The following is a 257,689-nucleotide window of genomic DNA, read 5'->3' on the forward strand; positions in this document are numbered from 1 at the left end:
TCTTAAAAAAAAAAAAAAAAAAAATAGGGGGGGGGGGGGGGGGTTGGGGGGGGGGGGGGGGGCGGGCGATGGTTTGGGTGGAGTCTATTGTGGTATGTCAGGTAAGAGTAGTTTTGTCAAAGTATCAATCAAATCTAATCATAAATAAAGAAGTTATGGCAATTTTAGAGAAATCTAATAATTTGACCTTGAGAGTCAAGGTCATTCAAAGGTCAAGGTAAAATTCAACTTGCCAGGTACAGTAACCTCATGATAGCATGAAAGTATTTGAAGTTTGAAAGCAATAGCCTTGATACTTAAGAAGTAAAGTGGATCGAAACACAAAATTTAACCATATATTCAAAGTTACTAAGTCAAAAAAGGGCCATAATTCCGTAAAAATGACATCCAGAGTTATGCAACTTGTCCTTTTACTGTACCCTTATGATAGTTTGCGAGTGTTCCAAGTATGATAGCAATATCTATGATACTTTAGGGGTAAAGTGGACCAATACACAAAACTTAACCAAACTTTCAATTTTCTAAGTATAAAGGGCCCATAATTCCGTCCAAATGCCAGTCAGAGTTACATAACTTTGCCTGCACAGTCCCCTTACGGTAGTTAGTAAGTGTTGCAAGTATGAAAGCAATAGCTTTGATACTTAAGGAATAAAATGGACCTTAACACAAAACTTAACCAAAATTTTCAATTTTCTAAGTATAAAAAGGGCACATAATTCTGTCAAAATGCACGCCAGAGTTATCTAACTTTGCGTGCCCAGTCCCCTCATGATAGTTAGTAAGTGTACCAACTTTGAATGCAATAGCATTGATACTTTCTGAAAAAGGTGGACCTAAACGCAAAACTTAACCAAAATTTTCAATTTTCTAAGTATAAAAAGGGCACATAATTCAGTCAAAATGCACGCCAGAGTTATCTAACTTTGCCTGCCCAGTCCCCTCATGATAGTAAGTAAGTGTACCAAGTTTGAATGCAATAGCATTGATACTTTCTGAGAAAAGTGGACCTAAACGCAAAACTTAACCGGACGCCGACGCCAAGGTGATGACAATAGCTCATAATTTAAAAAAAAAAAATAGATGAGCTAAAAATGTCTATTAAAAATTATCTATACAAACTAGAGCTTTGTCACAGATGTGACGAATACCCCCACATGCCGCATTGACACATAGTATTTTGCATGTCGTCTTCACAAAAAACAGCGGACACCATGCTCAATTTTTAAAATGCACTAAGTGACCCCTTGACCTAGTTTTTGACCCAAAAAGGCCCATGTTATAACTTGGCCTTAAGATCATCTCCATAAAACTTCTGACCAAGTTTGGTGAAGATAGGATGTACACTACTTGAATTAGAGAGCGGGCACCATGCTGAATATTAAAAAACGCACTATGTGACCCCGTGACCTATTTAAAGGCCCGGAATGGCCCATGTTCAAACTTGTCCTAGAGATCATTTAGATAAAACTTGTGACAAAGTTTGGTGAGGATTGGATGAAAACTACTTGAATTAGAGAGCGGACAACATTGTGATGTTTAAAACGCACTAAATGACCCTGTGACCTAGTTTTTGACCCGGCATGACCCATATTCAAACTTGACCTGGACATCATCTAGATACAACTTCTGACCAAGTTTAGTGAAGATTGGATGAAAACTACTTGAATTAGAGAGCGGACAACATTGTGATGTTTAAAACGCACTAAGTGACCCCGTGACCTTGTTTTTGACCCGGCATGACCCATATTCAAACTTGCCCTAGACATTATCAAGATACAACTTCTGACCAATTTTGGTGAAGATTGGATAAAAACTACTTGAATTAGAGAGCGGACAACATGGTGGGGTTTAAAACACACTAATTGACCCCGTGACCGAGTTTTTGACCCGGCATGGCCCATGTTCAACTTGACCTACACATCATCTAGTTACAACTTCTGACCAAGTGTGGTGAAGATCGGATTTAAACTACTTGAAATAGAGAGCAGACACCATGCTCAATGTGTAAAACGTACTAAGTGACCCTGTGTCCTAGTTTTTGATCTGGCATGGCCCATGTTCGAACTTGGCCTTCAGATCATCTATATAAAACTTCTGACCAAGTTTGGTGAAGATCGGATGAAAACTACTTGAATAAGAGAGGGAGGACACCATGCTGAATGTTAAACAAGAGCACCGCCTTGCGGGTGCAGACCGCTCATCTATTTTTCTTATTAAAGGTGTAGGGACCTATCTCAATTTCAATCACAAAGGATGGAGGGGTGGAGTGGAGAGGGGTGTAAAGTGTGGGGGTGTGGTCATTTATTACATTATCTTCCAAAAATGCTAAAAAATGCAAAAAAAAATAAATATTTTTTTGGGGGGAGGGGGGGGGGGGATTCTTGGGTGGGATGGTTGGACGGTATTTCAAAAATAAAATAATAAAAACAAATATTTGTGTTTTTTAACCATGTTTGAAATAAACAAGAGATGTGTTTGTCAGAAACACAATGCTCCCTATTGCGCCGCTTTGAAATTATTATTTTTATTTTTTTTTACCTTTCAGCCTGAAGGATAACCTTGACCTTGAATTTCCGCCACTCAAAATGTGCAGCTTTATGAGAAGGCCGCTTTGAAATATTATTTTTTTGACCTTTGACCTTGAAGGATGACCTTAAACTTCCACCACTAAAAATGTGCAGCTTCATGATAACGCCGCTTTGATTGTTTTTTTTTAACCTTAGACCTTGAAGGATGACCTTGACCTTGAAGAATGACCTTGACCTTGAACTTCCACCACTCAGAATGTGCAGCTTCATGATAATGCCGCTTTGAAATTTGTTATTTGTTTTTTGACCTTTGACCTTGAAGGATGACCTTGACCTTGAAGGATGACCTTGACCTTGAAGGATGACCTTAAACTTCCACCACTCAAAATGTGCAGCTTCCTGAGACCGCCGCTTTGCATTATTTTATTTTTTTTGACCTTGAAGAATGACCTTGACCTTGAACTTCCACCACTCAAAATGTGCAGCTTCATGAGATACACATGCATGCCAAATATCAAGTTGCTATCTTCAATATTAAATAAGGGCTGTTTGTAAAACATGCATGCCCCTCATATGGGCTGTCAGTTGCAGTGGAAGCCATTGTGTGAATTAGTTTTTTTACACTTTGACCTTGACATTTGACCTAGTGATCTGAAAATCAATAGGGGTCATCTGCCAGTCATGATCAACATACCTATGAAGTTTCATGATCCTAGCCTAATTTTTCTTGAGTTATCATCAGGAAACCATTTTACTGTTTCTAGTCACTGTGACCTTGACCTTATACCTAGTGACCTGAAAATTTATAGGGGTCATCTGCCAGTCATGATCAATGTACCTATGAAGTTTCATGATCATAGGCGTAAGCATTTTTTAATTATCATCCGGAAACCATTTTACTATTTCGAATAACTGTGACCTTGACCTTTGACCTAGTGATCTGAAAATCATAAGGGGTCATCTGCCAGTCATGATCAATGTACCTATGAAGTTTCATGATCCTAGGCAGAAGCATTCTTGAGTTATCATCCGGAAACCATTTACTATTTCGAGTCACTGTGACCTTGACCTTTGACCTAGTGACCTTAAAAATAAATAGAGGTCATCTGCCAGTCATTATCAATGTACCTATGAAGTTTCATGATCCTAGGCGTAAGCATTCTTGAGTTATCATCCGGAAACCATTATACCATTTCGAGTAACTGTGACCTTGACCTTTGACCTAGTGACCTGAAAATCAATAGGGGTCATCTGCCAGTCATGATCAATGTACCTATGAAGTTTCATGATCCTAGGCGTAAGCATTCTTGAGATATCATCCGGAAACCATTTTACTATTTCTAGTCACTGTGACCTTTGACCTAGTGACCTGAAAATCAATAGGGATCATTTGCCAGTCATGATCAATGTACCTATGAAGTTTCATGATCCTAGGCCTAAGCATTCTTGAGTTATCATCCGGAAACCATTTAACTATTTCGAGTCACTGTGACCTTGACCTTTGACCTAGTGACCTGAAAATCAATAGGGGTCATCTACCAGTCATGATCAATCTACCGTAATTACTCTGTTTTCGGACACTTAAAAATAATAATTTTTTTTCGTGTCCGAAAACATAGATATGAAAAATATTCACAAAATGCAGGTGTCCGAAAACATAGAGTCGAAAATTGAAGTGTCAGAAAATAGCGTCAATTGTATCAACGACTACCGGTAATAGCATGCGCTTGTAAAATACCATGCCGTATAGTATAAATTACAGTTATATACAAAATGTATATATATGCACTGCATTTTAAATAATTTTAAATGCTTAATTTATTTGACAGAAAGTTACTACAAGGTTGTACTTTGACTAACGAGTTCAAAGATGAGAATGTGACGTACCGATACTCGCTAGTATGAACCTGTAATTAACGCAAAAAAAGCAAACTATGAATTCTTTGTTTGTTCATTTCAGATACCGGTAGTTGTTTTCTAACACCTTCCATTGTTCGTAAAACTTACAATAGGGTTCATCACACTTTGAAGCGTTTAGTATTTGTCACAGTTATTTTACTTAGAAGGGGTAGGACCATTGCGGTAGATAATTGAACTGTTAATCAGTACTGGCCCTGGTAAGTGTCATAACGCTTATGCTATCGGGCAAAACCATTGTTTAATACCGGTTTACACTGTTATTTACCCAATAACGCAATGTAATGGTCTGTTGCCCTCAGGCATGCACCTTCCATGTTTTATGATGTTAATCTGGTTGTAAAACCCCATGATCGAAGTGTCATTAGATATCGAAAACAGGACCGAAATTTGGTAAAATTGCACTGTAAACTATTTTGTCCGAAAACTTAGAGACATAAATAATGGACGAAAAATTGTGTGTCCCAAAATTAAGAGTCATGAAAAATAATTATTTTTGCTAAAAAAGGGGGTGTCCGAAAACTTAAGAGTGTCGGAAAACATAGAGTTATTACGGTACCTATGAAGTTTCATGATCCTAGGCCTAAGCGTTCTTGAGTTATCATCCGGAATCCATCTGGTGGACGGACCGACTGACATGTGCAAAACAATATACCCCCTCTTCTTCGAAGGGGGGCATAAAAAGTTATGGCAAATGTTAAAGTTTTTGGACGGACAGACGCCATATATTTGACTTTGAAGGATGACCTTTACCTTCACCTTTCACCTCTCAAAATGTTCAGCTCCATGAGTTACACATGCATGCCAACTATCAAGTTGCTATCTTCAATATTGAAAAAGTTATGGCCAATGTTAAAGTTTTCGAACAGACAGACACCATAAATTTGACATTTGACCTTGAAGGATGACCTTGACCTTTCACCACTCAAAATGTGCAGCTCCATGAGATACACATGCATGCCAAAATAAAGATGCTATCTTAAAAAGTGAAAAAGTTATGGCCAATGTTAAAGTTTTTTTGGACTGACAGACAGACTGACTGACATACTGACGGACAGTTCAACTGCTATATGCCACCCTATTGGGGGCATAATTTTTTTTTTTTTGGGGGGGTGGGGGTGGGAATAGTGTGAGGGTGTGGTGGTCATTTATTAGATGATCTTTAATTAAAAAAAAATAATGGGGGGATTGAGGGGGGGGGGGGGGGGCGTGGGGGATGGTTTGGACGGAGTCAATGGTGGTATGTCAGGTAAGAGTTGTTTTGTCAAAGTATCAATAGAATCTTATCATTAATAAAGAAGTTATGGCAATTTTAGCAAGATTTAATAATTTGACCTTAAGAGTCAAGGTAATTCAAAGGTCAAGGTAAAATTCAACTTGCCAGGTACAGTACCCTCATGATAGCATGAACGTATTTAAAGTTTAAAAGCAATAGCCTTGATACTTTAGTAGAAAAGTGAATCTAAACACAAAATGTAACCATATATTCAAAGTTAATAAGTCAAAAAAGGGCCATAATTCGGTAACAATGACAACCAGAGTTATGCAACTTGTCCTTTACTGTCCCCTTATGATAGTTTGCGAGTGTTCCAAGTATGAAAGCAATATCTATGATACTTTAGGGGTAAAGTGGACCAAAACACAAAACTTAACCAAATTTTCAAGTATAAAGGGCCCATAATTCCGTCAAAATGCCAGTCAGATTTACATAACTTTGCCTGCCCAGTCCCCTTACCATAGCTAGTAAGTGTTGCAAGTATGAAAGCAATGGCTTTGATACTTAAGAAAAAAAGTGGACCTAAACACAAAACTTATTTTCAATTTTCTAAGTATAAAAAGGGCACATAATTCTGGTAAAATGCCAGTCAGAGTTACATAACTTTGCCTGCACAGTCCCCTTATGATAGTCAGTAAGTGTTGCAAGTATGAAAGCAATAGCTTTGATACTTAAGGAATAAAATGGACCTGAACACAAAACTTAACCAAAATTTTCAATTTTTTAAGTATAAAAAGGGCACATAATTCTGTCAAAATGCAAGCCAGAATTATCTAACTTTGCCTGCCCAGTCCCTCCATGATAGTAAGTAAGTGTACCAAGTTTGAATGCAATAGCATTGATACTTTATGAGAAAAGTGTACCTAAACGCAAAACTTAACCGGACGCTGACGCCATGGTGATGACAATAGCTCATAATTTTTTTTCAAAAAAAAGATGAGCTAAAAACGCACTAAGTGACCCCGTGACCTAGTTTTTGACCCGACAAGGCCCATGTTCAAACTTGTGTTAAGATCATCTAGTTACAACTCCTGACCAAGTTTGGTGAAGATCGGATGAAAACTACTTGAATAAGAGAGCGGACAACATGCTGAATGTTTAAAACACACTAAGTGACCCGGTGACCTAATTTTTGACCCGGCAAGGCCCATGTTCGAACTTGGCCTAGACATCACGTAGATACAACTTCTGACCAAGTTTGGTGAAGATCGGATGAAAACTACTTGAATTAGAGAGCGGACAACATGCTGAATGTTTAAAACGCACAAAGTGACCCCGTGACCTAGTTTTTGACCCGGCCAGGCCCATGTTCGAACTTGGCCTAGACATCATGTAGATACAACTTCTGACCAAGTTTGGTGAAGATCGGATGAAAACTACTTGAATTAGAGAGCGGACACTTAATACGGACCGACCGACCGACAGACAAGTTCATTTTTATATACCCCCCTTAACTTCGTTTGTGGGGGTATAATTACAGTTACAAATTTAGACACACAATGACAATTGCATTGAGGTCTGGTCTAAACAAAACTTGTCTTTGTGGGTAAAACTCCAACAGGCAGATTGATAAAAGAACATGATTATTGGCTAACCCCAAATATATGCTTCAATTCAACAGAAGATGTCGGAAGGCATAAATATAAACAAATGAAGATGTTAGATTTGTAAATCTTGTCAAGCATATGAGTCGTGTTCTGAGAAAACTGGGCATAATGCATATGCGTAAAGTGTCGTCCTAGATTAGCCTGTGCAGTCCACACAGGCTAATCAGGGACGACACATTCCGCTTTTATGACATTTTTCGTTAAAATGAAGTCTCTTCTTACCAAAAACTCAATTTAGGTGGAAAGTGTCGTCCCTGATTAGCCTGTGCAGACTGCACAGGCTAATTTGGGACGACACTATACTCACATGCATTATTCCCAGTTTTCTCAGAAAGCGACTCATATACAAGTCTGCTCATGGCTGATGACTGATCTGTACTGACCACAACACTGTTAAACGTCCTCAGAATGTTGGCAATGTTTGGCTGCTCTTGGAACCCTGGGGAGGGCAGTACTGGGGGCACGGAGAGGGCGCTGTGGGTGGACGTGGTGAGGCTGGGAGAGGACCCGTGACCGCTCTCTCCCTCGCTGTCATAGCTCGTCTGAAATACAGGTACATCCAATGTCAACTCTTTACCACTCAGATTAACACTGATGTGTTTGTAGTTCCTTAGAAAATCAAATTAGATTCAAGACCTTTTTTGGCTAGATTGAACTTTACAGGTACGCAGTTGTTTACCACTATTGACAAAGCAGGGGTTTAAAGGCGGTAGCCCCCGATACTAGGGAAATATATAGGATAAAAAGGATTATTAGGTGTTGCGTTAAGTGTTAGGTGTTACGTTTTGCGCGCTTAGCAACGATACAATTATACGCTTTTCAATTCTTTTTTACGTACCGGTAAAGTTCAATCGTCCCACCTTTTTTTACTAGATAACAGTTTTGAATGCTTCATTTTTAACATAAAGGTACTGATGAGCAGCAAAAAACAAACAAGGGCTGTTTGTAAAACATGCATGCCCCCCTATATGGGCTATAAGTTGTAGTAGCAGCCATTGTGTGAATACATTTTTTGTCACTGTGAATGGTGGTGGTGGTGGTGGTGGTGGTAGCAGAAGAAATAGTAGTAGAAGTAGTAGTAGTAGTAGTAGTAGTAGAAGCAGCAGCAGTAGTAGTAGTAGTAGTAGTAGTAGTAGTAGTAGTAGTAGTAGTAGTAGTAGTAGTAGAAGTAGTAGTAGTAGTAGAGTAGTAGTAGTAGTAGTAGTAGTAGTAGTAGTAGTAGTAGTAGGTAGAAGTAATAGTAGTAGCAGTAGTAGTAGTAGTAGTAGTAGTAGTAGTAGTAGTAGTAGTAGTAGTAGTAGTAGTAGTAGAGTAGTAGTAGAAGTAGTAGAAGTAGTAGTAGTAGTTGTTGTAGTAGTTGTAGTAGTAGTAGTAGTAGTAGTAGTAGTAGTAGTAGTAGTAGTAGTAGTAGTAGTAGTAGTAGTAGTAGTACTAGTAGTAGTAGGTAGTAGTAGTAGTAGTAGTAGTAGTAGTAGTAGTAGTAGTAGTAGTAGTAGTAGTAGTAGTAGTAGTAGTAGTAGTAATAGAGTAGTAGTAGTAGTAGGTGGTGGTAGCAGAAGAAATAGTAGTAGTAGTAGTAGTAGTAGAAGTGGTAGTAGTAGTAGTAGTAGTAGTAGTAGTAGTAGTAGTAGTAGTAGAAGTAGTAGTAGTAGTAGTAGTAGTAGTAGTAAATGTAGTAGTAGTAGTAGTAGGTAGTAGTAGTAGTAGTAGTAGTAGTAGTAGTAGTAGAGTAGTAGTAAAGTAGTAGTAGTAGTAGTGGTAGTAGTAGTAGTAGTAGTAGTAGTAGTAGTAGTAGTAGTAGTAGTAGTAGTAGTAATAGTAGTAGTAGCAGTAGAAGAAGTAGTAGTAGTAGTAGTAGTAGTAGTAGTAGTAGTAGTTGTAGTAGTAGCAGCAGCAGCAGCAGCAGCAGTAGTAGTAGTAGTAGTAGTAGTAGTATGCATTTCAAAAATGCTTTTAGCCTTACATTTGGTAAAATTTAAATATATTACAAGGGAGGCAAATCTGTAACAATAAATTTTAACTGATTGCATTTGTTTCCCCTGTAGTGTATTACCTCCCCTGTCCTGCTTTTATTTATATTAATCAACAAAATTAAACATTAACACAATATTTAATATACAAAATATACAAAAAATCTCATATTCTGATAATATTTTTACTGATCCACTGTATTTTACTAAAAGGATGATGTTTCATTGGACTGATAATTATAGATTTAGGATTACAGACCAGTTGCTTCAGTAATATTGTTCAGAGTGTGCCCTGTTGGTCGCGTATGCATAAGTTGAATTATCATTCAAAAACCATTTTACTATTTCGAGTCACCGTGACCTTGACCTTTGACCTAGTAACCTCAAAATCAAAAGGGGTCATCTGTGAGTCATGATCAATGTACCCATGAAGTTTCATGATCCTAGGCCTAAGCGTTCTTGAGTTATCATCCGGAAACCACCTGGTGGACGGACGTACCGACACCTGGTGGACGGACGTACCGACCGACCTACCAACATGAGCAAAGCAATATACCCCCTCTTAATAAAAGTCAATAGCAGGCTGTTCTGGATTTATGCTGGATGCATAAAGACATTTTCACCATGCTTCTGAGCGATAAAGGGTTAACATACATTTTCCCAAACTTACAACTGCAATAACCGTGCATGCCAACTACTGAAACCAATATTATATGCCACACACACACAAATTGTCTGTGACATAGTTTAGACTTCTATGATACCACTATGACACTAAACTTACAATAACTATATAATAATTTAAAATGATCAACATTACATCATTTGTACAAGTATTAATACAGACTTAAATTCTAATCATTTATTTGTTATTTTATTTGACATGTTTTTCATGGGTTTGCATCCAGTATAACATAATTTTATACAGTGGCAAAATAGATATCTGTCAAATATGTGGATCTTTAATTTTTTGTTTTATATATACCCGGTAGTTTTAAGGCATTTGTTGATTGCACTTTCAAAGCCAGGTTTTTCAATAACCCATGCCCATTTTTTTAACCAGCTTACAATTATATTAACATCTTGAAAGTAAACCATCATGGCTGCCCACTGCAGGTCATACCATAATAGGCCCCGTTTTTTAAACGGCATACAAAATAATAATTGTATTAAAAAGTTCAAAATAGACGACCAAGTTTAAACTGACCTTTGAGACGTTGTGTGACAGGTCAAGGTCACTAATATCAGCTGACATTGGTGGTTCCACGTAGCTGTCTCTCACGTCCTCTCCCTCTAGACGCTTCACTGCAAACATAACACATACAGAATTATGTGCTGAAAATAGCACAGCAAACATAACACATACAGAATCATGTTCTGAAAATAGCACTGCAAACATAACACATACAGAATCATGTGCTGAAAATAGCACTGCAAACATAACACATACAGAATCATGTGCTGAAAATAGCACTGCAAACATAACACATACAGAATCATGTGCTGAAAATAGCTTCCACAGAGAGCCTACACCCGTCTGTTGTATAAATGTTATTTCATAAGAATCATCAGTCTTGTTCAGTATTGACATATCAAACTAAAATGCTACATTTAACTATAGTATGCAATATAAAATTTGCACAGACTAGTCAAATCAGTTCCTATCAGTCTTTGTAAAATCAAAATAGTGTTTGTTTTTTTCATAAATACATAACCTATCTAAATCATAAAGGAACACTGCTTTATGCAAATTGAGAAATGTAAATGAACGGCATCAATCAAGAAACATTAGGAACACGAGATTAACTACATAGCTATAAATTTCGGGGCAAAATTTGAAAATCCTTAACTTTTTACCCACAATGAAGAAATCAAAACATGTAAATGCAAGCAATATTCATGTTACTAAACTAAACTCTACCTTCTTTGTTTATCATTAAAGGTTTCTGCACTCTTTGTCCAATGGGACTGAGTTGAGATCAATAAATAACACAAACAATGATACCTTTGCGTTCTGCATTGTCAAATCCAGCGAAAGTTTCGGCCTTCTTCAGCAGGGGACTGTTGACGAAGGTGTTACTGGAGTACTCTCCAACACTACTCACGCAGCGACCCAGATTGGTGGCCACCTTGCCCTGCAGGAGTGCGGTCAGCTGTGATGAGACGTCGCTGAGACACGCCTCCAGGGAGGTGTTCTCTGCAGAGGTGGGCAACTCCTCCAAGTTCTGGGAACAAGGCCTCGACTGAAACAAAGGAGACAAAATTGTCATGGTTGGTTACGATGGCCCATTTCAAAGGCTCATGCCAGCTTAGGTAATAACGTGGCCTTTATTGTTGACTTCAATATAATCTTATTAAACTCTTATCATTTTTGAAACATAAGAATCATGTTTCTGTAAGCTTCTTTGACAAGTTAATAAAAGACAACAGCATTACACATGCTTGTATACAAACTAACAAAAAAGCAAGCTTTTTAGCCACTTATCAAACTCAATATTTATCCCAAAATAAATAAAAAATATGCTGACAAATTTTTTATTGATTTCGTGATAAATAGTATGTTCAAGGGCAGGTTACAACAAAAAACTGAACAACCTACTGTCAGAGTGGTTCCATTTTACTTCCTTTCAAACTCAGTTTCAGAGGATGCAATAAATTGCTTTCAAACAATGTTAAAGAAATACATAGAAACACCAAGCCCCCAGGTGTAGCTTACCGAGGGCTGCTCCTCTTCACTGAACACAGAAAGTAGCTCCACTATCAGCCGGTTCTTGGCATCACACTGCTCTCGTATCTCCTCATCTATCTGACGCAGTTTTTCTAGAGATCAGAACATAAAACATACTTAAAAGAGCTACACACTTGATTCCCATTAAAAACAAAAACTATCAATCGTATTTGTTAACCATTAAAAACAAAAACTATCAATCGTATTTGTTCATGTATTTGTTAACCATTTTATCTGACTAAAATTTATCTTAAAACAAAAAACCTAGTGCCTAACTCATAAAGTTGAATTCTTCAAACATTTATTATGCTTCTCTTTAAAAGCTTGCATTTTGCTTTAAAAGTGACTTTATGAAAGCAAAAACATAGATTTTGCAAAAATATATACATAGCGAAAAACACTATGTAAAAACCTACCAATAATGTTCTGAGCTCTTGCACTTCTCTCTGCAAACTTTTCCTCCAGTTTTCTGCGGTCCTCTTCAGCCCCAGTAATCTCTTCCTCCTCTGTCAAAAGAAACAAGCAAATTCCTTGGATTGATATCCCTCACAAAATGCTTGCAACATGAAACACAAGTACATGTACTCATATAATTATTCATTGATGCACTTAAATAAAGGATTAATGAAAACCTATAAAAGCAGTTCTAGATTAAAGCTTGGCATTAAAAAATCTGTTAAAGTAACAAAGGATGCTAATAAAAGGTGGAGTTATTAACAAATGGTGTGTACAGACAATTGTTGAGCCTCATTCAGCTTTCAGTGTATAACATCCCCGCCTTTAATTGATTCTACAAAAAAAGCTTATGAAAAGACATTTTCAAGGAAGAAATGGTGATAACTCTGCTATTGAAAGGCGGCGTGCAAACAAATTTGTGTGACCTTGACCGTAGGGACAGGGGTCTTACATGTGCCTCACTGCCTCTTAACGATGAACAATTACATTTGAAAATTGCTTTATGTATGGCAGACTCCACATACCCCTTGGAAGCCCTACCTAAGGCAGATTTAATAAAAAAACATAACATTTTACCTCAGTGTGAGACCTAGACCTTCACAATAGAGACAAGAGTATTACTTGTGACAAAAAGGAGAACAATTGTAGAAAAGCATTACAGCATACTATGTTCATATTAAAGTAGTGGCTAAATTATGAAATGTGTGATCTTTGATCTCAATGTGCGACCTTGACCTTGCATCTAGGGCTATCAGCCCCATATTATTGAGAACAACTTTGGTAAGTTTCATGGCAGTGGCTTATTTGTCTTTGGAGATACAGCTCAAGATAGAACAAATCCTACATAAAAAGGATATCAATTCAAAAAAGGTAATTAATCCATTTTTGACAAAGGGTTGTGTCGCAATTTTACATTAATCATCCTCTTATCCATATATACACTCAAACCAGGTTTCAATGAAATCTGCCCTAGCAGTTCCAAGATTTGGCTCTAGACACAAAAGTGTGTATACTTTAAAGTATAAAAGGGCCATAAGGACATATGGAAGGACGGACAGACAACGCAAACACTATATCCCTCTGCCTACGTCGGGGGATGACAACTTCAGTCAAGACAGAAGAAACAACTCCTGATAAAACAGGGAAAACAAGAGATTGCCAAGCAATATGGTGAAACTCCACCATTGTCAGTAAACTTTTTTTATTTTTTTATATTTGTTGCCATAGCAACCAAAATTTTTGACGTAGACACAAAATGAAATGACGTGCATAATCACCATATTGCCATCTATCCATGTTTCAAGTTTCATGAACAAATATCAAGAACTTTAAAAGTTATCGCAGGATCCAGAAAAGAGTGACGGACTGACTGACAGACAGACTGACAGACGGAGTGCAAACCATAAGTCCCCTTTGGTTTCACCAGTAGGGGACAATAACTCCAACCAAAGCAAGAGAAAGAAATTTTGTTTATCCAAAACATATCAGGGAAAAAGGCTTCAAATTCTTTAAAATACTTACACTGACAATACACAATAGTTCACCCGCAGAATGAAAGATTACTTTATTTTCATACAATTACACATTAAAACAGAAGAATAACATTTAACATATGCATTTTAACTTAATGATTGACGATTTATAAATCTCACAAAAACCTACCTTCTTCTGGACATTGAGCCACTGTCTGTCTGAGGATGTGTGCCCACTTGCTCATCTCTGCCGTCGAGTTGAACACTATTTCAAACATAACTGGGGCTTGTTTGTTCTGCGATATAAGATAGATGCCCTTTGTGTCGCGTTCATCTTGCTTCTCCCTGACCAGCAGGTTGAAAAGGGACACAACTCCGTACTAGAATAGATAATATACATCTTCAAAGTTACTTCCCTTTAACTAATGTTTTTTTTATTTTTTAGATTAGAATAAGTATCATCACCTGACGACTGTCAAGAGGCATATTTTAATTGTCATATATAATCGAAATGCATTAATAAACTTTCACACACAATTTTCCTTTTCCAAATCAACAGTTTCTTAGCTATTTAAAATAGCTGTTAATGCAAGCTACAAATGCCCCTGAGGTTGTTTTTTTATACTCAAAAAGTGTTCTTAAAGTTGGTGAAAACAGACTAGTTTTATTTATTTAGTGAAACTATACATCTAAATGCCCTCTTTAAATACAAGAATTTTATTAAAATAAATTGAACATCAAAAAAGCTTTGCACAAGAAAATTAAACAAATGGCAGAGACTTCATATTAATTAAAGACTTATGATATTTGTATTCCACACTTCCTCCAAAACACTTATATCTTTATGTAAAGTTTAACTGGAATTTTCTTTCATACCTTTTTCTTATTCTTTTATTATTTCAAATATGCAAAATGAAACTACATCATGTAATTTCGCTCAGCACAAGAAATGTACAGAGGGAAATAATTAAACCACAGATAAACGTTCTGGTCTTCATGACAAGTAAGACCTTATTATCTTGAGAGTAGAACGAGTATTTCTGGTTGTTTTCTTGCAGGAAGAAGAGTATGTCATTCAGCAGGACTGCCAACACTTCCACCGCCTTCCCTCCTCGGCCCATCTTCAATCCCACAATTCCTTCATGACGAAGCACACGCCCTCCTTGTAATATATCTTTGTTCTGAAAGAATTTAACCCTTTGCATGCTGAATTTCTAATTTTTTTATTTTCTTATTTTATTTTCCCAAGAATACTATCAGAATAGCAAACAGTTATGATCCAGATGAGACGCCACTTCTGTGGCATCTCATCTGGATCCAAACTGTTTGCAAAGGCCTTCAAAATTCGGTTCCAGCACTGAAAGAGTTAATTTATCTTTATTCTTCAAAGATGCATGTTCATTTCACTATTTTAGATAAAATGTTTAATGGGTTGGAGGCATAGAGGAACTATTAAGATAAAACTTGATTTGTGTTTACTTCTATCACTATTCATCAACTGAACTCAGTTATGTTAAAATCATGTTTGATATAATATTTATGTAAACAAGAGCACCTCATAGCGGGTTCAAACGCTTGGCTGTGGGTGCAGTTTTGAGTAAATGAAAGCTTGTCAGAAGAAAAGGAAGAAAGGGGTGTGGCGTGTAGAACTGATCAAGGTGCATCTACATATGAAGTTTCAAAGTTGTAGGTGGAAGCACTTTGATTTTAGAGCCTATGTTAAAGTTTTATATTAGAGGTCACAGTGACCTTGACCTTTGACCTTGTGACCCAAAAATGGGTGTGGCATGTAGAACTCATTGAGGTGCATCTACATATGAAGTTTCAAAGTTGTAGGTGGAAGCACTTTGATTTTAGAGCCTATGTTAAAGTTTAATATTAGAGGTCACAGTGACCATTGACCTAGTGACCCAAAAATGGGTATGGCATGCAGAACTAATCAAATTGCAGCTACATATGAAGTTTCAAAGTTGTAGGTGGAAGCACTTTGATTTCAGAGCCAATGTTAAGGTTTTAGCACGACGCATACGGTGGACGGCGATGAGACATAATATGCATCAAAAATAAAGAAAGCCTGAAGTTAAAAGGAGTGCTATAAATAAATTAAGCTGTCTCTGCAGCACAGAGCATTTTTTGATATCTTAGGCAATGTTGAAGATACTGCTCAGCATGTCTTTGTTTTCAGAAGAACCTACAGAAGGAACCTATTTGAGATATGTGATATCAATAAGCTTAGTTGTTTGCATGAAAACCAACATTGAACTTCTCGCCCCTGTGCATCACATGTGACCTCATATCGAGCCTGTTATAGACAAACTTACCTTTAACTTCTTGCCTTTGTGCATCACATGTGACCTCACATCGAGCCTTATATAGACAAACTTACCTTTAACTTCTTGCCCCTGTGCATCACATGTGACCTCACATCGAGCCTATTATAGACAAACTTACCTTTAACTTCTTGCCCCTGTGCATCACATGTGACCTCACATCGAGCCTTATATAGACAAACTTACCTTTAACTTCTTGCCCCTGTGCATCACATGTGACCTCACATCGAGCCTATTATAGACAAACTTACCTTTAACTTCTTGCCCCTGTGCATCACATGTGACCTCACTTATAGCCTGTTATAGACAAACTTACCTTTAACTTCTTGCCCCTGTGCATCACATGTGACCTCACATCGAGCCTATTATAGACAAACTTACCTTTAACTTCTTGCTCCTGTGCATCACATGTGACCTCACATCGAGCCTATTATAGACAAACTTACCTTTAACTTCTTGCCCCTGTGCATCACATGTGACCTCACATATAGCCTGTTATAGACAAACTTACCTTTAACTTCTTGCCCCTGTGCATTACATGTGACCTCACATCCAGCCTGTTGGAGATGTCCCTCAGCTTCATGGCGCGGTGTGCTGCGTCCACCTGGTCGTCCACTGCCTTGAGGACGTCCCTGCTGCGCTCCAGTGCCGTCATCAGCTGCTCCAATTCCTTCTTCTCTGAGAACCACACACAAGGGGTTATAATACATGTGTGTAAAGTATCGTCCCTGATTAGCCTGTGCAGTCTGCACAGGCTTATCAGGGACGATACTTTTCGCCTACACTAGATTTATTTTTTTTTAAAAAGGGACATTTTTTAATTAGATGAGAAATTATTTTAAACAAAAAGTGTTGTCCCTTATTAGCCTGTCGAGATTGCACAGGCTAATCTTGGACGAAACTGGTCGCAAATGCATTAAGCCCTGTTTTCCCAGAAAATATGGACTTTAGAAGTTTTGAGCTTTTTTATGACCAGCTCAATTTGATCAGCACCTTGTAAGTAGTTTAAATTGATATGTTTCCTTATTTTTTTTACATAGAAATGTTATCGTTTCATTTTTCTATGTGACATGGAAGGAACAGAGGGAAATTCTGCCCCTCTGGTCTGGTTAATGTGTCGGTCATTTAAAATGCTTTTTTTTTGTAATATACAGAAAAGATCATATCACATAATGAAAAGAATCTCTTGCTCAGAATTGGCATCAAACTTTTTCCATATGCATTTCTATTGACTTTATCATTACACTGTTCTCCCAGATAGAATAGAAAGCCCCTTTTGCGTTGCTACCTTTTGTAGAATGCAGAATGGAGTCAATGAGTATCGGGTACTTGGTGGGCCTCTGTGTGATGATCTGGATGAAGTCAGGGATCTCTCGCTTCTGACACATCGGGTGCTCTGTCGTCGTCTGGAATCACAAATTGTACTCTCATTTTCATTTTGCAATTTTCTTTTGTATAGAAAACTGTGAAACCATTATAATTTGTCAGACATTAATTTTCGTCTTTTTCGTCCTTCGACTGATGGACGAATTCAAGATCCTAACGAACAATCATGTCCCATATTTGAAACAAATAAGACTGAATTACCGTAGACATGAGGCATTTAAATCCAGCGTAATCCATGCATATACACAGGGCTCGAAATTAACACTCGCACACTCGCAAAATGCTGAGAAAAAAAGATTGCAAGGTTAGTTATACGCCACTAGTATTTTTTGCAAGTAAAGAAATAGTGAAAAAAAAAACGAGTTATATTGCTAAATGGGTTCGACGGCGTGAACGCTAAACCCTAGGTCAATTTTTTGAACGTCAGAATACCCATATGCGGAAGCGCGCACCTTGTTTGTAGACTGGTATACTTACAGTACAGATACCCGGATGGTATTGATACAAATAACATGAAACAGTCGACTATTCACACTCAAGTTAAATCCGGTTTTGACACAAAGGGGTGTACATTATACAGTGTACTGACAACTGACATTTCCTGTAAAACGCGAATGCAATAAGGCTGTATCGAAAGCGTCGACTTCGTTTAGGTATAATAGTGTTGATTAGCGCTAATTGTTAACAACTTTATTACCCATTGTGTGTGTTGTGTTTTTCACGGGTGTTGCCGATTATACAGCCAACACGCGGCGAATCTGGATTAAAGACAATACTATTAAACGCAGTTAAAATATGACGATGTGTGATCAACGCCTGACTGAAATATATTCTGCGCTTTTATTACAAATTCATAAAGAACATATTGATTTGTGTTTGGTAACTTATCCGCTAATCATAACAAAGAACGTGTCAATGACATAAAATTATAAGGGACAGTTACTATAATCTGAAATAACAGACTTGTTAATTGGCATATGCCAAACAAGGCCCACCTCCTGCAAGTGACTACCAAGTGTCACCCCTCTTTCCCCAGCACAATTTTTTCGCAACCGCGTATTACATGTATTACAAACATTACAAACAAATCGGACGCTTTTTTTCAAAACCAGAAATGGACGAATTCAAGTGCTGACGAAATAGTCATTTATTATAAAAAGGACGAAATTTCGTGCTGACGAAAATAAATGTTTTCACAGTATAAGTTGTGAGTATTTACAATATCTACATAGTTTTCAAAATTTAAGGGTTTTTAAGCGAACATTGTTTAATGTTTTAGACCAGGTTATGGGTATAAACTGTACTAAAAAATAATTTTAATTGCTTATGTGGATCACACATGGGATTATTTTATATACAAAATTAAAAATCATCTGCATTCAACACTTCCTTTAAATTGTTTTCTTTGTGGAAAAATATTAATGATTTGACCTAGTATATAACAAGGAGGTGATTTCTGTGCCCTTACCTTTATGAATTGTTGGAACTTCCGGTCTTTCATCATCATGTCTTTGTAATTCTGCACGGACTCCAGATGGGCACTACAGAACATCCCATACGATGCTTTCATCTTATCTCCAAAGGCTCCAGAGAACTGAGGTAGAAACAAAGAGGAGTCTGGACTCGTGAATCTACCAGAAACCTCAGGGATTTACTAGAAACTCTGGGTGTCTTTCTTCTTTCATCAGGGATGTTATTATTTAACTGATAGCCAAAAGATTGATTCAAACTATATTTGTTTTCTTTTGAATAACACAAAAATTGTGACATTATCAAATATCAAAGATATCATCTCAGACCCCTGGTAAAATAAGATTTAGAGAAAAATCCCTGTTTAATTTGAAAATAACAAATCTGTTTAATATATTAACTCTGTACGACCCAGACAAATACAACATGAATGGTAGGAAAAAACTACTCTATTATCCACATGTGGAAGTAGTTTTTTGTGCATTGTGTTAACCCTTTTTCACTCAGAAATGAACTTTGATGCATTTAAAGTCCTTTAGAAAATCAAATTAAATTTAAGTCCTTTCTTAATATATTCAAGTTTAAAAGGCTTCATTTCCAACCCTTAGATATGGTAATGAGCATCAAACAGCATAAAACCTGAACAGACTGCTAGTTACTCGCAGGCTGTTCTGGTTTTATCCTCTTAGCATATAGCCATTTTCGCTTTTCTTCTGAGTGACAAAAGGTTAAACACTAGGAAAGTAAAACAATAATAGCCTCACTATCACATTCATCATAAAGCAGACTTCAAATTTCTGTTAAAATAGGAAATCATGCAGTCTTCATTAGATTTTTAGATTACCTTTAAAAACTCAATGAAAACATAACAACAACAAGATGTGTTTGTGAAACACAATGTCTCCATATATGATGTTTGACCTTGAAGGATGACCTTGACCTTGTGAAGGATGACCTTGACCTTTCACCACTCAAAATGTGCAGCTCCATGAGATACACATGCATGCCAAATATCAAGTTGCTATCTTCAATATTGCAAAAGTATTAATAAAATAAGTGATTTGGGCCACATATATTTGACCTCTGACCTTGAAGGATGACCTTGACCTTTCACCACTCAAAATGTGCAGCTCCATGAGATGCACATGCATGCCAAATATCAAGTTGCTATCTTCAATATTGCAAAAGTATTTATAAAATAAGCGATTTGGGCCACATATATTTGACCTCTGACCTTGAAGGATGACCTTGACCTTTCACCACTCAAAATGTGCAGCTCCATGAGATACACATGCATGCCAAATATCAAGTTGCTATCTTAAATATTGCAAAAGTATTCATAAAATGAGCGATTTTGGCCACATATATTTGACCTCTGACCTTGAAGGATGACCATGACCTTGAACTTTCACCACTCAAAATGTGCAGCTTCATGAGATACGCATACTAGCCAAATATGAAGTTGCTATCTTCAATATAACAAAAGTTATTGCAAAATGTTAAAGTTGGCGCAAACAGACCAACAGACAGACCAACAGACAGGGCAAAAACAATATGTCCCCCACTACAATAGTGGGGGACATAACAAATCCAATAATTCCTCACTATTACTCACCTGCCCCACTAGTGTGGCCCCTATTTCATCGATCATCTTGTCTGGCCTCTTGCTCTGCAGCATCTGCAGTGTGCGCAGGAATTCCATATGGACGTCTGTGAGGTCATCTAGCCGAGGGAACATGCTGTTCACCATCTGAGGCGGCATGTGCAGCTCATTCACCATGCCGTCTCTGAATAACTGTGAATAAACAACAGGGAAATATACCTGAATAACTGAGAATATACAACAGGGAACTGTCCCTGAATGAACTGTGAATAACAGGAAAATTTAACTGAATAACTGTGTATATACAACAGGGAAATTTACCTGAATAACTGTGAATATACAACAGGGAAGTTTACCTGAAAAACTGTGAATATACAACAGGGAACTGTCTCTAAATAACTGTGAATATACAACAGGGAACTGTACCTGAATAACTGTGAATATACAACAAGGACAACAGGAAACTGTCTCTGATTAACTGTGAATATACAACAGGGAACTGACTCTGAATAACTGTGAATATACAACAGGGAACTGTCTGTGAATAACTGTTAATAAACAACAGGGAACTGTCTCTGAATGACAGAGAATATACAACAGGGAGCTGTCTCTGAATCGCTGTGAATAAACAGCATGGGACTGTCTCTGAATAACCGGAATATACAACAGGGAACTGTCACTGAATAACTGTGAATAAACAACAGGGAACTGTCTCTGAATATCTGTGAATATAAAACAATGAACTGTCTCTGAATAACTGTGAATAAACAACAGGGAACTCTCCCTGAATAACTGAATAGTTAACAGGGAACCGATCCTGAATAACTGTGAATAGACAACGTGGCACTGTCCCTGAATAACTGTGAATATACAACAGGGAACTGTCTTTGAATACCTGTGAATACACAACAGGGCACTGTCCCTGAAATACTATGAATATACAACAGGGAACTGTCCCTGAATAACTGTGAATATACAACAAGGAACTGCCTCTGAATAACTGTGAATAGACAACATGGAACTGTCTCTGAATAACTGTTAATATGCAACAGGGAACTGTCACTGATTAACTTTGAATATACAGCAAGGAACTGTCACTGAATAACTGTGAATATATAACAGGGAACTGTCCCTGAATAACTGTGAATATACAACAGGGAACTGTCACTGATTAACTGTCTATATAAAACAGGGAACTGTCCCTACAAAACTATGAATATACAACTGGGAACTGTCCCTGAAATACTATGAATTTACAACAGGGAACTGTCCCTGAATAACTGTGAATATACAACAGGGATCTGTCTCTAAATGACTGTGAATATACCCCAGAATACTGTCCCTAAATAACAATGAATATACAACAGGAAACTATCCCTGAATAACTGTGAATATGCAACAGGGAACTGTCCCTGAATAACTGTGAATATACAACAGGGATCTGTCTCTGAATAACTGTTAATATACAACAGGGCATTGTCTCTGAATAACTGTGAATAAACAACAGGGAAATGTCACTGAATAACTGTGAATATACAACAGGGAACTGTCACTGAATAACTGTGAATATACAACAGGGAACTGTCACTGATTAACCTTGAATATACAACAGGGAACTGTCACTGAATAACTGTGAATATACAACTGGGAACTGTCACTGAATAACTGTGAATAAACAACAAGGAACTGTCACTGAATAATTGTGAATAAACAACAGGGAACTGTCACTGAATAACTGTGAATATACAACAGGGAACTGGCACTGAATAACTGTGAATATACAACAGGGAACTGTCCCTGAATGAACTGTGAATATACAACAGGGAACTGTCACTGAATAACTGTGAATATACACCAGGGAACTGTCACTGAATTACTGTGAATATACAACAGGGAACTGTCACTGAATAACTGTGAATGTACAACAGGAAATGTCATTGATTAACCTTGAATATAGAACAATGAACTGTCACTGAATAACTATGAATATACCACAGGTAACTATCCCTGCATAACTGTGACTAAACAACAAGAAACTGTATCTGAATAACTGTGAATAGGCAACAGGGAACTGTCCCTGAATAACTGTGAATAGACAACAGGGAGCTGTCCATGAATAATTCTAAATATACAACAGGAACTTGTCTCTGAATAACTGAGAATATTCAACAGGACAGTCCCATAACAACTGTGTATAAACAATGGTGCATTGGTTTTTGAAGTGCCTATATACAACAGGGCAGTGTTTTGAAAGTGCAAATATAAAACTGGCATTTTTTTTTAAAGTGCAAATATACAATAGGCAGTATTTTGAGTGCTTCAAATATACTTTAGGACTGGGTTTTTAAGTCAAATATATAACAGGGCATTATTTTGAGAACTTCAAATATTCAACCAGCCAGTGTTTAAAAGATGCAAATATTCAAACGACCAGGTTTTTTAAAAAGTGCTAGTACACAACAATTAAGTGATTTGAAATAAACAACAGGGGAGTGTTGTGAAAAGTACAAATATACTATGGGGCTGTATTTTGAAAAGTGCAAATATTAAACAGAGCAGTGTTTGGAGAACCTCAAATATACAATAGGGCAGGGGTTAGAAACTGTAGATATACAATAGGGGAGTGTTTAGAAAACTGCAGATATACAATAGCGCAGTGTTTTTAATAGTGCAAAAATATTCAACAGGGCAAGGGTTTAAAAACTGCAAATGTTAAACAGGATTGTCTGATTGATTGTTTACTTTTCTTGTTGTACGCAACAATATTCAAGTCACATGACGAAGTTTGGGATGAGAATGTTCATTTTATGTGTGTCTCTTATTAAGGGGCTAGCATGGTATATTATATTATTGCATCAATTTCTGTGATAAGCCATTTAAGAAACTGTTGAAAGGTGCTTGACAGCTTTAGGCCAGATAATTTTCTTTAGACTTCTCAAGAAAATGTTAAATCACAAAAGTATGGCAACATAGATTTATTTTTAGTTTTTGTAAATGCATAACTTATTGTTTAACTCAAAGTTGGAATAATGATATAAATAATTCATCCAGATGTAACCAATATAAATACAATATGAATTTGCTAAACAATGAACAATACTTATTATAAGAAATCCGTTTAAAATTGCTTTTGCTAGATTTAGACATTCTAACCACGTATCACCAGTGAATGAAAAAAAAAGGCAGTTTAATATCACTCAAGATGTAAAAAAATCTACAGTCAGTTTCAACAAAAATAACATATCATTATCAATTAAATTGTCACACTTTTTTCACTGTACTTAACATGATGCTGTTGTCCGAGAATTTCTTTATAACAGGTATTTTAGTGAAAATACCTTTCATTATTCTTATACTTTAATGATGTTACAGTGTTGAATGTGCTGCAATACAACCAGATTTATCGGCATGGATTTATTAATGTTCTATTAATTATTGGCTGATGTTAAAACATAAGCTGTTTTATTGAAAAACAGGAAGGGTAATAAATAAAATAAATAAATAAATAAAATTAAATAAATTCAAAACTTGCCTTTGTGTAACATAAAAATTATTTTCCATACAAATTATATAATATAAACATAATCAGAAGTACATCTATAAATTACCAGTTGCAGCGTTTTTAATCTCTTGCAGTACTGTCTTTCTGTTTGTATTAATTCTGAAAAGAAAAAACACATTTGATTATAGTATGGGCAGATTTTTTCAGAAATGTTTTCCATGTTATTTGCTCATGCAATCTTTGCAGCCTTAATTCCGAGGATATTAACTTTTTTACATTGTATATTTCTAAACAAATTACTTTTCAAAACTGACATATATGACATGTCTGGTTGAGATGTAACAGTTTCATGTTCCAACTTGGATATTCAACTCAACAATTGTTAAGAAACAAGATGCTGCAATCAATAACCACAGATGCAACCAGTGGAAGCCTTGTCTGATCAATTCATTTGCCCTTTAAAGTATTAGTCCAAAATTAGGTCACGTCAAGGTAAAAAAGAGGAGAGATGTTGTGCTTGTCCCTTTTGTTGAAGGGAAGCATTAAAGCTTTTTAGTTAAGTAGTATTGATGTTGATCAAAATGGTTAACTTGGGTTAACCAATATGTTTGATATTCTGAGACAATATAATTGTGGTTCAACATCTTAGTCAAAGTGAGGTCAGTTAAAGTAGGTGTGCTGATAGTGTTCAAACACATCATCCATGCGAGTATAAAATCTTTGAAGGAAGCATTACTGATGCAAGATAAAAATGTGTCATTTTGGATTAACCAAGAATACGTAATTTTCTGAGTTAGTCTTAGTAAAGTAGGTTAATGTCAAGGTCAAATGGGGTCAAGGTGATGTGGGCGGATGTATTATGTGCTTAGATATCATCAATATAAGTATATGCTTTAGAGCTAAGGGTTTTGATTTCAAACAAAACATGTAATTTTGGTTGAGCATGAATTTAAACATTCTGAATGAGGTTAAGATTGAACAAGAGATGTGTTTGTCAGAAACACAATGCCCCCTACTGCACCGCTTTTATTTATTTATTTTTTAACATTTGGCAGGTACAGATCATTATCTCCCTTTAAAGCTTAATACTTCCCTTGGATTTGTTCTTTTGACCTTTGACCTTAAAAGAAGACCTTGACCTTTCACCACTCAAAATGTGCAGCACCATGAGATAGACATGCATGCCAAATATAAAGTTGCTATCTGAATCGACATAGAAGTTATGAGCATTTTTCGAAATGTAAACGCAAAGTGTGACGTACAGTCCGATCACTATATGCCTCGTTCGGGGGCATAAAAAGGTCATTGTCAAGTTCAAAATGAGATGGTGAAGTCGGTGTGTTGAGAGTAATTATGGATAACAAATATGCACATTAATATAAGACAATCGATCAGTTCAGGTTAACTAAGTATTTGGACCTTCTGAACAAGTCCAAATGTAGGTCGAGGTCAAGAACAAAATGAGGTCAGGTGATGTGTCTAGAGTGTTCATAGAAAACATCCATGCAAGTATCAAAGCTTTGTAGCCAGTGGTATTGATGTTAGATGAAACGTGTCATTTTGGGTCAACCAGGAATTTGCTCTGAATTAGTCCAACAGTAGGTCATGTAATGTGGGTGTGTTGAGCGTGCTAACAGATAACATCCATGTAAGTATTATTGCTTTATCGAAAGCATTACTGACGCATCATTTCGGATTAACCTTAAATGGACAGGCAAACATATAAAAGAACACACAGGGGACAATCGCTCTATGCCTTTTTGCATCAGATGTTGGGGCATAAAGATACAAACAGCATTTATCAAAAACGATAAAAAACACCTGATATTGTTTAAGACCGGAAAAGTGCTTTGATTGTTTACCCCATATAGTATCCTGTCTTTTGATGTCTTTGGAATGAAGTTTCTTGAGAATTTTCTTGTCCACTGTTTCACTCCAGTTCTCTGGTTCTTGGACAGTCAAGGGCGTTTAACTCTGACTCATCATAATGGTACGTGCGAACACCTGCTGGAAAAACATACACAGATTATACATTCATTTGCCATGTTCTGTTTTGTTAGCTTTAAAACTGGCTAATGTTTTTTTTATGGTAACTTGCAACTGAATTGATATGGGACAATTAATTTGAGACAGTTCCTCATGCAGCACTGTTAAAAGACAAAATGTTTCAAAATAAACTTGTTGGCAGTTACTGTAAAAACAGGTAAATCCCTTTTCTTACACAATGGAATGAAATGACCATAGCTCTTGGAAAACTGGGTTTCGCGCATGTACATGAGCAGGGGTTCTGAAATATTTTATGAGTCTACTTGTCCACGGACAAGTTGGACCCACAAATTCACTTGTCCGCACCAAAGAAGTACTTGTCCGTACTTTTAAGATAAATAAAGGAAAACATCATTACTAATTAAGCAAATAATACAAACATACACTTTTGTTAAGTTCTATTTTTGATTATATACATAGTTAACTAGAAAATACAAGCAAGATGTGCAAACAATAAGAACACATTAAGTCACACATGATACCATCTCGGATATTTAATAATCTCAACATGACTAGAAAATTCACTTGAAATAAAATAATCTTCGCTAAATATAAGTATATAACTATCCGCTTATAAAGGAAACTTCTTACAAAGTTTACATTCACACACACCGGTAATGTTTTCAATCCAAGGAAATTCAATTAGCCAAGACTCAACAAATTCTCGTTTCCGCTTGGCGTCGTATGCTTTATCATATTCATACTTGGCTTTTCTCTTCTTTTCCGAAGCTGGACTGATTTTATAATTGGTCTGATTAGCGTCATGGCTTGATGTTAAAGTGGTTTTATTTTTAAAAAAATCAAATGCAGGTCGGTAAAACATGTTTGCGGCCATTTGCAATTTACGAAAAATGTTATCTAATGCGTGATTGGCTGTTGCTGTACACGTGCACTGATTTCTCTACTATAAATGTTACCTAATGCGTGATTGGCTTTTGCTATATATGCGTGGACATGTTTACAACATTAAATAATTATTATCGGAAAATAACCTACCTCCAGTTAAAAAGTGAGCTAGTTCGTTTTTTATTTTCTGAAAATATTTAAGTTTCGTTCTCGAAATAAAATTTACCACGGAAATTTTACTTGTCCCCGGACAAGCCAGCTTTCAAAAGCTGCTTGCCCGGAAGGGGAAATTGACGACTCGGACAACTCGGACAGCATATTTCAGAACCCCTGATGAGGTGTCATCCAAGATAAGCCAAATTAGGCTTATCAGGGACAACACTTTCTACCTAGACTGGATTGTTGCTGAATAAGAAACTTCTTAAAAAAACAAGGGCTGTTAGTAAAACATGCATGCCCCCCTATATGGGCTATAAGTTGTAGTAGCAGCTATTGTGTATACGTTTTTTGTCACTGTGGTGGTGGTGGTGGTGGTGGATGTGGTGGTGGTGGTGGTGGGTGGTGGTGGAGGTGGTGGTGGAAGAAATAATAATAGTAGTAGTAGTAGTAGTAGTAGTAGTAGTAGTAAGTAGTAGTAGTAGTAGTAGTAGTAGTAGTAGTAGTAGAAGTAGTAGTAGTAGTAGTAGTAGTAGTAGTAGTAGTAGTAGTAGTAGTAGTAGTAGTAGTACTAGTAGTAGAGTAGTAGTAGTAGTAGTAGTAGTAGTAGTAGTAGTAGTAGTAGTAGTAGTAGTAGTAGTAGTAGTAGTAGTAGTAGTAGAAGTAGTAGCAGCAGCAGCAGCAGCAGCAGCAGCAGCAGTAGTAGTAGTAGTAGTAGTAGTAGTAGTATGCATTACAAAAATGCAGTTAGCCTTACATTTGGTCAAATTTAAATAAATTACAAGGGAGGCAAATGCTGTAACAATAAATTTAAACTTATTGCATTTGTTTCCCCTGTATATAAGAATGTATTACCTCCCCTGTCCTGCTTATATTTATATTAATCAACAAAATTAAACATTTACACAATATTTAATAAACAAAATATACAACAAGATGTGTTTGTGAAACACAATGTCCCCCTATATGATGTTTGACATTGTAGGATGACCTTGACCTTGTGAAGGATGACCTTGACCTTAACCTTTCACCACTCAAAATGTGCAGCTCCATGAGATACACATGCATGCCAAATATCAAGTTGCTATCTTCAATATTGCAAAAGTATTAATAAAATAAGCGATTTGGGCCACATATATTTGACCTCTGACCTTGAAGGATGACCTTGACCTTTCACCACTCAAAATGAGCAGCTCCATGAGATGCACATGCATGCCAAATATCAAGTTGCTATCTTCATTATTGCAAAAGTATTCATAAAATGAGCGATTTTGGCCACATATAATTGACCTCTGACCTTGAAGGATGACCTTGACCTTTCACCACTCAAAATGTGCAGCTCCATGAGATACACATGCATGCCAAATATCAAGTTGCTATCTTCAATATTGCAAAAGTATTCATAAAATGTTAAAGTTGGCGCAAACAGACAGACCAACAGACCAACAGACAGACCAACAGACAGACCAACAGACAGGGCAAAAACAATATGTCCCCCACTACTATAGTGGGGGACATAAAAAATCTCATATTCTGATAATATTTTTACTGATCCACTGTATTTTACTAAAAGGATGATGTTTCATTGGACTGATAATTATAGATTTAGGATTACAGACCAGTTGCTTCAGTAATATTGTTCAGAGTGTGCCCTGTTGGCCGCGTATGCATTCTTGAGTTATCATTCAAAAACCATTTTACTATTTCGAGTCACCGTGACCTTGACCTTTGACCTAGTGACCTCAAAATCAATAGGGGTCATCTGCGAGTCATGATCAATGTACATATGAAGTTTCATGATCCTAGGCCCAAGCGTTTTCGAGTTATCGTATGACAACCACCTGGTGGACGGACAGGACGGACCGACCGACATGAGCAAAGCAATATACCCCCTCTTCTTCGAAGGGGGGCATAATAATTTGTAAGCGGTAAGTATTGAATCTGATAAGACCTCTGTGGACTGCACAGACATTATAATTAGGTACGATACTTTAAGCACATGAACTTAGCCTTGTTTTACCAGAGAACTGATCAAAGCAGTTTCTGCAAGGTACTTACCGTCTACTTCATCCAAGGATTCTGTAGACCGGGTTATAGAGTCAGCACTGAAATGTAGTCATAATGTCATTTGTATGCAAAAATGATTAAGAATATAAACTAAAGAATAATTTTTTTTATCATTGATGATTCATTTTAAATAAAGTTAGTTCGATTAAACCTATGAACTATGGCTCAAATTCATAGCTTGCTTAACCCTTTCCCACTCAGAAGCAAAGTGAAAATTGCAAACAGCCTAAAACCAGAACAGCCTGTGAGTAACTTGAGGTCTGTTCAGGTTTTATGCTGTTTTCTGCTCATCAGTATCTAAGGGTTTGAAATGAAGCCTTTCAAACTTGAACTTATTGAGAAAGGACTTAAATTCAATTTGATTTTCTAAAGGACTTCAAATGCATTAAAAGGTGTTTCTGAGTGGCAAAGGTTTAACGATTATTAACTCTTTCAGTGCTGGAACTGAATTTTGAAGGCCTTTGCAAACAGTTTGGATCCAGATGAGACGCCACAAAACATGGCGTCTTATCAGGATCTCAACTGTTTGCTATTCTGATAGTATTCTTGGAAAAAAAATCGAAGAAAATGCTTATTTTAGAAATTCAGCTGATGACATTTTAGCAGACGACAAATTTCCCAGCATGCAAAGGGTAAAAGACTCTTGTGAGTCTTGTATTAATTTGGTATCACTGGTGGAGAATGCACCCAGACAGGAAGTAAAACCAGGGACATTACCATTGAAAGGTGAAGTTGAACACAATATTTACAAGCATATGTCACGGTCCATGTTCATTAACTAGACTTAAGAATAAATAAGAATTTCAGGACAAAATATCCGGGCACTGTTTCAATAAACATCGTAGTACACATTTACGATACAATACGTTTTTCGAAGATACATAATTACTTAATTCCATATCATCTGATTATAAATTTTCAGTACTTAATTAGTTATAGGCATCTCAAGCGCCACATATATTTTACGAGCATGGCGAGCTAGTTCGTCTACTTATTAAGATTACAAAATTTTCTCGTAAGTTAAAATTGTCGTACGATCGTTTATGAAATATGAATGAATTATGTTATTTGAGTAAATATAATGTGCCTTATGTTTAGAATAGAACAAATTCAAAACTAGCGTTAATTAGAAAACACCCAAGGAAGGAAAACATCTATTCCCCATTTTTGGGTTCACTCCGATTTGTTAATCAAACAAGCTATGTGAAAAGCTATGTGTAAAGCAATTTTTGTACACAAATGAGGAAATTAGGTAAATAAAGTGGAAATCCCCCCCCCAATAAAATGTTTCTGCATTCTTAAAACTGATGTGTTAATATGGACTCCAGTCAATCAACTGTAGATGCCGTTACCTGGCATGTATTGGGGAGAGACGGGAGACGTTGCCAGAGTCTCCTTCCTCCTCCACGATCGCTCGACTGAAACAGATAACACCGTCACATGAACATTTGGATTCCATAGAACCCACCTCTCCTGACACAAGCTGCTTGCATATTATTCAATACAGCTATAATAACATGCATTTTCTACGAGTCTTTTTCTTTTACATTTTTAAGCATTCCTTCAATTCATTTGGGCTCTGGACTAGTAAATATTTCAGTCCATTTTACAAGGGATTATATGAAAGCAACCAAATTCTGCAAGAGATTAACTATTAAAATACACAAGTTTTTATTTCATTAAAACCATTTTCTAATAAATACAGATGAAAACAACAAAACAATAGATTTGTTAATAATAAATAAATATTAAAAGCTTTGCTTTATTGACAACATTTTGATAAAACAGCGATATATATTTAATAGACATTTGCATTTTATAAAATGTAAAAGGCATCATAAACCTTAAAAATCACAAAACACCATTTACAAAGGCATCATAAACCTTAACAATCACAAAACACCGTTTACAAAGGAAATTCTGTAAAATAACATTAACAATAGTCAAACAAATAAACAAAAGAACAAACAACAAATATCCCAAGATTATAACTGCAGAACATCGACTCACATGGCAAGACCAGCATTATGCTCAAATTCAAACAGAAATTGAAGTATCAAGCTAAGTACAAATCAGAGTTTTGGAATACAAGAAAGATAATGAAAGACCTGCCTCCAAGGCATTGCTTTCCTTTTTCAAATAAAAAGCTAAATGGAACACATAAAGACCAGTAGAATAACAAATGTCATGCGATAGCGAGTTTCATTGGTCAAATTAAGGATACAGTTTCAGTTCTATTGAAGTCTTTGGCACTAGCACTAAATTATTAAAAAAGACTTATTGCTGCTATTAGCATCAATAAATAAAACTCACTAAATAAACTAAAGCTAAAAAATATTCTATGCCTGGCAAGCAATTGTTGGTAAGGACTCCATTAAGACATGTGTCCATAGGGCATGGTTGCCCCCACATTCCAATTTAGTCTCAAAAGTCTGATTATGTCATAAACAAGCTTTGAAAGGCCAAATTTGACCTTTGACTTCAATGCATGACCTTGACCTTTGAGGTAGTGAGATGGTTGATACACTAGACACTCAGTCTCCTCATGGTGATAATTTCTGAATGGTGGTCAGTAGAAGTAAGCCATTTTACAATAGCATGATAAATTAAAAGTAACTGATTTGACAGGATGTTTTATGGCCAAGTTTGACCTTTGAATTCTAAGAATGACCTTGACCTTTGAGACAAGTGTTATATGTAACACGTCTTCATGTAATTGATTGAATTTTTGCCATATTATTTTAAATCCTTCAATAAAATGCACAGTTAAAGCTGACACAGGAATATTCAAGCCCATTTTGTTAAATGTGACATGTTTTCTCATGATGGTGGACATTTGTGGAAAATTATTTCAATATCTATCAATACAAAGCAAGGTTAGGGCTGAAACACAAAACTTCTCACAGACAGACCAAGATTGTGACTGCTGTATTCCATCTTCTTCAATGGTGGCTCAGAAACAACAATAATGAAATACATCAACTATGTAACTAATGGAAAAAGGAACACTAACAAGAGCACTGCATAGCTGGTGCCGACGCTCGGCTGCGGGTGCAGTTTTGAATAAATGAAAGCTTGTCAGAAAAATATTAGAGGTCACAGTCACCTTGACCTTTGACCTAGTGGCCCAAAAATGGGTGTGGCATGTACAACTCATCAAGGTTCAGCTACATATGAAGTTTCAATTTTGTAGGTGGAAGCATTTTGCTTTTTTAGAGCCAATATTAAGGTTTTAGCATGACGTAGACGGCGGACGAGCTGGCTATGACAATACCTTGTTTTTTTTTCCGAAAACAGCCGAGCTAAAAATAGGTCTAGAAATAAATATTGACAGCACCTTAATGCTGTATATAATAGATGAGACATCTTTATTTTATTGAACACAAATTCATTTTGACACTAGGAACATTTGCCTTAGCTATGGAGTTGACATAATTGTTTGTTTGTACTTCTTTATCAGGTGAGGTATTGGTGTCAATATGCTCAAAGGTCTTAAGGATCTTCCAGCGATATTACTGTATTAGACACCTACTTTGTCTCATATTGCATCAATCATAATCACCAAAACTACATCACAATATTTGATCAATTGAAATATGATTACCTAATAAATAATTTTTGCATTAAATAAAAATCCTATGTGGCTACAAAAATTATCTAGCAAACTTATGCTAATCTTGGCAAAAAAGACTTCAGCTCTTTCCAGAAATATGGGCCTAGTGATTAAAGTTTGAAAGCTATGTCCAACTAAACATTAGCACAAATCTGGGATGAGTGCACTGTAATTAGGAAAGCAAGGGTAGTAGTCTTAACTAAATGTTGGTTATCTTAGCCAAATGATTTTAAGACTAATAAAACATGTGACCGCAATGAACTTAACTCTTCGGAGCAGGGAAGTGTTGACGAGGTTTCACAATAAACTTGTAAGGAAAACTGTCTCATCACCTGGCAGCCATGTTTTTAACAAACCACAATCATTATCACACTAAACCCTGGTATGTACATTTCTTTTTATGTTTTATACAAGATCCATGATGATTGATTCAAAAATGGGACTCCTAGAGTGTTCAAATAGTTTTACAAAAGCCAAATAAAGAAAACTGTCCACCTCATGACGGCCATGTTTATCAACATATCTGAATTGTCAAGATATCAAAAGGAAAAGTTTTCAGAGCAAGTTTCATTTAGATTGAGCACATATATGTAACTTGTACACATTTAAAGTTTTCTTCTTTTTTTCCTTAAAGACCTATTTTTTTACCCAACATGCCTCAGTTTTGAACTCATCCAAGATATCATTGGTACAAACCTTCTCACAAAGTCTCATGAAGATTGGGTAATAAATTTGGCCTCTTAAGAGTTTCCACAAGCCTCTTCTTTCATTTGATCAAGTGATATGTATCTGAATCAACCTGACCAAGTTTCAAATAAGGCTGAGATATCATTAGGACATATCTTCTGACCAAGTTATATGATGATTGGGCAAAATATGTAGCCTCTAAAATATTCACATGGGTTTTCTTTAATAAGAACTAGTAACCAATCTTTTAAATCCCACTGGAACCCGTTTCAAACTGATGTGATATCATTAGGACAAATTTTGTGACCAAGTTTTATGAAGTTTTTATAAATGTGGCCTCTAGAATATGCTCAAGCTTTTTCTTTAATTTGACCAAGTATTAACCTCACTTTACCCAGTTTGAGCTCTGCCAGGATATCATTTAGAAAAATGCTCTGACCAAGTTGAATGAAGATTGGGCGATAAATGTGGCCTCTAGAGTGTGCACAAGGCAAATGTTGACAAGAGATGACAAGCAATTAATGACAGAAAAAAGGTGATCACAAAAGCTAACCATGAGCATGTTGCTCTCAGGTGAGCCTAAAATGGATTCATGTAGTTCTATGTATCAGCTGCCATCGATTGTAAAATGTGTGCTCTAATAAAATGAATACACATTTTGTCTATATGATGAACGTAATATTGAAGTATTTAACTTCATTATTTGAAGTGCTTATATTTTTACAAATGTAATTGGTTTCATATCTTGGATGGCTGTGAAGGAAACAACTATTGGAAATTAGTAAGATTTATGCAGTACCAATACCAAAACTAAACAGTGGTTTGTTATATGGTTTACAAAAAGTATTTAAAATGTAAATGGCAGCGTGCCGGTCTGAATTGAAAAGTTTGTTCAAAACTGCATTTACAAGACACAATAGCTGGCAATTAAGCAAAAAGCAACAAAAACAAACAAACAATTATAGTGACAATATGAAATATTTCTAAGTCCCTTACAGAACCACATCTGTCATAGCCCAGCCCAGCAATGAAAGCAAGCTAATATTATAAGAAGCTGTATATCTGCGATCACATCATAGTCATTATTATGTATGAGCCTCATTCTGAGAAAAAGGGGCTTAATGCATGTGCCTAAAGTCCACACAGGCTAATCAGGGAGAGCACTTTCTGCTTTTATGGCACTATAACATTTTAAGGACGTCTCCTCTAAGTGAAAGTCCAGTTTAGTCCAAGATTGTTATCCCTGATTAGCCTTTGCTTACAACACAGGCTTATCTGGGACCATACTTTAAGCACATACATTGAACTCCGTTTTCCCAGAGCGTAGGCCCATATTCATCTGTCCATGAAGACATCCCTGAGCCCAAACTAAAAACACCTATAGCATATTTGCATAATATCTGGCAAGTACCAAACACTACTGGCTGCTACAAATAAATGTACATAAAGAAGTATAGGGTTGTCATGACACCAGGTCATGTGACTTACTCCACATTAGGGACAGATGCCCTACGCCACTGAAGATAAGTTCCTATGTGGGGACTCGAAAAAAGGCTGCGGCGAAAGACATACAATTTTAATGATTAATACCTCACTTTTTATCAGTCATTTAAACCAAATACCTCAAGGTGAAAGAACACCTTTTTGTATATCTGCTACAAATGCAATAAATGAATAGGGTACAGTTGTCATTCTGCATATGCATGGAGTTATAATAAATCCACTGAACTGGTTGGTTTTATGACCTGATAATTACTCCAAGTAAAAAATAACAAAACACACTGGAGTATTAACATAGATAGGGCATTCAAATTACATGTACATACATTACATATTTATGTTTATACAATTTTGTATTTCAGCCTTAAGTCAACAGTTACATATATTATAATGTTGCCAAATATCCTTTCTTACATTTGAATGTAATCTAACAATAGTTTGTAATTACACACCATTTAATATTATTGAGTCGTGCACTGGAAAAACTGGGCTTAATGCCTGTGTCTAAAGTAGCGCCCCATATTAACCTGTGCAGAATCTGGGCAAATACTTTCCATCAAGCCTTGATTTTAGTATAGAAGTGACTTCCTTCAAATAAACATTTCCATAAAAGCTTGCAGTATTGCCAATAATTATTATGAACAGACGTAAAAGGCTAATCTGGGACAACACAAGAATGAGGCCGGTTTTCCCAGAGCATGATCTGGGACAACACAAGAATGAGACCAGTTTTCCCAGAGCATAATCTGGGACAACACAAGAATGAGGCCAGTTTTCTTGAACATGATCTGGGACAACACAAGAATGAGGCCAGTTTTCCCGGAGCATGATCTGGGACAACACAATAATGAGGCCAGTTTTCCCTGAGCATGATCTGGGACAACACAAGAATGAGGCCAGCTTTCTCAGAGCTTGATCTGGGACAACACAAGAATAAGGCCAGTTTTCCCAGAGCATGATCTGGGACAACACAAGAATGAGGCTGGTTTTCCTGAGCATGATCTGGGACAACACAAGAATGAGGCCAGTTTTCCTGAACGTGATCTGGGACAACACAAGAATGAGGCCAGTTTTCCCAGAGCATGATCTGGGACAACACAAGAATGAGACCAGTTTTCCAAGAGCATAATCTGGGACAACACAGGAATGAGACCAGTTTTCCTGAACATGATCTGCGACAACACAAGAATGAAGCCAGTTTTCCCGGAGCATGATCTGGGACAACACCATTATGAGGCCAGTTTTCCCTGAGCATGATCTGGGACAACACAAGAATGAGGCCAGTTTTCCCTGAGCATGATCTGGGACAACACAAGAATGAAGCCAGTTTTCCCTGAACATGATCTGGGACAACACAAGAATGAGGCTGGTTTTCCCTGAGCATAATCTGGGACAACACAAGAATGAGGCTGGTTTTCCCTGAGCTTGATCTGGGACAAAACAAGAATGAGGCCAGTTTTCCCAGAGCATGATCTGGGACAACACAAGAATGAGGCCAGTTTTCCCAAACATGATCTGGGACAACACAAGAATGAGGCCAGTTTTCCCGGAGCATGATCTGGGACAACACAAGAATGAGGCCAGTTTTCCCGAACATGATCTGGGACAACACAAGAATGAGGCCAGTTGTCCCAGATCATGGCTCAATATCAATTCCTGCAAATGAGTTTATATAATATAATTTTGTTGACAATATAAATAGCTGACGTTTTACTTAAAGTCGTGTTTATACATTTAATTATATATAATGTAAGTTATTTAATTAATACAAAGTTGAGTACATATACATGTATAAATAAATAAATCAGTAGTGTGTTAATGAATAATTGTTTATATCTACCACACTGACAAACTTTCTATATACAAGTCACTCACTGACTTGTATAAATGACCAAGATGTAAGAAACTACAAGAATGACTTCATAGGGAACAAACAGGCCTAAATGTGTATATGTAGTAGTAAAATAGAGTAACAAGATTGGCGCACAAAAGTTAAAGGTTTAGATAAGTGTTGTAGTTGGAATTAGTCTCGTGACAATATATATTGCCAATATGAGTGTTCTTCATGTCATGTCAAGATGTATTACGCCGTTATAAACACGATGCACAGTTAATACACGTGTAATTTAGATGTGAGTTTGGTGCAGAATGCAGAATTCATCTGTGACAGAATTTGGTGAAACTGTTGTCATTTTTGTGTTATTTAAATTTAGCATAAACATTACTTTTTTAGGTGGGGTAAATTTTAAAGGAAATGAAAACAATTTTTATATAATAAGATATTTTGTTATCATAAGGTTATTGCAAATACAATAGAATAAATATAATGTTAATATATTTCAACATCATTACAGAACAAAGTTTAGCATTTTATGAAGATACTCAAAGCAATACAAAATAATCGCTGTGTTTCGACAAAATTGGGAAATTAGTGTTGTTGTTGTTGTTTGCTAACAAATGCTTCAAAATTGAGAATAATAGTGTTTTCAATATTATATTAACCCTTTCAGTGCGGGAACCGAATTTTGAAGGCCTTTGCAAACAGTTTGGATCCAGATGAGACGCCACAGAACGTGGCGTCTCATCAGGATCCAAACTGTTTGCTATTCTGATAATATTCTTTGTAAAAAATCGAAGAAAATGCTAATTTTAGAAATTCAGCAGATGACATTTTAGCAGACGACAAATTTCCCAGCATGCAAAGGGTTAACTAAGGTGTAACTTGTAGTGCTGGACAGGAGATGAACTAAATTTTAAGATCTAAAAAATGTGTGAGTGTGTGTGTGAACAACTTCAATTGGGAATTTTAAGGTCCCATTTGGGAAAAATATATACCCTTTGTCCATTGGGAATGGGGCCGAATACTGGCACCAATTTTGATTTTTTTTTTTTAATTCTAGTATATGTCAGCTAAAACATTATATAAATGACAACAGTTGAACGTGAGTATGTATTGGTCCTGTGCACAGCATCTGCAAACTGCAAGTCTGCTTACATATTTGCATCATTATTAACAACAACAGCAGCAGCAGCAGTACTGGAAGCCCTATTTTGCTCCAAAATAGGCAAAGAGGAGGTTGCACCATAACGTCCAGGGGACTTAGAACGTCCTGGGGATTTGGTACGTCCAGGTGATTTGGAACGCTGCTTATCTAGATATGTGGTGTCTATTTGGATCCTGATAAAATAGTTGAAATGAGCTGTGGTTAAATAAATCCTTTCAAGGGCCTTGCTATTTAAACCACACAAATTAAAATCGAGTATCAAATAAACACCAATCATGTGTATTCTAACTTACATATTTCGTTCCTAGTTGGATTTGAATAGATCTCGCCAGCATCTTTTTACAGGTTGGATTTTGATTGTTAAAAAAGTTCTTCTGTTCATCAAACTTACATTAATTTGAGATTGTATGCACCATTGTTTTAACTTCAAGGTGTTATTCTCCTCAAAATTTACAGCTAACTTTTAAAGATATTTAGTTTTTTTCTCATGAACAAAGCCTCTCACTTCTTTAAAACAATAACGTCATGCACATTTACAAAAGAAATATGTCATCATACATCCTTTAACAATTGCTCAGCCAAAAAATTGCACACAATCTAAGGCTGTTTTAATGTAAGCAGGCCACGCTTCATCATGCATCAGTTGCTAGCGTTCAGCCATGTCAAAGCCACATGCTAATTTATAATATCCGTTTAATGAAAGCACAATTGCATTTTTTAAAGCTTCTACAAATAAATAAGTGCATGTCCCAAACATTTTTATAATCCTGCTTGTCACTTTGAGTGTCAAGTTAAAACAAGGGCTGTTTGCAAAACATGCATGCCCCCCATATGAGCTGTCAGTTGTAGTGGCAGCCATTGTGTGAATACGTTTTTTGGCACTGTGACCTTGACCTTTGACCTGAAAATCAATAGGGGTCATCTGCGAGTCATGATCAATGTACCTATGAAGTTTCATGATCCTAGGCGTAAGCGTTTTTCAGAGTTATCATCCGGAAACCATTTTTCTACGTTGAGTCACCGTGACCTTGACCTTTGACCTAGTGACCCAAAAATCAATAGGGGTCATCTGCAAGTCATGATCAATGTACCTATGAAGTTACATAATCCTAGGCATAAGTGTTCTTGAGTTATCATCCAGAAACCATTTTACTATTTCGGATCACCGTGACCTTGACCTTCGACCTAGTGACCTGAAAATCAATAGGGGTCATCTGCGAGTCATGATCAATGTACCTATGAAGTTTCATGATCCTAGGCATAAGCGTTCTTGAGTTATCATCCGAAAACCATTTTACTATTTCGGGTCACCGTGACCTTGACCTTTACCCTAGTGATCTATCGTAGGCTTAAGCATTCTTACAACACTGTGAGCACTTTGTGCTCAGGCGAGCAGAAAAAGCAACAACACAACATGCTAAAACATCAAGTGATTCTTGATAAATGGCTTATTGGTTTGTTGGTATCCAAGGGCCTATAGGACCCCCGATAGTAACCAAGTTTGATAGAGACTCACCTTGGGCTCGGTAAACTTTTTCTCTGCCCCTTGTCTTGAGATGTGTACATCTGAAAATATCAACAATATTGCCAACTATTCAGTAATTAATGGTGAATGTAAGTAGGCTAATATATGTCATGTACATACAATGTTTTAGCAAAAGGATTATATATCACTTTTCTTTGTACATTTTAAAAGCTATATTTTTTTGATATATTACGTTCTTTTGACTCCAGCAACAAAATAATGTTTATTTATTGAAAACGGCATCAAAATAATTATAACATATTAATTTGAAGATTTCGGTCCAATCAAACAGAAGTCAAGAACAAACGAACTAAAGTTTTTCATCCAAGATCAAAAGTAGAATCCAGGTTGCATGTACAGCCATTCCTATGAACAAAATTTCCTCCAATCAGATTATGTAATATAATAACATAAATTTATAGCACTCCTGAAGCATTCAATTAACACTCAGTTTCAGGCACAAACACAAACATGAGAAGACATTATAAAACCATAACTTCAGCGATGTGAGGTCAAAAAGAACTAGAGCTTTGTAACAGACGTGACGAATACCCCCAAATGCCGCATTGACACATAATATTTTGCATGTCGTCTTCACAAAAACAGCGGACACCATGCTCAATTTTTAAAACGCACTTAGTGACCCCTGGACCTAGTTTTTGACACAGAAAGGCCCATGTTCTAACTTGAACTTAAGATCATCTCCATAAAACTTCTGACCAAGTTTGGTGAAGATCGGATGTAAACTACTTGAATTAGAGAGCGGACACCATGCTGAATGTTAAAAAGTGACCTAGTTTTAGGCCCAGAATGGCCCATGTTCAAACTTGTCCTAGAGATCATTTAGATAAAACTTGTGACCAAGTTTGGTGAGGATTGGATGAAAACTACTTGAATTAGAGAGCGGACAACATGGTGAGGTTTAAAACGCACTAAAATACCCCCTGACCTAGTTTTTGACCCGGGATGACCCATATTCAAACTTGACCTAGACATCACCTAGATACAACTTCTGACCAAGTTTGGTGAAGATTGGATAAAAACTACTTGAATTAGAGAGCAGACAACATGGTGAGGTTTAAAACACACTATGTGACCCCGTGACCTAGTTTTTGACCCGGCATGGCCCATGTTCGAACTTGACCTACACATCATCTAGTTACAACTACTGACCAAATGTGGTGAGGATCAGATTTAAACTACTTGAATTAGAGAGCAGACACCATGCTCAATGTGTAAAAACGTACTAAGTGACCCTGTGACCCAGTTTTTGATCTGGCATGGCCCATGTTCGAAATTGGCCTTCAGATCATCTAGATAAAACTTCTGACCAAGTTTGGTGAAGATGGGATGAAATCTACTTGAACTAGAGCTTTGTCACTGAGGTGACGAATACCCCCACCGCCGCATTGACACAGAATTTTTTGCATGCTGTCTTCACAAAAAACAGCGGACACCATGCTCAATGTTTAAAACACACTAAGTGACCCCGTGACCTAGTTTTTGACCTGCCATGACCCATTTTAGAACTTGGCCTAGCCATCATATAGTTACAACTTCTGACCAAGTTTGGTGAAGCTCGGATGAAAACTACTTGAAATAGAGAGCGGACACCATGCTCAACGTTTAAAAAGCACTAAGTGACCCCGTGACCTAGTTTTTGATCCAGCATGACCCATATTCGAACTTGGCCTTGAGATCATCGAGATACAACTTCTGACCAAGTTTGGTGAAGATCGGATGTAAAACTACTTGAATTGGAGAGCGGACAACATGCTGAATGTTTAAAACGCACTAAGTGACCCCTTGACCTAGTTTTTGACCCGGCAAGGCCCATGTTCAAACTTGGCCTTAAGATCATCTAGATACAACTTCTGACCAAGTTTGGTGAAGATTGGATGAAAACTACTTGAATTAGAGAGCGGACAACATGCTGAATGTTTAAAACGCACTAAGTGACCCAGTGACCTAGTTTTTGATCCGGCAAGGCCCATGTTTGAACTTGGCCTAGACATCATGTAGATACAACTTCTGACCAAGTTTAGTGAAGATCGGATGAAAACAACTTGAAATAGAGAGCGGACAGCATGCTGTATGTTTAAGCACTCGTTTGTGTGGGTATAATTAAAATATTCCTATGTGAATTGCATGTATCCATGACATTGATTTTGTAAATGCAGCAAGAAGACCACTAAATGTCTTGGCATGCTGAAGGCTGACTGAACAAAAACTGAATGAATTCCATATAAACACCTGTTTAAATAAAAGATGACAATGAATTGTGCCACATCTTCAGGTACTTCTAAACCAAGCTAGTGTGAAAGAAAGGATCTGTGATAAAACAGGGCTTATTTCATGTGCGTAAAGTGTCGTCCCAGATCAGCCTCTGCAGTCTGCACAGGCTTATCAGGAACAACACTTTGGGCTTGTATGGAATTTTTCCTTCAAATGAAGTCTCATCTTAATGAAAATGCAGTGAAGTCGGAAAGTGTCGTCCCTTATTAGCCTGTGCAGAATGCAGAGGCATATTTTGGGACCACACCTAATGCACATGCATTAAGCCCAGATTTCGTAGAGCGGTTCAAATGAAACCATCTATAAACAATCAGGCAACATGCTCTTAAAGAACTAAAGGACTAGATTGCGTAAGGGCTAAAATTCAAATGTCATTGCAAACAAACATAGCAATGTGAAATCAAGCAAAAGAATGTCTATTGAAATATTTATGCAACATAAGATGTTGGTCATTCTTAAAATTTATACAATGGAAAGAGACAGTAAAGTGTCCATAACATTTCTGATAGCCTTGATACAAACTTTATCACAGAATAAGGCCCCACAATGCCAATAAAATACCCAGGAATGTTAAACAAGATCCTTACTCCTGTCTTTCGTTTCCTCAAAACAACACCACCCTAAAAACATACACAAAAGATTCTTCGTTGCTAATATAAATGCATATTAGCATTCAAGCCTGTTGATTTAAGGCCTGTTCAGGCTCTAGACACTGTGTGCATTTACAGATGACATCTTTGTAATAACAGAACAAGGATTTTACTGTATACCGATATTATCCTACATTATTTTGCAGTAAGATAAAAATGCAATTGTCAAGTATTTTACTAGAATCAAGTTGACTCTGCTCCACTTTACAGGTTTTAAGCTAAACATACTTGAGATACATGGCAAATCAACACTGCCATTAAATAACCAACATCATTGAATAGATACTTTAATTAGTATATTTCAGTACAGTTTTTGTTGTGTCAATTTAATTGTCTTTTCTACAAATGGGCTAAATTGTGAGTACAAAGTTTTTATTTATAACATCAAATGTATATGAAACAATGTTTTCATTATTATTTCTATACATTCAATATTTTGCTAAATCAGTCTTCTCAATAAATATATCCATGGAAACATGCTGACAATACTAGTCATAAATCCTAGCAACATAATCAATTTTAGCCCTGCACGGCTCATTTATTACCGGATGATGAAGACATGCAAATAATGAACCAACACTTAATACTGATCCAAGCAGAAAACCAATACTCTTATCAAAAGCCTGGGGCATACCATAAAAACATCGTTGAATCAGACATCAATGAGTAATCACATATATGCTGAAATCACCACTAAAAATACAAATGCACCTAGCACATTTTTTATCTGAACTGAGACATCTTTTTAAACAAGGAATTCCAATCAATTATGTGGTTAACACCACATTCACCAATACATGAAAAGGTTGATATATTAACATTTAAGAAATGAATGGAAACTGCTTATTTCATTGACAGAGGCATGAGCAAGTTCTTCAACCTAACCCCACTAACAGTTTCCCTATGCCAAGGTGTACTACAAGCTTCCTATTGCCACCCTATAAACACGCGATGCTCCCCCTGTGCATGCCCTGGCCTCCCCCTCCCCATTCCAGCATGACCTCTACCTTGGCTACTTCAGGCTGCAGGGGTGGCTCGGCCCCATAGAGAGGCTGGGAGACAGAGCCCACATAAACCGCCGGTACCCGTGTTGTGTTGTCGCGGAATGATGCACTGCGACTGTGATTGACCAAACCTGAAACAGACAATAATATTTATATATATATATATATATCTTTAATTTTAATGTTAATCCATGTGTTTTGCAATGAAGCAAATATTTATTTTGACAGCCAACTTTAAGCATATCATGCAGAAAATGGAGTTTATACCATATGCAGCCATCATAGCTACAGACAAGCCTGCCCAGTCTGGTAAGGAGCTCAGCCATCATAGCTACAGACAAGCCTGCCCAGTCTGGTAAGGAGCTCGGCCATCATAGCTACAGACAAGCCTGCCCAGTCTGGTAAGGAGCTCAGCCATCATAGCTACAGACAAGCCTGCCCAGTCTGGTAAGGAGCAGCCATCATAGCTACAGACAAGCCTGCCCTATCTGGTAAGGAGCTCAGCCATCATAGCTACAGACAAGCCTGCCCAGTCTGGTAAGAAGCAGCCATCATAGCTACAGACAAGCCTGCCCTATCTGGTAAGGAGCTCAGCCATCATAGCTACAGACAAGCCTGCCCAGTCTGGTAAGGAGCAGCCATCATAGCTACAGACAAGCCTGCCCAGTCTGGTAAGGGGCTCAGCCATCATAGCTACAGACAAGCCTGCCCTATCTGGTAAGGAGCTCAGCCATCATAGCTACAGACAAGCCTGCCCAGTCTGGTAAGGAGCAGCCATCATAGCTACAGACAAGCCTGCCCAGTCTGGTAAGGAGCTCAGCCATCACAGCTACAGACAAGCCTGCCCAGTCTTATAAGGAGCTCAGCCATCATAGCTACAGACAAGCCTGCCCAGTCTGGTAAGGAGCTCAGCCATCATAGCTACAGACAAGCCTACCCAGTCTGGTAAGGAGCTACCTTGTCCACTATGAATGCAACATTAACAAGCTATTTTCTGAAAAATGGGTCCACATTCATAAAAAATATTATTGAATGACAGAAACATATTTGTCGGTATTTAATATTTAACTTATTTAACCTTCCGAAAGTGGGACTAACCTGGGGAAATAAGGACGTATGGTACATGGTGTATACCTATGTCTGTGTACAGAATATATTTTCCTGATCAGTTCACAAATCCATTCTTTGCCTATTGTTGCAGGCTAACCTGACAAGATTGGTTCTGGACCATCAACCATGGCCTCATTCTCAGGCTTACCTGACAAGATTTACCTACTTCTCAGGCTTACCTGACAAAATTTTCCTACTTCTCAGGCTTACCTGACAAGATTTACCTACTTCTCAGGCTTACCTTACACTACGTCTAGTGCGATTTCTGCCATCCACATCGCATCACCGTGATTCAGCCCAGAGTGGACAATTACTATCTCACCACGATACACCGTTGAACACGGTGAATTCGCTGTGGCGAATTGCGGTGTCAGTCTCTGCGTTATCGGGAAATTGATCTCACTCTGGACCACCATGATTGCGGTGGACCACCACGGCCTTGGTGGTTTGCGTTGAAACACAGGTACATGTGAATGAACATGTATATTTCATTATTGCAGACCTTATTTTTGCAAAGTTCTAGAATGTTTTGTTACATTGTAACTTGATTGTTAACAATCGTCATTATTTTCTATTGTTTACCCTCGTTCTAGAATCATTTGATATGTCGTACATCGAGCGTGTAGCAACAAAACATAAAGTATATCACGCTTGATGTACGACATGTCAAATGATTCTGAAACGAGGGTAAACAATAGAAAATAATGACTATTGTTAACTTTGCAAAAATTATACGGTCTGCAATATCGAAACATACATGTTCATTCACATTTACCTGTATTTACCTGTATTTCAACGCGAACCACCGAGGCCGTGGTGGTCCACGGCAATCATGGTGGTCCACCGTGAGATCGATTTCCCGATAACGCCAGCGGTGTTCAGCCACTGTCGACGCGATCTATCATTATGGAAACACTTTCCGATCGCGGTGATTTTCCACGCTCACGAAAAATTGTCCACGGTGGGAGTGAGGTGGACGGCAGAAATCGCGCTAGACGTAGTGTACTTGAGAAGATTTACCTACTTCTCAGGCTTACTTGACAAGATTTGCCTCATTCTCAGGCTTACCTGACAAGATTTGCCTCATTCTCAGGCTTACCTGCCAAGATTTGCCTCATTCTCAGGCTTACCTGCCAAGATTTGCCTCATTCTCAGGCTTACCTGACAATATTTGCCTCATTCTCAGGCTTACCTGCCAAGATTTGCCTCATTCTCAGGCTTACCTGACAAGATTTGCCTCATTCTCAGGCTTACCTGACAAGATTTGCCTAATTCTCAGGCTTACCTGACACGATTGGTTCTGGACCACCAATCATGGCCTCATTCTCAGTGCTGGACTGTCTGGGCACCTGGCCCTGAAACATAAAACACAAGCATTTAGCAGTGTCTGTAGGAGATAACATGCACCTTCTATAAACCAGTAGATGAAAGTGACTGATCTGCTGTTCTGTCTTTGACCATAGTCATTTGTCCAAGGATTTGCAGTTATTCTCTTAGATTATGCTGCTATATGCGTTATTTTTTTCAAGTGAAATACAAAGCCATCACAGGTTAACTCAATGTTAGTTTGACAAGAACACCTTGTTCCATACCTACTGGTCAAACCTTGATTGATTCTACCAGTAGTGTGGTTCTTACTGGTCAGTTGTCTTTCAGTTTGACAAGAACACCTTGTTCCATACCTACTGGTCAAACCTTGATTGACACTACCAGTAGTGTGGACAAGAACACCTTGTTCCATACCTACTGGTCAAACCTTGATTGACACTACCAGTAGTGTGGTTCTTACTGGTCAGTTTGACAAGAACACCTTGTTCCATACCTACTGGTCAAACCTTGATTGACACTACCAGTAGTGTGGACAAGAACACCTTGTTCCATACCTACTGGTCAAACCTTGATTGACACTACCAGTAGTGTGGTTCTTACTGGTCAGTTTGACAAGAACACCTTGTTCCATACCTACTGGTCAAACCTTGATTGACACTACCAGTAGTGTGGTTCTTACTGGTCAGTTTGACAAGAACACCTTGTTCCATACCTACTGGTCAAACCTTGATTGACACTACCAGTAGTGTGGTTCTTACTGGTCAGTTGTCTTTCAGGACAATTGTTTCTAAGTATGTAAACAGAACCTGTTAAATTGTACTTATAGTATAATGGACACGGGAACAATTGAAATTCTTAAGACATATCAATGCAAATCAAGTCAGATTCTAAAATAGAAACTTAAATGTTCATTTCGAATGATATCTGTATTTGACTCTAGCATGACTTTTGACAAGGTCACATGTCAATGATTTGTTCAAAGGTTTTAACTTAAGTTATAATCACTTAAAATCAAATTGTATTTGAAATAAACTCTTTTATTGTCCAATAAGTTAAGATAAGTTTGAAATTGTGTAGCTCTAGGTCTGACCAGGTTTTATCAAGCAATAAATCCACAACTACTCAAAACAGTATTGACCAATAAAAAACATCTAAAAGTAAATTATGAATGGCATCAGTTATGGAATGACAATTGATTGCTTGCAAAAAGTCCATGGGTGGAGTTATGAATATTCTAATGAACCCATACATCCATAATTAAATTAAATAATATTGTATCCTTTGTAACATGATTTTCTGAGTATGTTGATGTTATCAATAAATAAAAATAAATCACAAAATATTGAATAACATGAATATGGGTATTATAAGCGACTTTGAACAGAAACAGAAACATTAAAATATCTTTTTTTAAATTTTTACATGAAATTCAAGAACTCAGCATCAAGATTGTGTTTCAATATAATTCAATTTCACTATTCAGCATTAAATTCCAACCAGATCAATAAACAGTTCTTTTTTGTACACAAATGAATGAAACCTCAATTAAAGCCTGGTAAAGAGTAGCCATGTTAAAAGGCTGTCTAGTGAAATATGCAATAAAGAATGTAATTTCACATTCTAAAGTGATTTCGCATGTTGACATAAGATTAGGAGCCAGTTAATTGATAAATAAATGCTTGATATTTGAATAGCAAATATCCAATGGTATCAAAGCTAGACAGAAAAGCTTGTAAAATAGAAAGACTTGGCATGAGTGCCCTGAGCCACACCCACTCACTTTGTTCATTTCCTTGTCACCCATTTAAGCCACAAAAGTGGACCCTCTTGGTCCCAGACTGCTAACTGCCTTATTGAAAGGCTGTTAATCCAAGGGTATTACTTAATAGTTCATGACTGTGTAAAGCACTGCTGAGTCTGTATAAAGGGATGGACTTTGATGGTGAAGATGTCTCAGTAAATTAAATTAATAGTGAACAACTTAGAAAATTGTGTTAACAAGAGATTGCCAAGCAATATGGTCCCCTACTGGTGAAACTCCACCATTGTCAGTAAAAAAAATAAAAATAAAAATATATTTTTTTATATATATTTGTTGCCATAGCAACCAGAATTTTTGACGTAGGAACAAAATGAAATGATGTACATAATCTCCATATTGCCATCTATCCATGTTTCAAGTTTCATGAAAAAATATTAAGAACCTTTAAAGTTATCGCAGGATCCAGAAAAATGTGACAGACTGACTGACTGACTGACTGACTGACTGACAGACAGACAGACAGACAGACAGACAGACAGACAGACAGACAGACAGACAGACAGACAGACAGACAGACAGACAGACAGACAGACAGACAGACAGACAGACAGACAGACAGACAGACAGACAGACAGACAGACAGACAGACAGACAGACAGACAGACAGACAGACAGACAGACAGACAGACCGACAGAAAGACAGACAGACAGACAGACAGACAGACAGACAGACAGACAGACAGACGGAGTGCAAACCATAAGTCCCCTCCGATTTCACCGGTAGGGGACAATCAATGTCATAAATTGTGGAATTTTATGTCCTACGCTACCTTGTGGTAACAAGAGATGTGTTCATCAGAAATTTTGCGCAGCTTTGATTATTTTTTTTTTGACCTTTGACCTTGACCTTGAAGTTCCACCACTCAAAATGTGCAGCTTCATGAGAAGGCCCCTTGGAATTTGTTTTTTTGACCTTTGACCTTGAAGGATGACCTTGACCTTGAACTTCCACCACTCAAAATGTGCAGCTTCATGAGATACACATGCATGCCAAATATCAAGTTGCTATCTTGATATTGAAAAAGTAATGGCCAATGTTAAAATTTTCGGACGGACAGACGCCATATATTTGACATTTGACCTTGAAGGATGACCTTGACCTTCACCTTTCACCACTCAAAATGTTCATCTCCATGAGATACAAATGCATGCCAAATATCAAGTTGCTATCTTCAATAGTGAAAAAGTTATGGCCAATGTTAAAGTTTTTGGACGGACGAACAGACGCCATATATTAGACATTTGACCTTGAAGGATGACCTTGACCTTCACCTTTCACCACTCAAAATGTGCAGCTCTGTGAGATGCACATGCATGCCAAATATCAAGTTGCTATCTTCAATATTGAAAAAGTTATGGCCATTAAAGTTTTCGGATGGACGGACAGACTGACATACTGACTGACACACTAACGGACAGTTCAACTGCTATATGCCACCCCACCGGGGGCATAAAAAGTGTATTTACTGCCCATTTAACTTAGCAATATTGGCACAATATTTAATGCACATTAAATTAATATTTAATACATTTTTTCAAGAAGGGCTGCACCATGGGAAGTGTCAGTCTCAGGAAACCTTGAGCATTTAATTTTCACAAGAGCACCGCATAACGGTTGCCACGCTCAGCTACAGGTGCAGTTATGAATAAATGAAAGCTTGTCAGATTATTTTTTTTAAGGTCATGGTGACCTTGACCTTTGACCTAGTGACCCAAAAATGGGTGTGGCGTGTAGACCTCATCAAGGTGCATCTACATAAATTATGAAGTTTCAAAGTTGTAGGTGGAAGCAATTTGATTTTAGAGCTAATGTACAAAACCTTAACAAAATGTTAAGGTTTTAGCACGACGCCGACGTCGGACGACACGACGAGCTGGCTATGACAATACCTTGGGTTTTCTCAGAAAACGCCGAGCAAATAAAAACCTTATATTCCTTTTATAAACAATTATGATCAGCCTGTTGAATGGAATCTCAACAAAGCATGTCTTTTGTTTTCAAAGTATTTTGAGTATTGATATGCTAACGATATCTATCTTATTTAGCAGGTCACTGGCTACCATACATGTTATCATTGAATTGGCCAACACACTGCATACCAAAATGGAGGTATTTAGTGCAAAGATTTGACAATGGCATGTCAGCTATTAATTGTTGACACAATGTTAACAGTCATACATTCATGACAGCTGACCTGTGTAAAATCTTTGCAAACACAGGGGAATAAACTGTGAAATAGAACAGGTCAAAAGGTAGACTCTTTATGTTCATAACACACAATGCATGTGCGATATTTTGTTTGCCCAATAAGCAAAGAATTGTACAACCAGGTAATGAAAATGTGAGCATTTTCCTGATTAATGCTGTTCTGATATAAATAGTAAGATTTTCTTAATACTTATGCCGCCAATATTTTATATGAAATCCTTTCCTTTTCAAAATTCTATTTTCGCTTGCTACAGATTGCTTTTGCATGCATGCAGTATTTTCTTAAAAACAATTTTACACCAACAATTATAAAAGACCATTGTTTTCTGTTTTTGAATAACATTTTTTGTTGGTTTATGAATACTGACTGACAGTTGACCTTGTGATCGTGTATGTCCACTTCTAGCCAGCCTTTCTGTCTGCCTTATGTTTTGTTTAAGAATTTAAAGATCAACAATCAATGGATTATCAAAACTGTATCTCAGCCTGTACATTGCTACACAAGCTAACCCCCTTGTAACATGTATCTCAGCCTGTACATTGCTACACAAGCTAACCCCCTTGTAACATGTATCTCAGCCTGTACATTGCTACACAAGCTAACCCCCTTGTAACATGTATCTCAGCCTGTACATTGCTACACAAGCTAACCCCCTTGTAACATGTATCTCAGCCTGTACATTGCTACACAAGCTAACCCCCTTGTAACATGTAATTTTAGTGAATTCTATAACAAGAGTAATATATACCAAATACCAAGAAAAAAAACAACAGTGGCATTGAACAGGTAAATGCAGAACTGCTGTAAATACATAATCTTTGTACATCTTGGTATTTGATATTTACAAACTAACAAAACATCTTTTAATATTCACAAATTAAGTTCATGTTTACAATGATCCATATTGTCACCTAAACACATTTGATATACCGGTAAACAGCCTGATCAGGTTTCCAATCCTAAAATTCCATGGCTTCACAATTAAAGAAATCTACTTTATAACGAGGATCCAAGCAAAAAAAATAAGGCTGAGTTATTGACAGGTGTCATGGCTGTTTACAGCTACATTTATAGATTGATAATGATATCTCCTTAATCATTGTGGAAGGTATTCCCTATCAGTTAGTCCCGATTATCCCATGGACAATCTCCAAGACACAGCTAATTGTACTGTCTGACAGGTAACCTTGGCACAGTCAAGTGCACAATTGGTAGGCATAAAAATTATGTACAACTTTTATTTTTCATCACTATTCTTTATATAATCTAGTTCTGGCTACCATAACTTTAAATGTTGCTTTTTATGATTTTTGACTGGCGCGACTTTATAGTTATGGACCAACCCCATAAGGAAAGTCAACCAGAAATTCCCGTAAAGTTGACAGTTAACAAAGACCGGTCCAAAACAGCTTTTAAATGCAGTTATTTGCCCAAATCAACCACTTGATCGGAAAGATTGACATTTTTCACATTAAACTGATATATTCTTTCACAAAATACTATCTTAAACATTTAAAATTTATCTATTCTGCTCTTACATATCGAGAAAAACAGCGATGTGACAGACTTACTTGAAATGCGAATCTGCCGAGATTTCACGGTCATATGCCGTTATTTCTATTTTTAGTAACACGCCATGTGCTCAAGTGTTTTCAAATTCAGAATGACATTTCCCGGTATTTTAGATTATTCTGGCTTGTTTTGTAAACAAATTGAAGTGTAAATACAAACTCAAAGTAAATATTATTTAAAACTACCTGATTCACACTGAAATCAGTCTTACATGTATAATCCACCAGACGTAAGTTGTTTATCACAAATAATAGATTTCAGAAAACAAAAGTTATGTTTACAATTTCAGCAAAAAATGTCAAGGTCGATCTGAAAGTATCCAAATGAAAACTCGTCATGTGACAAAGCGACAATGGCGTCAAAATTGTGAATTTCAGACTGATGAGAGTTATTTTCATATATTGTAAGATGCATTTGAAACATTTGAACCTTAATATAATCCCCTATTCACCAATATATGTAGAAATGTATCCAAGAAAATGAGTTTTCTTTGATTTATAGCATGACATAAATATGTTATGACTCTGGTTAACTTTCGAAACAGGGTTGGCTTCAGCGAACAGGTCTGTCAATACTATATAATATATGAATACAATACTATATGAAATTTCTTTAGCTATATATAATCATATATTTATAAACATAAGTTGCATTAATTTGAGTAACTTATTTAAACAAGATGAGTTTGTGAAACACTATGCCCCCCCATATATTTGACCTTTGACCTTGAAGGATGACCTTGACCATTCACCACTCAAAATGTGCAGCTCCATGAGATACACATGCAAGCCAAATATGAAGTTGCTATATTGCAAAAGTTATGACAAATGTTAAAGTTTGATGCAAGCAAACCAACAAACAGACAGGGCAAAAACAATATTATATTAAGACAACTATTTGATTAAGTTATTGTTAGTGGTCAAGTATATTTTAAAATGAATTGGTTGGTGGGCAAGTTAACAAATTATTTAAAAATTGTGATAACTGTTTCAAAGACAACACATCAGTTGAAAATTCTACAGTCATACCACTCACCACTTAGGATCAAATTATATGTTTATTCAAAAACATTTCAACATCACTTCCTTGAAACTATGACATTAAAATGGTTATAATTGTTCAAAATGCTAGTCATGAATAGGACATGTGCAATATCTCAACCTGTGCAAATCTGGTTTTAACAAGGATTCAAAACATATAAATGAATGGTATATGCATGTTCATGTATCAGAATACACATTTTTAAGTTACCATTAAATACAAGGCATTTCATTTCAAGTTAATATACAGGGTCAAATGTGTTCAGCTATGCTAGATGCAGATAATTTACAAAGTTTTAACCACAACCCTGGTAAAAATTGCTAGATCCAGTTACACTGGGTATCAAGTTCCTGCCCTGCCTTAGGGCTGGTGCACATGGTAATATATCAACAAGTCCTAATACATGTAGTCATGTACATACATATCAGCAACATATTTTATATTGCCCCCCCCCCCCATGGTCTCTCTCCACCGAACCTGACCTAATCAGCTCTTTATCAGGTGAATCATCAATATAAATTAATTACATGGAAATTTAGCAATGTTTCAGCATTGCATCATTTCTAATACATAGCCCTTTGCATGCTGGGTAATTTGTCTTCTGCTAAAATGTTGTCTGGTGAATTTCTAAAAATAGCATTTTCTTCGATTTTTTTCAAAGAATACTATCAGAATAGCAAACAGTTTGGATCCTGATGAGACGCCACGTTCTGTGGCGTCTCATCAGGATCCAAACTGTTTGCAAAGGCCTTCAAAATTCGGTTCCCGCACTGAAAGGGTTAAATATAGGTTGCTAGCATATGGTGTTACAATCAGTATAAGTAATTCTAAACATTACATCAAATCTTATAATGGGTAAGTATGTACCAAACAAGAACAAACAAAGCAATCAACAGAAGAGCTGCGTCATGATAATAGGTTCAACTGAAAATGAAAGTTACTTTGACTATAGGCCAACACCTATCATTAGCAACAGTGAATAATTGCCATGTTTGGCGAGTTAGAAACAACGCAATTTAAATGCTGGGGTTTGACCGGGAATAATTATTTAGGTTATAGACCTACTTTATGCAATTTTGAAACAACAGTACCCAAGCAAACTCATTTATGAAAACTAAAGGATCAAATTTCTGTAGCCGTGCCCGACCTTACTGCACACTTGTGTTGAACAACATACCATTTAACATGAAATTAATACTTTTTTTAAAGGTTATACATTACATGTCTAGTAAATAACCAAAACTAATAAAAATAATAAATGATAAGAGGGTTTTATGTGAAATTGCAGCATCTAATCATTCTGATAATATGAACAGAGTTTTGCGAAAATGGGCCTTAAAACATATCCCAACAGTGCAGCACCAGATGTTTCTCTGCATCTGCATACTCTGAGGAGTAGTCATAATGTCCTCTAATAAAAACCTTGCATGTAGCACTTCTGTTAGTGGATGTCCGGACGTAAATCATGCCCCAAAACGGCAGTGGTACGTCTATTTTACAACTGGTGGAAGTTCCTTATTGACATCAGATAATAAGCATGTACGCTGTTTTCTAATACACAGCACCTATAAATCTCAACATTATAGAATCTTGTCATCTCCAAAATTTAAGGCTTTGATGTCAGAACTTCCAGTTTTTGAAAGCTATTGGAAGTGCTGTTACATGACAGTCTAATTGATAAGGAAGCTCCTGACCAGACTGTAGGCTGTTCAGTGGAACAAGGCCGGCTGCATAGGGCATAATACTCATTTTTGCATGATGCAGCTCAAGTTGCTTTCATGGAAGAATTCAGACGAAAGCAGAAGAAGCATTACCCCACCCCAGTGCTCCAGCTAGGATTTGAAAAGGGCAAGGGGGCTTTTTTGTCAAAAGGGCACTTTCGACGCGCAGTATTTTGTGAAAAGGGCATGTTCGAGCGCGCGGGTGTTTCTGGAATGCTTCCTATTGCATGTTAATTTATATGTTATAAATAATTGTATTATTCCCATTATTAATAAACCATTCAAATATAATGTCTACAATGAGGATTAAACTAGTTACAATGTAATAAGAGGGGGGGGGGGCAGGGCTAAGGTTCGGGAGGGCAGGGCGCGGCGCCCATCGATTTAGGCCTAGCTGGAGCACTGCCCCACCCACTTTACAATGATCTTGCAAGAAAAAGCATGTCAACTGCCAATGCATTTCCAAAAAAGATATCATCAAGATATGATAAGAATATCAGACCCTAGCTAATTTCAAATTCTACATCAATGCCTGGCACCTGACTGTTCTACAATCATAAGTAAAATGTGACTTTATTTATATTTATTTATCATGTGAAGGACATAAGCTTTCACTGCCCCATCACTGAACAGCCAGCTGTCACTTTGGGAAATGAAGTGTCCTGTTATATAAGCATAAGTCACATGAGAACCCAAGATGAACAGGACTTATAACAACAATAGTTTTTATGACATATGATGGACCATGGAAATTCCATACGATGGACCATGGAACGTCAGATATTGATACTTGTACTTTTATGAGTCTATGCCAATAACTTTAACCCTTTGCATGCTGGGAAATTTGTCTTCTGCTAAAATGTCGTCTGCTTTATTTCTAAAATTACCAATTTTCTTCGATTTTTTTCAAAGAATACTATCAGTATAGCAAACAGTTTGGATCCTGATGAGACGCCACGTTCTGTGGCGTCTCATCTGGATCCAAACTGTTTGCAAAGGCCTTCAAAATTCGGTTCCAGCACTGAAAGAGTTAAGATTTATGTACTGACGTCATGAACATGGTAGATGGAAGGAGACATGAGCTAGAACATTTCTTATCCTCATGTTAACGAATACCTCACACATGCAGCATTGCTCTAGTCAAACATGCTTGGTCCATGACTGTGTTGTGTGAGTGCATTTTTTTTAAAGACCAAAGCCTTGAACAAAATACCAGCTAGCATAAATAACAAGAGATTGCCAAGCAATATGGTCCCCTATCGGTGAAACTCCACCATTGTTAGTAAAACATTTTTTGTTGTTGCCATAGCCACCAGAATTCTTGACGTAGGAACAAAATGAAATGACGTGCATAATCTCCATATTGCCATCTATCCATGTTTCAAGTTTCATGAAAAAATATGAAGAACTTAAAGTTATCGGATCCAGAAAAGTGTGACGGACTGACTGACTGACAGAGCTCAAACCATAAGTCCTCTGGTTTCACCGGTAGGGGACAATAAATTCTATATATATTATACCCTCCATATTATAGTTGTGTTGTACAGGAGAACAAGTAAGCCCACTGGTACAATCCTCACGATGCTATTAAGGTGTATCACGACTCTGGTGTTGCAGTGTCAGGCTACATGGCTGATGAGTCACTTACCCAATTAACTTTCTATTTAAGATGGGTAATTAATTGGCCTTTTATCTCTGTGGGATACAAATTGACAGCACAGATAAATCGGGAGAGCTTTAAACTGAGCCTAAATAATCGCCTACATAATCTGGTCATACCAGACTATAGGTAATACATTGTGCTAGAAAGTCTTAGAAAGATTCCCATGAAAAATGCCACAATTTGACAAAATATTCATTGAATTACGATACCATGACATCTAATTTTTAGTAAAATTTACCTGCGTAATCTAGAGCATGATCTTTCAATCTTAACTTTAAAACTTTCAATCACATTTGAAACATAACATTTTGAGGAATGCTTTAAAAACAATCCCAGTATAGTTGTTCTGCGAGTCAGTTACCTGATGATCTTCATGCAAGCTTGGAGCAGACTGGGGCCATTCATAGGAGACCCTTTCCAAGGGCTGAGCGTCATAGGAGACCCTTTCTAAGGGCTGAGTATATGGCAATCGTCTGGGCACAACTGGAGAGTATTCCACAGAACCCGCGGTTGAATAATCATCCACACTAGACCGATGGCGAACATGTACTGGGTGGTCAAAGGTCGAAAGGGAAAGACTGCTGTAGTTATTGTCTATTGTGTGCCTCCGCGCAGACCGATCAGGCAGGGTAGGTGCCCTTACGGACATGGACACAGATGGTTCACTTGGCACTATGGTCTCTTGCGAAAAAGGCAACATGTAATTTCTGACATTTGTCTTTGGGTCATAATCTACAAATGGGGAGTCTCCATATTGATCAAATATCGGAGACCTTCTATGATCCACTGAGTAATTGTCCCCTTCTCCTGGGTACCCATAATTTGCCCTGTCTCTAGTGAACGCAGAGGCTGGGTATCTTTGACTTGTGACCGGCGTTCCTGAATTTCCTCTAAATGGACTAGGTGAGTGGTTATCAATATCATACTGATAATCCTGGAAGTCCCCCTGACTGTGACCTTGACCTGGCACATGGGGCCTGTGCGCACTGGAGGTGTTGGCAAAGGTGGCCCGATGTTGCCTAGGAGGCAGGGGAGGGCCTGGTTGAGGTACATTGTCCACCGGGCCTGTCACAGGCCTTGGAGGAATCGCATCTGGGACTAGACAGTTGTAGTAAGACTGCTCAGTCATCACTGGATTGGTGTCTTTATAATTCCACACTTTAGATTTCTCAAGGGGTTTCCTCATTTCCCATAACCTTCATAGTTCATGCTGACATTTTGTATGTATTTCAAATCCAAATGCCTGCTGGAGTGCAGCCCTTGTATGTAAGGTTACACAACTAAACCATTGTCAGCAGGTCTGAAGATCGTAATTACATTCCTAAGTGGGTGTCACCAATATAAATCCGTTTAACAAAGAAACCCAGATTCATATCTCGACTTGAGAATTAATTCCGTCTGTTATTGGGTTTAGTTATGCACATGTAACAAACGCTGATAACATAGTCTACATTATCTGAACGTTTCTCATTTATTTGCTGAACATGTTGCAGTAAATGAGCCGCCATAACTGATCAATGTTTGCTGGCAAAGCCAGAGAAATCAATGTCCCTCACACACAAGAAGTTGATCACAGCAGCTCTGCGCCAATCCTGCCAGTGATATTTACACTTCTTTTCAATGACAGAAATAATCAATCATATGTCAGCATCACTAGTGCAACATCTGCACATCTGTGACATTTATTATTGTATAAACACTCTTCATAGTTTGCCCCTTATGTAATTTCATGCAGTAAAATAATCCAAACCAGAAACCATTTGGTAATACCCTCTGTAATTTTTTTTTAGTTTCACTTTTGACTAGTTGTATCCACTATTGTTTACAGTGTATTACAGTGAAAACATAGAAAGTGTACACATTAACCTAGATAATTTACTCCCTGTCTCCTTTTACACAGAGTGATAACTTATTACAACAGTGGACCAGTAAGAACACCTGTCAAAATAACTTGGCCACAAAACCACTTCAACACTAAGCCTGTAGACAACTCCCCTGTTATCACTTTACACTGCAAACCATAGGTCAGTACTGTCAAAACCAGCACACAAACTGCTCAGCCATGCGGTGGTAGTCTTAACACAAATTTCCCCTAAAGGCCTTTTAACTTAATTGACGAAACAACACGCTTGCCTAGTAATTAGATCATTTCAGTGTATTGGCTACAATTAACAAAGATAATTCCTACAGGCTTTTTCATGTGAACTGACAGATATCTTTGGAAAAGATATTAAACAAATATTTGACCACTTAACTGAATTAATGTCCAATTATACTTTAGTAAGTCACATTAAGTTAAGCACGAATTTGTTTATTCGAAAATGGCTTTATTTTTCAAACTGATTTATAAGATTCATAACACTTAGCAGGTAACACACTTTATTTGCTGTTCGCATCGACCCTCACTAACATACTAACTTCCATAAATCAGTAACACTTTCACATTGTCATAAATAATTCACAAATATTCCCTCTCTCCTATAGGCAGCACTTTTGTCCAAGCATTTACATTCCCAATATAAAGTCCCATTTGAAATAATTAATCTATAGCAATATCACTTTTCATTCCAATTCAAACTTAATACCACCAAACAATGTTGATATTTCTCATTAAGTGATTGTGAACTGACAAAAGACTATATAGCTGCAAGTCAAGGTGTGTTTCACACCTTGCTCAATTATATCAATACCATTATCTGCATAGAATGTACATTGTACATTGAACCCACATTCTGTTAATATGAGTTCCTTCACACTTTTGTAATAATAATAACAATTAACTCTCCTACACAGCAGGTATGCTAGTACCACACACTAGTTGATATTTATCCAATACACTAAGTTAAAACACTAGACAGGAAGTTATAAGCAAGGATTATGGGACATGGGTGACATTTCACTCCTTCTGAAATCAATTTGTGAAGAGTTTAAATACACTGTTTCACTGTTATCATTATATTCAAATGGTGTAATCAATACAGCAATTTACCCCCCCCCCCCTTCACCCTGTGATAAAAAGGATTACACGCTTAACTTAATATGATAGAAAAAAGTCGCCAGTTTTTATCCAGCTTAAGCTTGAAATTAGTGTTGATTGTATAACTGTGGGTTTTATTACCAAATAATAGGCTTATGTGAGGCATGAGGTAATCATACAGGGTGACTTATACTGACTTATAATAATTTACCTGTACATATACTATTCATAAATTTTATAACAGTAAATTCTTTATTTCCTCCGATATCGAAGATTCGAACAATATAGTTATACAGTAATCACAATTAATCACAAAGCATGTTAAGGTAGCGCACCTCTAATGATTTCCCGCGATTTCTTCGAAGGTTGAAGAGCCTACTATTAGGTGCCGTAGCCTAGTGGTTAAGGCGATAGACTAGAAATCTTTTGGGATATTCCCGCGCAGGTTCGAATCCTGCCGACGACGTATACTTTTTTGCAACGCGTTTTATTTATTTTCTAACGTAATTTGATTTAATATGGCATATAAGCTATATTTATTGTTAAATATGTTGCAATTTGTATGCACATTTTTCAATTATTAAAATTAAAACAACGTTATGGCGAAATTGGGTGATTTACTGTTGAAAATACGAACCATGCATGTTGCATTTTTATTTTTATTTCAAAAAGTAAACGGTAAATCTGTCTAATTCTTGGTATTTTTGCTGTATATAGTGTTTCTATAAAAACTAAGTTTAAAATATGACTTAAATGATACTATTTTGAATTTTATGACACTTTGCTTTTAACCGACCCAATTTTTACTTGGCTGAAATCACTTACATTTCATGGCGCTCTTCCATAGATAAAAATTTGTAAAAAATATATTTCTGTAAAAGAATACTTATTTCATCTTGTTTAAACTTTAAACACCTTTACAGCATCTGTACACACCAACTGCATGCCCATATTTAAAAATTTGAATGAATTATGGAACTTTTATATACCCCAGGGGTGAAAATAAACTGGAAAAAAGCCGAGCGTGGGGGTGCTTTTGAAAAAATCGGTATATTTTTTTAAAAAGCATGGAAAGCCTACCTACAAATTTGCATGTAGTTCAGTGAAATGATGCTGATTAAGAAAATAATTAATTAGATTATATTTGGATATGTGCCCATTAGAGGTGCGCTACCTTAAACATAACAAGAGTGGCATGATTTACAAAACATGTAATTATTAATAAATATACAGACAAAAACACTTAATGAAATCATTTCAATTTTAAGTTTTAAGTATAAGTTTACAATAGCACATACCAAAGTCGAAATCGAAAGTTGGTGTATAATTTGTAAACTTATAAAGCTATTTTCTCATATTAAGTTATTTATCTAAAACAAAATAGTAGGTAAATATACATCAATAATTCGATTACCCCACTATTTTAATATTATCTATTAACCTTGTATCTAAAAAAAGCTCCAGTAAAAAATCAAGATTAAAACTATAACAAGAGGGCCAAGATGGCACTAGTTCGCTCACCTGAGAGGAGTCGGTTCATTCAATCTTTCCTAATGTCAAACTTGACCTAGATATTGACCAGACAAACATCCTGGTCAAGTTTCATCATTATTGAACCAAACTCTGGCGTAGGAAGTGTTTTTGTTTTTGTAAGATTTGAAATGGTGACCTATCATCAAACTTGACTGAGATCTTTCAGCAACTTTGATAAAGAATGCTTGAGAAATGTTAATGCTAGAGTGTTTACAAACCAAATGCGGACAGACGGACAGCGGACAAAGACCAATCCTAAAACCTCACCTGAGCAATCAGGTGAGCTATAATAAAAAATGTGTTTCACCGATCTAAGCCATTTTCCAACTTGTCCAAGAAATCAGTAAAACCAATGTATTGACCAAGTTTCACGATGATTAGGCAAAATATGTGACTTCCATAGTGTTCGATCACAAGGTTTCTCTCTATAATAGTCACATAAGGAAAACTGCCCCACCCCCCTGGCAGTCATGTTTATTGACCCATCAGGACCATTTGCAAACTCATCTGAGATATATATAAAACCAATCTTTTCACCAAGTTTCATGATGATTGGGCAAAAAATGTGACTTCTAGAGTGTTCACAAGCTTTTTTTTTAACAAAAAATATATATATAAGAAAACTGTCCCCCCCCCCCCGGCAGACATGTTATTCAACTGACCGGAACCATTTTCCAACTCAACTCTCGTATCAAGGAAACAAATGTTCTGATCAAATTTCATGAAAATTGGGCAAAACATGTGAATTCTAGAGTGTTCACATGTTTTCACTACAGTACAGCCAACGCGGAACAAACATATTTCGCGATCCGCGGCGGCAAGGCGCAACGAGTCGATGCCTAGTCTGCTGTTGAAGCCACGTCAGTATGCGGCGGCAAGTCGCATTTTGCCGCGATGCTTTGCATCTGTGCGCCGAGATATGCCGAGGCAAGCCGCGATCCGCTACATGACGACGAGTCTATGCGCATCTTCAAATCAAAATCTTTTTAAAATGATTAGATAATTAAAGAAATTTAAAAGAACAATTATAATAATATTTAAAATCATAATAAATTTAATGTGCGCAGATTCAAAAGAGATAAACTAGTTAATAAAAAAGCATGCTGTTGTTTTATTTTTAGTGATTGCATTCTCGTTTCTAAAGAAATTTTTGTCATCTGGATAGAAATAATTATTATTTTAAAAGAATGCAAATAAAAAAATCTCATTAATAAAATTCCAATAATCATTTGCCATTGTCATTTTTAGAATCGGCTAAAGTACTTTAAGTTACTTTGTGTGCGTTTATTGCGCCGTATGATTATTGTCTTTATATTAAACAATCAACAAACACATTTGTTTTGGGTTGAATTTTTACGACAGCATGTGTTAGCATATAAGCATATTTAATGTGTCTGGCCAAGTTAGTTTGTTTCCCGCTCGTAGTGTATGTATTTCACACATAAATGTTACGTAATTATGCTTTGGCACATACGAGTTGTCAAGACTCCAGCAGTTGGTGAATTTATAATTGCTTGTTGTTTTTGCTATTATATTTTTGCTGAGACAATTAGCAGTTTGAAGCCACATCTATAACCAACTCTTACCGTAAAAACCCAGTCATAAGTAGAGATTTTTTACCTCCAAAAGTTGATTAAAATTACAGTATCGACTTATGACGTTGACCATGAAAAAAAAAGAAATTCGACGAAGATTGATCCCCGCGGCAATTGTTGTTGTTGTTGTATAAAAAAACTCGTTGATTAACAACACATGAAATGTCGTCTTTTAAATGATCCTTACCAATTAATATAACCACAGTTTGCAACATTTCCATTGTTTTTATTTTCATTATTTAATCCAAAGTTTTAATGTTAGCAGGTGCTTTTTATAACTGAACACGTAAACAAAAGATCAGGTCATTTTAAAAGTCGAGCGATAATTGGCAACTTGTGTGAATTGACAGTTTGACGTCATCAAAGGAAAGCCGCTTCCTGTCAAGAAGCCACAAAGCATCACCCTTCTCGCAGATAAAATAAGATTCCTTTAATTTGTGAAGCGACATGTTTAACCAATCGCGAGTTTGTTATTTACTGGTAATCATCCAGTTATGTTTGAGCACGTGCATAGCTCCGCCTTTTAAACTGTTATGTAGAACAAAGGTGGAGTTAGTGGTCTATTGGTTATGTCAATCATTGTAATAAAAAGGTGTTTTACGGAGGAAGTAATCAATTGTTTTGATAGATAAAAAGTGCAAAGATTTGATTACAGTGATCACAGTGTGTCATCGGATTATAAGTTTGTGGATTAATACTAGCGTGGACAATTTAGTGACGTCATGGTCTATGTATAGAATAAAAACTTCCCGTACAGTTAAAATGGCGTCTGTTTATGAAATTCGTGGACGGACAATTTCTGAGTCGACTTATGACTTGGACATATTGATCGAGATTTCATCAGGACAAATCTTCTGACCAAGTTTCATGAAGATCGGACAATAAATGTGGCCTTTAGAGTGTTTACGAACAAATGTGGACGGACGGACGACGGACAAACACCGGTCACAAAAGCTCCCCTGAGCAATCAGGTGAGCTAAAAAAACATCCAACCTCGAATAACAATTAACACATAAATGATACACAAATCTACACTGTATTACTATGAAAACATTAATAATCAAAGGGGAGTAACTACTGTAAACTTAAATGCAATATTTAGAAGAGTTGTCTCGCATGTTACATGACCTTAATTCATGATTGTTTACAAGCCTTTTTACTATATAAATATAAGGAAAACTGCGCCCTTCCCCTGGCACCCATGTTTGAACCATTTTCAAACTTAACTCATGTATCTAGGAAACAAAAGTTCTGACAAAATTTCATGAAAATTGGGCCAAAAATGTGACTTCTGGAGTGTTGACATGTTTTCACTTAATACATACACTGTAACTCCAATATAGTGCGGTCCGTTATAACGCTGTGTCCAAAATAACGTGGGGGGTGCTTGGATCTCGTTTTTTCTCCAACCTTCCATTTCTGATTCAAATCCATGTTATGCAACTACTTGTATTTTCAGAAAATTCAAAGAAATCGGCAATCACAGCTTGATTGCTTTATCCGTTCGTTTAACTGATTTTAATAGATAAGAGGTTAAACGACACTCGACAGCTAATTGGTGTTAGTCTGTTGTGTAATGTCAATAAAGGTGTGAAAACTCGCGAGTCCGTGTTTAGTACATGTATTCCCTATCAGAGCGGTTCGGTGCGCTAATTTTAATAAGGTAAGTGCAAGCGTAATAATTATCAAATAAAAGTTATTTAAAACGATTACCTGTTTATGTTTTATATTTATCGTGTATTGTATTTCATTGTATAAACTATGGCTGTGTAAGTGTGTTATCGTTTATTATATGCTATACAAGCTTGATACATAAAAAGGTTTTTTGTGTATGTTTAATGTTTCAGTACGTATACGAAAAGTAAATTAAAAAATCCTGATGATTTATTTACATGCTAACACAGTGTAATTGTTAACAGAGATTCACTTACATTTTTGCCTGTTATCAGAAAGTCCACGGAAAGCATGTTTTTTACATGCTGCATATGACGCAATAAAACATTACTTTGTACATGTATCGTATTGCATTCAATCTAAATTTAAATTCGCTTGTCCAATGAAAGCTGTGTCCCATAATGCACTGTACTATTTTTCTGAAAAATGGCGTAGGCATATGAATTTGTTTACGAAATTCGTAAACATATTTCTTGTAATAAATGTTTAACAATATTTTTTCGTAAGTGATGTTGTAATTATATTGGATTATCGGACAAATGTGCACATTAGAAAAGCGGTACATATACTGTTATTGTTCAATTCCATTTATATGCATGTATTTGCAGATGACAACACAGCATGACAATATAAATAAATAAGCTCAAAACTTACAACGCTGTCCGTTTATAATGCTGTTGTGTGGCTTGGACCCCGTCATCCGCGTTATATTGGAGTTACAGTGTATAGAGAAAAATGCCCCGCCAACTGGCGGCCATGTTTTTTTACCGATCTGGACCATTTTCGAACTCGTCCGAGAAATCAATAAAACCAATGTTTTGACCAACTTTCATGATGATTGGGCAAAAATTGTGACTTCCAGAGTGTTTACAAGGTAACTTCTCTATAGCCAAATAAGGAAAACTGCCCCGCCCACTGGCGGCCATGTTTTTCAACGGACCAGAACCACTTTTGAACTCAACCAACATATCATTAAGACAAACATTTTGACAAAGTTACATTAAGATTGGGCATGAAATGTGACTTCTACAGCGTTTACAAGTTTTTTCTTTTTTTGGACCTAGTTTTTGACCCGGCACGACCCAGTTTTCAACTCGACCGAGATTTTATTGGGACGAAGCTTCTGACCAAGTTTCATGAAGATCGGACAATAAATGTGGCCTCTAGAGTGATTACGAACAAATGTTAATGGACGGACGGACAGACGACGGACAAAGACCGGTCACAACAGCTCACCTGAGCAATCAGGTGAGCTAAAAAGGAAAAAATGTAACCCTCAACAGGGCTCGAACCACTGACCCCTGGAGTCCTGGAGTAAAATTCTACCACTAAGACCACTCCGCCATCCGTGCTCATACAATGTAGGGTGTATTTTATACTTTACATAAGCAATCCTCATAGTTTCACAAAATATAACTACAGCAACAGAACTTTCCAAATTATTCAATCGTTTCGCGTTGCAACGCTTTATAATTTTCAGGTTTTTAAATCATCATAAGATGCATTTAATGGCTATTTTAGAGAATGGTAAATGTATTACTGTCTTCTCACAAATGTCATAACTAAAACGAAAATTTGCAAATTTGAAACAATTCTTTTAATTTTGTCAATTTAAACGTGAAAAGGCCCCTTTAAGGCTGGGGAAATTAGAATTAACATTTTGCCACTTTTTGTCACTCAAGTAAGTAACTGTCTTCCAAACTGGTTAAAACCCCAGTCCATTGACAATAATTTATTAATATTAAAGGACCGTCTGTTTTTATGAATGTTAATGGCATTCAAACATATTTTACTGAATTCTGCTAAGATATACATTTAATTTTGTTTATGTTCAAAAATCCAGTATGTACATAAGAGATTTAAACTATATAAGAGTAGGATCAGAGTTTACATATTCTAATGACCCCAGTGATATCACTAGCTGATATGAGTACATAAACTTTTCAATTACCTATTACCATATTAAAACCATACCATGAATAATTACCAAATCATTATTGTTTCACCCATGTCAATGCTTTTGTTGTTGTTGTTAAGATGTCAATCAGAAAATATTTCAGACTTTTTTCAATGGGTTTTAGCATACATGCCAGAATTTTTTAGGTCCAAAGCGGGACATTCCATAAAAAATTGTCGGGACATTTGACCAAAAAGCAGGACATCTAAAACGATCTATCATTCCACCTTTACTGTAGTCAGTATAGTACTAACAAAAACTCTTGATACTTTTATTCAAGACATAAAACATCTGATATGAAGCATGAAATCTAAAACATAACAATAACAGTTTTATTTAATAAGACAATAGCAAACAACGAAGATAATATTCATCTTTTTAGAGTACAAAATCTGGAACATTACAACAACAATACTCATTATATTACTTCAATGGCAAACATTAACGCAGGGGAGGTTATCCAGTACACTGAAAGTACAAGTTACAGCAAACTATCTACCAAACAGTTACATCAGCTTGACACGGAATGCGCGGCCGTACACATTTCCGAGGTAGGTTTTTGGTGGAAGTTAACCGTCTTTGTGTTCATTTTAACTGCCAACAACTTAATTGGAGTAGGGTCAAACTGTCATGCATAGCACCTCGTTGTTTTTATTACAATTACACCCAATTACACTAGACAGGATGGGTATCACTTATTGGACTGTTTGTTGCGATTTTGGTATATTGCACATTCGGATTATCCCGCTATTTTGGAACTAAACATTGAATGCAAAAGACTCATTAATGACGTAGAGTTAATTTAACAAAACAATTTTTTTGTAAACTGTTGTAAACAAAGACAAAAACAAACACATTTTCAACATTTATTTCATTATACATTTTCAACATTTATTTCATTATTATACAACTATCGATAGCAATAAGCGACCACTATCTTGAAGACCACCATGGTGTGAATGCCTGATAAAATCAATAATTAGCCGATAAATCGCTGATAGGGTGTCATAAACAACACTGGTACACACGAGAAGTAGAATCGGATTGTAAATTGGGGGCAATAAAGGGATTAGCGGTAACAAGTGTTAGCGAAACAGAGCTTGAATAGCGAATTTTATTGGGAACATATAGACCTTACATCGTTTTTAACGAATGTCGGGACAAATTGTCTCATATCGGGACGCCGGGACAAAGGGCCCAAAAGCAGGACTTTCCCGCCGAGATCGGGACGTCTGGCATGTATTGTTCTAGCATTACCTGTCTTATATGGTTATGAAAGGACTATTTAATGTACAACAAACATTAGCATGTGCCTCAAAGATTAAAGAGTCAGGGTCAGTCATGAACATACAATTGAGTTACAATGACAGTGGTTGACCATAAACCTATAAATGTACCCACAAAAGTCACATAATCACATCAAGTCTCAAACACGTGAACTTGTTCTTGAACTGTGAACTCCTAATTGTCATTGCAAGATGAACTTATCTTAGTTTAATCTTAAACTCTACATACACTTTTATTGCGCAATCAAAACTAAAGTATAAGAGCTTGCTCTAGCATACTAAATCAGACTGACATGTTTAAATTGTTACAATACCTTTTATAGCCAGGTGGTTGTTATGAACTAATAATTATCAATCAGCTATTTGTAATACTGTAATACTTTCAAATAAATGTAAGTAAAGATACAGTACTGTGCTTCTATTGCTAAATACAAAATCCTATCAAATGCAAGTGCAAAAAAGTGAAAATATTTCCCATAATTTATGATTAGGCAATCCCTTTATACCTAATAATTATGAACATTTATAATCCATAAAGAGTTAAGATTGTAATTATACCATAGACATAAGCTAGCTTTCTGACAGTTTGGCCTATTATTTATTGGCTTCACAAAATTGCCCTTTAACAAAATATTCCTGAATTCCTGCACAGAGCTTAATAAAATACAGTTATCTTTTTAACGTTATAAATATTATTGATCATCAAATACGATCATGTTAGATTAAAACTTATTTTGCATTATAACAGCATCAGAACTACAAAAGGTTTTTGTCTGATTGATAAACAATGAATGGCCATCTAAAAACTATTTCCTAAGTAAACTTAGCATGCAGGTGATGCAGCTAGAACAGAAACAATAACACAGTACTACATAAAATTAACGGTAGCCTCTTTGGTTACCATAGAAACAATATCCTTTCATCCCTCAGAATGGATGAATAGAGAAAATGTAAGTATTACTTCACATGATACACCTGATATAATGAAGCCGGATTTAGAGTAAAATCGGTTGGCGTTTTTTTTGTATTTTTTGTGTTTAGCAACATTGAAAACATTTACACTCTCTAATTTCCTTTCTCTCAGTTAGTGATACCATTCTGCTTATAAATCAACAACCAACATTGCATTACAGAGATACAAAAAAAAACATTAAAATAGACGGATTACATTCAACATAAAATGGTGACCCTGAAACATCAGAAATATTATACCAGAGTTGTAAAAACAGAAAGAAAACAACTTAACTTAAGTTGCATTTGATACAAGTCAAGCGTATTTGCAAGAAAAAATCAAGATCGCCATACCAGTTAAGATACAGGTTGCTACAATTATTACGTACATGAGTTTTCTTTTGGTGCACCAAGTAAATACTCTGTCTCATAACTCTTTGCTACTCACTGTAAATTAGCTGGACTGCATAGGCTAATCTGGGACAATTATTTAAGTACATGCAGTAAGACCAGATTTCCCAGAGACAGACCCGACATGAAATTCACAACAGCCATGCCGGATCTAAATGTAAGATTAGATTACACAAGCAGATGTTGCACATATATGTGCAGAATACATGTAATGTTACACTAATCAGCAATGAACAAGGCAATTTCTAAAGGATCACATTATTGTAAAGCCATATCTTGTTTGTGATAAAAATGGTATTAAGTACAGGTTCACATAGACAGAACATTTTTAGGAGTGCTTTATGATGAACATGATATGCTAATTAAATACAAGACACTTTATCAAAGAAATGTTGCATCAGATTTGATCACCTATGCATACTGACTGCAGAACAATAGGGCCAAAGTTCTTGTTAACTCACCAGACACCACAAGCAACTGAACTGTTCTGATCAGCTTTTGTCATGTTTCAAGAACCAATTTAGAATTAGGCAAAGATATCATTAGAAAACATTCTGAGCAAGTTTCATGATGATTGAGTACTAACAGTGGCTCCTTCAGTGTTTGCAAGCGTTTGACCTAGTTTTTTAATACCATGTGACCTAGTTTCAAACTCAAGCCATATATAATTGGGACAAATGTTTTGAGAAAGTTTCATTAAGATTGAGCCAATAAAATGCTGCCTCTAGAGTGTTCAAAATATTTTTCTATAATTTGGATCCCAACATAATCCAGCTTTGAGTTCTATGGAGGAATCAAAGTGACACATGTTAAAATTTTTTTAAAATAGGGCAATTAATATGACTTTTAGAGTGTTCACAAGCTTAATCTTGAACTTGACCTTATAACCTAACGTTCCACTCAATCTTATTCTCTAATTTGACCTTATGACAAAGTATTTTTTTGATCCCTCTTGACCAATTTTTTACTCACCCCAAACATAATTAGGACAAATTGTCTGAGCAAGCTTTATAAAAATTGGACAATAAATGTGGCTTTAAGAGTGTTTTGCAAGCTATTTAGGTTTGACCTCGTACCTTGTAATTGATCCAACATGACCTTGTTCCTAATCTGACATCATTAACATTGGCGCAAATAATTTATGAAGGTTAGGCAATAAATGTGGCCTCTAGAGAGTTCACAAGGGGTTACTATAGCTGTAATAGGAAAAATGCCCGCCCACTAGCAGCCATGTTTTTAAAGCCCCATAAACACTCAGAATCAACAAATATTTCGTAAATTACTTCGTAAAATAAATTTAACTCATAAAAAAGAAAGTAAACTCTTATAGCAATAGCCAAAATTTCAATGCTCAATGTGGTCTGGTAACATAGATTTAACAAGATACAAAATGCTCGTTTTAATTTTTTTGTGGGACAATATATTCCATTTTAACTTCCGCAACGATATCTGAATATCTACGAGCCAACGCGAGATTGGTTTCAGGCAGTGTTGGAAGCACAACGTAGTTCTCATAAATAATCACGTTACTAATTAGCAGAGCTCAAGCAAGGACGTCCTGCTTTAGGCGATTCAATCAGAATAAGAAAGAAAAAAAGCGTTCAAAAATGAAAGTGTACGCCGGGATATACATTATTGTTTTTAGATCTTTCTTTATCTTCAATTTGGAGCACACTTGCCTTTGCTTTAGATCCACCAGTACGCTTGTAAATGTTTGGAAAGCGTAGGACAAAATTGAAATGGAATATATTTTATCTGTATATCTGTAAGCATTTTTAAACTCAGTTACGGCAGACAATTTTTTTGGGGGATTTTGCAGCCAAAATTGGTTATATTCATTTCTTTTTTCCCAGAACAAGTCCTATAAATCCAAACATATTTCAGAATAAATACTGTCACAGGGTAAACAAGTGATTTAGTTTCCAGCATTCTAATTTTATGTAGCTTTATACAAAATAAGTCATCACTCATCTTTTTAGAAACTATAGTATTTAAACAAGGGCTGTTTGTAAAACATGCTTGCCCCCCATATGGGCTGTCCATTGTAGTGGCAGCCATTGTGTGAGCATGATTTTTGTCACTGTGACCTTGACCTTTGACCTAGTGACCTGAAAATCAATAGGGGTCATCTGCGAGTCACGATCAATGTACCTATGAAGTGTCATGATCCTAGGCAAAAGCGTTCTTGAGTTATCATCCGAAAATCATTTTACTATTTCGGGTCACTGTGACCTTGACCTTTGACCTTGTGACCTCAAAATCAATAGGGGTCATCTGCAAGTCATGATCGATCTACCTATGAAGTTTCATGATCCTAGGCGTATGCGTTCTTGAGTTATCATCCGGAAACCATTTTACTATTTCGGGTCACCGTGACCTTGACCTTTGACCTAGTGACCTAAAAATTGATAGGGGTCATCTGCGAGTCATGATCAATCTACCCATGAAGTTTCATGATCCTAGGCGTATGCGTTCTTGAGTTATCATCCGGAAACCATTTTACTATTTCGGGTCACCGTGACCTTGACCTTTGACCTAGTGACCTCAAAATTTATAGGGGTCATCTGCGAGTCATGATCAATCTACCCATGAAGTTTCATGATCCTAGGCGTATGCGTTCTTGAGTTATCATCCGGAAACCATTTTACTATTTCGGGTCACAGTGACCTTGACCTTTGACCTAGTGACCTCAAAATCAATAGGGGTCATCTGCGAGTCATGATCAATCTACCCATGAAGTTTCATGATTCTTAGCGTATGCGTTCTTGAGTTATCATCCGGAAACCATTTTACTATTTCGGGTCACCGTGACCTTGACCTTTGACCTAGTGACCTCAAAATCAATAGGGGTCATCTGCGAGTCATGATCAATGTACCTATGAAGTTTCATGATCCTAGCCCCAAGCGTGCTTGAGTTATCATACGACAACCACCTGGTGGACGGACCGACCGACCGACCTACCGACCGACCGACATGAGCAAACCAATATACCCCCTCTTCTTCGAAGGGGGGCATAAAAATACAGCTAATTTACTTAAAATTCCTATTTAAAGTGTAAGGTTATATTGGTAAAAAAAAAACATGTGAGATTTTATTAGAACAGTGTTCTGAGCATCTCAGCAAGTTTCTTGACGATTGCGCAAAACATCTGACTTCCAGATTGATCACAAACTTTCAATTAGCAATATAACTTCCAGAGAGGTCACAAAGTTTCAATAAGCAAAAACTGCCTAACCCCCTTTTGACCATGTTTTTCAACAAACTAGAATCAATGTTAAACTCTGCCAAAATTGGGACAAACTTTCTGACCAAGTTTCATGAAGGCTGGGCATTAAATAAGACCCCTAGAGAGTTCAAAAGAATTTAATATTGCAATTTATCGAGAAATGCCCTGCCCTGCCCCCTGGCTTCCATGTTTTTCAAAGGAAAAGAACCATATTTTAACTCTGCAGAAATATCATTGAGACTTATATTCTGACCAAGTTCATTGATGATTGGGCACAAAATGTGACTTTCACAAGCGTTTTCTTTCAGTTGAAATAGTAACCTTGTTTTTATATGACTATGTGACCAATTTGCGCATTTGGTACTGATATCATTGTGAAAAATACTGTGTCCAAGTTTCATGAAACTTGAGAAATGAATGTGGCCTCTAGAATGCTGACAAGGTAAACATACGACACATGGAAGACTACTTACAACAAACAAAATGTTCCCACAATACCTCACAATGAGCACCTTCTGCTTAAGTGATCTAAAAATTTACTGTATGTCTGTAGATTATCACAAATACATGTAGAAGTTCTGTATTATGCAAGGATGCCTTGATCCAATGTATTAATTTACCCTGTTTTATTGCCCAAAGGTCACATAAAAATTGCTGATAATAAACCAGTTGTTGGTGCCAAAACACACTGATGTATACACTTTTACCTTGATGTTTAACAACCATGCACATAGATAACGCACCCAAGTTTGACAAGTTAAAGGAGGTATCTTATGTGTGTTTAGTTTTTAAGCATACAGGTGTGGTTTGGTTAAATAGAGTAATAAAATCCATGTTTGCGGAATACTTTTTTTAAAGCCTTAAATAAAAATGTACTTATCTAAGGGAGACAACCTTTACATACCTTTAGCCTTGACTTGTCACACGGAGTTAAGTTCTCTTTACATGAGCTTTCATGAACATTTAATTCGCAACCTGAAATTGAACGAATTAAATCCAAAGACTGAATACAAATTACATCAACAAATAAATAAAGTAATAAAACATTATCAGAACATTCTTTGCAAGAGAGAAGACAACTTACATTCAACAAGAGGGCCAAAGGCGTTCACCCCAGACCCAAAGCAACTTTACTATTCTAAAGGAAAAGGCAGGTAAAGTTAACAAGCTATAACACCAGACTTAAAATGAATACTGCCCCAATTTCTGGCAGCCATGTCTTTGAAAAACCACAATCACTTTCAAACTCGGCCCTGATATATACAATCTTGATACATCCTGAGCAATTTTCACGGAGAGAGGGTACAAAAAGTGTGACTGCTAGGTTTTGAAATGGTTTTACTTAAGTCAAATAAGGAAAAGTGCCTCGACTCATGACTTAAAATAATTGTTAAGAGCACGCTTTATGAAAATTGCAGAAAAAGTGGCGTCAAGAGTTTTCACAAGTTCTTTTTTTAAGCCCTAGTGGCCTTGTTTTTTCACCCCACATGACCCCGTTTTTTACTCATCTGAGACATAATTGAGACAATTATTCTCACGAAGTTTAACAAAGAAACATAAAAAAAAAGTGGTTTCTAGGGTAATCACAAGTTTTTTTACTTAAGTTTGAATAAGTGACCTAGTTTTTGACCCCACACAATCAAGTTTCAAACTAGGCATAGATATCATTGGGACAACTGTTCAGACTAAATGTCAATAAGATTGGGTAAATGTTTAACTCTAAGAGAGTTCACATACTTTTTCTTTAACTTGACATTGTGACCTAGTTTTGACCCCACATGACCAAATTTAAAACTTTGCTTAGATATCATTGGGGAAATTGTTCAGACCAAATTTCCTCATAAAGATTGGGCCATATATGTGGCATCTAGATAAAACAAACGCTTTTTCTTTAATTTGACCAATGGACCAAACTTTTTAAGATTTGGCAATACTGTTGCCTCTGAAGTATTCACATACGTTTTCATGAATTTCACCAAGTGTCCCAGAAATTAGTTTGGGACTTGCCCAAGATATAATTCAAAATATTCTTACCAAGTTTCATGATTTTATGCTTCCTTTTGAGTGTTCACAAGGCAAATGTTGACAGCACACAACACCCCATTATCAAAATTAGCAAATTGTGTAAAGGTAAACAAACAAGAAAACATCGGAGACGGGTGATGCTCCCCAAAGATTTTTTTGGTCACAATATTGCACTATATATTCAGATAAAAGGAAACGTTTTGCGTGGCATAACTTTGGACAAAATAATACGATGGATGGTTTAGCAATTAAAAAATTTCAAAGGGCCATAACTCTCTTAATAAATCATCTAACCAGAACCCACAAATAACATGCGCATCTCCTCAAGGTAGTTAAGCTTCCCATAAAGCTTCATTGAATTCCAGTCAGTAGTTGGGGAGAAATAGCTCAGACAAGAATTGCACTATATGTACAGTTTATAGAAAATTTCAAAGGGCCATAACTCTGTAAAAAATCATCCAACCATAACCAGCTGATAATATGCACATCTCCTGTTGGTAGTGAAGCTTCCCATAAAGTTTCATTGAATTCCCGTAATAAGTTGCTGAGAAGTAGCTCGGACAAGAATTGCACTTTATGTACAATGGAAAATTTCAAAAGGCCATAACTCTGTGAAAAATCATCCGATGAGAACCGGCTGATAATATGCACATCTCTTGGTAGTGAAGCTTCCCATTAAGTTTCATTGAATTCCGGTCATTAGTTGCTGAGAAATAGCCCGGACAAGAAGTGCACTATATGTACAGGTAATGGAAAATTTCAAAGGGCCCTAACTCTGTGAAAAATCATCCGACCAGAACCCGCTGATAATATGCACATCTCCTCTTGGTAGTGAAGCTTCCCATAAAGTTTCATTGAATTCCGGTCATTAGTTGCTGAGAAATAGCCCGGACAAAAATTGTGCACGGACGGACGGACACACGGACAGACGAAGCAGCGACTATATGCTCCCCCCCAAAAAATACTTAAAAAGACATTCCAAAGACATTGTCAAACTTCAATTTGCTTGCAATTATAACAGTTTGGATCAAAATTGAAAAGAAAACGGGTACAATTTGCTTTGGTCTTTGTGGCACTATTTAGACCTAAAAAAGGCTGGAAAAAACCACACAATACACCATTGCTCATTAAGTTAAGAACCCATACTTTGGCATCGAAGGGCAGGCTTGTTGTTGAGAACTTTGTGGCAGACGTCGCATCTTGTGGCATTGCTGAAGCTGACACTCACAAACCGATGTTGGGACGAACGGTTCTTGTTTTCTTTACCTTCTTTATCTTTATTCTGTAAATATCAAGCATTGAAGTATTGAGGTTTTTGTACTGTTGTATCTTATAACCTTAAATGAAGGGCCTTGAGCTAGTAAATATGATTTCCCTTCTGCTGAATACCCTGAAAATTTAATTGATTTATTAATACACAGATTTCAGAAGCAAACTGTAAAACTGAAAAAATACATCATAAGTATTATTTCAAAATTGCAAACATACCTATATAGTGAATGAATAACAAACAAACTTATCGTGTAAATATTAAATGTGTCGTGCTTTGTGAAAAGGGGAAATTTCAGCTTTTATGATAAATTTTTTCCAACAGAATCTCTTCTTGCTAAAAAATCTAGTTGAGGCGAACTGCACAGGCTTATCTGGGATGGCACTTTACGCACACGCATCAAACCCAATTTTCACAGAGCCCGGCTCAAATATATTGCCAGACTTGTAAATCTAAATTTGCATTGCTGTCAGGAATAGGAAAATAATGTGTGGGATGTCGATAATTTTCCCATGATCTAAGAACCATCTGCAGAGTTGGTAAAACATGTAAGGCCTTAGTCAGTTTAACCTTTGGAAAACTCGTCTATCAAGTGTCACTAGTGTTTACGCACATAAACCACAACTAACAACAAAAACCTGTTCTGTGTAAGAGAACATGGCTGGCTGTCACAAACACCAACTCCTGGATCCCTCAAATGACATATATACACCAAGATATGATGTCACTGCAACCAACAAATCTGTGCCAAGTTAGTGTCAGACCATTTGATTCCTAACATACAGAACTAGGTTAATTCCAACAGCCACAATAGATTGGCAAATTATCAGTCAAGAAACAAGAGGGCCATGAAGGCCCTGAATCGCTCACCAGACTAACCAAATACAATCCCAACCCAGTTTTCATCAAGATAAACATTCTGACCAAATTTCATAAAGATTGGATGAAAACTGTGACCTCTATTGTCTACACAAGGTTTTTCTAACATTTGACCTATAGACCCTGGTTTTTGACCCAAGGTGACCCAAATACAATCCCAACACAGATTTCATCAAGATAAACATTCTGATCAATTTTTATAAAGATTGGATGAAAACTGTGACCTCTATTGTCTACACAAGATTTTTCTATTATTTGACCTAGTTTTTGACCTAGTGTCCTAGTTTTTGACCCCACATGACCCAAAGACAATCCCAACCCAGATTTCATCAAGATTAACATTCTGGCCAAATTTCATAAAGATTGGATGAAAACTGTGACCTCTACTGTCTACACAAACAAATTGTGGACGTTTTTTTTCTATAATTTGACCTAGTGACCTAGTTTTTGACCTCAGATGACCATAATACAATCCCAACCCAGATTTCATCAAGATAAACATTCTGACCAAATTTCATAAAGATTGGATGAAAACTGCAACCTCTATTGTTTTTCTATTATTTGACCTAGTTTTTGACCGAGTGACCTAGTTTTTGACCCCAGATTACCCTAATACATTCCCAAGCCAGATTTCATCAAGATAAACATTCTGACCAAATTTCATAAAGATTTGATGAAAACTGCAACCTCTATTGTCTACACAAGGTTTTTCTATTATTTGACCTAGTGTTTGACCTAGTGACCTAGTTTTTGACCCCAGATGACCCAAATACAATCCCAACCCAGATTTTATCAAGATAAACATTCTGACCAAATTTCATAAACATTGGATGAAAACTGTGACCTCTACTGTCTACACAAACAAATTGTTGATGATTTTTCAATTATTTGACCTAGTGACCTAGTTTTTGACCTCAGATGACCCAAATACAATCCCAAGCCAGATTTCATCAAGATAAACATTCTGACCAAATTTCATAAAGATTGGATGAAAACTGCGACCTCTATTGTCTACACAAGGTTTTTCTATTATTTAACCTATTATGTGACCAAGTTTTTGACCCCAGATGACCCAAATACAATTCCAACTCAGATTTCATCAAGATAAACATTCTGACCAAATTTCATAGAGATTGGATAAAAACTGTGACCTCTACTGTCTACACAAGCAAATTGTTGACGGACACACGCACGCATGCACATACAGACGCCAGACATCACACGGTCACATAAGCTCACCATGTCACTTCGTGACAGGTGAGCTAAAAATATAGCCAACTAAGAAACAAATTAATTTTTTTGTTGCTGATGTTTTCTTAAGGGTTTTTGTCCAGCTATGAACCATGGCAGAGAATAAATCAATGCTATATCTTAAATATTGACATTAATGAGAGATATCTTTTTATATCTTTAAGGGAATACATAAAGAAAATAACTACAGACGGAGTTGGCCACATTTTTATATAAACAATTATTGAATAAAACACAAAGAATACGACAAGATAGATAACATATTTGATAATACTATCCTGACAATTTACTTCTGTAAAACATGGTATCTGTATGATAAAAATAACATTTATTTAAATGATTGTGCAGATTACTTGCTTATCGAAACACTGCAAAAAATTTACGAGAACAATTTTCAGACACCAGTTGATAAAAATAGATGATTTTGGAGAAACCCAAACAGTGGTATGTATTTTATAGCATTATTTCTACTGTAGTGGAACAGAGATAAATACTTGGCACTGCAAAACATGTTATTAACCTTGACAACCTACACTATATATCACTTCAATATGCAACATAAAAGCAGATCTGAGAATCATTATAAGTCAAACATAAAGGAACCAGAAAATAAAAAATTAATCTAGCATGATTAACAAATATGAGCCTGTTCGTTCTTACTGGGAAATCAATTAACATGTGCAACTTTATTCAAGATCTTCAAAATAAGGACAAAAACAGTGTTGAAGATAAGAAATTACAATGCTGTAAACATAAACACTTTCAACACATACATGTACAACAGTGTATTGTTCATCATTTTGGGAATGGGTCCAGGGCCCGTCAGATAGGGGAAAATTGCCAAATTTTTACTTAGCCATTTCCCAGAAGCAAAGTGAAATGTGCAAACAGCATAAAACCAGAACAGCCTGTGAGTAACTCGCAGTCTGTTCAGGTTTTATGCTGTTTGCTGCTCATCAGAATCTAAGGGTTTGAAAAGAAGCCTTTAAAACTTGAATCTAGTAAGAAAGGTCTTCAATTAATTTTAATATTCTAAGGGACTACAAATGTGTCAAAATACGTAACTTAGTGGTAAAGGGAAAAAAAATTGTGCTATCAATTTATTAATTTAAAATGTAGAATTACACTGCAATTTCGTTATATCACGGATCACGTTCCTTTATTTCGCGATGTCCAGTATACCATGAATCCGCAGTGAACCCATTTTTTTTCACTCCCTTCATCCGACATTCATAAATCCAGTTTGGTCCCAATTGTTTGTCTTCATTGTGCATCACATTCACACTTGTTAATTGCAATAAACAATAGGCCCAATTGCCCAACATCAAAGGTCATTTCGCATGTCACCTTTGACAACATTCTCTATATTGAATTTACTTTGAACTGACATGATGCCAGCTGTCAATCTCTTTCTTCTTGGTAATCATATCAGCCAAACAGTGCTAAAGCTGCCGAATGTTTTATGTTACACCAATTTATGACATAAATTATGACATAAGAAAATAATGTAGGTTAATAGCGTGTTTTGAAATTACCAATATGCTTATCCGGCGCCAGATATGTCGCAATCTTTGGACGCCACAAACCACGAAAAATCAGAGTTTCAGTATTCAGTGTTTTTAGTGTATATATAATTATGTACTCAACTTATACAGCTGAATTTGTAAATAGGGAAAGGAATAAATGTTGCATTAAAAAAATATATAAATATGATATATTTTTGGAAATGTTAAATTTCGAATTTTAGGTAGACTGAGTTATATATGAAAAATATATATTTCTTGAGATTGGGAATTGGGCACATTTTCACACCAAATTCATCCATAAAATAACACTGTTAATACTTACAAACACCAGTTTTCCTTTCAGTACACCTGCCACATGCCTTATCAGTGCTGATAAAAACTAAGGGTGTTAGAAGCACAAGGCAGTATAGTGCTTTGGCGTTCATGATTCGGATTATATAACGCCGTCATTCACATGCAGAAATGTGGGTTCCAAACAGAGCGTTAAACTTACATTGACAATTCATTCCCCATGTCAATGCATTTTACAAAATCCAATATAAGACAACACAGTCCTGTAGTGTCCACCCCACTCAGGAAGCTTTCTCAGAACCAGATGGCCCAAAGTAATACTTCTTCCCAGGAAAATGACTTGATAACATGTGTCTCTATAAGGGTAAAGCTTTTTAATGCAACTGAACTACAAACATTTTCATTTGTTTACCCTTTACCACTTAGAAACGTATTTTCACATATGAGTAGTCTCTTAGAAAGTTACATTTAATTGAACACCTTTCTTACTTAATTCAAGTTTTAAAGGCTTCATCACCAATCCTTAGTTACTGATGAGCAGCAAACAGCATAAGACCTGAACAGACTGCAAGTTACTCGCAGGCTGTTCTGGTTTTATGCTGTTTGCACATTGCCTTTTTCACTTTGCTTTTTATGGGGGAAAGGTTTAACACAGTATACATAATGACCTGCTGACCTTTTTAGTTTTTGATCTGTAGCTATTGAAACGAGAGAACACGCCCCCCTTCCGCTTCTTCTCATCCTTCTCTTTGGTTTTTTGTGACAGAGAAATGGTGGAATCGGTGAAATTGGAAGAACTGAAACATAAATATTTATTTATCTAAGCTCAAACAAGATAACTACAGTATTCTTTATTGGCTACAAAAAGTTATGTGAGTGTATTTTTTTATATGAGATTATAAAGTGGGTCACGTTTTATTGGGTAAGAAATTCTTTTAAATTGAACATTCCCTGAAGTCATAAAAATATACAAGAGCTCAACTAAATTAGGTCCTGTTATTACATCAATGATGGGAAAAGGCTGGAAACCATCAGGATATGTTTCTTTAATAGCTTCTGACCGACCCTGACCATACAGGGTAGAAATATGGGGAATGAGCTACATTTTCATCCATAATTAACTTGCTGACTTTGAATCACACGGTATGGGATAAGTATGATACGGATTAGCTAATAATATTAAGTAATATTTAGTTAGTTGTAACAGTAAGTAGATTATAGAATGAGGAACTGGCAAGATTTTTGGTTATGTGGTACAATGTATAAAAATGTATTTATATAAAATTTATAATGTTATTTCTAAATACAGCTAGGATTAACCGAAACTACAGGGTTAAACTAACACATTTTTTAAATTATATTCTTATAATAGAGTAATAGAGTAATTGTTCTAAAATAGTTCACAGCCAAAATTTCTTCCTTGACAATCAGCTGAATAGGTGGTAAGGTTCTCATCTAATGAGAATGTCACTGAGAATATTATACGAGAACTGTGTGCACACAATTTCAGATAGTATTATTATATATCCTAAACAGGAAATATTATAATTCTGTCAAAAGATTGTGTTTGCATTAAAAAATCCTTTGAATGTTCTACCGCTTAAAAATTGAACAAAACCAAAAAAATTCAAGAGGATGTTTTTAAGGAAAGATGGACAAAAAGTCTTATTGACTCCCACAATTTGAGGACATTATACAGTAAATTCCATAATAATTAACAATCAAAAAGCGTGAAATCAGAATATCCATTGACAATTAATAATAAAAACATACACAATGTTAATAAGTAGCACGCCAAAATGCATCAATTTTCCAAAAGCATACAAGACCTTGAACACTTACTCATTTAAAAAATCTAAGAGAGTTATCTCTGGTTTTTGTTTTTTGTGAGACAGGCTATTTGGATGGCGATCTGGGTTATCATAATCCTCCTCTGGTATTTTCCCTCCATTGTGAAATTGTGCACTAGAAAGCAATATATAACTGTACACATACAAATGTGTGCAAAGTGTTAGCAAGGCGTGTATTCATATAATATGCTGACACCATCCATAGTATTTTCAGATGTAGGCACCCACTTTTTTCTTCTATTTTTTTGTAAAATGATCTAAATTTTCATATAATAATACAAAGTATGCCATCATAAAAGTATTTTCCTGATGCTCAGACATAAAACGCAAAAAAATATTCAGCAAATACTTATAACAACTAACCAAATTGATTGTATTTTATTGAAGACAATCTAACATAATTGTAGTATTGTTGTTGGAATGTATTGTCTTTACTTAACATCTGATTTGTTGGTTGTCTTGCCTCTGAAAACATGGGAGTTAATGTTTTCTAAAATTTGAAAATGTGTTGCTAGATAATAAGTTATTATTTATGTTTTAGATGCCAGAAACCACTTTCTCATAGGTCTTTTAAGAAAGAAGAATACTATGAAAGCGTCAGAGAAGCATAAATACGTAAAAAAGCATGAAATGACAAATACACATTTAACTTTGTATGTTGGTTAACATAGCAATATTAACAATCTTATGTTAATAGATATGCAATTCGAAAATAACATTTTAAAATGAAACAATCACAAAAGAACTAGCATGACATACTACCATGGGCCACAGATATTTGATGAAACAAGGCATGCTAGTTTTAATGAGACTTCTTCAAAGATTTGTGTATTGTTTGATATTTAATAATCAACCAGAAAAATCATTTACTGCAAAAAAAGGAAACATTTTCACCAGCCAAAACAAAATTCCTAAACAAGAGAGCCATTTCGGCCCTGGTTGCTCACCTGAGTAGTATAAATGCTAAGTAAGGGTTGTTCATGTTGTTTTGTGAAAAGAAAAGGTTTGTTGTTGCTTTAGCAGATATATAAATATATGCATCATAAGTAGTTGTGTGTGTGTGTTGCTTAAAATAGACATTTGTTACCGATTGTAACAAAGCTATGTTTTAGACTAGATTGTTAACAAGGTTTTACGATAGTCATATAATTAAAAATGCCCCACCCCCAGGTGGCCATGATTTTCAATGGACTGTAACCATTTTCAAACTCAGCCCAGAAATCATTGAAACAAATGTTACCACCAAGGTTCATGCAGATTGGACTAAAAATGTTAACAAGATTTTACTATAGCCATTTAAGCAAATATGACCTGGCCCCTGGTGACCATGTCTTTCAACACTCCAAAACCATCTTTTAACTCATTAAAGATATCATTAGAACGAATGTTTGATGAAGATTGAAAAATAAAGATGACTTCTAGAGTGTTACTTTAGCCATATAAGTAAAACTGCCACGCACGCTAGCAGCCATGTTTTTCAACCAACCGCAACCTTTTTCGGACTCATCCAAGATATCATTGGGACACATGTTCTGACCAAGTTTCATGAAGACTGGATAATTAATGTGTCTACAAGGTAAATGTAGACGAGGCAGGATGGAGGACAGACGATGCAAGACTGACAAAAGGCGATCATCAAAAGCTCACCATCAGCAAATTGTGCTTAGGTGAGTTAAAAAAATGCATAATCGTGAGAACAAATATGACAGCTGGCCTCCACTTACATACAATATCCCATAAAAAAAATCTGTTTACTACTCTGACTGAGTTATGTGAAAGTTAGAATATTGTGTGTTTTTTAATTACAATACATAATGATTTTTTTATTTGACAAAAAATGAAACTGTCAACAAGGTATATCGTTGAAGAAGTCCTGAATCAAATACATTAGCATGCAAAATGTGGACTAGACACTGTCCATTGATGATAGTGCATAACAAAAAAGGAAGTTTTCATTAACAAATGCCTCTCAAATATTGAGGTCTTTAAAGTTAAAATACTGGCAAACTGCAAAGTCTTCAAACAGCCAAACTGATCTAGATTTGGGGATAGCAAAATGTCTGGATTGGTAAAGGGTGAAACAAAGATTTAAGAGCAAAATACAAACAATGAGTGCAAGGTTCAAACACAAAACTTAGGATTGCAGAGAAACAGCAGTGGTTATAATGACAGTGATTTTAAACAACAGGCAAACATTCAACAAGGTTATATTCATTATAAAGTTCTTTGGCCCTTGGTCACCCACCTCAGACCCTAAGAAACTAAACTGTTCTAAACAGGTAGTGTTTTACAAATGACTTACACTTCAACACCGTTATTTCGAAGTCGTCGGGACCGTTAAAAAAACTTCGGATTAACGATAATTCGAAATAAACATTTGACAGAAGACTTTTTTGATTCTGTTAAAATAGAACGTTGCTAACTTAAAAGCGTAAACTAGTCATATAGCAAAAGATTTCCACTTGTAACAAACGGAGGAATAAAAAGATTCTTGTTCTTGTTTTTATTTTTGTCTAATTACAGAACATATAAAATATAACGAATAGCACAAATTATCAGACATACAAACATATGAATACATTTTCGGAAATGAATTAACTTTTTTTTACCAATACCCAATGTCTCTCTGAACACCAGCTTTCGCACAGACGACAAAGGTGTAATTATCTGCTTTTGACGCGCCACGACAAGGTGTGAAAATACGCTCAGTATTTTGCAGTTTTGACTTCGGATTAACGATTGATAATAAGGTGCGAATTATAGTGTTGGGACCGACTGAATCACTTCGAAATAACGATTTCTTCGGTTTAACGAAGTTCGGATTAACAATGAAATTTTACATTAAACAAAGAAGAACCAAAATCGGGACCCGAATAATACTTCGAAATAACGGTGACTTCGGCTTATCGGTGTTCGAAATAACGGTGTTGAAGTGTACTAAAAAAAACTGGAGTGAAACAGTGAAATGATTGAAATAAATGTTTAGAGCAAGTTTCATGAAGAATGTACAAACATCACTTTTAAAGCAGTGTTTTTGGGGGAATGGGGCCAGGTCCCTTTGATTTGGACAAATTCGAGTCATTTTGACTAAATTTGGGAAATTAATATTGTTCATTTTTTGTAAGGTTTTTACTTATAGAGCTGGACTTGAGATTAATAAAATGTTGAGACTTATTGAAACAATTGTGTGTGTGTAAAAATCTTGAATTGGGAATGTTTAGGTCGCATTTGGGAAAAATATATACTTTTTTCCATTGGGAATGGGCCCCCAAAAAGGACCCAAATTTGAATGAAAAAAACACTGTAAAGTGTTCACAAACTTTTCCTAAAATCTAACCTAGTATTCATTTTTTTTCATCCCAACTTAAACAGTTAAGAACTTTGCCTTGATATAAATTCTGAGAAATGTTCTGACCACTTTTCATGAAGATTGGGAATTAAATGTGGCCTCTAGTAATTACTAGCTTTTTAAAAATCTGCCTTAAATTTGTCCCAACATGACCATGTTTCAAACTTATGTGATAGATAATTGGGGCAAATGTTCAGACCAAGTTTCACCAAGATTGGGTAAAAATGTGACCTTCAGAGTGACAACAAGTTAAATGTTGACAATGCCCAACAGACAAATTCTTGTTAATACTATTATTTATAAGTAAATTATCTAAAATAAATATTGCTCAATCAAGACAGGTTGTTTCAAAATGGATATAGAAATCAGCTTGTATCTGCCTATTTATAACAAGTGCATTTTATATCAACAGGGACATATAAAAGTATACAACAGAGCACGAGACTTAGTGCAAAAGGATAATTAAGGGTGATTAAAGAGGTAGTGTAAAACAAAGGCTAGCTTCTAAGAATTCCCTAAATGTTAATAAAATGTAAGCTATATATTGCCACCAGTTTGATTAAAATCTGCAAAAATCTGTATGAATAACAAATAGTACATTTCTTACACAAATGCAGAATATTGATTTAAATTTTATGTAAAATGCACAATCAACTAATTTTTTTACATATAAACAAACATTAACTATAACGTTAAACAGAACAAAAACAAATTCTTAGCTGCTGCCCTGTGGAACATTTCTGATTACCACTCACTCATGTTCTGCTATAAGCTTTTGTATGAGAACGTAAGATGGGAGCCTGCAAGAATTAAGTCACACAACAGTTCTAGTGATTTAAAATAAACTTTTTACTAGGAATGATCTTACTGATACAATCAAAAAATATTATAAAGGCAGTTTTCACATTAAGCAGTGAAATCCAGCACCATTTTTTCGAAAAACAAGAGGGCAAACGCGGCCCTAGACGCTCACCTGTGAAATGGAGCATGGCCAGTTTTAACACCTGGGGCATGATTTAAACAAACTTAGGAGAGATGCACTATATAGTGTTAAAACCCAAATACTAAACCTCTGACCCTTGCATTTTTTAAGATTTTTAAAGTTATTTACAACATAAGTATATTAAAAAAATAAGTATACATAATTATATATACCTCTGAGGCATAATTTGTACACATTCATTAGAGGACCCATAAACTATGCAAACTATGCTTCACTCTAAATACTGAACTGCTTACACTCTCAATTGCAGGAATGATGTTCACAGTTATTTGGGCTATATAAGTCTACATCAATCATGTACCCTCTGCACGAGGATGGCCTGTTTTGATCACAGGGGCATGATTTGAAAGAAGAGCACCGCATCACGGGTGCCACGCTCGGCTGCGAAAGCTTGTCAGGATTTTTTTATTTTTGGAGGTCACAGTGACCGAGACCTTTGACCTAGTGACCCAACAAGAGATGTGTTTGTTACAAACACAATGCCCCCTACTGCGCCGCATTGAAATAAAATATCTATTTATCATTTGGCTGGTATAGAAATCATCTCCCTTTAAAGGTTATTACTTCCCTTGAATTTTGTCCAATCCACTACCGTGACTGTAGATTCACCACTCAAAATGTGCAGCTCCATGAGATACACATGCATGCCAAATATATAAAGTTTCTATGTTCAATATTGAATAATGTTCTCCCTTTTTAAAGCTTATTACTTCCCTTAAATCTTTATTTTTTAACGTAGACCGTAAAGGATGACCTTGACCTTTTACAACAATTTGTTTGTCAGAAACACAATGCTGCCTACTGCGCCGCTTTGATTTATTTAACAAAAATATATACGTGGGCAGGTCAGAAAACTATGTCCATTTAAAGCTTATTACTTCCCGTGACTTTGTTTTTTGCACCCTTGACCTTAAAGGATGATGTTCACCTTGAAATTTTAACACTTAAAATGTGCAGCTTCATGAGATACGCATGCATGCCAAATATCAAGGTGCTATCTTCAATATTTAAAAAGTTATGGCCAATGTTAAGGTTTTAGCACGATGCCTACGGCGGACAGCAGACGGCGGACGACGAGCTGGCTATGACAATAGCTCGGGTTTTCTCCGAAAACAGCCTCGCTTAAAACTTTGTGCAGACCGTCTATATGATGAAATATACCAAATAGCATAGCTCAGAGACTTTTTATTTAAAGGAAGATAGCTAAAAGTTATTTACAATATAAGTCTACATAAATGATATAACCACTGGGGAATGACCAGTTTGAACTCAACATAAATTAAAAGCTTAATGACAATCGATGTTGTCAAACATGGATGTTTGACAACGCAGAACGACAAAAGGCGATCCCAAAAAACTCACCCTGAGCACAAAAAGCACAGGTGAGGGTAAAAGAAAGCATCTATAAGTAACAGCAAAACTATATATGTGAGTACTACATACTGACTTCTCTGACTTCAAAGAGCTTGTCAGAGTTGTGACAAATAGCCACGCACACTGCATGTGATATGTGATATAATGCAAGTTGTAATAATTATGGTATCAAATTCTGACTTTAACAAGATGTGTTTGTGAAACACAATGTCCCCCTATATGATGTTTGACCTTGTAGTATGACCATGACCTTGTGAAGGATGACCTTGACCTTTCACCACTCAAAATGTGCAGCTCCATGAGATACACATGCATGCCAAATATCAAGTTGCTATCTTCAATATTGCAAAAGTATTCATAAAATAAGCGATTTGGGCCACATATATTTGACCTCTGACCTTGAAGGATGACCTTGACCTTGACCTTTCACCACTCAAAATGTGCAGCTCCATGAGATGCACATGCATGCCAAATATCAAGTTGCTATCTTCAATATTGCAAAAGTATTTATAAAATAAGCGATTTGGGCCACATATATTTGACCTCTGACCTTGAAGGATGACCTTGACCTTGACCTTTCACCACTCAAAATGTGCAGCTTATGAGATACACATGCATGCCAAATATCAAGTTGCTATCTTCAATATTGCAAAAGTATTCATAAAATGAGCGATTTTGGCCACATATATTTGACCTCTGACCTTGAAGGATGACCTTGACCTTGACCTTTCACCACTCAAAATGTGCAGCTTCATGAGATACACATGCATGCCAAATATGAAGTTGCTATCTTCAATATAGCAAAAGTTATTGCAAAATGTTAAAGTTGGTGCAAACAGACCAACAGACAGACCAACAGACCAACAGACAGGGCAAAAACAATATGTCCCCCACTACTATAGTGGGGGACATAAAAATTTAAACAGATTCCGATGTTGGATAATTCAAATTGCACATGCACAACTTAGTATCACCAGGAACAATCCATGCATGTTTGATGCTTGAACAATTGCAGTACTTCATTTGACAACTTTGTGTCCAGTATACCCCTGTCAGTTTATTGTGGCATTTGTATTGAGAGAAATATTTGTTTAATAACAAAATAATTAGTAAGTGCATGATATATATGGGAATTACATATATTCTAGCCTTCTACTGCAGTATACCTTAGCCAAAGCAAACAAAATACTGAAGTGTTTTCTTGTTCAATTAACATAGTGATACATATTCGTGCCAATTCTTCATACTTACTGCTTGTCACTGCCTTTATAAGTTCCCCCTAAAACAGCAGTAGTGAACAATTTGCAAACAATGACATATCACAGTAAAACAATGGTATATCAATTTATATATTTTTTTAACTTTATTTGAAACTAATTTCAAAAAGTGTTATGCAACCTTCAGACAATGCAATATATTTCGATTTCAAACAATGGTACATGTATGCCAACTTTTAAACTCATTTTCACACATAGATATTTCAAATGCAAACAATCATATGTTTATTTCAAAATCAATTGCAAATCTCAATCAATGATGTGTAAATGTCAATATCCAATAATGACAGATCAATTTCAAACAATGATATGCCAATTTCAATCGATGGTACGTCAATATAAAAATTGAAGTTCATCACTTTCAAAGCATATTTCAATCAATGAGACCAGTGTACAGTTCAGATAACAGCTCCTATACTGGTAGTTAATTAAGAAATCTACGTCAGTTAAAAAATTCCTCCGTCTAACCTTTGCCCTTCTCAGCATTGGTTGCCGCGGGAATGGATGACATGCTGAACGCCTTGGTGATCTTGTTGTGCATGAACCCATGTATGGAACTCCGGACACCAGACCCCATGGGAGACATTGCCTCTGGGGAGTCCTGCAGCACGACATACATATAGAATTACACTGTAACGCAGAAGACAGGGTCAAAGCCACAAGACTGCCAATTAAACAGATTCCTTTTATAAGTTCTGAGCTCATTATTTGCCATATGTTGTGTTGCCATACTTGTGTATAAACCCATGCATACAGATAAATAAATACTTATCGCTTTCTAAAGTGCATATATATCCAATCTTCCAATAAAATTACATCAATTAAAAAGTCATAATTCTGGCCATTTATGATGATAACTATGTTTAAGAATTTCATAAACACAAACACAGGCCATTGACTAAAGTATAAAGTTCACAGTGCATTATGAGACATATTCAATTCTAACATCAAGTGAATTGAAATTGAGTGCAACACGATTCAAAGCAATATTTTATTACGTCATACGTAGTCATGACAAAAACATGCTTCTCAGAGACGTCGTGGTGGTGGTGGTGGTGGTGGTGGTGGTGGTGGTGGTGGTGGTGGTGGTGGTGGTGGTGGTGGTGGTGGTTATTGATACGGTGGTGGTTATTGATACAATGCATTACAAAAATGCAGTTAGCCTTACATTTGGTAAAATTTAAATATATTACAAGGGAGGCAAATGCTGTAACAAAAAGAACATGCATAAATGGTAGTTGTTTCCCTTGTTTGAACCATGCTAAATCCATAAAATGCCAAGGGAGGCAAATGCTGTAACAAAAAGAACATGCATAAACGGTAGTTGTTTCCCTTGTTTGAACCATGCTAAATCCTTAAAATGCCTATTTCCAGTAACTGTGACCTTCACCTGTGACCTTGACCTTTGACCTAGTGACCTCAAAATCAATAGGGGTCATCTGCGAGTCATGATCAATGTACCTATGAAGTTTCATGATCCTAGACCCAAGCATTCTTGAGTTATCGTCTGACAACCACCTGGTGGATGGACCGACCGACAGACAGACCGACATGACCAAAGCAATATACCTCCTCTTCTTCGAAGGGGGCCATAATAAATTAAGAACCATTGTTGGTTTGCTTGGCACTTGATGTATAGGTCTTATCATGCTGCAATACTCTGCAATTATTTTTTCCATTTTATGTTTGGAACAACATTTTTGCTGAGCATATTTTAATGCAAATAAAAAGATAAAATCAGTAACATATTTCTTCACAAGTGTTTGACTATTCAAGCATTGAACTCTATTCTTTAGAGATATGCATCAAAGTGTGCGAACTTGAATGACAATAGTGTCAATTTTCAAGCATTCAACTCTATTCTTTAGAGATATTTATCAAAGAGTCAGAACGTGTGTGGTAAAAATGGCAATTTTCAAGCATTCAGCTCTATTCTCTGGAGAGATACTTATCAAAAGTGTGTCACCCTGCAGCATACCTTGGATGACCTCATCATGGTTTCTATGTCAGCACTGTATCTATTCTTGTTTGCAGATCCCCTAGACATTCCATCTGTTAGATATATAAGGCATCAGAAATCAAAATAGGAATAGGCTTGTAAGTACTTAAGTGGCAAAATGTTTAATCCAGCTATCCTAGTTTCTTCATTTATTAGAAGGGTTTGGAGCATTTTCTTGCGCTCGAGCAATATTATGAGAGCATCATGCCAAAGAGGAGTCTAATGCCATATGCCGCCAGTGAAGCTCCAGATTGGCCATCTAATTCGAGCAGTCAGGTCAGAAGCTTCTCTGTCCGGAAATGAGAAAACTAAAGACTAAAAGCCGATAACGTTAAACCCGAACAAACTGAGTGAAAGTGCAGGCTGGTCATAAGCTTCTCTGTCCAGAAATGAGAACACAAAAGACTTAAAGATAGTGTTTAACCCAAACAAACTGAGTGAATGCGCAGGCTGGTCAGGAGCTAAGCTGGCCCCATATGTAATTAGACCCATTTCCCCATGACACTTATATGGACCACAGCACTGAATAAAACACTTCTTTAACAGAAGCACAAAACGTAGCTCTAGTAACTTTTATCCAATAATGCACAAAAAGTACCTCTTTTAAGACTGGCTGCCTTTCCATCGGCCACATCGCTCACGCTATGCAGCTGTCGTCTATAGGGGTCACTTGGTGAATTGAGGTAGCCCACTGAGCCGTAGTTCTGAAACGAGTCGTCGTCAGTGTCGTCCTCATCCGGTGTTAACTGAGCACTGGAATGAACAATGCAATAAATTGTTTGAGGGTTTAAATGAGCACTGACATGAACAATGCAATATATTGTTTTAGGTGTTAACTATGCACTGCAATGAACAATGCAATACATTGTTTTAGGGTTTAACTGAGCACTGAAATGAACCATGCAATATATTGTTTTAGCTGTTAACTGTGCACTGAAATGAACAATGCAATACATTGTTTTAGGTATAAACTGAGCACTGTAATGAACAATGCAATACATGGTTTTAGTTGTTCACTGAGCACTGCAATGAACAATGCAACACATTGTTTTAGGTATTAATTGAGCACTGTAATGAACTAGAGCTTTGTCACAGACGTGACGAATACCCCCACATGCTGCATTAACACATAATATTTTGCATGTCGTCTTCACAAAAAACAGCGGACACCATGCTCAATTTTTAAAACGCACTAAGTGACCCCTTGACCTATTTTTTTACCCAGAAAGGCCCATGTTCTAACTTGGTCTTAAGATCACTTCCATAAAACTTCTGACCAAGTTTGGTGAAGATCGGCTGTAAACTACTTGAATTAGAGAGCGGACACCATGCTGAATGTAAAAAAACGCACTAAGTGACCCCTTGACCTAGTTTTAGGCCCGGAATGGCCCATGTTCAAACTTTTCCTAGAGATCATTTAGATACAACTTCTGACCAAGTTTGGTGAGGATTGGATGAAAACTACTTGAATTAGAGAGCGGACAACATGGTGAGGTTTAAAACGCACTAAGATAGCCGTGACCTAGTTTTTGACCCGGCATGACCCATATTCAAACTTGACCTAGACATCATCTAGATACAACTTCTGACCAAGTTTGGTGAAGATTGGATGAAAACTACTTGAATTAGAGAGCGGACAACATTGTGATGTTTAAAACGCACAAAGAGACCCCGTGACCTTGTTTTTGACCCGGCATGACCTATATTCAAACTTGCCCTAGACATTATCAAGATACAACTTCTGACCAACTTTGGTGAAGATTGGATAAAAACTACTTGAATTAGAGAGCGGACAACATGGTGAGATTTAATACACACTTAGTGACCCCCGTGACCTAGTTTTTGACCCGGCATGGCTCATGTTCGAACTTGACCTACACATCATCTAGTTACAACTTCTGACCAAGTGTGGTGAAGATTTGAATTAAACTACTTGAAATAGAGAGGGGACACCATGCTCAATGTGTAAAACGTACTAAGTGACCCTGTGACCTAGTTTTTGATCTAGCATGGCCCAAGTTCGAACTTTGCCTTCAGATCATCTAGATAAACTTCTGACCAAGTTTGGTGAAGATCGGATGAAAACTACTTGAATAAGAGAGAGAACACCATGCTGAATGTTAAAAAACGCACTAGGTGACCCCATGACCTAGTTTTTGACCCGGCAAGGCCCATGTTTGAACTTGGCCTTAAGATCATCTAGATACAACTTCTAACCAAGTGTGGTGAAGATCGGATGAAAACTACTTGAATTAGAGAGCGGACAACATGCTGAATGTTTAAAACGCACTAAGTGACCCCCTGACCTAGTTTTTGACCCGGCAAGGCCCATGTTCAAACTTGGCCTAGACATCATGTAGATACAACTTCTGACCAAGTTTGGTGAAGATCGGATGAAAACTACTTGAATTAGAGAGCGGACACTTAATACGAACCGACAGACCAATGGACCGACGGACCGACAGACAAGTTCACTCCTATATACCCCCCTAAACTTCGTTTGTGGGGATATAACAATGCAATACATTATTTTAGGTGTTCACTGAGCACTGCAATGAACAATGCAATACATTGTTTTAGAAGTTAACTGAGCCTTGTAATGAACAATGCAATACATTGTTTTTGATGTTAACTGAGCACTGCAATGAACAATACAACAAGACTATTGTCAAGCAATGTAAGTCCCCTACCAGCTCCACCATCGTCAGAAATTCCAGATTTTTTTAATATATATTTGTTGCCATAGCAACCAATTTTTTTAATTTAGGAACGAAATGAAATGATGTGCATAATGTCCATATTGCCATCTATCCATGCTTCAAGTTTCATGAAAAAATATTAAGAACTTAAAAAATTATCGCAGGATCCAGAAAAACCACCATTTTCAGCAGTATTTCTAGTGTATTTGTTGTCATAGCAACCAGAATTTTTGATGTAGGAAAGAATTGAAATGACGAGCATAATGTCCATATTGCCATCTATCCATGTTCCAAGTTCCATGACAAAATATTAAGAACTTTTAAAGTTATCGCAGGATCCAGAAAAGTGTGACGGATGGACGGAGACAAAACCATAAGTCCCGTCCGGTGAAACCGGTAGGGGACTAATAAAATTGTTTAAGGGGTTAACTGAGCACTATAATGAAGATACATTGTTGTAGGTGTTAACTGAGCACTGTAATGAACAATGCAATAAATCGTTCTAGGTGTTAACTAATCACTGTAATGAACAATACAATACATTGCTTTAGTGCACATGGACAATAAATCAAAGGCAAAAAAGTCTTCCAGTCTTAGTTTCTTGAGGTTTGACAGAAAATCACACATCAAAATTTGATTCTAATGATTAAACATGGAAGGACAAGTGTAAAACTGTTGTATCTGAACTGAAAATGTTGGGCAGTTATAGTAGTTTCTTGATCATCTCTCTGTCATGTATAGGCCTATACCGGTAACTTTGATGCTGGCATGTTTGACTGTTATCTTTAATGTCTTGGAAGATTCTGTGTGCTGAACCTACTGATTAGATCATCACAATCTCCAGGCTCAAATGCAACTCCTTTCTAGTGAAGTTCCTCACATGGTAAACACAAGTGTGAATGCCAAGACTTTTAGTGGTTCAAGTCAAAATTAACATTGTATGAATAATGAATCAATTGAATAAGCCTTGGAAATGAAATTAATTATTCTAAGATACACAAATGCATCGGTTTGCATGTTATGTTTTCTTCTTGAAATTTGAATGTTAGTCAGAACATTAGAATATGTATTGATGCATTCTTCCTTAATGTGTCTTCATTTTTCTATTTGTGCTTCATTCTTTACTAATAGATTTTAGTAATTTATTAATAACAGGACAGAATTAAGACAGAATATTCCAAATTGGCTACATATTGAACACTAGAAATGGCGAGGCAGAGGCCGACGCGTATCCCCACGCTGCAGCTTTTGACCCAGGGGTCAGATCAAAATTCCATTGTGCACTGTCGCACATATGCTCATAGCTACCACGTGTTTAAGTTTCAAGGTTCTAGTGCTAATAGTGTAGGCGGAGATAGTGGCCAGGACGGACGGACAGACGGAGGAGATAACCACATAATACCTCCCGCTCCAATTCGGAGCATAGGGATAACAATGATATTTATTGGTGTCTATGTCAATTAATAAAATTCAGTAATTACGCTTCAAACATTAACTAAATACTGGTAATTTATTAGCATGACCTGTGCATGTAAGATTTTGGAAGGGGCGAAGAAAAATTTGGTAACACATAATAAAATTGCTCTTCATGAAACATGAATGTTTGCTTTCAACTTTCTGCTCTGTAGACTGTATCAAGAGGAGTGCCTTGCTATCATACACAAGAGATAACACACTCCTTCTTGGAAGACTTTCAAATCAAAACAAAATTGTGTTCTTCATTTTGAGGAAAGGAATGTGCATGTCTGCAATAAATGCCTGCCAGGGTGACCCACTTGATTTCAAATATTCAACCAGTGCAAAGTCTCAATGAACCATTGAACATGATGACAATCATGGCACAACTCCAGCCATATTTTTGGTTGGAAGTTTAGACTTCATAAAGATGTTTAAATGATCAGATCAGCTGATACAGCAACTTAAATATAAAATGTTGGTATCAGAACGTCTTAAAAGCCCATAAACACTCAAAATCAACGAATATTTTGTACAACATTTTGAAAAGTAAAGTTAAAACATAAACAAGAGCACCGCATAATGGGTGCCACACTCGGCTGTGGGTGCAGTTTTGAATAAATGAAATCTTGTCAATTATTTTTTTTTGCGAACACAGTGACCTTGACCTTTGACCTTGTGACCCAAAAAATGGGTGTGGCATGTAGAAATCATCAAGGTGCATCTACATATGAAGTTTCAAAGTTGTAGGTTGAAGCACTTTGATTTTAGAGCCGATGTTCAAAACCTTAACAAAATGTTAACGTTTAAGCACAACGCGGAAGTCGGGCGGCGAGCTGGCTTTGACAATACCTTGGGTTTTCTCCGAAAACAGCCCAGCTAAAAATCAGTTTTCCTTTAAGGCCATAGCCAAAATTTCAACGCTAGATGTGGTCTGGGATCATAGATATAACTATTTTTAGTTCTCATGAATAAGTCGTTCGTCTGACGCTGCCAGAAGCCAGTCTAGCATTTGCTCGTAAATGTTTGCATATCATGGCGGGAAATAAACATGGAATATATTGTCGCCAAAAAAGAATAAAACAAGCATTTTGTATCTCGTTAAATGTATGTCAACATACCACATCCAGCTGTGAAATTTTGGCTATTGCTATAATGAACACTGATTTTTTATGGACTTGTTGATTATGAGTATTAATGTGAATTTAAGCATTAAAACCAGGCACGGATTTACCGGGGAAAGGGGGGGGGGTTGGGGGCATCCCCCAGCAGCTCAAACCTTCCTTTTTCGTGTGTTTTATTGGGGGGGGGGGGGGGGGGGTTATATAATACAGTGTATCACCGCAATGTCTTCATAACTATGAAACGTAAGGCAACAACGTCAGATCGATATTTTGGTCCGTCCACAAAAAAACACAGAGTCAGACACTGTGCCAAAGTTTCTGATTTTTTTTTATGTATTATAACCCGTTTATTGTGCTTAGTTTATTCAGTATGTTATATGACTGTTTAACTCTAAAATATTGAAATAAAAGAACAAAAAGATTGAGTGTACATTTATTTACAAATTTCTTCATACTGATAGTATAATAAATAAAGCCCATAAAATGATATATGCCTGTTCCGCTCTGTATACCACTTGTAGATATTAATTTCATTACCGTTATTGAACTTTATCAAACATTTTGTGCACTTTTTTCAGGTTTTGCATTTGAACTAATATAATTCACATTTAATCACGCTTTATATAAGCTCTGATAAAACAAGAGCACCGCCTTGCGGGTGCAGACCGCTCATCTATTTTCTTTTTAAAGGTGAAGGGACTCTCATTTTCAATCACAAAGGAGGGAGGGGTGGAGTGAAGAGGGGTGTATAGTGTGTGGGTGAGGACATTTATTACATTATTTTCCAAAAATGCGGAAAAAATAAATAAATCGGGGGTGGGGGGGGGGGGGATTCTTGGGTGCGATGGTTGGACGGTAGTTCAAACATAAATTAATAAAAATAAAAATTTGTGTTTTTTAACCGTTTCAAAAAAAAAGAAATTTGGGAGGGTGGGGTGGGGGGGGGTATAGTGTGAGGGTGTGGTGGTCATTTGTGGGATGATCTTTAAAAAAAAAACAAAAAAAAAAAAAAAAAAAAAAAAATAGGGGGGGGGGGATTCGAGGGGGGGGGGGGGGGGGGGGGGGGGGAGGGCATGGGGGATGGTTTGGGTGAAGTCTATTGTGGTATGTCAGGTAAGAGTAGTTTTGTCAAAGTATCAATCAAATCTAATCATAAATAAAGAAGTTATGGCAATTTTAGCAATATTTAATAATTTGACCTTGAGAGTCAAGGTCATTCAAAGGTCAAGGTAAAATTCAACTTGCCAGGTACAGGAACCTCATGATAGCATGAAAGTATTTGAAGTTTGAAAGCAATAGCCTTAATAGTTAAGTAATGTGGATCGAAACACAAAATTTAACCATATATTCAAAGTTACTAAGTCAAAAAAGGGCTATAATTCCGTAAAAATGACAACCTGAGTTATGCAACTTGTCCTTTTACTGTACCCTTATGATAATTTGCGAGTGTTCCAAGTATGAAAGCAATATCTATGTTACTTTAGGGGTAAAGTGGACCAAAACACAAAACTTAACCAAATTTTCTAAGTATAAAGGACCCATAATTCCGTCCAAATGCCAGTCAGAGTTACATAACTTTGCCTGCACAGTCCCCTTATGATAGTTAATAAGTGTTGCAAGTATGAAAGCAATAGCTTTGATACTGTAGGAATAAAGTGGACCTAAACACAAAACTTAACCAAATTTTCAATTCTCTAAGTATAAAAAGGGCACATAATTCTGTCAAAATGCCAGTCAGAGTTACATTACTTTGCCTGCACAGTCCGCTTATGATAGTTAGTAAGTGTTGCAAGTATGAAAGCAATAGCTTTGATACTTACGGAATAAAATGGACCTAAACACAAAACTTAACCAAAATTTTCAATTTTCTAAGAATAAAAAGGGCACATAATTCTGTCAAAATGCACGCCAGAGTTATCTTACTTTGCCTGCCCAGTCCCCTCATGATAGTAAGTAAGTGTACCAAGTTTGAATGCAATAGCATTGATACTTTCTGAGAAAAGTGGACCTAAACGCAAAACTTAACCAAAATTTTCAATTTTCTAAGTATAAAAAGGGCACATAATTCTGTCAAATTGCATGCCAGAGTTATCTAACTTTGCCTGCCCAGTCCTCTCATGATAGTAAGTAAGTGTACCAAGTTTGAATGCAATAGCATTGATACTTTCTGAGAAAAGTGGACCTAAACGCAAAACTTAACTGGACGCCGACGCAGACGCCGACGCCAAGGTGATGACAATAGCTCATAATTTTTTTTCAAAAAATAGATGAGCTAAAAATGGTTATTGAAATATTGATCAGACCAACAGTATTAATGTATATTTTGAAATAAAATGTTTGCGTAGATAATTCAACTGAATTATACATTTCTAAATACTCTCTCTTTTCTATTTTCAGAACTCATCATGAAGATGTCTGTCAGAGTCCACCTATTAACTCAAGTGTGGTTAAAGCTGCCCCCCCCCCCTACCAATTGGAGCCACAGTGTTTTTGTTACTTGTTGTACTGTTGAATGTCAATAACAATTTTAAATAAAAATTAAACATATTTAACACACAGCTTTTATATTTACTTATTTATGTTGAAATCAAATCACCTATATTAAGTATCAACGTATTAATATATGACCATTCATTGTACACTGATTTCTTGCCGCCGCCGTCCCCCCCCCCTTCCGCATTTGTTTTGTGAAAAAAAATTGTGCCCCCCCCCCCCCCCCAGTTATTTTCTCTCTGGATCCGGCCCTGAAAACATTTCCTTTCATTGTTGAAAAAAGTAATTTCACATCAAAAACATCAAAGATCGATTTAGATCAAACCGGAAAATTTTTAAATTGCAGTAATAGATAGAAGGCAAAAGCCCCTCTGGAAAAATAATACATGACAGGGGTTTTTCTGCCTATTTTGGGAAAAGGAGTCTGACCAAATTGGGAATTCTTTATCAACAAAATTGGTCATTTTGGGAATTTTTGCTTCGATGAAACGGCTCATTTGGGAAAAAATTGTGAATTTATCATGCTTAAATAATTCAGCCGTTGAACAAATAAATTTGTTTTTATTTGTTATTTTGTCTTCTTTATATAAACAGATGCAATATTGGGCATGTTCAACGTTTATTCAAGTACTGCAGTTTTGTTTTTTCAGTTACAGTTACACTCTGAGATAAGAACTGAACAGTCAAAACCTTATAGCAGATAATTTTGACCAAAACAAACAATGGTTAGTCACACAAGTTATAAGACACTTCATTCTTAAAAAAAAAAAAAAAAAAAAAAAAAAAAAAAAAATTGTTTTTTTTTTGGGGAAATTGGGATTTTTTTTTATAATTTAGGTTTGGGATCGGGTCTGTTTGCTTTGGGAGTGCCTCCGTTTTCCGGAGGCGTAGACAGTGCTGAAAACCCCTGCATGAAAACCCTAAACTAAATCATTTAAAAGCAACAACAAAACTGATGAAAATTCTGTGCCAAGCCAGGTAGGGGTACTTCCAGATGTGGCGTGGCCTTAATTGATTCTCAAGTGCTTTCTGCTTGACATATGTTTACCAAAACGTTCCCAGTCACTTGTTGGGAAGTAAATTACTCAATTTTCCAATGATTGGCTCTTCTATCAACACTAATTACCAAACATCTAGAGCCTGATGGAAGGAACACATGTGGCCAGGACTTTTAAGGTGAATCTGGTATATATAGGGCACAAAACTTTTCCTGAAGCAGTTTTCTTAGGAGAATTGTTAGAATTATATTTTTCACAGTTAGTACACATGTACTTTTAATCGTGTTCACGATGTCATACTTACAATTCTGGTATCTTGAAAAGGCTTATCAACTGCAACATTTTAATAAGAAGAAGAAACCTTGTTATGAGGGTCGAGAACCTATTGGTGAACATAATGAAATGTTTACTTTTTTATACTGAATTCTTGTAACCTTTTTCTGTAAATGCAATCCAAACATCATATTTCTCCAAAGATCCTCATGATATTTGATCAAAGATTGTAACTTTTTTTTGATTATTCCCATTCACAATCTCATTTCCCCAGCTTACTTTCAACCTAATGTCTTGATGAGCCTGCCTATATATCACCAAGGTCACCCAGGGACATACAAATCTCTTATACCTTTACCACTTAGATAGGTATTTTGATCAATTTGTAGTCCCTTAGAAAGTTACATTTAATTACAGACTTTTCTTACTAGATTTAAGTTTTAAATGCCTCATTTCCGACCCTTAGATACTGATGAGCAGCAATCAGCATAAAACCAGAACAGCCTGTGAGTTACTCGCAGGCTGTTCTGGTTTTATGCTGTTTGCACATAGCCATTTTCACTTTGCTTCTGAGTGAGATAGTGTTAAAAGCCACTTGCACTGCAGGGCTACCAGCTGACATGTTGCCCTCACTTACTTTGCTGTAACCTATGTTACACTACTCATGGTCAACCCTACCAAGATATATTCTTCCAAATAAATTGCACATGTCAGGTTCTTTGATATTTTGTGGGGCAAAAAAACTGTGAAAGTTTGAGCGCAACTACCCCCAACCCAGTAGTTAAAGTGGAGTAAAAAAAAAAAAAAAGCTTTCCGCAATACTTTCAGCGGGAGGGAGGGAAAAGTGCAATGCCTTCCACTTCATGGCGGTATAAAAATCTGTGGATTTGCTTGATCATAATGGTAATCCAACATGACAGGTGAGGCCTCTCACCAGATGTTCCACAATATACACTCCACATACAACCCTGTACAGACATACATTTGTCTACAGCTAACTGGAAGAGTAGATGTAACTAAATGAAACATGATGCAAGTTACTAAGAAGTTAAAAGGATTCACCTTTGTCAGCATCTTACAAAAGTTATGTTTAGAAGATAAAAAACAAGGTCATTTTTCACTTTGTTGGAGGTGATTAGTGCTTTGTAAGACCTAATTAATGAACACATTAAGACAAAACAGGATATTTTTCCCACAAACCATAAATCTTTAAATTCTCTCAAATGTATTCCAGATGATGGAGACAATTTAGGCAATTAAAAGACAATCATAACAATTTTTATGCTTATTGGTATAACATATCAATACAAGAATAAATGAGTGGTTTGTGATGAAACATTTGAGTAGGTGTCTGGGAAAACCTGGCTTATTGCAGGTGTGTAAGGTATTATCCAAGATTAGCCTGTGCAGTGTAAGGTATTATCCAAGATTAGCCTGTGCAGTCTATTGCAGGTGTGTAAGGTATTATCCAAGATTAGCCTGTGCAGTCTATTGCAGGTGTGTAAGGTATTATCCAAGATTAGCCTGTGCAGTCTATTGCAGGTGTGTCAAGTATTATCCAAGATTAGCCTGTGCAGTCTATTGCAGGTGTGTAAGGTATTATCCAAGATTAGCCTGTGCAGTCAATTTCAGGTGTGTAAGGTATTATCCAAGATTAGCCTGTGCAGTCTATTGCAGGTGTGTAAGGTATTATCCAAGATTAGCCTGTGTAGTCTATTGCAGGTGTGTCAAGTATTATCCAAGATTAGCCTGTGTAGTCTATTGCAGGTGTGTAAGGTATTATCCAAGATTAGCCTGTGTAGTCTATTGCAGGTGTGTAAGGTATTATCCAAGATTAGCCTGTGCAGTCTATTGCAGGTGTGTAAGGTATTATCCAAGATTAGCCTGTGCAGTCCACGGCTTATTGCAGGTGTGTAAGGTATTATCCAAGATTAGCCTGTGCGGACCACTCAGGCTAATCAGAGACATTGGTTTCCACCAAAACTGGATTTAATGTAGAAGAGACTTCCTTTCAAAGAAAAAGTCCATACAAGTGCAAAATGTTGTCCTACATAAGAGTGTGTGGATTGCACTGGCTAATCTGGGATTGCACTTCACCCGCATTAAGCCTTTCAGTGCTGGAACCGAATTTTGAAGGCCTTTGCAAACAGTTTGGATCCAGATGAGACGCCACAGAACGTGACGTCTCATCTGGATCCAAACTGTTTGCTGTTCTTATAGTATTCTTTGAAAAAAAATCAAAGAAAATGCTAATTTTAGAATTTCAGCAGACGACATTTTTGCAGACGAAAAATTTCCCAGCATGCAAAGGGTTAAGCCCCCAAAGCCCAGCTCCTTATTTCAATAGCTCATGATATGAGAGAGCTCATCATATCTTTAAACAGAGTTATACTGATTGCTGTCAATGCAGATGGGATTTTAATTACTAAACTTACTAAAATTTGCCATAGTAAAATAAATAATAAATTCTCTGGGTACAGTATCAGAGGTTAGTGAAGAGCATTTGCAAATGGTGCTCATAACAACATAAAACCCACACATAAAATTATATTTATTTTAAACTCAGCTAGCTTGGCCATAGGCCTGATTTGATCACTTTTAATCTAACACAAACAACAGAATCATAGGCCTAGATCTGAGTGTTACATCCCGGTGTTAGGTACTGACATCTAGGCTGACATGTGGAGGCACGGTGCCAACACAGCCTGCCGACTGCACGAGATCTCCCAGCACAGCACTCTCACCCAGTGTAAACAGACCAAATGATTATCTTCCTGCATATACATGACCCAGGGGATTGGTAAATGATATGTATAGATAAATAATACAGGGATAGAGAATTGATGGAAGTGGGATGCAATTGCCCTGATCCTGGTGATTGTAAAATTCTCATTTTGAATGGTTTTCGTCAATGAGTTCAATGCTGCACTTGCCCAATGAGTTTTAATTAACACATTTATGCCGAGTGGACTCTCCCATCCTTCTTAATTGGATCAATTTATTTCCAAAATTAGGGATGTCAAGTATATTTATTTCTATAATTAGAATATTTCTTACAGAAATTCCTTTAAGCACACAGCGCAGACCCTGATGAGACACCACATCATGCGGCGTCTCATCTGGGTCTACGCTGTTTGCCAAGGCCTTTTTTCTAGATGCTAGGCATAAATGTGTTAATATAAGCTTCAATTCTGATGAACTTAACTCCTGCTTCCTGATTGGCTTAATATTACACTGGTAAAATTTCAAATAATTTAAACTCATTTTCATATTGAGAACTTTCATTGTCCTGAGAATGTATTGAGAAGAAATATCAAGTTAATTACTGAAAAAATATCATTGTTTAAATCTGATTCATTTGTAACACTGAATTTCAACAGCCTTCAATTCTTTTAAATTAAGGTTCAAGTGCCGTTGTTTTGAGCTTGCCTGTGTTATGGCATGCACTTGTTTACTACAGACCCATGTTTCCAGGAGACACAATTCTGTATCTGGGGTCTGTATTACCCTACTCAGGAAGTGGGCAGCCCCAGGAAGACATATACCAGACTGCAAACATCCCTTAATGTTAAAACACACTTTCACCAGCACCTATATTGCTTTGTTGTTTTAATTCACAAATTTATACTTTGGAAATAGCATGACCTCAAGTACAAAAACACAACCCTAAGTACAGCTCCAGTTTGATTTCTTTCTTAAAGTGAAAGAAACATTAAAATCAATTGTTATTAGGTACATATGAATTATTCTAAATGGACTTAAAATAGACTGACAATTTACATGAACAATGTTGTTTTCTCATTCTCTTCTAAAGAATTTCTCATTTAAATGAAAAAAATAATGGTATATGATACATTGATACCTAAATTATTTGCAAACGTTCATGCATCATGTCCTATTTCAGTCCCTTAAAACAAATGCTTCACATGTGTGAAATTAAAAGAACAAATCCCTTTTCTTTCAATTAACTCAGTTACATTTCCATGGGACAGTTTTCAGCTAACTATTTTGAGAAAGTTCAGAACGACAGTACAGCAGACAAGAACCTTATAAGAGAAAAGTAACAGTGATTTTTTAGCCCAAAATTACAGCCCCTTACAGGCTGTTTCCCAAACTTAAGAGGTAACATTTTACCCCAAAATCTAACAAAATTTCTTCCAAAAAATGATGCAAAATTTTCCAATAAACTCAATAATTGGAATTCATTATACATCAATATAGTTCCATAGCACTTTATAATATAAATTTAAAATGAAGTTAAACATGCACTTATAAACAATTGGAAAACTGTTATTAACTATCATATTAATCATAATTCATGGTGTATCACACTCTTTTTATGCTCCCCCTGTCCGTCCGTGCGTGTATCCGTCCGTCCATGCACAATTTTTGTGCGAGCTATTTCTCAGCAATTAATGACCGGAATTCAATTAAACTTAATGGGAAGCTTCACTACCAAGAGGAGATGTGCATATTATCAGCCGGTTCTTGTTGGATGATTTTTCACAGTGTTATGGCCCTTTGACATTTTCCATTAACTGTACATATAGTGCAATTCTTGTCCGGGCTATTTCTCAGCAACTAATGACCGGAATTCAATGAAGCTTTATGGGAAGCTTAACTACCTTGAGAAGATGGGCATGTTATTTGTGGGTTCTGGTTAGATGATTTATTTAGAGAGATATGGCCCTTTGAAATTTTTAAGTTGCTAAACCATCCATCGTATTATTTTGTCCAAAGTTATGCCCCTCAAGACGTTTCCTTTTATCTGAATATATATTGCAATATTGTGACAAAAAAAACTTTGGGGAGCATCACCCATCTCCGACGGTTTCTTGTTTTCACAATTCAAAAGGCACAGGCTGTAAAAATATAACAAAAACAATTGAAATACAAGCAAATTCATTGAATTGATATCCCCCGCCAATATACTTATGGACACAAAAGTTTTCTGGACTGATGGACAACGCCAACGTTCATCATCCTCTTATCCATATATATATACTCATACCATGTTTCAATGAAATTCGTCAAAGCACTTCAAGATATGGCTCCGGACACACAAAAAAAGCATTTTTTCAAGATACAAAGGGCCATAACTCCTTTGTTATCCAATGGTGTACAATTCCATTTGACGTGCATCATCCTTTTATCCATATATATATACTCATACCAAGTTTCAATGAAATCCGTCAAAGCACTTCCAAGATATGGCTCTGGACACAAAAAAGCAATTTTTTCAAGACACAAAGGGCCATAACTCTGTTATTAACAGATGGTGTACAATGCCATTTGGGGGGCATCATCCTCTTATCTATATATATATATTCATACCAAGTTTCAATGAAATCCGGCAAAGCACTTTCAAGATATGGCTCCGGACACAAAAGTGCCGGCCGGACGGACGGAAAGACGGACAACAACAAAACAATATCCCTTCGCCTATGGCGGGGGATAATTAGTATCATGCATTTGATGTTTGACAAAGACAAATGCATCTTGGCTTGAAGTATATGATTCTTAGTCTCGGACAACTGGGCTTAAGAATGTGTCTAAAGTATTGCCCCAGCTAAGCATGTGCAGTAAGCATGGGCTTATTATGGGGAAAACACTTTCCAACGGGAATGGACTATTTGCTAAGAGAGTTACCTTATAGGAAAAATTCCATAAAAGTGGAAAGTGTCTTCTCTGTTTCGACCAATATGGCAGGACTCTTTAAGCAGATTGATGAAGCCTGGTTCTCCAAGACGGAGGTTCATATGCTTCATTCAACAAACATGTGGATGAGTATTTTTCACTGAGTCGTGTTCTGAGAAAACTGGGCTTAATGCATGTGCGTAAAGTGTCGTCCCAGATTAGCCTATGCAGTCCGCACAGGCTAATCAGGGACGACACTTTCCGCTTTTATGACATTTCTTGTTTAAATTAAGCCTCTTCTTAGCAAAAATTTAGGCGTAAAGTGTCGTCCCTGATTAGCCTGTGCGAAATGCACAGACTAATCTGGGCGACACTTTATACACATGCATTATGCCCAGTTTTCTCAGAACACGACTCCACTATTGGCTCCATTCTCACCTTTTACTGCCATGTATGAGCATATTATTCGCTGCTGTTTCTTGTCCGTTCTGCCTCACCAGCAGGGGGCTCCTGTGGCGCACTTGCTGAACATTGCCATTGTTATAGTCTGCAAGAAAATATGGGGGCTGCGGTGTCTACAATAGTCTCATGGCAATAGAAAATTACATAAAATTGAGGTCACTATTCATTTTAGAAATTCAAAGACTGGGTTTTGTCCTTTCTAAAATAAAACTAAATATGTGAGGTTTATATTTTATTTATTGCAAAATTATCTTTATTCAAAAGGAGATAAGATTTATAATATTACATTTTTAAGTATTGTATTTTTTTGCTACTATGATTAATGTCTGAAATATTCTGTATGCATTTTGTTGCCTCTTTAGCATTGCATGGGGCACTACAGATACAGTCCACTCTCGTTATCTCGGCATCGGATATCTCAATATTCTCGATATGTCGAAGTAAGCTCAATGTCCGAACTTTTTTCCTTCTTTATCTATATAAATAAACATCACATATCTTGATTTTCGTTATGTCGAATAATTCGATATCTCCATATACAATTTTGTCCGGAATCCCGATTTTACATGTATTTACTGTCGTTTATCTCGAAGTGCAAATAACTGTTCCAGTGACGGCAAAAGGTGAGAATTTTTTTCTTTAATACTTCACTGTCCCGCTTCGCCCGGCTGCTACCGATACTGTGCGGTAGGAAATTGATCCGTTAATTGCATCAATGATCACACGTCGTTAGCCATTAACACTTGAGTAAGACCTGTCACTTTAACTGTCACTTTAACATCAATTAACTGCAATTAATACACAGCCTGCCGAAAGGCCAAAAGACTTATTGTTTTTACAAACAACATTCCAAAATGCATTGAGTTATATTTTTGCGTATATAAACCGTCTTAAAAATCCTGTACTAATAATCGATTGAACTTTGAATTTCAAACTTCTTAATGTACATGTACAGTTCAATATTCCGGAACGTGTGTTACGCATGTTCAGATGGAAAAACCTAATCTTGATTCAACGTAAATTGCATCATAACTTTAAACAGCAACATTACCGGATGTTTACTTGACATTAATTTTTTTTTTATAACCGACTGTGTCCATGCAATTATGTAATACTTAAAACGACATTTTAAATAGCAAAATTAATTGTACCTCGTAAAAACACTTATACATCAGGAAGAGAGTATTATGCCACGCGGTGATGGCTTTAGTTAGACCACTAAGCAGGTATTTAGATGTTAAAAACAAGGTAATTTTTCATCTCAATTTTTATTTGAAAACGAGTTATCGGTTATCTCGAATTTTTGTTATCTCAATATTTTTTCTTGATCCCGCCAACTTCAAGATTGAGAGTGGACTGTAAATCTTTTGCTTTTTCTACATTGTAATAAAACGTTTATATAAATACAAAATCTTGGTTAAGGATCATTTGAAGTGTAAAATGCATGATCTGAAAGACACACATTATAACGAATGCTGGGGCTCTACATACCCGTCAGACACTGATCATATTCCTGGGCCTGTAGACCGAAATCGGAGGAGCTTTCCAGGGTGGTCCCATCTACCGTGACCTGAACGGGGTTGTCGGCTAGGTTTGGCGTGGAGGAGGAGTAGGTATCTCCCGAACACACGGAGGAGGGACCGTCTCTACAGTCATCTGTGTTGTCATCCAGAAGGTCCACCATAGATCTGCTGATGTCTGAAAGCCATGGGAAGCGTTAGTGTAGTGCGACCTTGGCCGTTGAGGTAGGGAGACATGTGTTGACAAGACACATAATCATGCATGACATTGTGTACACACCGGTCTTACTGACCTGTGTACTAACGCGAAAGGAATTGTGGGTAGCACTTCCTTTACGAGTGAAAAGTGAAAGCGAATGTAGGTCAGGTAATCGTGCTTCTGATAATTGCTGTCAGTCTTAATAGAGATTCAAAATCACATTTAAACATAATTAAATAACATTTCTTTAAACAACATTCCGTTTTAAACACACAATAAAAACGATTTTTCTTTTATCATTAACATTTTCATTCGTCCGCAGAACTACTTTGGTGGAAGCATGATTCCCCAAACCAGGGGAATGTGATGCCGCTTAGTATAGAGGTGACAATAACTTAGTGATGTCACCATCTATGTATAGAATGCATGCATTATGATTGTCATATAATTTTGAGCAATTGGCATCTGAACATGCTTAATAAATGTGTTTTTCATGAAAAATATTTTAAATTATTACTCTTAGAGTCCAATTTTATGGAAATTGCAGAAAATTCATGTTTTGAAATCTTTTAAATTAAATTTTATTTAATGCTTTATCTGGGTTGGATCTTTTCAAACTAAGTTCACATTCTATGTATGTTAATAATTTAAAGAAGCTTTAAATAACATTATTTGTGCAATTAAAAATTTCAAATATCACTATATAACCATACAAGTCTGTAGTAAAGGGAGGCAATAGGACTACAAATCGATCTTGAAGCTGTGCAGTATAAACTTGATGGTAAAACCTAAGAAAACAGTATCAATAAAATAACCAGCAATTTCAATTTTTAAACAAGATGTGTTTGTGAAACACTATGCACATTAAAAAAGATGTGTTTGTGAAACACTATGTCCCTCCCTCCATATATTTGACCTTGAAGGATAACCTTGTCCTTTCATCACTTAAAATGAGCAGCTCCATGACATACACATGCATGCCAAATATCAAGTTGCTATCTTCAATATTTCAAAAGTTATGGCCAATGTTAAAGTTTGACGCAAACAAACAAACCAATTAACCAACCAACAGACAGGGCAAAAGCAATATGCCCCCAGTATAGACTGGGGGACATAAAAAGGTGTCTTGATGTTTTTAAGCACAAGTGTTTGTACCTGCTTCATCTATGACCGGGAGGGGTGAGTTCCGTGCTGCGACGTCTAGATGGGGACACGACGTGCTGAACCGTGCAAGATTTTCAGCCCTCAAATCCTGCAAGACACACAGGAAAAAGTTAAGTAATCTATATAGTACACTATACAAGCTTTGAAAAAATGTCTGGATTTCAAACAAATCCTGCATATTACACAGATATTATTTTTAAATAACCAGCCTATATCACAGACAATCTTTTTATTTATTATGTGTATTACACAGACTGCTTTCTTAAATTGATTGTTACATGTCTGTCTCAAGAAACATAGAAACCTATTTATATTCGTAATTGCGAACACAAATTAATTCTGCACGTTTCCAATTACACTTATCATTAAAGCTTTTTCAGAATTATTTCTGCAATTAACAATAACTGAATAAAAGCAGATTACACACAGTAAAACAAAAAAACATTTTGTCAAGAATTGTTATTCTGCAAAAGCCATCAATTTGTTTAGTCGGAATAAAGACACAATTATAATATATACTAAGTGACTTTACAGACTTGCTGCATCATTCAAACCACAATTATACTTTAACTTGCACAAACTGAGATGTATTTCACAAAACTGTATGCCAACTCCCCCACAGAACAAAATTGTTCAATGTTTCATGTTAATGAGCACTGGTTTAATGCATGAATCTGGTGCCAAATGTTTCATGGAAAAAATCCTCGGATCAAACCAGATTAATGCACACCTGACAAATCTGAGAAACCCATTGAATTTTCATCTGAATTTATATCAGAGAGATACCTTGAAAAAGTATAGGATTGTTTAAGTTCAATTAAAAAAATTCCTAATGTCATAAACATGCAAAAACCAGAATTCCTCGAGGCTAAAAATAGCGCCTATTACATAACCTGAAATTGTAACTGGTCTGGATTTGAAAGGCAGATGGTATTGCTCTGAGAAAAGGTGAGTTTTTATGTATGTGCTCCACTTACAAATGGACATAAAATAGGCGTAAAAAACATCAGGTGAAAACCGCTGTTCAAAATTAATGAAATATAGTTCACATAAACTTGAATGAAAAGGTATGTTGCATACTGGTTAACAGAACACCTACTTATCAGATATCAGTGTAACATGTGCATCTTTGCAGTAAAAAGGCAGTGTAAACATTCTCCATGGTTTCATAAATATCATATAAAGATGTCTGTCTCCAGGATGTAGTTTGAGGCACTAAATCAATACTGGTACTGCCTTCCAGAAACACATTATGCCTAGGCAAATATACACAGATTCATCACCACACCCAAATGTATCAAATAGCTAGGTTGGTTACTTACAAAACCTGCAAAACTCAAATTGGCATTAAATTTAAAATCAACTCTATATTTTTTCTATCTGTTAAACTTTACAGTTTTTCAAGGCATTTATTTCATGAAACTGTTTGATTACTGAAAACATATATCTCTTAATTTATTGAAAATTTAATATAAACAATAATATATATACATCTCTCAAGCAACCTACAAAACCTACAATACCTCTGATGTGATACTAAAATGCAACTATGTCGAGTCTACTATAGAAATAAATGTTAAACATAGTGTACCAATCTATATAAAACAGTGACTTCAAAAACATACACAAATACTGGAGAGAAATTGTTGCTCTATCAGGGTTCTACAAGCTTATGTTATCACTGGTTCTGGTACATGCAGTTGCCTGATGCCTTCAAGGTGTGTCAGCAGACTTGGAGAAAAATATCGTAAATAAACATAATTGAAGGCTAATCATAACTAGCATAGTCATAGTTGCTTTCTAGTAAATAACCTTCCTTTAAAGAGTGATAAAATGAACCAAATGAATGACAATTGGTGTTCCCACTATCTGAACTAACGTTTTAATCCTATAAACTTAAGTAGTTCTTCTTGAATGCTCTGAGCTTGTACAGCTCAGAGTTCTTCTTGTTAACCCATTTTTTAATGTAAAATTTTTATGTCTCACGTATGTCTATAAAATCGAGTTCAATCAACCTAATACATCGTTACAAACACAATACATGTTTTTACCGATATCAATTGCTAGTGAATTGTGGAGAAATACTCAAAATAAAAACTTTATACAAAAAACCGTTATCAAACCGAAAGCCGAAGTTTTGAATTGACAATTCGATCTATCTTATGGATGTTCCAGAGATAGTCTGTATATTACGATTGGTTTGGTACCTTGACCCTTGAGTGCTACTCTTAGATGTTGCATTCTTTAATGGGGGCCATGAAAGTTATTGGAACTAGATACGTTTCCAATGGACAAGGATGGCCTTACTGTATACATAATAAAAGGAATATGCTTAAACTCCAAGTGTACACTATGACCTTGAAGTTAAGTGACATGGTTACTATACACAAAATGTTGTCTTGACAATATGATAATATGCCTCAATTTGTGTCAAAGGCTACGAGTTGGAAACAAATGGATCACACACAAAATCGCAGACACATGCACACACACACACACAAATACGCACACACAAAGACAGTGGTAACACTATATGCACCTCTGCCATTATCATATTTTGGGCTTAAAAAGAGAATGTTTCTACAAAAGTGAGGTAAAACAGGATTGTGAAATTCCCAAAAATGCACTTGTCGGATGGAACTAGAATAAAGAAGGTTAATCAAGCATGCTCTCTATGCTCTACGGCATTGTTCTATTGTCTTGGCAAGCAGATGACTGGACTTTTAAACCCCTAGAAAATTGTATTGATGTCACTTCAAACAAATGAAGAATCGTCCCAGATAAGCCTGCGCAGTCCACTAAGTCCACCAGCAATAACACTTTCCGCATAGGCTGAATTTTTGTAAGACTTCCTTTAAATTAAAAATTCCATACAAGCAGAAAGTGTTGTCCCAAATTAGCCTATGAAAATTGCACAGGTTAATCTTGGATGATACTTTAAACATGAAGCCAGGTGTACTCAGAGAATGGCTCATATATTAATATATATATAACATATATATTATACAAGAGACAAAATTGTCACAAAACAAGGTTTTCAACTCAAAGTGTGACCTTGACCTTGGAGATATCAACGTAATTCTTTCGCGCGACACACCGTCCAATGATGGTGAACAAATGTGCCGAATTATTTTAAAATCTCACCATGAACGACATAGTTATAATGGCCCGGACAAGCTCATTATGTCCATTTTTTACCTTTTAACTCAAAGTGTGAATTTGACCTTGGAGATATCGACTTAATTCTTTCGCACAACACACCATCCAATGATGGTGAAAAAATTTGCAAAATGATTTAAAAATCTCACAATGAACGACATAGTTATGGCCCGGACAAGCTTGTTCCGCCCGCCCGCCAGCCCACCAGCCCGCCGACATTCGCCAATCTTATAACCAGTTTTTATAACTATACTTTTCCAACCATAATAATTCATCCTACTACTTAAATACTACTTAAATTATGAAAGGTTAAAATTAAAACACAGAAAATAAAGCAACACAAAAAAGTGCGATGACAACAATAAAATAAAGCAATAATATTGTTTGGATATTACAAGTTTTGGGAATAAAATGTTAGGAGAAAGATAAAAATATGACACTTGCTACATATGTACTTTATGAAGCAAAATAAGGTATGAAAAAATATCATTTCACACATAATGGTTGTTAAATTCAACAGCACAATATTAACAACTCATACACTGGCATTTTTAAGTTTTGTCTTATTTACTGCATCACAGGCATTGACAAAAGTTTTCGATCCACTATCTTTAGAGGGTGAGTGGGCCAGATAATCCATCCAACCTGCAGTTTAAATTTGTCCTGCTTTTTTACACTCCAAAAAAATTGTAACAGTATTTTTAACAGTGAAAATATCAATTCAATGTTTACCAGAAAAATCATACACAAATTGAGCGCAGCCATGCAACTGAATTTAATTTTTTTTTTACTAGGTGCCTGTGGCATTATTGAAATTGTCAAAACAAAAGTGTAAATTCTGTGTGTACAGCTTTTTGCTTGTTTACGATTTCTTTTGGTATTGAAGGCTTTTTGTCATTGCATTGATATTCAAGAACAAGGAAAAACAACTCTCACAGGTTGTAAAGTATTTAAAATTACCTGTTTGACCTTAAACTTCATTTGCAAATCTGAATGGACAAGTAAATTCTTTAATGGCTGATGAAAGTCAATAAACTTTTATTATTGTTTTACAAACTTTTACAAACAATTGCCATCACATTGTTAGGTAAATGTTATTTAAAAAAATTGTTTCAAATAAATGAAAACTCTACTTAAATGAATACAATTATTAAATAAGCAAGATTTTAGTGGGAAAATTGCAACTATACATTTATCAAATTATACATAACCCTTACCTTTTTCCTTTTCTTAAACTTGCATGAAAATATAATGACATCTTAATATGATATTGTTAATGAAGTACAAATGGGTAGAAAATATGACTAATCTGTTTGGAAGTATCCTTATTATTTAGCAAGCAACCAGATAAACTCACAATGAACGAAGTTTTACAATTAAAAAATCATCTTAAAAACACACAATCTTTCTGCTAAGTAAGGATATATAAGTTATAGTTGTGCAAATGCACATCACATAAATAGCAAATAAAGAACAAATGCACACTTCATTTAAATTTATATTTTTACCACATATATGTAAACATAATTTCTCTTTAATTCATGCCTCTTATTTCAAACATTGATTAAAACATTATAATTTGAAGTTCATTTCACAACACATTGCAAACACAATTACTATTTCAAATCCAATTATGAAGAAGTGAACAAAGCAAGACAGCAATTCCAGAAAAAAACAAAAAATAACTGAAGCCCTTCATGGAAAAACCATGAATTAACTTAAAAGCCATCTCGGGTCAGCCTCTGAATTCCTCGCAGACTGATCCTGCACACATTGTGTGTAGAGTCAATTTATAGTAATTTAACCCTTTACCACTTAGATACGTATTTTCACGCATTTGTACACCCTGGGAGAGTTAAATTAAATTAAAAACTTTTCTTACTAAATTCAAGTTTTTAAGGCTACATCTCCAAACCATACTGATGAGCAGCAAACAGCATTAAACATGAATAGACTGCCAGTTACTCACAGGCTGTTCTGGTTTTATGCCGTTTGCACATAGCCATTTTCACTTTGCTTCTGAGTGGGAAAGGTTTAAGATGATGCTGGGAACTAACATGTGCAGTTTGCACAGATTGATCAGGAAGGATACTTCAAACCAGTGCATTAAGAAGTTTGTTATGGCCATGTCACAGTTTAGTTGGGGCCTACCTGATCAAGTATTCTCTGCAGTCCTGCAGTCTTCTCATGGATCCTGGCCAGGAGCTGCTCATTCACACCGTGGATCAGCTCAATACTGCCTTCTGAAACATGAACACATGTGAATCAGCACAATACTGCCTTCTGAAACATGAACACATGTGGATCAGCTCAATGCTGCTTTCTGAAACATGAACACATGTGAATCTGCTCAATGCTGCCTTCTGAAACATGAACACATGTGAATCTGCTCAATACTGCCTTCTTAAACATGAACACACCGTGAATCAGCTCAATACTGCCTTCTGAAACATGAACACATGTGGATCAGCTCAATACTGCCTTCTGAAACATGAACACATGTGAATCAGCTCAATACTGCCTTCTGAAACATGAACACATGTGGATCAGCTCAATGCTGCCTTTTGAAACATGAACACATGTGAATCTGCTCAATGCTGCCTTCTGAAACATGAAAACACCGTGAATCAGCTCAATACTGCCTTGTGAAACATGAACACACCGTGAATCAGCTCAATACTGCCTTCTGAAACATGAACACATGTTGATCAGCTCAATTCTGCCTTCTGAAACATGAACACATCTGAATCAGCTCAATACTGCCTTCTGAAACACATGTGAATCAGCTCAATTCTGCCTTCTGAAACATTAACACGTGTGGATCACCTCAATACTGCCTTCTGAAACATGAACACATCTGAATCAGCCCAATACTGCCTTCTGAAACATGAACACATGTGAATCAGCTCAATACTGCCTTCTGAAACATGAACACATCTGAATCAGCTCAATACTGCCTTCTGAAACATGAACACATGTGAATCAGCTCAATACTGCCTTCTGAAACATGAACACATCTGAATCAGCCCATTACTGCCTTCTGAAACATGAACACATGTGAATCGGCTCAATACTGCCTTCTGAAACATGAACACATCTGAATCAGCTCAATACTGCCTTCTGAAACATGAACACATGTGAATCAGCTCAATACTGCCTTCTGAAACATGAACAAACTGTGAATCAGCACAATACTGCCTTCTGAAACATGAAAACACCATACTAGAATTGTTATACTAAAATATCAACTGTTTTGTGTGTGTGTGTTTGAGTCAGGAAGTGAGTGAGTGAACGAGCGAGCGAGCGTGGGTGCATTCATGTGTGTGTGTGCGTGTGTCTGTGTGCGTGTGAAGTTGGTATAATGCTGAATTATAGCTGCAGCTTTAAGCTGTTTTAAACTTTTAATTCAATATATTGAATTTATATATTGTCTTATAATTATTAAAGGGGCCTTTTCACGTTTTGGTAAATAGACAAAATTTTTAAAAGTTGTTTCAGATTCGCAAATTTTCGATTTAGTTATGATATTTGTGAGGAAACAATAATACTGCACATTTACCATGCTCTAATGTAGCCATTATATGCATCTTTTGACGATTTAAAAACCTGAAAATTATAAAGCTTGCAATGTGAAACTTAATTGAATAATTTGGAGAGTTCTGTTGTTGTCATTATATTTTGTGAAACTACGAGGATTACTTAAAATAGTATAAAATACATTGTGCATTGCATGTGGAAGGATGGTCGAAAGGTCTAAGTGGGAGACTTTTTACGCCAGGACTCCAAGGGTAAGTGGTTCGAGTCCTGTTGAGGGTTACCTTTTTTCTTTTTTTAATGTTATTCTTGATTTTAACTGGAGCTTTTTACAGCAAATGTTTACATTTATCAATAGAAAGCATTTAATGACAAACTTCAAAACATGCCAACATCTGTGAAATGGCCCCTTTAAGAGGGGATATCAGAATAAGAAGAGGAAAACACCCATCTGTTCAGCAAGGTCATCATCAACCAAACTCACGTGTGTGTTGGTACCTAGCCCATGACGCCCAGTTTAGAATATCAACTGTTTTCAATTATGCACAAATTAAAATACGAATGGTTACAAAGATTTGTGACGAGAGTTCTAAATTTGACTACAACTTATTTAAACCAAAGATCCTTATAAAGCATGCCATTAGGATAATTGGAAATGTTTATTTCACATTTAAAAAGCTTTCTCAAAGCTTGTATATGAAACACGTTTATATTCATTTACAAAAATTGTTGGCGGAACATGAACATTGACCAATTGCAGTCCACAGAGATGTGTTGAATGATGAAAACATATGAGCTACGGAACATGAACATTGACCAATTGCAGTCCACAGAGATGTGTTGAATGGTGAAAACATATGAGCTACGGAACATGAACATTGACCAATTGCAGTCCACAGAGATGTGTTGAATGGTGAAAACATATGAGCTGCATTCTGGGTAAAACAGGCTTTCTATGTGGATAAAATTTCATTCCTGATTAGCATAGGCAGACTTTTCAATTTTATGGAAATTTTTGTTCACTTCTAAATGAAATCTGTGTCTTGACAGAAAGTGACTACCCTGATTAGCCTGTGCAGATGATACCCTATGGCATGGCTCATTTTTATTTTTTCTATTGCTTATGTAACAGCTATGATTTAACCCTTTACCACTTAGAGACGCATTTTCATGCATTTGTAGTCCCTTAGAAAGTTAAATTTAATTAAAGATCTTTCTTTCTAGATTCAAGTTTTTTAGGATCCCTTACAGAAATGAAAAGGAAGCGGCTGACTAGCCGCTAGGTAGCGGCTACCTAGCCGCTACCTAAAAAGGTAGCCGAAACGGGTATCCTGGAGGTAGCGAAAGTCAGCCAGTAGCGGCTAGGTTGCGGCTGAGTAGCCAAAACCTATAGCCGGTACTGGCTACCATAGCCGCTAGCGGCTACTGTAGCCAAAAGGTAGCCAGAAGCAGAAAACAGTGAAATATTTCCATTAATTTGACAAATTGTCAGCCGCTAGCGGCAACTGTAGCCAAAAAAGTAGCCGAAAACAAAACTTTGATACAATAACCTATATTAAATGAACAAATTGTCAGCCGCTAGCGGAAACTGTAGCCAAAAAGTAGCCGAAAATGTTACTTGTGTAAAATAACTTATATTAAATGAACAAAGTGTCAGACACTTGTGGCAACTGTAGTTTAAAAGTAGCAGCACAGTGTGATCTTTATCTGCAATCCAAATGTGACCTTGACCTGGGAGATATGGGTCTGGGTGTTTCGCATGGCATGTACTCTCATTATGGTGGAATTTGTTAAAAAAAAAATCCCTTGATAAATGAAAGAGTTGTGGACCAAACAAAAAACTCCTGTAACACCCTAAAACACAGTATTATGTGAAGTTGGAACAAGACATCAATTTGAGAATAAATTGTGTTTTTTTAACTGTGCATAATATGCACTTTTACATGTTGTATTTATTTAGTTAGACACATTATAATAAAAAAAGATACTTGCATATAATATAGCATCATTTAAATTGATTTTAATACAAAACTTGATTTTTTAATTTAATCCTCATGAAATAAAACAGTGTCCATGCGGCGCATGAACACGGTTTTAAAATACAGTTAAAATTATAAAAATACAATCATTTTTAATGAAAAAGTCATGAAAAAAAACAAAAATAAATTCAGATCATAAAATGAATAGTTTTGTTTGAGAAAATCACCAAAAATATGTCCATTCCCAGTTTGATGTCTTATTCCAAATTCACATAATACAGTGTTCTATGTTGATATGTGACCCCCAAGCATTACCTTGACCTTCGAGATTTGCATGACATGTCGTCTTATTATAGTGAATATTTGTGCCAAGTATTTTCAGAATCCCTTGAGGAATAAACGAGTAATGAACCAGACATTAAATATAGCCTTTAACATACCATGTTGACCTTTAACCTCCAAGTGTGACCTTAAATTTGAACATGGGAGGTCTGGGTGTTTTACATGACACATCGTCTTATTATGGTGAAATGTGTGCCATGTTATTTCAAATGAAAGAGGTGTGACCGGACATGAAATATCCAGACTATGCTTACCTTTGACCTCCAAGAGTGACCTTGACCTTGGAGATAAGGATTCAAGTTTTTGCATGACATGTCGTCACATTATGAACATTTATGCCAAGTATTTTCAAAATCTTTTAATGAATGAAGGAGTTATTGACCGGACACAGTTTGATGGACGGACGGACATACAGATGGAGCCATTACTATGTCTCGTTTTTTCTCCTAAAAGACAGGGAGACAATTATAATTCAATAGCAGCCAGATAATTGTGGGGGCAATGTGTTTCTAAACCTTGACCTTTTAAGGTTCATCAACATATGACTGTTCAATATTGCAGTAAGAAATGCCTTCATTGTCCTGTTTTCTAAGAGGAGCGGAAAGGCAGTGTCAAGGTTTTGAGACGATAGTGAATGACGCACAGGCTACGTCAATACTTTTGGTTTTCCTCTGAAAATTGTCAGGCTAAAAACATCAGAAAAGCCAGTTGCTACAATATATTTTTTTATGTACAAATATTATATTGATTCTACAAAGACATGATAGAGAAACAGCATCTAAAAGTGTCAACGTCAGAAATACACAATAGAAAATGAACACAGAGCTTTCACAATAGCTTACTATATTTAACTTTGCGGGAGTGAAATAAAGTCAAATAGATATACATTTTGTTCATTATACATTAACGGGGACAGGTAATTACACTTTCAAGTTGATGTAATTTTGTTTGCGTACCAATGTTGGCTGATTTTTTTGCTTATTATTGTGCGTATTTATTGAACATGCCAAATTTGAAAGTGTTTTCAACTTTTTCAACTCTGTTTTGGTATATTTACATGGTTTGTGTTAGTTTTAGAAGTTGAAACTTGGTCAGCAAAACTGTGACCTAGGGAATTGGAATGCATCATAAGAAAAAAAATCAATTTCAATAATTCTTTTTGTCATTTTCTGGTCATTTTGAAGACCTGCCCTTTAACATTGTATTTGTTACAACACTTTGAATAAGATGATAAGAGAATTAAATAATAAATAACACTCAGAACTGTAATTTATGAGTTTGAACATACATATAATTCAAATGAGATTCTATCTGATCTTCTGTTAATTAACAGACAAGAATTACATGACTGTATTGACACAACATCTACTTTTTCATCTCATGGCAGCAAATTAACAAATCTAGGCTTCAAGGCTATTGTTAATCAGTCTCTAAGCGATTGGGTGGTTCACACACAAAAGTCACTGCCTCATCATCTTTAGGTACCACAATATTTACACAAATTCCTAGTAAATTGTTCAAGTCTACCACATCTATTTTGTCAGTAGGTTTTATCTTGTGTATATGAGGCACTGTTATTGCAAGAGTGTTTGGAATTGATAAATCCGACAGTATGCCTGAATTAGATTCAGCAACTCGAACTAAAGCAAAATAATGTATCACCTTGTTATTTTTTTCATGTGTCACAAAGCGTTCAATGTATCCAAACTTAATTAAGCAGCTTTTTGCACAAAAGTATTTAACAGTAAAACTGTTGCGCTTCACAACTCGTGTATAGTCTTTAGAATGATACAATTCCCCACGCAATAAAACACGGCTATAAAAAGTTAAGTTCGGAACATCAAAATGGATCATTTCTATCAGCATATGCATCAATCCATCAGCTAAATGCCGTTGGTATCCCTTGCCCAGAAATTGCACATGAAAAGTTGAAATATGCTTCGAGATCTTTGCTGGTAACAGTTTTTGTGCTGCAGATTTGAAATGTTCAGGTATTTTATCAATTAGTGTTGGAAGAGTTTGAATTATATTGACAGAACTCAAAATTTGTAAATCCACATTTTGTGTTCCATGAAATAATTTGGTAATATCTCCATTTGCTGTTTCAAAATAAAAACACGAATATGCCCAAAGAGGACCTAGCTGCCGAACACAGTCTGGTAAATGTAGAAGCTGATGAATATTCAGAGTCATATATCTGCCCCCATACAATGGTTGAAATGTCATCACAAAGTACATCAACAACTGTTGAGATCTAACTATATCATTTGGTGTGACAGAAGATCCACAGAGCAAAAACACTGCTTCAACAAAACAGGCATAATGGAGATAAAAACTTTCACCCAACAACCCGTGTAATAATGGCAAGGAATAAAAAAACAACCAGGATCTTAATTCCGAAGCCTTCCAATACTTGAAATGTGAGGTTATCGATCTTGGGATCCTTGTCACAAAAGAAGGTGGCTTGATGCTAAGGAGTTTCTTATCAACTGCTTCTGAGTGGCATGAAATGGAAAAGTCCTGTTTACTTAGAGAAGTGGAAAACCAAAGCTTTATCAATAATTTTGTAACTCCCAAAAGAACACCATGCATATAGTCAATGCTTGAACTTTTAACAAAATCATAGTATTTAAATGTCATAAAAAAAGAGGGTCCCTTAATTCCATGAACAGTCTGTTTGGTGTTTACTGCTTCAATTGCATCCCTTTGACACATTTCAGGAGTTCTGTTGTTTCCAAATCCGAATAGTTTCTCTTTTTCATATGGGAAGACATGTACTGACCCTCCTCCTGGTGTTTTAAATGTCTCTCCTTTATTGCAGCACTGTAAACACGAAAATGCTCCATTGAACTGGTTCATATTCAGTAATGTGCTCTTGGCTGGAAGGTCAGCTGTTGAACATATTAAGAAAGCTTTACATAAAATATCATTTCCACAAACAGTTATATTCAAGCCTTCATCCTCAAGTTTCTTTAAATTGCTATGGATCGGTCGAAAGAATGTACCCATGAAAGGTTTTCCGTCCCCAAACCACAACCCGGCAAATAGCATGTTTTCACTTTGGCGTCGATATTTGAAAGGAAGTTCGTTAATCATAAGGAACACTGGCCAAATAGAAAATTTTGAACTTTTAAACAATGGTACGCCATCCGTGTTGAGCGTGAATGATATATTGTAGGGAAAACTATCAGAAAGAACTCCGCCTTTGCTTGACAATTTTTTGTATAATTCGCCGTCATAAATATCTTCTAAGTTGCTGGGTTTTTTCTTCTTCCTTTGAAATCGGTGTTTTAGTAGTTCTGCGAAATTAGGTCTGTTGAAGAAATTTAGCAGCTGTGATTCTAGAGGCACCTCTATGAAATATGATTTTGATTTTGAGTCTTTAATGCTTTTCCCACATAAGGTATTTGTGCACAGTTGATCGTTTTCATTAACACAAGTTAAACAATGTATACAAAAGTAATGTTTCACCAATGGTGATTTGAACCCTGCAAAGTGCTTTTTAAAGTGAAACAAACTTTTCAGTCCTGGATGTTCTTCTGCACAATGCAGACCAATGAGGACTAGCAGATCACTCAGTTGACTCCCAGATATTTCATGGGTAATGGTGTACAGAAGAATAAGTAGAAGGCTGGTTCCTACAGTCATACTGTGACCACTATAAATTGGTCTGTCTTCCAAAGGCACATCTTCTGTTGATGTATGAGTATTATCCTCGAAGTCAAAAGAGTCTCCTATCTCACAGTCAGACCCTTCATTATCTGACAGGAGTTCTGTATCCTCGCAGATTTCTGGCACTTCATCAATTATTTCATTATACGCATTAACTTCTTCCAATAATTCTTTAATAGTCTTTCCAAAGTCCAAATTCTTTTCACAATTAGAATCTTCGGCAAGTTTCTCATGTTGATGAACATTTGACTGCTCACATACTTGAGAACTTGTACTGGGCTCAGCTTCAATATTTGTGTTTGTATTTTGTAGGATTACATGCTCAGAATCGAAGGGAGTTGGCACAGTTCTAGTTGAATAAGGTGTCAGCTTTATTTTTCTGTTGTATCTCTTTGGGCGAACAGATGTGTATTTCTTCTCTGAAAGAAAACAAAGAAATTTTTGAAGAAAAAAATCACAAAAAAGCAAGAACAAAATTATAACTTGTATTCATATCAAAAACATGTTTCACGTCTTTGATATATATATAAATAATTTTAAGGAGGGTAAGTGTTGACCAAATCGGGTACAAGTTGACTAGTGGGGGTACGTGTTGACCAAAAATCGGGTACGAGTTAACCAAATTGGGTACAAGTTGACTGAAGGTACGAGTTGACTAGCTTTGTTACTGTGCATTTCAATAAAATATCTTGCGAATTACTTAAACAAGAACGTTTTAAAATAGGTATATGCTATATTATAAAATTATCTTCAAGCTTCTTTGTCAGCGTTGACATACGTCGGTGCATGCTGATGTTATGTGTTGAAGAACACTGAAATATGGCCATTACATTAATTGCCAAATGTGTAGCGCGTCTAAATTTAAATCCTTGGCGTGTGGCCAGTGAGGGAGGGGTGTGTAAACAAACGGCAAAGCTATTATTTCCTTAAAAAAAATAAAGGAAGTAAATTAACAAACCTTCAGACCCGTCTTCTCCTTGCATTTTGATATTTATTTGTTATAGAAGTCTAGGCGTATATGGTATGGCTAGCGAAATTAGTTTGCTTGTAAAAATATTCTATTTTCGATTTGTCTTCTTTGTTTGTTTTTCCAAGCGCTTGATGATGGGCGCTTTGAAATCTATTGGCCAATCAAAATCACCGAAAGCGTTACCAGAAAATTTCCGGTGCTATTTTTTTAAGTTTAACACTTTTTAGAATAATAAATGATTTTATTTCAATATATAAGTTCATAATCCGGCTAATAAGAGCTCTAAAAAGTAGTTTTACAGTCGCATTCCTTGTGTTTTTTATTTGACTGGTTTAAAACCTGAGATCAAAGACCGTCATTTGGTAAGACATTTTTAATGAACCAGTCACCGGAAATGAAAATTGAATAGGCGGAATTTGTCACTCTGGATCACAATCGCACATTCTCGGCCCTTTCCGTCAAACATCGGATAATCTGCGAGGGGTACCGAATGTCTGGATCATTGCGATTATTTCATAATAGCTCTTCCGGAGTTGGTCGATGTACCACGATTGGGAATTTGTTTGAAAGCACGGAAATTGCCGACTGCCAGCTTCCGCAACTGATTGGTCAAGAATCTGGTGGCAATTTGAATGAAATCCGCCATCTATTAACAGAAAGTTAAGTCGCAGAAGAAAAGGAAAAGATTATTTAATTTAAACTTTACGATGAATACCGTGTACTGTTGGTTTGATTGGGATGACAATACTACAACCGTCAATTCGATAAACATTATCAAAGAGCCTCGGAAACCATGGATGGAATACAAAACAGGGGAAAAAGTTCTTGCCAAGCTGCCTCAGTTCGGACTTTGGCGAGGGGTCATAGTCGAGATAAGTGGTAAGTTTTACTAGCAATGATGATTTTAAATAGAGCATACTCGATTATAAATATGCTCGATCAATTTTTGAACATTTTTATTTCTTAGAACTCAAGGTTTTGTTCGCATATTTCCAAATTTCTAGGTATTTTATTCGTAACGTAACGCCTTCGTAACAATGCATTTTCAACTTTCGGTAGTTCGTTCCTCCATATTCCTGTTCGCCGTGGGTCCGTTCTTATGTTTGCACTAAGGAATAACAATTCAGTGATATCAATGATATTTTAAGAAATATAATTTTAAAAAGTAACAACAACAAATTAACAGATAAGGAAACTATCAAGTCAGCTTCTAGTCATTAAAATGGCACATGGATGGCTTATATGGCTATATTTTCTGAAAATGTATACATTTAAAATTGACTTATTAAATGATTTGTAACCATGTCACCATTTGTTATCATTTTGTTTTAGAAACCTGTATAAAAAGTATTTAAATCTTTATGTTTTTATTCTGTTGTCAAGTAGTTACAATAATTTAAGTTGCATTATAAATTCTGTTATTTATACATTAATTATTATGAACATGCGCATAGCCGGTTTCTCGTATACATTTCATTCATAAATATTTTACTACTAGTACTAGGATTTTCCCACGTCACGCAGTGTCCCAGGGACAACTTAATTATTATAATTAGTAAAGTATATTTTGCAAGAGGGATGCTGTCCACTATCCCTGGCAGGAAACAGCTGGTTTGCAAGTATTTTGTAATGCAGTAAGAGACTCTTCATGATAAGTTGTTTTTGTATTACAGAGTCAAAGAAGGACTTAGTGCAGAAAATGACCACACGACAGAAAAATGCTGCTGCTCTGGTATCAAATGATGATGTCCAGAATGAGGCTGATGACGATGACAATGGTGATACGCTTTTTAAAATACATATTCTTTGACCATAATTAATAAAACACCAAGAGCATTTTACAAGAAATGTTTATGCTTCTTTAGATTTGGCACAACCCAAGCACTTTGTGACCCCTTTTTCTCTCATCATACATATGCCCTTTAAAATGACACGTTACACTTTTGGACCTACTAAGTGGTTCCTTAGCAGTCCTTAGTGGTACTAAGCAGTCCTTAGTGGTCCTTTGTGGTACTTAGCGGTCCTTAGTGGTATTTAGTATGACCGTTGAAATCGCAACATTAGGCTGCAGCAATAAAAAAAAACAAATGTAAAATAAGTAGCCGGGCCGTATGTGTCTGGCAATAAAATATTAATTCTGGCACGATATATCAAGCCCTAGTAAAATCGTGCTGCCTCAAAGTCAACAGAAGTAAATTTATTAAAATATTATGAGTAAACAATCATAATTCTAAATATATTTTTGCTTGTCTCACAGGAACCAATGAAGACAATCTGGCGCAGAAGATAACGAGCGATTTTGGGGTTCTGAAAAATAAGATTCCAGAAGAAAACAAACGCAAACCAAAGAGGAAAATAATGGATGACTTTGTTGAGTCAGAGGAACATGGTAAGTGTACATATCAATTTCCAGGGCTTTAATTTACATTTAAATAGCACGACCAAAATTCCAATTTGGGGTAAAACGACATAGTTTTCAGGCTTTGGTGAATGAAAAATGACAACTGCATGTTTTTTAAAGGTAATTCGGCCCCTACAAAGAAGGGTTTTTGGCCCTGCAAAGACCGCACATAATCATTAAAAAAAATAAAAATATTTGACTTATTTCTATCTTCAACTTGTTATATTAAAGTTAAATATATATGAAATAACAATTTTATTAAGTAAAATTGCTGTTTTTGCATCAAAATGAGATTTCAGACGCTCCTTAAAAAAATGTGTGTTTTCCCTAACGCTTCATACCCATCAAAATCACCACAAAGCCATTTTTTTCAGTCAGTTTCCATAAATATCTTTGCTGACCCCAATTTTTATACATGTGCATTATATATGCATTTACATAAGTAAAAAATTCAACCTACCTATGGTACACCTCACCTTAACAAACTTGGGAAGCGATACAGCAAACAAACAATTTTTAAATGACAGTTTTATTCATCTATTCAAGTAATTGAAAATTGAACATTGAAATTACCCTTACGCCTGATTCTTCATATTATAATATTATAAATTCCAAAAACAAGTGAAAAAATCCATATTGGGTAAAGAGTGGCATATGTTACATACATATGGTTTTTATCTATTTCTCACAGTGACACTGTCACTTTGCATGATGTTTTTACTATTAATTACTTTGTTATATGAGTTCTTAATATTTACTTGTTTTAGTATGCATGCCTAAATTCCATTCTAATGTTTTTTCTGTTAGTGTCGACCAAGACAGGTAAAAGCACCTCTAAGGGGAAGGTCACTAAAGTGAAAGATACAGCACGTATTGGTGAAGAAAAGCCTGGGAAAGAAAAAACAGAGAAAAAGAAAACAGACAAAGAGGGTAGGTCAATCCTTTAAAAAAAAAGTGGGACGTGCAGGATCACCAGACAAACTTCTTTAATTTGAGTAAAAAAGATAAATTAAATTCATGCATTGGAACTTGGATTGGTAACTTGGCATTTATAAAAGTTTTTGAAAATGTCAATTCCGCTAAGGCAAGCAATGAAGTAAAAATGCAGACAAAGTTTCACTGATTTGGGTCATGATTGAGAGATAGCAAAAAAAGCAACATCATGATCACCCAAACCCACTAGCAACATCTTTCTTAACACTAGAAGTATTGGGAGTCATTGATCCCGAAGGACCAGAAAAAACATAATTATAATAACAACACTGAAAACTTGGGTCTCTGACTCAAGATTTTCACTACCTTTGGTAGAAGAAGAGCAGATGACTCTGTTACACTTATTTTCTCTGTATTGATTTTAATAATTATTTATATATTTATAATGAAGCATTTATAATGTAAAATTTAACTAAATAAATAAATTATCTTTTATAGAACTGTAACATTTTTAAAGTTACTTATTTATATTTTACACATAAATTGAGTTGCCTTATGCACCAATTTTTTCTAACATTTATTACATGTTACTTTGTATATATATATACACATAAATGTGCATACGGTGTAGTACACTGCATACTGTATTGGATTTACTTACAGAGGTCATCAAGGAAAGGAAAGAAAAAGAAAATAGCAGAATGGCGACTATGACTAACTGTGCATCCTTCATACTGGACACAATAGCATGCTCCCAAACAGTAAGTACTAACAATGAAGTTCAAGTAGCAAGTAACAAGCACGCTGAAATTTCTGCAATGCATGATGACACTCACAGTGACCAATCAGATTCTTACAGTAAGACTCACTTGCATGCTGACAGGAACATAATGCATGATACTGGTAAACAGCAAGCCTCCCCTTTAACTGCATCCCCTGTTTTGGTTCCACCTCAAAAAGACTACCTTAAGAGTATCCATTCACCGCAACCAATGTATCCCCCATTCTCTTTTATGCCTTCTCCGCATGCATACTCCCAAATACCGTATTACTCGCATCTTGATAATCAATACCCCTTCCAAGAGTCTTACCCTTTCTACAATAAAAGCAGTTCCTTTAATAGTTCCTTGCCTCCATTTTCCACCAATCCTGTATCTTCCCCTCAACCGACGCCAAACCCTGAAACTAATGCTCCATCAACCAAAGAACTGAACACAGGCAGCTTAATTAAAGACAGTTTGTCTGTGGCAGAATATGACACATATGGCACCTGCCAGGAGTGTGTCCTGAAAGACACACAGCTAGAGTCCTTGACTGAGGCTAATGAAAAGGCACAAACTGACATTCAAGCACTTCATCAACGAATCAGGGAGTTGGAGGGGGAAATAGGTTGGTGTTAATAAGTTAGTTCATTGTGTCTTTAAAAGTTATGTTGAACTAGAATATTAAAAATTAATGTAATTTGGCGACTTCCAGCTTTAATATTTTTGGATGAATACCAAAGAGAGATCTGAATTTTAAAGAACAGGCTGGCTGCCTTTAAGGCTGAAAAATCATCAAATGAAACAAAATTGTCAGACATGTCCTTCGTACTAACAGCTTTCCCAAAGTCTACCGTACTTAATATCAGACATGAGATAGAAAATTGGCGGAACAATCAACCTGCGTAAGGTCGAAAGCAAGCTGCCTTCCTCTCGTGACAGTCAGCTACTCTGCCATTTTTATTATTTGATACCACAATTGACTGTAGTGGGGGAAAAGTTGACAAGCTTATGATATGGTTTACACACATTTTTAAAAATTGGCAAGTAAATAGGCTGATCTTATCTTAGACAAAGAATATATCAGTATATAAGTTACACACAGCTTTAAGGGTAACAGTAAAAATACCAGACTATATATATATTTTATGGAAAATAATGTTACCTGAGGCGCAACTAAGTGTTACAGTGCTTTTCTGAGAGCTTATATTTTGACTGTTACCTGTTAATTAAGGTATAATTTTATTTTTTTAATAACCTGAAAAACAATCAAGTACTGAAAGTTCATTACAACCCCTTAGTACTGGAGTATGCAAAAGGGAAAAAATACATAGGCCCAAAACACCCAAAAATGTGTACCCATAGACGACAACCCTGTATAAGGCAATAAGGCCTTCAGTGGTGTGAACTATTTCTTACAAAATAAATTGATTTTTTTAATATATTTTTGATGTGAGAAAAAGGCGGATGTCACCTGTACTAACTTTGATTTTATAGCAAACATTAGACAAAGCCGTCAGGAGGAAAGTCATCGGAGACATGAGGAGCCTGTAAATCACTACAGTCCAGCCAGAGGTCCCCAAATAGAGCTGTGCAGATTTGTAAGTACATACATTTCAGACTTCCTGTGATTGGAGAATATTTTTAAATTATCAACACTTTTAAAGGGGCTATAACCCAAATTTATGTCATTTTTTTGTTTTAACCAGGTTTGAAGACTTTCCCCAAAATGGCAAAAATATGCTTATATTATGCCCCCAAAAAGAACATGATTTTTTAAGCTCCTTGTAGAAGTCAAACCTGCACCCGTCATATCAGTAAAACAAAGCTAAATGCCTTCGACCACTCAGCCACCACGGCAGTTGTATATGGAAGGTACACATTTTCAATATAAAGTAGAGATTTATAGTGTAACTGTCGGGCCTCGACACTTCTAGTGTCCTGAGATCAAGAGACCCCAAATTTTGGTGAGGGATACCAGTTTTTGGACTTAATGTAAGCACTAACTTTATTAGTAAAATTATATCTTAGTAAAAGTAATGTGCTTGTTAATTTTTAGGAAAATGTTCCACTAGAGCAGACCCCGCCAGCTGATATGATGAGGCTGGCAGATGGGGAGCTCCTCTGTGTGCCAAACACCTGGATGAGCAGGATCCTTGCCATATCTAGGGGGAAGGGGCCGGCTTTTCGATTAAAGAAAATGATCGATGGCTTTTTCGAACCTGAAGACGTGCAAGGAAGGAAGGCCAAGGAGTTGGGAAACAGCCATCCGATTATGAGAGCCATCAAATGTAATTATCTTTATAACTTTTTTAAACTTAATTTTCCAAACATTCTTTGTGATAGTTCAATCAATGACATTCTGAACTTTTATAAGAGTATATTGCAGTGATTTTTTTACATGCAAGACCAGGGTCCTGGACTCACAAAAACTAATTTTGAAGAATGCTTAATACCTTGATAAAGAATGCTTAATTCCTTGATTTTAATCAGTACCCTGGTTTTCAACAATAACCAGTGTAAATAAGCCAAATTCCTGGAACTTGTTCGTTGAAGTTTTTCTAGACTTAGAACTGTTTTAAGAGAAAACAGGGGCCTCTCTGTTGGGCAGTGGTTAAGGTTGCAAACTAGGACCACTCCTCACCACTGAGGGTTCAGTCCTCCCTTGGGGTTTAAATCTCGTGTGAGGATGCCATCAAGCTAACTTGCGGAAGGTCGATAGTTCTACCCATGACAGTTACGCTTTTATGGAATTTTTCGTTTAAATGATGTTTCTTAGGGAAAATGCAGTTTAGGCAGAAAGTGTCGTCCCGGATTAGCCTGTGGGGACTGCACAGGCTAATCTGGGATGACAATTTACGCACGAGCATTTTTCCCAGTTTTCTCAGAACATGCATGGTGTCCGCTCTCTAATCAAAGTTGTTTTCATCCGATCTTCTCCAAATTCGGTCACAAGTTGTGTCAAGATGATATCGAGGTTAAGTTCAAATATGGGTCATGCCGGGTCAAAAACTAGTCATGAGGTCACTTACTGCATTTCAAGCATTAAGCATGGTGTCCTTTAAACAGGCATATCATGTGACAGTTTGGCACTCTTGTTTTTTAATGTTTTCTTTATTATAGTGTATGCCTTCCAAGAGCTGAAAATGAAGGAAACAACTTTTATCCACGAGCTGAACAGCAAGCTGAACAGCTTCAGAAGAGTTATTAATCTGAAAAGGAATGAAAAAAGAGACTGAAGTGAACTTTATTTTGATGTTTGAATTTAAACATTTGCTGGAACACTTATTTGTAATGGCTGTACGTGTTATAAATGGTTGGAATGACACTCTGCAGTATGTGTCGTGACTGTTTTTTATGGGTATTAGTTCTGATACCATATTTGCCTTATATTTGGAATTAAAAATGTGTTTAATTTGAAAAATTTGTTAATTATCTGTTTGCAGTTTTAAATTACCCCAGTTGCTATTATTGTTACCATGTACTCTAGGTAGCTCTATTTATAGACAAAAAAAGTAGCCGCTACTAGGTAGCAGGAAGGTAGCCGCTACTAGGTAGCCAGAAAAGGTAGCCGCTACAAAGCCAGAAAAGGTAGCCGAAAGGAAGCCGCTACATAGCCGCTACTAAGTAGCCGGAAAGCTAATTTGCATACGAAAAACTACCTAGCCGCTACTCAGCCGCTACTAGGTAGCCAGAAAAGGTAGCCGCTACAAAGCCAGAAAAGGTAGCCAGAAAAGGTAGCCGCTACATAGCCGCTACTAAGTAGCCGGAAAGCTAATTTGCATACGAAAAACAACCTAGCCGCTACTCAGCCGCTACAGGTAGCGGCTGAGTAGCCGCTATGTTGCAGCTTGGTAGCCGCTATAGGTAGCCAGAGGCCTCATATTTCTGTAAGGGATTCATTTCCAACCCTAAGATACTGATGAGCAGCAAACAGCATAAAACCTGAACTACAATCAAGACCTTTTGATTAAATAGTCACTTTCCTGGCATTAATTATATTGAATATGCAATTGCAACCCAACAAATATTACACAAATAAATTGTAAAAGTATTTTTACACTCGGACAATTATATGAGATTGTTTGCCTAAAAAATGTATGTGTTATATACACTTGCATCACTGTAAAGTTTGAACAATCAAAGTCATTAGGAAAATATTACCTGTGGGTATCCAAAAGCTAGCCAATTTTAATTAATAAATAAATAATTTTTATCCAAAATTTGATAGAGAAATAGCAGGAATACGCATGCACACCACAATCTGTATTAAAAGAAGCAATACTGTTAATCCAAGAAGAAACCCCCTTATTACTAATGAGGTACTCTCATACATGTTAGTCTAACTGTCAAGAGTACAAAATACACTCTAACACCTGGACCAGTGCCACTTTCATCATCTCATATCAAAGGCAATGCCAACACAGTCACCACAAGACATGTGTGTGTGTGTATATATTTAGAAGTTTATGAGGTACTTCCGCCTTAGGCTGCATTATGTGAAAACCCGAAGTGTGTTCCAGCACTCTAACGGAATTGACGTACTAGAGTCATTTAAGTTAGGACTCATTTTGTATTAAAGCATAAATTTCCACCTTTTTTGTTTTCACTGAAAGATATTTAAATTTTGTGAGGCCTTGTGCTTTGGGGGGAAACAGCCGTTTCCACAGGAAACCCCACTTGGCCGGTATGGTGAACCCTACCCAAACTCAATTGCTTACAAGAATGGGGACCAAACCTGGGTCGCATAGGTGAGAAGCATGTGTACCAACCACTGCGCTAACCAGACAGCCTCAAGACAGGCCTTTCATATAGTAACAGTATATTTTATACCACAAAAACAAACTAGATATGTGTTATAAACACTGATGCTAGTACATATGTATGGACAAATGTGAATCCACTGTATAGTTTCTGTAGCCGACACACAAAAGAGCCATAATTCAGCCCAAACTGGTTGCAGCCCCTTTCCTTTATTAACAGTCATTCACACATTAAAGTCATTCAGACGTAAAAGTTCAAGCAAAATCAGTTTTGTAATTGCAGGAGTTGAAAACATAAAATGTTGGGACTTTTATTATTCCATAATTGACAAACAGACTAAGCTCCAAAATTCTGCAAACATGTTGCTGTTGAAAGTCCTTTCTTTAGTATCATCCTCGCATTTAACATTTAAGTATTAGAGAACTCTGTCCAGTAGTAAAAGAGGAGTTGAAAACTCACAATTTTGAGACTTTATATCATAAAGTAGAACAAGAGCTGTCTCCATAGGATGACATATGCCCCTGATAAACGCTTTGATAGAAATTATGAGCATTTTTTGAAACCTAAACGCATTTTTTGAAGCCTAATCACGGACCCTAAGTTCAAGGTCAAGGTAAAAGGGTTCAAAATTTGTATGCGTATGGAAAGGCCTTGTCCATATCAACATGCATACCAAATATGAATGTTACATTTGAAGCAACATAGAAGTTATGAGCATTTTTCGAAACCTAAACGTCAAGTGTGACCGACAGACAGACAGACAGACAGACAGACAGACAGACTGACAGACGGACAGTGCGATCACTATATGCCCTCCTTCCAGGGCATAATAAGAAACAAAGGACCATAATTCTGCCAAAACAGGTCGCAGTGAAAATTACTTTCTATTTAATCATCTAGTCATTCAACTGTGTTTATTGAATGAGGAGTTGAAAATACAAACTTTTAGAATAAGTATTCTTCAGTGGAAAACAAAGGCTCACCATCTACACATATGGCCATTCAAATGTGTAAGTTTGAGCAACATTCTCCCGAAATTAAAAGTAGTTGAAACAAGACTATTGCCAAGCAATATAAGTCGGTGAAAGTCCACAATTTTCAGATTTAACAAGAGTGCCAAACTGTCACAAGATTCGCCCGTTCGAAGGTTTTGGACACCATGCTCAATGCTTGAAATGCACTTATTGACCTCAAGACCTAGTTATTGACCCGGCATGACCCATATTTGAACTTGATCTAGATATCAATTAGATGTAACATCTGACTAAATTTGGTGAAGATCAGATGAAAACTACTTCAATTAGAGAACGGACACCATGCTAAATGCTTGAAATGCACTATGTGACCTCGTGACCTCGTTTTTGACCTGGCATTACCCATATTCGAACTTGACCTACATATCATCTAGACACAACTTCTGACCAAATTAGGTGAAGATCAGATGAAAACTACTTCAATTAGAGAGCAGACACCATGCTAAATGCTTGAAATGCACTAAGTAACCTCGTGACCTAGTTTTTGACCCGGCATGACCCATATTTGAACTTGACCTACATATCATCTAGACACAACTTCTGACCAAATTTGGTGAAGATCAGGTGAAAACTACTTCAAATAGAGAGCGGACACCATGCTTAATCCTTAAAATGCACTAAGTGACCCCGTAACCTAGTTTTTGAGCCGGCATGACCCATATTTGAACTTGACCTAGATATTGTCTAGACACAACTTCTGACCAAGTTTGGTGAAGATCGGATGAAAACTATTTGAATTTGAGAGCGGAAACTGCTGTGGACGCCGCCCGCCCGCCCGCCAAGGGTGAAACTATAATACGTCCCGTTTTTAAAAACGGGTGTATAAAAATAAAATAATTATATATATATATATTTGTTGTCATAGAAACCAAAATTTTTGACGTAGGAACAAAATGAAATGACGTGCATAATGTCCATATTGCCATCTGTCCATGTTTCAAGTTTCATGAAAAATTATGAAGAACTTTTGAATTTATCGCAGGATCCAGAAAAGTGTGACAGACTGACAGACAGACAGAGCGCAAATCATAAGTCCCCTCAGCTTTCACCGGTAGGGGACAACAACTAAATTGTTAGGACTATAAATTTTATTCTAGTGGAAAAACAAAGAGCCATAAATCTGCCAAAACACATCACGTCCAAAGTTCCTTTCATTACAATAATCTACTTATTAAGGTCATTTAAATGTGAAAGTACATAGAGATCCAACCTGAAGTTGAAACACACGCTTAAGGATGTCTAAAAACAATCAAAAGGCCATAATTCTGCCAAAGCTGGCCACAACAAAATTTCATTTCTTTATGATCAGGCCTTTACCTGGCGTATCTACAGGTCCGTTAAACAAACCCATTCCCAAAGCAAAATGGAGAAGAAAAAATTTTGTAAGAAGTGTCGTAAGATAATTATTTATCTCGGTTTTATTTCATTTACAACTTGTTCTTAAAACTTGAATTATTATAAAGAGTTAAAGAATTCCCAAATCAGTGGACTTTTCTAGCCAAAAAATTCCCAATCCCTAAATTGCATTTTTCACAAAATATTCAGGAAATGGCCTGACGATCATCTTCAAACAGTAAAACTGTAAAAGTATTACCGAGCTCCCTCCTCCCAGTAGTTAAAAATCAGTACGAAAAAACAACAAAGCTTCAGCACATCTTAACAGAGGGATGCACCAGCAAGTGCAATTCTTAATGCCACTTAGTGGGGGAATAAAAGTCACACATACCCTAATTCCAAGACTTAACATCCAATTAGCAACAAACACACATTGTTTTATTTCATAAGTCCTTTTTTAATTGACTATTCAGATAACGAAAGTATGAAACAAAACACTTAAATCCTTGCAATAATATCCTATGGTTCAATATTTCTGCACATGAATTATTTTTTTAACTTCCATGAGCTCGAAAATGAAAGCTTGTGGCAGCACAACATCCAGAAACAGTTTGAGATAAACATCAACTTTGGTTCCTACCTCATCCACTGTTGCTTGATTGGCATATCAGGTAGAGAATTTCAACAGTAAGTTATTTTCATGGATCAGTTTAAATTAATCACAAAATAAATTAATTCATACGTATTTAGTTTCATTTGTATGTATAAAACTGTTTCTTTAGAATCTTAAGTTTTTGGTAAACTAAAATGTTTCTTTTTGTGTATTCTTCATATTTGTTTTTTTAAAGATGAATTATCTTTTTCATTTTTTGTTTATGAGAACCTATATGCTCACATAGCATACATGGTGTATGCTTTTTTAATTAAATCTGTTTCATATGCTTACAAAAATGTCTTGAGTATCTTCCTTACTTTAGATGAGTAAATTTCCAATTTCTTTTATTGTAAATCTTACATTTTTATTTGTAAAATATAAAAATGATGTTTGTTTTCTGACTTCATGTTAATTTTGTTGTTGTTTTTGTCTGGTTGTGTTTTTGTTTGTTTAATTAATTTATATGTAACTTGCTGATTAGTATTGTTTTGTTACCAGTTGGAAATCAAAGCGCTGAAGGCACTGAAGATGTTCGCTATTGCATAATTGAACACGCAATTCATTTTTCAAAATCAATCGCAAGTTTGAAATGAACACACGCCATTCAACTTTATAAAGTGTGTGTCATAGCGCACGGGTCGAGTTTTGTGTGCACTTTTTATCATCCTTATTATTTCATAGAAATAACTTAGACAAAATAAAAACAACATGCTTTTTGGACATTCTGAAAGCATAGAAAGTATGATGAAAATGGTAATGAGAACTTAATATAAAGAAAATTTGCAGTCACCATCATATTCAAGGAATATTTTTTTTAATATCAAATATCTATCTCACCAAGAATATAAAATATATTCCGTGTACAAAACTTTTGATTTTTGACACCATATACAAATTCAAAATATACAATAATCTTCGTATCTTGTATATGGAGGAATAAAAGTATATAAACATTGCTGTTTATGCTTTACTTGTTACCCGAGCAGTTCATGCGGTGTCAACAACGCTGACATAAACATAGGTATAGAGCACTAATGCGCTTTTAGGCGTAGCTGTTATACACAGTTTTCATCTTAGTGACTTTTACATAACGCCAACAGACACGCATGAATATTTTCGAATATTTAATAAGCTGATTCGAGATACAACCTCTCAATTTTTGCTACATCACTGCGTATGTGCTCAATTCAAAGGATGTAGCACTGTTCAGTGTAAGGAATTCCAGACTACTCTCTGTATGCTAAAACGACACAAATTGTGGCCCTGTTACAATTACGGGTTACAATCCATCTCGCAGAATTTCACATTCGCCTCCAAGATGAGGAAACAATCATTAGCGAAATAGTATAGTGTCACGATAAGAGAAAATTGTTTAATTATCATACCACAATGTTTTCCGTACTTGGTCAGCACGTCTGGAAATCATTCCTTTATGTGTGGATAGGCTGCCATTATTAACAAGTTTGCTATTTTGAATTCAATTTTGTATCAGAACGCATTGTTCTTAAATGTGGCATTTTCAATTCGCAATGAGATTTGTAATGACTCTCGTCATGCGAAAATGGGTCTTATTCCATATGCGCCCATCATATAAATAGCCCACTCGGCTATCTCTCCTTCTGGTAAGGAGAAACATAACATATTGAGTGATTTAATAGCAAACAGCATCATCTATGGCCTGACTGCGCAAAAGCACATGTTGGGTTTAACAAACGCTTGCCGAAACGCATAAGACCCTTTTCACATGACGGCACTATTGACGTGTGATTTAAATGTGTCAAAAGAAAACTGCGTTTAAATCAAATATCAACATACGATATATTTCGATAGTGAAGAAAGATACTCATAACAAGGCATATGAGGACACATATGAAGTGCTCTCCAGTAGTATATTTTTTATCTACTCACACTAATGTGTGGTTTGACAATGCTAACACACATTTCATGCGGTGAATATGCAACTTACAAGTGAAAAACACAACACAATAGTTTAACTTTTGTTTAATTGTATTTATTTATTTAGAAAAGTAAATTGCAAACTTTATTTCAAAGTCAGCATATACGCCGACTACATTTTAAAAAGATATCTATTGTTATAAATATATTTAATATAATATATTTAGTTGTTTTCGGTTTTAGCGATTATAAATCATTTTCGAGGTTGCCTATCGTATGCCAGTAGTAATTGATGAACTCATATCCAACTGTCTATGTATTGAGAACTGTGAATATAAACAAGCTAAACGTTCTACTAACCTTCTACTATTGCGTTGCTAGCACCCGTAAATACAAAAGATCCCCGCTATCTGTTGAGAACCAAAGAAAGTTTTCCAGAAATACCCACTGCAGTAGCATGAACGAGGTTACAAAACAGGTCATTCGAATTATTATTATAAATTGTTTGTTATATTTGGGTTTAGCGATTATGAAACATTTTTTTGTTTTTGTCTATCGTATCGCTGAAGTTATTGTTGAACTTATGTTCAATGTTTTATAAATTGAGAATATAAATAAGCGTTAACTTTTTCCTGAATCTATTAATAGCCTCAATTTACGACCTGTACTACGTCATTGAGGTGTATGTGAGAGCGTAACCTATTGTGTTGTTATCGCCCGTGGACTTTCCTTTGTTTATCAACAGGCGCATCTATTAATAGCCTCATACTATGAATGGACTGAGCAAAAATACAATGTCATGAAGACCCTGCAGAAAGTGGACTATTTTATTCTTTCATAAACAGTCTCCTCTGCGACACGTACAATACGATCATCGTTTATGGATTCTTTTCTATAAAAGCACCGTTCGAAACTATTGCATTTAACAAGATATTGATATCAAGTTTCCATTTGTGAATAAATATAATTGGAGAACTCAAACCTTTTGCATAAATTATACAACTCTTTCATGGCGGATATGCGTAGTAAGCGGGTATTGGGCTCCTAGTAGCTAAACCGTATCGACCTGAATTTTAGACTAACCACCTTAGACAGTCGCTAAGCGGCCATCTAAAAACTAATTATGCTTTATTAATAAAGGACCATTATCCTATTGTGAAATGTGCAGTCAGTCTTTATCATTAAATTAATGCTGTGTTGTTTGTGTTGTTGTTTGTTCTGAAAACAACATTGAACACAACCAGGTATACTATCTCATGTACAATCCCAACAATACACCTATTGGCAATAGAACAGTATAGCTCACATATAAAACATGATAAAACATGGGTCAATATGACATAACAAGCAATCATAATTAGTGGCAACCACAAAATGTGATGACACTTCAATGCTTTAATACACTGTATTTCCCCATGAAAATGTTAGGCAAACTTGTCAATGCTAGTATCACGACATCTCAGTGGCATAAACCATCCAGAAAATCACAGCGGCCTGTTTTATTTGATAATAACATGCAATTCTCTATGAGATATGTGGCCCCAGATTTAAGTCTTCATTTTCCTGCAATATTCCACCATTAATGATTCAGTACATCTCAGTCAACTGTCACTTATATTCACATGACTCATTTGATGAACAAGAAAAAATGGAAATAACATTATCATGTTTTACTTATTTAATAATTTACATTAATGTAAATGACTGTTCAAATCGTTACTAAGTCAGCATAAAAGCAACCAATGCAGAAAAATTCAGCACTTAAATACCTCCATCTCAATTTAGATAACTGAATGGAAACAGCTTTGCTATATTTAGAAACAGTGACCTTAACTTCGACCAAACTGGCCCCAAATGTAATCCCAAGCTGGGTGTGCATGTAAGACACCTACAAACAAAATTTCACCCCAATACCTCAATCAAATGTAATTCAGCAGAAGCAGATTTTCTATTACATAGTGACATTTTTATTTAGTGACCTTGACCTTCACCTAATAAGCCACAAATATAATCCCAAGCCAGGTGTTAATGTTAGCTTGCTGAATATAAAGTTTTGCCAGTTATTATGAGCTCAGATTCATGATTTGAAGAAACTTTGTACAGAGAACTATATGATGAAACAAACGAAATATTATACCTCCCAACATGGCAGTTTCATAGATTTTTTTCATTTGTTAAATCTATAATAAGCTCTGGTGACCTATATATATCCAGCATACAAAAACAATCCAAACAACTCTGATAGAGGATAAACCAAGAGTTTAGGAGGAGAAGTTGTTTGAATTAAAGGTTAATGCTACACTGACGACTGAAGATGGCCAAAAGGCAGTCCAAAAAGGGGAATTGCACAGGTAATCTAAAACATTCAAAAGTACAAGTTCTTCAAAGGTCCATTAAAAAATGACTTCATTATAGCTTCGTCAAATAATTAAACACAATATCAATAAGACCATATGTTTCTTCCCCTACACTAAAAAGGTACAATGCCTGTATTCAGCAGACAAATAACCATAGAATTGCACAATAGAATACATATCTTTTTTTTCAAAATCTTTAACCATGGGAATAAATGTAAATACAAGATGAAACAAGAGCTGTCTCCATCAGAAGACATATGCCCCCGAAAAACGCTTTTTCGAAACCTAAACGCAGATTTTGAAACCTAAACGCAGACCCTAAGTTCAAGGTCAAAGGGGTCCAAATTTGTGTGCGTATGAAAAGGCCTTGTTCATATACACATGCATATTAAATATGAAGGTTACATCTGAAGCGACATAGAAGTTATATGCATTTTTTAAAACCTAAACGCAAAAGTGTGACGGACAGTGTGATCAGAGCTCCAGATAATTTTTTCAGCCGAAGGGTATTTCACTCATGAATTTTTTAATTGATGAGTAAAAATCATAATCCGATAATTTTAAGGAGTATTTATGTTCAAAGGACCTGAGTTAATAATAAATTGTACTTGTAGTGTTAACTTGCTATTACAAGCAGTTTTGTACACAATAAAGCAATAATTTTTGTTTTATTTTATATACTGTCAATAATAGGGCGTACAATTTTTTCTGGTGTTACTATTGACGATGTCGACTTTTTATTTATATATTTATACATTTATAACTGGCTCGCCATTAATTTTTGTTTTATTTACATGACAATAAAACACAAAAAATACAGACGCTGCTGAACATGTCACAAAAAGAAAAGCGCTTTCGGGACTGCCGGTCAGGGCGGCACAGATCGTGACGGTCATTTGAAAAACAAGCAAGCAGCAAGTTTTCGCATTACATAATGATTCTAGTGGATTCATTGATTGCAAACTGGATTTTAATATATCTAACAGTTTAAACATGTGCTTAGTTACATTATCTGAATGGTAAGCGGGTGGTATCCGTAAAACTTGTTTATTATATATGTGTATTACGGCTGCCATTTAAAAAGTGCTTGAAGGAAAAAGGTTTTTCCATCGTGCCACACAAGAGATGAACTGATAGCAAAACTTATATGCTTGAAGTTGGGCGATTTGTTTTTTTTTTTCGAATGTGATGTCAAATGTTTTCACCATTAGCGTATATCGATTTTCAAAAATGCAGCGGAGAGTCCGTTGTGTCAACATCAGCCGTTATCGTGGGCCAAAATGAAATGATACCGTTCTGACTGAGGAGTAAATTAGGTCGGGAACCACATTCTGTACATAGATGGTGATGTCACTACGTTTTTACTGGTGTGGACACAATGACGGGAACCAGTCATGATTACATGAACTTATATTCATGTATAAACGGCTAATACGCATTGAAATTGCACACGATACGTAATCCGAATTTAGCCAGGAGTTTTTTTACTCTACAAAATTTTAAGCCATGCGTATTTTCTTTTTTTTCATGCGTATTTTACGCAAATACGCATCTTATCTGGACCTCTGAGTGTGATCACTATATGCCCACCTTCGGGGGCATTCAAATCAGATCTTAAACCTTTCCCCGATTAGAAACAAAGTGAAAATGGCTTTTGCAACCAGCATAAAACCAGAACAGCCTGCGAGTAACTCGCAGTCTGTTCAGGTTTTATGCTGTTTGCTGCTAATCAGTATGTAAGGGTTGGGAATGCAGCCCATATATCTTGATTTTAGTAAGAAAGGTATTTAATTAAATGTAACTTTCTAAGGGGCAACAAATGCATTAAAATATGTATCTAAGCAGTGAAGGGTTAATCTGCGTTATAGATAAAGCCACATCATACAATTATTGCCAAGGCAACCAACAAGTTTGTACTCATATGTTATTCAGCTGGCTCCTATTACATGCCCAAATGAAGAAAACTGATGTGCAAAATTAACCCTTTACCACTTAGATACGTTTTTCCACACATTTGTAATCCCTCAGAAAAATATATTTAATTAAAAACCTTTCTTACTAGATTCAAGTTTTTAAGGCATCATCTGAAAACCTTAGATACTGATGAGCAGCAAACAGCATAAAACCTGAACAGTCTGCGAGTTACTTGCATGCTGTTCTGGTTTTATGCTGTTTGCACATAGACATTTTCACTTTGCTTCTGAGTGGGAAAGGGTAAATATGTAATGAAGATAATCTGCACTGTTGGGGGTAATTGAACATCCATGGCTTCATACCCTTCCCAAATAAGTGTGTAAAACTCGAGTTTAACACGGGTTTTATCCGGGTTAAACCAAGCGGTATTGGCAGTTGGTTTTTAGTGGGTTTTGGTATGTTGGTTTTTGTGAGTTTTGGTAAGTTGGTTTTTTCTGTGTTTAAAGTGGGTATTTTTACCAACTTGGTTAAAACTGAGTTAAACACAGAAAAAACTCACTTGTTACACATATGTAATCTACAATTACCTAACACTTAATGCTGCTTGAAACCAATATCAGTGTTTTTTTTGGATGAAATATTCGGCGTTATTAGGCCCCATTCCCCCATCTTTAGAGTATATATTTTCCCCCCAAATATTTTTAAAATTCCCCTCTCGGAAGTGTTAATCAATTTTAATCAATACCTCATTTAAATACGTCTTTTGTTACGAATTTACTACAATTTTCCTGAACTGCATCCGCGTGTTTACTTTATTTTAGCCTTTACCGCAAACCGTACGTAGTTCACTATCACGACTTTAGCTTTACGACATCTACCGCAAATTATACATATTCCATCATGTCGCACAACAACAAAATCGTAAAAAAATTGACAAATCTGTTTTAACTTAAAAATAAATTGATATTCTTTTCAAACAAGTACAACTTTATAAGTCAGTCTTCTTCAAATGCCGGCAGTGAAACGCCAGAAAAGTCCGGTCAAGAGAGTGTTGAAAGACTGTTTAGTTTGCTCAACCTGCTTTGCACGCCACAGAGAAACAGGCTTGGGGAAGCTACACTGGAGTCCCTGATCAGACTTTGTGAAAAGGAGGTCACCAGAATAATTGATAAATTCGCTGAAAAGCCCAGAAATGTTGAACTTTGAACATGACCATAACATGTTTATGAATAAAAGAGTTTGAATTATGTTTTTCTCCCTCTTTATGGTGAATTATAGTGTTAAAACTTGATTTTGTACTGTTACTAGCTAAGCATGGAAATTTCCCCCTTTTCCCCTTTTACGCGCCAATTTTCCCCCCCTCAGGGGACCCGACCCCCTTCCCCCAAAACTGAAAAAAAACACTGAATATGCATAGCCATTCAGTAAGAGAGTATGCTGGATTTCAAATTAATCAAATAAAATAGGTAGGGTATTATTTTTTGGGCTTCCAATTAAATCACAATAGGACTCCAACACATATTCTGATCTAATCCAGTAATAAACAAGACATGCAAAAGACGTCATTAGTAGAAGGTTACAGCACCTGTGTATACATTAGTACACCAGTCCTTTTCATAACACAAACAACACATTACTTCTAGGCAAATTCTTCAAAACGGCTGAACCAGATGTGTCAATGAGGGCAAGAGGAATGTGAGAATGAAGAATAATCACCATTCAATCATTTGAAGCATAAACAATCAACATGGCTGAATAACAAGAATGTAGGCAAGGTCAATAAGAACTGACAGCCAACAACTCCACCCACTGGCTTATTGGCATTTATATGTAGCTGTTAACTTATTTAGCAATTAACCCTTTACCACATATATACCTATTTTGAAGCATGTGTAGTCCCATAGAAAGTTAAATTTAATAAAAGACCTTTCTTATTAGATTCAGGTTTTAAAGACTTTCTTTCCAATCTTAAGATACTGATGAGCAGTAAACAGCATAAAACCTGAACAGACTGCAAGTTACTTGCAGGCAGTTCTGGTTTTATGCTGTTTTTGCATAGCAATTTTTACTTTGCTTTTGAGTGGGAAAGGGTTAAAGTAATTACACGTCTATTATCAAGTAAGTTTCTACATACTTATGAACTTTTTAGTGGTTGTATAGCCCAGTAAATGCAAGAAATAATTAAGTTCTCATAATAAATGGTTGAACTTAAAAAATTGAACAAATAATATGGACCAGATCTCTTTGAAGTTCTAAAGTCTCCATTAAACAAGGTAAGCATTTTGCTTACCATTTTTGTTTTTAAAAATAAGTTTTTATTTATAATGCTTAAAAGACAAATTACTCATTTTGAGCAATGTTTTTTTTTACAGGAAACCAAAATAAATTATCATTATACTGTTTTGTAACATTACTTTAGGAATAAAATTTGTTTGATGAAGTATGAGACTTAAACTGATTGGTCATAGGAAAAAGGAAAAACCTATGTGGGACGTAAAAAATTGGAAAATCTTCTCTCGTAAATACTTTAACCCTTTCAGTGCGGGAACCGAATTTTGAAGGCCTTTGCAAACAGTTTGGATCCAGATGATCTGTGGCGTCTCATAAGGATCCAAACTGTTTGCTATTCTGATAGTATTCTTTGAAAAAAATAAAGAAAATGCTAATTTTTAGAAATTTAGCAGACGATATTTTAGCAGACGACAAATTTCCCAGCATGCAAAGGGTTAAGATGCTGCATGGTCTGTACATACTGCAGTGTTACTTTGTTTGTATTTCAACCTTTAGGGAATGGGGCCAGAGATCTTTAGATTTGGAAAAATCATGCTGTTTTGACTAAAATTTAGAAATTGGTGTTGTGTTTGTTTCCTAACAAAAAAAAGAGAATAGGTGTTTTCAATATTGCAATGAGATGGATGGGAGATTAACTTTAAGTTAATTCTTTTTTAAATATTTAATTGGGAATATAAGATGGTCATTTAGAAAAAAATGTATACTTTTTTCAGATAGGGATTAGGGTTTATATTGACCATATACACTGTTAACTAGTATCTAGCAAAGTCAAATCAACAGACACATTATTGTTAACAATGAAATTTAATTCAAAATAGAAAAGTTATTCCATTGATCAAATACATTAGCACAAAAAAACACACGAAAAAGTTACATTTTTATCATTTTTGTGGAAACCGACTTTGCAAATATTAACAGCAGCAATGTTGCCAAAGAACCTAAAACTAGCACATTTTAGGAAATCAAAATTGCAGGGCATGTTCAATGTAATCCCATCATGCATTTTGCATCTGACAGGAAGTGCCAATAGAGACTTCCAGAGATAACACTGATCTGCCGATTACTTGATGGCAACTTGCAATAAAAAGAATTCTTATTCCACCAAGCCATCCTATGTTCATTATGAATCCAATTCTGTGATTCCAGATATCCTGATAATATCAGCATAGGTATCAATTAAAGTCCTAAAAATGTAACAATAAAAGCAGGTATAAACTGCAACACAGCTGGGGATGGCTGTTGCTTATGCTTAACTCTTTCAGTGCTGGAACCGAATTTTGAAGGCCTTTGCAAACAGTTTGGATCCAGATGAGATGCCACAGAACATAGCGTCTCATCAGGATCCAAACTGTTTGCTATTCTGATAGTATTCTTTGAAAAAAAAATCGAAGATAATGCTAATTTTAGAAATTCAGCAGATGACATTTTAGCAGAGGACAAATTTCCCAGCATGCAAATGGTTAAATGATAGTGCAAACCTGGGGGATATGGGGCGGTGGGGGTGATAGGATGGGGAGATGGTGGCGTAGGAGCTGGTGGGAAGAAGGGGGAATTCATAACAAAATAACAATAAAGCATGCAAGCTTCAGGAGGTTCAGTCTTTAACCTCAACTGATATATACATCAAACATCCTGATTTGTTTCCAATGTGGAGGTAAATATGGCATACAATGGCAACATAAATTGCCATCTAGACCCTAGAGTAAAACTTCTAGGGCACTCAGAAATAAATATAACACAGATCCTCTACCATAACATGTAATGGGGCATTAAAGTAGGAATATTGTATTTAAATTTATCATAAAACAAAATGCCTGATAGTTTTAACATAATTATTTTAGATGGCATTACATCAAAAGCCTTAGCATTATTGAGACACTCTTGAGGCAGTTTTCTGGGTAGAACCAGTACTTCCTGTCTTAAAGAAGATCTTGAAAATGTTTCCAAACTGGTTATCAAACACAGAACCAGGGCCTCCTGATCGCTTGGCAGACACTTCATTTTATATGTCACCATGGCCTCTAAAATTAATGTTTGACTATTACAAAATACAAATGCAGTAATATGTGCTAGAACAATTTCGCAAACAGTATATTAAGCATTTTAAATTTCTACCTTTTGCAGACCAAAGTCTGTAAAGAAGGACATTAAATCCTTTTGTCCATTACCAGCATCATATGCTTTCTATCAACCATGGCTGTTTTTTTAACCAGACACCTAAGACAGTTATGGCATATGTGATATATCATTTTCAAGTAATGCTGATTCAGTTTTCATGGCACACATTATGGACAAGGTGACCTGGTAAGTAAATCTGGGGCATTTGAAGGAAAAGAACAGTTCTTAATAAGAATTGACATCCGAGATGGCAAGAAAACTCGAGTCAGGGTCTGAGACTGCAGACACCGTGAAACCTGCTGACACAATGTCAGACAACATGTCTGACCAAATCTGATCAGATAACTGTCATATCTGTCTGTCTGATTGTCTGTCAGACAACTGTCACATCTGTCAGACACCAAAAACTAGACCAAAAGAGAAAGTTTACACACTTCTTATATCAATTTTAAGTGTATGTGTTTGATGATCATTTTTAATTAAACTTATTTTTATTGAGCAATTTAAGAGAACGCTATTTTGCTAAATGTTACTGTGTAAAGAGCACATGTTTGCAAAATTATAATTTATTCTAAATTTATTTGTAATTAAAATAAATTATTGATTTATGAAATTTTCCTTGAACAAAGGATGGTCGTTCATAAATAATTTTAACTATATGTGTATGATGATCATTATTTATTAAACTTATTGATATTGAGTAATTTAACAGAGAACCATTTTGCTAAATGTTATTATTGATTTATGACAACTTTCCTTTAACAATAGATGGTGGACAGAAGTTAAATCGATAGTTAAATGTGTCTGAGAATATTGTTTGTGATTAAAAATGAACGGAAATTATGCAGGTCCCTTAAAGAACAGAAAAGGAAGAGAAAACTCATTTTCAAATGTAACAAACACAGAGAAGCAAGATTCTAATGAAATGTCTTGCTAAACCATGTTTTTTCTGAGACAGTTTTTTATTATTTTCCTCAATAGAGTCGTTTTCTGAGAAAACTGGGCATCATGCCTGTGCGTTTAGTGTCCTTCCAGATTAGCCTGTGCAGTGCGGACAGGCTCACCAGGGACAACACTTTTCGCTTTTATGACATTTTTCGTTTAAAAGAAGTCTCTTCTTAGCAAAAATCCAATTAAGGCGGAAAGTGTCGTCCCTGATTACCCTGTGTGGACTGCACAATGCATTATGCTCAGTTTTCTCAGAATGCGACTCAATTGTTTTTTTGTGTGTCTGTGTGTTGATGTTCTCTGAAAAATAAAGACAATTCTATATGAAAACAATTATTGAAAAGAACGTGAAGCAGTTGACTATTCACATGTGTTCATTGAACTGGAATAGACCTGGCGTCGAAGGGAAAAATAATTAGTTTTGTTTTGCCCACAGCCGGAAATAACAATACGAAAGATAAAGCAAAGTCAACCGTTGAGTTAGAAAAAAAGGAAATTATATCCTTTTGCGAATACAATGAAAAAGTGGGGAAAGAAATCTTAATATAAAAATACAAATTGTTGTTGATGAAGATGATCACGTCAAATGTTCTACAAGGATTGTGTGCAGTTTATGCCTGATCAGACCTCATCATTATGGAATATATTGAAAAGTATAGATTAACAATTCATTAAATTGGTGTAATTGAGCTGCTAATAATTATATGGCTTGCATTGAAAAAAAACACGTCGTCATGGGCATCAAGTACAATATGTATTTTGGTGACGTCACACTCAGCACACGATATCATAGCAATATTTGCAAGAATGTTTTTGATTTTGCGAGTTGGTATTTAAGCTGCTCGCAATGTTTTGCAAGTAGAAAAAAAAGTTAAATTCGAGCCCTGCTGTTTGTAAAACATGCATACCCCCATATGGGCTGTCAGTTGCAGTGGCAGCCATTGTGTGAATACGTTTTTTGTCACTGTGACCTTGAACTTTGACCTAGTGACCTGAAAGTCAATAGGGGTCATCTGCCAGTCATGATCAATGTACCTATTAAGTTTCATGATCCTAGGCCTAATTATTCTTGAGTTATCATCAGGAAACCATTTTACTGTTTCGAGTCACTGTGACCTTGTCCTTTGACCTAGTGACCTGAAAATTAAAAGGGGTCATCTGCCAGTCATGATCAATGTACCTATGAAGTTTCATGATCCTAGGCGTAAGCATTCTTGAGTTATCACCCGGAAACCATTTTACTATTTCGAGTCACTGTGACCTTGACCTTTGACCTAGTGACCTTAAAATCAATATGGGTCATCTGCCAGTCATGATCAATGTCAGGGATCATATTTTCCGGCAACATCAATTGGTCTGGATTTAACTGGGGAAAATGTGACCGAAAATTTATATCCGAAATCATGACAAATTACGTTAAAATATATACAATTGATTTTGCCATTCATGAAGGTGGTATAATAAAAGTACAAGTTTAATTCCCTTAGGCATTTTTTTAAACGGTAAATACGAGTTTTCTCAATTGGTTTTATCATTAGCTATTTCATTGTTGTTTCGTGCACGGACTCTAGATGAGTCAATATATGCTCCGTGTTTCGTGTGCTGTTTTATCTGACTTTTTTTCATCGTTGTCAATATTATTAATCTGTGTGATTTGATACCACACATCTAAGCTTCCGGTCAAGGTTATTCAACAACAGACAATAACGTACACAAATTATTTGGATTCTAACACGATTTTTACTAAAGCTTTATACAATGTATATTATTTTTCTAGTGTACTTGTGTGAAGTTCCGCACATAAAATAACTTTCGGCTGTCGATCAGATTCGCAACTTTCATTCATTTATTGCCGGATTATTACGCTGGTGGAAAATGTATTGGCATGTTTTGTTTAGTTACAGCCCGTGCTTTCAGTGTATAAGGTCCGCCCACAATTATTGCAGAATATCTGATTTTCTTCTTTGTTTATATGAAAGTTTACTGTTTCATGCATGAAATGCACAATTTCCACGAGGATAACATCAAGATTTCCATCTCCGAAGTAACTGTCAATGATTTTCGTGGACGAGTACACATTACGGACCGATTAATAAGTGTGCTAGGTATAAGCCATTGAAATTATCGATTGATATTGACATGGGTTATTCATGCATGACTAATACACAACCCCGCGAATCTTCGCTGCTTGGGGTCATACTAGTCGGCTGACATGCAAAAAACTGGTCCTGACCGGTTTAGAGACTGCAGCGATGGTATATCACACCTAATCGAGATAAGAATGTAAATAGGGGGTGTTAGCATGTTCACTGTGTAATCGATTTCATGACATGCGAATTTTAGCAAACAGAAAAGGACCGACTGTTTGGGATTTTCAATCGGTCTTTCATGACCCCAATCAATCTAGGACCGACAAAACCGAAAAAATATGATCCCTGATCAATGTACCTATGAACTTTCATGATCATAGGCGTAAGCATTCTTGAGTTATCATCCGGAAACCATTTTACTGTTTCAAGTCACTGTGACCTTGACCTTTGACCTAGTGACCTGAAAAGCAATAGGGGTCATCTGCCAGTCATGATCAATGTTCCTATAAAGTTTCATGATCCTAGGTGTAAGCATTCTTGAGTTATCATCCGGAAATCATTTTACAATTTCAAGTCACTGTGACCCTTGACCTTTAACCTAGTGACCTGAAAATCAATAGGGTTCATCTGCGAGTCATGATCAATGTACCTATGAAGTTTCATGATCCTAGGCCTAAGCATTATTGAGTTATCATCCAGAAACAATTTTACTATTTTGAGTCACTGTGACCTTGACCTTTGACCTAGTGACTTGAAAATCAATAGGGGTCATCTGCCAGTCATGATCAATGTACCTATGAAGTTGCATGATCCTAGGCCTAAGCGTTCTTGAGTTATCATCCGGAAACCATCTGGAGGACGGACCGACATGTGCAAAACAATATACCCCCTCTTCTTCGAAGGGGGGCATAAAAATTAACAAATTTGAATTGTAATCTGAAATTCTCAAAGAATATGTTCAATTTTGTCTTACAAATCACCCATCTTTACATTCATAAAATTAACAGAAAGATACAAAAAGCTGATCCACATTTACATTGTAACTTTCACACAAACAAAGAGCACCTTCTTCACATTGAAATCATGAACTGTAGTTCTACAATTCCAAACAACACAATATGTTTATATAACATGATGAGCATGCTGTTTAACTCTAATAATAATTTGAAGCATTCTGTACCATTTTTTTTTCAAAAGTGCAACTGCAGTCAGGCAATCACTGATTCAAGTAAAGTGGGAAAACATGTTACAGATTAAGTTCACTTCAAAATCAGTTCAACATCAAACACTATTATCTTAATTATGTTCATCATAATAGCAACTCTGGCAAATGTATATGTGATTCCATAGATCACTTTGAATCTTTTCGCACCCATGAACAATCTGAAAGTACATCAGAGGTGAATCAAATGCGAGGGTGTCGGATGTGGGAAGGTGAAAATTATTGGCATTATTTTATAACAAGACAACTATAAAACAAAGTCGCTCACCTGAAATACAAAGGAACTGACCTGTTCTTTGCAGCCCAATACATCATCAGTTTACCAAGTTTTATGAAAATTTAACAATAACTTTTACAGTATTAACAAGGTTTTACTGCACCTATATAAGGAAAAATGCCCCACAACCCTGGCGGCCATGTTTTTTAACAGGCCAGAACCATTTTAGAACTCTTCCAAGACATCATTTAAACAAATGTTTTGACTTAGTTTCATGAAGATTACACAATAACTGTGGCATCAAAAGTGTGAACAAGGTTTTACTATAGCCATATAAGGAAAAATGACCCGCCCCCTGGCGGCCAAGTTTTTCAACCAACCCAAACAGCTTTCAACCTCGTCCAAGATATCATTCGGACAAATGTTGACCAAGTTTCATGACAATCAGACAATAAATGTGGCGTGTAGTATTAACATATCAAGATTTTGCTATAGCCATATAAGGAAAAATGCCATGCCCCCTGTCAGCCTTGTTTTTCAACAGAACAGAACCATTTTCAAACTCATCCAAGATATAATCAAAACAAATCTTCTTACAAAATTTGACGAAGATTTGACAATAAATGTGTCCTTTAGAGTGTAATAGGGGACATCAAGAGTTAGTGCTGAGTAAGTCCAAACTAAGTCAATGTCAAGGTCAAAGTGAGGTAAGGTGGGTGTGTTGATGACATTGAAAGACATTATACATACAAGTATCTAAGCTTTGTAGGAAGCCTTATTGATGTTGTACAAAACTTGTCATTTTGAGATAACCTTGATGTGTACGGACAGAAGGACGAAGGCACTGACAGGCTATTCAAGACATAATTCTATTAAGCAATCAAACTCAAATCTAGTGAAGTGACTCAAAATCTAATTTTATAAATAAAAATTGTCTTACTTGGTAGATGGCTGTATAAGCCCGAAACTCTATAGAAACCCCAATTTGGTACAGTGACCATAAGCCTTTTTTAATGTGTTGTGAAAGAAAAATTGGTTGGAATGTCATCATTGCCCCTAAATTTCTACAGCAAACTCACCCATGAGCTCATTATCGTCCGACTCCCCGTCATGGTGCCCGTGAGTGGCCTCTTCTGTCTCCATGGCAACCTCACACTCCTCCCCTGCCCAAGCCTCCGCTGGTGCATGCTGGGAGTCCAGGTTGGGGTCGGTGTATGTGTCCTCGCTAGTGTCCCCGTAGTCATCAGCTGAAATGATTCCAGACAACTCCTCTGCTTTCTCACAAATTTCTTGAAACATCTGGTCTGTTGTGCTTTCATCAGCTGTCGTCATGTCTGAAATGTTGCACAAGGAACAGCGATGTGAACGGAGAGTGGGTTACATTGACCATTTACTAAAGCATCATTACACAACCCCAGGAAGGTCTGTAGAGAAGAAATAGACATGAATGAAATCACCTAGTAAATGAAGCATCTTCACATAAAATTGAACACTGTCATAGAAATGAACATAGCTCTGGTTAATCAATACCCAATGAGAGCATCTTCATCAGAATACTATTGGCAGTGCTTGATACAACCCCTAAATGTAGGTTTACACTATCATGATTATATTAAAGTCAGGATGTTAATCATGAACTTATGGCAAGTCTATCATATCTTGTTGTCAATTTTGCAAGTCATGTATGTAAATTGTAGTAATTCTTTAATAGTTAAAATATTCTGTACAATTAATACCATTGGCTGTGATCAAATAATAAATCCATCAAGATCATCAAATCAGATACAATTCAGGACTCAGCCTACCTTCAAATTTAAGGGAGAAGTGAATTCTCCCTCAGTTGAAATAAGGGAGAAGTTAGGCAAAGGAGAAGTGTTTTCTGTTCAGCATTTAATCAACTCTTTACTTATTTATTTCCATTATAACACCATGCCCATCAGCATCAATCAGATGCAACTCACATTGTGCAGTTTTTGGGGGAAAACATTAACAAATATTAACAAATACACTTAAGTGTTTGTGTTGTGTTATTATTGTATTTACATGAATTTAATAAATCTATTATCGGTCAATATCTGGCTCAAAGCAGATAAGCAAAAGGAGTAGAAAATATTGTCTTTGTGTAATTAGAGGGAGAAGTTTATATGTCCAGGGAGAAGTTATCTCCCACATAGCCCAAACAGCTGCGCCCTGCATATTAAATTACAAAAAAGGAATAAATCATATCAAACAATACTTTCAACTTGTAGAGATCACAGTTCATCTTAGGGAGGTGAAATCCCTTAGCATACATGCCATAATTTTTCAGACAAATTCCGGGACATTGAGTTAAATTGTCTGGGACTTTTGCCGATTTTCCGGGACATGTATAAAATGTAGCGATATTTATAGACATATGCATTTTTGGTACGTTTTTTTTTGTTTCGCATCGTTAATTGCAAAAGTTTGAAAGCCTATCCGAAATATACTTGATCTATTAACCTCAAATTAAACATTACTACTTCTGTTACTAGATACAAGCCACGTGTTTTCAGTGTAAGCGTTCTAAACATAGATGGTGACGTCACTGCTGCTGGGACAAGTGGACGAATCTGCTGGGCGTTTTGACATGGCGAACGCAATTCAATTTCACTTATTATTTTTAACGTTATGTTTACTGGGGGTTTAGAACAAGACAATAATAAACCTTGTGAGGATGACATTTTTATATGCTTACTTTTGTAATCAACTTCTTTGTCGGTTAAACGTGCGAACATAAACTGCTTTTAATTTTTTACTCAGCGATGTTGGACTTCAGATGTGTGAACAACTATCATTTGCCCTTACGCAGCAGGAAATAATGACGAAGTAGATTAAAGTCAATTAACAACCACATTAAACAATGCCGCCTTTTCGGTTTGACCGCGAACGTGAGACAATCGATATGATAACAGGACCCCTGTTAATTGATCGATTTTGACACGTAGTGTAGTCTGCCTATTCGGGTAGGCATTGTCATGGAGACGCTGCAGATTCGAGGTGCAGTTAAGCCTAGGTACATGTATATATGGATTTTGTAAATTCCGGGACATTTGACAGATTTCCGGGACAGCGGGACAAGTTCTTCATTTCCGGGACTGCCCCGGACAATCCGGGACGTATGGCATGTATGTCCCTTAGTCTATTATGATGCAGTGTGAACTCAAGAATACATGGAGTCAACAAATGTATAGATATGTGCCGTGCTCTGTGAAAAGGGGATAAATGCAAGTGCGTAAAGTGTCATCCCGGAATAGCCTGTGCTGTCCACACAAACTAATCAGGGACGACACTTTCTGCCTTTCTGCTACTTTCTTTAAACAGAAAATATCATAAAAGCAGAAAGTGTCGTACCTGATAAGGGAATCTGGGACGACACTTTACTCACATGCATTAAACCCCTTTTTCACAGAGCACGGCCCATATATATAATTTTTTTATCATTTGGGTCCGGTTGTATTTCAAATCAGATCACATCAAATCATAAAGGACATGCACAGTGGAAACCTAGCATAAAAGCAGTGTTTTTCACCATAATTCATACTTTAACTCAAGTTAAATGTAAGTATTTTTTCAAGGTTTCTTTGAGTGAGTACAATGGGGAAACAAGAGGGCCTGAAAGGTCCAAAGTCGCTCACCTGAGATAACAAGATATTATTGGGACAAATCTTCTGACCAAGTTTCATGAAGATCGGAAAATAAATGTGGCCTCTAGAGTGTTAACAAGGTTTTACTATAGCCATATAAGTAAAAATGCCCCGCCCCCTGGCAGCCATGTTTTTCAACCAACCGGCATCATTTTGAACTCGTCCAAGATATTATCGGGATGAATCTTCTGACCAAGTTTCATGAAGAACGGACAGTAAATGTGGCCTCTAGAGTGTTAACAAGATTTTACTATAGCCATATAAGGAAAATTGCTTGGCCCCTTGGAAGCCATGTTTTTCAAGCAAAAATAATTATTTTACAACTAATCCAAGATATCATTGAGACCAATCTTCAGACCAAATTTCATGAAGACTGGACAATAAATGTGGCCTCTAGAGTGTTAACAAGGTTTTTACTATAGCCATATAAGGAAAAATGCCCCTCCCCCTGGTGGCCATGTTTTTAAAGCAACCAAAACCATTTTCGAACTCATCCAAGATATCATTGGGACAAATCTTCTGACCAAGTTTCATGATGATCAGAAAATAAATGTGACCTCTAGAGTGTTAACAAGGTTTTACTATAGCCATATAAGGAAAAATGCCCCGCCCCCATGGTGGCCATGTTTTTAAACCAACCGGCATCATTTTTGAACTTGTCCAAGATATTATTGGGATGAATCTTCTGCAGAGTTTCATGAAGATCGGACTATAAATGTGATTTTACTATAGCCATATAAGGAAAAATGCCCCGCCCCTTGGCAGCCATGTTTTTCAATCAAACCTAACCATTTTCAAACTCATCCAAAATATCAATAAGACAAATCTTCTGAGCAAGTTTCATACAGACTGGACAATAAATGTGGCCTCTAAAGTGTTAGCAAGGTTTTACTATAGCCATATCAGGAAAAATGCCCCGCCCACTGTCGGCCATGTTTTTCAACCAATCGGCATCATTTTCGAACTCGCCCAAGATATTATTGGGATGAATGTTCTGACCAAGTTTCATGAAGATTGGACAATATGTGGCCTCTAGAGTGTTAACAAGATTTTACTATAGCCATATAAAGCCATATAAGGAAAAATGCCCCGCCCCTTGGCAGCCATGTTTTTCAAGCAAAGGTTACCATTTTTGAACTCATCCAAGATTTCATTGGGAAAAATCTTCTGAGCAAGTTTCATGAAGATCGGAAAATAAATGTGGCCTCTAGAGTGTTAACAAGGTTTTACTATAGCCATATAAGGAAAAATGCCCCGCCCCCTGGCGGCCATGTTTTTCAACCAACCAGCATCATTTTCGAACTCATCCAAGATATTATTGGGATAAATCTTCTGACCAAGTTTCATGAAGATCAGACAATAAATGTGGCCTCTAGAGTGTTAACAAGATTTTACTACAGCCATATATAGCCATATCAGGAAAAATGCCCCGCCCCTTGGCAGCCATGTTTTTCAAGCAAACGTTTCCATTTCGAACTCATCCAAGATATCATTCAGACCAATCTTCTCACAAAATTTCATGAAGATTGGACAATAAATGTGCCCTCAAGAGAGTTAACAAGGCAAATGTTGACACCACACAACGCACAACGGACAAAAGGCAATCACAAAAGCTCACCATGACCACGTTGTGATCAGGTGAGCTAAAAACAAAGTGTTTATGCTGTAATGTCTGGGTATTTGGCACATTTGGATTGTCATTTACGAATGCAGATAAAAGAACGCATAAAGAAACGTCCCGTTCAGCCTGTATTTACAGTTTAAAATGGCTCATACTTGCGCAATAAATTGTAAGCATTTTTAACAGTTCTCTGCTCTACACAGCTTTTATATTCAATTCAAAATGGAAACGCTTCCCTTGTGGAAAACATGACTTAATAAAAAATAACGCGCTCTCTAGCACAATGAAAGATTACAATGTTACACGCATTCTTTAAATTGTAAAAGTACTGTGAATAGTTACATCTGAAAACACATTTCCAATTTTGATTTTTTGATTTACCCAATTTAAATGTTACAACAAAAACAACAAACTAAAAACTTACAACGGAATACCTCAAATATGCAGATAACAATAACAGGACGAAAAAGCAGTTTATATGAACTATTAACTTTGCACATGGATTCACAACATGTACCTTGTGGAGAACTTTAAGAATGGTAAACTATGAAAATAACCATGGTGGCCATAAATTCACCCAATAGTTGGAGATAAACAAAGCAAAAATACAACCTTCGCAAAAATTAGTGACTTCACAGAAACTGTTTTACCCAACCCAAACAAGCAAATGTGCATGGTACCTGGCGCAGTGACAGCAGTGGGCCACTCAGTCTGCCAGCAGCTGGTGAAATCTGTGTCCCCTATGTCCACCTGTAGCTGGATCACCTGCAGTACCTTTATGTCCTCATCTGAAACACAGCAAAATACATAATAGATCATTGTATTGGAATGTTTTGACTGCATTTACACAAATATGTACAGCAGAATCTTCATAGCATTCTTTTCTCCAATACAAATTAATCTACATGTTTGTCCTTACATGGGACTTCTGATGCTGCATGGCTATACACAACTACCTCACTCACATTCAGTGCAAGCGAACCATCTCCTCATCCAAACATCCAACAGAATCACCATAATTTTTATTAACCTAGCATAAGTAGCCATAGCAACAGCAATTTTTTACTTACAAAAAAAAGACTGCATATTTCCCAAATGACGTTCTAAGAATACTATGCGTGTTGTCAACTTCACGCAGGATCCACATTTACTGAATGAACAGACGGACAGAGTATATTCCCCATATGACCCTCCAGCCACATACTAAGTTTCATCAACCTGGCTTTAGAACTTCTCAAAGGAAGCAGATTTCACTTTCTTATGTAACCATAGTAACCACAATTTGTGTCAGATGAAAAAAGGGTACAAAAACAGCCAGTAGGATGGACATGGAAAGCTGAGACTGTATGCCTGACCTTTCTGGGAGCATAATAATTTGTAAAGTTGGAACATCAGTCCATTAACAACACATTTTTTACTTCTTTTTTAAAGCAACTTGGACCAGACAGTACGAGTGTTCTACTAGGGGAGATAAACATGAAGAGAATACTATATGGACTGACAACAGTTGTACTTATCACAAAGTCATTCATATCCAAAAACAGGAAAAGCAGTCCCTCAAAAAAAGTAATTTTACTATACCTCCGCTATTGTTACCGCACAGAAGGTGAACTGTCACTGAACATCACATCTGCATGTGCACCAGTAACCAAATATATGAATAGTAGGTCAACAATAAATGTATCATCTTTCATGTTTTATTTATTTAAAATCAATGTGTTTTTGTTTGAGATTTTGTGTTGTTGATAAAATTGATTAAATGCTATTGGTTTATGTCAGTTTACAAATGATCCAAATTATATAACTGATTTACTATGCATAATTTGTCATATCTGAAGATAAAAGCCATCATTTGTGGAATATCTTAAGAATGCTTCCAATGAGAGGATCGAACCAACGACCTCCTTATCGCTAGATGGAAAGCATGTCAACCACATCCACTAAGCCACAGCCATCTTACTTGGAAACTTGTTAAAACGCTTGTAATTATAATGTATTTAACAAGAGGGCCTGAAAGGTCCAAAGTCGCTCACCTGAGATAACAAGATATTATTGGGACAAATCTTCTGACCAAGTTACATGAAGATCAGAAAATAAACCTCGGGGCCCGTATTCACCAACCAATTCTTAGACTTCAGTCTAAGAATAAAAAATATTCTTAAAATTGGATATTCAAGAGCTGCTTTATTTCTGAGTCAAACTTGGCATTTATCACCTCTATCTACATCATTATTCATGAAGAATGCTTTGTGTGTGGCAAAATCACCAGTGGTAGACTGTAAAGACTCAAACACTGAGCATAATTTTCCTGTTCTAACTCTATTCTATATTCTTATGTCTAAGAATCGGTTGGTGAATACAGGCCCTAGAGTGTTAACAAGGTTTTACTATAGCCATATAAGGAACAAGGCTATTGTCAAGCAATATGGTCCCCTACCGGCTCCACCATTGTCAGAAATTCCACCATTTTTCAGATTTTTTAAATATTTTTTATTTATTTTTTGGTTGCCATATCAACCACAATTTTTGAAGTAGGAACAAAATGAAATGATGTGCATAATGTCCATATTGTCATCTATCCATGTTCCAAGTTTCATGAAAAAATATTAAAAACTTTATAAGTTATCGCAGGATCCAGAAAGCCACCATTTTTAGCAGTATTTCTAGTCTATTTGTTGCCATAGCAACCAGAATTTTTGACGTAGGAACAAAATGAAATGACATGCATAATGTCCATATTGCCATCTATCCATGTTCCAAGTTTCATGAAAAAATATTAAGAACTTTCAAAGTTATCGCAGGATCAAGAAATGTAAGACGGATGGATGGACGGACGGACAGACAGAAAGACCGATGGAGGCAAACCATAAGTCCCCTCCAAAAATGCCCCGCCCCCTGGCAGCCATGTTTTTCAACCAACTGGCATCATTTTTGAACACTTCCAAGATATTATAAGGATGAATCTTCTGACCAAGTTTCATGAAGAACGGACAGTAAATGTGGCCTCTAGAGTGTTAACAAGATTTTACTATAACCATATAAGGAAAAATGCCCCGCCCCTTGGAAGCCATGTTTTTCAAGCAAACATAATAATTTTCGAACTCATCCAAGATATCATTGAGACCAATCTTCTGACCAAATTTCATGAAGATTGGACAATAAATGTGGCCTCTAGAGTGTTAACAAGGTTTTACTAAAGCCATAAATAGCCATATAAGGAAAAATGCCCCGCCTCTGGTGGCCATGTTTTTAAAGCAACAAAAACCATTTCCGAACTCATCCAAGATATTATTGGGACAAATCTTCAGACCAAGTTTCATGATGATCAGAAAATAAATGTGACCTCTAGAGTGTTAACAAGGTCATACATTTCAATATAATTTAAAATAAAAGTTAAGAAGAACATAAGTCGAAAAATGCGAAATAAGCCAGATATTTAATTCTGAAATCGAAAATGTCTGTACAGTCGAATTCGCTAGAATGTGTATCATGCATGTACGATGTGAATCTTAATTTATACGACACAGGAACACTAACTGCGATCCTAATAAAAAGACGAATTCTTCGGTTATTGTAGGAAAATATGTACGAAATATCTTTTCCTCACCATCGGCTCTGGGCGCTAATTTGTCTTTGCTGCATTTTATGAAATTCGTCTTCAATGTCTTGCCTATTTTGTGTTATTGTAACATGTATTTATCAATATATTACAATTTAACACAAATAAAAATCGTATAGTCTCGCTTTAATCGTTTGACAAAAGAATGCCATATTGTACAGAATCATCAAACAATAAAAAACATATTCAAAAGTTTGCTATCTTCCAGAATGTAAAACTATCATTTATAATTAATTCCACTTAATCTTCTTGTGCTTTAAAAAAAATATTTTAAAAAGGGAGACAACTCTGTCAATTCAACATAATTTTTCAAAACCAATTTTGCAGTTACTCCCTTGTCATGCTAAATTTAAGTGTTCACAAGCTGTTTTTACTATATAAATATAAGGAAAATGCCCCCCCCCCAGCGGTCATGCTTTTTTACCGATCCAAACCAATTTCAAACACAACCGTCGTATCCAGAAAACAAATGTTCTGACCAAATTTAATGAACATTGGGCCAAAAATGTGACTTCTAGAGTGTTCACATGTTTTCACTATATACATATAGAGAAAACTGCCCCACCCCCTGGCGGCCATGTTTTTTCAACGATCTGAACCATTTTCGAACTCCTCCGAGATATCAATCAAACCAATGTCTTGACCAAGTTTCATGATGATTGGGTAAAAATTGTGACTTCTAGAGTGTTCACAAGATTTCTCTATGGCCATAAAAGGAATACTGCCTCGCCCCCTGACAGCCATGTTTTTCAACGGACTACAACCGTTTTTGAACTCAACCAACATATTATTGAGACAAACATTTTGACAAAGTTACATGAAGATTGGGCATCAAATGTGACTTCTACAGTGTTCGCAAGGTTTTTCTTTTTTTTGACCTAGTCACCTAGTTTTGGACCCAGCATGACCCAGTTTCGAACTCAGTCGAGGTATCAATGGGACAAATGTTCTGATCAAGTTTCATGAAGATCGGACAATAAATGTGGCCTCTAGAGTGTTCACAAGGCAAATGTTGACGGCGTGCGAAAAACAAGAAACCGTCGGAGACGGGTGATGCTCCCCAAAGTTTTTTTTGGTCACAATATTGCACTATATATTCAGATAAAAGGAAACGTCTTGAGGGCACAGAAGTTGGAGGGACAAGACCAGAACCAGCTGATAATATGCACATCTCCTCTTGGTAGTGAAGCTTCCCATAAAGTTTAATTGAATTCCGGTCATAAGTTGCTGAGAAATAGCCCGGACAAGAATTGCACTTTATGTACAATTAAAGGAAAATTTCAAAGGGCCATAACTCTGGAAAAATCATCCGACCAGAACCCTCTGATAATATGCACTTCTCCTTTTGGTGGTGAAGCTTCCCATAAAGTTTCATTGAATTCCGGTCATTAGTTGCTGAGAAATAGCCCGGACAAGAATTGCACTATATGTATAGTTAATGGAAAATTTCAAAGGGCCATAACTTCGTGAAAAATCATCCGACCAGAACCCGCTGATAATATGCACATCTCCTCTTGGTAGTGAAGCTTCCCATAAAGTTTTATTGAATTCTGGTCATTAGTTGCTGAGAAATAGCCCGGACAAAAATTGTGCACGGACGGACACACGTACGGACGGACAGACGAAGCAGCGACTATATGCTCCCCCCAATTTTTTTGGGGGGAGCATAAAAATAATTGTGTGTTAAGTCTTTCTGAAAGCCCGAGATACTAACATTTTTAAACCTTATACATATTATTGCAAACAGACTAGATGTGTCACAGATATGGATGTACCCTTCAAGGGTATACCTGTATAATGTCCATACTTGATCTTTGAGCTAGGTCTATAGCAGAGCTCCAGATAAGCATTGTTTTATCGTTATTACTATTTGTTTTTAAAGAAAAACGAAAAGAAAAGAAAAATCCATCGTATCAAAACGAATTGAGACAGACAGATCCGAATTATGACCGGTCGTTTGATCATACGGAATTTCCGAGTTCTGCTTAGCAAAAGTTCAATGATAACGAGATTTCCGATACCGGATCCGTGAATTAGTTGATTTTAACCAATAATATTCGCATCTCCATTTCCGCTCTTCTGTTTACAAAATTAAACATGGCGGCTGCAAAGCGTGGACGAGTTCATAAGAAACTTTATTCTGGGACAGCGCCAAGTATACTTGGTTTAATTGTCCAAAGTCTATTGTTGGCAGTCATTATCTTATAGAGTGTCAAAAGCGCTTGATGGGGAGGAATCGACGATCTCCAAACTCAAATATTGCAGTATCACGCAAAAAAAGATCTCAGCATGGAAAAATGAATTTCCTTGGTTACAGATTGAAGGCTCAGATGCCGAAATTCAGTTAAAATGTTCTTCTTGTATTAAACACAATGTGGCGTCTGAGGACGAGAGGGCTTTTAAATCCAGAAAGGGACCGGTATGCACAAAGTAGCTCATGCAAAGGTCAATGGAGTTAAAAGTTTAATTTGTTATTATATATTTTTTATTGTAAAAAAACTAATTGAAATTGATGAATTTTGGAAAAAAAATAATTGCGAACAAAATCTTGTAGTGAAAACTAATTGACCCGAAACCTTATCTGGAGCTCTGGTCTATAGGGGATGGTGTTAGGACAAAACACCTCAGAACAGTATTAATAGCATAATTACTACATGGTGTTAGCAACAAAATACCGCCTATGAACAGTGATCATAAATGGCAAATTATTGCAAAAACTACCAGTCTACAAAACAAACAAACGCCATTCCTACAAAGATGAATCCGATTCTGACAAGCACTCCATATACATTCTGGTGGACAGACAGACAAATACTATGCTTATATCCTGTCACGTTGCAGCAACGTAAAATCATGTGTCTGTGGAACACAACTCTGGCCATCACTGAGCATGCCTCACCTATTGACCTGTGGTGAGTTTTAATGTCAGAGGTCAAGGTCACGTCACCAGTGTCCTGGGTCTGAACCCTTCCCTCCTCCTTCACTATCCAACCTCCCAATGGCAGAAGACTCTTTAGATTATACCTGAAACACAGTAGGCAATGGTGTAAGTGTGTTGAGAATGTCAGAAAAAGGCTTTACCTTATGTAGAACCTGTTAACAAAAACCTGTTTGGTGTGTTATATCAAAAGCAAAGTTCACATATGGAATGCCTTCACTGTCATATAATACCAAAACTTGTGATATTACGTCAATCTGACTGTGCATGAATGCATGTAACCATTATATATATGCATAATCACAATATATAAATACATAATTTGAATATATACAGATAAAGCATTAATATATAAAGATATAATTTTCTTATATATAGATAAAATGTAAAAATATACAGATACGAATGTATTATACACAGATAATCTTCCATTGTATAAAGGCATTACTTCTTTATATGAAGGCAAAATATCTTTATATGAACATAAATCGTTATGTAATAATAATAACAAATATTTTCTCATTATATATAGGTATAACTTGTTTATATAAAGGCAAAATACCTTGATATAAACATAAATTGTAATTATATAAACACATATCATCTTTATATGCAGATAAAATTTGAAAAATACGTTAATTTTTTTTATTAATTTATGTAAATATGTAATCTCAACACGTAAAGATAAATTTATAGTACAGAAACATTTTAATGTTTTGTATGATCCTAAATAGTTGTTTTATTAAGATCATTACGCTATTACATAAATCCATATTAAGTTAAGATGCTGATGAACATCGAAATAAATTACATTAATACAAAATTTCGTAAGGAATATATATATAATCTTAATGAATTAAAGATCACATTAAATATACGAAGCTTTTATTACACACAGGAAAAAATTTGTTTTGCATCATTTCACAACAATGGATATGGATTTGATACTTGAGTGACTTGGAGTGGAAGAAGGAGTGATACGGCGCTTCAGACAGGAGAAGATAACACCGAACATCATTTAAAATGTCACTGTACGACTTTAATTGCTTGGGTGTAAATGACAAAACAACTATCATGAAATTGCGTGTTGAATGTGTTTGTTATCGGAGTAATCCATGGTAACATAATACATGTTCTAATTTATGTTCATATAAAGATATTTTGCCTTTCATATAAAGAAGTAATGCCTTTATATAATGGAAGATTATATATCTATATATAAGAAAATTATATATTTATATATTACCGCTTTATCTGTATATATTCAAAATATGTATGTATATATTGTTATTATGCATATATATAATGGTTACAGGCATTCATGTAAAGACCTTTTGCCTTCATATAAAGAAGTAATGCCTTTATATAATGGAAGATAATCTGTATATAATACATTCGTATCTGTATATTTTTACATTTTATCTATATATAAGAAAATTATATCTTTATATATTAATGCTTCATAAGTATATATTTGAATTATGTATTTATATATTGTGATTATGCATATATATAATGGTTGCAGACATTCATGCACAGTCAGATTGACATAATATCACAAGTTTTAGTATTATAAGACAGTGAAGGCATTCCATATTCACAAGTAAACAAGGGCTATTTGTAAAACATGCATGCCCCCCATATGGGCTGTCAGTTGTACCTTTGTTTTCACTGTGACCTTGATCTTGACCTAGTGACCTGGAAATCAATAGGGGTCATCTGCCAGTCATGATCAATGTACCTATGAAGTTTCATGATCCTAGGCCTAATTATTCTTGAGTTATCATCAGGAAACCATTTTACTGTTTCGACTCACTGTGACCTTGACCTTTAACCTAGTGACCTGAAAATTAATAGGGGTCATCTGCCAGTCATGACCAATGTGCCTATGAAGTTTCATGATCCTAGGTGTAAGCATTCTTGAGTCATCATCCGGAAACCATTTAACTATTTTGAGTCACTGCGACCTTGACCTTTAACCTAGTGACCTGAATCTGCCAGTCTTGATCAATGAACCTATGAAGTTTCATGATCCTAGGCCTAAGCATTCTTGAGTTATCATCCGGAAACCATTTAACTGTTTCGAGTCACTGTGACCTTGACCTTTGACCTAGTGACCTGAAAATCAATAGGGGTCATCTGCCTGTCATGATCAATCTACCTATGAAGTTTCATGATCCTAGGCCTTAGCGTTCTTGAGTTATCATCCGGAAACCATCTGGTGGACGGACCGACCGACAGACGGACCGACCAACATGTGGAAAAAATATACCCCTCCTCTTCGAACGGGGGCATACAAATAACATAGACACTAAAAACTGTCTGTATCAACTCTAAAACATATATATATATGAGCCAGGCTCTGTAAAAAGGGGGTTTAATGCATGTGCGTAAACTGCCGTCCCAGATTAACTTGATTTTTGCTAAGAAGAGACTTTCTTTAAATGAAAAATATCATAAAAGCGGAAAGTGTCCTCCCTGATAAGACTGTGTGGTCGACAAAAGCTAATCTGGGACACTTTTAAGCACAAGCATTCAACCCCCTTGTCACAGATCATGGCCCAATTATATATATCAACATGAATATCAGTCCGACAGTTCCCAAAATACATATCCTGAATGTGTATCAGTAAAACAATTTAACAGGACTGCTTGGAATAACTCCAACATCATGTCATCTTGGAAATTTCCAATAACCTAAATGCTCCACAAGAAGAGCCTTGAGACAAGTGTTGGTAGCAAAGAGTACTATTCACTTTTTCTCTCTAACTAATGGGTATTGAAAGAATTGTATAGGTGCTTGTCTGATGATCGTAATTCTGGTTTCTCTAATGTAAATTTTTATTTTTTATAGTTTAATGGCGCTTGTTAGAAAAATAAAAGAATTAAATATGAAACAAGAGCTGCGTTTGTGCAACACAATATCCCCAACTGCCCTTTGAAGCCACACAGCAGCTTTATCCCCATTGAAAACATCATGACCAAATTATTGTCCATTGATATTTGACAAAGTTAAAGGCCTGGGAAAGAGTCTGAAAGCATATTTGAAAAAAATCCGGAAGTGTTATTTTTAAGAAAATTCCTAAGTCCAAGGCCCTTAATTCTCCAAATCAAAAATCAATGGACCAGAACAAAACTCACACTTCTTCTGTAAATCATGAAGGTAGACTCAAAAAGCAGGCCTTGAAAAATATTCCAGAGCCACCCGCCCTGCAGGGTAGTGTTTTGTTAAGGCCTTACTGGAAAATGTCTCAATAAGTTTGGGTCAAGATCATTTCAATACGCCAGACTCGAGAGCGTCTCATTAGATATGACTTACTCAGATAGCAGCTCTGCCAGGCCACAGAAGCCATTGTCCAAGGCCACGTCTTTGGGCAGCTGTCCCTGGTGGTTGGGCAGCGTGAGTAGCGTCTCGCTGCCTGCCTTCCGCAGGAAGAAGTGGGCCACCTTTGTTAGGCCCAGGCGGGCGGCAAAGTGAAGCAGAGACTCGCGCGGGCTTGGATGATCTGCAACAGAAATTATTGTGTGTTTTGTTAAGCTTTCATCACATTTAACTGTGTTTTATTCACATGTCAGCAGTCACATAACGTGCTAACACTATTTCTTGGTAAGCCTAGCTCTCCAAAGCGGTTTACCAGCACTAAGTGCACATACTTATGCCAGTGTCTGTAAACTGCCCAACTTTAAAAACTAGAAAGCAAAACAAATTGCCAAAGATAAAAATCCATGACCAATACTCACATTGCAGCGCATGGGCGATAAATCACAAACCCTAGATTGACTGTCCTATTCTCTACAAACTTAGTCTTAGCTTTCATAACTTAGCCTAAGCTTATTTAATTCAGCCTTAGCTCTACCAACTCAGCCTATACACAGCAAACTGAGCCTAAGCTCTACCAACTGAGCCTAACTGCAACAATCTGAGCCCAAGTTTTACCAACTGCACCCAACAGTACTAATAAAGGCTTAACTCAACAAACTGAGCATGAGCTCTACCAACTGAGCCTAAGCTCTATCAATTGAGCAAAAGCTCTATCAACTGAGCTAAAGCTCTATCAATTGAGCCAAAGCTCTATCCACTGAGCCAAAGCTCTACCAACTGAACCAAAGCGCTATAAACTGAGCCAAAGCTCTATCAACTGGGTCAAAGCTCTATCAACTGAGCCAAAGCGCTACCAACTGAGCTAAAGCTCACTCAACTGAGCCAAAGCTCTATTAACTCAGCTTAAGCTCTATCAACTAAGCCAAACCTCTAACAACTCAATTAAATTGTGTATGAATGCAGCATTTTTTTTTAGGAAATCCAAACCAAGTACATATGCTATCTCACAATAAAATATTTATTATCTGTCCAGAAACGGTTTCTTTATATTTTATTGCAAAACAATCATGGTTTATGACACATTATGACACTGAACTGACATACACTACGTCTAGCGCAATTTCTGCCATCCACAACGCATCACCGTGATTCAGCCCACAGTGGACAATTACTATCTCACCACGATACACCGTTGAACACGTTGATTTCGCGGTGGCGAATTGCGGTGTCAGTCTTTGCGTTATCGGGAAATTGATCTCACAGTGGACCACCACGGTCTAGGTGGTTCGCGGTGAAATACATGTGCAACAACAACAACATTATACAAATGTACGGTCTGCAATATTGAAATGTACATGTTCATTCACATTGCATATCATATAATGTTGTTTTTTTTTACTTTGTATGTGCATGTATTACATGCACTTCATAATAAAATCACAGAATGTTCAACTCTTTTCTCTCGTGTTTGCCCTCTTTACAGAATCATTGACATGTCTTACATCGAGCGTGAGTATAGTTTGCGTTTCATGCTTCAGGTTTTGTTATCCCCCGCCAGAGAAGAAGGGATATTGTTTTGGCGTTGTCCGTCCGGCTGTCCGTCCGTCCGGCACTTTTGTGTCCGGAGCCATATCTTGAAAGTGCTTTGGCGGATTTCATTGAAACTTTGTATGAGTATATATATGCATAAGAGGATGATGCACGCCAAATGGCATTGTACACCATCTGTTAAAAACAGAGTTATGGCCCTTTGTATCTTGAAAAAATGCTATTTACTATAGGCACTTTTGTGTCCGGAGCCATATCTTGGAAGTGCTTTGGGGGATTTCATTGAAACCTGGTATGAGTATAAATATGCATAAGAGGATGATGCACGCCAAATGGCATTGTACACCATCTGTTAAAAACAGAGTTATGGCCCTTTTTATCTTGAAAAAATGCTTTTTACTATAGGCACTTTTGTGTCCGGAGCCATATCTTGGAAGTGCTTTGGCGGATTTCATTGAAACTTCGTATGAGTATTTATATGCATAAAAGGATGATTCACGCCAAATGGCATTGTACACCATCTGTTAAAACCAGAGTTATGGCCCTTTGTATCTTGAAAAAATGCTTTTACTTTAGGCACTTTAGTGTCCGGAGCCATATCTTGGAAGTGCTTTGGCGGATTTAATTGAAACTTGGTATGAGTATATATCCCCCGCCAGAGGCGGAGGGATATTGTTTTGGCATTGTCGGGCTGACCGTCCGTCACTTTTGTGTCCGGAGCCATATCTTGGAAGTGCTTTGGCAGATTTCATTGAAACTTCGTATGAGTATATATATGGACGCCAAATGGCGTTGTACACCATCTGTAAATAATTAACCATAAAAACATTTCCAGGTTTGTCATGGCAGATGTTGTGTTCACTCTGCAACACTCTGAAAATTGAGTGTATATAAACATTGAATATTTTTGTGGAAAACGCACGACTTATTAATTCACCTAAATAAATTTTGAAGGCTCAAGAACCTTCCTCTGTTTTAGTTTTAAGTTATTGTCCTCCGTCCGTCCATCTGTCAGTATGTTCATCCGTCTGATTTGCACCCATCCTCAAACAAAGCATATGTTGCGGGGGATATCAATTCTACAAATTTGCTTGTTTCAATTGTTTCTGCATGAAGTTTCCCCTGTTGTTCTAAATTAAAGATTTGTTTTTTGTTAACCTTTTGAAAACCTTTGCTCGTTTGTGTACATATATAGCTCGCCAACAATTACATACAAACATGTTACATGTACATGAAATTTGATATCAGAAAATTTTTGTGATTTCCTGTTTCTTTTGTTACATGTATTGGATCGAATAAATGTACATGTACAAATTCAAGTCATCCGCAGTAAGTATTAAATTCCACGATATTTTAATATCATAGTCAAGCGAAAAGATCATTTGTCATGTTGATGAGTGACTATTTGTATACCTGTTCTTTGTTCAATAACAAGTTCATTTTGAAACATACACAGTATGTAAAACTAGAGCTTTGTCACAGACGTGACAAATACCCCCACATGCCGCATTGACACATAATATTTTGCATGTCGTCTTCACAAAAAACAGCGGACACCATGCTCAATTTTTAAAACGCACTAAGTGACACCTTGAACTAGTTTTTGACCCAGAAAGGCCCATGTTCTAACTTGGCCTTAAGATCATCTCCATAAAACTTCTGAACAAGTTTGGTGAAGATCGGATGTAAACTACTTGAATTAGAGAGCAGACACCATGCTGAATGTTAAAAAACACACAAAGTGACCCCGTGACCTAGTTTTAGGCCCGGAATGGCCCATGTTCAAACTTGTCCTTGAGATTAATTAGATAAAACTTGTGACCAAGTTTGGTGAGGATTGGATGAAAACTACTTGAATTAGAGAGCGGACAACATGGTGAGGCTTAAAACGCACTAAGATACCCCGTGACCTAGTTTTTGACCCGGCATGACCCATATTCAAATTTGACCTAGACATCATCTAGATACAACTTCTGACCAAGTTTGGTGAAGATTTGATGAAAACTACTTGAATTAGAGAGCGGACAACATTGTGATGTTTAAAACGCACTAAGTGACCCCGTGACCTTGTTTTGACCCGGCATGACCCATATTCAAACTTGCCCTAGACATAATCAAGATACAACTTCTGACCAATTTTGGTGAAGATTGGATAAAAACTACTTGAATTAGAGAGCGGACAACATGGTGAGGTTTAAAACACACTAAGTGACCTTGTGACCTAGTTTTTGACTCGGCATGGCCCATGTTCGAACTTGACCTACACATCATCTAGTTACAACTTCTGACCAAGTGTGGTGAAGATCGGATTTAAACTACTTGAAATAGAGAGCGGACACCATGCTCAATGTGTAAAACATACTAAGTGACCCTGTGACCTAGTTTTTGATCTGGCATGGCCCATGTTCGAACTTGGCCTTCAGATCTTCTAGATAAAACTTCTGACCAAGTTTAGTGAAAATGGAATGAAAACTACTTGAACAAGAGATGTGTTTGTCAGAAACACAAAGCCCCTAATGCGCCGCTTTGAATTATTTTTTTTACCTTTGACCTTGAAGGATGACCTTGACCTTTCACCACTCAAAATTTGCAGCTCCGTGAGATATACATGCATGCCAAATATCAAGTTGCTATGTTCAATATTGCAAAAGTTATGAAGAAGGTAAAAGTTTTGGTTAAAGTTTTTGAATTTGTTTTTTTGACCTTTGACCTTGAAGCATGACCTTGAACTTGACCTTTCACCACTCAAAATGTGCAGCTCCATGAGATACACATGCATGCCAAATATCAAGTTGCTATCTTCAATATTGTAAAAGTTATGACCAAGGTTAAAGTTTTGGTTAAAGTTTTGGGACACACACACACATACAATGACAGACAGGCCAAAAACAATATACCCCCGATCTTTCGATCCGGGGGCATAATTAGAGAAAGGACACTATGCTGAATGTTAAAAAACGCACTAAGTGACCCCGTGACCTAGCTTTTGACCGGGCAAGGCCCATGTTCGAACTTGGCCTAGACATCATCTAGATACAACTTCTGACCAAGTTTGGTGAAGATCGGATGAAAACTACTTGAATTAGAGAGCGGACACTCAATACAGACCGACAGACAGACCGACCGACCGACCGACCTACCGAACTACTTGAATTAGAGAGCGGACAACATGCTGAATGTTTAAAACGCACCAAGTGACCCCGTGACCTAGTTTTTGACCCGACAAGGCCGATATTCGAACTTGGCCTAGACATCATGTAGATACAACATCTGACCAAGTTTGGTGAAGATCGGATATAAACTACTTTGATTAGAGAGCGGACAACATGCTGAATGTTTAAAACGCACTTTGTGACCCTGTGACCTAGTTTTTGACCCGGCAAGGCCGATGTTGGAACTTGGCCTAGACATCATCTAGATACAACTTCTGACCAAGTTTGGTGACGATCGGATGAAAACTACTTGAATTAGAGAGCGGACACTCAATACGGACCGACCGACCTACCGACCGACAGACAAGTTCACACCTATATACCCCCCTAAACTTTGTTTGTGGGGGTATAATAATGTAAAACAAGATGGCCAAGATGGCCCTAGTTCGCTCACCTGAGAGGATTCGGTTCATTCAGCTTTACCAAACGTCAAACTTGACCTAAATATTGTCCAGACAAACATCCTGGTCAAGTTTCATCATTATTGAACCAAAACTCTGGCATATGGAGTGTTTTTGATTTTGTAAGATTTGACCTGGTGACATATATTTTGAGTTGACCCCCCTTACCAAACATCAAACTTTGCTAACAAAAATAAATATTATGACCAAGATTCATAAAATCTGAAACAAAATTGTGACCTCTAGAGTGTTTACAAGGATTTTGTATAATATAATGAAAATTTGGACAATCTAAGGGCAATAATTATGTGATATATATAAAACCAATCTTTGTACCAAGTTGTATGATGATTGGGCAAAAAATGTGATTTCTAGAGTGTTAAAAAGCTTTTTTTACTATGTAAATGTAAGAAAACTGCCCCCCCCCCCCCCTGGCAGCCATGTTATTTAACTGACCGAAACCATTTTCTAACTCAACTCTCAGATCAAGGAAACAAATGTTCTGACCAAATTCCATGAAAATTGGGCCAAAAATGTGACTTCTAGAGTGTTCACATGTTTCACTATATACATATAGAGAAAAATGCCCCAACCACTGGCAGCCATGTTTTTTCACCGATCTGGACCATTTTCGAACTCGTCCGAGATACAGTACAGCCAAAGCGGAACAAACGTATTTCGCGATCCGCGGCGGCAAGGCGAAACGAGTCGATGCCGCGTCAGTCATTGAAGCCGCGTCAGTATGCGGCGGCAAGTCGCATTTCGCCGCGAAACTTCGCATCTGTCCGCCGAGGCATGCCGCTATCCGCGACATGATGCCGAGTCGATGCGCATCATGAAATAAAAAATCTTTTTTAAAATTATTAGTTACATGTAGTTAACAAATTTTGAAAGAACAATTATAATAATAATTAAAATCATAATAAATTTATTGTGCGCGGATTGTATTAGCATATACATGTAAGCATGTTAATGTGTCTGGTCAATTAAGTTTGTTTCCCGCCCGTAGTGTATGTATTTCACACAAGGTCACGTAATTATGTTTTCGCACATACAAGTGGTCAAGGCTGCAGCATATGGTGGATTTATAAATTAATTGCATGTTGATTTTGCTATTAAATTTAAGATGAGAAAATTAGCAGTTTGAAGCCACATCAATATTCAAGACGGTGACGACGTATTTGTTGTTTTGTTAATTATCAGCTTATTAAAACTATTGTTTGAATATGCGCATATAAACACGTTTTAGTTTGTTCATATTATACAGTTAATATCGCTACTAATTACCCGATAATCCCGTATATTCCAGTTTAAAGCAAATGCTGGTAAATATTTACGATACACAAACATTCTCGATATTTCCTTAAGTATCAAATACATTTTGGCATTGGTTACTATTTATAGAGATGATGAAATAACGTCTAATCGGGGCGGGTTTTTTTCCACTGAACACGCGATTTACGCCTGACGTGATGTTCATGTATTTATACAACACAAAATACACCCAAACTTTCCAAACGACGTTCTACACGTCTGCATAATTTTCGCGCGCTTTTTATGAAACAAAGGATATTTTAGCACTGTTTATTTGACGCTAGAATTTATCAAAGGTCGCGTTAGCATTAAAATTCGGAAGTGTGTTTCGGATTACAAATTTAATAATGATAATGATAATCGAACGAAACATAAACAGTTGCGCGTAATTAATTCTACGCTACACATACATGTATGTACATGCAGGTGGATATCTTTTCACTCGATCCGCCGCGTACGTATGCGGCGGATTTACTCTGCGAAAGTTCGCGAGGTTAACACAGACTCGGCGTCGTTGCGCGGATCGATGCCGAGTGCCACGGCGATACGCCGCGTGAACACACGATTCGGCCGCCGCGTACTAATAATCTGGCCGTGGCGTAGCCGCGGATTATGTTTGTGCCGCGTTAGCTGTACTGTATCAATAAAACCAATGTTTTGACCAATTTTCATGATGATTGGGCAAAAAATTGTGACTTCTAGAGTATTTACAAGGTTTCTATATAGCCAAGTAAGGAAAACTGCCCCCCCTCCCCCGGCAGCCATGTTATTCAACTGACCGGAACCATTTTTAAACTCAACTCTCATATAGTCATATCAAGGAAACAAATGTTCTGACCAAATTTCATGCAAATTGGGCCAAAATTGTGACTTCTAAAGTGTTCACATGTTTTCACTATATACATATACAGAAAAATGCCCGCCCACTGGCGGCCATGTTTTTTCACCATTCTGGACCATTTTCGAACTCGTCCGAGATATCAATAAAACCAATGTTTTGACCAATTTTCCTGATGATTGGGCAAAAATTGTGACATCTAGAGTGTTTACAAGGTTTCTTTATAGCCAAATAAGGAAAACTGCCCCCCCCCCCGGCAGCCATGTTTTTTAACTGACCGGAACCATTTTCGAACTCAACACTCATATCAAGGAAACAAATGTTCTGACCAAATTTCATGAAAATTTGGCCAAAAATGTGACTGTTAGAGTGTTCACATGTTTTCACTATATACATAGGGAGAAAAATGCCCCGCCCACTGGCAGCGATGTTTTTTACCGACCAGGACCATTTTCGAACTCGTCCCAGATATCAATAAAACCAATGTTTTGACCAACTTTCATGATCATTGGGCAAAAATTGTGACTTCTAGAATGTTTAAAAGGTTTCTCTATAGCCAAATAAGGAAAACTGCTCCCCCCCCCCGGCAGCCATGTTATTCAACGAACCGGAACCATTTTCGAAATCAACTCTCATATCAAAGAAACAAATGTTCTGACCAAATTTCATGAAAATTGGGCCAAAAATGTGACTTCTAGAGTGTTCACATGTTTCACTATATACATATAGAGAAAAATGCCCAGCCCACTGGCAGCCATGTTTTTTCACCTATCTGGACCATTTTCGAACTCGTCCGAGAAATCAATAAAACCAATGTTTTGACAAACTTTCATGATGATTGGGCAAAAAATATGACTTCTAGAGTGTTTACAAGGTTTCTCTATAGCCAAATAAGGAAAACTGCCCCCACCCCCTGGCAGCCATGTTTTTTACCTGACCGGAACCATTTTGGAACTCAACTCTCATATCAAGGAAACAAATGTTCTGACCAAATTTCATGCAAATTGGGCCAAAAATGTGACTTCTAGAGTGTTCACATGTTTTCACTATATACATATAGAGAAAAATGCCCCGCCCACTGGCGGCCATGTTTTTTCACCGATCTGGACCATTTTCGAACTCGTCCGTGATATCAATTAAACCAATGTTTTCACCAACTTTCATGACGATTGGGCAAAAATTGTGACTTCTAGAGTGTTTACAAGGTTTCTCTATAGCCAAATAAGGAAAACTGTCCCGCCCACTGGCGGCCATGAGACCCCAGTAAACTTAACTGTTCTGAGTAGTTAGTGTACACTAGACTTGAAGTAAAACTGATCCAACACCTATAAGCCATGTTTTTTTACACACCACACTCATTTCAGCATTTAGTCAGGATATCATAACAAAACTTTTTTTTTAATATTCAATTTTTGAAATGTTCTTATCAAGTTTCATGATGAGTGAGCTACAAACTAGATTTCCAGAGCATTCACATGGTTTTTAATCACATTAAGAAAACTTCCCAGCCTCATGGTGGCAATGCTTATCAATGAACTGGAATCTTATCTTACATGGTCAGGAAATCATAAGAAAAAGTTCAGACTGACCAAGTTTCATGAAGATTGGGTAATAAATGTGGACTTACGAATGTTCACAAGCTTTCTCCCCAGTCAAAGACAAATGCCCACCCCCCAACAGGGTCTTGACATAGGATTTTATGCAACAAAACTGACCATAAGAGTTAATATTATCATATAAGTGTGACTTAGCCACTTAAATATATTTTTAATTGACACAGAATTATGCACTTTTGTTAATCAGTCATTGCATTGACGTTTTATTTATCAGAAAAGATTTGTCACACTTATTGTGACAGTGACCTTGACTTTTGACCTAGTGACCCCAATTTTATAAGTGGTCATCTACAGCCCAAGCCAATGCACATGTATAGTATGAAGCCAATCTGTCAATTTGTTGATGAGTTATTGATCGGAAACCATTTTCACACTTATTGTGACAATGACCTTGACCTTTGACATAGTGACACCAATTTCAATAGGGGTAAGCTATTGTCCAGACCAATGTGAATGTGAAGTATCAAGCCAATCAGTCGATTTATTGACAAGTTAGTGATAAGAAACGATTTTCATACTGTGACAATGACTTGACCTTCGAAGGGGGGGGGGGGGGGAATAAAACTAAACATAAGTTCTTGTTTTATTTTTACTCATAATTTTGATATTAATGTGAAGCATACATTAGACATTCTGATTGTGGTAATGACATTGGTTGTGGTCTTTTATTTCCAAAATTTCCAAAATGGTTCTTGTGAACTGCGCTTTTCTTAAATGAGATCTACATATCTTTTTACACCTAAATTTAGAAGTTGACATCTCTCATAGTTTTAAAGATATGTCCTGGACAAACAATAAGCATTACAAAAGGCAATAACATTAAAATATTGAACTGGGGACAAAAATTCCACCCGCTGACTCTTATTAACTCTGAGTTAAACCTTGAAAAGACTAGTCAATGTCTTAAAGCTGTTGTCCTACAGGAGAACTGAACAAATCTGATGTTAACTCTTTGCATGCTGGGAAATTTATCGTCTGCTCAAATGTCGTCTGCTGAATTTCTAAAATTAGCATTTTCTTCATTTTTTTCCAAAAAATACTATAAGAATAGCAAACAGTTTGGATCCTGATGAGACGCCACTTTCTTTTTAATGATCTTATAAATATATGTTACATTTTGTATTTATAAGTTTTCCAGCGTAAACGCATATGAGTAAAAAGTTATAGGAACTAGTAGTACACCGAACTACACAATGTTCTTTTCGATGTGTCATTATTTTATTTTGGTTTTGGCCAATTATGTTGTGTTTGCATTGTATCTCTCACAACAATGTTGTGTGTCTTTACTCATTCCTCTTTAATGTTCCAAACTCAAATTCACTTAATATAAAGAGTTTTTTCTCTTTAATGTCGGCGTAAAGACGTTCATGTTTGTTAAGTGAGACCACATCACCCCTTATGCAACAATTATATATATATATATATATATATATATATATATATATATATATATATATATATATATATATATATATATATATAATATAATATAATATAATAATTATATATCTTGTCCTTTGCATAATAGTGTCTGTAGTCTTATTATGATCTTTTGATTGTAATTATATATTATAATTAAATAATGTGAGTTTAAATAAAGACAAAAATGCAGCTTGAATTGTTATTTCACAGTTTGTAGTTTTATCATTTCCTTAGTACATCAAGGAATACATGGATAATACATTAAGAAAGCATTTTTAATAAAAGCATTTTACAATATTCTTCTTTTGACACATGCAAATTATCCATTATTTTGATGCAAATGTTACCAGGAAAAGAAAATAAGTATTTTGACGCTTTAAAATTTCATTTAACCCTGGAAATCTTAAGAAATATCATTGGACGCCTGTTTTTTTTTTAATAATACAGCCAATAAAGTAATAATGTCACCATCTATGTATACAATGGTTTGGCATAAATTAGACCTACATTCAATGATCAACATTTAAAGAGTTGTTGTATGTCAGCCCCCTCCCCCCCAAAGTATTTTTCCCTCAAATATGTCTCTGTTGTTCCACTCCCATTAGGCATTGCCTTTTGCCAAGACCCTAATAAAATAATCCTTAAATAATTATTATTGCATAAACTCTATCTATAATGCCCTCTGCGGGGTGCAGAAACTTGGCAAAAGGAGGGCTTGAACGGGAGAAATCGTGTATTAACAAGGCGATTCACGTGCCGTTCAAGCCCTGTTATGTGTTTTTCATATCCATAATCTGGTCCACACGCAGTTACTTCCCTTCTCCAACCTTCGACGACTTTCCAAGCATAAAATGGGGAACTGAATAAGTACCAGTTTCCTCATGCATGCAGGGATAATGACTATTTCAATCCACTTTTCAAATTATACCATCTGCACTCTCTTGACAAGAGCTTTATTTTATTGGAAACGTCAATGAAGTTAAGGTTATTTACTCAACACGTTCAAAAGACTATGCTGTAAATGTAAGTGTTTATGTACCTTCAACGTTCCTGCTGTAAATTCCAAAATAATTCCTCATTTCTTACTTTGCGTGGCTGCATTTCAACTTTGCATTAATCCACTGTTTAAACAAATTTTAAATCGAAACTGCCTATCTGAAGGTAAAGCCTCGTCATTTCGGATGATGACCGAGTGAGGCATATGTAAAACACAACACTGAACTGTATTGAAATAATCGAATTATTTTGACGATGTCCAATGAACAAAACATATTTTTTTCAATGTTATTTTAATTTATTTTGGTATGTGTGATTTGTTTATGCAATAATAGCGAAAATACACATTTTCTCGGACATGATCATCTGCATGCGCTCTCAAAATCCGTTCCTGCCTGGCAGGAACGGATTTTTCGAGCGCCCGCAGATGATCATGCCCTCAAAAACGTGTATTATCCCTATATTGATACATTTGTTGCAAATTTTACTTCTTTTATAAATACAATTATAATTAAAATCATAACGCCCAAAGTTGATGATTGATGTACATAATACAGGTATTAACAACTAAGAAGGAATGTTTGACATGACTGTATGCATTGCAAATAAGCATATGTTTAGTCAAGCATCATACTGTATAACTTGTTAAGCATCAAGGAAGTGTTTTCTTTCATTTGATCACTTTCAACACTTAAGTTGTTTTTGATGATCTATTATGACATGTCTGTATTTGAAGTTTATGACTTCCATTAGATTTATAAGACATGGAAGAGACCAGGAGCTGTTCAAGCACATCAGTGTGATAACATCAACTATTTTAGTGCCTGTTGAAAAAGAGTCAAACCTGTACTGCTTTCAGCCTCTGTAAATTTTTGATTGACAATTTCAAGTTAAGAGTTTTTTGGAGGGGGTTTAGAGGGATTTTTTGCAGTTTTCAACAGTATTTTAATAGTATGTGTCTTGTTCTGTGAACATTGGGCAAAATGCATGTGCGTAAAGTGTCGTCCCAGATTAGCCTGTGCAGTCCGCACAGGCTTATCAGGGACGACACTATCGCTTTTATGGTAATTTCAGTTTCAAGGAAGTACCTCCTTACCAAAAATCAAGTTTAGATGTAGTGTCTTTCCTGATTAGCCTGTGCGGACTGCACAGGCTAATCTGGGACGACATTTTACGCACATGCATTAAGCCCAGTTTTCCCAGAACAAGGCTCATACCACCTCGGTTATTTAGCCAACTCACACTTCTCCTGGGCTGGCTAGTTTACCAGTACTGATACACAAGTGCACATACTTATGCCAGTAACTGATAACTGACCTTCTTAAATCAGAGGTGGAAGAATATGGTCATAAGAAAAGGGTGCCCAATTACCACACAAGATATGTGGCCAAGCCGGTTTTCGAACCCTCCATCCTCAGATTTGTAGTCCTAGGGTGGTATTCCAGAAACATCTTCAGTCATTTCTTAAATATTTTCACTTAAGTTCAAAATTACAATGTTTTATATTTGTATGTCATATAAGCAAACACAGTCATGTGTTGTTGATTTTGCTCAAATAACTTTGTAATATAATGATGTTATTTTAATATAAATCCTGATGCCAAACTATTACAGTATCAACTGAAACACTTGAGAAAATTTCCTGATTTAAGGATAACAAGGGCTGTTTGTAAAACATGCATGCCCCCCATATAACTGTCAGTTGTAGTGGCAGCCATTGTGTGAATACGTTTTTTGGCACTGTGACCTTGACCTTTGACCTAGTGACCTGAAAATCAATAGGGGTCATCTGCGAGTCATGATCAATGTACCTATGAAGTTTCATGATCCTAGGCGTAAGCTTTCTTGAGTTATCATCCGGAAAACATTTTACTGTGTCAAGTCACCATGACCTTGACCTTTGACCTAGTGACCTGAAAGTCAATAGGGGTCATCTGCGAGTCATGATCAATGTACCTATGAAGTTTCATGATCCTAGGCGTAAGTTTTTGAGTTATCATCCGGAAACCATTTTACTATTTCGGGTCACTGTGACCTTGACCTTTGACCTAGTGACCTGAAAATCATTAGGGGTCATCTGCGAGTCATGATCAATGTACCTATGAAGTTTCATGATCCTAGGCATAAGGGTTCTTGAGTTATCATCCGGAAACCCAGGGTTCGCCAAAACCGTCGGTCCGCCGGTCCTAACCGGCAAATTATTCTCAGGACCGCCAAGTGATTTAAGATAATCTGTCCGACTGAGCTACACAATCGGATGAAAAATGGTTTCAAAAAGATCACTCAAAGTGTATTATGTGCTATTGGATTAATAGAAGGTAAATGCTTTTGTTCAACTTCTGTCAAAATATTTTTTTCTTACCTTCATTTTGATGTTTTGATGTTTAAAGTTGGATTAGAATTGACTATCACATGCGAGTTCAAAATCAACGGTCTTTGTTAAAAATAGCAACCGAGTGCGTCCGCCATTTTGTTTGTTCCATTTAATTTCTCCACAACAAAAAACGCATGAAAACTTGTTTCAACAGGCATTTGTGAGCATTTCTGTTTAATAGTTTCATTATTATATTGTTCTGGGAAGGATAAATTTTAATTTACATACCAACAATTTCTGAAATCAAAATTGGATTTTTCACCCGATGTACTATATTTCGGATATTTTAAAATTCGGACATAGGAATATTTATGTGTTGATTTGTTGTTGATAGTTTGTAGCAATATATTTTGTGTTATTTCAGACAACAAGAATGGATGGTGTTAATTTTCATGGGCCTTTCTATCAAGAAATAGATGTGAAAGACATTCATTTAATTGAACCTGGAAATCAACCACCTCAACTCGACATAATACAAAACGAACTTTCACATGTAAAAGCTGATGTGGCTGCCTTGCGAGGAGAAAATGCATCCATGAACTCCCGTCTGAACGAAATAGAAACAAGTTGTCAGTCATTTAGTGATATTGCGGACGATTTCCATTCAAACAAACTTAGCACATCAAAAACACTTTCTGAACTCAAATTTAAAACAAATAAAATCGAACAGCAAATGTCAACATTCGAAAATGTAAACATACAGATCCAGGAGAATATAACTGACTTACGGTGGCGTAGCATGCGGGACAACCTTATCTTCGTTGGGGTGCCAGAAAGCACAGGAAATACGGAGCCACACGACTCTTGTGAAACTATTTTGCGACGATTCCTCTCAGAACGTATAGAAAACGATAAATGCATTAACAAGGATGCTGACATACATATCAATAACATTCAATTTGCACGTGTCCATCGGATGGCTGGTGGCCCAAATTCTAGAAATCTACCCCGCCCGATAGTAGCAAAATTTGAAAACTTTAATGATCGGGAAAAGATTCGAAGAGCGGGTATTCTACTTAACCAAACGAAGTCAGGCTGCTATATCAATGAACAGTTTCCACCAGAAATAGAGGAACGCCGAAGACGACTATTACCGATAATGAGACAATATAAAAGTGATCCCTTTAATAAACTTAAGTGTAACCTAGTGCGTGATAACCTGTACATAGGAAACAAGGTGTACAATTTAGACACTGGGTCGCTTGAAGCTCCGAAGCCAAAATCGCGGGCAACAAACGAAAAGCCATACCTTCAACAAACCACCCAGCCAATGCCTTATGCTCAATGGAAACAACAACCGAAAGTGCCGATTGATTTCAGAGGACAAAATAGGTTTGAAATATTCAACAGTGGCAACGTAGATACCCCTCAAAGGCGCAGGCCGCTGATTGAACGTTCGCCCCGATCCCCTCTGGACGAAACGGAACTGAAAAGGCCTCGGGAGCAAGATAGCGAGTCAACGTCTACCACCGCCCCTGTACAACTGCCCGAGATCCCCGAGCAACTCGAGCCAAGTAACACACAATGTTCTCAGCTCAACTCAACTGTGCAATAGGATACACAGGGAGAGAACCGATGTACTTTACATAACAATGAACACGGTGTGAAAGGATTAAAATTTCTCTCGTTGAACGTTTGCGGACTGAGATCGAAACAGCTTTGTCCAGAGTTTTGTTCATTTCTATGCAATAACGATATTATTGGTTTACAGGAAACAAAAACTGTCGATTATGATGATTTAGAATTAGATGGATTTAAAATGCATTTTAAAAACAGAAAAGAATTCGCAGTACGTAAATCAGGCGGGATATGTCTCGCTGTTAAAAACACAATCTGTAAACATGTCACAATTATTCAGTCGAGCAGTAAATTTGTATTGTGGTTTAAAATCTCTAAACATTTTACTAAAAACGAGGATATACTGTGCGGTGTTGTATATGTACCGCCTGAAAACTCTGTGTATGCAAACGATGATCCGTTTTCCGATATCCAGATAGAAATTGATAATTTTAGAGATAAATACAGTAATATATGCATGTTTGGTGATTGGAATAGTCGTACAAAACAGCTAGCAGATTATGTTAAACCTGATCATGATATTTTTTGCGAATTATACTTAGATGACATGTACAATGATTTAATATGCGATGAGAAACTATTTTTAGAAGCAAGTATGACTATTACTCGAAATAACCAAGATAAAGCGGCAAATGGTTTTGGCTACAAGTTAATACATTTCTTACAACGAAACCGACTGTTCATATTAAATGGTAGAACAAAAGGTGACTTTATGGGTAAATTCACTTGTAAAAATTCAAGCAGCATAGACTATTTTGTTAGCTCTCCTACGCTATTTAAGCATATAATCAATATAGAAGTTTTAGATTTTTGCCCATTACTTTCAGATGTGCACAACCCCGTTTCTATGGTGTTCGAATTTCCAAATTATCATAACAGGGATATTGTCACTGTTAACAATACATGTATATGTTTAAATGTCTTTGAAAATGTTGATGTTTGTGAGAATTGTATTGTTGCTGATGCAAATGTCGGTGATGTTAATAATGCTATTAGTAATAATGATAATTATAAAGATAATAACAATAACAATAATAATAATAATTATAATAATAATAATAATATCAATGAAAACGTGAAATTGTGGGATCATGATAAATGTAGTGCATTTGTAGAAAATATAAATGCTTTAAATGTCAATGACATCATCCGGGATCTCGAAGCTTTTGAACACGCGGATACTTATTCAATTAATGACATGGACCATATAGTCTCCAAAATTGATTCTGTTTATCAAAACAGTTGTAAAAACAGCTTCGGCACTCATAAACATGTAAATAAATCAAAGTATAGCAACGAGCCCAAATGGTTCGACCGAAATTGTAAAGAAGCCCGGACAAATTTTCACCGTGCCAAATATGTATACAAGACTAAGAAATCTGAAGCGCATCGCCTTAATATTAAAAGCACAAGTAAAATATACAAGAAAACCATTAAACAATGTTATTACACATTTAAAAAGAAAAATGCTCAAAAAATTAAATCCCTGAAAAACACTAACCCCAGAGTATTCTGGAAAACTATTTCAGGAAAAAAACACAATACGGTAAAAGCAAATATTGCCTTGCTGGAAAACCATTTTAAAACTGTAAATGCCGACGACACTGTCTTTGATTTCACTAGCGATGAATCACAGCCAACTACCAATTATAATAACGATTTACTTAATACCGAGATAACATGCGAAGAAATCGAGCACTGTATAAATTTGCTAAAAAATAACAAAGCATGCGGCATTGATAATATTTTGAATGAGCACATTAAAGCATCCTTTCCAATTATGAAAGATGTATATGTAAAATTATTTAACTTAGTATTTAAATCTGGTATAGTACCTAGCAATTGGACCATTGGGCTTATTAATCCAATTTTTAAAAATAAAGGTTCTGAAAACGATCCTTCTAACTATAGACCAATCACTCTGTTGAGCTGTGTGAGTAAATTATTCACTTCAGTCTTAAACATACGTTTAGAAAAATTTATTTTGAAATATGACCTTATTGATAAGCATCAAGCAGGTTTCCGTAAACATTTTTCAACAGCTGACAATATGTTTGTCTTATATGCGCTGATTAACATTCTTAGAACTCAAAAGAAAAAACTGTTTTGTGCATTTATCGATTTAAAGGCTGCATTCGATACGATTAATAGGTCATTATTGTGGTATAAGTTAGGCAAGTACAGTATAAATGGAAAGTTCTTAAATATTGTCAAAAATATGTACAACAACGCAAAATCATGTATCATGTGTAATGGCGAAAAATCTAACTATTTTTCATGTTCAGTTGGGGTAAGGCAAGGAGAAAATTTATCCCCCATACTATTTTCCTTCTTTTTGAATGACCTACATTCATATTTCAATAATAGCAGCGATGTAGACGGACTAAATTTTCATGTTCAGTCATATGAAAACGATATGTTAAATTTTTTCAAACTATTTGTTTTGCTGTACGCTGACGATACTGTTATTGTAGCAGAGTCAGCTAACGATCTTCAAAATTGTTTAAATGTGTATTCCCAATATTGTGACGCATGGAAACTAACTGTTAACATAGACAAGTCAAAAATTGTAATTTTTAGTAAAGGTAGACCATCTAATTATGTATTCTACTATAAAGATCATCCCATTGAAGTTGTTAGAAATTATAAATACCTCGGTATTTTATTCAATAGCAGTGGCTCTTTTTTCCAGACCAAAAAGAATCTAGCCGAACAGGCAACAAAAGCTATGTACTGTCTGATTAATAAATGCAATAACCTCGCTTTACCAATAGATATGAAAATTGATCTTTTTAATAAGATGATTAAACCTATTCTTTTGTACGGTTGTGAATGTTGGGGGTTTGGAAATAATTATATATTAGAAAAAGTTCAGTTGAAGTTTCTGAAAATTATATTAGGGGTTAAAGCCAGTACGGCATCTTGCATTATATATGGAGAAACTGGAGTAAAGCCCCTCCAAATTGACATTGAAACTAGAATGATTTCCTTTTGGTCTAAATTGGTCCATCCATTGTGTTTTAAATTGTCATATCAAATCTACAACACCTTATTTAATATACATGCAATAGAAATTGCTAAATTTGACTGGATAGAGAGCATCCGAAACATTTTTGTTAAATGCGGAATGATGAATATTTGGCAGTCTCATAATTTTCCGAATTGCACCTGGCTCATTCAAAGCGTGAAACAAAAACTTTCAGATCTGTTTATTAATGAATGGTACTCAGATATACATACTTCTAGTAAATGCAGTAATTATAGGCTAATTAAAGACACATTTGGGTTCGAATCATACCTTGTTAAAACTCCAGATAAATTTTTAAAATACATTATACAAATTCGGACAAGAAATAACAGGTTACCTGTCGAAACTGGAAGTTGGTACGGAATAGAATCGAACCAAAGACTGTGTAATTTATGTAACTCCAATAATCACATTGGTGATGAATTCCATTATTTACTTGAATGTAATGCCCTTAAAGATCTAAGAAAACTTTTTATTGATAAAAAATTTTACACAAGACCTAATACTATTAAATTTAAATTGTTAATGTCCATCGATTATCATACTAACAGTAATTACAGAAAACTATGTATGTTCATTAAGGAAATATTGAAACAGTTTTAATTTAGAACATATATTTTTCTGGTGTTGTTTTTCTATACAATCAAATAGTGTATGTTGTTACCCCCATGTGATTGATGCTTAACTTCTAAACATTCTCTCCCTTTAAATGTTTTTTTTTGTTTAGTTTGCTATGTAATGGCCCCTTCAACTATGTATTTTTTAATTTATGTTTGTGTTACTTTTGCTCACACTGTCATGTTATGCATGAAATGAGCTTGAAATAAATAAACTTGGGTGAAACTTGGGCTAAGAGAAAATATTTTAACAATAGGTGTTGTTTTAGAACTTGTGAAATTGGCTAATCAACAGAAATTGAAGTCATCCAAAGTAGTGTAAATGGGTGTGTGCAATTAAGTCAAACTTGATTGGATGTCACCCTTACTTTTCAAGAACATGGATTTGTAGAGCTGTGCTGGCTAAAAAACAGTTTGACAAAAAGAAGACTAAAAAGTATGCCTTTGGTGATATGTGGTTTATTATTAATATAATTATTGTTGAATTATATCGACTTTGGACATGTTTTTATTGTATTTTAATGTAATCAAAACCAATAAACATCTAAAAGGTACTCTATTTTGTTGTGTTTTGCTGGTATAGTTTAGTCGGACAGTGGGACTGACAGAAACTGATTCGGACTGACAAAAATGTCAAGTCTGTCAGTCCGAATGACTAACAGCTTTTTCAAGTTTTGGCGAACCCTGGGAAACCATTTTACTATTTCGGGTCACTGTGACCTTGACCTTTGACCTAGTGACCTGAAAATCAATAGGGGTCATATGCGAGTCATGATCAATGTACCTATGAAGTTTCATGATCCTAGGCATAAGCGTTCTTGAGTTATCATCCGGAAACCATTTTACTATTTCCGGTCAAAGTGACCTTGACCTTTGACCCAGTGACCTCAAAATCAAGAGGGGTCATCTGCGAGTCATGATCAATGTACCTATGAAGTTTCATGATCCTAGGCCCAAGCGTTCTTGAGTTATCATCCGGAAACCATCTGGTGGACGGACGGACATACAGACATACGGACCGACATGTGCAAAACAATATACCCCCTCTTCTTCGAAAGGGGGCATAAAAATATAATTTAACTTAAGATGCTTCTGGAATACCACCACAGACCACCATCAACTGAGCCAGCTGGCCAGGTTTGAAGTTAACCCTTAACCACTTAGATACCTATTTTGACACATTTGTAGTCCCTTGGAAAGTTCCATTTAATTAAAGATCTTTCGTACTAGATTCAAGTGTAAAGGCTTCATTTCCAACCCTTAGATACTGATTAGCAGCAAACAGCATAAAACCTGAACAGACTGCGAGTTACTACCAGGTTGTTCTGGTTTTATGCTGTTTGCATATTCCTTAGCCATTTTCGCTTTGCTTCTGAGTGGAAAAGGGTTAAGAGTATTCCCAACTATTCAGTACCTGATCAAAAAGTAATCAACAAACTGGTTTGATCTTTAAGGGAAACATACATACTGAAACAGCATTGTGTGGCAAATAAAGCTTTTCAAGAATGATCAAGCAAAACAACAGTTATTCATAATAAAAAACGGACTGAAATGTGCTCATGGTCACCGAGACATATTGAACAGTGCTTTGATGTTGAAATAATAGTGTATGCTGCAAAAATAAATAAAATTGGACTCCTTTAATTTGCATGAAGCACTCAATGAATATATCCCCATCCATCCAGGCCTTAGAATTGACATATTAGTCTCCTTGATAATGAAGAGTGCATACTGATATCATACAGTTTCAATTGACACTCAGACTGCATAGATATCTCTTACACAAGGTATTTTAAGAAATTCTTATACTGCACATTTTTTAAATGTCATCCCACCTTAAAATATTAAGCAGTATGTGAACACATGTTAAGTCATTCATATCAATTAATACTGAAGCTAAGAAATTTGAAAAAGATGCCAAATATTAAAATTTTCAAAAACAATTTTTTTTTTAAATACTTTACTAAAAAGTGTGAAGAAAAGTGTGCTCCTTTTCCAATTAAATGTATTTTCAAACAAGTTTCATTAAGATCTGACAATAAATGTGGCCTCTATAGTGTTAACAAGGTTTTACTATAGTCAAATATAGCCATATAAGGAAAAATGCCCCACCCGCTGGCAGCCATGTTTTTCAAGCAACCAGAACCATTTTCGAACGCATCCAAGATATAATTGGGACAAAACTTCCAGCCAAGTTTCATGAAGATCGAACAATAAATGTGGTCTCAAAAGTATAAAACAAGGTTTTACTATAGCCATATAAGGAGAAATGCCCTGCCCCCTGGCGGCAGTGATTTTCAACCTACCGGAACCTTTTTTGAACACGTCCAAGATATGACTGGCACAAATCTTCTGACCAAATTTCATGAAGATACAACAATAAATGTGACCCAGGGTTATCATTATTAACTGATTGACGATCGAATTCATCGGTTAAAATCGCCAGAAAATCGATTGTTTTTCCCGAATCTTTAAAATTGCGATCGGAAGTTTTGATCACGCAAACCGATAATAATTGACGAGGAATAATAACCGTAGTATAGTAGAGCGACTCCTGGTCATTCAGTCAGTCCATTAACTCCGCCTAAGAGCTACTGTTTTCAATGAATTTCTCAATGAGTGGCCAATATTGATTTTTCCAGCTGTCAATCAAATTCTTCTTGGTAAGCACGTCAACCCATCAGCGCTCCGATAGAATTGGAACATGCAAAGATCTATCAATTTAATATGTTTTTACATTGTACAGTATACTAAAAATGTGAAAACCTTAAAAAAAATTATTCTTTTTAGACCTCATTTGAACTTTTTATGCTCTGAGAATAGCAGCATTTTGCCTTGGCAGCCCCCTTTACCCCCGGCCGAATCGGTTACTATTCCAAAATAATCCTTTGTTTACAATCATAATGACAATCCTGGTGACCTCTAGAGTGTTAAAAAGGCAAATGTTGAAGCCGCACGGCACACAACACACAACGGACAACAGGCGATCACAAAAGCTCACCATGAGCACATTATGCACAGGTGAGCTAAAAAAAATGCATTATAACCAGATAAGGGAAAAGGAGCTGCTACCTGAATTGAGTTCGTCTCCTAACGTTGACCACCAGTCTGGTATAGTCAAGTAGGTCAATGCACGCCTTAACCTCCAGTCCAAGGAGGATAACTCTTCATCGGCAAGATTGAAATCATCTGATTTTATCAGCTCATGATTTTCTAATGCATGCAAATGGAACACACTGTCTATAAGAAACTGGGCTAGATGCAGCACTCCGTCCCTTTCAAACACTATACTGCTTGTTGCAAGCGTTGTGGATGGTTTGTCTTTGCCTTGGAAGTCAACAACGGTCACAAGCACATCCTCTGGGATGTTATGACCTGGAAAAACAATAGGGACAATACAAGCATTAAAGACACAAACTCTTGCATGTGTAATGGTTTCTAGTTGTCATCTGTTTTATATAATATACATGTATCATTAACCCTTTGCATGCTGGAAAATTTGTCATCTGCTAAAATGTTGTCTGATGAATTTATAAAATTAGCATTTTCTTCGATTTTTTTCAAAGAATACTATTAGAATTGCAAACAGTTTGGATCCTGATGAGATGCCACGTTCTGTGGCGTCTCATCTGGATCCAAACTGTTTGCAAAGGCCTTCAAAATTCTGTTCCAGCACTGAAAGAGTTAACATTCATACAGATCTACAACCTCCACGACAGCTAGCATTTGTTCCAATTTTGAATGTTTATCAGAGACAGTCAATATAAATGTTCCATCCTATTAAACTGAGCACTGAGAGAATAATAGTGAGCAACATTCATTTTAAAAATGTGCCTCAATTTAGAGACATGAATTCAAACAAACTTTAAAGACTATGAAAATTAAATGCCTCTGTTTTAAACTAACAAGTTCAAACATCCAACGAATACAAAGGGAAGTTTTTTGTAATTAGTTGAAAACTATTGAAAATTCTACAATTGATCCAGTGACAGTATGAACAGAAAAGCACCCTAATTAGGAACACTTGTTGAACAGTAATACTATCACAAGTCTATTGATAAATGTATCTACCAATAAAATCACTAACCCAAATACCAGTATGACAGATTGTGTAGTTTCCTTTTAGTCCATATATTACGTATGCTTGATAGCATACATTGTAAAGGGCAAGCACTACATGGCTTCAATGAAATACTAGGAGGGCTGATAAAGATAGAACAAAATAAACCAGACTGGTAATGATGTATAAACATTCATAGAACTGATAGTATATTGTAATTATTATATTTACACCATGTAATGCATAAAATCGCATTATACAAGAGTTGTCAGAGAATAGTAAGCTCACATTTTTTAAGTAGTTAGTAGTAAATTCAATTAAAAATGGACAGTTAGGAGCATCCAAAATATTGCAATATATAAACCTTAACAAGTATTGTCAAATTATAGATATCAGCACTCACTATTGAATGTAATATATCATTTAATGCAAAAGATACATTGAAGATTATAGAAGTCAGGAACATATAGTTAAAACTCTGATCACTTTTAAGGATCCCGTATTTGTTGTCACACTTTGACTAATTTATAATAAGAATTGCTCCACCTTAATGGTCCTATTAGCTAACCTATTCTCTGACTTGAGACTTAAGGATAAAGAATAAATAAATATGAAATTATACAACACAATGATGCATATGTCGTTTGACATACATACCAGGTATACAGGATTTGATCACATATATATCACTTTAAACCATATATAATATTTTACAAAATATGCAAAAGTTTATCAAACTGGTTAATAGTTCAAACAAAACTTTGTTAAGACAACAAGCAATGTTATGTCTAAATTGCTTTACAATGAAAATAGACATATATAAAAGTATTGAGAATTTTTTTTTACAAAAGGGAAACCTATACAGAGTAATGTAATAATTGTTGCAAAGTTTGCACTACCTTTGACATCATGTGGTCACTAATTTATCCTCATCCATTTAACATTCTCACAAAACATGGTGATTTCCTGAATTTTTTTAATTTATTTATCTTTGAAATGATATATGTTTGGTATTTGCTTCAAATACAGGTAGTTGTTGTATATTTTTTGTAATGACTATGAGCAATAGTCAATCATAAAGTAATCCCTTCACTGTTCTGCTGACTAAACCCAATATAACCAACCACAAATATATCCTTAAAATAAAAATTAAACACACTAAACTACTTTGCTTGTCATTGCACAGTCAAAATGTATCATTACAAAGTACAAAACAAATAACATTTTTAACACACAAGATTGCTGGTAATCGATTTGATTATCAAATACACAGTTGCATTAACCACAGAAAAATCCATCCTACAATGACGATGTCACAAACAATAATCATTAATACAGAATATCCAGGTATTCCTCCAGCACTTTCCTGTTACTATCTCAAGTATCTAGAAGTCTGATTCAGTTATACGTGACTTGCAAGTCTACAATTTATTGATATTATACTGGTACTGATAGCATCAATCATTCAGTGAAAGAAAGGAATTAAATATAAACTAGTAGAAACAAAAACGTAAATACAAATTTGTACTAAAAAAATGTGAAACGATGAGAATGTTATGTGTTGTCATTCAACTGTCACAAGTATGCAAATACGTTATAATGAAATAACAATGAACAATTTACTTGCATCTGAAGGTGATTGAAGAACAAAATAAATAAGGACAAAGTTGAACCATAAAATGCAAACAATGTAATATTATGAATAATTCCTAACCTGTTTCGTAACATTTTTTTTACATCTTTTGTTTTTAGTTTCAAACTTGCATAATTTATGATTTTTGAGAAAGTAACATTCATGCGTAAATCTTCGGTAAGGTACAAAATGCTAAAAAAAGTATTTACACAACTGGCTTGTAACTGGCTTGTAAATATGTCTGTACTTGTGTTTTTTCAACAGTTTGCTTTTTAAGTGTTCACACTTTTTTCAAAATAATAAACACCGTTCAGCCTTAAGGAAGATATACAGAAAGCGTATTTTATGGTTAGCTCATTGAAATCTGTATAGGAATGCCACCTAAGTGCAACACATTTTATCATTTCTTATGTCACCTACTGTATAGCTAAACAATAAAGAACAATAAATGTGACACTCATAAAGTTTAAAAGCTAGTCATTAATATTCAAAACTACACATCTTATAAGATGATGCACTACCAAGTTGGAACGTATATGAATGCTTCATAGGACCTTACATTAAATCCTCATTCTAAATTAATAATTTAAGATATACATATGCATTTAATGTAAGCGCTTTTCTTTCGTTTTCATCAAACTAGTTTCTGTTTTGATCCTCTTGATGGAATACATATAAAGGTGTAAATGTAAATACAATAAGCATTATGATAATCATCTATTTCAAATTTCATTGACACTTTGTATAAGTATTGGTCAAACCAAACATAAACAAGAAATGTGTTTGTCAGAAACACTATGTCCCCTACTGCGCCGCTTTGATTTATTTTATTTTTTTATCATTTGGCAGGTTCAGATAATTATCTCCCTTTAAAGCTTATTAATTCCCTTGGATTTGTTTTTTTACTTTTGACCTTGAAGGATGACCTTGACCGTTCACCTTTCAAAATGTGCAGCTCATTGGGATACACATGCATGAAAAATATGAAGTTGCTATCTTCAATATTGCAAAAGTTATTGCAAAATGTTAAAGTTGGGGCAAACAAACAAACAAACCAACGGACAGGGCAAAAACAATATGTCCCCCTCAAAATTGGTGCGATTGTGAGGTGATAAAACATGTATCTTTTTATTTAAAGGGAAATCTATTAAAGTATTATACACTTGTAACATCTGTTTTGTCAAAAAGCCAAACAAAGCCTTTATTAAACTTCTTGCAGTGATATGCGTGAGCGGGTTCAAAACTTACACAGCCTTAAAACTGCTATTTGTCATTCATTTTGCACATTAATGTGCAGCAAAATTAAACCAGTTGTAACACGACGATTGCACAGTGTGATCAATGTTTACAACAATAAATATTGAATAACAGAATAACAAATAGGCGCGGGATGTGGGTCTAATATAATCCAGAATGCACACTTTTACCCGTCCTTGTATGCAGAAAATTAGCACAGCTATACAGCATGTTTACTGAGAATATTCTACTTTAACTTCAGACTATTAATTCCATCATGAGTTAATTACTGTAAATGAGTCAATGCATATCAATAGTATAAATTTGTTGTAAGGAAATGGACACAGTAACAAAACTTGTTTGCCACACATAATAAAACACAGCGTGTATGTACCTAGTCCTTTGTAACTGTTGCTAACATACATGCACAGCTTATGTCACATTTGTGACATTGACTTTAACCCATATACCAAACTTGCTGCATACAACAAGTTGTCTTGAAATGGGTAAAAAATTTACTGATGCACTACAAAATCATACAACTGACGTTTAAATGAACATCTATCTCTAATACCTAAGAGAAGGACTATGGAGAAACTTCAATAGTTCACTGTTACCTTGACTTGAGTGACATGGTTGTTGCACACCACAAGTCGTCTTGATATGATGATCTTTGTGGCAATTTATTTAAATATCTAATCATGTACATCAAAGTTATCACTAAATGTCCCACACAAACGAAGAAACAAACACACATGCCTGGACCGGGGTAAAACCATGCAGCATTCTGTCATTTTCATGGTGGGGGACATGAAAATAGTTTTTTTTAAAAATCAGTTTTTGTGCTATTATCAACAATCTTTAAACTTTGATCATTTTTAACCATGAATCTAATCAGTGGGTTTGTTTATGATCAAGCAAGCATTAACTGTTGATGATACTCATCAATTTATTGGTTACAATGCAGTTTCACGATTAAAAAAATATTTTACAAATTTGATTTGTTTCGGACCTATCCCCAAACCTGTGTGAAGAATCACATCACAGAGAAAAGAACTAATCTTGCCTTTCAAAGTATTTCTTTAAAGCAATCTACTACCAGTTTACCCAGCACTCAATGTCCGACTTGGAGAAAATAAAGTTGAATGACTTCAGATCAAAAGGGGCTTGAATATGTAGCGCTGTCAACAATTAACTCACCATTTTGGTCTACAGGTCATGTACACCAGGGGGGTTAGAAAGTACTGACTTAATAAAAACATCCTCATAAATCTTGTTACATTTTCATGAAAGGAGTGAAATATTTACATTTGTTTACACATTCTCTTTCAAACAAAGACGAATGTTAATGATTCTTTCTGAGGTGTTGTAAGCGTCTGGTTTAATCAGTACCAAACTGTACATACTACTTTAATGCTTAACAGAGAATCTGTACATAATACGTAAATGCTTAACAGAGAATCCACAATGAATGGTGCACAAATATATGCAAATTTAAGACATACAAGTTCATTCAAACAAAAATTGTTTATTGTAGATATATACAATTTCAACACAGTGTATTGTGTCAAAAACCATAAAACATGCATGAAAATGTATAATAAATACAAAACATGAGCCTTAACCCATTTATGCCAAGCGTCTAGAAAAAAGGCCTTGGCAAATAGCGTAGACCCAGATAAGACGCCGCATGATGCGGCGTCTCATCAGGGTCTGCGCTGTTTGCTTAACAAAATTTCAGTAAGAAATATTCTAAATATAGAAATAAGTATTCTAGACATCCCTAATTTTAAAAATAAATTGATCCAATTTCGAAGGATGGGAGAGTCCACTTAGCATAAATGGGTTAAACACCTACCTATGAAAGCAAGTGAAGCATATCTCTATTCTTGAACATAAAAATGTTTGAAATAAAATATATTACACATACATTACAACTACTGTGTTTGCATCAACAGATATAGGATTCTGACTGAAACTTCAAACAACTAACTGGAATGTAATACAAAACATGTTTAGTTTTTCCACCCAAAGCTGACTATAGTATGTTACAGTAGCAGAGGGAGGTATGATCTGTCAAGCAAAAACAAGTTATTGTCTTGATGAACATACCATATAAATCTACAATTCTGCAGTGCAAACAAAATTTAAATGTAAAATATTTGTTACAACAATGAGAACACCATCTATAGACAACTATCTCAACAGCAGCTTGAAGTAATATCCCAACCACTATCATAACTTTAATTGCCAGTTACAGCCATCGAATTCTTGGTATATGGCATTGACACAGTGTTAACAGCCATAAGGCCCTCCATTTAACATTATTGACATACACTGAAAGTATGACAGAAGTATCAATATAGCTGACAATTCTTACAAGCAGAACTTGGCCAGTTTATCTGGCCAAGTCAATACTGGACAGGTGAGTCGACAAACACAAAATACTTCCCTCCCCCCCCCATCTCCCCCCCCTGTAACTGTACTGATACATGTCATGCAGGAACTTCATTCAATCATATATCCAGGTCCTTATCAGACAAATAAATAACAAATGTACATGCATGCCAATAAAATTAAAACAAAAAGAACATAAAGAAAGACTAGTCCACAGAAAACAAGTTCAAGTCAAAATAATTAAGCAGAAGAAACTATTTTTTAAATGCAATTATGTTGCTTATTTCAAACCAAAGATCTATCAATTACCAGTGGTCTCATTAATAGCCAAGGATTTCCCACGGCTACTGACAAGAAACACTGGCTACTTTCAATAAACAAATTCCAGACATAAATATTTCAAATTTTGTCATGGCTGAGTTAATTTATTTTAAAAATTCCCAAATTGAGTCTATTTACAAAATGTATGACTGTACACTTCAACACCGTTATTTCGAACACCAATAATCCGAAGTCACCGTTATTTCGAAGTATTATTCGGGTCCCGATTTTGGTTCTTCTTTGTTTTATGTAAAATTTCATTGTTAATCCGAACTTCGTTAAACCGAAGAAATCGTTATTTCGAAGTGATTCAGTCGGTCCCAACACTATAATTCGCACCTTATTATCAATCTTTAATCCGAAGTCAAAACTGCAAAATACTGAGCGCATTTTCACACCTTGTCGTGGCGCGTCAAAAGCCGATAATTACACCTTTGTCGTCTGTGCGAAAGCTGGTGTTCAGAGAGACATCGCGTATTAGTTAAAAAAATTAATTCATTTCGTTTGTATGTCTGATAATTTATGCTATTCGTTATATTTAATATGTTCTGTAATTATACAAAAATAAAAACAAGAAAAAGAATATTTTTATTCCTCCGTTTGTTACAAGTGAAAATCTATTGCTATATGACTAGTTTACGCTTTTAAGTAAGCGTGTAACCGAACCATGCGACTTCCACTTTTACAGAATCAAAGAAATCTTCTGTCAAATGTTTATTTCGAATTATCGTTAACTTCTATTTTGATACGTAACAAACAATGGAATTTTGTTTTAAATGTCAGCTGACAATTTTTGTCCTTAAAAGTTTCAGCCAATCAGTCCTGAGACAGTCAAATACATAAAGTTGTATCCAACATCTAAATCTACTGGCCGCCGGCTCATGGGCAACCTCTAATTTCCATGCCTGACAAGTAGTCGCAAAACTGGCTAAAAAACACCAATACAGTCATTTTCTTTTAAAGTTGTCAGCCTTAACAGACAAAAAGTGGCCGGACTTTCAATTCTATCATGGTAAATCGTGAAAACATGTTTAATGTAATCAAGCAGGAATACATGCGAAAGTCAAGCCCAATAATGCCAGATAACAGAGGGCCACAAGATAACAGGAAATCTTCCTCAATCTTGCATTGATGTTTCCAATCTTTCTTAATTGATAGATCTTTGTTCAAACTATGATAAAATAACAAAAAACAGGAGCATTTAGTAAAACATTGCATTTTTGCCAATCATTAGAAACAAAATTGTACTAACTTAACTAAGTTTAGCTCCAAAGAGTAAAGGATTTCCATCAAAGCAAACATATTCGTTGAATTGATATCCCCCGCCAATTTCAATTTTTTTGACAAACGGACAGATGAACAGACTGAAAGACGGACAGACAGGATGACAGACAGACAACGCCAATTTTATATCCCTTCGCCTTTGGCTGGGGATAATAATACCTGTAATGTAATGTCCTTCAGATCCATGTTTTTACCTCTCAAATCATGAATTTCAATATATCCTACGCTTTCACTTAAATTTAAGAAATTGTCAGAAGCAAATTTCTGACTTAACACTTAATATCATTTACTATAATGATCCTTTGCTTTAGTATTTTCATAGAACTTGGCTTAAACAATAATTTTCCAAATTGGTTCAAAATCAATCAATAAAAACTGTCATGGAAGGCAACCATATTTCTCCACCAATATATAAAACTAAATGTGAAATTATAAGGAAGAAATGATCTGAAAAGAGGGAAGGAATTAACAGCCAATATTAATTTGAGTTTTCATTTTTTATGTCTAAGCCAAGCTTATACAATTGTTTGTTTGCAATACCATGCAGACAGTCGTTGGTAATGGGTCAGAAGCTTTGCTTCCCTTATTTTCCAAGCAAAAGTGCATGTTAGAATATTCCAATTTGTAAAGGATTGTCTATATGAAAATATATTTCTAAATGACTCATTAAAAGCAGCAGTCTAGCTGATAAAGTTAATTTATTCACTCAAAGGATGACTTCATATACAAGAAAACATTATATATACATCTAAAAGAAAAAATAAATTATTTATAAAAAAAATGTCTTATTTTACTAAAAAATATTTTGAGTTAGGCCAATCTTGTAAGGAAATAGCAAACACAGATTTCAGTGTTATTGCTGGCCAAACTTTAAGATGTCGACATAAAGAGGTTTAATTTGGACACAAAGCATCCAGGTTGATGAGGGACGCTCTGTGAAAACGGATTATATGCATGCGCCAAAAGTGTCGTTCCAGATTAGATTGTGCAGTCCGCATATGCTAATTGGGGACAAACTTTAGGCTTTTATGGTATTTTTCCTCCAGCGTGGCTCATAAATAGGAGGATAGTAGGCGACTCACTTGGAACTATGGAATGCAGCCTGGTGGGTGAGATGAGCCTGGCGGTGGTGACGTGGCGCTGCTGGGACCCCTCATACACCACGTAGTAGGCGCCCATGGAGGACAGGGGCACGTCCAGGCTGAACTCCACCAGCAGAGTCGCACCACTCTGGGGACGAATAGAAAATAGTAGATGTAAAAGGGTGAGATATGGGACTCATCTGGGCAGGGAGAGAAAAACAGTGGATGATAAAGGGTGGGATATGGGCCAACTCTACCAGCAGGGTCGCACCAAACTGTGCAGGGAGAGGTAACAGGGAGCTGATAAAGCGTAGGATATGGGACTCATATGAGAAAATACTGGCTGATATTGGCAGGATATGAGACTAACAATGGGGAGGGAGAGAAAACAGGGCACGATATGGGACTCACACTTGGCAGAGAAAGAAAACACACGCTGATAAAGAGCAGGATATGGGTATTACCATGGGGAGGGAGAGAAAACAGGGGCTGATAAAGGGCACGATATGGGACTCACACTTGGAAGAGAAAGAAAGCACACGCTGATAAAGGGTGGGACACATATAAAACACTGTATATAATAAGGAATGAGATACATGAATAATTAAAAGGAAGAGTGTCTTTATGTTGCCACAATAAGATATAGGATGTACATAGAACACTGTTAAATGGTTTGCAGTGTTTTTTATCACTATTATGGAAATGGGGTTAAGACCTTGTTATTCTGTTAGATTGAGTCATTTTCATTAAAATTGGGATAATGGTTTTGTTTTTGCTAACAAAAATAAGAATAAAATTGTTTTCAATATAATATTTTTTAATAAGTTTCAATTAATGCAGAATATTGGGAGATTAACTAAATGTTGACGTTTAAAAATAAAATAAATTTGGAGCTCTTTAATTGCGCATTTTTGGAAGCCATATGAGATAATTATATAAACTATTTGAGATGCTGAAATTCAGCCCCACATCTGACCAAAAAACAAACATAAAAGTATGATACAGAAAGATAAAAATCAGAGACAAACACTGCCTGATTGGGTAATGATCCAGGAAAGACAGCAAACCAATTGATATTGAAAGGTAAAGGACAGCAAATTAATGGTGCATTCTTTTGAAACACTGAGAAAAAAATGTTGTCTTACAAAGTATAAGATCAAACACAAAACTAGAGCTTTGTCACAGACTTGACGAATACCCCCACATGCCGCATTGACACAGAATATTTCGCATGTTGTCTAAACAAAAAAAGCGGACACCATGATCAATGTTTAAAACGCACTAAGTGACCCAGTGACCTAGTTTTTGACCCGGCATAACCCATATTCGAACTTGACCTCTTGACATCATCTAGATACAACATCTGACCAAGTTTGGTGAAGATCGCATGAAAACAACTTGAACTAGAGCTTTGTCACAGGCGTACGTATATACCCCCACATGCCGCATTGACACTTTTTGCATGCTGTCTTTACAAAACAAGTTAATCTAATTTATGGCGATTTTAAGAATTATTATGTCATTATTATTTATTGCCCTTTTGACCTTTGAACTCTTGAATTCTTTCACATGACACGCCGTCCAATGACTGTGAACAAAATTAATGTACAGAGTCATTTTAAAATCTCACAATGAATGACATAGTTATGGCCCAGACAAGATCATTTATTGCCATTTTTGACCTTTGAACTAAAAGTGTGACCTTGACCTTGGAGATATCAACGTAATTCTTTCGCGGGACACACCATCCAATGATGGTTAACTAAAACGCCGAATGGTTTTAAAATCTCACAATAAACGACATAGTTATGGCCCGGACAAGCTCATTTATTGCCATTTGTGACCTTTTAACTCAAAGTGTGACCTTGACATTGGAGATATCGACGTAATTCTTTCGCGCGACACACCGTCCTCTGATGGTGAACATATGTGCCAAATGATTTTTAAATCTCACGATGAACGACACAGTTATGGCCCGGACAAGCTCATTTATGGCCATTTTTGACATTTGAACTCAAAGTGTGACCTTAACCTTGGAGATATCGACGTAATTCTTTCGCGCGACACACCAACCAATGATGGTGAACAAATGTGCCAAATGATTATTAATTCTCACAATGAACAACAAAGTTATGGCCCGGACAAGCTCATTTATGATTGTTGAACTCAAAGTGTGACCTTGACCTTGGAGATATCAACGTAATTCCTTCGCTCGACACACCGTCCAATGATGGTGAACAAATTTGCCAAATGATTTTAAAATCTCACAATAAATGACAAAGTTATGGCCCGGACAAGCATTTGACCTTTGAACTCCAAGTGTGACCTTGACCTTTGAGATATTGACGTACTTTTTTCACATGACACACCGTACCATGATGGTGAACAAATGTACCAAGTTATTTCAAAATCTAAAGATAAATGACTTAGTTATGGTCCGGACAAACTTTCAGTTTAAAACACACTAAGTAACCCCATGACCTAGTTTTTGACCTGGCATGACCCATATTCAAACTTGACCTAGACATCATCTTGATACAACTTCTGACCAAGTTTGGTGAAGATCGGATGAAATTTCGGGACAGACCGACAGACCAACCGACCGACCGACAAAGTGACTCCTATATAGCCCCCATTACCAATGGTAATGGGGGTATAATTAGAGAGCGGACACTTAATACAGACCGACCAACCGACAGACAAGCTCACTCCTATATACCCCCTAAACTTTGTTTGATGGGGTATAATAAACAATAGTCTGATAGGGATAAATAAAGCAAGAAAGAATTAGTATCTGACATGGACATATCCAGGTCAGAGAATAAGTTATCTCTGTCAGGAAAAAATCCAAGACAACAGAATCTGTGTCAGATAGGGAAGTATATAAGACAGGAAAGAATCAGGGTCGCACAGTGAAAAACCCAGGTTAAAGAACAAACAATGTCAGACAGGAATCACTGACAAAAAAAAACAGTGTATGAACGAAAATAGATGCAGAAAACCTTGATGGCAGGGAAATATGAAGGTTACCGCCAAAAGAAGTATAAAACAAGAGCACCGCATAACGGGTGCCACACTCGGCTGCGAAAGCTTGTCAGATTTATTTTTTTTTAGAGGTCACAGTGACCTTGACCTTTGACCTAGTGACCCAATATGGGTGTGGCGTGTAGAACTCATCAAGGTGCATCTACATATGAAGTTTCAAAGTTGTAGGTGGAAGCACTTTGATTTTAGAGCGAATGTTAAGGTTAATGTTTAAGGTTTATATTAGAGGTCACAGTGACCTTGACCTTTGACCTAGTGACTCAAAAACGGGTGTGGCGTGTAGAACTCATGCAGGTGCATCTACATATGAAGTTTCAAAGTTGTAGGTGGAAGCACTTTGATTTTAGAGCCTATGTTAAAGTTTGATATAAGAGGTCACAGTGACCTTGACCTTTGACCTAGTGACCCAAAAATGGGTGTGGCGTGTAGAACTCATCAAGGTGCATGTACATATGAAGTTTCAAAGTTGTATGTGGAAGCACTTCGATTTTAGAGCCAATGTTAAGGTTTTAGCACGACGCCTACGGCGGACGGCGGACGAGGAGCTGGCTATGACAATAGCTCGGGTTTTCTCCAAAAATAGCCTTGCTTATGATGAAAAAATAAAGAGGGTCAAATAATTGTTTGATACAAATGTAGTACTATAAACCTAGCAGCAGTGAAAATTATGCTATTATTGTTGATTTGTAAGAAAAATATGTCTTGCTGTCTAGCTGTCTCACAAAGACTATAATTCATTACAATAAAAAGTGTCATTTTAAAGGCTTAAACATGAAACTGATTTAAGAAACTCAATCATTTAATCTTGAATAGTTTCTAATCTTAGAACCTACACTGTGTCATCCAGTATTGGCAGAGGAGGAAACCTGATGACATTTTAATTGCAGCAACATGTTCACTTCAATATGCGTAGTATTCTAATTAAATCTTATGTTTAGATATTGATTGGCTCCTGATAATTTCTAAATTTGAATGATGTCCACATATAATGCTTGAGCCTCACACCAACCAAAATAGACGCATAACAATCAATAATTAATGGTAACATACGATACTTACATATACAGGCGTTTGCTTCAGGGAAAATGCCATTTAATCAGAAAACCATGGTACCTGAAATAGAATGATTACCATGTTTTACAAAAAGTGTGTATAGTGATTTTTTGGGGCCAATGTAAAAGCCAACATTTTCCCCCATTTTCATGCTCAAAAAGCATACATATTAACTCTATAATGACTTCTCCATGTTAACTTTATATTGAAAAAAAAACACGAAATATTATTTAAATTTTAAATTATTATTAAACGATGTAAATAAAATTTCTACAATAAGCAATAAAAAAATATCAATGTAATACGAGGTTAATACATTATAATATGTCTCAAAAATTAAAAAAGCAGTTTTTTTTGTTTAGAAATAAAAGAACAGGGCGGCGCCTCAAAAGGGCAGGGTGGGACCTCAGAAGAGCAGGGCCGGGCCGGGCCGGGCACCCTTCCATTTAGGCAGGGCTAGAGCACTGTTAACGTTCAATTATAAAGTAGAACATAAACATGTTAATATCATTATTATTTAAAAAATATCAGGTCATGTCACTTACATCTTTACTCATTTGAATTTTAACTTTTTCGTAATTCTACATTTTTTATACCACCATTCTTTCTTCTCTTTGTTTAAAACCTCAACCCACTGGCAGGGCCCTCGATTTGCACTATTAATCGCCGAGTAACGGCGCCTTCCCCCATGAAAAAAGTATACTTTTTCCCCTATTTCAGCTAAAAATTCCCCCCTCCAAAAAATTTTTTTTTTTTTTACTTTTAAACCTAAGTTACCAGCTGGTATCGTGCTATTAACCTTTGATTAAATGTATATTTATTTAAATTACATTAAAATATAGCAATTTTAAGTGTTGAATGGTTGGTGAAAAGATCTTCTAAAAGTCCCCTTTTCGCCCAAAACAACGCGAGATTCCCCCCTCTAAGGGCCCGGGCCCCAAAGTGTAGCAAGGCCTTGACTGGAATGATCTGTTCTACATGTAGGTAACTGTAAAACTGACCAAAGCTAAACATAAACAATAGGGCCATGATGGCCCTGTATTGCTCCACTGTTTTTTCTTAGCGAAAAAAACGTGCAATGCGCATGGGTTGAAATGTACTCAAGCATGTGACTTTCTCTTTCTATACCTCGTTCCACTGGGCGCTTAAAGTTGGAAAGGTGAGCATTTTTATATATGGAAAAAGTTACTACCGTGTTAACTAAACAGACTAAAAAGCCCGGGAATTGTTGCACAGGTCCTTTGCTTATAACGAAGGTACATTTATCTCTCCAAAAGATATTGTCGTTCTTTCTATTTCTCATATTTTTAGATGCTGAAGATCAAATCTACGCATTTGATTTGAAACAAATTCACAAGACCCATAGGAATCAAAATGCCTAAACCCTTTACCAAACGACACATTTTGGACTTTCCCAATTTGAAACGGTTGCAGACGTCAATTAAATTAAAATGGAATATGAAGGAAATGATCAGGTAGGGTAGAAATAATTGTGATAAAAGAAGAAATTGCTCATCAATCCACACATCCCTAAGACCAACAGGCCTAAGAATATTATGATAATCTAAAGATTATTTCTTTATATTTATAAATGTATTTAATTAAGTAATATATTTGACTTCTAAGATCAATTCATAACTTATATTTAAAAAAATATAAAACGGTCAGAAATATATATGGATTGTTGAGCAATTGACAATCATATCTACAATTCATGAGTCACGATTCACAAATGGAACAATGAATCATTAGTTATTAAAAAGCAGCCTATACGATAGTTAAGAACATGGCACTTCATTAATTTCAAAACCTTCTCTTGGATACAAAGTTTGAGTTTACCGTGCAGTATCATATATTGACTTTTCTTGAAATAATTATGTTCATGGAAGTTGTGTTTTCAAAATCAATAATATATTATTAAACTGGTTTAAACACTACAAAAAAGACATGAAATTTACATGTCATCCAAAATATTTTCATCCGGATGTATGGTCACTTTCGACATATTTAAATTAAACCCGACTTTTTTCAGTTTATAAGAAAAACATTCATAACACATGTTCTTACTTCAACGCCTTTGTAAGCAGTCACCATCTGACCTAAAATGGCACTAAATGACAGGGTTTTATCTCATGTTTACAAGATGTTGATGTTGCTGTTGGTCACAGCCAAACGGCCGCAGTAATCTCCACTGGTAAACATCATATGTTCAGTTTTGTGACCCCCAGGGCCGGGTCAAATTTGAGCCCAGGGGAATAATTTGAACAAATTTGGTAGAGGACTATTAGATATCACTACATACCAAATTTAGTAGCCCTAGGCTCTATAATTAAGAACAAGAAGATTTTTAAAGTTTGCACAAAATAGGCCTTATTTAAGCACATGTTCATTTTTGTGACCCCTGTGGCAAGGTCAAATTTGTTCCCAGGGGCATAATTTGAACAAACTAAGAAGAGAACTATTAGATGTCACTACCTACCAAATTTGGTAGTCCTAGTTCCAATGGTTATGGACAAGAAGATTTTGAAAGTTTGAACAAACTTGGTAGAGGACTATAAGATGTCACTACATAGAAAATTTGGTAGCCCTACGCCATATGGTTATGGACAAGAAGATTTTTAAAGTTTGCACAAAATAGGCCTTATATAAGCAAATTTTCAAGTTTTTGACCCCCCGGGCAGGGTCAAATTTTACCCCAGGGGCATAATTTGAACAAACTTGGTAGAGGACTATAAGATGTCACTACATAGCAAATTTGGTAGCCCTAGTTCCAATGGTTATGGACAAGAAGATTTTTAAAGTTTGCACAAAATAGGCCTTATATAAGCAAATTTTCAATTTTTTGACCCCCCCCCCGTAGCAGGGTAAAATTTGACCCCAGGGGCATAATTTGAACAAACTTGGTAGAGGACTATAAGATGTCACTACATACCAAATTTGGTAGCCCTAGGCCCAATGGTTATTGACAAGAAGATTTATAAAGTTTGCACAAAACAGGCCTTACCGTAAATATGCAGTCATAAGTCGAGATTTTTTCCTTCAAATATTGATTAAAATTATAGTCTCGACTTATGAGATTGTTCATGAAAAAAAAATCCAGGTAGATCGATCCCCGCGGTAATGGTTGTTAAAGTTGTTTTTGTCACGAAAACTCGTTGATTTACAGCGCAAAAAGTCTTATTTTAACTGACGTGAATTAATTAAATCATATTTGTCAACTTAACTTCTGCTTTATTTTGATAATTTAAACCAAAGTTTAATGTTAGCAAGTGTTTTTTTTTTACTGGAATTGTAAACAAAGAGTTAGTAAAATTTGCACTCAGCGTGAATTCACAGTTTGACGTCATCAAAGGAAAGCCGCTTCCTGTCTAAAGCCATAAAGCGACAAATTTCTCGCCGACAAAATTGGCTTCCCTTGTCTAGCAATCAATATGCTGAACCAATCGTATTTTTGTTCATTAATGGCAATTGTCCAATTAAATAATAGCACGTGCATAACTCCGCCTTTTGACGGTTAATTTAGCAAATGTTTTACGCAAGTTGAGTTCCGATTTGCCGTAATTACTCGGCCTAAGCATTAAAACGACGAATACATTTATCTATAATTTTTCTAGAAATACCGATCAGTTCCAATTTACAAACTTCATGTACAGTTCCTTACAATGGCAGACGCTTGTGTTTACAAAATTCCTAAACACATATATCGTTAATAATGGTGCAGTGTGTTGTTGGATTATTACTTATTCTTGCAAGGTAAAACTTTTTTTAACTACCGATACTATATTATCAGGTTTGTTTAATATAATTAACATGTTAATTAATATAGTTGCATTACAAAATCGGAAATAAATTTGATGGGGTCGCAATTTTATTGACGCTGATTTTCCAATTATCTGTATTTTTTACCCGACTTATGGAGTGAACATACACAAAATGTCACATTTTCGGACCATTTTTATACCCCCGACTTATGAACGGGTAGACCTATGACTGCATTTTTACGGTATATAAGCAAATTTTCAATTTTTGACCCCCAGGGGCAGGGTCAAATTTGACCCCAGGGGCATAATTTGAACAAATTTGAAAGATGTTCACCACAGGAACATTCATGAGAAATTTCATCAGAATTGGACCAGTAGTTTAGGAGAAGAAGATGTTTAAAGAAAAAGTTAACGCACGGACGCACACACAACGGACACAGGACCATGACATGACAAAGGACTGGCCTTTGGCCAGTGGAGCTAAAAATTATTTGTTTTCCAGAGCCTACCCAAGTTGGAGGATGGATTGGAGGCTAGGCATATATTCTTTGGCAAACAAAATTGCATTTTCAACTTTATAGAGGATCATCTAAGATACAGAAGAAAGCTCAATTCTACAAAATGACCTATTTAAAGCAGGCGCAGTGTTGTTTATTGTGTCAAATATTTTTAATAGTATTAAATAAGAGTTTTATTTATGTGTTACATTTATAACCCAAAAATCAAACGAAAAAAAGCCTTTTAAACAAGACTTCATTACAGTACAGGCAACGTGTACTTTGACAAAAACGCGTGTCCGCGGTGTTCAATTTTCCCGATGGGTGACATTTCGCGGGGGGCAGACACGCTACTGACCGCCGTGTTCGGCGAACACCTGAAATCGCCGGGTTTGCAGGCTATCGTTAACAGGAACACCCGTGATCACTGCAATGCTGCGCAGCCACCATAAACACCTGTCTGCGAGGGTCATATACGCGTTTTAAATGTACATGTACATGTACAAAATAAAATCAAATACTTCATGTACATGTAGATATTATGTGCACATTTATGCGTACTTAAACTTGGGCAGTACGTTAAGTCGGAAACTAAAACTAAGCGTTTAGATGATCAATACGATTAACTTTTATGGTGTTAATCAATGCAATTGCCCTTTTTGTTTTCACAAAATTGGGTTTCATTTCTCCTGATTTCCAGAAAATAACTTGTACTTGTTGCATGAAATCTAAATATAGCGAGTTACAGCCTGTTTGATTTTTATTTTATTCAGATGAAATGTCATTTCCAAATCATTCGCGAGCTACCCGGTACTTGAAAAGAAATTCACTACGAAACTTTAAATCGAAATTAAAAGATCCCAATGTTGTCTGCGCTACGAAGATTTTGTGTAAAAAATAAATACACCCACGCCAATTTTCACGCGCTTTTTATAGTTCAGAACAAAGAAAATGAAAATATCATGGGCATATATACATGTATTTATTTGTGGCTACAATTTGTAACAGAACATGAACTCTACACAACGCGTGCACTAGGCGTCAGGTGATTTACGAATGTTGGAATAGACCTGTTCTGATTGGGCGCTTATTTCATCAAATCTTTAAATAGAAACATATGCCGAAATTCATTTGATAGTTTAGAGATATGGCGAACGTTTGTGATTTTTGCATTTCTATCACACTTTTATCGTCAACATTGACCAGAATTTGCATGAAATTGGAAATCTCGGGATTATCGGGTAATGGACAGAGACGGGAATTTTTGCATGTATGCGGTAATCGATTGTGATTGTTCGTAATCCTTGTTAATTTTTTAGACACCAAATGACACCTATAACATTCAAACGCACGGTAGATTCTTTCTGCAAATTAGTACCGACCTTCGTTTATGTTCAATTATTTTATTGCTAGTGAACACGATGAACACCGCGGTAGATATTATAGGTCTGCGGTGTTTCCCAGTGTCCACCTTATGGAAAACGGCCCCTGCGAATATTTGATCTGAACACCCATCGCGGGGGTCGTTTGGTAAGCGAACACCGTACAATGAACACCGCGACGAGTGGCGTTTAACAAAGCAGGGTCTTCCCCAGGCCATTTAAGCACCCCTTGCCGGGGCGCTTGAATTTCGAAATCAGAGTCCCCGGGGCGCTTGAAATTTTCCGATCAGTGTATTCTTCAGTAAAAGAAAGTGGAGATTGTCCAAAAAAATCAAGGTTTCCCTATCAGTGTATCAATATTCCCTGTTTTAAAAGAGCACTCGGTACCTACTTTCACAAGTAATCGCCATTAACACCACATGGGGTAATGGATAATCCACTGATAAGAGAATAGCATGACGCGCGTATCGATTATTCTAGCCACATTACACGGTCATTTAAATGCTGGCAAGGATGTATCTGGTAACTTTCCAGTCGTCAAACTGTGAAGTTCATCGTCCAATCGGTTACGCGAATGCTTATGAGGGCGGGGTTAACTATCGACCATTATTTTTGATTGACGTCGGGCATGAAGTAAGAGATTATCGCAGCTTGATTAGCAAGAAGTTGTACCATTTGAGTAATATAAAACCGGTAATTAGTACAGTACAGAACATTAAAGACGGTTTCGGGCATCATCATCACACCTTTTTACTGTAAACAAGTGTTACCTATGACTCATAATTAATACGAGAAATTAATTGCAAGTGGTAAACAATTAATTATTATAGCGAGTAAGTTGTGCGAATGACTCCCGGTTACAATTATTTGACAACAATTTATTTAATTCCAGTACATGTATATTTCAACATGTCCATTTATAGAACTGATTCACCTCGTTTTTCTGACATTTATTCGACACGTAATGCGCTTTAACAAATTTTCGTTGAATTAATTACGCACACTTGTAAATGTTTCGTCGATTATCGATAGTTACAAGACTGATGATGGCAACCGGCCGTGATCCTCGTGGACAACGTGAATTTCAATCATAATTCCGTTAAAACAGTTATTCGACTCGTAAAGTGTTTAAACAAATTATCGTTGAATTTATAACGCAACGGTTAATATTTGTTGGAATCTCAAATGGAAATAATTAAATTTGTAATCCGAAACCCATTCCCGTAAGTCGATGTTAACGCGTTTTTAATCCTAAACACACTTCCGAATGTAAATGTTACCGCAACATTAAATATTTTTGCTTCAAATTAGCAGTGCAAATTTGTTTTGTGTCGAATCTTTTTCTCAATAAAAAAGAGCGCGAAAATTATGCAGCATGTACAACGTCGCGTCTATTGCATACAAATGGCGTGTATTGAGCGTTTTAACAAGCACACAACAGGTCAGGGGATTGACGCATATTCAGAGGCAATATTTCATCAAAGCTATAAATAGTCACTTAAAAATGGCAAGGTTTGTGTTAAAGAAATAACTGAAAGCTTTTATCTTAAATATTTACCAGAAAGAGATTGATAAAAACGGAATAAACGGGATTATCGGGTAAGAAATAGAAACTTGAAAAATAGTAAGTATACAGTAATAGAGTCGGGTTGAAACGGATGTATTGGGGAATCGTTCGAGTCGGGATTTTACTATATGTGCGGAAAAGTTTTAAAACAATTAAACAATATAAAAAAAAATATTTTTAAATGACTGGGGGATTTTTTTGAAGAGTCATAGCGCACCAAATGACGTCTTTTGACGCTGTTTTTCTTTGAGTTATAACGCACCACACAACGTGAATTGACACGTTAAATTTAAAAAAAAATCAACGTCTGGAGGGCACACCCCTCCCGAACCCACCCCCGATCGGCCCCGGGGCGCCTGAAAAAAATCCTGGGGAAGGCACTGCAAAGTACACGTTGCCTGTACTGTATTCCTGAAAAAACATGTACAATGACATGCATAAAGACGATATCGCTATTTTAGCATGAATAACTTATAGAGGTGTAAACACACAGAGAAACCAACATATATCTTGTTCAATTTATTACCTGACAATCGGTTGAGTACATTGGACCGACAGACAGGCCCTTACAATATGCTTTGTCTACTTAAGTGGAAGCAGCCTTATTAACCCTTTCAGTGCGGGAACCGAATTTTAAAGGCCTTTGCAAACAGTTTGGATCCAGATGAGACGCCACAGAACGTGGCGTCTCATCAGGATCCAAACTGTTTGCTATTCAGATAGTATTCTTTGAAAAAAATCGAAAAAAATGCTTATTTTAGAAATTTAGCAGACGACATTTTAGCAGACGACAAATTTCCCAGCATGCAAAGGGATAAGTCACTTACAATGTTCAAAGTTTATAATGCAACAAACAAAAGAGGAAACCCTCCCCCTTTTCAGGCCCCTCTACTATAATTTTAAGTCTGGTTAAATCCATATGAATACTGTATTTGAAACAGAAACTGGTTTTATATTGAAAGCTTTTAATAAACATAGGCCTATCAATATGTAAAATGTTTTGAAATCATAATTGTTATGGTCTGACAATGTGGTCCATATGGTTCTATATTTTGGTACTGGTATGTAGCCTGCAACACAGTAATCTCCCGGTACTTAAGGAATATTCACTTGCGTCAAGAAACCCCCTTCAAATATCAGATAAACTATTAAATGATAAAAAGGACAGTCAAATTCAATTTTATTTTATTTGATAATTGCCTTTTTATGAAGAAAATCCTTCAACATTTACTGCAGCAGAAACAAAAACAACACCACTGCCTGCCATTGCTGTTTAATTTTTCACATAGTCAGCGTTTTCATTAGGAGGTGGCCGACGGCCGATTTGACCGCCTCAAATGTTATTTGGGCCGGCTCAAATTCGGAAAAAAAAATCGGCAAATGTTCACGACAATGACGAGATATTTAGCATTCCTTTACAAATTAACTGTCTAAAACAGAGGTAAACAACCGTAACCGATATGTTAACTGCTTTCTCATTGGTCATTTCGATATAATTGTCCAATTTCAAAGCGGGTAACAAGAGTGTTTTACTTTGATTTAAGGTCACAAACTGACAATGTCAACATGTCTAAAAAAAGAAAAAAAATAAAATTATCTTGCGTTTCGAGTAAGAACGATAGTTCGATGTTGAAGTTATTTTATTCCAGTTTTGTTAATGTTTATCATTTACTGGCACCTCCGGATGAATGCACTTTCCTGTTATAATTCGTTTTTATTTTCGACAAATTTCGTTGATGTTTGGTTCCGATCATGCCGATGTTTGTTTTCTCTGCGGAGTTTTGAACCTCCGAACAGTAAGTGGATTTATTTATAACCACATTTTACAGGAGGGTGAGTCTTTCATTTGGATAAATGACACTCTCGAGCCCCAAACTCTCCAGATATTTTCATGATTAAGGTCGGAGTTGGCCTAGGCACAATGCCTAAAATGCTAAATATATTGAATTGGCACTGCAATGTTTAGCTATGTCCAAATTTGTATTGGAAAAAATTGGCCAAAAGAAGCTTCCTCTGCAACATATTTAAATCCTAAGATTGCCTCAGCTGGGGCAACCTATGCCAAATTTTTCTTAAATTGCTAGTCTAGGAGAACCAATGCCCAAATTGTATGCATCATTTCCAGGGGTCCTCTGACAAAATTTTAATGTCATCCATGATCTTGCACAGTGTCTTCTTTATTTAATGGGCTATTTATACTCTTCTTTAAACAAATTAAAGTTCAAAAGTAAAATTTAATCTGAATTAAAGTTCAAAAGTAAAATTCAATCTGAAAAAACATGCTACATTTCCATATTGATTATTTTACTATATAAGTCCTGAAGCCAAGCAGCATATCAAGTCAGCAATCAAGCTGTGGCTAGACAAGAAGGAGAGGTGGAAGATTCCCCCGAAGCATCCAAGGGCCTAAGCATCAGCACCAGTTCTTACACTTGTGGATGCTGGGGTCCAAACGGATGTTACTGAGGGGAATTATGAGCTGAGCCTGATTAAGACAGCTGTAGATATAGCCATACAAAAACTTAACCTGGCATCAAAGGAATATGACCCTGAATCAGATAGTGAATCATCGGATGATTATTGTGGCAACTAGATTAGAATCACATCAAACTCTGTTTTATTTTGGAAAATTCATTATTTAAAGTCGAATTGGTGTTACATGTTGTAATGTTTTTGTATACACGTATATCTGTTTTCATCAAAATCTTGATAATTGCAGAATTGATTTAACCTGAGGACTTTATTTTTTCTTTAACATTCACATAAATATCCTCTATTTTAACTGAGCAAAATCATGTAAATTATGTGCCCAAAATCGCTCAGAAGCCACAATTTGGCACCTTTATTTAAAAAAAATTATGGGGGAGCATGCTCCCCCGGACCCCCCTAGCAATTGGCACCTTCGGTGCGCCCACAAGTTGGCCTCCTAAAATAACTCAAAAGCCTGCTACAAAGAATCCTAATGTAAACGCTGCATAGTAGATTCATGGTACATAGGTTTAACAGCACTAATATTAAATTAAACATGAATAAATAAAGATCTAACATACCATTCAAAGTAACAATCAATAAAGTATAGAACTATTAAAAAATCTGGAATTTAAGACATAAAAAAAATCAGTTTTTTCAAGCACTGTCTGATTTTTTCGTTAAGACAATCAATAAAACTATTAAAATTAAAATATTGTTGAAGTCTGAGTTTTATGACTCTTAACTACCAACAATCAATTCATGCTGGCAGCCAGAAAAGTTTTCTGTCAGATTTGACAATTAGTTCATGCAGGTTTGTTTATAAACAAAATTCAGAGGGCATTAATCAAATACTGCGAGTTATCCTGACCCGCGAGTTAACTGGGTTTGAGTAAAAGGTCCGTATGGTAAAAATACTTTGACCAAGATTCATTAAGATTGACCAAATATGTGGCATCTAAACTGTTTGGAAGTGGCAAACATTGAAACAGAATGGCAGGCGACAAAGATTGATCACAAAAGTTCAATTGTAAAATTATCAGAGCATACCATGCTGACCAATTGCAAAAACAAGTTCTGATACGAGTTAACATCAAAACTGCACATATAATTTATAAACAGCAGTCTTTACACATGTAGTTATTTACGGTGTGTAAGTTAAAATCATCATATTATCAGGAAAAAATAATTCATTCGAAAACTACAGTAATTTAATTTAAACGTGTTGGAACTGTATTGATCACTACCCCACCCACCAATTCAATTTCAATTCCATGACCATGTCTTTATAAGAAGCTTTCAACAAATGTTTTGATTTTATAATATGTGGTTTTTCATCGGCAACAATATTGCCACAAAATGCCTTTATACCATTTTTCTTACTAAAATCTACATAGTTATCATGGAAATATGATGGGGACTTACACATATCACACACTTTTATTTTAATAACAGTAAACAAATGTTTTCATTTCCGCCATTGTAATTTGAGATTACATGCTGATTCGTCCCAGCTGGTTTCATACCTATCCGATTTGTTCATGGGCGTTTTCATACCAAATAATGTATTAACTTTTTTGACAAAAAATGGCAAAAAGCACTTTCATTTTTTGAGCACATAAGGACAAAATCGTGATTTAAATAAATCATCATCATCATCATCATCATCATCATCATCATCATCATCATCATCATCATCATCATCATCATCATCATCATCCAGTGTAAGGGTTGAAATCCATATTAGAATGTCGGAAACCCTGTGTAAAAGCTCTGTGCTTGCCCGATAAAAAAAGTTATAAAGTGAGGTGCTGGTTAAAACTATTTACAAGGTGACAATGGTCTAGTAAAGCTCTAGTAGCTGGGTGAGAGGGCTCCCAGGCTGGCTTGGAACGCCTCTAACGTTGTGCAGTCGGTGCTCCGGGTTGGGAGGTGGTTCCAATCGCTAATAGTGCGTGGAAAAAAGGAGGCCCTGTAGGTGGTGGATTCTTCCAATATCTGACTGAAACGGCGTGAGTCCCTGGTTCTTCTGTATGAAAGATGGAGTGCTTCTGTTGCCCCTGAGACTTCTATCAGGTGATGATGAATTCGAATGAAGAGCATTGACAGTCTCGCTAGGTAGCGTCGATGTTGCAGTGACTGCCAGCCCAAGTCTTGTACCATCTTTGTGACGCATCATGACGTACGGTCAGTGTAGGCAGAGTTCACAAATCTCACAGCTTTGCTTTGGACCTGTTCGAGTTTGTGTTTCTGGGCCTTGGCTCGAGGTTTGGGATCCCATACTGTGGATGAGTACTCAAGTGTTAGTCTGACCATAGCTGTGTTTGCAGTTCTCTTGACCTCTTTGCTGCAATAGCCAAGGTTACGTCGAATAAATCCCAGGGTTCTGTTAGCTTTGTCGTTGTGATGTCCACGTGTTTCTGCCAGCTTAGATTTTCACTTAAAGTGACGCCTAGGTACTTACTGCTGTCTGTGGTCTGTAAGACTTGGTCATGGAGAGTGTATATGGTGTTAATCACATTTCTTCTGTTGGTGGATACTCTGATGACAGTACACTTCTCCGGATGAAAAGACATCTGCCATTTTTCTCCCACTCTTCGAGCGCTGTGAGGTCCTTCTGGAGGCAGTCAGCGTCTTGTTGGTTCCTGATTTCTCGGAGAAGTAGGCTGTCATCAGCGAAGAGCTTGGTAACGGATGAGGTGATACAGTCAGGGCGGTCATTTATGTACGTCATGAAGAGTAAGGGTCCAAGCACTGTGCCTTGGGGACGCCTGATAGAATGGGTTTATCTGACGACATCTCTCCATCTAGCAGAACCTTCTGTTTCCGGTTGCTGAGGAACGACTGGATCCATCTGGCTGTATTACCTCTGGTTCCGAAATAGTCCATTTTATGCATGAGGCGTTGATGGGGGGCTTTATCGAATGCTTTGGCGAAATCTAGTTGGATCACATCGACCTGGCTTCTACCTTTCAGCTTGGTGGTGATTGATCGTATTGTCTCTATTAACTGTGTTTCGCACGAACGTTTGGAACGGAGACCGTGTTAGCAGTCGTGGAGAATATTGTGCTGTGCAAAAAAACGCATGTCTGAGCTATGTATGATGTGCTCCATAATCTTTGGGACCACTTATGTAAGAGAGACTGGTCTGTAATTGGATGGTAATTAAATGTCGTTCTCCCTTCTTGAATATAGCGACGGCATGTGCATCTCTCCAATCTTGGGAAACAGTGCCAAGATCGTGGGAGAATTGGTATAGCATGATTAGGATTGGTGCTCATTTGTCAGCGGCTAGTCTGAGTAAGGCAGGGCTGATGTTGTCTGGTCCTGATGCTGTACGAATTTTTAGCTGAGATAGTTCTTTGTGAACCCTAGAAGTACTAAAAAGGATGTCATTCATTGTGGGATGCGGGCTTGGTCCCTTGTCCGGCATGATGAAAAGTTCTCTCTGGCGAATACTGATTGAAATTGTATGTTTAGGATTTCTGCTTTACTTTTGCTGTTGCTTTGGATGAACCCATCTTGATTTTTCAGTGGTGCGACTCCGATTGTATCTTGTTTCCTGTCCTTGACATAGCTCATAAAGCGTTTAGGTTTGTCGGCTTGGCTTGATGTTACCATATCTTTCATGTAGTGTTCGTGGGCAGATCTAATTTCCCTCTGTGTTGAGGCTTTGATTTCGGCATACCTGGTCCAGTCTGCAGTACCACCGGAACGTTTTGCCTTCTTGTATGCTCGCATCTTGCGTTTTAAAAGACGACGCAGTTTGGTGTTAGGCCGGGTTTCCATGCATCCGTGTCCGCGCTCCGCGTCCGCGTTCCGTGTCCGCGTTCCGTATACGGACACGGAGTATCATTTCCATGCATCCGCTTATTATTTAAGCCTTTCCGTGTAAAAAGCTCATTCAAACGTGGTGGTACTTGGATTAGGATGTCGTTATTAGAAGAGCACACATTTTTTATGATGACTGCTGCGGCAGCACTGCATGTTAGTAGACGGAAACGCAGACATAGGTACTGGACACGTGCCATCATAAGAAACCGTCAAATTTACGGTACATATACTACCATCTTGTTAGAGAATTAGAGCTTAACGATGAAGAGTTCAGGAACTTGGTATGTTATAAATAATTATTAACAAATTATTTTAATATTGTTATAACCAAAGGTATAAAAAAGTCCTAATTATCTCCTTGTTCCATACCGCTATCAGCTAATTTCTCCAACACCACAGTACAGAAAGCCCAAACTAGCTGATAAGCCACTCTGGACAGGCTGAATTAATGACAATTAGCACAGTTCTATTGATAAACATTACTGATTATTCGTTTTACAGACTTCAAAACTTGTATGTGAACCCGCATAGACAAAAAAGAACATAAATAGCGACTTCTTCAATCGTTATATCTTGTTTGAAATATATACTGTGTCTTTTGAAAAGCGATTATAGAGTGTACAGTATGCAGACGATATATATTCGCAATGTTTGATGTAATGTCTGTGTCTTTTTATTCTTTCACACGTTGGTTGTATATTTCAGGTCGATCCCTTACTAAATATAATATTTTTTCACTAATATTTATGCTTGAAAGTCGACCATTCATGTTCACTTCCGTACGTGCACTGAGTCCGCGTCCGTGAAAAATCGCTCACCGAGCGATTTTTCACGGACGCAATACGCGGACGAAAAATGCGGACAAGGAACGCGGATACATGGAAACGCTCCAACAGATTTCAACCAGTTCGTTTTTTTGCGGACACGGACACACGGACACGGAACGCGGAGACATGGAAACCCGGCCAGATGTGGGTGAACCTAGATGCTGTACGGCGGGTAGGGACGAATTTGTTTTTGACAGAGTCGATGGCGCTCTAAATAATAGACAAGTCATAGTATGTCGAAATTTAAAATAAAAAAAATAAAAACTTCACCATTCAACGGAGAACTCAGACTACTTGTGGGAAGAGCAATGCAACATACCCAGTACCGATATCATACAAAAAGATTCGCAACGCATTGAGACATGTGCCAGCATTTATAAGGTTGCATGAGAGATCGCAGATAAGCGTTGTCCATGCAGATGTGAATAAGTTGACGTGAATGATGAACGAAAGTCAATTAATAACTTATCGTTCAGTAAGCATACCGACCAAATACGTGTAAGCAGTTGCGTCGAATTTGACTGACGTTATCACGAACGGATTCACTATTTCGGAGGCTCTACGAATTTCTGGTGTTCAGCCATAACCCCGCTCAGTGTCCGGCGATAAATACTACAATTGTTGCGGCAATAATCAAACTTGCAACTTCATGCTAGCAGCAACCAATGGTCTTAATGTCAGAAGAACAAGGCAGCCGTCGAAATAATATAACTATTTTAATGAACACGTATTATAATAGTTGAATACTTAGAAACGTATTTGTAATTTACTTGATAACAAAGATATTAGGTAAATGATTTGCTACTTTCGTCTTAAAATCAATATTTTCAAAAAGAAAAAATGATTTCGATTTATAAAGTAAATATAAAATAATTATGAGTCAAACTGTTCATATATGATATGGGAAATAATGATGCATTTGTGACAATGTTAATTTGTTTTGACAATTGCAACATGATGTATTTATCTCTTCCTTTTAACCTTATAAAGGGGAATATATCGACTAAATGCTTTGTAATTGAAGAAAATAAACATCTATCTCAATACTTGGTACAAATCTTCATGCAGTATTTCAAAACCCACTACACATCTCTGAAATACTGTGTACATCTACGTTGCAAAACAATCTCTCAGAACTTGTTTATTCCGCATCAAAATGGTTTGCGATTTGAGACCGATTTACCTTTTTACATACATCACTATTTAACAAGATCCCAATTCTAGCTTTTGCTCGCTTTTGTATAGTGTGCTTAAATCGACACCAGATTCTACGTGTTTTGCTTTGTTGACGTCTGTGATAAAGCTTCTTTTGTAGTTTACAGTAAAAAGTGCATCAACTTTAACAATCAACTAAGTGCATACAATGTGAGCGTTCAAGGAAGTCAACAAATGTATGATTTTGTATTTAAGTTTGTTGTACAAACAAGTTATAAAAAGTATTAAAAATATATCATGAACAATCCAGAATTATGCGCACGATGAAATTGCTTGTATTGAACAGTAAAATTGCACCATGTCCGATGTTCGTTTCCCCTCGACATGCGTTTTTCGTGTATGCATATCTTATAGAAGTTTACTTGGATATCGCTGGACTAAAAGACACACATTTTGCAAAAAGACAGTAAATTAAGAGTAACGGTAACAACATTAAATAGTCAGACACTTGAACGTATTGTGTCAGGCCATCCATAAATACTTAAAACCAACTGTTTTACTGTTTACACTGTGCATGTTTCAATGACAAGACCGTGTCAGTCTTTACTGTATGCTACGGACTTAATTTATGGGTATTATAGTCTATAATTTTCTTTACTGCAAATAAAAACTGTTTTTAATTTTTTTTAATCGTAATACTATTATAACATGTGTTAAAAACGCATCTCGATACGTGCGGGCTCCCTGTGGGTGTGCTCTAATAAACGGCGCCGTACGTCGATCATAACTGTAAACAAGTGTGCGATCTGAAAGGGTGAGGTTGGTCAGAAGAACGTTGTTTGAGTTATCCACGTTTGCTGTGTTTAGAGCTCTCGTTTCCCATGAGACATCATCAATGAAATATATTGAACGTCAATGGCGTTTTTTTCGGCGTAAGCTGCATAAGCCAGCTTTTCACCCTGACTTGACCTTTGTAAGTGTCCAATAAAATTCAAATAAAATTTCCCGCGGCTAGGTACAAATGAATACACTTCATTTATTCCATTGGCTGATTTGAGTATACCACCAGAACATTGGAAACATATCCGCGTCTTTGTACCACTGTTTTACTGTATGAAACAATTTTATCTCTAATGAAAAGGCTTAATAGATAGAACAGTTTTACACTCAATTCTCGACATCAATACAGTTTGTGCGTACACCTTTTATTTTCAGAGTATTACCAGCGCAAAAGCGTTTATACTTAAAAGGCTATGTTCTCATATTTAGTACTTACTTCCATATTCCTGTCAACATGTTAACATGTAAAAGTATAAAGAGCAGTGGAAGCGAGGCCTCACTTTAAAGAATTGCATTTCAACCCGCGAGGTTTCGGGTCAAGTCGCGGACATTCAGAGTTTATATACAGGTCATCACCGGAGTTCGCGGTCAGTAAAATAATCGTTATATAATAAAGACGCTATCCGTGAACTAGGTGACCTGGAATTTTCTTTAGACCAGAAATATGTTAAAAGAAGATATTCAGCAATATAATTATGGTATGTCAATAATAGATTCTTAATGTGTTTTCAACAATACAATGATAAATATTATTTTTAATAAATTTAACAATAATTATTCCACCATATTGCCTAATGTACTAAAGTGATATTATGAGCATGTAACAGTTTATAGGTGTCTATCGCAACCGTTGATTATTTTTTATGTTTCTACTTCATATACACTTATAGTAATTAATGCAGCATCAACATACTAAAACAATATACCAGAAAGAGAAAAATAATGCATTTGAATATTAACCGTACTTTCGTTTGACAACTGATCATGCGTTTACGAGTTGAACCTAAATTTAGTTTTAGTGCAGATTTGTTCATACGACACAAAGACACAATATTGTTTTACGGATCATTTCGGCTTACAGGACTGGGTGGGTCACGTAAGAATATCGAATATAAAATATATTTTTATAAACAACTGGTAGCAAGGTGAGTTGCAGATAATTGATCAGTAACCACATTTTAACTAACTATTTTGACCTGTTAATTCTTTTCAGCTCAATTCAACAGTGCAAAATGCCCATAATATCACTTTAAGCATGAGCACGATGATTCTCGATACTGTTAATAATCGAATCAAATAGCAATGCCCGACAGACCACTAAAACAGGTTTGTTCTCGTGTGGCCGGTTGACTCATATGTTTAAATTTCACTTCCATTCTTCTTTTGGTTTTCTGTTTTGTATCTATAGGTTTATGACCAGCAATATGTTATAATGTAAAATAAGCCGCGAAAACTCCCCGTAACATCCCGTACTGCGTGTGATGCAGCTAAGAACTGCACAGAAAAAGACATTCGCTATCCTTGATCTCATTCATTAAACTATTTACGCCGTATATCTTTTTTAAAGATATTTCTTGTAAATAATTAAAAGTGATTACTGACTCTAAAGGTTGGTTAAACTAATAATAATTTGAGCATATGGGAACTAGGCTCCAGACCAGGAACTCAACACAATCTCTAAACTGGGCGTGAATAAAAGTAATGAGAAATTACGAAGTGCTATTCATAAATAGTAGTGACGCCAGGTTTGTGTTGAAAGTAAGTAAATGCATCTTTGAGTTCTCGCATACTACTGCTGAGGAACGGAATGACCAAATAAGCATCCATACGTGTAATCATAATGCACAGATCATCAAACTGCATAATAAAGTGTTTTGGGTTATCAGCCCTACCGTAATTTGCATGTTTGAAAATGTAATTAGGCACCCGTATTAGGGAACATACCGAACTCCGTACGTGCGAGAAGTGGCGTTGGAAACACTTACATTAAAATGTTACAGTGCGGCGTCTGAATCAGGGTACCGAGTGAACGATGGTGGATGCTTTATTATGTTTCACAATAAAAATGATGGCAGCCATAATGTATTCCATAAATCAATCCGATGTGCTAGTGACTCACGTAATTGTGTCATACTAGCTTATGCTTTCAGATATGAGATTACAAATCATCCTAACTCGAATGTGAAGTTCTCGTAAGAAACACAAAACATAACTGTTTTTGGTAGATTACCTTTGTCGTGAATAGTGGAAATAGTCGCAGAGTAAACTACATGTCGAACAAATCCGACTGCGTCGATTCCGCTGTCAGATTTCTGTGTCTATGGGAACTTACAGTAAATTTTCATTAAGGTTAGTGCTTCATTCCAGAATATATCCATTTTTGCAAAGACTTTATTATTGATAATATTATTTTATTACATTTTGAGTTATGATGACAGAAAATCGCACTAGTAAAAAAAGTAACTAAAGGAAAGATTTACGGCTTGAGGCTAATATTGACTGTTACACATATAAAAAGGGTTATCAAGTGTATCTAAATGAATTCAATAACTTGAAATACCACTGATGCATTCAAAACGACTTCAACTACTTAAAATGGACGTCGATTGCATACCGATTATTTTTATTCGAACGTTTAGGGTATTTTAACACATTACCGGTACGTGAAACTCGACAAATTTAAACAAAATATAGCCTCTATATGACACCGTTGACACGCGTTTGTATGAAACATGCGTCTTTCTACTTGTCGAACCATTTACTTGACCAACTTTGTCTTATGTATTTTTTTCTCTGAACAACCAATATCTACATGTAAAGGAATAATGACGTGATAGAATAGTCGTGGTCAAAATAAATATTTTACTCAATAACACAGCCCTGTGAACAAACATGTAGCAATTGTTCAATAAATGTTAAATAAAAAACATTTTTTACTGCATAGACATTCACATATGTTAAACCTACTGGTGAATCATGTACCTTCAACCCATGGTAAGTAGAATGACGGCATAATACTTAATACTGGTCGACGACTAGTCATGTTATGGGTATTGAGTACCGATGTAACCCAATCTTGAACTACAGTATACCCAATCTTTTAACTATATATAAGTGAGCTGGGCCAAGTCCCGTGAGTCTTTCGCTTGTTTGTGTCACGTGTAATTAAACATGTTAATGTAAAAGCATTTCTTTTTTCAAGAAAACAATTAACATGTTCATTGTTCGCCTTGGTATCTCGGCGTAGTTTACCAACCTCCGCGCAGTGATTTGATGTATGTGAGAGCATGGAACGACAACTCTGCGTGGAGATTGGTAGTTTACAAGTTCGTTGTTACTAGTTGTGAGTAAACATGAGTCTGCGTCAAAAACACACATACCGGTTATGATGTTTGCAAGTTGTTCTGATTTTAGAACGGGTTGTTTTGTGTTCGTTCATTGGATTCAATTTAATCTGAAAGAATTTCAATTTCTGAGTATTTTTTGTTCATCAAAAGGGTCGCGAATATGTTTGTAACCTTATCACGATGCGCTTCATCAATGCAAACAATAGCAGAAAGGCCGCAGTTTTGACGGCCAAAATTTGAGCATGCGCAAACGTGACGTCATTATCGGAATCCCCAAAACCTCCTATTTGTTACATATTCGCCCCCTCTAATCCAAAATCTTCAGCCGCGCCTGGAAAGAATTGTGATTTTTGTGACAAGTATTGTCAAATAACCAGTGAAATGTGTTTAAAACACTGGTATCCTCTTATTTCCTTATCATTTGTTAATTGTTAAAGGGGAGGTAATCTACATTGCGAAACTTGTTTAGAACCAAGAGTTATCTTACATGCGGAAGCTCTCCTTTGCGAAACCACGAAAAGTGTAATGAATACTGAATCCCACAATTCCAAGGTTGATAGAAAACAGACAAAACTGAAAAGTAATTCGTGGATATAGAAATGCATATTCTGTTAATATGTTGTCAATTCTCATAAGATCAACATCTATTGTACAGCCACCTTACTAGGTTATGTATATTTTTGTATAATTTCAGAAACTGAAGACCAGGAAATAGGGGTATTTGTACACGAAGTGACGTCATAAATGTAAATAAATACTGATCCGTTTGTGACATAATTTAGGAAACTTCAACATATATGCGTAGTTATTAAAATATACGAAAATGGATAGCGAAGATGAAATGAACTATGATGAGGAAGAGGAGGATTCACAAGAGGAGGACAGTAATGATGAGGACTTTGTTGACATAGCTATGGAGCCAGAACCCTCCACAGCATCTGATTCTCGCGAGACAGAAGACTTTCAGTATGAAGTTTTAACAGCTGACAAAATTGTCCATGTCATGGTCGAGTGCATTAAAGAAGTGAATGCGGTTGTTCAGGTAACCATGTCTGTACAAACACGATATTTTAGTAAAATAATATTTCAGTTTTATTTTTGGTAAGTCATTATTTAAAATACAATTAGTTTGCTGTGACCACACACAATAGCCAGGGGTGTGATTTCTCTTTGTCCAGGGTTTATTTCTGAAATTCACATAAATACATAAAAAAATGGAATGGGTACGACCCATTCCGTGGGTTTATTTCATAATCGGCTTGAAAAATCCACGGCCCACGAAACCACTCCACATATTCTGTATCTGTATCTGTATGGTACTCGAAACTAGCTCACTTATGAGCAAAACTTATCGAGGGTGTGGTGTGTGCCCTTTGATGTTACAATGTTAGTAGCACGATTTAGTTAGAACACTTTTGAATTGTTCACTTTTAGTACAAGTCACTACACTGTCTGGTAAAGAGTTCCAGTCCCGAATAGTACGCGGAATAAAAGAGTATTTATAAATGTCAGTGTTACTTGTTGCCAGTTTGATGGATTTAGAATTATGGTTACGTTGTGGGCGATTGTTGACTTCTAGGAGATTGTCAGCGGGGACGGCCACCAGGTCGTAGATGATCTTGTGGAAGAAAACCAATCGTTGGTCTCTACGTCGGTCCTTCAATGGTTGCCATTTCAGTTCTTTAAGCATTTCTGTTACGCTGCTCTTGCTTTTGTAGTTGTTACAGACAAAACGTGCTGTACGCCGTTGTACTCCTTCCAGTTTGTCAATGTCTTTTTGAAGATATGGATCCCACACAATGCTTGCATAGTCCAAAATTGAACGTACTAGTGATATGTATGCCTGCTCTTTGAAGTTTTTGTTGCTGTGTCTTAAGTTTCTCCTGATAAATCCAAGAATACTGCTTGCTCTGTTACAGACTTTATTAACATGTGTTGACCACTTTAAGTTTTCACTGATCTGAACTCCTAGATATGGATTATCTTCAACTTTTTTTAAGAAATGGTTGTTCAGAGAATAGTTAAATGTTGATGGTACAGGTTGTCTATGCATTGTCATGAGATAACACTTTGTTTCGTTAAACCTCATTCCCCAGTTTTTTGACCATTTTTCAAGTGAATGTAAGTCCTTTTGTAAGTTGATATGATCTTCAAAAGAGTTTATTGGTCGATACAAAAGACAATCGTCGGCGAAGAGACGTACTTGTGATGTTACACTTTTTGGTAGGTCGTTGATGTGGCACAAAAATAGTAGAGGACCGAGCACTGTACCCTGGGGCACTCCTGAGTCTACTGTGCATGTAGAAGAGGATTCACCTTCGACAATAACTTTTTGGCTTCTTTCCATTAAGAACGATTGAATCCATTTTAAGATGTTACCCTTTATTCCATAGTTTTCAAGTTTGTATAATAGTTTCCGATGTGGTACGGTATCAAACGCCTTACTAAAATCTAATATAACCATGTCTATTTGTTTCTTTTTGTCATACATTTTCATAATATCATCCATAGTAAGTATTAACTGGCTTTCACAGGAATGTCCACTACGAAATCCGTGTTGAAGAGACGTTTGTATGTCATATCGCTCTAGATGGTTTAAGATGTGTCGACACAAAATGTGTTCTAAAGTTTTGCAGCAGACGCTTGTTAATGATACTGGGCGGTAGTTACTAGCTTCGTGACGATTGCCCTTTTTAAATATAGGTGTGACGTTTGCATTTCTCCAGTCTGTTGGTAAGATGCCTGTAGATAGGCTTATCTGGAAGATATGGGTTACTGCAGGTGCAAGTTCCTCTGAGCAATGGCGGAGTACTTTATTCGGAATACTGTCCGGTCCACTAGCTTTATTTACATTCAGTGCTTTCAGAAGTTTTTCTACTCCAGGAATTGTTATGTTTAATTCTGTTATTTCAGGGTAACAAGGTTCACTTAACTCAGGGTTTCTTTCTTTTGGGTCTTCCTTGGTAAATACTGATTTGAATTGGTTGTTTAGAATTTCAGCCTTTGATTGACTGTCCTGATATAATTTTCCATTACTTTTTAGTGCTGATACACCCACATTGTCTGTGCGTTTTGATTTTATGTATTTCCAAAAAGACTTATTGTTCCCATCTTCCATGGACTTTGATAGGGATTCATTCACGTAAGACCAGTGTGCATTCCTTAGTTCTTTCTGTAGTTTACTTTTATAAAGTTTAAATTGGTCCCAGTCTTCTGATGCCTGTGTTTGTTTAGCTTTTTGGTGTAGTTTATGTTTTTTCTTGATACTATTTTTCATGCTTGATGTAATCCAAGGATGACTGTGTTTTTTAGATGTTAGTTTTGATGGTACGTTTTTATCAAGTGCACTGTTAATGCCATTTTTTAAAGTGTTCCAGCATTCTTCTGGTGATGACATATTACACACTTGGGAAGATAATTCAGCAGTCTTCGAATTAGCCTATAAGCCCGAAGCCCGAGTCGATTCTTGGGCCGGTCGGTCGATCCTAAATGCTTATAAAATAGCCCGACCGGTCGATTAAATATTTGAGCGTCATATCAATAACCTGATTTATATGCGTTTTTAAGAGGCACGATTAAATTTGCTTTTTAAATGCCTAAAATGACGTTATACGTTGTAAAGAATTGCATGAACACATGCGGCCGCCATTTTTCTAAACTTTCGTGTAAACATCCGGGTATATTGCTATTTAAAGTAATGATGCAATTGACGCCCAATCTAGATGAGATTATTCAAACTGAACACGCGTAGATCACGTTCTGGGATGTTCGAGCATCGGGCACTTCGTAATGTTTTAAAATAATGACCAATCTAGAAGCGTAATTAAATTTAAGAAGCGTTTTCCGAAAATGTATTTATAATTCATTAACAATGAACGAAGTAATTTTCAATAAAAGAGTCTGTAAGGGATATTGTAAGCATTGGGTTAAAAACAAATTGATCCTTATTACAGTTAGATTTGCATGTGTTTTAATCGATCATTCTTGCGTATTAGAAGACGTTTTTTTAACTAATTATTAATAAGTGTAGTACTTTCGTTTGTTCTGTAATCTCGTTTTGCTACGTGACCTACTTTGCTACTTAAAATCTGTTTACAAATATACAAGCAGTCTTCGAATTAGCCTATAAGCCCGAAGCCCGAGTCGATTCTTGGGCCGGTCGGTCGATCCTAAATGCTTATAAAATAGCCCGACCGGTCGATTAAATATTTGAGCGTCATATCAATAACCTGATTTATATGCGTTTTTAAGAGGCACAATTAAATTTGCTTTTTAAATGCCTAAAATGACGTTATACGTTGTAAAGAATTGCATGAACACATGCGGCCGCCATTTTTCTAAACTTTCGTGTAAACATCCGGGTATATTGCTATTTAAAGTAATGATGCAATTGACGCCCAATCTAGATGAGATTATTCAAACTGAACACGTGTAGATCACGTTCTGGGATGTTCGAGCATCGGGCACTTCGTAATGTTTTAAAATAATGACCAATCTAGAAGCGTAATTAAATTTAAGAAGCGTTTTCCGAAAATGTATTTATAATTCATTAACAATGAACGAAGTAATTTTCAATAAAAGAGTCTGTAAGGGATATTGTAAGCATTGGGTTAAAAACAAATTGATCCTTATTACAGTTAGATTTGCATGTGTTTTAATCGATCATTCTTGCGTATTAGAAGACGTTTTTTTAACTAATTATTAATAAGTGTAGTACTTTCGTTTGTTCTGTAATCTCGTTTTGCTACGTGACCTACTTTGCTACTTAAAATCTGTTTACAAATATACAATACTTTTCACGGTTGACACATGCTTATCAAAACATCGGGAGTAAATTAAAGAAGCAGACATTGTCATTTGGTAGATTGGGCAATTAACACACCCAGTGGCCTTTTGTTCTGAAGCCACATGCCGACAATTCAGAAATTCACTGGCAATTGTCCTAGTAATAATACGATAATAATCAATTTGCTTTAAAATAAAACCTAATACCGGTCAAACTGATTAATGGAATCATCGAATGAGAACATGTGTAATAATAAAGTTACAATAAACAGCATAATTATCTGGTGCATTTTGTATAAAATGCATTTCAAAAGGAAACAGAATACCCTTTATTACTGTAATCACATGCGTCTGTTTTTACTAATGGAAGTAGATTTTCTGATTGTAAATAACTATGTTGGTGTTCCTGGCCAAAAAAGTCATAACATTTATATTGACTTCTTCGGGCTTTTAAACATGTCTTCGGGCTATTCAAACTTCCATCTGATAAGCCCGAAGGGCTATTTGGCTAAAATATTTAGCGTGAAGACTGTATACAATACTTTTCACGGTTGACACATGCTTATCAAAACATCGGGAGTAAATTAAAGAAGCAGACATTGTCATTTGGTAGATTGGGCAATTAACACACCCAGTGGCCTTTTGTTCTGAAGCCACATGCCGACAATTCAGAAATTCACTGGCAATTGTCCTAGTAATAATACGATAATAATCAATTTGCTTTAAAATAAAACCTAATACCGGTCAAACTGATTAATGGAATCATCGAATGAGAACATGTGTAATAATAAAGTTACAATAAACAGCATAATTATCTGGTGCATTTTGTATAAAATGCATTTCAAAAGGAAACAGAATACCCTTTATTACTATAATCACATGCGTCTGTTTTTACTAATGGAAGTAGATTTTCTGATTGTAAATAACTATGTTGGTGTTCCTGGCCAAAAAAGTCATAACATTTATATTGACTTCTTCGGGCTTTTAAACTTGTCTTCGGGCTATTCAAACTTCCATCTGATAAGCCCGAAGGGCTATTTGGCTAAAATATTTAGCGTGAAGACTGAATTCAGCCATGTTTGTTTGTATAATACTCCAATTTGCTTTCTTATAATTGTAGATTTTCCTTCTATTAGGCTTGTTATATTTTGGCTTGATGTCGCAGTCTATGATCACTGTTTCATGGTCTGAGATACCAGGCGCTGTGTCGCATGATTTAACTAGACTTGGGTTGGAAATAAAACAAAGGTCGAGATTATGATCATTTCTTGTTAAGTTCATTTGTACTTGTTCAAGACTGTGTTCTTCTGCAATGTCTAAGAGATAATGGTGTTGGTTAGCTTGGTTACATCCAGACTTTACCGCCAATGAATTCCAATCAATGTGTGGAAGGTTGAAATCTCCAGCCAAGATGATTATTTTGTCTTTACATTTTTGTTTAATTTTACATATCGAGTCATTTAGGTACTCTAAGGCACTGATATCTGCGCTTGGTGGTCGATAGTAGGAGCCCACTTCAACATTCTTCACTTTTGTTTGAATTTCAGTCCAAATTATTTCGCACTCAGTGTTACTATCATCGATGGACCACGTTTGATAATTGTCTTGAGTTGTTATAAATACACCGCCTCCTTTTTGATTTCTGTCTTTACGATGGACATTTGTCTGGTAATTTTCAGGGAATATTTCAGAGTTTGTAATATCGTCTGACAACCACGATTCACAGCCAATGATGATGTCTGGTTTGAAGTATACTACTGATTCCGCCATTTGTGTTCTTTTGTTTCTTATACTTTGACAGTTTGTAATAAGCAGTCTTAAGTTGTTACGTTTGATTAGGTGTTGGTGAGTAGTGTTTACTGATCCATGTTCTGTTGATGTTGACGATAACAATCTGCGATGTCTTGGGCTACTAAATGCTGTCGGGCTGAATGACGAGTCCACTGACGGTGGTACACTGGTAGATTCTGCATAAGCATTTTTTGAAACCAGCTATATAATTGGCTGTCGTTTCTCAATCTTCAAATTAAAATCGGCCTTTAAAGTGTGTTTCGTATTTTTAGCTGATTCGTTTGCAAATGGCGCTGTTGTAAAGCGAAAATGAAGATTATTGAACAAACGTATCTCACGAAATCTCAGAGATTGAAAAATTATTAAAAAACAAATATAAATTGGAAAGGGAAGAAATAACAGTGGAAATAAATCAGAAAGAATACGACTTTCTTAATTGGTAAACAAGTTCCACTGTCTTGGTATGGCTATAGTCATATTCCATATGTCATGATGTGAAAAAATCTTGAACTACGGATCCCGTGGAAAATTTTCGTTACTTGAACACTATAACATCGTTGACCTTATTTTGAATTTAAAGACATGGAGCTCAATGGAAAGATTGGTGTCATTGGTCACATGGATCTGAACATTCATTGATTTTGATCACAATTAATACTGGTTACTTTGCATAAAATGTTAAATGTGAATTTAAGGAGGTTTTCATACATAAATCTTGTTAATACGTTAATGATAATGTTTATTTAAATGTTTGTTTTAAGGTTTGTCCTTGCTTTATGCACATTATTAGCGTGGTCAAAATCAGTCTACAGAATTTTCCTCACCTCAGACTTCACCTCAATCACTCCCCTGAGCTGCAAATTAAAGTCTGTGGCTTTAAATGATATATTTGGCTTTACAAAGCATGAGGTCCGATAACTTTTTTAATTTAACAGACCTCGCCAGATTTTACCGAACCTTGTTCTTCTTTAACCATCCAATGGAAAATACATTTTATAGAGTTTATTATTATTTTTATTATCATGATGTTCAAAATGTTTAACAATTCTAAACGCAATACAATAACAGCTAAATTTAAACCTTTTCTATGAAAACATGTAGTAAAACTTTCAAATTAAGGTGAAGACATCTTTCGGATTAGTTTATATGTTGCAAGTAATTTTTAACAGCAATATAAAGCACACATACTCTTTTGTTTTTATTTTTGAACAATCTATCAAAGTAAAAACTAAAATAACATAAACCAGTCCGTGTTTGTGTTTTTTATTTATTCCTAGTATTCATTTTCAACTAAAACAATATTTGAAATATTGTTTTTTGTTGGACTCGAGTGCCGCAAGTTTAGGGAATGATAGCGTACCTCAGCAAATTTTATCTGAAATGTCCAAGGTCTGACGTTTTTTGCGTGGGTAGTATGTGTTTCAGTGTTGACATGAAGTTTAATTGATTATGCATTATATGTTTGTCCTTCTGTTAAAATATGCCAGCTGATAAATTAATCTTATTTGATTTTTAGATTCCAGCAACTATAACAAGAATCCTTTTGAACCATTTTAGATGGGATAAAGAAAAATTAATGGAGAGGTATTATGTATTTTCAGTTAAAATAATTGTTTTAAAACCTAAGTTGCCAAAATGTACATTTAAAAAAAATTTAAGTGACAGTACTTTGTTATTAGTAATTATACTTATAATACACTATCAAATAAGAATTTCTAGAAAAATTTAAGTGTTTTGATAACTACTTTATCACTTTTATATTCAATGTTCCATTTTTTATGTATGTAATATTACTAAAAAATGTAATTACAACGATATGTTTTCTTCAGGTACTATGATGGTGATCAAGACAGTTTGTTTTCGGAAGCTCACGTTGTTAGTCCATATCGAAAAGATCCTAGACAAAAGGTTATTATGGACACTTAAATATTATGGGCCATACTATGCTCCAGCTAGGATTTGAAATGGGAAAAGGATTTTTTTGCAAAAGATGAATATATGTTAATTTCCAAATTTGAAGAATTCAGGACATGAATTTTCCCAATTTCAGGGTTTTTTACCTAATTTGTCTGGACCAGTTGGCTCAAGGTCACTATTGCTCAAATAGATAAAAGTTTGCACACAGTAACCTCATATAGGATGGAGATATTTTTCTAAAATTGTGTGTTTAGGTAGATAAATGCAAATCTAGCTAGAGTTGACTTTGGGACCATTGGGGTCAAGGTCGCTGGATCTAAGTACTGAAACTGTTTTGGCCCGATGGAGGTATTTTGCTGTAATTTTGTTCATAGGTAATTTGCATTTGGGACTGGTTTGTTCACAGTAATTGTTATTAAAATGAAAAGGTGGATCATGTTCAATAACTTGTGTTTTGATGAAAGTATTGAGATTAAATTTAGTAGGCAGCTTAGACGTAAACCTTGCTTTCAAACTTGATAGAATTTTATTTAACTAAAGTAATGTGGTAAATAGTTTCTTGTCCAGGTCACATTGCCAGTCCAATGTATACCTGCCTCTGAGGACAGGCAGTAAGGCGATTTCATGGCGTCTGTTTGAATGTTTTTTTTTGCTCACAGTTAATATTTTTAAGTTTTTAAAGCGGGACTGCACGATTTTTATATGAGTTAAATTGTTATATATTGAGTAGTATATGTTACAATAACACAAAATAGGCAAGAAAGTTATACATTGAAGACGAATTTCATAAAATGCAGCAAAGACAAATTAGCGCCCCGAGCATTGTGACAAAAATATTTCGTAAACATTTTCCTACCATAACCAAAGCATTGTTCTTTTCATTAGGATCGGAATTATTGTTCATGTGTTGTATGAATAGATATCGTTGCAGGCAATTTAAATGATCCGTAAAACTAAATTTAGATTAACAAAGTACATGCTAGATATACATGCTGGGGAATTCGACTTTACAGACATTTTTGATTTCAGAATTAAATATATATCTGGCTTATTTCGCATTTTTCGACACATGTTTTTCTTAACTTTTATTTTAATTTATACAGAAATATAATTATGTATAATAAGTTTTTATACATTTTATATAAATTTATAAATATTTGACAAAATCTTGCTGTCCGGCTTTAAAAGCCTTTTTAAATACATGTAAGGTTCTTATTATGTTATTATGTAACCATGTTTTTGCAGATCTGCAATAAGTCTTGTTTCAACATCATGTAGATTTTTCGTGAAGGGTATGGTCTGAATTCATTGTAAAATAAAGTTAAAACTACGACCGTTCGGTACAGAAGTTTATGGACACGTGCGCATTAATAGGGGGAATATTGGACAGTCTTGTGGTACAAATGACTACAGCTTACTGTATTATGTAGATCATTTTTTGAATGTACATGAAAAAATAAAGATCCTTTTTTATGCCCCCCTTCGAAAAGAGGGGATATATTGTTTTGCACATGTCGGTCCGTCCGTCGGTCCGCCACCAGATGGTTTCCGGATGATAACTCAAGAACGCTTAGGCCTAGGATCATGAAACTTAATAGGTACATTGATCATGACTGGCAGATGACCCCTATTGATTTTCAGGTCACTAGGTCAAAGGTCAAGGTCACAGTGACTCGAAATAGTAAAATTGTTTCCAGATGATGACTCAAGAATGCTTACGCCTAGGATCATGAAACTTCATAGGTACATTTATCATGACTGGCAGATGACCCCTAATAATTTTGAGGTCACTAGGTCAAAGGTCAAGGTCACAGTGACTCGAAACAGTAAAAAGGTTTCCTGATGATAACTCAAGAATGATTAGGCCTAGGATCATGAAACTTCATAGGTACATTGATCATGACTGGCAGATGACCCCTATTGATTTTCAAGTCACTAGGTCAAAGGTCAAGGTCACAGTGACGAAAAACGTATTCACACAGTGGCTGCAAATACAACTGACAGCCGAAATGGGGGGCATGCATGTTTTACAAACAGCCCTTGTTTTAAGATGATAATGTTTTGCTGGTTGTACTCTAAATGTGGTCTAGGAGGACACTCTTTTTGCTTATTGTGATTTTCATGTTCTTTAGAGATCTACTCGAGGTTCTACCAGTGCATCAACAAGTGAAAGCATGTGTGAAATATGCTGCCTAGTAATTCCACACACAGTAAGTTGTTCTAAACATAGATGACTGGGTAAGGTTTGAACTGCGCTTATTGATTGGTTGAATCACAAAAGGCACAAAATATGAGCCACTTCATGCAGAAAAAGGTGTTATGCCTTATGTGGCCAGGGTAGCTTCAGACCAGCCTGTGCAATCACTATAATCTATCCAGACTGCTATAAAGTCACGCAACAATTAGTGGTCTCGTTAGCATGTGTGCAGGCTGGTCTAGAGATACACTGGCAGCACATGGTTGTATACCCATTTTGGCACGACGCGGCTCATATATTAAAACAAAATTCATTGCATTAATAGTTACAAATGTTTGTGTACACATGGGAATTGATAAAAATGGCACTAGTTATACTTGACAGTTAGGCCACACAAAATTGATCAGCTGTTTGACAGTATTCAATTTTGCCACAGAACAAGGGAGCACAAAACAAAACCTGTTATTCAACACGCGATATGTTGAGAGGTACGAGCTCAGTGGATCATAAACATAATATATTGTACATATAAATTGATTTTTTTGACAAACTCATTGAGCCTATCTATGCCACCATTTTGCACTGTTTTACTTTTTAATGAATAATATTTTGTAAAACATGTGCAGTAAAATCCTTTTTTGCAATATATTGGCCAAGATAAAATCGGAGTAATTATCATCCAAAAGTCACCTACACGTAGTTTATAAAATACATTGTTAACACTATAGGGGCCTCATTTATGACTCAATATTGGAAAAATTAGTTTGGAATGTTTATCTTGACAAATTTGAGACTGATTTCTGGCTCACATGCTTCCAAAAACTAGGTCACTATGTCAAAAATATTAAAACATAATACATTTTTATCACTGTAGAAGCCACATTTATTACTCAATATTGATGGAACTTGTTTGGAATGTTTGCCTTGATAATATCTTGACTGCTTTTGAATCTAGGTCTGTTGCATCCAAAAACTAGGACTGGGTAAAATTTTAACCGCTTTGGGGGTTTGCTATATGACTCATTCTTGAAGAAACTTTGTCAGAATCTGTATCTTGACAATATCTTAGCTTAGTTACAGGTCACATGTGTCCAAAACTAGGTCACCAAGTTTAATCTAAGAAAGACCTTGTTACCACATGACTAATACGCCACATTTGTGACTCAATCTTGATGAAACTGAGTCAGAATGTTAATCATTACATGATGTAGGTTGAGTTGGAATCTGTTTCACATGCCGCCAGAATCTAGGTCACCCAAATATATTATAAAAACAAATTTTTTAAATAAAATTCATTTTAATTATTAAATACTTACCTGTTATCGTATGCTTATACTTTCCAAGGGGAAATAACTCATCCGGAATTTTAACTGGGAATCCGCCACCTCAATACCGTTATACAGGCCAGGTTAAACATAGTGCAATGCAACCTAGCAAAAAATCGGTAACCAACCCTCAATATTCTTTCAATATATATACAAAAATATTAATCGAATAGCGGGGTGGGAGGTGGGACTTACCGATAACAGGTAAGTATTTAATAATTAAAATGAATTTTATTTAAAAAATTTGTTTTAATCTCATAAATACTGACCTGTTATCGTATGCTGATTTTGCAGCTGCGGTGGGAAGGTTCGTATATATTTTCCCAACACAGTAGAACCCATAAACAGGGTTATCAGCTAATGATATCAAGTAATCTTCGTTAAAACGGTATTAATTATGACTTCTCGGACAGAGTAATATGTCTATGTCGTAAAGCAGACACTACCGTTAGTGAAACCACAACAAGCCCAAACGTATACAAATTGTATTGGTGGCACTTCAGAAAACGAAGATAAAAAGATGACAAGGTGGTCGGATTCCTCCAGTAAACAGCTTAGAGCACGTCAAAAAGTGGGGTGTGATTAATATATGCCCACAAAACAGACAGAGCTCTTAATTCATGCGGTCAGATCCTAAAAAAGAATGAATCCTTAGATAGGATAAAATTAACTTTCCTTAGTCGAGGTCTAACCCCGAGAAATAGAAGCCGCAGACACATCTCCCCCCCTTTTTTTGGGGAAATGAAGAGTGTCTTTGAGAACCTCGAATGGACTTCTGACTAACACTGCTGAGATAGAACTTCAAAGCCCTGATTGCCCAAAGAAGTTTATCCTCATCTTCATGACTACCAGTTTAAGAAAACTTGGAAACTTGAAGGTAGAAGCCATATAGAGGACTTGATATTAAGCAAGGAATCCTGGCTGACACAACAAAGTGAAAACAACAATAGATCCAACTGGAATTGGTCGTATTCAACAGAAAAAGCATGAATTTCACTTCTCCGTATGGTAAAAGCCATAATAAGAAGGAAAACCGTCTTAAAATTATATTGGAACTGTTAATAAGCCTGATGTAAAAGGTTCATAGGGAGCTTATTAAGCATCCCAACATGTTACACAAGTCAAAACTGCTTAAGAAGGTAAAGGAACGAAAAACATAGTGTTGGCGTTCCATAGTTTGGATCAGTTCCAAAATAGGTAAGACAGCACAGAGTTGCGATGACTTACACAAAACAAGGTATACGAAAGCATAATCTCTATACTTTGATGAAGAAAAGAACAAATTTCTTATCATCAAGAAAAAGATGAGAAAAACCTCTATGTATCTAGCAGAGTGATTAAGGTAATAACTATGCTCTCAATTACCCAGTAAAAAATGAATTTCCATAGAACCTTTATACAGTTCTGATGGAATTATCCTTGCACAAGTAACAAGGATTGAAACTCTAACAGAAAAACGTTCTTCTGTAGAGATAACTAAAAGTTATTAATGGCCAGACATGAAGTGGCACATGTTTGGATCAGTAAAAATATGTCTCAGTGAGATATGATATTTGACCTGTGAAGAAGTTTCCTGAAAATAATTGTACAGGAGACTTAAAAGGTCGTAGAACCATAATCCCATGGTTCATTAAGTATATATCATGAAATTATGGCAAAAACTCAGTTATTGCAAAAACTCACCAAGAAGGCAAGATATTCCAGTTTATGTCAATGGACGAATGTATAACAATCGCACACCCTGCTGGATCGATTTCTGTGAACTGCATTGTTGACGTTGTTCAGCATACCGGTATACACTGCGATATACGATCGCATAACGCTAATAACTAGCCTTTGATGATAAACAACATTCTTTGATATACTATGTACACCATGCAACTCGTCTGCAACTTCACTGCCGCATGCGCAATTACATTATTGAACCCAACGGAAAAATAATTCGAAAGAAAGAACTGCAGGACAAAACATCCAACAGGGCGTTGAGACGAACTGGTATGAGAAAGACGATAGAGAAAATTTGTTGTTCTTGCAAAGAACGAATAAGTTTCTGATTTCCAGTTACAAGGAGTGATAATATGATCACCTCCGTGTCTGTAAGTAAACCACGACCGATGTGTGATAGTTGAAACCATCACAAAGGAATCGTGAAAATATGTTGTAAATGAAAAACAGCTAAAAAGAATTTTCGCTTTTCAAGATGTAGATGTGCAGGTGATATTCGTTAGGATACCACATAATTGAGAAAATCAAGATACGTTGTTCTATGTGATCGTCCATAACCTTATCTGCTCACATCTGTATAAGATGTAAGGAAGGTTGTGGTAGAATAAACTATATTCTTGCCAAGATAATCTTCTAGTCTAGACACCACTGAATAGTGGTAAATAATGACAAAAAGATGGAAATCTGTGTCATTAAATAATCCCGAGATTAATACAATTATCTTAAAAATAAAGCTGAAACGGACCTAAGAAAAGACGTCTCAGCAGAAGGACCGGTGACCGGACCGGTAAATACCGACCGGTGACCGGAACCATTTGTCAAGGATGGGTGGGCAAAGAAACCACGGCAAGCCGAACTTTCCCACTCCAAACACACTTGAAAATTGGTAGAATAGGACAGTGTTTAACACTTATAAGTTTATGACCTATCTACAGAATATAGCCTCTTCTTGAACCAATAACAGGCGCCTTTAAAATCCTGGATAATACAGGTAGCGAAGTCATCGATTTGCGAAGTACGGAAATATGATTGATAGTGGTACCTCCGGAATCGGAGGTGTGATGGCAGAAAAAGGTGAAAACCCAAGGGGTAACCTTAAGCGGGTCCACGCTTGCCGGTAGAATGCATGGAAGTCTTAAATTCTGACTTGATTAATCCATTTACTTCAAGACTTCTAACCGGGACGAATTCCGAAAGGAATATGACCAGTTATAGGAAGACGGCCTGTTATGGCCAGAAGTGTAATAGAAGAATAACTTTAAGATGAGGTCCCTCCAGATCCTAGGATCTAAGATCTGAGTTCAATAGGTCCTAAGCCATCTACAAGACTGTAGCCGCTATGCGGTCAATCTGATAGGCAATCCTATGTATCAAAACTCTTGTTGATTCCAGTAGCTTGAAAATATGCTTTGCCGTAGGAGCATTAGAAAAGCAGAAGTCGATACAAATGTCGTCTTGCTAATCCTGCTAGCGTCATAAATGTGTCCCAACTGTTCCGTGACACTGACTGCAAAGTCTGTAGCCGACAGGTAAAGGCGGTTAAAACATTTCATCCTTCGGGTCTCGAACATAAAATTAATAGAGGTCAAATAGTAATGTTCGACCTCAATGCTAGTCTCAGAGCCCACTTCAGCCGATCTATCTGCAAGACCAGTAGTCTGCATGTAGCCGGTTGAGATAGAAGTACAAATAACAGATATGGCATGATTTGGTAACCGTCGCCAGTAGAACATCAGTATTGAAAAACACAAAAAGTCATGTAGATTGTTGAATCCATAAAATATAGTATTCAATACAATCATAGCCAGGGGTATACAACTATGTAATGTAGACGATACTCGTGATACTAAAAATTGACCGATGAACGGTGACCAATGTCCGGTGATCGGGACCGGTTTAATATAACTGCGTCAGAATGGAAATATCTGGTGCAGAAGAATGACCATCCACGAAGTCATCTGATAATGTTAACCGGAAAACAACGGTAGATTATCAGTATTAATAGGCATAAGTGTCCTTGTAGTCGTAGTGGAGAAAAGAACAGCTTATCCCGAAGCCTGAATGTTAAACGAACTAGTGTTCGTATACAACTACGGCTCGGTGACTGCAACATGTGTGGATGCCATAAGAAGAACCATCACACGTGGAATGGAGACATGATATTCCTAAAGGAATAAAATGGAGAACGTCGATATGACCAGTAGGTTCATTAACGCCTACGTGAGAAGTGGCGACATCCATATAACTTCGATGCCGAAATATTGTTCGGCTACGCTGGAAATATTGTCTTCTACAATATTGTCTCCGTGAGCATTGACATGATCGCTTACGAGCGTATCAACGCCGAGAACTGCTCAATGAAGGAGAGGTATGTTCGATAACTATCCAGTGGTGCTCAATGCAGTCCGCTGATGTCTACGTGAAGGTTGACGACGTCCTCGTTTCCTGCGATGTCGAGATCTGGATCGGCCGAGATGTGGATCGGCTGCGATGAGACCGAGATCTTCTAGAATAACGTCTCCGTGAGTGACGACGTGATTGCTTACGAGAGCCGCGACGATGAGAACTGCTCGACGAAGAAGAGCGTGTCCGATGTCTAATCCTTGATGAAGACGATGTATTCAACGAAGAATAGGAGAATAATTCAATGAAGAAGACCGAGTTCTTCTTCTTGACCGGTGACTGGTGTTATCGGTGGCAGGCCTAACTGATGACTGTTGACCGGTGACCGGAGCGGTGATCAATGACTGGACTGGTGACCGGACCGGACCGTTGACATGACCGGACCGTTGACATGACCGGACCGGTGACATGACCGGTGACCAGACCGGTGACCAGACCGGACCGGTGACATGACCGGTGACCGGACCGGTGACATGACCGGTGACCGGACCGGTGATCAATGACCGGACCGGACCGGTGACATGACCGGTGACCGGACTGGACCGGTGACATGACCGGTGACTGGACCGGTGACATGACCGGACCGGACCGGTGACATGACCGGTGACCAGACCGGACCGGTGACGTGACCGGACCGGACCGGTGACATGACCGGTGACCGGACTGGTGATCAATGACCGGACCGGTGACATGACCGGTGACCGGACCGGCCGGTCAGACGTCGATCAATGGTCCGTGATCAACGTCCCCGGTGACGTACCGGTCATATCATGACCAGTGTTGTCACCGGATAATGACCGTATGGCGGATGCCAACTGGTCCGGCATTGGTCGATGTCCTTGACCAATGTCATTGGGCAAAGACCGGCTGACGGGTGTCGCCATATGGTCTGATGTTGACCGACTGTCTTAGAGACTTAGCATAGTACGGTCGCAATCGTGCCCGATACCCGGTGACTGATACTGCAACTATCATCCATGATCTGCGAAGTCACCGGGTATTTATCCACTCTTGTTTCTGCGACCATCATGTAGTCGAATATATGAAAAACAAGAGCAAAGCATATTCAACCATAAACTTAGACACAAAAATTCAACTAGAAGATAATAAAATAACAACTGATTTATACTCAAAGCCAACTGATAAACATCAATATGTCCAATATGACTCAGACCATCCAACAAATGTGAAGAAAGCAATACCCTATGGATTAGGAATACGTTTAAAAAGAATATGTTCTGACGAAAACAAATACAGACATCGTAAAAAAGAACTAAAACAGAATCTACAAAAAAGAGGATATCCAAATAAATTTGTAAACCATGAGCTATCCCGAGTTGATAATTTAAATAGGAAAGACTTACTTAAGAAGAAAGAAACAAATAAAACAGCCAACAAGAGAGTACCACTAGCTATAACTTATTCAAACAACCTTCCAAATATCCACTCAATAATTCGAAAACATACAGACAAACTATATAAATCAGACAGAATGAAAAATATATTCCCAGACGTACCAATAGTTGCATACAGACGAGATAGGAATATCGGTGACATTTTAGTTCATGGAAAAACAAACAAAGAAATAAACAAACGTTTTCAACTAATACCACAATCGTGTAAGACTAATTGTATAGTCTGTAAAATGTTGACAAGAGGTTTTCATAACAACCCAAAAAGTGACATTCCAAACGAAGCAATAAAACAGAACTGTAACATTTATAACTTGGTGTACGGTATATTTTGTATTAAATGCCAAAAGATGGTATACGTCGGAGAGACGAGCAGATCATTAAAGGAACGTGCCAAAGAACACGAGGCTGACGTGCGACTACGAAGAGAGAAACCAATCTCAGAACATTTCAATGGTGCAGGCCACAGAGTGCAGGATATGGGTGTATCAGTGTTAACACAAATAAGAGACAGTTCCCATTATTACAGACTTATTAAAGAATTGGAATTTATAAAGAAGTTTCAAACGCAATCACCAAATGGACTAAATACAAAAAATCAACTTGATGTCCTGCTACGGGAAACTATCTTGTAAAAAATATATGTGAAAAACATTTGATATTAATCATCAACATAAATGGATGTAAAACTAATAGTACTTTATGCAATTTATCTTGTCCATAATGTGTATATGATATATAGAATAGCAAGTATATATGATTATTTAATCAAATATCATTTGAATATTATACATAGATATGGATTGAAATAATAAGAGTCATTAAATAAGTTTACCCTATTTAATTTATGATAATAAGTTAAGGTAGATTATAATTACATATGATGATGATTATTTTATTGTAAAATATCAATTTATTAAATATATAAAGCACACATTTAACATAGGATTAAGATACAATATGTAAGTGTTTAACGTCATTTCATTTTTGGCGAATTTTTACATTTTTTTGGCGCCATTTTATATAACGCCATTTATGACGTCATCATGTACAACGTCATTTGACGTTTAAAAACATTTTTCTTTGTTATTTAAATTGTGCAGTCAAAAGACGTAAAAATGTAGTTAACATATAATTTCCAATGTTTTGATAAAGGCATTATGCCGAAACGTCAATTAAAGGAGTATAATCAGAGAGTTATAATTTTTTAATATCCCTTCGGATAATTCATAATGAAAATTATAAAAATACTGCCGTTGATCATAAATTAAACAAAAGTTTAATTCAAAACAGATGAAAAATAAAATGACGATCAATTAGATTGTCATACGGAACGTTAAAATCATTATTGCACACAATGGCAAATGATAAACAATCTGTCAATAGAAGAACACGCTTTGCACGATCTCGTAACACATTAGAAGAACATGCTTTGCACGTTCTAGCAATTAATTAGAAGAGCACGTTTTGCACGTGGTCGTTCGCGCCTGAAAACACCCAGCATGGTAGAAATAAACCATTGTTCGATAAAAACAAGCATGGCTTACCTTTTACAAATGAAACAAAATCCATTAAATCCACACAAATTAATCCGAATGAGAAATAAAAAGATAAATAACACAATTTATCTATTCAAAACCCCAATCAACCAAGTGAAAAACAATATTTTAATTCAGAGCCGTAAAAGACACGTATACACCTGGTTGATCCGGAAAGAATATTGAGGGTTGGTTACCAATTTTTGGCTAGGTCGCATTGCACTATGTTTAACCTGGCCTGTATTACGGTATTGAGGTGGCGGATTCCCAGTTAAAATTCCGGATGAGTTATTTCCCCTTGGAAAGTATAAGTATACGATAACAGGTCAGTATTTATGACATTAAAACACCTTGCTACATGTACTACTAAGAAGGCCATATGTATGATTTAATCTTGAATTTTATTTTTGATAATGCCTAGGCCAACTCACATATGTAAAAAAAACTAGGTCAAAAGGTTGTTAAGTTTCAACAATTGGTTTGCCTCAATCTCAGATGAATGCTTCATGACCATCATCGGCTTGTTGTTTATTTCAAAGGTACTGTGAATTAGCAAGAGTTGATTAAAATTATTTTCTGGAATGCTGTAGATTTTCGTTTTTCTCCAAACAATTAGAGGCATTATATAAAACTATCATTGATAAGCTAGACATTATACAATTACAATTTTATGATTATTGTCTTAATTTACATAAAGGAACTTGTTATTTTTTTTTATTTTAAGAAGATGTTATTAAAAGATGTGTTATCAATAGACTTTCAAATTTATTGATTAAGGATAAGTGTTCTAACAGTTTTTTTCCAGCTTTTCATTATTTATTATTCGTAAACGAACATAATGTTAATATTTTTCTTAATGTGAAATGTTAGTTTGCTTTTTTGAAAAAAAAATCTGTTTGCAACTCAGACAATGTGTTTTTACTTTTTATTATGTCAATTGTGAAAAAGACTGTAGAGTTTTACTAATTGTTTATGACTATCTTTGCAGGACATGGCAGGCTTAGAGTGTGGTCACAAGTTCTGCTTTCAATGCTGGACAGATTATCTTACCTCAAAAATCATAAATGAAGGCATGGGTCAGACTATATCCTGCGCTGCATACGGTTGTGATATACTAGTAGACGATGTCACTGTCATGTAAGTGGGGCAGAGAACAGTTTTTTTAATGCAGATCTCAGTTGTTTTGTAATATTATTTAATATGTTACTCACTTCATTCATATTCGTGAACAAATGTTTATACAAGTGTAACCCTTTACCAATTAGATATTATTTTGATGCATTTGTAGTCCCTTAGAAAGTTACATTTAATAAATTAAATACCTTTCTTACTATATTTAAGTTTTAAAGGCTTCATTTCCAACCCTTAGGTACTGATGAGAAGCAGACAGCATAAAACCTGAACAGACTGCAAGTTACTCTCAGGCTGTTCTGGTTTTATGCTGGTTGCAAAAGTCATGTTCACTTTGCTTCTTATGGGGGAAAGGGTTAAACAATTGTGCTGATATAGCCATGTTGGTTAGCTCCTTGTAAATTGTTAATTGTTTGCAAGCTAATTCTTTCTATCTGGAAAGAGTTAAGTAGAGTTTAGTATATTATTCCTCATTGCCAGATGGTGTGTCATTGTCATACAATAACTGAATAGCCGCGGTTGTTAAATTTGATTGAGTCAGTTTCATTCGTCTCAATTCTTTTCAGCTGTTATACCAAGTTTTATTTGACAAGAGAGCAGTAAATGTTATTTTATTAATCTTTTATTGTTGGTTGAACAGTACAGGGTTGAAAACAAATTTAAACTTGCCTTATTTCAAATAAGCATACTTGCGCTCATTAAATTATGAATGTTACCTGGCCCCTTTATTTAAAATTATGCTTGTTTTGACACATACTCTTATAATTTCATTTTAACTAATATGAGGCTGTTATTTTTCATCTCTCTCTGATTTGAAACTGTTAAAATGTGGTTTTACTTGAAGAAATGTTGATTGATTTCAGGGACTTAATAAAAGATGCAAAAGTGCGATTAAAGTACCAGCACCTTATAACAAATAGTTTTGTTGAAGTAAGTATAAAATGCGTACTTCATTGTTTTCCTACAGTTATTCGTGCGTATGTATGGGTTGCTGTATGCATATATTTGTTTATCATGGGATGAAAAAGTATATATAAATATAGAATGTTCAATTTTGAAATCAAGGCTTTCCAATATGCGTAACACAGGGCCCAATTCCATGAATGCTCATCAAAATAATGAGCTTAAGTAGCAAAACATCTAGGGAGAATAGAAGGGTGAGAACCTGAACCTTTATGCTAGCCCCTGTGGATTGTTCCAGTCATTCCACTGGAGTTTAAAATTTGGAAGTTAGGACTTTCAAGCCTTATATTTTATAATTTCTTTTCATAAAAGCTGACATTCTACTTTTATTTTAGTATTTTAGTGTGGAAGTTGGTCCTATTTGTTGCTTGTTTTAATATAATTGTAAAATTACAATCAAGAAAGGTTGATTTTTCAATTCCAAGAAACATCTACAAGTTGTAAAATGGAAGTACCGCTGCTATTCTCGGGGTTAATTGATGCCCAGATGTCCTTTAACTGAAGCCCTGCACCAAAATAGTGCATGTCGTTTGAAAATTAATATATTTGGGCAAATGTTAAATGGGAAATGAAACCAGCTATGCTCCAATATCTTAATAACAAGTTTAATGCTATGAAATTTCTAGGATTTGGCACTTAAGAAGAAAATTTTGCAAGACTGGTCTGGGCCCGTATTCACCAAACAATTCTTAGACTTAAGTCTAGAAATAAAGAATATTTTTTAAATTGATATATTCAATAATTGCTTGAATTTTGAGTAAAATGTGTTATTAAACACCTCTATCAATGGCATCTTCATATAGAACATTGTGTTAATGACATAATTACCAGTGGGGGCATCTATATATTCAAACACTGAATGCATTTTTCTTGGTTCCAAGTCTTTTCTTTATTCTTAAGTCTAAGAATGGGTTGGTGAATACGGCCCTGGAACTAATTGCTGCGAACAGTTTTGTGTCTCAAAACGAAACTTTATAGGAAGTGTTTTATATACTATGTAGAAGTGTAATAAGTTATTTTAATATGTCACACAATTTGTAGCAAAGTTATGTGCCCTTGAAAGCCTCTTGTCTTCGTGTGTGATCATTGTGAAGTAATATCATACTAATATTCAACTTTTGAAGCTGCTCAACACCAGGGGTATTTGTCATTGTCAATATCTGTTCTAGTTTATAAGTTATGTTTAGTAGAAATTGTTAATTATAATTGTGTGTATATCACATGTGCAATTTTCACTTAAATTGGTATCTTATGTCTCGTAAATATTACATGTTTATGCTATATTGCAATTTGAAAAGTGAACTTAGCTAATGCAGTTATATCTGACTCTAGAATCATGAGCAATTGGCTCCATATCTTTCCATGTGAGAGTGTATGGATTGTCAGCTTGTCTGAGATGTGATATTCCTCTGTTACAGTGCAATCGTCTATTACGTTGGTGTCCTGCCCCAGACTGTGGTCATGTAATCAAAGTCAAACATTACGATGTAAAACCGGTTCGCTGTACCTGTGGACATACATTCTGGTAAATATTTGCATCACTTTGCTTGATTCTTGTTAGCTATCTTGATTTACAGTACCTAACCTTGCCCCGTGACTCCAAAAGTCCTTGATCTTAAACCTATTCTCGGTAAAAAATCTTGTTTAAATAGAATGCTTAGTACATTTGAGCTTAGATCTTCTTTTGTTGAATGTTAAATGATGTGATAAAGCTTCAGGATTTTATGATGCTAGGCTCGCATTTTTGTAAACAATTAGAAATGTGTAATTACTGAAACTAACAGAACTTTGGTTTTAACAGTCAGATATTGAATTGTGCTTGTATCTTTATTTCAACAAAGTCATGTTCCAAGAAAAAAAATGTTGAAAACTTGACAATTAAAGTGGGAAATGAAGAACAAGTGTAAGCTCTAAAATATCAAAACATTGTGTACAGCCTCTCACATTAATCATTATTGCTTTACAGCTTTGCCTGTGGTGAAAACTGGCACGACCCTGTGAAATGTATTTGGCTGAAACGGTGGATCAAGAAATGTGATGACGATAGTGAAACTTCCAATTGGATAGCTGCAAATACTAAAGTAAGCAAGCACTTCATCTATATAATGTGTTCTCAGCGTTAAAAAAACTGTCTATACCTTTATATAGGTGAATTATGTTTTCATAGGCTTAGAAGTTGGTACTTTTTCTGTATAGCACAAAACGCAAGAGTTTAAATGACGTGTGTGTATTAACACATCTAGCTATAAATTTGTTGAAAAATTCAATCCTTTTTAACCAGGTTTTCCGAAGGAATGTTTGTGGGCGGGCAGGCGGTCTGGTGGGTGGGGGAACAATTCTGAATGAGATTGTCCGGGCCATAACTATGTCGTTCATTGTGAGATTTTAAAATAATTTGGCGCATTTTGAATTTGAATTTGACACAATGGGGGGGTGTAACTAGGAACAATCAGTAACAATGCACATTTTGTATTGTCTCCCTTTATCAGATTTTTTTTTATCCCCACGCTTTTTTAAAAGCGTGGGATATTGTGGTTATCTCCGCCGTCTGTCCGTCCTGGCCACTATCTCCTCCTACACTATTAGCACTAGAACCTGGAAACTTACACACATGGTAGCTATGAGCATATGTGCGACCCTGCACTATTTGGAATTTTGATCTGACCCCTGGGTCAAAAGTAATGGGGGTTGTGGTGGGGCCGGGTCAGAGATTTTCACTCATTTTTTTATGTTATTTTACATTTACTTCTTCATTTCTACACCCCATTTACTTTAAATTGATACTGAACATCTCTTATGACAATACAGACAATCTCAACTATGCATGGCCCCATTACCAACCCTCTGGCGCCCCACCCACATAGACCACACCCACCCAAAATTGCCTTTTACTATAATTTCTTCATTTCTACACAGATTCACTTCTAATTGATACTGAACCTCTCTTATGACAATACAGTCAATCTCAACTATGCATGGCCCCATTACCAACCCTGGGGTGCCCCGCCCACATAGACCACATCCACCCAAAATTGCCTTTTACTATAATTTCTTCATTTCTACACCGATTCTTTTCAAATTGATACTGAACTTCTCTAATGACAATACAGTCAATCTCAACTATGCATGGCCCCATTACCAACCCTGGGGCGCCTCGCCCACATAGGCCACACCCACACAAAATTGCCTTTTACTATAATTTCTTCATTTCTACACGATTCACTTCTAATTGATACTGAACTTCTCTTAAGACAATACGGTCAATCTCAACTATGCATGGCCCCATTACCATCCCTGGGGCGCCCCGCCCACATAGACCACACCCACCCAAAATTGCCTTTTACTATAATTTCTTAATTTCTACACGATTCACTTCTAATTGATACTGAACTTCTCTTTTGACAATACAGTCAATCTCAACTATGCATGGCCCCATTACCAACCCTGGGGCGCCCCGCCCACATAGGCCACAACCACCCAAAATTGCCTTTTACTATAATTTTTCATTTCTACACCGATTCACTTCTAATTAATACTAAACTTCTCTTATGACAATACGGTCAATCTCAGCTATGCATGGCCCCATTACCAACCCTGGGGCGCTCCGCCCACGTAGGCCACACTCACCCAAAATTGCCTTTTACTATAACTTCTTCATTTCTACACCGATTCACTTCTAATTGATACTGAACTTCTCTTATGACAATACGGTCAATCTCAATTATGCGTGGCCCATTACCAACCCTGGGGCGCCCCTGGGTCAGACATGCGGCGTAGGGATACGCGTCGGCCTCTGCCGCTCCATTTCTAGTTCAAATTGAAAAACTGATTTTAAAGACAATTTTGTCTCTTGTTGGAATGAGTTTAATTGCTAGATTTTTAGCTCGACTATTATATACGAAATATATTATAGTGGATCTATCCTACTCACCCCGGCGTTGGCGTTAGCGTGATTGTGAGCTTGCAAATGTTAAAGTTTGCGTACTACCCCAAATATTTCCTATGTCCCTTGACATATTGCTTTCATATTTTGCATACTTCTTGACCAACATGACCCCCAACCTAAAACAAGAGCAGACAACTGTATCAAGAATTTTGTAAGAATAATGGCCCTTTTTATGCCCCTGGATCGAAAGATCAGGGGTACATTATTTTTGGCCTGTCTGTCTGTCATTGTATGTGTGTGTCACAAATCTTTAACCTTGGTTAAAGTTGTATAACTTTTGCAATATTGAGGATAGCAACTTCATATTTGGCATGCATGTGCATTTTTTTAATGGAGCTGCACATTTTGAGTGGTGAAAAGTCAAGGACAAGGTCACCCTTCAAGGTCAAAGGTCAAATATCATTGTATTTTTCGTTCCTAAAACTTTAACCTTCGTTAAAGTTTGGTCATAACTTTTTGAATTTTGAAGATAGCAACTTGATATTTGGCATACATGTGTACCTCATGGAGCTGCACATTTTGAGTGGCTAAAGGTCAAGGTTAAGGTTATCGTTCAGGGTCAAAGGTCAAATTTATGGCTTCAAAGCGGCGCAATAGGGGGCATTGTGTTTCTGACAAACACATCTCTTGTTCCACTTAGAATATGCATACTATTAATAACTCTATGTAAAAGATTGCGTACCACCTCAAATATTTTCTAAGCTCGACTATTATATATGAAATATATATAGTGGAGCTATCCTACTCACCCGGCGTTGGCGTTAGCGTGAGCGTACAAATGTTAACGTTTGCGTACCACCCCAAATATTCCCTATGTCCCTTGACATATTGCTTTCATATTTTGCATACTTCTTTACCAATATGACCCCAACCTATAAACAAGACCAGACAACTGTATCAAGCATTTTGTAAGAATTATGGCCCTTTTTCCACTTAGAATATGCATATTATTGATAACTCTACGTTAAAGTTTGCGTACCACCTCAAATATTTTCAATGTCCTTTGACATATTGCTTTTATATTTTGCATACATCTTTACCAACATGACCCCAACCTATAAACAAGAGCAGACAACTGTATCAAGCATTTTGTAAGAATTATGGCCCTTTTTTCACTCAGATTTTTTATGTTGAAGTTTGCATACCACCTCAAATATTTTCTATGCCCCTTGACATATTTCTTTTATATTTTGCATACTTCTTTACCAACATGACACCAACCTATAAACAAGAGCAGACAACTGTATCAAGCATTTGTAGGAATTATGGCCCTTTTTTGTCTTTGTAACTTTGAATATTTTGTTAAATTTTGTGTTTAGATCCACTTTACTTCTTAAGTATTAAGGCTATTGCTTTCAAACTTCAAATACTTTGTTACTATCATGATGTAACTGTACCTGGCAAGTTGAATTTGACCTTGACCTTTGAATGACCTTGACTCTCAAGGTCAAATTAATAAATTTTGCTTAAATTGCCATAACTTCTTTATTTAAGATCAGATATGATTCATACTTTGACAAAACAACACTTACCTGACATACCACAATGGACTCCATCCAAACTATCCCCCACGCCCCACCCCAGAATCACCCCCCCCCCCCCCCAAAAAAAAAAAAAATCTTTTTTTTTTCTTTTTTTTGAAAGATCATCTATTAAATGACCAAACATCCACATAATACCCCCCCTCTCCATTATGGCTTACGTTATACTGTCAAGCACTCAAATAGCGAGCGCGCTGTTCTCTGACAGCTCTTGTACCATCATGCTGTTAAAAGCTTAAGTCTCGAGTAAAGAATAAACGGACAGCATTCTGGAAAAACAGGGCTTAATACATGTATTACAATTAATGTAATCTCAGGTTAGAATGTGCAGTCTGCTCTCTGCGTAGACATGATTTTTGTTTGAAAGAGACTTCTTTTAAAAGAAAAATTGCAATAAAGCGGAAAGTGTCCTCCCTGATGTGCTGATTGCAAAGGCTAATATGGGATGACACTTCATGTACATGCATTACGCCCAGTTTTCCCAGAACAAGGTTGTACATGTAAGTTTACCAGCCCCCAATCATTTACTAATGTGGCTCACTGCAGTGTTGTATTGTGTGTGGCAGGAGTGCCCCAAGTGTCATGTGATCATAGAGAAGGACGGTGGCTGCAACCACATGGTGTGCAAGAATCAAAACTGCAAGGCAGACTTCTGCTGGGTGTGCCTCGGGCCCTGGGAACCTCATGGCTCATCCTGGTAACCTTCGAGATGGTTTCACTTACATTATTATGTCTTGTAAAATACAGAATGCATACTTATTTTTTAATTGTAAGTACATTGCTATGGAAAAACAACAAGTTATTGAAAAATCAGTTCCACAAAATCAGCCCAAAGTCCTATAGTATATTCAGATACAAAGAACTGTTTAAAGTCTGTCTAAATGAAACTGAAAATCTTTGCAAGCCCATTAAAAATTTTAACCAGTGCAGGGCTTGTGCTCATATCTTCAACACTGATCAACTACTCATTTAAACTGTATATGATCCATGTCATGCAAAAATGGGTCTTGTGTCATATGCGACTGGAGTAGCTCCAACTAGTATGTCATACCCTGCAGTCTAGTCAAGAGCTACCTAGTCATTTAAGTAGGAGGAGTACTTGTTCAGCCAATATGACTAGTTTCCTGTCCTGTTTCTTTTCATTTTCTGGTTATTGGTACATCTGTCTGTGTATATGCTAGGTGAAATAATTCATTTTGTGCATCCATATTTCCAATAAAAATTGCAGGTACAACTGCAACAAGTTTGACGAAGATGAAGCCAAGAAAGCTAGGGACAGTCAAGAGGTACTGTTCACTCTTCTGTTGTAGACGTTACATGTGTTTCCTGAACGCTTTAAAGCTCAGATGAGCATTTTGACTTGTTTGTAGTCCCTTAGAAAATTAAATTAATTTAAAGATATTTCTAACTAGATTCAATTTTGAAAGGCATCATTTGCATCCCTAAGGTACTGTTGGGCAGCAAACAGCATGAAACCTGAAAAGCCTTCCAGTTACTTGCAGGCTGTTCTAGTCTTATGCTTGTTATCCCCGCTGGAAAAAATTCGGAGGGGATATAGTAATTGGTCCTGTCCGTCCATCCGTCCGTCCGTCCGTCCGAAACTTTGTCCGGAGCATAACTCTAAAACTACTAAAGGGATTTACTTGAAACTTGAAATATAAACAGATGACAACTAGGAGAAGTGCAGTGACCAAGAACCATAACTCTATCTACCTTAGTTTTTGAATTATCTCCCCTTTTATATAATTTCAAAGTAAATTTTTGTCTGAAGCATAACTCTAAATCTACTGAAGGGATTTACTTGAAACTTGAAATATAAACAGATGGCAAGTAAGAGAAGTGCAGTGACTAAGAACCATAACGCCACCTTAGTTTTTGAATTATATCCCTTTATTTAATTTCAAAGTAGATTTTTGTCTGGAGCATAACTCAAAATCTACTGAAGGGATTAACTTGAAACTTTAAATATAAACAGATGGCAAGTAGGAGAAGTGCAGTGACTAAGAACCATAACTCTATCTACCTTAGTTTTTTTATATTATCTCCCTTTATTTAATTTTATAGTAAATTTTTGTCCGAAGCATAACTCTAAATCTACTGAAGGGATTTACTTGAAACTTTAAATATAAACAGATGGCAAGTAGGAGAAGTGCAGTGACTAAGAACCATAACTCTATCAACCTTAATTTTTTAATTATCTCCCTTTATTTAATTTCAAAGTAAATTTTGTCCCCAGCATAACTCTATATCTACAGAAGGGATTTACTTGAAACTAGAAATATAAACAGATGGCAACTAGGAGAAGTGCAGTGAACATGAACCATAACTCTATTAGCCGTAGTTTTTTAATTACCTTCCTTTTTTCATTTCCATATATTTTATTCTCTACAGCATAACTCCAACACTATATAACTTATTGATCCTTGAAATATAAATAGATGACACAGGTGCCATGTTTTACAAATTTTATTCTACTCTCTAAAACAAATGTTCTCATACAAGCAAACACATTTCGGCGTGTATTTGGCACTACTGTGACAAGCTCTTGTTACTATAGCAATTGTCACTTTACTTCTGAGAGGGAAAGGGTTTACAAAAGAATGTGTAGGTAGTCTAAGAAATGTATGAAATGCTGTAAAACTTTACAGTTATTTATCATGTCTGCAATGTACATTTTATGTGGTATACAAATAATTTTCTATTTATAATTTATAATATTATTACATGTAACTAAATAATAATATATGCAGGCACCCTGTATAAAAGTATCTTTGTTCACAATATCTCGCAAATCTGTGTAGATTTTATTTTTTTATGTTTATTTACTATTGTTCATATTTAAATTGTAAATAAATGTATATGCTTTTGTATATAACTTAATGTGTTACCTTCAAAATAGAAGATGTTATTATCATTTTTATTTAAGAATGGCAAAGAATAGCAAAATAGGTATTTGATTGTCTTGTTTGCAATTTATGTGTATAATCAAGATCTGAAAGTTATTGTTAACATAGATGCTACATATTATAATGAGAAAAACATGCAAACAAATACATGCACACAATATATTATATATACATATATATTTAATATGGTGCAGTGGTATTTTTAGCATTAAAAAATCACAGCAATACTTAAAAAAGTCTTCAATATACCAGGACACAATAACACAATCAATGTGATAATGGGGAAAATAAACATTATGCTATTTATATGTGACTTTGTTTAAAATTTTGTTATTGCTTATAAGATCCTCATCATATAATTGCTTTTTATATAAAAATTGTGGCGCAGTATAAAAGCATTCAAAAGGATTAAAAATAATCGCCGAAAAGCATGTTTTAATGGACCTGATTTGTTTTTTATACTCTTGGTAATAGAACTCTGTAAGCACTGTGGGATTAAGAAATTGTCGCCAACACAATAACAGGGTGACAAAATCAATTTTCACACCAATCCTGTGTACTCGGGGACCATTGGATATAATGAATACCTTAATAGTGGCACATTTTGACCTGAACTGAAACACTTATTAACACATATTAAGACGTGGGTATTGGAGTGGAAAAAAGATATTTGAATTTTATTTTACAAAATGTAGTTTTTATTGTGATATATTTTTATAATTATTATTATTATTACTGTCCATTGAATTTAATCAGTTTGTTTGTTTATGAAAGTTATGTAATTGAATATTACCAACTTTTTGTATGCCACTGTTGTAGCCAGAACTCACAATGGAAAGTGACATCTTGTATTATTTCAGAAATCTCGCTGCCAGCTCCAGAGATATCTCTTCTACTGCAACCGCTACATGAACCATATGCAGAGTTTGAAGTTTGAAAACAAAGTAAGCAAACCCACTTTAAATTCAATTTAAATACGTGTCTGTTATGTTTAAGTATTATTCAATGGGTAAGGAGGACCAAAGGTCATAGTAGGGTGGCAGAGCAATATTGGCTTTTTAGCTTAAGCTTAAGGCCCTTTGTTGGGAAGCTGAGCAAACACTTTCCCTTAATTTGGGTGGGTCTTGGCTCCCTTTTTCTCAAAGTTTTCATCGCAGTTTCTCATGTTTTTTTTTAATCCAAATATTGCTGCACCTACCACACTTATAAGAGGCCAGCCATTCATTGGCAATTGCCAGTTAAAATGTTTGATATTCTAATCCTGTTACTATTAATGTGCTGTGGTATCCTGATTTGAGCATATTCAATCGGAAAACCCCATCTCATTCATTGTACACATCTGAAAAAGGTTGTATGTTTGCGTTTATGAAATTCTTAAACACATTAATCGTCAATATTGGCAAACAAATCCATACAAACAAACTAAAAGCCCTTCTACAATATTTCAACAGAAAATTCCATAAAATCTGAAAGTGTCGTCCCTGATAAGCCTGTGTGGACTGAACAAGCTTATCTGGGAGGACACTACGCTCATGCCTTAAGCCTTGTTTTCGCGTTCAGCTGTACCAAGCAGTGAAGTTGAAGATGGAGGAGATGCAGCAGCACTCTATGTCCTGGATCGAGGTGCAGTTCCTCAAGGTTGCTGTGGACGTGCTGTGCAGCTGCAGGCAGACTCTGATGTACACCTATGTGTTTGCCTTCTATCTCAGCAAGAACAATCAGTCCATCATCTTTGAGGTATGTCCTCGAATTATGAGTTGGAAGGTTTTCGAATTTTAACCTGCAGTTTGTAGTGAAATTACCGCAAATGCCTTGGACAGCTGTCTGTGTATGGACCAAAACTTGTCAGGAAGCGTGGTCCAACAATATTCAACTTTCTACATTTAAACTTGCAGAAATTGCCCTCACCATATGAAATTGAGCATGTGCAATATATAATATGTGTCTTGTTCTGAGAAAACTGAGCATAATGCATTTGCGTAAAGTGTCGTCCCAGATTAGCCTGTGCAGTCTGCACAGGCTAATCGAGACGACACTTTCTGCTTAAACTAGATTTTCAGTAAAAAGGGACTTCCTTTCAACAAAAAATACCATTCAAGCGGAAAGTGTCGTCCCTGATTAGCCTGTGCAGACTGCACAGGCCAATCTGGGATAACACTTTATGCACATGCATTAAGCCCAGTTTTCTCAGAATAAGGCTCATATATACAAACACATATAAGTGGCTACGGCTGTGATTGCCTGCCTATCTGGGTTGGGCTATGGCTGTGATTGGCTGCCTATCTGGGTTGGGCTATGGCTGTGATTGCCTGCCTATCTGGGTTGGGCTATGGCCTTGATTGGCTGCCTATCTGGGTTGCAGGATAACCAGAAGGATCTTGAGCATGCCACAGAGCAGCTGTCCGAGTACCTGGAGAGGGACATCACGTCCGAGCTTCTTGTGGACATCAAGCAGAAGGTTCAGGACAAATACAGGTATGATGCAGTCACTGGCAGGATTTGTGTTTATGATTGAAGCGTGTATTGGTTTGATGATGTTTTTATGCGTCGGTAGGCATATAGCAGTTGAACTGTCCGTCAGTCAGTCTGTCCGTCTGTCCGAAAACTTTAACATTGCACATAAATTTTGCAATATAGTAGCAACTTGATATTTGGCATGCATGTGTATTTCATGGAGCTGCACATTTTGAGTGGTGAAAGGTCAAGGTCATCCTTCATGGTCAAAGGTCAAAGCGGTGAAAGGTCAAGGTCATCCTTCATGGTCAAAGGTCAAATATATGTCTTCAAAGCTGCGCAGTAGGGGGCATTGTGTTTCTGACAAACACATCTCTTTTTGAGTCAGCAGCAGACCACTTAAGTTCCTGTTTCCCTTGACAACAGGTGTGTTATTTCCAAACCACTTTAGTGTCCATTGCCCATGACAACAGGAGTGTTATTTGCAAACCACTTTTTTTGTTTGCTTGTCCAGGTCAACAGGAGTGTTGTTTCTGCTCCTTTCAGCTGATTTCCTCCCTGTCATTTCTAAGATAGGTTTACAAATAGTACATAGAGTATGAACAATTTGGTTGTTTACTGTTCAAAACAATAAATGTTCACTTGTATCAACTTCTGTGATCATACAAACAATAATAATATTGGCTTGTTTATTTAAATGAGCATTGCTGGGAGTGAACGGCTTAATGTATGTGCGTAAATTGTCGCACCAAATTAGTTTGTGCAGTCCGCACAGGCAAATCAGGTACAACACTTTCAGCCTTAACTTGATTATGGCTTGGAATAGACCACCGTTAAGCTGGAAAAAATACCATTACAGTGGAAAGTTTTGTCCCTGATTAGCCTGCACAGACAGCACAGGCTAATCTGGGACCACTCTTAACACACATGCATTAATCCCCTATGTTTTCCCCAGGTACTGTGAGAGCCGCCGCAAGGTACTGCTGGACCACGTACACGAAGGCTACGAGAGGGATACCTGGGACTACCAGGACGGCTTGTGATACCAGTGGTCTCCCTAGAAACACAACAACAACTCAACAATCTTCATCCAGCTCTCTTTCTTTTCTGCTTCAATGTTACTGTGTTTTATTGAATTTTTTTTTTCCATGCATGTTTAGGGCAAACTTTTTTATGTAAAATGAAAGCTCTCGCTTGTTGAAATATATACCATTTTCTTTTTTTATTTTCTGAAGGTTCTGTATTTAAGTTGAATTTTTTCATGCATATTTATGTGTGGTAAGTGATTTATAAGAAATAAATACTCTGGCTCTTTCAAAATTCTTCATTTTTCTTTGTTTTCTGGTTTCTTGTCAGAGATGTAGACTTATTGCTTTTGAATGGCAGAACTGCTCTGAAAGAACAAGCAAAATGTTGTATGTTGGATGAATAAGCATGAATATTCCAAATGAGGATAAGTGTTCATTACTTGCAGGAAGTTTCAATACAATGTTTGTTTTACTTTTTAAGCTTATTGCATGGTCCTTTTCCTTTTATTTGCTTTAATACCTAGTATGCACCCTTCTAATTAAGTCTTGTTATTGTTTTTCCGTTCAAAAGATGATACGTGTCCATTGCAAATGTGATGAAAAATGTTCATTTCATAATAGTATCCACCAAACATGTCAAGTCATTTCTCAAAAAATTAGGAAGTTGAATATCTTTAATTTGATATCTTTAAGCACATGTTAATATGTTCATTATATTAGGCAAGTAACAAGTAACATTTTAATATGATGTCAGGCAAATAACATTTACAATGATGTCATTTAAAAGTTATTTTTTGTTCAGCATTATATATGTAGAGAATTTTTAAGAGCAATCTGATTTGTGATGAAGGTGCAATGATCTTTGTATGACTTCTAAATACTTCACATATATATATATATATATATATATATATATATATAATGCATTGGATACTCTGGGCTCTTTGATTCCACTCTTACCTGCATTGTACAAATTTATGGTAGTAAAATGGAATGTAATTGGATATTTGGAATACAAATATTTATCACATGCTATACCCTGTTTCCCATGTAATACAACCATTACATATTTTTTTATATTACACATGTGTAATACAAAATTTTTAAGCGTTTTTATTGGCTTAGTTTTCGTTTATTGACCAATCTATATTTTGTTATTTTGCTGAAATGACGTTGCAACGTCAAACGACGTAACAAAATGTAAACAACATTCGGGATTTATCATAATGTTTGCGTAAATATTTATTTAATTTGCTCATTTAAAAGCATGTGATAAAAAAGATCTGACACTCATTGTCATATACCATATTTTATTTAAAAAGGCTCGCTTACTAACATTATTCCTGAACTCGTTTAATAAAGTATGATATGATATGACAACTCATGCCAGATCCTATATATATCAGAAAAAACAAGTCTTGGCACATTTGGGACAACACTTTATGCACATGCATTAAGCCCAGTTTTCTAATAGCACAGCTGGTCATGGAGGTGTTTGTGACAATATGTTAAACTGGTAGATTGCATTTAATGGCAGAATGTCTGGATGTTTGCCATTTGAATTAAGTAACAAATTAAGGATAGCTGTCACTGCCTAGCATGTATTCTGAGTTACTGCTTTATAGTTTTTTAATGTTACAATTATGTTTGTTTTTAAGGCTTTGTGAATATCCATCAATTTATTTAAGTGTCCACCTTAATTGTGTAACACTGTATGTAATAACCATGTAATTTTGATGTTCATTTGTTTGTTTTTCTAGCAATAAAGCATGTTTTAATACCTGTGATAAAATTGTCACATTGCAAATTATAAATGAGTCGGTCTATGGGAAAACAGGGCCTAAAGCATAAGCATTAATTATCCTCCCAGATTACCTTATGCAGTCAGCACATGCTAATCAGGGACGACACTTTCATCTTTTATGACATTGTTTGTGTAAAGGAACTGCTTATTTAGAAAATCCAGTCTAGAGGGAAAGTATAATCCCAGATTAGCCTGTGCAGACAATATTTGCATATGCACTAAGCCCCCTTTTTACATAGAGACTGGCTCACTGTGTGCAGATTCTTTGCATGTTACTACTCTTAATGCTTTAGTTGATGTGTATATGGTTATTTAACCCTTTCCCACTCAGAAGCAAAGTGAAAATGGCAATGTGCAAACAGCATAAAACCAGAATAGCCTGCAAGTAACCTGCAGTCTGTTCAGGTTTTGTGCTGTTTGCTGCTCATCAGTACCTAAGGTTTGGAAATGAAGCCTTCAAAACTAGAATCTAGAAAGAAAGGTATTTGATTAAATTTAACTTTCTGAGGGACTACAAACACATAAAAATACGTATCTTAGTGGTAAAGTGTTAAGTATTTAGCAGATCCAAAGTCCACTGTAACAAGAGATCTTTGTGAGCTTATGAATTAGCTAGTTCATGATGGCTTTCATTAAGTGGATAATTAATAAATGTTTGTGCTTACAATTTATTTTCTAATGTTTTTAGTGACCTGTTTCAATTTAACATGCTTTGTTTCTGATATTAGAAAATGTCAACTTAAAGACACCGGCTCAAGAAAGTTGTAATATTACTGGGTATAAGCAATGCTTGGTTATTGGAGATATAACTGTATCATTTAATAACATGTGCAAAAAAATGCATTATATTAATTGTACTTGTACATTTAATTCAATTTAATGAGAATAAATTATTAATGTATTTGTTCAGTTGTAAGTACAATTAATAACTTTTAAAATGGCACAATATGGAGAAAATAAGTGATAATGAAGAATGTTGATTAGGGGCTTGAGAGATGTGTTGCTCTTTTGGGTTTATTAATGAAATATCTAGATTCACTCACAATTAAGGATCTGAAACATTTCCAACTCAAATGCAAAGTGAAAATGGCTATGTGCAAACAGCATAAAACCAGAACAGCCTTCAGGTTTTTCAGGTTCAGGTTTTATGCTGTTTGCTGCTCATCAATATCTAATGGTTGGAAATGAAGCCTTTAAAACTTGAATCTAGTAAGAAAGGTATTTAATTAAATTTAACTTTCTAGGGGACTATAAATGCCTCAAAATACGTATCTAAGTGGTAAAGGGTTAAGCAAAGTATCACAAATATTTCAAAAAATAAATGTAGGTTGAACAGATTTTTGCATGCTTTGTGTTGACCAATTCAGAAGGGGAGCTGATTTGGGGCTGCAAAAAGGAGCAGGGCCCACGCACTGCTTTTGTTCTAAATCTTTTCCTAATTTATAAATAAAACATTATCATTAATGCAAACATTAACACAAGGAAGTTTATTCTATTTTCTTTTGCTGTTAAACAAAGAACTGGAAAAAAACTACTTTAGTATACAATTAAGACTTTTCAAGCTTTTGTTTCAGGATATTCAGCAATATGTTCTTGGAAATGAATAGCGTTTGAAAGATACAATTATTGTAACTATTATGGACTTTTCCCCAGAGCCTTACTTTAAGCATAGGGCTGCCTCTGGAATTCCAAATCAGACGTGCCACTATTCATGAATAATTTTCAAATCAGGGGTGCCCACCATGTGCTTAAATGTACAACCTTTATCTTATCTGCTTGTTTTAGGACTGAAGTTATAAAAAAATGAATTAGCGGTGCTCTGTGAAAAAGAGGTTTAATGCATGTGCGTAAAGTGTTGTTTCTGCATTCTGCCCAGGCTCATCAGGGATGACACTTTCCGCTTTTATGGTATTTAGATAGATAGATAGATAGATTTATTTCGGAGATAGCATACATACACACAATGCATTGAAACAACATGTACATAAAACAATATGAAGTAAACCCAATCATAATTGATAAGTACGTGCATAGAATGCACATTGGCATGCACACTAACGCCAAGGATTACACAAAAAAAGAGCAATATGCCTAATTTCCATTGTGGTTCTTGATTGTTGGTGGCACGACATAGAGTGGCACTAGTAATAAATTAATACTAAATACTATGTTAATCATAATAAATACATGAAATATAATACTGAGATTCAGATTAATGGACACAAATGTATAAATTATGATCGTCATATCACAGATTAATTTGGATGGATTAAAAAATTAAAGGTTACTCCAACAAACAAAAATTAAAAAGTCACATTTAAGTATGAATGTATTATTAATCCGAAATTTGTCGTTTACAGAAAGTCTCTTCTCAGCAAAAATCCAGTTAAGGCGGTAAGTGTCGTCCCTGATTAGCCTGTGCATACTGCACAGGCTAATCTGGGACACTTAGTGAACATGCATTAAACCCCTTTTTCACAGAGCGCTGCTAAAGTAAAATAAATTAAGGACACAGGAAATTATTTATTTGCATGGAATGAGATTGCCAAGTGAGGGTCTTTGCCACCATGATATAACAAAGTCCTAGGTAAAGGCCTGTATCAGAGTGGCTTTAAAAAAGCTTGATATTCAACTTTCATGTCGGATTCTTGGTGTTTGGAAAGTAGATGGATTCATCATTGTTCACTTCACTCAGTGAAATTGCTTGTTATTTTATGTCATGTGAGATATGTGTGTATTATTAAATTGCATTCTTTTGTATCCACAAATGTTTTAAGTGTGCAGGTTTAGGTATTGTCTACCTTTTTGATAGGTACAGTACATGGATATACTATAATGTGTAAACATGTATTATGAATGATGTATGATAGAATACCTTGTTCTCAAAATGTGGTCTTTATAAATAAATGCAACATGTGAAGCTTATTGAAATAAAGATGTTTTAATTTATTTCGTTGATTTACTTTTATTTGATAAATGTTCACCGGAACAATATGTACATGGCTCAATAGTGGCTGCTATTGTTAATTTACTCAACTAAGGTATATATTAAAGCAAATAGAAATAATGCATGCACATTTTATGGTTTGAAAAAAAAGTTTCTTTAAAGGAAAACTCACAATTTTCTGTAAGGAATCCCATTTAAATAATCTATTTCTTTTGTATTTCATACATACTTTGTATTTAGTAGTTTGGTTGGTTATCATTTGTTTTTTTGTTATCCCCCGCCATAGGCAGAGGGATATTGTTTTGGCGGTGTCCGCCCGTCCTTCCGTCCGTCCGGAGCCATATCTTGGAAGTGCTTTGGCGGATTTCATTGAAACTTCGTATGAGTATGTATGGATAATAGGATGATGCACGCCAAATGGCATTGTACACCATCTGATATTAAAAGAGTTATGGCCCTTTGTATCTTGAAAAAATGCTTTTTTGTGTGTCCAGAGCCATATCTTGGAAGTGCTTTGGCGGATTTCATTGAAACTTGGTATGAGTGTCCAGAAGCATATTGGCGGGGGATATCAAAGCATCCTTGGTATTGAACAGAAATATTGAAAATGAAGTATAATGCTACATCTTAAAAACAATGAGAAATGCTATTTAAACCATACCGGTCATATACACCTAGAAGAGGCTCCTCAACAATTGAGAGTATTTTGGACTTACAACAGACAAAATAATTAAATGCAACCAGTAACATGTGAACTATCATATGGGAGAATAAGAAATACAAGAAGCTTATTATTAGACCAATATTTGTCAGAGGAATTCATTGGCTACTTAAAAGAAAGACAACAACTGTGTTTGTGTGTATACCGTTGTAAACTTCTGCATCAGCACTGGTAAAGGCACGCGTATTTATCTTTACTTGAAAATAATAGAAGTTGAACTACAAAGATATCATACACAAGTTTCCATTAGCATGGTCATGTCACTCTTAGTCATGTAATTGTTCATTGGTTTAATTGGAAAATAAATGATGAATGGTCACACATACACACTTAAACCTTTAACACTTAGATACGTATTTTTACGCATTTGTAGTGCCTTAGAAAGTTATATTTAATTTTAAGATCTTTCTTACTATATTCAAGTTGTAAAGGCTTCATCTCTAAACAAAAGATACTGATGAGCAGCAAACATCATAAAATCAGAACAGACTGCGAGTTACTTGCAGGCTGTTCTTGTTTTATGCTGTTTGCAAAAGCCATCTTCACTTTGCTTCTTATGGGGGAAAGGATTAAAGTATTATGTATGGCCAATATTAAACAGAGCTTTGTGTTTTCCATGTTTCTTAATTGTTTTTAGGTTCGTTTACAACAATTATCAAAGAATGTTTGTTCATTTTATATTGGTTGGTATTTTAAGAGATCAAATTACTTAACATTCCAGCAATACAAACATGTACCAATATAATGTACGTATTGTTCATGCATTTTGTACTTAAAACATACAAATATAAGGGTTAGGTATGCAAAGTTGTATGTATGTTGTTCTT

General features: G+C 36.1%; 5 protein-coding genes across 11 annotated transcripts; 2 read left to right on the forward strand and 3 right to left on the reverse strand.

Annotated features, from left to right (window-relative positions):
* Nucleotides 1-4,630: 4,630 nt before the first annotated feature.
* Nucleotides 4,631-20,920, reverse strand: LOC127878730 (rho guanine nucleotide exchange factor 18-like). Its single transcript, XM_052425259.1, has 12 exons — nucleotides 20,756-20,920; nucleotides 19,139-19,264; nucleotides 17,573-17,690; nucleotides 16,796-16,962; nucleotides 14,965-15,135; nucleotides 14,145-14,334; nucleotides 12,443-12,532; nucleotides 12,015-12,118; nucleotides 11,304-11,541; nucleotides 10,506-10,603; nucleotides 7,712-7,870; nucleotides 4,631-4,642 (listed from the first exon to the last, which is right to left on the reverse strand). The coding sequence occupies exons 1-12, from the start codon at nucleotides 20,918-20,920 to the stop codon at nucleotides 4,631-4,633; spliced, it is 1,638 nt and encodes a 545-aa protein (XP_052281219.1).
* On the reverse strand, nucleotides 20,840-209,843 carry LOC127880245 (uncharacterized). Of its 5 annotated transcripts, none has more exons than XM_052427555.1 (31): nucleotides 209,751-209,843; nucleotides 198,656-198,709; nucleotides 194,552-194,699; nucleotides 185,611-185,913; nucleotides 163,592-163,778; nucleotides 160,234-160,358; nucleotides 154,396-154,503; nucleotides 149,509-149,763; nucleotides 113,147-113,238; nucleotides 112,213-112,230; nucleotides 107,828-107,924; nucleotides 106,445-106,651; nucleotides 104,930-105,038; nucleotides 90,411-90,565; nucleotides 89,792-89,865; nucleotides 88,282-88,414; nucleotides 87,788-87,815; nucleotides 84,915-84,959; nucleotides 80,803-80,925; nucleotides 79,637-79,757; nucleotides 74,890-75,025; nucleotides 72,623-72,693; nucleotides 46,035-46,104; nucleotides 43,643-43,770; nucleotides 39,682-39,731; nucleotides 35,149-35,214; nucleotides 30,713-30,778; nucleotides 29,352-29,398; nucleotides 26,108-26,252; nucleotides 24,352-24,404; nucleotides 20,840-20,935 (listed from the first exon to the last, which is right to left on the reverse strand). In XM_052427555.1, the coding sequence occupies exons 2-29, from the start codon at nucleotides 198,686-198,688 to the stop codon at nucleotides 26,176-26,178; spliced, it is 3,072 nt and encodes a 1,023-aa protein (XP_052283515.1). In that variant the 5' UTR covers nucleotides 198,689-198,709; nucleotides 209,751-209,843; the 3' UTR covers nucleotides 20,840-20,935; nucleotides 24,352-24,404; nucleotides 26,108-26,175. The 5 variants fall into 5 exon arrangements, with proteins under 5 accessions (XP_052283515.1, XP_052283516.1, XP_052283518.1 ...); XM_052427556.1 differs by lacking the exon at nucleotides 20,840-20,935 and adding an exon at nucleotides 21,734-21,743 and having other exon boundaries at nucleotides 26,108-26,249; XM_052427558.1 differs by lacking the exons at nucleotides 20,840-20,935; nucleotides 112,213-112,230 and adding an exon at nucleotides 21,734-21,743.
* Nucleotides 117,559-121,641, reverse strand: LOC127880246 (uncharacterized). The gene is made up of 2 exons (XM_052427561.1): nucleotides 121,481-121,641; nucleotides 117,559-120,941 (listed from the first exon to the last, which is right to left on the reverse strand). Exons 1-2 carry the CDS (start codon nucleotides 121,503-121,505, stop codon nucleotides 118,270-118,272), a joined length of 2,697 nt encoding a protein of 898 aa, XP_052283521.1. The 5' UTR covers nucleotides 121,506-121,641; the 3' UTR covers nucleotides 117,559-118,269.
* Nucleotides 121,989-129,316, forward strand: LOC127880247 (uncharacterized). 2 transcript variants are annotated; one of them, XM_052427563.1, is made up of 8 exons: nucleotides 121,989-122,371; nucleotides 123,166-123,270; nucleotides 123,750-123,881; nucleotides 124,701-124,823; nucleotides 125,490-125,587; nucleotides 127,085-127,188; nucleotides 127,647-127,878; nucleotides 128,711-128,980. In XM_052427563.1, exons 1-6 carry the CDS (start codon nucleotides 122,200-122,202, stop codon nucleotides 127,139-127,141), a joined length of 687 nt encoding a protein of 228 aa, XP_052283523.1. In that variant the 5' UTR covers nucleotides 121,989-122,199; the 3' UTR covers nucleotides 127,142-127,188; nucleotides 127,647-127,878; nucleotides 128,711-128,980. The 2 variants fall into 2 exon arrangements, with proteins under 2 accessions (XP_052283523.1, XP_052283522.1); XM_052427562.1 differs by lacking the exons at nucleotides 121,989-122,371; nucleotides 123,166-123,270; nucleotides 123,750-123,881; nucleotides 124,701-124,823; nucleotides 125,490-125,587 and adding an exon at nucleotides 125,635-126,215 and having other exon boundaries at nucleotides 128,711-129,316.
* An 8,923-nt stretch (nucleotides 209,844-218,766) lies between the features above and the next one.
* Nucleotides 218,767-256,143, forward strand: LOC127880003 (E3 ubiquitin-protein ligase arih1l-like). 2 transcript variants are annotated; one of them, XM_052427177.1, is made up of 15 exons: nucleotides 218,767-218,908; nucleotides 219,023-219,370; nucleotides 226,421-226,488; nucleotides 226,734-226,812; nucleotides 228,954-229,031; nucleotides 238,410-238,558; nucleotides 239,416-239,482; nucleotides 240,934-241,040; nucleotides 241,482-241,596; nucleotides 245,569-245,699; nucleotides 246,231-246,288; nucleotides 248,769-248,852; nucleotides 249,469-249,645; nucleotides 250,271-250,383; nucleotides 251,318-256,143. In XM_052427177.1, exons 2-15 carry the CDS (start codon nucleotides 219,152-219,154, stop codon nucleotides 251,403-251,405), a joined length of 1,533 nt encoding a protein of 510 aa, XP_052283137.1. In that variant the 5' UTR covers nucleotides 218,767-218,908; nucleotides 219,023-219,151; the 3' UTR covers nucleotides 251,406-256,143. The 2 variants fall into 2 exon arrangements, with proteins under 2 accessions (XP_052283137.1, XP_052283138.1); XM_052427178.1 differs by having other exon boundaries at nucleotides 218,804-218,880.
* Nucleotides 256,144-257,689: the final 1,546 nt, after the last annotated feature.

This window comes from Dreissena polymorpha, chromosome 4 (genome assembly GCF_020536995.1).
Source record: "Dreissena polymorpha isolate Duluth1 chromosome 4, UMN_Dpol_1.0, whole genome shotgun sequence".
Lineage (NCBI taxonomy): Eukaryota > Metazoa > Mollusca > Bivalvia > Myida > Dreissenidae > Dreissena > Dreissena polymorpha.

Coding starts and splice junctions, on each gene's coding strand:
- LOC127880246 (XM_052427561.1), bottom strand. CDS start 121,505: ATGCAAGGAGAAGACGGGTCTGAAG. Junction 120,942..121,480: donor AGGAGAAGACGGGTCTGAAG/GTTTGTTAATTT, acceptor GTTTTCTTTCAG/AGAAGAAATACACATCTGTT.
- LOC127880247 (XM_052427562.1), top strand. CDS start 125,645: ATGCATGATGACACTCACAGTGACCAATCAGATTCTTACAGTAAGACT. Junction 127,189..127,646: donor AAATAGAGCTGTGCAGATTT/GTAAGTACATAC, acceptor GTTAATTTTTAG/GAAAATGTTCCACTAGAGCA. Junction 127,879..128,710: donor GATTATGAGAGCCATCAAAT/GTAATTATCTTT, acceptor TCTTTATTATAG/TGTATGCCTTCCAAGAGCTG.
- LOC127880245 (XM_052427555.1), bottom strand. CDS start 198,688: ATGGCATTTTCCCTGAAGCAAACGCCTGTATAT. Junction 194,700..198,655: donor TGAAGCAAACGCCTGTATAT/GTAAGTATCGTA, acceptor ATTCGTCCCCAG/AGTGGTGCGACTCTGCTGGT. Junction 26,253..29,351: donor ATCCTTGGATGAAGTAGACG/GTAAGTACCTTG, acceptor ATGTTTTTCCAG/CAGGTGTTCGCACGTACCAT.
- LOC127878730 (XM_052425259.1), bottom strand. CDS start 20,920: ATGGTGAATGAGCTGCACATGCCGCCTCAGATGGTGAACAGCATGTTC. Junction 15,136..16,795: donor ACAGGGGCAAGAAGTTAAAG/GTAAGTTTGTCT, acceptor AAATTCTTTCAG/AACAAAGATATATTACAAGG. Junction 12,533..14,144: donor GGCTCAATGTCCAGAAGAAG/GTAGGTTTTTGT, acceptor TTCTTTTGACAG/AGGAGGAAGAGATTACTGGG.
- LOC127880003 (XM_052427177.1), top strand. CDS start 219,152: ATGGATAGCGAAGATGAAATGAACTATGATGAGGAAGAGGAGGATTCA. Junction 241,597..245,568: donor GGATAGCTGCAAATACTAAA/GTAAGCAAGCAC, acceptor TGTGTGTGGCAG/GAGTGCCCCAAGTGTCATGT. Junction 250,384..251,317: donor AAGGTTCAGGACAAATACAG/GTATGATGCAGT, acceptor TGTTTTCCCCAG/GTACTGTGAGAGCCGCCGCA.